The following is a 288,358-nucleotide window of genomic DNA, read 5'->3' on the forward strand; positions in this document are numbered from 1 at the left end:
TTCTACTCCTCCTCATCAATTTTGAATCATTATTATTGTCTACACATAGAGTAGATTAATTGCTCATCAACTGTGTTATCAACATGGTCTTGTGTACTTCCTTTAGATATTATATTTACAAAAATGTATATAAAATGTATAAAAACACTAGTTGATCAAGGTAATGTGGGGACATGTTCAAGGTCTGCAGTTAGCACAAGGCCCTAAAATGGAAGAAATGTCAACTGTGTTACTTGTCAACTGTGTTACCCATCAAGTGTAACACAGTTGACAGGGATTAACACGGTTGACAATGTTGGCTGGGTTTCTTGTCATAATTTATGCCTATATTGAGTATTGTTGATAAAAACATACATTAACTATTGTTATAACACAGGAATGACGTGGTAAAATATGAACAAGTGTAATTACATAGTAATAGTTATTTTATAAAAACATGTGATTCACTTTAAGGGATTAATTTAACTAATCTTAACACTATTATATTATCTATATATTACACTGAATAAATCATTACACTCGATTAAAGGAGCATTCCATAGCTTTTCAGCAAAATCTATATTATCTCCAGAAATATACATATATCAACAAACAAGGATTTCATGAAGTATGGTTCATTTTTATATGATTTCATGGTTTGGAATGGTGGGTTTCTGCTGACATCTATTTTATGTGATCCTATCATGCAAGGTTGATAAAATATAAAGTGCTCTTAATCTTGTTTTAGGGAAATGATGTTATCTGCTGCTGAGAAGCAGCGCCAGTACAGGGCTCGGCGTGATGCTGATCCTGAGAGAAGGGCTGCGTATTTACAAAAACATAGAGAGACGTGGCTTGAGGACAAAAAGCTACGAAAGGTGAAGCCAGTGAAAGATTTCAGTGAGAGGGAGAAGAGAAGGAAACGAGCATATTGGAGAAAAGCCCAACACCAGTTCAGAGAGAGAAAGCAAGTGATTGAGAACCAGGTTACTCCACCCCTGAGTTCTGAAGTTGATCCACAGCCTCAGATGTCAAGGTAGAGGTTTTGTGAACAACATGCAGAAAATAGTTTTAACAATAGATTTGATTATGAAATTATGGTGAAAAGACTAGAGTAATTACTGGTCATCCTTATTCTGTCCAGTGAGCATAAATGAAAACACATGATCAATGAAGTAATGCTTTGTGTATGATTTCAGACAAAAAATTGCTGGAAGGAAGAAAGTGCAGAGAAGGGAGTCAAAATTGGACAGGGAGATTCAGGCTTTGAGGGAATCACTCAAACAACAGAAAAGACAAACAGACAAATACAGAAAAAGATTTCCAAGACTACAGAAAGATTCAGACTCACCCAGATCAAAAACCAAGCGCCTTTTAGGAAGGTTTCCTGTGCCTAGAGAAGTGCACAGAACGTTAGTTTTCCACCATGCCCTAGTGGACAACATCCGCAAGAAGTAGGCCTCTACCAAACACAAGAAATCTAGACAGGTAATTGCAGCTGTAGTGTCAGGAAGAATTTTGAAAAAATATAATTTGAAAAAAAAATTCTGGAGACTCTAGCAATTTCAAGAAAACAGCAGAACCACTGTGAGATATCCATAATCTCCAACAAGATGAAGTACAGATCCCTATGTTTTAAACAGCACAACAAAGTTATGTCCTTCTGGACAAGGGATGACAACAGTCGCCTAACAGCTGGAAAAGCGCAAACAATAACAAGAGGAAAGATAAAGAAACAGAAAAGGTTCCTAAATGACACAATGAAAAACCTGCATAGGAAATTCCTCCTTGAGAGCCCCAACAACAGCATTTGCTACAGTTTGTTCTGCCGTATGCGGCCCTTCTGGGTGGTCCAGCCATCCATTGCAGACAGAGAGACCTGCCTCTGCAAGGTACATGAGAATCTCTGTTTTCTTGTAGAAAAGCTACATTCTCTCCGACTCATTGGAAGCACTGATTTGGAGAACATGGCAGAGTCAATATGCTGTGACTCAAACTTGAAGGACTGCATGTACAATGAATGTCCCATCTGCAAAGTTAGAGACTTTCCAGTTGCAACTGAGGGGGATTTGCAAGCAAGTGTTTTTTTTTCACACAGTGGACAACAGAGAATGTTCTCAGAGAGAAAAAGAACAAGGAAGGTGAAAAGGAGAAAGTGTCTGTCAAAGCAACAGTGGAAAAAGACGATGGAGACGACTGTGGAGAACCTGCTTGAGCTCTTCCAGTGCCAACTTAAAAACTTCAGAAGACATCTATTTAACATAAAACGACAATTCACCTACCACCAGGAACTAAGGAGAAGTATGAAAGATCATGAATGCTTAATTCATGTAGATTTCTCTGAAAACTATGCTTGTAAGTACTCCTCTGAAATACAAGCTGTACACTTCGCTGTGAACCAGCAGCAGGCAACGCTTCACACTTGAGTTCTACATGTTGGTGGAGTGGAAGAATATGTGTGCTTTGGCACAATCAGCTCATCAAAAGAGAAAGGCCCAGCAGCCATATGGACCCATCATTCCCCAATCCTCGATCTGGTCAAGGCTTCCTATCCCAATGTGACTGTGGTGCATTTCTTCAGCGATGGGCCATGCACACAATACAGACAAAAAGGCAATTTCTTTATGTTTTGCACTAAGCTGCAGAAATATGGGTTCAAAGCAGGCACCTGGAACTTTTTTGAGGCGAGCCACGGCAAGGGTGCTCCAGATGGAGTTAGAGGCCTCCTCAAAAGGACTGCTGACAGACTTGTCAGCCATGGGAAAGACATCCCAAATGCTGAGATATTCTTCAAAGCACTGGTGGATGCACAGACCTCAGTAAAACTGTTCTACATAAATGAGGATAATGTAGATGAAGCCACAAAGAATATGCCACATAGTCTCCCGGTGGTACCAGCAACCATGCGCATTCACCAAGTGGTAACAATTACCCCAAGAAAAATCAGTTACCGAGATGTGAGTTGCCTTTGCTCAACGAGACAGACCCTGGAGTGTCAATGTGATGACACCAAAACGTTTACCTTTGAGGTTCAGGCAACAGCACCCACACAGAAGAATAACAGTGAAGAACTGTCTGAAATTTCTTGGCAAAACTAGGACATCATTGGCAAGTGGTGTTCTCTAAAAATATGATGACGATATTTATCCTGGCATTATTCAAGAGGTGACTGAAACGCATGTCGAAGTCAAATGTATGCACCGGATTGGAGTCAACCGCTTTTTCTGGCCAACAAGGGATGATGTCCTATGGTATTTGCATGATGACGTCATCAGGATGATTCCTCCTCCAACTTTTGTGACCTCACGTAGAGATCATGTGGAGATCGACAGAGAAATATGGTCCAAAATCTCAGAAATGTGAATTGTCGGAAATCAAAAGAACCATGAAAGGACAAAAGAAACTGGAAGATGACATAGACTACAATTAGGATGAGTTGGAAAGGACTGTTTTGTGAACGAGACTAATGTAGTAAAGTTTTTGTTTGTTTTCTCCATTGTTTCAAGAGAGTTAATTAATTACTTGTTGCTGACACTTGTCAAAATAAAAAGGTTTTATTTTAAAGAATGGTTTCTCTTTTTCTCCTAATGCATCCTGTCAACCATGTTACTTCTGTCAACTGTGTTACTTTATCTGTCAATTGTGTTACTTGTGATTTTTGTGTCATAAATCTTTAATTGAAGGCTAAAATTTTATAAAAATGATAAAAAGGACATCTCTAGAGTGAACAGTATTACATAAAGACGTTGAATAACTCTAAATTCAGTGTAATGAAAAAATATCCATTGATGATAGTAAACCAAAGAATATCCGTTATTCAGTTTAAAATTCATATTTTTTAAATCAGTTAGACATACAACCTCAAACCTTCAAACAAATGTTTTATCATATGTGTAGTACTTCATTTATTTCTTCTATGACACCACTTGTCTGTAACACAGTTGACAAAACAATTAATCAAATATTTATTTTCATTTAAATATTTAAAAAGTAATTTGAGCTTAAGCTTGGCAACTAATGAATTTAGAACAATATGGGGGTATATTATGGAAACAACTAGATTATTTTGTAGAAAAGCACACTGATTTCTTCACTTTTTTGTTGACCTGAAATGTACCCCTAATTATAGAATGACCCTAATGTTCGATGACGGAACGTAGTTTTAAGAGTCATTTAGACGAGAATGTAGTTGTTAAGAACTCAAATACGTGATTTATATATAAACATAACGCCTCTTTGAGAATTTGTTAAGACGCTGTCGGAGGTGTGAGCTTCAGGCTTTCAGCGGTCGTGGCTCCGCTGAGAGCAGCTCTACCTCCACCATTGCTTTGGGAATAGCCGCTGGCTCTTATAACGTTAGTGGTTAACCGTGCGATATATTTAATTTTAGGTATATGAAACGAACAATTGTTGGTATTTTTATTCTTCTACGTATTCCTGAGTGTGTCAAATTAGTTAAGAATTCTGTTAAAGTTTATAATATATTTCTTTAAGACTGTATTTCACTTTCTGTACTATATCCCACTCTTCTTCTTTTCCCCCAATGACAGGTTGCGGAATAACAGCTAATATTAATGGATCGTTCTTTTCAAAAAAGGGGCGTGTCTAACTATGTGTCTACATCTTAATAGCAAAACAGCTAGCGGATCTAAAATTTAACCACTCAGATCTTTGTGAAACTAGATCTTTATCCGATTTACCACCACCATCAGATGACAACCTGGGCAAGAGAATCTATCTGCTTAAGTACAAAAAACCCGTACCTGGATTGAACTAGAGGCCTAACTGATTCACGCTCGACTGACACATCTGACTGATTGGAGTGCTGTGTGGAGAAGTTCGCGTTGTATCGCTGCCGGCGGCTAGTTTGTATCCTCTGACACTTGCTTCACCTCACATTTGTTCCTGGTCTTAATATTAGTGTATTTTACTATAATTACCTATCATTGTCGTTGCCGAATTATTTAGAACTTTATTTTCTAAATTTATATTAATTGAAGCGTAACGCCGCTAGCATATTAGCGTGTTAGCTTGCCTTCTGTTTACATTGTGGAATATCATCTCCCCCTATTTGTCTTGTGTGCTAACTGTTTCTCTTTTTAAGTGTATATACCAAGACTCATCAAGCAACCTTGGTAAGTTAGGATTGCACTTCATACCCGGTGAGTTATGGCTTCTATTCCTAATTGTTGTTACTTGCACATCATGTCGTATGTTTAGCTTAGCCTTCTCTTTCAGCGGCGAGGGTTTTACATGTGATAAATGCAGGGAAGTAGTTAGGCTGACGGAGAAGATCTTAGAATTAGAGTCTCGCATCCAATCTATATTTGAGGATAGTAAGAGTGTTAGGACTGTAGAAAACACTTCGGATGCGAGCAATGTTAGCGCACACAGCTCGGTTCCGGTTGAAAATCCCCTGCAGCTGGGAAACTTTGTGACGGTGAGACGGCATAGTCGCAAAACAAAACATCACTCAACCGTTCCGATTAAAGTCTCGAACAGGTTTGCCCCGCTCAGTGACGCACCGACTGAGAAACCTGCTGAAAGTGCCCTAGTGATCGGTGATTCCATTGTCCGGAACGTTAACATAGAGGTACCAGCCACCATAGTCAAATGTTTACCGGGAGCCAGAGCTCCTGATATCAAGTCAAATTAAAATGTGCTGGCTAAAACTAATCGTAAATACAGTAAGATTGTTATTCATGTCGGCACAAATGATGTTAGACTCCGTCAATCGGAGATCACTAAAGATAATATTAAAGAGGTGTGTGAGCTCGCAAAAACGATGTCAGACACTGTAATATTCTCTGGCCCCCTTACTGCTTACCGTGGTGATGAGATTTATAGCAGATTATCATCACTAAATGGCTGGTTGTCTGAGTGGTGCCTGCAGAATAATATAGATTTTATAAATAACTGGAAGAGTTTTGAGGGCAGACCTGACCTCTTGAAACGAGATGGTCTCCATCCCTCCTGGGATGGGGTTTCCCTCCTCTCTAGAAATTTGGCATACAGTCTTAATAATGCTAAAGTGTGACTACCTAGGGCCCAGGTCAGGAAGGAGACAGAATGGCTTAACCAACTGTCTGCTTGCCGTCTCGCGTTACAGAATACACAAAATATACAACATGTAATAATCCCTTCTTACAAACAACATAAAATAGAGACGGTGTCTGTCCCCCGGATTAGCAAACATAAATTATTGCGTAAACCTCTTGAAAGTAATTTAATAAACGTTAAACAAATCAAACATGAACAAAATACAGATAATCAACTGTTACGATTTGGAATGCTTAATATTAGATCTCTCTCAAATAAAGCACTTTTTGTTAACGATTTGATAACCGATCATAAAATAGACATGCTTTGTTTGACAGAAACATGGCTAAAGCCAGATGATTATATTACTCTAAATGAATCCGTTCCCCAAGATTATTACTATAAACACGAGCCTCGTCTAAAAGGTAGAGGGGGAGGTGTCGCTGCACTTTACAATAATTCTTTTATCACCTCTCAGAAGTCTAATTTTTAATACAATTCTTTTGAAGTCATTGTACTTCACGTATCAACACCCAATACTAAGGACAAAACATTTTTAAAATTTATTCTAGCTATTGTATATAGGCCTCCAGGGCACCACACAGATTTTATTAAAGATTTTGGTGGGTTCTTATCAGGACTAGTACTGGCCGCAGATAGAGTCCTTGTCGTCGGTGACTTTAATATCCATGTAGACAATGATACAGATGCCTCGGGACTGGCTTTCAAAGACACTCTTAACTCCATGGGCGTTAGTCAACATGTGTCAGGACCCACTCACCTTCGTAATCATACTTTAGATTTAATACTTTCTTATGGTATAAATGTGGACGATGTTAAAATCGTTCAGCAGAGTGAAGACATTTCGGATCATTATCTGATATTATGTTTGCTTCAATGGCCTACGGCTGCAAATCAAACTCCTTGTTACAAATATGGTAGAACGATTACTTCAACTTCCAAAGATGCGTTTCTCGACAATCTGCCTGAATTGTATAAAATATCTAGCATGAGTAAAAACGTTGACGATTTTGACACTACTATTGAAAATTTTAACACTACTTTCTCTGAAATATTAGACACAGTTCCTCTGCGTTTAAAGAAAATTAAAAATAGCAGCCCAACACCGTGGTATAATGAACACACTCGGACTCTAAAAAAAGCGTCCCGGAAAATGGAGCGCAACTTTAAGAAAACTAATTTAGAGGTATTTTGTATAGCATGGAAGGATAGTACTCGAAATTACAGGAATGCAATAAAACGTCTAGATCCCCCTACTTTTCAACACTAATAGAGGAAAACCATCACAACCCTAGGTTTTTATTTAACACCGTGGCTAAATTAACAAAAAATAAGTCGTCATCGACGTCAGATTCTGATTATCAGCATAACAGTGATGAATTTATGAACTACATCACGAGTAAAATCCAAGATATAAGAGAAAAAATTATAACAATGCAACCTGTAGTGAAATCCGCTGAACAAACTAACTACAGCACCCCTAAGGAGAAATTGCAATTATTTTCTACAGTAGATCACGATGAACTGTCTAAAATCATAAGATCATTTAAATCAACAACATGCATGCTAGACCCTTTACCTACAAAACTACTGAAAGAAATGCTCCCAGAAATTATAGATCCTCTTCTCAGTATTATTAACTCATCTCTGACATTAGGACATGTGCCTAAAGCATTTAAGGTGGCTGTTATAAGGCCTCTTTAAAAAAAAAAAAACTCAACCCTAAAGAACTAGGGAATTACAGGCCTATATCGAATTTACCTTTTATATCTAAAGTTCTGGAAAAAGTAGTTTCAACTCAATTATGCTCCTTCCTCCAAAGGAATGACATTAATGATGAATTCCAGTCTGGATTTCGAGCATGTCACAGTACAGAGACTGCTTTGATCAGAGTTACAAATGATCTGCTTTTAGCTTCTGACCGTGGCTGTATTTCGTTATTGGTGCTGCTAGACCTCAGTGCTGCATTTGACACCATTGACCATAGCATACTTCCACATAGACTCGAAAATTACGTCGGCATTAACGGAATAGCATTGAAATGGTTTAAGTCTTATTTATCCGACCGTTTTCAATTTTTAGCAATAAACAATGAGGTGTCCCGCAAATCACAAGTCCAGTACGGTGTACCACAGGGCTCAGTCTTGGGGCCTCTGCTCTTCGCTTTATACATGCTACCTCTAGGAGATATAATAATGAGACACGGAATTAGCTTTCACTGTTATGCTGATGATACTCAACTTTATATTTCCGCGAAGCTTAAGAATATATCTAAATTACGTCATATGCTGTCACTGTCAGATGCAGAGAAATTAATTCATGCATTCATGACATCAAGACTAGATTACTCTAATGCACTTCTAGGTGGTTGCCCTGCGGGCCTATTACAAAAACTGCAGCTTGTTCAAAACGCGGCAGCTCGAGTTCTTACACGTACAAAAAAGTATGAGCATATAACCCCGGTTCTGTCAACCTTGCACTGGTTACCTATAAAGCATCGCATTAACGTCTAGATCTTGCTTATTACCTATAAAGCCCTACATGGTCTAGCGCTGCAGTATTTGAATGAACTTCTATTGTATTACAGACCTCCACGTACATTACGCTCTCAGGCGTCCTGTCAGTTGTTAATACCTGGAATTTCAAAATCAAGTGCAGGTGGTAGATCCTTTTCTTATCTAGCGCCTAAACTTTGGAATATTCTTCCCTGCACGGTCCGGGAGGCAGACACACTCTGTCAGTTTAAATCTAGATTAAAGACTCATCTTTTTAATCTTGCATACACTATACCTCCATAATATTAATCCTCAGAGGATTTAGGCTGCATTATTTAGATCAACCGGAACCAGGAACACATCCAACAACAAATGATGTACTTGTTGCATCAAAGAGTGCAGAACAGTACTTTACTCTCAGCCAGTCTTGTCTCTTTGTTCCAAGGTTACCGCAGGATGCAGTTCATGCCCAGACCTGATGGCAGAGCTGAGAATGGGAAGCGGTGACCTGAAAAGAGCTAAGAGGATAGAGCTGGATAAAGGACGCGACAACTTTGTTTTTCCTACAACATTTAAAATGCTATTAGATTGTTAATGATAATCTTAAATCCTTAATTTTTATATTTTATTAAGCCTTATTGTGCAAGCACTGTTGAGCTGGTTGGGCCTGGGTTCCCCTGAGGGTTTTTTTCTCGATGGGAGTTTTGGGTTCCTCACCACCGTTTGCATATTGTTTTGCACTATCTGCCTGGCCGGGGGGGCTGCTTTCGAATTCATACTCGTATTCAATGTGTCTCATGTACAGCTGCTTTGTAACAATGAAAATTGTAAAAAGCGCTATATAAATAAAGTTGAGTTGAGTTGAGTTGAGGAGAAAGAAGACTGGAACTTGGATTTCCTGATACCAAGCTTAAAGGTAAACTTTATTTAGGTAAAATGTTAATGTACTTCTTTATATGTTTATTATAATCCATTGTGCTCTGGGTAGGCCAGTTTGCTTACATTCTTTTCTTGTCTCTTTTATTGTCTCTTTATAGATGAACAAATTGATAAAGAAACCCTCCTGCTGGACATCCACTTCCAAAAGTGCACGCCACTCTGTTGTCTAAACTCCCAGGAAAAGAATCCTCTTCACTAAGACTGCTCCGTGGTTATGTCAGGTTAAGCAGTACTGGAACCGAAAGAACTAAAGCTTTTTAAATTTTCAAGGGCTTTTAAAATTGTGATTTTATATGAAGAGGAAAGTTCTCAGACCTAGTGTCAGGATTCCATCACCATCTCGCTCCACTCATTCCCTCACTCCGCCCACTCAGTCATTCACACGCTCATTGTCACCTGATTACTAATCACTGTCACCTGGACCTCATCAGCAGTGCACCCATTTATACCACAGACCAACATTCACTCATTGTCTGATCTCGTCTACACATGACACAGACTCTATACCATACGTACCTGTATTCCTACCTACTATCCCGATCTTCTCAGCGAATCTTCTTCCCGCCTGCAAAGGAATTCATCATCAGCTTTATCAGCAAGATAAAGAGAGAGACTTGGTTACACTACGGATAAGTTTCCATCTGTTTTGTCATCTTACCGGATATTCACCTATTTCGTTGTACCGATCCATTCTCAGTGGTGGACGAAGTACACAAACCATGTACTTGAGTAAAAGTAGAGATACCCAAGGAAAAATATTACTCAAGTAAAAGTAGAAGTGCTGCCTTTAAACTTTTACTTGAGTAAAAGTACAAAAGTATTTGCCTTCAAATGTACTTAAGTATCCAAGTACTATTATTTTGATTAAATAAAATAATAAAATATATTTTATGTGCTTTTCTTTTTACATGCATGTCATGTCATAGGTATATAATAATATACAGAGTATATTATTTTCAGCATAGGCTTAGTTAGATCAGTCTTTGGAAGCTTTTGAAAATAACAATACCTGTTAATAAGGAGAACTCCACTCCACCAGTCAACTGTTTTAGCATCATACATGCACCAATGCAACATTTTCTTATAATATAATCATTGTGTTCCTAACTTGTAATAATTACTTTAATTAGCTCATTGTTTCCTTCTTTAAATTATTACACGATGTAAGCTATAACAGCATGGTTTGTATTATCTTAAAGACAGTCACCTCTCATAACAGATCACTCAAAATATTTATGTAGACAAATTCAAGCTTGTATTGTGAAAAACGCTAATACAAATAAATGTGAATTGAATCGGTGCAGCCTAGTCAAAATATAACTAATTTAAATTCAATCATAAAATGTTAAATTCGATTGATTCCCATTTCACAATATCAGAGCACTCAGCTTGAAAAGTTTCAAATTTAAATATGAAATAAGCTTAAACAGCTAAGTTTACGAGGCTGACGACGTATACAATGTTCATGGTAGCGTAACAGTCTATATTTGTTCTGCAAGCTACTGTTAGATTTATATCTCTTTATTTTAAATGAGTGAAATTAAAATGGCTTACCTCTATGTGTTCCCTTATTGGAAGGAGAATTCTTGTATGAAGAAATTGTACAGGACCGAGGCAGGCAGAGAAGGCACTTATAAATGAAAGACTCGTTCTTCTTTTCAACGATTTTTCAAAAAAATCGCGTAAATAAGGCCATGGGTTTTGTGGCAAGTTCGATTCTTCAGTTTCTTTCATGATTTTACTAAAGCTATTGCCAGTCGAAATGTTATGTTGTTGCAGACAGTTGCACTGAATCTGATGTGTTTAATCGTATTTTCGCGCTAAGTAGATAACGTGACCAAGGCGACAACAGGGCAAAACAAAACAAATTCAAAATAAAGCGCGCGATGAACTGTGATTGGTGGCTCGTTTTACCAGTTAAGTTTTTACTGACTTATAAATAAAAAGGAACGACTGATTTTGAAAATGTAGTAGAGTAAAAAGTAAGATATTTGACTTTGAAATGTAGTGGAGTTAAAGTAAAAGTCTCCCAAAATTGAAGTAGCCTACTTGAGTAAAGTACAGATACACAAAAAAACTACTTAAGTACAGTAACGAATTACATTTACTTCGTTACTGTCCACCACTGTCCATTCTGCAAATTAAACTTATAAACTTTCCATTCTGTCTGTTTCGTCTCTGCCAAAACCTGACACCTAGACTCCTTGCAAATGTCAACCAATACCAAGATTTTTTTTTTACTGTACTAACTTCACCTAATCAACATTTGGTGGTTCAATTACCTGTGTGAGGTCTCTCTTCAAGTTAAGGTATTATTGCTTCAGGTTTGTAAATTTTAGTTCACAGAAATCCTCCAAAGTTTGATGCCTCCCGAATACAGAGTCCCTTTTTCATATCCATAACGCTTGTTTATTTCCTTTCTTTAAAATAGAAAACTTGTGCATAAACTGATATTTTATCATATTAGCGCAGTTCTATCAACAAGGGTTTAGTAAAATAAAAATAAATTGTTCAGTATATTGGTAACAAATACATTCTCTGAGTGTTTTTGTCACCTCCATAATGCTGGAATTGCCCTAAAGCATTTTACTCGTGCCACTTTAATTGTATTTTGTAAAGTTATGAGTTTCGAAGTGGAAAGTTGTCGAAAGTTGTCGAACTATTTATATTTTCCTGTGCGACTTTATATGTTAAAATCTAGACTTATGTAATTTATTCATGTTTATTTTTTTAATATGTATAAACATAAATTGCATCAAAGTGTTTTAAATGGCGTTTTATTGTTCATTGAACATTAAAATATTGCAAGTTTGTATGGATTCCTTTTGTCTTGCATTTCGATCCTTAATAAAACTTCTAGTGCCTCAAGTAATTCTGTGATTTTGTCATGATTTAATAGTCGATTTTACTTGTTTTTTTACAGAGTTAGTTCTGCACTCTCTCTGGACACGTGATCAAGTCAGAAGAGAAAATATATAAGGTACAAAGGACAGCTCTATTCAAACTGTTCTTATCAGTAATGAGATAAGGCGGATGATAACAGAGATCATTAAATGTATAGACTGTGTAGCAAAATCTTTTATCTAAAGAAAAATCAACAGATTTTTTGGCTAGTATGTATTGTGGCAACTCCAGTCCAGTGTCTTTTAAATTTAAACGGAAACAAACCTCAGGAATTACATGAAGTCACCCAACAGCATTCTGAGAGAGTGAGAGAATGTGAATATGTATGAAGATTGTAATAAATTATCCCATCATATTTTCATTTTTAAACTGATTTAAAAACTTTACATGTAAAAACATTACTGTTGTGTTGTTGAAACAAGAACATGAACTTATTTTCTTTGAAGCATTGAAGATATGCAAACATAATTTATGTTTTGTTATTTTGTTCAGTTTGTTTCGTTTCAATTTTCTGCAAAGGAAAAAAAGGCAAATAAAAACAATCTAATGACATTTTAGAAAAAAAATTCTAAACTAAAAAACTAAAAAAATTTGGAGTGCTCTATTTGATTTTCTGTGTTTTAACAATAGTTCCATATTTATTATTCCAAAGCCATTTTATAAGAAACATTAAGACCTGATGTTGATGATTCACAACCAATAACTCCATCAGTTCTCCTAAGCTATGAAAGAGAAAGCTATGAGCTATAAAAAAACTCCAATAAATTCAATCCAATGTCATTCATTTATGACATTTCATATTTCTGAGGACGGATTGTATGTGGTTGTTTCATCTGATCAATTTTGGTCTGAAGCTGTTTTGTCTTATAACATTTTTTCTGAGGCCCTTCCGTCTGTTGACCTTTGATCTAAACCTGTGTTTCTCCAAGGGCCTTAAAGGGACTTTGGAACTGATTGCGGATGTGCAGCTAAGATGGTTGTTATTCATAGCTAACATTATATTTATACTAACTACCTGTACTATATACCTTTTGTTAGAAGTAGAATCCAGTAGAGAGACGTAAAAAATACATATTTTCTAGTAATTCTGTGAAGTATACAGTCATGTTTAGAAATTTCTGAAAATAGATTTTTTTTGTGAGAAAAACATTTTTATTCCACTTTTTTCCTCACAAAACCTTGGACATCCAAATTGAATGGTTTCTGGAAATGGAACAAATATCTATTATATTTAAATGCACAAGTTGATAAGCAGTTTTTAATAATTTGCAAACTCAGTTTTTGCAAACTTCTCAATTTTCAGAAGCGATATGACTCATTCTTATGTGGAAGACAAAAGGAGATATTTTGAGAAACATTTAAAGGGATTTGTGTTTATGCAATGAAAATCAATGGGGGACAATGTTGTTTGGATACCAACATTATTCAAAATATCTTCTTTTTTGTTCTGCAGAAGAAAGACATTCAGGTTTAGGTTTGGAAAGACAAGGGGGTGAGTAAATGATTTACTTTTATGAAGTAATTCAGATATTTGTGTTTCACACAACTTTTCTTGGGGTAGAAGAGTTCATAGATTATGGAAGAAATTCAATTGACCCCCTTTCCAAATTTAAAAACTTTCCTTATAAAATGCAGACTCTAATGTCACATTTTCCAGTCTCATCTCTCACAAATTCCTGTCCATCAGGTCTCTTTAGAAATGAGGAGCTTAAGATGCAGTGAGGAAAATCAGATGCAGTTTTGATAACAATACTTCTAATCTGGTCTAATCTATCCATAGGTAGATAACTAATGTATACATTAGCTGTTTCTTTGAAGAGCATTACATGAACTTTGGCTCTGACTGCAAGTTATGTCAATGTGCAAGGACAATAGAGGAGGGGTTTTTTGCTATCCGGTGTACTGTGTGAAGAGATGCAAGCTATTCAGCCCAATATTTATGACTGAGAATTTCATGAATTAGTGTTAGACATTTCACAAAATAGCTTTTTTGTGGTTTAGAAAAATGACAGAAGCCGAATTGTACACTATATATAAAGGAGTGTTCCTTCCATCACACTTGCACCCTGCTGAGAGTCTGAAATACTATGAGGACTTCACTTTCCGCCCCGATGACATTCTGATTGTCACTTACCCTAAATCAGGTACGTTTTGCAGACTTAAAATGATGTTAAGAAACTTTTTTAATTCTATTGTATTCTATTGCATTATATTACATAATTCTGTTTCATTTTATTGTATTGTTCTTTTTTGTTGTTCTTATACAATCATTTTTCATGCTGAACACATTTTGCTTGAAAATACAATATGATGTTGGATTGAAAGACAATATATATAATAATAAAATCATGAAGATGCATGTTTCAAACAACTCACCACCAGTTAAGATTGTTGTGATCTTGTAGAAAAAAAGAGAAAGTCAATCCACTTGTGATTTATTGTTTTATTTCTCACAGGTACGACATGGATGCAGGAGATAGTGCCTCTGATAGTGAGTGAGGGAGATTTCACTCCTGTTATGACTGTTCCAAACTGGGACAGAGCACCCTGGCTGGAGGAACACAGGGCGATATCGCTCAATCTGGAGCAAAGACTCTCTCCACGCATCTTTGCAACTCACTATCATCGCCAGATGATGAATGAGTCTTACTTCAAAGTCAAGCCAAGGGTAAAATGTCATAAATTTCATATATAGGCCAACATACAGTATACTGTTTATATTTTTAAGGCAAAACATAAGTAATTAAAAGTTTAATAAAGAGCCTTAAGAAGCATAAATGCATATTGTCCTCAGGTTCTCTATGTTATGAGGAATCCAAAAGACGTGTTCACATCTTCATTTCCGTACTATGAAATGGCCTCATTCCTGGTGAACCCAGGAACCCAAGATGAGTTCATGGAGAAATTCCTTGATGGAAAAGGTATCCACTGTATTAATTAAGTGATCATTTAAGAGTTTATGTGGAATAAATTCTATGTTAAATCACAATGACTTGAATGTCATGTAGTCCTGTTAAGATATGAATGTAATTAATTAGATCAAATATTTAATGTTTGTCTTATATGTGGCATCTACATTTGATCAACATATTATGTTGTCATATACATCCAAATGTTGTGATTATTCTTACAACTGATCTGATTTGATTTTGCCTGCCACATATCTTTCCAACAGTAACATGCTAGAATTCCTCACATACAGGAGACAAAAACGGTGCCATCTGTCCTTTAAAGCAGTTGCCTTGAAGAATGTTATCAGACCAAACACTTAATAGGTTATTTTGGGACATGATTTCCATTTTCCAGAGGTCATGTTTGGTTCCTGGTTCGATCATGTGAAAGGATGGCTGAACGCTGAAGAACACATACTTTATGTGTTTTATGAAGAGATGATTGCAGTAAGTAGGTTTTCACACAGCAAAAGTCAAAATACATGACTACTTTGTTATTTTATTCATAATAGATGTCACTGTAATATACATTGTCTGTTTGCATATTTTGTATATTTAACAGGATTTGAAGGGATCTGTGGAGAAGATCGCCCAGTATCTCGGAAAATCTCTCAGCCCAGACCTGATTGAGAAAATAGCTGAACACTGTGTTTTCAAGAACATGAAGCAAAACAAGATGTCCAACTATTCTCTGGTTCCAGAAGAATTCATGAACCAAACAAAATCTGAATTTATGAGGAAAGGTAAAATATGGAATGTCTTAACACATCCTCTAATATTATTAAAGTGAAATGGGCAGGATTGTATTAGTGGAAAATCTTTAGCTTTGTGTCCAGTATGAAAAGGTTGAAGTGACACGGCCAAAACTAATATTATCGTATGCTTTAGATGTAATTAAGGTTAAAAAATGCTGTATTTTTCAAATACTGTGCATGTTTGGATCTCCTCTTTGCCCGTCTCTCTGAAACACGCAGATTTTTTACAAAGCTCTTCGCTCTGAAAAGCGAGGTGTGCTATGATTGGCCGGTTAATCGGTGCGTAATTATTGGTTGAATACTGCAAGCGTGTGACGGCAATGTAACGGCAGTTTCCAAAGCAATTGTACTGAGAAGTACGCCCACCTTACTTGCATATGCTTTTTGGTGGTCTTAGTCAACTCATACACTGACGTAGATTTGTGGTGGTGTGGTTGCACAAGGCGTTTCAGGCAGGTCTGGGTGAACATTCGCTTTTAGATAGAATGCATCTTTTGTCCAGATACTTTAAATTTTGCAATTTTATGTGTCTAATACATGCATGGGCAATTTATAACACACCATATTCGCGCCATATCACCCCTTTAAAGTTATTGTTTTCTTGTGTCTTTGTTTCTTTTAGGAATTGCTGGTGACTGGAAGAATCATTTCACTGAAGCCCAAGAGCAGCGATTTAACTCTGTGTACAAAGACAAAACGAAAGATGTGAAATTTAAATTTGTGTGGGACTAAAATAGCTAAATCTAATAAATATAACATTTACACCACCAGTTGTGTCTTTGACCTTTATATTTCTGATGTGTTTTCATTTATGACAGCACCAAGCACCATGTCTCAATTTTTAATCCTAAACTCAATTATGAATACATATTAATGTGAACTATTAAATGTTTAAACTAGAATAATGTAAAACAATTACAGAAAACCATTTCAATACCCATCCATCCATCCATCCATTTTCTACCGCTTATCCGAACTACCTCGGGTCACGGGGAGCCTGCGCCTATCTCAGGAGTCCATTTCAATACCCATAAAATGATAATACAATAAATTATTTAGGTAGTAGGTTAGCATACATAAACATTTTAATATTCAAATTACATTTTATTTAAATATGTATATCTTTTATAACGGAAAACCAGAAAATGGTCCAAAATTAACCTTTTGCAAGTTTGAACGGCTACACAACGCTAGAGGGCGGCGATTCTTCTCCGATATAAAATACATTCAGAATACGTTCATGAAAGAACATGCTTGGAATCATCTCGCGCTCTGAGAGGGAAAATGGTTGATATGTGTTCAACGCAATGCTCATTGAGGTATTTGTTTTACCTACAAAACAATCCAAGCAACGTACTTGCAATATTTTCGATTGTATTTACATTTTGTAGGCCAGCATTTAAAAGAACACAGTTTGCTATAAAGAGACATATCGTGATTTTACATAACGCACAACACAAAGTGAGTCGACATTCACATCAGTCTGATTTACTTCAAGCAGAACTATATATACTTTTTAGGATAGTTTAGTCATCTAGTGATTTAGATGTTAAACATATCATGGGAAAATGGTAACTGAAAGAATGTAAACCTCTTATGTCCCCTTGTCCAAAAAATATTATACGGTTGAAGAGTCTAGTCGACGGAACACACAGAGTTTGCAGATCTGGAGACAAAGTTTGACACAGACACAAGTGCTTGTTCAATCAGAGCCAAAGTTTATTGTATTAAGGACTAATACTTATAAGTTTGCATCAGGAGGCGTCATATAAAACCACCAAAACAGTGGAAAATCACCAGACTTTCTGTTTAGGCTTTCCTCCTGAACAATCAGATATGATTACATATTCAATATTACAATAATACAACAATTGTCCATAGGCATCATTAGGAACCTTGATATGGTGAACAACAGATGCTTATATCAACATAAGACAGCATAAGACATAATACAACTTTCAACGAGGTTAAACAACAAGAAAGTAAGGAGCAAATATTATGAATAGAAGTGAATACTAAAATAAAGGAATGAATACATATGATGAATATTGGAATAAACACAGATGCAGTATTTGTGGAGGACAGGACGGAATCCAGATTCTCACAGTAACACATAATCTAAACAGTGTTGTTTTAAATTGCAGTTGTAAGCAGGTACGAACCAGGAGAATGTATTGCCCTAGATGAGAGAAAAACGTTCAGAAGACAATTGCAGACAAACCTGGAACGAGAAGAAGTGGACATGAAAGGGGTCAAGGGATCTCGTTGAAGTCTTTTTCCAACCTGTTTGATGGAAGAAATGCCCTCCACATCAGGAACAAATCAAAGTATTTTACATTTCCTTTCTTCTTGTTAGAATTTTATCCAGTTGACTGTATAGGCCAATGTATATTATATCACTTCTTTAAAAAATTGACTAAAAATAATTTACAATATTTTTAGCAGGATAGACTGGCTTGTGGTGTTTGACAATAAAACATATTTTATTTTTGCATTCTGTTATGAACATTTTCCCAAATTATATATTTGGAGGATAACTATAGGATAACTAAAGTAAGACAGCATAAAATGTTTGGCTCTAGTTTTTCTTGTGCGTAGATGTTTATCCTCCTTGACCGGCACCTCCGAAGGTGTGCGTTTTTTTTTCTAGCTGGTTACCATAGTTAGGACCTCCTTAAAACAAACTGGTATTTGTTTTGAACTTTGAGCTTAAAGAAATATCTAATTTATAAATTTAATGATCCTAAAAAATACTTTTAGTATCAGGCAAAATGTACAGTATGTGTTTTTAATAAAATAAGTTGCTTTTTTAGGCAACTTGCTGGAAGAACTGAAAAGGGAAGTTGTCAACTTGATCCAGAGCTTTCCAGATGGTGTTGGGTTTCTAGATTGACATATTATGTACAGGAGGTTCTATGGCAAGAGATTTTGACCTTTTGCAAGTTATGGTTTGGCAGGCCTCCAGGACCTCTTTGAACAGCTCGGTGACCGAATCCGTGTGGAAAGGATTTTCAATAAAAATATGATCAGATCCTTAGTGTCAGTTCACAGAAACCTGCAAGGTATGAATTAAAAATATATACGCATGCATTAATTGATTTATTATAAAATGATTTATTATTTTTGGGAAAAGTGTGCTGTGTTTCTGTTTTTGCATTTACCCCAAAATGAAAATTCTGTCATCCTTTACTCACCTTCATGTAAATTAATCTAAATAAATGTATTCAGATGAACACCGAGAACGATATTTGGAAGAATATTAATAATTTTCAGTTCCAGGACATCGTTACCTAACATTTGATGAATTTTCATTTTTTGGTGAACTGTCCCTTTAAGCATAAATCAAGACTATGCCTTATTTGAATTAAGATATTTATGTCGCTTTTATAAAAATGCCTTAGAATAATACATTACTGTTGTGCATCTTGAGACAAAACAATGACACTGATATATTGTAAGATATTTCAGGGCAAGTTATATTCAGATAAGATAGGTCACGCATTCATTTTAGTCTGGGACTATTCTTAAAGTTTCACCCAAAATGAAAATACTAGCTCCATCTGAATTCCCTCACTCATTCACTATTCCCTATAATGAATGCGAAATAGTCCACTATATGGGGAAGAAGTGAATAAAAATTTGTGAACTATTTCGAACAGTGACGTAATATACCCTCCCTTTGACAGTACTGTCGTGAAGATTCGTCATAACGCTTATTTTACACCTGTGTGGCTTTATGTATTGTTTTGTAAAATTGAAAAGTCCATTTTTACATTATTTGTCACGTTATTTGTAGGCTATTAGTGTTTAAAAAAAAAAGAACAAAACAAATGTTTGCCACGTTTATTTACATTCATTACGTCTAATAAAATTAATTTATATATTTAAAGTAAAACCATGCTATAAATTGCATTCATTTAATCTGTTTATTCTCAAAAAGTAGAAAATAACTATCAACAAGAACAAACACAAATGCATAAACGTACATTCGTGGCATTAACAGGCACTCTCCTCCAGCTGATTGTAATCAGGCTCGTGATCGTCTCGTGTTGTATCATTGGAAATATTGAGTGAGCGTACATCGGATGTACACTCAAAATCAGAATGCATTGTGGGTAAATAGTAGTTTACAAATGTAGGGAATGAGTTGTTTACTCAGAATTCGGACAACACTACAAAATGGCGGACCCCCGATATAGTGCACTATATAGGAGATATGGGGAGAATTCAGAAACAGCTTCTGTCATCATTTACTCACTATCTGTGTTTTTGGTGTGGTATAAGTTGACCATGTTTGTATTAGACTCGTGAAATTGCTAAAATTAAAGTGTCGGAACAAAAGATCCATTCCATCTAAAAGCGAATCCTCACCCAGACCTGCCTGAAAGGCCTTTTTTAACCACACCCCCACAAAACCACGTCAGTTCGGGCATGAATTAACTAAGACCGCCCAAATGTATATGACAGTCAGTACTGTCCGTACAATTGCTTTGGAACCTGATGGTCCAAATATGGTAAGAGGCGTTAAATTTCTGTCACACGGAATCATAGCACACCTCACTTTTCAGAGCGATGAGCTTTTTTCAAAATTCTGCATATTTCGGAGAGGCGGGGCAAAGAGGAGATACAAACTGATAATATTAGTTTTAACCGTGTCATATGACTCCTTTAAGGCAGAGATAAGTGGAAATATGAGAAAATTGCAAAATTTAGTAGATTCTGTACGTACATTGCGGCACACAGCAGGGGTATATAGAAAATCGTTCTACCGTATTTGAAATGATACTTTCATAAGTTAACATTTCATTATAACATTCATATACGGTAGAAGGCCACTTCTATACCACTGGTGTGTGCCGCAATGTACAGCATCTGCTTGATTGAACTATTTTCAAATTTTTCCATTTCTCTCTGCTTTAAGTCTCCCCAACCGTAAACTGCATAAGGTTCTTTCACCATAAAATGTAGAAGTCAAACATGCAAAGAGTCTTTCATTGCCTTCTCTTTTTTACCTGCCAAGTATTGGAAGTGTAAGTAGCGCCCCCTTGTGGTTTATTTGGAAGCTACCTGGTCATCTGATCCCATAATACTATTTTAGGTATAATTTTGTGGAAATGTATATCATCCCCATATTTTTACATAAACCCATATGGATTGACCACTGATTATAATGAATGTTGCTTTAGATAAATGGATTCGGCCAATTGACAATTTGGTAAGTATACATTTTTATGTAAAGTATATAAATGTGATTTAGTAGATTAAAAACTGTCCATAGCCTTTTATCAACAATTGCGTAGTGTGTCAGAGCAACCAGCTGTTATTAAGGATCATGTTTCAGGAAATGCAAGTGTGTCATAGGCTCCAGCTTGAGGCTGAACAGACTCAATCACATGACTTCCCTTAACAGAAAGCATTAGATCAGCTGAGAGAATGAGCAGGAAAATGAAACCTAAGTGTAGCTCATGCCCTCTTCAGTCATTCACCAAAACACAACACACGACATGCCTCATGCGATGCTCTTATGGCTGCAATGGACTCTGGTATTTGTAAACCTTTTCTAATTTTTTCGGTACAAACAGGTAGGGTATGATTTCAGCCCTTTTGTTAGAGTTTTCTGTTTCCTAGAAAGAGTTGACTGCATAGCTGGAGTGTTTTGTTTCAGTTTCCATTTTTCATGCAATGGATGTTTAGTGGTTCACGGGGAAGTGAGGAGGGAGTAGGCTGCTATAAAAGAGCAAAGTTTCATTTGTCATTCAGTTTGGACAGTTTTCATTGAGTGGATTTATTGACACAGGGTGAGATGTTTTACATATGACTATTTATAAAAATTGTTTGTAAGAGTACAATTGAATTAGTCACCATGTACATTATTATCTTCACGTTACAGTAAATTGCTTAGTTTATAAGGAAACAGCTTCATAAATGTATAGATTTGTATGTTTATGTATACATATTAAACAAAATGGGTTGTAAACGGAGTAAAAATGCACTACAGTGTTGTGTAAGAATTTGTTTTAACAATGAAACTGATTGACATAGGACGGTTTACATTTAGTTGATGTTATTGATAATTTACCGATTGAGAACACAAGACAGCAAATTAAATGAGATCTTTATTATTAAGGTAACACTTTACAACATAGTTGTATTTGTTAACATTAGCTATCAATGAACTATCAGTGAAGTTTTTCATGTCAATATCAATGTTAGTTTATGGTGAATTAACTAAAGTTGACTAAAGTTTGATTTTATTAAAAATGAAATTAGTGTAAATGTAGAAGTAAATGCAGTAATTAACATGAACTAAGATTAATAAATGCTGAAAAAGTGTATTTCGTTGTTAGTTCATGTAAGGTAAGGCAATAACTAATGTTGAAACTAGTAACTTTTTATTAGCACCTATTGTATTATTGCTCCTATATGACATTGTAAGTCGCTTTGGATAAATGTAAATGTTAATACAACCTTACTGAAAAGTGTCTTCATTCAATTCTGATTTTGTCGTTGATGGCTGTAAAAGTGCTGTAAAGGCCAATGCCAATTCTTAAGGGTGGTTGTTACATGTTTCAGATTTTAATCAATGTTCGTACTGTGTATATTTTCAGATATCAACGTGGATGATAGTCCTAAAAGGGCAATCTGTAATAAAGTTGTCAAGACTCTGAAAAGGCACCCTAGAGGAATTGCCCTTGATAAGTTAGCGAAGGTCTTTGATGAGAGGTTCAAACAGGAGCTTTTACCAGCTGAACTTGGGTTCCCATCATTGGAGGCTTTTGTAGCATCTCTTGAGGAACTGGTGGTGGAAGATGGGACGATCTTCCACAAGAAGAACATAGTGCTGACAGGTAATTCACGCTTGTTAAACGACGCAGTTGCGCATATTAACCAGTCCGAAAACACAAACACGTGTCATACTTTCGCGCAGAAATCCATGCTTTGAAGTCTCTACCGACTTTTTAATCATTTGACATTTAAAAGGCTCTATGATGTATCAAAAATGTTTCTGATATTTTTTAACAGTACTGTCATATTTTTCAGGTGTGGACTATGAAAAAACATGCGATGATGTTGTGGAGTTGGTAAAAAGACACTCTGAAGGCATTCCTGTTTCTAAAATAGCAGTTGTTTTCAGACAGGTGTATGACAGACCTTTAAAAAAGAAAGAATTAGGGTTCTCATCAGTAGCAGCTTTCATTGACTCTCTTAGGAAACGGCTGTATGTATGCAGTGGTCAGATATACTACGGGTGCGTCAAGCCTGAACCTTCAACACCCACAGGTAATGGCAGGTAATTTTATCCACACGTATATTTCGTTATGACTTTTATATTCTTATGCTTTTCCTTTTCACAGCAGCCATGAGTATCAGTGGGGTTTTTAAGGATGTGGTGGAACTTGTTCAGGAGAATCCAAGGGGCATCCCTCTTAGAAAGCTGTCTAATTTCTTTAGCCTAAAGTATCGACGGAACCTGTCAGTATCAGAATTTGGTTTCAGTTCAATTCCAGCATTTATTGATTCTTTGAGAGATGAGCTCTTGGTAGACAAGGAGCGAGTTTACCACAAGGATCACAGAGCAGCTTCTGTCTATACACCTGTGAACAAAGACCCGAAACCTGCGAGAACTGTCACATTGACAAAACTGGACTCTGGCCATGAGGGTACTCTGGTTCCACAGAATATCAATGAAGGTGAAAATAAGGTGCAACCAACAGCCATCTGCGCTGGTGTAAATGAACAAGTGGTCCGATCCAAAACAGGATCTCCATTACGGAACACCTGGACCGCACCCCTCATAACAACCTCTAATAATCTTTCCACCCTGGAATTCCCAGCTCTTAGGTCCAAAGCAGAGGAGAAGTTGAAAGAGTGTAAGGGACCAGTTTTCTATGAGTCCTTTTACAGCCAGCTGAGGGAGGTACATAGTGCTAATGTAAGGGCGGCAGACGCCCTGCAGGAATATAGTTCTGGAAGACGTAGACAGGATATGAGCGCAGATGATGTGAACAGTTTGGCCGAGAATGTCATTAGAGCCCTCGCAGCCGATGGAGAGCATGTCTCTATCGACAGGGTGTGTGTATCTGTCTTAAATGTTAAATAGTCCACATTGGGTTGTTGTCAGTATTTACAATTATTAATTTTTTCAGGTGACTAGCAGGTTGTGTTCACTTTTGCAAGTGTCCTCCTTGTTCGCTTTAAAGATCGACCCTCGTCGTCAGCTCCCCGTTTTGCAGGAACTTCAGCGCACCCTCAAGGAGATCAATGTGTTCTTTGCGGTAAGACAGGTTATACAAATGTCCTGGAGCTGTGTACTGAATACACTGTTATATCACAGATGTTGGCAGGTTTTGTTATGCGGTTGTTTCTTATAAACAGTGAAGGGTGTAGTGTTTTTTCTGGTGACGTCAAAGACTACGGAATTTATCGGGAATGTTAAATAATTAATTGCGATTAATCGAATCACAAATAAAGGTTTGTTTAACATGATAAATGTTTTTTATTTACAAAACACATTCTCATACATGTATATTTTATATTTTTCTTAAATATGTGCATGTATTTATTTATATTTATGTATAATTTATGTATGTATGTGTTTATGAATACACAATTAATATGCACAGTACACAAACATATATGATGTAAACACCAACTTTTATTCTGGATGCAATTAATCGTTTGACTGCCCTAAGAATTTAAACAACAAAATATAAAACTGCATTAAATCAAATGGACAAATTAATATAGAAATATAAAACAGTTTATTTAATTCGTGTTTTTATATGTAGTTAAATGGAACAGTAAAACAAATGATATATTTAGTTGAATTAAAATCTGTTTAGTTGATTTAAAAAAAACAATAAAGAGTTCAATAATAAATCCTTTCTACTGAAAGGTGTAAATCACATTTTAAAAAGCATTTGCCAATTTCTTTGATGTTTGCCAAATGCTTTTCTTTAACCATTTATCAGTCAAAACGTATTCATTTGTTGTTCTTTTTAACTAAATTAAGTTTAAAATATGTATTTTATTTTGCCCATTTAAACTGTGATTAAAATGATGTTTGAATGGGTAATTAATGACTTTCTTTAATTTATTTTTAGTTGGTATTCATAGTCCTCCTTAAATGTAAACATTTTAAAAGACTGTAATCTGTAAAAGAATGTCTATTTGTAATGATGCTTTTCTTTGTTAGTCAGTGGAGGTGGTGTCCTCAATGTGCACACTGTATGAACTGGGTCAGGCCGTGGCCAACCTGAAGAACAAAAAGCGATTTGAAGAACTTCACCTAGGCCCTCTCTGCAAGATCCCTATCATTCACCGCATGTTCAAAATAGATGGAAATACTAAAGATGACGATATTCATCAGATTGAAACTGTGGACATTCTTAGGGTGAGTCAACTTGGAACTATACATCTCTACAGACATAGTTTTTGCTCTGATTAATGTAACAACCTCGTTTCTCTTCCTGTAGAGTCTGCGCATTTTCCGGAGAAAATGCAGGGCACAAAGAGTTGACCTTGCTGAATTTCTCAAGCACCTTGCTGACCAATACAGCTGTGAATCGCCATATGAACTCGGCATCAGGATTCAGAGTCTTGGACTGCCCATTTCGGTAAGGTTCTTCATACCTTTCAAATATTTGTGAGCACTTACAGTAAATACATTTGGAGGCTTAATTTTTTTTTCTGACTGTTTCACCACATATTATAAAATTCCATTAATTTTAAGAGGTATAATCTTTAAATTTTTGTATTTAGCTAAGTAGAAACAAAGGAGACCAAAAGAATTAAGGGGACATATGCAAAATACATAAAATGATACCCACATTATACGTTTAATACCAGTTATCCTAAGTAAAGAACCTAATATAAACAAATACGCTCATAAACAATTTGAAGAAATACTATAAAAGAATATTCCCAGACAGAAAGTGCCTGAGAGACTGAGAGACTATATTCACAAAAAATGTTTTTTTGATGTCTGTCTTGTCAGGTGTCTTATTTTTGGATATGCTGTTTGTTTGACTGGGATCTAATGTAAGTTTGGAAAATAACTTTCTCTCGGAACATTTCCATGCTGTGTTTGTAGACCTTAAACAGAGCATCTGCTACTGAGCACAGCTGCATGGATAGAGCCAAAGAAGCTATTCAGAAGGAGATTCAAGAAGAGGTGGAAACCAGACTGTTTAAGATCAAGAAGAGTCTGCTTGAACTAGCTCAAGGACCAGTGCTGTTCTCACAGACAGGCTGCCTTGAGCTCAGGAAAAAATATGTTAATATGACCGCCTCTGATGCTGTCTTTGAAGTTTTCATCAACTCCGAAGGTGTCTTTAGTAAGAGTATGACTAAGGTGAGCAACATGGTTTTGAAATAGGACTAATGGTTGCCAAGCCTATTCACAACAAGCCAAGTTTAAAGACACATGTGGTTTTATATGGTTTTATGGATTAATGTTGTAGTATTTCTGTCTTGTATGACTTTCTTTCTTGTACAGAACACAAAAGAAGATATTTTGAAGAATGTTGTTAACCAGCAACCATTGACTTGCAATGGTTTTGTATCCATACAATATAAGTGAATGGTTACCGGCGCTGATTGGTTGCCAACTTTTTTCAAAATGTCTTATTCTGTGTTCTGCCGAAGAGAGAGTCATATAGGTTTGAAATGACAAGAGGATGAGTAAACGATTGTAGATTTTTCATTTTATCACTTACATGTAATCACATTTTCAGGTATGCATTTGGCAGATGCTTTTATCCAATGCGACTTACTTTGCAATATAATATACATATGTAAGTGCTATTGTTGTCAACGCAATGCTCTTACCACTGAGCTACAGGAAAGCCCATACGAATCCAACCCTAATCTAACACCTCACATGTGTAGATAGTAACTGGTTGTCTTTTTTTGTCCTCAGAGTGTTCAGACATTCCTGACGTGTATACAAAGAGACCGGCTAGCAAGAGCCTTATTTCAGCTTGCCATATGCTGTGGCTCCTTGGAAGCCCCACAGGACCTGGTAGCTAAAGAGAAACCTCAGAAAAAAGACAAAGAGAATAAAGCTACGGAAGAAAGAGCCACGTCCCTCCCCACTGAAGGTGTCAACTTTGTCGGTTATCTAATTCTCAGTTTTAGGCAAAAATTATCTTTTTCATCAATAATATTATTTTCATATGTCTTTGTTGAAATTTGATTTATTGTTCTTGTTTACACAGCTGAAGTGAAGAGTTACTTTCAGGAGTGTGTGGCCAACTTCAAGAATACACCTACTCTGGCCTTCCTTCGTTCACTGGAGAAGAAGATCGTCGATCACTTCAAGTTCAAAGATTTCAGTCAGCTACAGCAAGGAACCTTTTTGAATTTCATTGTCCAAAACAAAAAGGTGTGTGCTTCCTGTTCTCCACTCATAGTCATTGGTGATTTTTCAATGATCATTCAATTTGCCTGTTACAACTTTTTTTTTTTTAGGCTTTGCAGGAGACAGCAGGAGGCGCTCTTTCCATTGACAACCAGGACCCTGGAACGTATGGCTTCAGACCATCCAGACAGGATGTGTTTGAATTCATAAAGCAGTGCTGCGAGGGAGATGTGAGTTTTCAATGCGTTTTGAGTGTTGAAAGGCATCCCTCTTATAGAAATATAATGCATGCAAAGAAAAACAAACAAGTGTGCTTGTCTTTAAACAGAATTTGCAACAAATTTATGCTTGGAATGGATGTGGGTATTGACATCTTTTAATCTTTCTTGTTTGGGATTAGTTGGCATTTGTGGAGGCTGCTCTGAGGAACCATTATACGATAAAGGACAGTCGGGAGCTTGGTCACGGACCCCTAGGTTTTCTTGTGGATTGCACCAAGCGGCAAAAAGAACTCATCGGAGATGCCATAACCAGTGTTGTGCGCTACGAGGGTCCTCTGCTCCCCATCAATTCTGGGTGAGGGGAAGACGAGTATTTACACTTGTACAGTATTCATCACTTCAAATCTGTGACCAGAAATTGGGTTTACATATCATATTCTGGTTGGAAAAAGCAAATTCAAAGCACCAAGAAAACATAGCAGAACACGTATTACAGAACATGTATTAAAAGTGACAAGTCATCATTTTTACTCTTTTTTTTCTAGGTTTTAGAATGATAAAATACCACAAACAACACTATGTGGTATACCACAAAATACCACAAAAACAAAAACACTTGGTATATATGCCCAGAATGGGGCAATTCAATGCAAAAGTCATCCTTTAATGGATTGTTCATCCAAAAATGAAATTTTTTCCTGACCTGTATAAATGTCTTTGTTTGGTTGAACACAAAGGAAGATATTTGAAGGTTGTTAGCAACTGAGATTTCTGGGGCACCAGTCTATGCACTTTTGCATAGACTGATATGTTCCTGATGTCTGAACTCCACCATCAGGGGTAAAGTAAAATATAAACAGAATTTACATTTATTTTTGACTGAAAATGTCACATCCATAACACACAAATTACCCAGTAGTGGATACCTAGTACTTGATTGTTGCTTTGGTTATTATCAATTTATAAAGATACATTTTTAACATTAAATGAATAGTTTTCCCAATGAAAATTTTCTCAGAGTTGACTTGACCGAGAAAGATATTTGGAAGAATGCTTATAACCAGACAGATTTTGCCCCCCACTATCTACCATAGTAGAAAAAAACAGTAAGGTTATACATTCTTCAAACTGTCTTCATTGATTTTCAGCGGAACAAAATAATTTAGGTAATGTTTCCTACTATGGGAGTCAATGGGTGACAAGATCTGTTTGGTTATAAGGATTCTTACAAATATCTTTCTCTGTGTTCGTCAGAACAAAGACATTTATACAGATTTGGAACAACTGAGTAAACAAGCGAGTAAATGATGACAGAATTATATCCCTTTAAAATCACATTCACCAACACATTATCTTCTATGATGCAAAATATCCAAAAGGCACATACAGTACATCATCACAAAAGATATAGAAATCCAAAAACAGGTCACTAAATATGGGGTCAGATTTGTTTCATTATTCTGAATAAATAAGCTACGATTTGCAAATAAATATAGAGAATTTCACAAACATTTTTTAAATCCATATATGCACAAAAAGCAAACCATAAATACATGTTAGACGTTCCACAAAAATAAATGGAATTATATAGCGTTGTCATGGCAAAGAGTTAGACAGTAAACAGAACAGTTTAGCCATAGCAGCAGAGATCATTCAGGAATGGGATAAACCGAGATGACTGTAGTTACGTTTTATTTTGAATTATGAATGACATAGACATTCACAATGCTGATGATTTCCCCCACTTTAATTCTGCCATCGTTATACTGGTAGTACACCGACAGCTGCAAAAAATCGTAATTTAGCCCTTTGGTACATAAACACATAAAACGGCTGGCTGGCTGGCAGACCAAATCAGTCCCGACTCCCTAGTCACTGGGATTTTCCACTCCAGCCCGTGCATGCTGTTATCAAGTCATAAACGTTTAAATACAGCATATATGTAACAATACGGACAATGTACAGTATATAAACACAAGCAATCATTACACAGTATAAAGAAGAGGCCATTATCATTTCTCAGTATAACATTTTAGACTGCCACTAGTCGCCATGTTAGCTCCCTGAATCTTAGTGCAGAGTAAAACTTGATAGGCTGAAGTTAGAACGTGGCCTATTGGACAACAAAAGCGGAAGTTAACCGATTGGCTTGAGTAGATAGTGGGCGGAGTCCACCTATTTCTGGAATGTGCGCATGATTTGACGTTAGAAATCTTTCAAAATTCACAAATGCACAGAGAGCCATCCACAAATGTGTGCACTGATCTACAAATCTGTGAGCTGATCCACAAATGCGTGCAGCGATTCACAAATGCACAGAAAGTGATCCACAAATGTGCAGAAAGCGATCCACAAATGTGAAGAAAACGATCTACAAATAAATATTATTAAAATACATTTATAAATATTTGTAATTTGCAAATCTCATTGTATTTATTTGTGTATTCCATTTATTTTTGCGGAACGTCTTGTATGTATTTGTGGTTCGCTTTTTGTGCATATGTGGATTTAAAAAATGTTTGTGAAATTCTCTATTTATTTGCGATTAGTTTATTTATTCAGAATAATGAAACAAATCTGACCCCATACTAAATGTTTTTGTGTGTTTTTAGCGAGTGTGGGCCAGATATTGTTGGTCTGCTAGGAGAGGTGAGCCGTGATAAAGCGCTGGCGAGTCTCCTATCAGCCCCTCTACTGCAGGACCTGGAGGAATGGAGCCAGTGGGAGCTGGTGTTTCAACCCAACCATGGCTCTCTCAAAGAGTTCATCGACAAGTACTGTGGTAGGTCACCATTAGAAACTTTAATTAAAAATGCATTTAAAACCACCATATGACTCTTTCTTCTGCTGAACACAAAAGAAGATATTTTGAAAAATGCTTCAGTGGTTTTGTGTCCATACAATTGAAGTCAGTTGGGTTCAAAGTGTTTTTGCTCCCAACGCCTTTTTTATCCAGGTAAGACAGAACTGCTTGCTCTTGAGGTGTCTCCTGGTGTGTTACTGAGGGTCACTGCTGATACGTGTGCTGCGCACTTCTCAAAGGCTGCTCTGGCTCTAAATCCAGTTGGCACAGCTGGCCACTTGGTCTCCATTGTGGTGGCGGATGGGATACTTAACACCCCCACAGCGCTCCTAGCCAATCACATGGAGAGTGCATTGAATGTAGCAGTTGCAAAGGAAGGTAGGAGGTGCTCTTCTCACAACACTTCGTCATGTTTTAGTCACCGTTCTTCTCATTTTGAACTAAACTGGTGTGTTATCTGACTCAAAAGACTTGTTTTATGACTTCTTTTTTTTCTCTCCCATAAACATATTTTGGAGTTAGTATAATATATTGTTTGTGTTTTTGATTGGAAACAGAAATTACACCATGGGAAAATGGCTACTCGTACCGCGCTGTGGCCAAATTTGTGCTGGAATGCATCGCTTGTATGCCTTCAAGAATTTGCAAGGAACTTCTTCAGCAGGTACTGAGCAATGCTGCCCTTTTCAGTTGCAAAATAAATTAATCTGTTATCGCATTCCTCTCATAAAATTCTTAAAGCCACCAGCTTGTATCAGTTTAACAGCTCTAGTCGGGAGACATAAGTAGTAGTAGTCAAACATTAATAGGGAGTTATAATTTGCAGTCATGACTCTTAGGTTGTACAGTAGAAGACTTTTGTTGTTGGTGACAGGACACTGATATGAGATGATGTCTTGGCAGCTGGTGGGTGGGTTGCAAGGCTCTCATAAGGGAGAAGAAGTGCCATATCTAGGTTGTTGTCATGACAACCATTGCCAAGTGTCATGTAGCAGTGCACATTCTTCGAGGGGTTAGAAGATCACTCTTTTGTCAGATCATTAGTCTCTGACGCCTGTACTGCTGTTACTTCATTCCCATTTTAACAAAACCATTTTCACCAAGTTCAAAGAGAGCATGTTTGATTATGATTAGGGAATAGGCTGGTACATCATCCAAGCCGATTAATCAGATGATATTTGGGTAGATTAAATGGTCAGATAAATAGAAGTGTTTTCCACACGTGTCAGTTGTTGCAAAATCTACTGACGCAACCTTGTCAATAAATCGTTTATTTATCGTTTCTGTAGTTTTAGTTTGGACGTAGTGAGTTTAAAGTTGTAACATGTCAGGGTGTTTATGCATTGGATTATAGATAGTTTCAGCAGCAACAACATAAACAAATGTTATGTGGCCCAAACTTAATTTCTGGTAGACCTCCAGCAAAGATTATATAACTGTCAAGTAGTTTAAATTAATTAAATACGATCAATATACAATAAAATATGCATATAAATGAAATATAAAGTAAATTGTTATACTACAACCTAGGGATGAGTCACGAATTTCAAATATTCGATTAGTTTTTTAATTATGGAATTTTGAATAGTGTGTGCGATCTTAAAAAAATCGCTGTGTTTTCACACGTAATGTGTTCATGTAACCAAAGGGTGGCGCTTCCAATAACAACGCACCTTAAATCTAAATGCTGTCAATCAAGAGACAGTAGAGCAAAACATTTTCTCACGACAATTGTAAACGAAGTTACGCACACTGTAGACCCGCGTGGCATAACGGATACGATAAATTGAGACGGTGTCAAAAATGAATTCTGTGTGGGGTCCTTTAGTAAAATGAATGAGAATAAAGTGCAGTGCAAACTCTGCAATGCTAAACTGGCTTATCATGGATCAACAACTACGATGCACAGTCATTCGAGGGCGAAGCACCCAGCAGGTCCATCCACGGGTCAGCAATCAGTTGCTAGTTTTATGGTCAGACCAACCAATTTGGCTGCCAGATGGGCGGAGCAAATAACGGCTTTAATTACTAAGATGATCGCTAAGGATATGCTTCCGATCAGTTTTGTCGGAGGAGAGGGGTTTAAAAATCGTATGGAGTTTTTACAGCCCGAGTCTAGAAAAACGATCACTGCCAGACTGGAGAAACTTTTTCATGAAAATAGAAATGAAAGCCTTTTGAGCTGTTAATTTATGAAATCGTTCCGGACTGTTAATAAATGCCGTCATTCGGTAAATATGTTTTAAAGTATTTTGCAGTCTGGTCTAAAATCATTATGGCTTTAACCTTGATCAATCACACTACTGTTTTTTAGTTGGTATAAATGTGCATGCTCATATTTTACAAGGAAATGTCCAAGCATTATGAGCGGTTGATGCTGATCGACGTACTTTTAATAAGTGCCGTCATTCGGCTGTTAATACAAACAAACACAGACCGGAGGTTAATTTTGGGCCAGGCTGTCTGATAAAAACATCTATATTTATAACTTCAAGTTATTTTGTATTTAAATATATTTATTAATTTGATTATTTGTTATTCATTTAATCAAACTGTTTCATGTCATGTTGAGGAACAGCCTTTGCCATTGATAAACATAATGCATGGCAACTTGTTGCTTATTGATTTTGTGATAACTAATTGTTGTAATAAATAATGTGTAAAATGGGTTCTTAATGTGTGTTTAGTTTATGTTATGTACATATTAGCCATCAGCCACTCTATTCTTCTTATGTCACTTTATGTAAAAAAGTAGGAAAGTAAATTTGAACACTCAATATTAAAGGAACAGTTCAAATCTGTATGAATATCTTGGTTCTGTTGAACACAAAAGAAGATCTTTTGAAGAATGTTGGAAAGCAAATAGTTCTGGGGCACTTTTGACTAGCATTGTAGTTTTCCCTACTAGTCAATGGTGGCCAAGAACTGTTTGGTTACAAGCTTTCGGCCAAATATCTTTCTCTGTGATCTCAGAACATAGAAATGATGACAGAATTTTAATTTTTGGGTGACCTGTCCCTTTAAAGATATCAAGGTTTTAGTAATGTTTTACATTATGTAGAATGATTTTATGTAGAAAACAGTAAAGCACAAAAAAGTCACGTATTAAAAAAAGTCAAAAGTAAGTGTCCAAAGTTATGTACTGTATATTCATCAATATCTAATCTTTTTCTTCTGTCTGAAATGCACAGCGAGACACAGCTTGTAGTTAATTTATTATGATGTCATATCGCAGGTGTTCTTGGAGCCGCTCTCTAAAGTGCTTGGTCAAGCCAAATCTAAAACGCTACTCCTGGACGCTGCTCATTCAGAAACACGTTACCTGAACAAACTTCATCAAATGGGGCTGCTTCTGGGCATAACCGAGTGGAGAACTGACTTCAACAACAAACTTGTTCTGCCAGCTTCACCTGAAGTGCCCTTACTCATGAAGGTTTGATTTTTACTTCTGGTTTAGTAAAACACTTTAATGTTTCTTACAAGATTGCAAGGGCCAAAAATCCACTTGGTAGCCAGTAACAAGTACATTTTTCAACAAATTTCTATATAAATAATTATATCAATAAAACTAGCCAGATTATTGTACCGCACAGGTTTAGGTTTCACTTACATAAAATTGTAAAAACAATTGCTGCCTCGTATTATAGTCAAATATAATAATCTGAGGTTCATTGAGCAAGTTACCAAGCTAAATTGGTGACAAAACCGAATAGAATAAAATATAATTCAGTTCATGATTTGGACAAATGACTCTTGTGATTGATTCACATTGATTCACCTATGGTTATGGCTGATTGAATCATTAAATTGCACACATGAGAAAACTTATTTACTTGAGATTTGTGTGCACTCAGAAAGAACAAGCGGTAATAAACAAAAACAATTAGGAATGAGATATAATACTATAAAATGTGCAGAATGCATATTTCTGTTGTGGAGATGCAGATTCGTCACAATTAGAGCAGTGCTGATAAATACAGGAAATCCCTGGTTCTGATTGGGAATGTTTTCCTTGCAGTCTGTAGTGGAAGACTCCATGAGTGACATGTCTTCTGGATTGAGTCTGAATGAGATGGACAATGAAGAAGAAACTGTGCTCAGCACTTCTTCTAGCAGCCCTGGAGGAGCACATCAGCAAGGTAAGCTTTGCTGACAGAACCTACATCTAATTTTTTTTTTTTTAAGTTCATTATATGAGTTGTGCTTTTCACAATTCATATTGTTCTAAACCGCCTTACAAATCCCCCAGTGAGCCAAAGCGACTTCCTAACATATTAAACAGATTAGAAAGAAACCTTGGGAAGAACCAAAACTCATGTGAGGAAAGTCTCCTCCTCAGGCTGGCGAGTATTTAAACAAATGCATTTAAAGTTTAAATAGATTCACAACCTACTTTTTAAACTTAATGTTTAATCTTCAACCTTTATAAATGAGCCCTTTAAAGCATTTTCATATGTTTCTTCATTCAGGCGATGATGATGAGCAGATGTTTGAGCTGGTTTCTGAGCATGGTGAAGTCACAGACCGCAGTGTGCAGGGGGAAGAGGAGAACCAAGACCTTCAGGATGAAGATCCGATGACGTCTGCTCAACCAGAGGACAATGAGCACAAAGCCATCATAGAAGACATCAGGTTCACTCCGCTTTTGGTTTTACTTAAAGGGATAGTTCACCCCAAAATTTCATTCAGTTGTCACTGTTACTGTTATTTACCTGTATAACTTTCTTTATTCTGCAAAAGACCATAGAAGATATATAGAAAAATGTTGATAAAAGAAAAGTCTTGGGCCCTTTTGACTTCTGTTGTATGGAGAAAAAATTCAATGCAAGTCAATGCGAACATTTTACAAAAGATCTTTCTTTGTGTTCTGCAAAAGAAAGAAATCCAAACCAGTTTGAAATGTCAAGAGGTTGAGTAAATCATGACAGAATTTAAATTTTGGGTTGAACTATTCAATGCAATGTATGAGAGATGCATTTTCGAAGCTTGAATCTAATTGGACGAGACAATCTAGGTGTACTGATATAGCGTAAAATCAGAAATTGAACTTTTCAACGGTTTTATAAAATGATACTTTGACAAACTTACAGTAGAGACTCAATTATGTTTTATAATGCAATGTCGCTCGAGTAGGAATGCGATAGTTCTCTTATATCAGCAGGCAGGCAATAACTGCCGCTGTTATAAGAGCATTATAACACCACTAGGAGAGCGATATTGCATTTATACCACAGTTCGACAGCACAAGTTTTAGGTACCGGGGTGACTGGTTGAATATCTCGTGGCTCTCAGCCAATCAGATTCGAGAATCAGAAATTGCTACAACTTATACAGTTATAGTCAGTATTAATGCTGTCACCACATGATGTTATAGGAAAACAGAGTTTGGCATCGGTGTCGAGCTCAACGAGGAGGGTCAGAACTTAATGAGAAAGCAACAGGCAAGACTGGGCCGAAGCCTTGAACGTCTCTCCACTGAGCTCTACAGCAAGGACACACACTTTGTCCTGGAGCTCATACAGGTCACTGCTCAAATATTGTAAAAGAACACACCCCATGCAAAGACTCTATAATGAAATAAATTGGTTTTGTGTGCAGAACGCGGATGATAACAGTTATCCTAATGGTGGAGAGCAGCCAGCTCTCACCTTTGTGGTGGAGAGAGACTGTATCACCATCTTAAACAACGAGTGTGGGTTCGAGGAGAAGAACATTCGTGCCATCTGTGATGTCGGCAGGAGCACAAAGGGAAAACATAAATATGGCTACATTGGTACGTGAAAAATTCTTGGTATTAGAGTATAGCTGCGTTATAAAATGCGTTGTAAAATGCGTGTTTTTGTCTCAGTGCTCCCACGGCTTGTTTTAACTAACACCTCCCAACTTTATGTGATACAGGGCAAAAGGGCATTGGCTTTAAATCGGTTTTTAAAGTAACCAACTGTCCTGAGATCCACTCCAATGGCTTCCACATTCAATTCGACAAGACCGTCAGCCCCATGGGATACATTCTGCCACACTGGGTTGACCGTGAAAGACCCGTGGGATCTGTTGCCAAGGAGATTTCTGAGAAAAGGTTAAAAAAAATCACAAGATATTCCACTCTGGCATGCTTGAAAACTGTCAAAAGGAGTTATTGAATTAAATATTAAAAGCCTTTCAGAAATGGATAACACAAAATTGCTTTAATTTTTACTGTTTCTTTATATGAAGTTTAACATCCTGAATACGAAAATCACATAAATTTTTTTACCATACTCACAAAAAACTACTTCAGCTAAATTTACGCTAAAACATTGATGCTACATGAAAATAAAAACTGTATTAGCACAATAATTTAGTATCACATAATTGTACAAGAACTGTAAAAAGTCGGGCGAGAAAAAAGTTAAAGTGTGTTATACATAAAATTCTGTAGCGTGTCAAAAGTTGTGCTTTCATTTCACAAGCAAACAGATTTATGATTTTTATCTCCTGGATAATTTTTCTGATTAGAATTTTCGATAGATTTATTGAATATGGCATTGCAATATGACACATTAGTAATTAGGATTATCCTAGAAGCCACACAGAACTCCTTATCAACCTCATAGCAACACATTTCAAAGCACTCAGAACATCATAGCAACTGCCCTCATAACACCCCGGAAACATGGCAAGTCTTGCATGGACATACGAAAATTTCTAGTTAAAGTGACACTTTTTTGATTTGTAAAACATTTACATGATTTTACGTGATTTTATTTCAGATGGACCACAAAGATCCACCTCCCTCTGCGATCAGAAAGCTACCAGACGAAAAACCTTTTCCATGATGTGCATCCCTCTCTTCTTCTTTTCCTCCATCGTCTTCGTTCCATCACTATTTTGAATGCGGTAATAAATGCGCCTTCCAGTGACCGCCTAATGCTCATCCATCCAGATGATAAAACGCAACTTTTGTTTTGTCTTTACAAGACGGAGAAGCGTTTGATGATGATGAGCCGCCGAGATTTGAGCCATAATGTTCTGGAGGTGGCACACACAAGTGGCGTCGAGCGCTGGCTTGTGGTCAAGAATATGCTTTACCCTAAAAAGGCAAGTTGTGGATCCTTGACACACACTTGATAGCATATGCTCAAATTAATTAAAGGTAAAATGATGCTGTTGTAACTTTCTTGTTGTTTATCTGCAACCATGTCCCAGATTCACTTCTCTAAATTGGAATGTGGTTATTTTGTCTGGGGTTTGTGCTTCACAATTTGTACTTTGTGTGCTCTCCATCCACAAAGACAATTGCAGGTCTTTCGGTCTGTCATAACTTCTCTACTGACTGGAGACACACAATATGGCATAGTGGTAAGACACTGTGTTTCCAGGATTTTATGATTGTAGCGAGGGGCGTGAAAACCCACCACCCCTTCAACAGCAAAAATATAATTAACTAAGAACATAGATTTGAGTTTGAAATGGTAGTTGAAATGTGTATGGAATCTATACATATCCATCACTATCCGTTCCCGCAGCAAAGCCTTTAAATTTTTCCCATTGACTTTTGGAAGATCACAAAAAATAAGCTCTGTGATTAACAAAGGTTTATGATTTGTCTTCAAGATAGTCTTCACAAATTAACACAACACTTGTTACTTTTGAAGCCAAAATACAATCGGCAGAAGTAAAAAGCTAACACAACAGCTCACAGACTCGATATCAACATCACCACCACCAAGTCCCCTACAACTCTTTCAAACTTTATAAAAAATGTGGTCCCTGGTAAGTAATTACTCTGTGAATGAATCCTTATCTACCTTTTTTTGCCCATATTGCAATTGCAATTGTGAGCTTTATATTCGCGATGATGTCTAACGCCCCGCCCAAAAGAAGTAGTAGATTTTTGCAACCTGTTAGCAACAACCGTTTTTAAGACAGAATAAGGCTTTAAAAATCACAACTGGGTTATAATTGGTGTGTTTTATGTCATAGAATAAATCGTGAAAATATTTAGCGGTTTTGTTAACCTCAGACCTTATTTCGGCCGATTTACCTAAAACCCATTAAAAAATAACATAGACTTTGGAGCGATGGAACCGGAAGTCCTAAAATGCTAACTCGCTTCTGGGGATTGCATGCAAAAATACGTAATCTCTGAGCCTCTCCATTGTTAATACTACACTTGCAAAAGTGATGATATTCAGGTAAACTACACTCTTGCTTATGTGATATTGCATCTTATAGAATGCAGAATGTTCGTGATGTCACAGAGTTTTAACCTGAGCTGAGTGTTTTTTTGGATCTGTGTTTGTAACAGATTAAAGAAGATGTGGAGTCAACAGAACTAGCCTTGGCGTTCCAGCTCAGCGACTCATCTTCGGGTGACGCAATACCTCAAAAACAGCCCGTATATGCCTTTCTTCCACTTCGCAGCTTTGGTTTCCGTTTCATCATTCAAGGTTCAGGATCTTATATGTGACTCCTAGTTTTTTCTTTAGTTGAATGTCACATTTTTCAATTTCATGTTTTTCTTGAAGGTGATTTTGACATCCCATCCTCCAGAGAGGATGTGGACAGGGACAGCTCCTGGAATCAGTGGCTCCGCTCGGAGATCCCACAGCTGTTTGTGCATGCCATGGACGTCTTCAATGTAAGAGAGAAGTGGAAGACAGCATTCTTCAATTCATACAAATAAACAATGTACATTAGATTTTTTTAACAACTCCAGCCTGAGATGGAGGTCATGACAAAGACCGTTTTATTTTCTATATTATTTCTATTAGTGGTGGGCCGTTAACGGTGTTAACGTGCTGCGTTAACGTGAGACTGTTATCGCGGGATAAATAAAAATGTCGCCGTTAATCTATTCTCAAAGTCGGGTTGGGAGCTGGGTCTATACTACACAAGCTATGATGACTTTCGCCTTGATATTTTAGCGCGGATGTATACCTAGCTGAATTGCACTGTACCGGGCGAGAACAAGATTTTTCAACTCGCGTGATTCGCGCAATTCGCGTCATTCGCGCCGCCTCATCATCTCATGACCAGGGCTTCATTCACGCGATTCGCGCCGCAAGTAGGTCTTTCGCGTCTTTGCATTGACTTAACATGTAAATCACTCGCGCTTGACGAGCCATTCGCATTTGGTCTGAACACAACAGAACGTTACTGTGAAATTACCACATCAAACGTGACGTGCTAACATGGATGCAGCTATGAAGCCGCCGGGTTTGCTTCAGGGAAAATGTATTTTTAAGAAGCTTCCCAATAGAAACCTCTACAAGACTGAGGTTGTTTGCACCTTGTGCAATGCGGAATAGGTTTAATTATTTTTTTTTTTACAGGTAGTGGTCTATTTTTAGTTGAAACCAGTAAATTTGTATTGGCACCTAATGTATATGGCTCCTGTATGACAGATCGCTTGTTGCTCCCTAACCCTTTGTAAATTGCTTTGGATAAAAGCGTCTGCTAAATGACTAAATGTAAATGTACTGTAGGAGCTCTTCCAGTCTCAAGTACCACCTAAACGCAAAGCATCCCTTAGCTATTGCGGAAGTAAACACAAGTACATCTTATTGAACATAATTTATTTTCATCACCAATTATCATAGTAGAACAGCTTTCTCAAGCAGTTTGTGATGCATTTTAGAAACAGGAGATGAGCCCCTGGTCTAATGCGCCACCTGGCTTGAGACACCCGTTCTCAAAGACTTACTTTTAGTCATTATTTGGGTAGCACACATATACTGAATGCCTTCGGCAGAATTCAAATGAGCAATTTTAATCTAGATTAATCTAGATTAATTCCAGGATTAATCAAGATTAAAAAAAAAAATCTATGCCCACCACTAATTTCTATCTATTTCGTATTAAAACAGGAAAAAAGGATTGGACCTATCAAAAGTTTACGTCACAGCCATGAATTATTTGCCATTAGAGATTAGTAGTCAGTAGATGGTATGAGAGGCTAATATTTTTTGCTCTTTTTCTGGAAAAGTGTGTAAAAATAAATTTGTATTGTAATAAGGTTCAATAAAAGGAAGGAAGGAGGCGGAACCCGGCGAACATTCAAATAATGTTTTAATCAAAACAAACAAACAATAACACGGACGTAAAATGCCGGCAGCCACCTCATGGTCGACTGCCGGCCAAAAGAACATGCATACAAACTTAAAACACATGTCCGGGCCCGGTCCTCTCGTCAGCAGTCCCTTCGCTCGTCCTCTTATGTTCCCTATTTCCTCCGTGAAATAAATAGGCTCCATTGATGTACTGTTTGTTAGGATAGGACAATATTTGGCCGAAGTCTGGAAAATCTAAATATTGAGACAATTGCCTTTGAAGTTGTTAATCAGAGACACTGTAGCAGGCTGTTGCTAAGAAGAAGCAGGTTTGTTTTAAGCTCTCTATTGGCTTACAGCTGAAATGATGTTGTGGAGAGTAGATGAACCCGAAGGCTTTACATAGATAAAAATTGAGTGTGTAATTCTCAAAGAGCTGGCAGCAGCGAGTGGTGTTTGTAGGTATGTTTCCGGGCCTTTTTGTTCGTGATTTTGCTGTATCCACTAGATTTACGGTAGGAAATTTACTAAATATCTTCATGGAATATGTTCTGTACTTAACAGCCTAATGATTTTTGGCCTCAATGAAAAATCAATCATTTTGACCCATACAATATAGTTTTGGCTATTACTGCAAATGTTCCCGTGCTACTTAAGACTGGTTTTGTGGTCCAGGGTCACAATTTTGAAAATATGTGCAACAGTGTGAAACAAACAGACACGGACCAATATCTACAACAAATTTCATAACTTTGATTTTATGGGGTCCTTAAGGATATGTATACTACATTACATGGTGTGAACACTTTGTGTTTTATTGGAGTAAGATTCACGAACGTCTGTGTGTGTGTGCATGCTTTTGTTAATCCCACAGCAACATCCAGAGTTCAGTGGGTTTGGAGGACTGTGTTACTTCTTGCAGTTTATCCCACAGCCAAGTGAGATCCTGGACTTCTTTAATCCAGTAGCCAATCAGATCATTCAGCTACTAAAGGGCAAAGCGTGTCTCCCAGCAAAAGAGGACAATGGTAAGAGTTAATCCTTATGTTAAAGGGTGTGTTCACAAAAGTGTTTTTTACTAAGGACAGCAGCTGGTGTCTTTTTATTCACATTTAGCAACGATTTTGTCCTCTGAAAAAAACTGAGCTTTGTCAATGTCATTTTTTACTCAGCCGTGTAATTACAGTTCAGGAGGTATGGTAAAACCACACCAACCAATCAGCACATCTTACTTGTATATATAGTATGTCTTTTTCTGTACCAGATGACATCCACGGACCTCAACAATAATAATATTTGTTGATTTAACAAAGTTAAAAGCTAAGTTAGAAACTACTAGCAACAAATTACTTAATACCAAAGCATCTCAGCTGAAAAAACAGTAAAGCTCTCGCAGCCGGCATTTTCAAATAAGCACCTTGTGTTTTCAGACTTGATAAATTGCTTTAGTGAACACGCGGCCTCACCCTTAATCAAAATGGTTCTATTCTTTTTGTAAGAATCAAACATTTGTCATTTGTAAAAACTGTTTTTCATAATCTTGTGTTCAAATGAAACGAAAGTGAGTTAAGATAAGATAATGTCACCGCATAATGTGTGTTACACTCCAGTCTAGTTCTACAAAATACGTATTTAGCATTTCAGTTCCTGAAGGACCCTTGAATTGAAGTATTTGCCTTTGTATGTTTTTTCACTGTAATGAATAAGTGCAGATGTGCACTGATATGATTCTCTTAACAGAGGGCAGAGTTGAATTCAAACAGCCGTCCCAACTAGCCGTGTGTCACGACCGCTTGATTCAGGATGTCATTGGAGGAGAGGATCTTTTAAGGTCCCTGAGTCTCTCTTACCTGCATCCTGCACTACAGTCAAGCCTTTCCGGCTCTCTCCTCTCTGCACTGGGCGTCCATCGCCTCAGAACCTCAGAAATCCTAGCAGTCACCTGCGCAATGGCCAAAGATCTAGTTCAACATGGTCATCTTAAATCAGGTACACACAACACGTGTATTCTGCACTGTGTTGAACACAAAAGAAGATATTTTGAAGAATGTTGGAAACTGAACAATGGCTATATTTATTCACTTTTATTGTGTGGTTAAAAGACCAATGACAACGTCAATGGGTACCTCCATTTTTCAGTTACCAATATGCTTCAAAATATCTTCTTTTGTGTTCTGCAAAAGAAAGAAGGTCATACAGGTCTGAAATGACATTAAATAAATGTAGTAAACAATGACAGAAACGATCACTTTAAGAAGTCTTTAAGGAAAACGCTTATTGCTTTGTTTACTGCTTGCAGTATGTTACCCGAATGTTGTTCTGTCATTGGCAAATGTATGCAAATGTATTTCTAAATTATCAATTGATCTAAAAAAATCACCTGTTATTTCTCATTCCCTCATTATATTCTCTATTGTCTTTTCAGAACAAGACCTAAAGAAGCTGGCCAAACTGTTAGTGTGTAACCTCCGTGCATTGGATATGGAGTATGGCGATATGGAGGCCCTTTTCCAGTCTCTCAAAGATGTTCCCATGATCCCTCTGGCCAATGGCAGTGTGGTTTCTTTAAGTTCAGAGAGCATTTTTTTTCCTCTCAGTGACGTGACGCAAGCTCAAACAGGTAATTCATTAATGCAACCCGCCGTCATGAATAGTCAAAAGTTTCTCACATGGGTTACACGTCATTGCGTGGAGACTTCTGTAGACCGGCTGCAAAATAAATGATCTTCAACTCCTTATTTCCTGAATCAACAATGTAGTGACTCACACGAGAGTCAGTACTTGCGTCACTGCAGTCAGAAGAAAGAGGAAAAGGTTTTATGAATCAAGGAAGTAGGTTACACATTGGCTGGTGCGCTAATAGGCCGTTTACACAAGACCGTTTTCAACTAAAAAACGTTTAATCCATTTTGGCTGTTCATTTACACGACAACAGTGTTTTGTTTCGAAATGCAAACTTTTTGAACAAGTTTTTGATCACATTTTCGTTTCCGTGTGAACTCTTAAGGCAGCAATTTCCAAAAACTATTGCGTCATTCGTTTGCATATAAAGCCTTGTCCACACCGACGTTTACCGCCTTGTGCCTAAATGAAGGGTGCCAATGTGAGGCATAAAAACGTTCTTTTAAAAAAAAATGCCTCGGCCTTGACACATTGACGAAGAGGAAGCAAGATGAATTCTTCTTTGGTGTGACAAGCGAGTGTCAGAAGCATAAAGTTGCGCAGCGCCACCTTGTGTACCGGGGTATTTCGTTTTTCATTAAGTGGCATTTCTGTTTTTCATTTAGTGGCATCTATGTCAGGGAGTGAATTTGCACGTTCAGTCGGCTCATCGCCAGTGAAAATTGTTTGAAAAACGTCTTGAAAACTTGTGGGATTATCGTCCTGGTGTGTAAAAATGCACAGATTTTTACATAGCTCATCACTCTAAAAAGCGAGGTATGCTATGATATGCTCTTACCATATTTGGAACATCAGGTTCCAAAGCAATTGTACTGACAGGTACGCCCACCTTACTTGCGTATACATTTGGGCAGTCTTAGTCAAATCACACCACGAACTGACGTAGATTTGTGGGGGTGTGGTTAAACGAGGCGTTTCAGGGAGGTCTGGGTGAGCATTCGCATGTAGATAGAATGCATCTTTAGTTCTGACACTTAAATTTTTGCAATTTTACGTGTCTAATACATTAATGGGCAACTTATAACACACCAAAGACACAGAAGAACACGTTTTCGCAAAAATACGACCCCTTTAAAAAAGGTTGACTTATGTGAGCGAACCACGTAGGGTTTCTCTATAGAAATATCCACTGGCATGGCATGTATAATACAGCGCTTTTACTTGTTTTCACAGATCCATGTAAATGCTTGTTTTGATAACGCTATTGTGTGTTAGTGAAACTTTTCAAGAACGCAAAGGCAAAATGTACACTAAGGCTTTCTGGGTTTATTTGGCCCTGTAGATCTGAAGGCTCTGTACCAGGATTTAAATATCGTGGAGCCCCAGCTGCTGGTGTGTCTGGATGAACTGGGGAACTCACAGGTGCGGGAGCTGCTACGAAGACTCAACATCCATGAACTTGAGCCCCAAGAGGTTCTACACAAGCATATCTACCCTATGCTGAGGAGCAAGTCCTGGGAGGTTAGATTCTCTGCACTTTATTACATCTTCTTTTGTCCAAAGCATAATCGAGGAAGACCCTCTTTGGAATAACCTGGGTTTAAAGGGATAGTTCACCCAAGAATAAAATATCCTTCATTATTTACTCACCCTCATGTCATTGCAGGCCTGTACGGCTTTCTTTCTTCTGCAGAACGCAAAAGAAGATATTTTGAAGGATGATTGTAACCAAACAACAAAGCCCTCCATTGACTTCCTTGAATAGACACAAAACCAGACATTTTTCAAAATATCTTCTTTTGTGTTCCACATAAGAAAGAGTCGTATACAGGTTTTGAAAGGCATGAGGATAAATGAACGATGACAGATTTTTGTTTCATTCCTGTAGCTTTGTCCTCATTATGATGTTACTTTTAATGAAATGCAGACTTAAAACCTAATAGTTTTTTAGATGAAAGCGTGACGTTCAGGATGTTAAGCATGTGTGCGTTCATTTGTCTGGCATACTTATTTAATCCTCTCTTGCTCTAGAAAAAGCCCAAGGACATAATCGTCAGCTACCTGGTGTTTATCAAACTACACTCTCAGGATCAGAATTACAGGACCCTCGGCACAGCCATCCCTGTGTTGACCAGCAGGGGCTTCCTCTGCCCCTCCAAGAACAAGATTCAGTTTTCAAAAGAATATGGAAACATTGACCTTCCCAACAAGCTCCCTGGTAAACACATTTACAATGTTAACCTATGAAAGCAAATGATATTTTACACCTTACAGAATAGTTCAACCAACATGGTAAATTCACCCTCAATCATTATAAAAGTATGGCATCACTATCTACAAGTTTAAATGCTTAATTAGTTGTCATTCAACTGGAAGAAGTCCAAGTATTCTAGCAAAAATGTTTCTCTTTAAACAAGAAAATATCAACATATAAGGAATGATTGTTACTCAAGCTTTTATGATGCGTTTAAGTTTGCAATAGATAAAGGAAAAACGTTTTGCTTCATACTTGTCCCAAGTAATTGAATGTACCCATTATGCAACCGAGAACTAGAGAGCATTTTTATAGACTTAGGAATGCATGAAATGGGGAACACTGGAACTTATGCAACATGATTGAGTGAACATGGATTGGAAACCCTGACGCAGCATCACATAGAGATTCAAAGAGCTGAAGTTTGCTGCCCTTTTAGTCTCAAACAATTATTTTCCATACCCAGGTGTGGACTGGATCCTGCTGGACCCCTGCTATCTGCGGGCAAACGGAGATCTGGACGGTTGGAGAGAACTCCTCAGGAATCTGGGAGTTAGAGACCTTCTTATCTTTAGGAAGGAGAAGCGGACCTTCACTGGTTCTGAACTGGTAAACTGGGATGAGTTACATATTACACAAGAATCCTCATGACTTGCCGTGCATGCATGAGGATTTCTATGTGTGTTTGCGTACATCACATAGACTAGTGTCGGGGATGCCAACTTGTCACCTTTCGGGGAATTTCGCCGTTTTGGATCCAAAATGGGTCAGTATTGTGATTCGTTTAGATCCGATGAGTTTTTTTAAATGGGGGGTGACGGAGTCTTGGTGAATGAAATTATGAGAATCATGTACAGGTGTTGTGGTTACGATATCAAATCACTAGCCAGTTTGCGGGTTATGTTTTGAATGCTGCGCACATTATCATCTCATGAATAAATATTAGATGTAGTCGAATTACGCAGCAACTCTACTGCGCATTTCTGACTTACTTCAACTCAACCGTCACTAAGCAACCGGTAAAGGAGTGCTGCTTGTTGATTGAAAGGAATGGAGCAAACCCAAGAAACATAATATGCGGTAAGTGCGTTAACACCCTACGACAACCGCTATCACCATAGATGATATGTGCCAGACAGTTGCCCTGCCCTAAACTATTCAGCATAACACCATAACTAGGAACCAGGAATTCGGTGCCGGTACCTTTTTTCGGTACTTTACTCTCTGTGTAATAAAAAAACATTTATTTCAGTGAAAAAAAGTCAAAATCTCTCGATTCAAACATTTAGTTGAAATTTTACACAAAAGAAATAAAGACTGTAGAAATAACAACATCATTATTATTACTATCAGCTTATTCAATTTCCTCATCACACACATAATCATTTATTTATGCAGAGTGATAATTTACCTAAACCATGAGGCCTTCACCATTAACATACCACAAGAAAATATAGATAAACAAAACTTGAAAAGTCTACAAAAATATTTTTAACAGGATCATAACTGAAAAGCTCTTACCACTGAGCTTTCCTGTAGCTCAGTGGTAAGAGCATTGTGTTAACAACGCAAGGTTGTGGGTTTGATCCCAGGGGATTGCAAATACCTATGTAAAATGTATAGGGTAAAAGCAATGTTAGTCGCTTTGGATAAAAGCGTCTGCCAAATGCCTAAATGTAAATTAAAATAACACATTGATTTGTAATAAACATTTTTAACAGAGATACTGAAAGTATAACATATATATATATAATGTTGATCATATAAAAATACATAATATAAATGTGCATCAGTCTCCTGCGGCGCTGTTTACAGCTTCAAACTGCACCTTGATGGCCTCACTCACCTCTTTCCATCGACTGGTCTTATCTGTCACTAATAACTTTGTTTAGGGACTTCATTAGATGATATTATTGGTTATGTGTGTTATGTATGTGTTTAGCTGCTGCGTCTGAGCGCGCATTTCCTTAACGCGGTTGTATGCTTAATTTTCCAAACAAGAACAAGTTAAATAAATAATATAAGTATGATAACCATATGTAGAGTTGAATGTTTATTTTTATTTTGTACATTGATTAGGACAGCCTGCTTTATTAACGGTTTTAGTTTCGCTTTGGGTGAAGTATAATTCTCTCTCTCTCGTACCTGCTCACGCGCAGCACAATGCATTCTCAGGTACCGAAGTTTGCCACCGATTTAATGTGAATCGATACTCTGTAGTACCAAGTCCAGTACTCAACTCTTAGCATGATGCATCCAAATGAAGAAGGTCACTGGAAAATCTAAAGCCCACTTTTTTCCATCCTGACCAATTTGTTATTGTACAAATAGGTCTGTTTAATTTGTTTTCTATTTTTAGGGATTGGACTGATCTATATTAATGGGGTTTTATTCAAATTTTGTAAGGGAAAAGGCTAAACAAAGGATTTCTTTTTAAATCTAATCTGTTTTTTAAATATATGCTATTTTCATCTTAATTGATGTTTGCTATGATGTAGTTTAGTTTTTATACAGAAAAGTTTCAAATAGCTGTTGAATTGTAGATTTTGCGTCAAAAAATATGTAGTAGATCTAAGAAAAATACACTAAAATGAAGTTAACACTAATTTCATCTTTTTAATAAGACATCTTGATGTAATTTTAAATAGTAAAACTGGTTTATTGTTTGGGGTATAGTCACAATTTAGCAATATCGACATAACCATGATATTAAAACATGGTTCCCTATCGATACTTCACTCGTACTGCGTAGCTATACGCTATGGGGAAAACTCCTTTTTCTCCGATGACTGAAGCTTTACAATAACGCAGTGAATACTGCACTGCCATTGGTGCGTGCGTGTAAAGTAAATCTTTAAACCAACGGCATCGAAGCTGCACGGACTTATGGCGATGGCGCCCGCCAAAAGGGGCGGGGCTAATGGCTATATAAGCAGACACATCGCAGTAGGGTCCTCAGATCTCTTCTCCTTCAACGATGACTTCTACCTGGCTACCCGGACTGATAGCTTCGCCGTCGAAAGAGCCTTGCAGCGGACTGGACCTCTCTGCTCAGCGATTCTGCTCGTTTCAGCAGCGCTGTATCCTTTTCCCTGCCGCTATCCGGCAAAGAGCTCTAAAAGGCAAATTTTCTGAGCAAATTTCCTGCGCCGTTGTTGCAAATGCCGCACCGTCCCTGTCACTCGTGTGGGATCCACCTCCACGCCGCTGACGGTCACGGCGAGTGCGTCTAATGCTTGGGAGTTTCACATGATCGAGACGCACTCAGAGAGACGGAATGCCCTCACTGTGAGAGCATGAGTCTCTCCTCTCTGCGCTCGCGGATAGCTTTCTTTTCAGAGAGCGATTCCGCTCCTCGATCCCTCCGGCTTCACCCTGCGGGGACGAAGCAGCGGGGTAGAGGAACTAAGCGCTCGGGGTGCCTCGCCTTTCACCGGTTCGTTTCTCTCAGACGGAGCTGCGTCCACCGGCTTCCGCCGATGACGTGGTCTCGTTTAGTGGAAGCGAATTCGAGGAAGACGACCGCATGTCATTAGCGGCTTCAGACGGGGAGGAGCTATCGGACTCAGTTTTTGACCCCACCCCCTCTCCGTCTGTAGAGCACAGTGAACCCGTGCCTAGCGTGGATTCCGAGCTTTTTCAGGTCCTCGCTAGGGCTGTGGAAGAGCTGGGTTTAGAGTGGTCCTCTCCGGAGGAACCTACTCGCAGCCGCTTAGACGAATGGTTTCTGCCGGGGCGCTGCCTAGCCCCTCAGCAGCGGACTTCGCGGTTCTTCCCGGAAGTTCATGATGAACTCACCAGGTCATGGTGCGCCCCCTATTCGGCCCGTTTACGACCCTCTTCTTCCTCCGCTCTCACCTCTGTTGACGGCGCAGAGGAAAAAGGATATGAGAAGCTGCCTTCCCTTGATGAGTCGGTGGCCGCACATCTGTGTCCGCCCTCGGCCATTGGTTGGAAGGCGAAAGCGTCTCATCCCTCCAAGCCGTGTAAGACCACCTCGGCCCCTCGCTGGACGTGCATTCTTGTCCGCCGGCCAAGCGGCTTCCGCTCTGCATTCCATGGCAGTACTCCAGGTATACCAGGCCAAACTCCTCCAGGGATTGGACGAGTCCGGTACTGACTGTGCGCCTTTCAAAGAGCTGAGGAGCGCGACGGATCTGGCTCTACGTGCCCAGGCGATAGGCAGATCGATGGCCAGTCTTGTGGTTCTCGAGCGCCATCTATGGCTGACGCTCACGGAGATTAAAGAGGCGGACAAGGTCCCCTTCCTCGACGCTCCGATTTCAGCCAGCGGCCTCTTCGGACCGGCAGTCGAGGGCTTTGCAGAACGTTTCACGGCAGAATAGAAATCTTTGCAGGCCATGAAGCACTTCCTGCCCAGGAGACCCGGATCCAGACTCAGCAGCCGGTGAGGTCCACGCCCCCCGCTGTGCAGAGGGCAACAGGTGCTGAGACGCGTCAACGCTCTCGCTCTGGGAGATGTTTCCCACAACCTCAGCGCCAGGGACCCCGGCCAAAGATCACGCTGGACCCGGCGCCTCAGGCACCATCCTGAGACCGAAGGCAAGGAAGAGGAAGGGATCGTGTCTCTGTCAAAGAAAGCTCTTGTGTGTGCCCAAGCACCCCATTCTGTTCCGGGTGCTGGCAAAAATGTGTTTTTGTTCCATAATGTGAATACCAGGTCTGAATGCCCGCACAACCCACCACTGTTATAGCGGGCACTTTAATAAAGTGCCCAATAGGCTTACCTCCCCAATGCATTCAACCCTTTGCCATTCGGGCCGAAGCCTGGCAGGCCATCCCTGGGTTATCTGCGTGGGTGATGGGGATAATATCTCGAGGATATTCACTCCAATTCGCTTCACGGTTTCGCGGGGTGATCTCCACCCGAGTTCAGAACCCGAATTCACATGTTCTGCGCACGGAGCTGAGGAACTTACTGGACAAAGGAGCCATAGAGCTGGTTCCTCCAGATCAAACAGAGTCAGGTTTCTACAGCTCCACTTCCTCGTACCCAAAAAGGATGGTGGTCTCCGCCCCATCCTCGATCTCAGACATCTGAACCGCGCCCTTATGAAATGGCGTTTCAGAACGATTACACTGAAACAGATCCTCACGCAAATTTGCCCAGGGGACTGGTTATTCTCCCTGGATCTGAAAGACGCGTACTTCCACATCCAGATAGCTCCCCATCACAGACGATTCTTGAGATTCGCTTGCGAAGGGGTTACATATCAGTACATGGTCCTTCCATTCGGTCTGTCTCTAGCTCCTTGCACTTTCACGAAGTTCATGGACGCGGCTCTATCCCTTCTCAGGCAGACGGGAATCCGCATTCTGAACTACCTCGACGACTGGCTTGTCCTAACACAGTCAGAGGAAGAGCTAAGGTCCCACAGGTCCCTCCTTCTCAGCCATCTAGAATGCCTGGGGCTCAGGATCAATTTTACCAAGAGCGCTCTGTCCCCCAGCCAACATATATCATTCCTGGGGGTAGTCTTCGATTCGAGTCTTATGACGGCAAGAATCGCGCCAGACCGTGCCCTGGCTATTCAGAAGCTCGAGGCCTCTTTTACACCGGGAGCGTCACGCCCCCTCAAGGAGTTTCAAAAGGTGCTGGGTCTTATGGCCTCCACGTCTCAAGTGCTGCAGTTAGGCGTTCTTCGGATGCGTCCACTGCAGTACTGGCTGAAACAAAGAGTTCTGTCACACGCTTGGCATCTTGGACGCCTACGCATCTGGGTGGATCAAGTCTGCGTAACTGCTCTAGCCCCATGGAAGGATCTTCCTTGGTTGGAGCAGGGTATGCTCCTGGGCACCACATGCAGACGAAAGGTGATCACGACAGATGCCTCCAACATGGGACCGCCACGTCTTAGTCCGATCGGACAGCATGACAGTGGTGTCCTACATAAATCACCAGGGAGGCCTCTCCTCAAGACGCCTTTTTTCTCTGGTACTACGCCTCTTGGAATGGGCCCAGTGCAATCTGCGCTCACTGAGGGCAACTCATGTGCCGGGCAGACTGAACTAGGGAGCAGATATGCTATCTCGGAGCAACGTCCCTTCAGAGGAATGGACGCTCCACCCCAGGTCGGTTCAGAAAATCTGGGAAGTCTTCGGCAAGGCAGAAGTCGACCTTTTTGCCACAGAAGACAACACTCATTGCCCAACCTATTTTTCGAAGAACAAGGACACCTTGGCCCACAGCTGGCCCAACCGGCTCCTCTATACCTTCCCACCGATCGCTCTTATACCACAGACGATTGGGAGAATCAAAGAACAGGCACACACAGTGCTGTTCTTAGCCCCACTCAGGAAGAACCAGCCTTGGGTTGCCGAACTGTCTTAGCTGCTTGTAGCAGCCCCATGGCCTATTCCCCTGAGACGGGACCTCCTCTCTCAGGCAGGCAACACCATTTGGCACCCCCAGCCAGAGCTGTGGGATCTGCACCTTTGGCCTCTCGACGGGAGCCTACGATCCTCCCCGAGAGTGTCATGAACACGATATCACAGGCTAGAGCTCCGTCTACGAGACAACTCTATACCCTTAAGTGGTCTGTCTTCTCCGCCTGGTGTGCAACTCGCGGCACAGACCCAGAATCCTGTGACATATCACTAATTCTGTCCTTCCTGCAAGAGCTGTTGGATAAGGGGCGCTCCCCTTCCACACTCAAGGTTTATGTGGCAGCAATCGCAGCCTCTCTTGCCCCCATAGCGGGTCAAGGAGTGGGAAAGAACGACTTGATTGTTCGTTTCTTGAGGGGTTCCAGGCGGCTACGCCCTCCTCGCCCTCTCACCGTTCCCATATGGGATCTACCTACTGTGTTGAGAGCTCTGAAGGGTCCTTCCTTCGAGCCTCTGCAGTCCGTGGACCTCCGTCCCCTAACGCTTAAAACCTCACTGCTTCTAGCATTAGCATCGGTAAAACGTGTGGGTGATCTGCAGGCGCTCTCTGTGAGCCCCTCATGTCTTGAATTTGGGCCTGATGACTCTAGGGTAGTCCTCAAACCAAGACATGGTTACCTACCTAAGGTGCTCTCTACTCCGTTTAGAGCACAGGTAGTGACATTATCTGCGCTCCCCTCCTCTGAGCAGGACCCGGAGCTTAATATGCTCTGTCCAGTCAGAGCGTTTAAAATTTACATTGAGCGTTCCGCCACCTTCAGGCGGTCGCAACAGCTTTTTGTCTGCTTCGGTGATCGCACCAAAGGGTCCCCGGTCACGAAGCATAGACTATCGCGCTGGCATATTCTTCATTGGGCCTTCAATGCCCCACGGGAGTAAGGGCCCATTCTACCAGAGGTGTCGCCTCTTCATGGGCATGGTCTAGCGGAGTCTCTATAGCGGATATTTGTGCCGCAGCCTGCTGGGCTTCGCCTTCCACATTTACCGGATTCTACAATCTGGACCTTCCGTCCTTACAGGCCCAGGTCCTTTCTGTTTAAAACTAGATTTCCGGACCGTGGTTGCCCTCAACCACACCGGCACCCTAGCACATTTTTGGGACAATTAACCGGATTAAGCCACCTATTAGCTTGGCTTTCCGTCTTCTGCAGGGCTTCCCTGCCTTATACCTATCCTCGAAGCCACGGCTCCGGGATTATATGGTGTTTTTTGTTCCACTTGTAGCACGGCGGGATTATACTGGTTCCCCATAGCGTCCTGCTACGCAATACGAGTGAAGTATCGATAGGGAACATACTCGGTTACTAACGTAACCTCGGTTCCCTGAGATACGGGAACAAGTACTGCATTCCTGGCCGTGCTTACAACTGCATATGGTCGTCGCTTCAGTCAAAGTAACCTGGAGGACCCTACGGCGATGTGTCTGCTTATATAGCCATTAGCCCCGCCCCTTTTGGCGGGCGCCATCGCCATAGGTCTGTGCAGCTTCGCTGCCCTTGCCGTAAATATTTACTTTACACGCACCAACAGCAGTATTCACTGCGTTATTGTAAAGCTTCAGTCATCGGAGAAAAGGAGTTTTCCCCATAGCGTCCTGCTACGCAGTACTTGTTCCCGTATCTCAGGGAACCAAGGTTACGTTAGTAACAGAGTATTATCTATTCATTTCGATGATCATTTCGATGATCTGTCACACAAGTGTGGATGACGTATATAATCTCTCTCTCTGTTTCTCAGGCGTCTAGTTCATGGGCACTGGAGAGTAAAGTGTGGTCTAAGCCTGCAGATGGGGTGTATATCATTGAAGATCAGCACTGTGCAGAGTTTCATACCTTGCTTACTGCCAACCACCTCTCACCTCACGCGAAACTACAGCAAAGACAAGCTCTTATAAAACTGATTGACGAAAACTGGGATTCAGGGTAAATACAACATGATTCTTCTGATTTACTCCATTCATAAATATGGGGCTATGGCAATACAAGCGGAAATGTGAATTTAGTCACCCAGTTACCAAAGCATCAATCAGCAAGCTATAACGTAATCTTATTAATTACACGGCTCATTTGAATGCTTGATTCTGATTGGCCAGTCGCAACATTCCAAGGGTTGTTCTTTTCAAAGTACACCGCCTCAAAACTAATAACACCTGTAACCCTGCTGCCGCAAATCATTTTGAGAGGGGCAGTTTATATTACACAAAAATATATATATATGTCTTTTAAAAACATATATGACATTATATTTACAAATTGTTAAACCAATTTGCCTGTTCGTGACATTTGAATGTCGTTTCTTACTCTATAACCAAAACTAAAGAGACATTTTACGTCCAGTTTTTTCTCAATGTGGCAACTAGCCATGTAATAAGCGGGATAATGTACAAGCAGCCGGCTGTTGTCGCGAAATAAGTCCCTTCAGTGTGACACAAGACCATCCACTCCTCTCATTTCTACGATAACAACCGGCTGCCTGTACATTATCCCTTAAGTGAAATTCACTTTACTTATCCTCAGTCTATTGTAGTAAGCTTTACTCCAAATTGTTCAAGCCCACTGATTTTGAAGGAGCAATACTGTATGTTAATGTGACTCTTGCCTGCAAGGCATCAGGATTTGCATTTTAGCAGGCACGGTCATCGTCCGTGTGTTTTTAAATCCTTTCCGATCTCATAAGCTATAAAGTGCTTTGTTTGGCGTATTCTCAGTCTTGTATGGTGTGTAGTGCCTTATTAGACTAGTTTTTTAAATGTACTAAAAAATATTTAAATTTAAAATGTAGTATATTTCAATTTAAAATTTCAATTAATTCAGTATTTCAGGTTAAATCATAAAAATCTATTTATTTTTAAGATGTAAATGGAGGGTTAAAACCATGTCACATCCTATTTCAGACTCGCATGCATCCTTCTATTTTTGGATTAGTGCTCTCGAACAAACACAAGAGCGTTTGTCACACCAAAACTGTGCCGCAAGTTTTTATAGGTTGACTTTGGTGGCTTCAAATGCGCTTATGAAATTCCATGTATTTTAATTTAGCTTCCTGACATTACACATCACCCGCTTCCCCTGTCTCTAGCTACAGCCTGAGTCATTCAGCCTCACTCTGTGTCGCCCTTTTGTAGAACTCGCCTGAGCCGCCTCACAGCACCATGTTTTAGCCTGCAAATGTATTCTTTCACTGTTGTGTTTGTTTGTACTGTATGCTGATAATTTGCACCCGAACAATCTATCATTTATTCATCTAAAGCCTCAGCACACCCTACATCTTTTTACATGAGAGTCTGTCTTGTTCTGTTACAGAGAGAATTACTCACAGTACCTCAGAGTGCAGGTCTTGGACAGCCAGGGACGTTTTTTCAGAAATGCAAATTCCTCTTTTTACCACAATCTCACCCAGCTGCTCTGGGTACCAACATGCAGGCCACCATGGGGAGACGGACAGCACGTAACCTACCTACAGCCGAAGTCTGTCTACATTTACTCTATTGATGTACATCGACTACTTGGATCCCATGTTGACTATGTCCACATGGAACCCAGTGAATTCACCAGAGAAATAGGTACGGCTAGTTGGTTTGGGATTTTTAAATCAGTTGAGATTTTTCTTCAGTATTTTCATAATTCAAAGCAAAACTGATTGATGATCAGTTCAGTACAACGTAGTACAATATAATGTCCGTCTTTGGCTGACATCAGCATGCCCTTTTTTAACCTCTTCCTTAGGCAAGTAAAATCATCATATTGTGGTAATTGACATGAAATGATTCTGCAGGAATGAGACACACTGTGCAGGTGGACGACATTATCGGCTATCTGAAGTGTTGGTGCACTAAGGTTTCAGAGGATCTCTCAGTGGAGCCTGAGGGAGCTGACTTCACCACAACAGTCGAGCACATGCACGCAGTGTATCTTTACCTTAGTGACCAGTGTTCTAACGTCAAGTTTAGAGACCTGTTTCAACACTCACCTGCTGTTTTCATTGAGTATAACAGGTCAGATTTACACATGTGACATACTGCGAACAGCTATTTGTGTTCTTTGATGAACTTTGGTTAGCATTAGAGACACATCTTTTGTTTGTAAAATTGTCATACTTTTGACATATTCTGTTAAATTATTGAATTTTTCATTATAGCCATGGAAAAGATTTAGAGACCATTGCAAATTTATATTTAATCAGCATTTCTAGATATATTTTGGTCATTCCAGTCCAGTGTATGTTGAAAAACTGTTATCCAATAGCAATGTGAAAGACTGACAGCATTACAAGACATAAAAATCTGTGATTATCACATACAAAATATTTTGTATTACACTTTTCCTAAATACATGTACAAATATTACTGTTGGATTTCTTAAAAAGTAAATATGAACTTTTTTGCAGTACTTGAGGCCTGAAAAACAAACTGAGAATCTTTTCTGTTATTTTGATCTGTTCTCCAGTTTAATTTTCTGCAAATTAATATGAATAGAAACAATATTTATATTTAAAATGTCGGAGAAATATTGTGAGTAATTCAAAGAATGAAATATTTTTATTTATTTTACCTGAACACATACCTTACCTATAAGTGGTTAATTCAGAAAAACTGAAACCTGAAATATAAAATCTTGCATGCAACCATGATTTACTGGCTGACAAAATTGGACCAAAAGAAACGAAGCAGCTTTATTTATGTTCATTTTTTTAATTTAATTTAGCTTAAAATTATGATTAAAACATGAATCTGATTAAAGCTGAAATCGCTTATGATTGTTTATATAAACAAAAATCAGCTGTTAAAAAGATACGTAAAGATGTTTTCTTGGCAACAACATTTACAAATGTTTCTGCGCATACACGCGTTCGTGGACTGACCTTCACTTGCAGGAAACATTCATTGTTTATTTCATCAAATTAACACAACAATTATTTAATGCTATTGTTTTTGCCATAGCATTATAATATTAATTAATATTAACAATAGTTGGATAAAATATAAATAGTTATATCATAGACACAGACCGGAAGTTTACTCGTCCAGGCACGCTCGTCCGATGAAAGTCTATAGTAAATAATCTGTTTAAAAAATGCTTTCAAAACAGTCTCCTGTCTTTACCGATAAGTAACGGTAAGCGAGATGGCAAAAGAAATACAATGACTATTACTAAACAAAATCACACAAAGGTTTTAAACTAATTTAGACATCATCAGGGTTTTTTTTAAACAGGTTGCAAAAATTGCAATAAAATGTGTAAAAAAAATATTTTAAAAGGACATCCTTTCATTGACCATATTCTTTGAAATTTTTAAAAACCACTCTCTACAAAATAGACATCCAAGTTTTCGGTAGGACAGCGACGATATAATTTTTTTTTCTCATGCTTGCTTAAAGAAAGCAGGAATGGTGCTCTGGGCGGTTCTACCATCTGAAAGAGGTTTGCTGGAATGATCCGACAGGCATGTTTCAAAGGTACAAGGAGCTGATTCGAAAGCCTGACAGCGGGATACAGGAGCCTAAACTACTGGCACCATTTTATACTGGATTGCATGACATGAAGAGCATGTTTAACGTGCGTTTCAGGTTTTGCCTTTTTCCATTTCACAAGCAGCATTTTAATAGTAATTCAAGAATAACTTTCTTCTCAGTACTCTTTGATATAATTGCAGTCTCTCAATGTGGAGCTCAGTCCATCTATGAAGCAGTATGTTGCCCTTTTGGAAGCTGTTTGTGAGTCATCACCTCTTGCTACAGTGGATGTTGTCCAAGACGTTTCTGTCATCTTTGCCAAGCTAGGTAAGAGAATTAATGAATTAATTTAACTTATGCATTTTGAATTATTTACACCTCTGGTATTTGTTTCCATTTAACACACTTACCCTTATTTGTCTTAAGCTGATAAATGTAAAATGCATGTTCTTGGAGAACAAGATCAAGTTCCTCAACTGAACCCCGACTATTGCTGCTCTCTCAAAGGTGAGATCAACTTAAAAAAAGCTAGTTGTACCTTGGTTTTATTGGCAAGTTTCTCTTTCTGGACTATAAAGAGAAATTTTTAATAATCTTCACAGAAATGATTTCTCACAAAAGAGTGTTCCCCACCAAGAGTAACGGCTGGGTGACGCTAGCACACAAGCCCATGATAGCGGACAGCCCGCACTTGGAGAAGATCTTCAAATCGCATCATGAGATTTGTCTGCTCAACCTACCGTCTGCCATGAAGAAAGCAGCCATCAAATTAAAACATCAAGGTAATGCATTAATAAAACAAAGGAAAACAAACAAAAGTGTTTGAGTTATTGTAATAAATGTTCAGGATTATTCAAAACTAAATTTTAGGTTTTTCTTGTCGTCAGTTAAACTGAATGAGAAGGAGGCGTTCAGCGAAGCAGACAGAGAGTTGTTCCTGGAGATCTGCGGGGTGAAAAGACTCTCCCAGTATGTGTCCACCGAACCACAGACTGAGAGCTACAGGCCTTGCCCCTCTGTGCAGACCCTGGTGCGACAGATCGTCCCTTATATCCAGAGGTTCATTTACCAGCATGGGGATTTCGAAGACATTTACAGTGAGCTGAAGGTTGCCGGGATTGCTAAACAGATTAACTCGCTGAGTTTTGGACAGGTATGGATACTTGAGGTTAGGAGTGTGCGAGAAATATCATGTGCGATAATGTAGCAAATCTTTTTTTAGCCATGTGCGAAATCATATTATCGAGTATGTCATGCATTTTTTAAGCTTCACGAAAAACAGCACTTGGTGTTCACTGTAGCGTTTTTAGCTGCTTGTTAAATTACGGATGAGTTTACTCATCAAATAAGATTCTCCACCAGATCTATCAAGATCAAACATATATGAAATGAGTTGTTAAAACGTCAAATTCAGTCAAGGAATTAGTTTAGCTCAAAGGCAAATATGTATAATAATCGTCATTACACATACATATTTTACAATTCTTATTAGAAAGATAGTGATACAAATCCCATATGTATCCGTCCAGCAAATGCATCAATGATTTATACACTAACGTTATCTCATGACCATAAGTAACGTGACTTTACCAAACAAAATTTAAGAGCAGAGGTAGCATAGATCGAAACACAGTTTAAGTGACCAAGTTTGTGAGCGTGAACAAAGAGAACCCATCACAAATGCCTTTATGGGTTTTTATTAAACTCTACTCTACATGGTAAACAAAATGAAGACAAACAAATACATGAAACACAAATGCGCTAGGATGCGCAGAGAGAGAGAGAGAGAGAGAGAGAGTGAGAGGGCATGGCCGCGAGGCCGGTAAAACATGTCTGAAAACCATTAAAATCATCTTTAACAAAGAGGCACGATCTTAACGCAGCTAATCTATTTTTAGAAACGGATACTTGCAATATTGTTGTTGGACCAATATCTGTATGCGCGTTGATGGAAATCTTGAATGGTTTCAGAATGCAGTCCTGTTGAAACGCTGAGTTTGGGTTCTGAGTCCAAAGTTCCATGGCCTAAACGGACTCCCCAGAGGGGAGTCCCTTGGAGTGTCTTCTCGTCCTCTTTCTTTTCCTTTTGTGATTCCAAAAGTCCACTGAAACATGGTTCGGTGATGGTGTTTTAAATGCACACCTGCCCTGCCCCCAGATGGTCTGCGGGCCAATGCCATGAAAGTGAAAAGGGGGCCTAAGAAAGATCCTTTGTTTCTCATGGCACCTCATTTGCATAGCTCTGATAGTTTGGTCAGTTTGCGTCCAATACCCAAACCTAGTTATGGGCATAGCATGATGTGTGCTATGCCTTTTACAACATAGCTCATCATATAGGGAATTCAAAGATGTGTAGTTACATATGAAACATGCAAGGCATTGAACTGTGAACGTATGAATACGTCAAATGAACCCTGAATCAAAACTTGCATATCTAACAAATACAGAGTATATAAAATAGCACGAGCGACAACCTAGACATTTAGATACATTTACAGAGAAGAATAGTTTAAATCAAATAAGTTCCTATTTGTCAGAGAAGTTTCTCTGCTTGGTCTCATGTCTTAAGTAAGAGATGAGACAGAGACTTATCAACAATGCTTTGAAGCGAAGGAGTCGTAAATATCCAACAGAGGAACCAAATGGTTATAACACTCTCTGTGAGAGTTCAACCTAAAACCAGACCCCATGGAGCTAGGCTTCCTTTGGTCCTTGAAGATGTTATCTTAATACCTAGACAAAAGGGAGTGAGAGGTTGAATGGCTTGATCCAGACACTACATCACAAATACTTGTCAAGCACTGCACGTGCACATTCACAGCGCGTTAGCAATGTCTCTGTCAGCTCAGTGTCTGCTCTTAAAGGGGTCATAACTAATATAACTAATATTATCATTTGTTTTTGATGTAATGCAATGTGTATAGATGATTTAAAGAGTAAGTAACATTAGATCATGAAAATTACATTTCATGCAAGGTGTTATGTTGCCGTGTTTGAAAGTAAGCAGTCTGCCAAGTTGTAAGTCCGAAGGTGAATGAATAAAAAAGTTATTGGCTTGTAAAAAAGGGAGTCAACTCTGAATCACCAAACAAATCGTGACTTAGTCCGAAACTCTTAACCGCCGCGTATCTACGTCACTAGAAATTGGACCCACCTACGTTTTGCCGGGACTGAATTCTGCCAGGCGGCTCCAGTCCCATATATATATATTGCTTAAATTGTGTAAAGATCGTTTTTGACAACTTGCCAGATTGTCCGACCTCCTCACTCACTTTCTTCCAAGCAAGATCTTTTTTATTTCTGTTTCGATAAAAGTAAGATGTATACAGCTCCAGATATCCACATACAGCAACGATGATTTTGTCCTCCATTGTTGTTTGGGATTTCTGCCTCCCCTCGCAACATCATAGTCACCTGACTGACAGAGCAAGCTCCTGATTGGTTAACGCGGCGCGAATTTTCGCCAAAGTTCAGATTTTTCAACTCGCGCGAATCGCGCTAAACGCTCAATTCGCGCGATTCGCGTCATTCGCGCCATTCGCGCGATTCGCGTCATTCGCGCCATTCGCGCCGCCTCATTCGCGCAATTCGTGCCATTCGCGCCGCCTCATTGGCGCGATTCGCGCCGCAAGTAGGTCTATCGCGTCTTTGCATTGACTTAACATGTAAATCACTCGCGCTTGACGCGCCATTCGCGTTTGGTCTGAACACAAATGAGCTTTATTGCCAAGTATGTTTGCACATACTAGGAATTTGTTTTGGTGACAGGAGCATCCAGTACACAGAATCAGCAACAACACACAGAGACCATCAAACAATAAAACACAGTTACACAGATGATTTAAATAAGGGCCTATGGGTATAAAAAATGTTAAATGACTATCATTGAAATAGGGGGAAATACCAACTTTATTTGGCCATCTCTATCTATACACTGTATATAATATCCAACCACCTATAAACCGTAATCCATTAATGACGGTAAGGCATTCCATTTGCGACACATAATGAACGCGTTTAACCAATCACAGCATACTCCTGTAATTATGATAGACATTCTGTTTGCGGCACATGCTGAACGTGTTTTACCAATCACAACTGACTACACCATCTGACCAATCACAAGACACTAGGCTAGTGGATAGGAGGGGATTAGAGGGATGAATAGTGGAACAAATCATTTGAGAGTCAGTCAAGAAGTAATGTAAGAATAACTGCCTTTTATTACGACATAATAGTGTTTTTACACCTTCTATGTAAAAAAACTTGTTTGTGGACACTCCATAAACCAAAGTAAGACCTTAAAAATCCAATGTTACTTACTCTTTAAGTTTTAAAAACGCTGTATTTTCCACATACCGTGCAAGTTTGTATCTCCTCCTTGTCCATTCTCGCTGAAACGCACAGATTTTTTACAAAACTCACATCTCTGAAAAGCAAGATGTGCTATGATTGCTGCCAGTTAACCAGTGCGTAGTGATTGGGCAATACTGCAAGAGTGTGATGGAAATGTAACGCCTCTAACCATATTTGGAACATCAGGTTCCAAAGCAATTGTACTGACAGGTACGCCCACCGCGTATACATTTGGGCTACTGACGTAGATTTGTGGGGGTTTGGTGACACAAGGCATTTCAGGCAGGTCTGGGTGAGCAGTCGCTTATAGATAGAATGCATCTTTCGTATCGATGCTTACATTTTAGAAATTTTACGTGTCTAATACATGCATGGGAAACTTATAACACACCAAAGACACAGAAAAACACGTATTCATGCCATATGCAATTCAGAAATCAGACATCTAGAAATCTTTTTTTTGCCAATAACGCACACCCCTACTTGAGGAACATTCTTGTGAATGCAAACCCAGATCCGTGTCTGTTTCTGTGGCTCCTAGATACTTGCTGGTTATTTTATCATTTTCTTTTAGAGAGGAGTAGAATGAGAACATTTTTGTTTTGTTATGTATTCTGTACTGTATATTTAATCCTGTTTTTTCCCTTCTTTCCTGTATTGAAAAGTGCTATAAAATATGAATTGGGATTTTTACAGGTGGGCAAGCTGTATATTCATTATCGACTTGAGGTGTCCGAGGAGGACCCAGTATTTGAGAGTGAAGATATAATATGTTTTCTAGAAGATAAAAAAGAGCTATACATCCACAAAGATCATCTCTCAGCCAAACTGGACATCTGCAGGTACAGCATCTCTCCTATGTTACTGTGTAGTGTCAGGTTTTAAAAGATGTCCAATGATGTCTGCTCATGGGCGTAAATCTCATTTAACAGTAAGGGGGGACAATACACACACAATTTCTCAAGAGCAATTTTTGGAGGGGACACAAATAATACAGTCAAAATTGTACAAAACACAACACAAAGCCAAAATATGCATTAGGTTCATAGGTTTATCATGCAGATTTGCAGGCGCGAGTAGACTACAGGATGGGAGAGAAAAAAAAAACTGAAAAAATATTTTTTTTAACATTTTTTTTATCACTAAACTACTTTCATAAAAAGTTATAGTTGTGTATATACATAACTCCTGAATAAAAATTAAAATGTGTTTGGACTGATTTAAAAAAAAAGAGTTTTGAACAAATTTGATTGGTTTGTGGATAGTGAGCGCAAATGCAGGTGAAAAGCGGTTTTATTAAGCGAGTCATTGAGTCGTTCATTCAAACGATTCGTTCAAACGGCCGATTCATCAAGAATGAGACAGATGTTTGTGCATGGGTCATTGAATCCATGACTCAATCGATTCGTTCAAAACACTGAATCATTCAAAACAAGATTGATTGTTGCTGTGAGATGCGCTATGCTGTGATCTTTGTTTGGATTTATCGGATCTATTTTCGCTGCTAAAATAGACCAAAACAGTCATTATTTCGTCAAAAATGTAAGTGACTTACTATTAATAATTTGTTTGTTGAACTGTCATATGAAATCAATGTCACATTTTCAATCGTGAGGTGATGGTAAATTAAGTGACGGTCAATTGTCAGCTCTCTTGGTCGTCAGGTCGTGTGATGCATGTTGCTGAACTGCATTCAAAAGTTATAAATATAAAATCACCACATTTAACTGCACTATGTCAATTTAGTTTATTTGTGTGTGCTGCGCTCATAGACTTTAGAAAACGGCGCTCATTTGTTTGATTTCTCCTCGAGAAGCTGCGCAAGCCTCAAAAGTCCGAAACTGTCTTATTCGTTTTTTCATATTCGTCATTTGGTGGCTCTCAATTGTCAAAAACAACCCTCAAAATAATTGCTACGGATGCGAAAAATGCAGAAAATTGAACCATCAGAATTAATTTTTATGACGGGCGGAAGTTTCAGAGATTGCAAACATATAAAACCTGAGGTCCTATTTAGTTATATATATATAGCCTATATATATATATAAAACGAATAAACTAGTCAGAATATAGGCTACAGCTAAAGCTTTCCTTTAGTTTTTGTGAAATACACGCAGCCACGCACACAAAAAAACATTTTTAAATACATTTATGTTGTTAATAAATAAAAAACACTAAATTGTTGTAACAGCAATATCTCCAAGTTTTGTTTTTCACTGTAAAAATGTAATGATTTGCCAATGCAAAGAGAGTACTGCCACCTTTTCCCCCACTTCAAGCACTGCTTATAACACAAACAAATCATCCTCCTGGCGACTTGTTTTTGTCAATGTGACAAATCCAGTGAATTTTACTGTTGTTTTTGGAGACTTTTGTGGTGTTTGGAGACTCGAAAGCACGAGTCACTCTGCAGTTAGGCCTACTGTTCACAACGAGCAGCGGGTGCTGCCGTTAGCCCCTCTCCCGTCCAAAAGCACTTCAAGGCGGTCAGACTCTCAGTAGCCTCACGCAGCACTCAGAGCAGAGAGGAGACACACACCCCTCCGCGTCCAGGCTGCAAATGAATCGCGCATGCGCATGGCCGCCGCCGTTCCCGCCCTAGCTTGCAGAGCGGGTTGTAAATACAAAAATAAATAACTGCGATTTAAATTGACTCAAGACATAGCTCTCCATTCACTCTAGTCTAGTCTCTTGCCAAGTTCACTTGTGCCAGCTTTCGCTAGTCTGTTATCAATCTCGATTTACATAGGCCTTTACTACAAAACCCCAACAGTCTTTTTAAAGACTAAACCCACAAACATTTTTGTTAAAGATTAGATCAAATCTCAGCCCTTGCCAGTATTTTTTTTTAACTGCTAGGCAGTAGCTACACTTAGCTAAAACAACCCACACGACTAAGACACACACACACACACTACAATCTTTAAGTATTCAAATAAAATCTGAATTGTCTGCAAAATAATTATTTTGTTCGTTTAATTAAAGATCGTCCCTAAGTCCCGATTGATTAGCCCCTGATACGTCTCTCAACACAGCCACACACACAGTTGCATATTGCCTAAACTTTATTTAAAACACATAACAAAAATGGAGAAATTTCTTGTGCGGACCAACAAGCCAACCGACGCACCACCAGCTGCAAAAAAAGCTTAGAAGGTACGATGAAGCATACCTGCAGTTTGGGTTTACAGTTACGGCTGATCTGAGACCTCAGTGTGTCGTGTGTGCCGAGGTGCTGGCAAACGACAGTATGAAGCCCTGCAAATTAAAAAGGCACCTCGAAACAAAGCATCCTGGCATTAAAAATAAGCCAGCTGAATATTTTAAAAGAAAGCTTGATGGCCTCCATCAGCAACAGGCAACCATTTCAGTGCACAGCACTGTGTCTAAACAGTGTTTGGAGGCATCGTATGTAGTGGCCAAAAGAATCGGTAAACTGGGTAAACCGCATACAATCGCAGAGACTCTCATTTTGCCGGCAGCGCAAGACATGTGCAGAATAATGATAGGCGATAGTGCAGCAGCCAAACTCGGTGCAGTACCACTGTCCAATGACACAGTCGCTAGGAGAATTGTAGACATGTCCAATGATATCAGAGAGCAACTGATCGAGTTTGTAAAAAAGAGTCCTTACTACGCGCTGCAGCTTGACGAATCCACTGATATTGCTGGGCAGGCACAGCTCCTCACCTATGTCAGGTATCTACGGGACAAGGCGATTGAGGAGGATGTACTGTTTTGCCGGCCTCTTCAGTTGCACACTACAGGAGAAGCCATTTTCAATGTCCTTAATATTTTTATCCTTGAAAATGGTTTGGCTTGGGACCGATGCGTTGGCCTATGCACGGATGGTGCGCAAGCAATGACGGGGCGTGAGCGTGGCCTAGCTGCTCGAGTTCAGCAAGTAGCTCCACTTGTGAAATGGACACATTGCATGGTCCATCGCGAAGCACTAGCTGCTAAAAAAATGCCGGTTCTTTTTGACTCCGTGCTGAACCAATCCGTGAAAATGATAAATCTTATCAAATCACGGCCGTTAAACTCTCGCTTGTTTGGGGTCCTCTGCCAGGAGATGGGGTCAGGGCACGAACAGCTGCTTCTGCACACTGAAGTTCGCTGGCTCTCCAGGGGGCGGGTCCTACAGCGGTTGTATGAGCTTCGAGAGGAGGTGAAGTGGTTTTTGACAGAAATCAAATCAGATCTGGCGAAGCATCTGGATGACACTATGTGGCTTGCGTCTCTGTCCTATTTGGTCGATATATTTGACCGCTTGAATGGCCTCAACCTGTCTTTGCAAGGCCGCGGAACTCATATTTTGATCCTTGCAGACAAAGTGCACGCCTACACACAAAAACTAGACCTCTGGCATGGCCGCATCAGTCAAGGGAACTGCGACATGTTTCCCAGCCTTGCAGACTTTATCACTGATGCAGGCACGTCACACGATTTCTCATCCCTATTTCAATCAGCGTCTTAGCACCTGTCAGCAATGAGAAAACAATTTGCGACGTACTTTAAAGAGGATTATCGCTCTTTTGCGTGGGTTCGAGATCCGTTTGTGTGCACAGCAAACAAGCTATCAATTGATATGCAGGAACAGCTTATTGAGCTGAAGAGTGACAGTAGACTGAAGGAACTCTTTAACTCCTGCCCTCTTTCGTCATTCTGGGCAGCATTGATGCAGGAATATCCTGAACTCTGTGACGTCGCCATGAAGATTCTCCTTCCTTTCGCGTCGACATATCTGTGTGAGGCAGGATTCTCAAAAATGACTGCACTCAAAACGAAATACCGCAATCGTGCACAAATCGAGGATGATCTGAGACTATGTTTATCAAACATTGAGCCAAGAATTGGGGATCTTTGCAAGGCAAAGCAGGCTCAGGTCTCGCATTAACATCACGTACCTGCAAGCTTCTGTTACAAAATGCAGATGATACCTACTATTAGGCCTAGTAATAATAACCATAATAAAGCATACATTAATATCAGAGGTCTGGTGCAAATTCCCAATTATAGCAATAGCCTAGTAATGATAATAGGCCTATACTGATGATAATAATAATAATAACAACAACAACAACAATAAAGCATTTAACCTCATATAATTATATAGCAATAGCCTAGTAATGATGATAGGCGTACTACTACTCATAATAATAATAATAATGTCTGCAAGCTCACATTAGAAGTCTGGTTCTACTGCCAATTATAACAATAGCCTAGTAATGATAATAGGCCTACCTACAGCTACTGATGATAATAATAATAATAATGTGGGCCTAAAGATAATAGCCGGCCGGCCATCCATCCTTCCATCCATCCAAGGTTGTGTGGTGTGGGGGGGGGGGCGCTGGGGCCCCAACTGCAATGAAGCAGCTTTGGGGGGCCCAGCTTGCAAAAGGTTGAGAACCCCTGCTGTAATACAAGTGAACAAAAAAGCTTTTTTCAATTTATATATTTTTTGTCTCTTTTGTGACAATGAGTCACTTTTTAAACACTTGTTATCCTGACTTATGCTGCAACATCGTCTGACAAAGTCACCGTACATCGACATTAATGAGTGGTTGTTATTTTCCCCTGTAGTGCACTCCCTCTGAATGGCACGTTTTGTGGCTAATTGTGGCCGTTAATGTTCACATCATGCCAGGTCGCCAAAAATAAAACAATGCATGGGAAACGGCTTCGGCTTGATAGTTGCAGTGTGTGACGTCCTCTGTAACAAACTAACGTTTACTAGCCAAGTAACGTTTTAATTGCTAACATAGCAGATTCATGTAAAAATACATCAGAAATCAGCATTTTTTGGAACAACCAATTTATAAATCAACATCAACCACATTAAAGAGAATAACTTCATGTAGTGTAAATAAAATGTCCTTCTTACTGGAGTTCAACAATCACTGATGAACAGAGCCGAATACCTGACTTGAATGTGTTGTGCAATGCGCAGGTGAGATGAACGGGGAGAGCAGGCAGTGGGTAAAACCACTGCGAGAGGTAGGGGAACTCAACAGTTTCTTAACTTAAAACGCATTTTTGCGTTTGAATTTTCTTCTAGTTACACAATTAGTTTAGGTAAACATAAATATACGGATGGAGGGGGACGTATCCCCTCCGGGAATTACGCCCATGTGTCTGCTATAGAATGTTCTTGCGACAGAAATAAACAATTATTATTATTCATCACTGTTTGTGTTTTTGCAGAGAGCTGGTGAAATTGTTCACCACAGAAAAGACTCTTGGGAAAGTGCTGGAAAGCTTTCTGCTGGGCCTTGTTCCCTGGATAAATGTGAGTACAGAGTATCCTTGTAAAAACAAGTCATTCAAATGATTTGTTCTGTCAAACATGAGCCTGTAATTGCTTGTTTTTCCGGCAAATGATGGTGACGAAAGCTCCCGCAGACTAGAAACAAAATTTTTTTGCATTCTTCACCGGAACTTCCTGTATCATTTGCCGGAAGTTAGCCTCAGGTTCAGGCGCAGGTATAACGCAAGTTAGACATTAACATTATTAACGCTGTCAATATGGATATTTCTCTTAAACAAACGCATCGATTCGCTTCAGAAGACCTTTGTTAAGAACACAGAGCCGTTGTTTGATCAATGGATGCACTTTTTGGAGTTTAAAAAATTGCACCCCATTCTATCCCTTGGAAGAAAAATGATACGTGGTATTATAACTCTGACTGCATTGTTTAATTATTTACATAATTTAATCTGAAGCGCCAGACTTTTATTTTTTTACGATAGTTTTGGTCATCAGAGGGCCCTGAGGGTTTGCTACCACAGGATATATTGGCCCTGATCATCGGCTGTTTTTAAACTGTGAAAATTGCTTTACTCAGCCAATACTGATTATATGCCGATATATCGGTGCATCTCGTATGATGAATAATACATAAATGTTACAAAAAATACAATTATAAATACATTTGCATTGCTCTAAAACTAACTAAAATAAAACTATTACCTCTATTTTTATTTTAAATTAGTCGAAATTTATACAATTTGTAACCTTTTAAATCTTATTTGTTAAATGTAGTAATTTCCCAATTTTATTTCCCATGTAAAATTAAGCAAGTGTAACACTGTAAAATGTTTGCTGCCAGTTAATGCTTTGAAAAATGTAAAAACCTAAAAGTAAACTAACAATCACAAGCTAATGAAAACTAAATTAAATAGTCAAACAGACAATAATGATCCAGGTGTAATCATATTGCAACATACTGTATATGTGGCAGTTGTTGGTGTTTTATTTCCATTCAAAGCTGTTAAAGCACAATACACAAGAGGATGATTCCTCCTGCTCATGAGTCTACGTGACTTCTTATGTGTGTCTTCCTATGTATAACCCAGGACCAAGCTGCTTTGAGAAAGTACCTGGACAGGGAGATCGCTCTAGAACTCCCTCCAGATGAGGAACTGTGGGAGGTCCCGGCACCTAAGCAAGTGGAAGTAAAAAAAGAACATAATGGTGAGGCTCCAGCGCACGTCTCTGACATGAGCCAAAGGGACAATGAGTTCCCACAAATCTCATGCTCTTCCTCACAGCGGTTCATGTTAAGCACAGCTGCGAAATTAACGTCTCTCTTAATCCCTTTGATTTCTCTTTTCAAATTTAATCTGCGCCGCTTGCCCTCATTTCATAATTTCCCTCATACATGCACGTACCATATACATAGGATACATATGCTAATTGGGGTTTGTTTGCCGCACTGCTCACTGACATGAAAGCGCAGCTGTTGCCAGGGCGAGGGGGAGAGTTTTCTCGATCTCTCTCTCTACACACACACAGACACAATCTCTTCGCTCGGCTGCATGTGGGTCAGGACGAAAATTAATAATCACTGTAAAAACCTTATAACACACACAATAAAATTGACTGTTTCGGTATAAAATACTTATTTGTTACAGTTTGCATTTGCGACTGCAAAATGTTTATTTGCCGTATCTTTGTTTGCAGTGCCTGTGGTCCATCCATTTGGAGCTTTACAGGAGGTGGAAATGCAGACAGATCAGAATAAAGATGACAGGCTGGTGTCCTGGCCACCCAAAGCCTCTCTCAATAAAACAGGTGGAGGCAGTTCAGGTACAGGTGACCGCTAGAGAATCATAAATATATATGCAAAATTATGCTGTTGATAGATAATGTTATGGAAATTTTGTTGAATGTAAAAAGTTGCCCATTCTGATCCGATTAATAATATGAATATAAATATTGAGTCCTTTGACATGTGACCATATTCTAAGACAGACTTTGGTAGTGTCGACAATGATCAAGTTCCTAAAGCATGTACATTTCGTGAATTTAGACAGCCAGGCTGTTGAAGATGTGATGAAGATGTGGCCTCCTCCTGCTGCTCCTTCACCGGCTCCTGTAATGGTGACTGGTCATTCAGGTTCTGGAATGGATAGGAGCTCATCAAACATGAACGTCCATCAACGAACTGGAGAACCTCCAGTGCACGTAGATCTAGGACTTCAACACGTACAGGGTCCCAGGACAAGTGAAAGCATCTCACGCACAACTGGTCAGCACAGTTTCAAAAATTGTGTTCAGCACATATAGCCTTGTGGTTAGAGTGCTGAAATGTAGCGGCTGTGCACTCATGGCGAACCGAGTTCGATTCCTATCTCGAAGGTCCTTTACGGTGTATTTGATCTTAAGTTACTGAAAGAATGTAAACTTCTTATGTCCCCTTGTCTAAACAATATTCTACGGTTGAAGAGTCTAGTCGACTGAACACACAGAGTTTCAGGCCTGGAGACAAAGTTTGACACAGACACAAGTGCTTGTTCAATCAGAGTCCAAAGTTTATTGTATTAAGGACTAATATTTATATGCTTGAAACAGGAGGTGTCATATAAAACCACCAGAGTGGAAAATCACCAGACTTTCTGTTTAGTCTTTCCTCCTGAACAATCAGATATGATTACATATTTAATATTACAATAACAAAACAATTGTCCCTAGATATCATAAGGAACCTTGTGATGGAGAACAACAGATACTTATATCAACATAAGACAGCATAAGATACGATACAACTTTCAACGAGGTTAAACAACAAGAATGTAAGGCACATCTTATGTGAATAGAAGTTAATATTAATAGGAATGAATACGAATGAATACATATGATATATGAACTTCTTATTAAACACAGATGCAATATTTGTGGAGGACAGGACGAAATCCAGATTCTCACAGTTACTTATTTAGTCATCTTGACCAAGCAGCCACTGTATTTATTTAATAAAATGTGTTATGTAAAACACAGTAAAACAAGTTAGGCTCACATAAAATTTCAGAAAATGTGATATTTCTAAATAATGCTATACGATAATGCTTTAATGCAACACTATGTAGTTTTTCGACCTTGAAATAATGTCTCTAAAATTATTTCAGTATTTTAACAACTCTTAACCAGACAAATTCTACTGACGCTGCTGCCTGAGCAGCCTCATAGCAGCTACAACCACACTCTTTAAGTTTCGTTTTTCTGGTCTGTACACAAAGCCCCGCCCATCTCCTGCATGTGGAAGAGTGTGAAATGGTTTTCAAACAACGTTTCTGTATTCGCCAGTTCCATCAGCTTAATAAATAAATTCACATGTATGCCCACAGGGAAGCTTATACAGAGACATAATTAACAACACTGGTAACAGAATTGTGCCTATCAACCACAGGAAGGAACCTTATAGCAAAAGTGTGTAAAATCTATTTAAATGCCATGTCAAAGATAGAAATCACAGGGAAATTGATGCTTAAAATCAAACTTTGATGCTCATTATCTATACAATTAGATTTTGAGACTTCTGCCTGGACTCGAGTCAATTCAACTAAACTTTATTTATATAGCGCTTTTTACAATTTTCATTGTTACAAAGCAGCTGTACATGAGACACATTGAATACAAGAAAAACAACTAAAGGCATATACCTGTAAATACAAGAAAAAGGTGAAAACAACAAAGACAGACATACAAATGCTCCACACACACAATATGCATACATACTTACACACATTGACATAGACGCACACATGCAAACACACTCACACACTCGCACACACGCACAGTGAAAGCACACATAGGAGAGATAACCACATGTCAAATATTAAATGGAGTATATATTCTTATATACAATGTTAATTATGTCTAACTTCTAAATTCTAAAGCAGCCCCCCGGCCAGGCAAATAGTGCTAAACAATATGCAAACGGTGGCGAGGAACCCAAAACTCCAATCGAGAATAAAAACCTCAGGAGAACCCAGGCCCAACCAGGGGATTCCAGTTCCCCTCTGGCAAAAGCTGCTGCCTCTGCACAAGCTCAACAGTGCTTGCATAACAAGGCTAAATAAAAAATAAATAAACTTACGAATAAGGTAAATTATAGATTTAAGATTATCAGATGGTGGTCTAGTGGGGTAAACCACTGAACTGGTAAATCAAAAGGTTGCTGGTTCGATCCCAGCAGCCACCACCAGTGTGTCCTTGAGCAAGACACTTTACTCCATGGTGCTCCAGGGGGATTGTCCCTGTTATAAGTGCACTGTAAGTCGCTTTGGAAGTCGTCTGCCAAATGACTAAATGTAAATTAACAATCTAATAGCATTTGAAGTGTTGTAGAAAAATCGTGTCAAGTTGCCGCGTCCTTTATCCAGCTCTATCATCTCAGCTCTTGTTAGCTCATCGCTTCCCATTCTCAGCTCTGCCATCAGGTCTGGGCATGAACTGCATCCTGCGGTAACCTTGGAACAAAAAGACAAGACTGTCTGAGAGTAGAGTTCTGTTCTGCACTCTTTGATGCAATAAGTACATCGTTTTGTTGTTGGATGTGTTCCTGGTTCCGGTTGATCTAAATAATGCAGCCTAAATCCTCTGAGGATTAATATTATGGAAGTGTAGTGTATGCAAGATTAAAAAGATGCGTCTTTAGTCTAGATTTAAACTGACAAGAGTGTGTCTGCCTCCCGGACAGTGCAGGGAAGAATATTCCAAAGTTTAGGAGCTAGATAAGAAAAGGATCTACCACCTGCACTTGATTTTGAAATTCCAGGTATTACTAACTGACAGGAAGCCTGAGAGCGTAATGTACGTGATGGTCTGTAATACAATAGAAATTCATTCAAATACTGCCGCGCTAGACCATGTAGGGCTTTATAGGTAATAAGCAAGATCTTAAAGTTAATGCGATGCTTTATAGGTAACCAGTGCAAGGTTGACAGAACCGGGGTTATATGCTCATACTTTTTTGTACGTGTAAGAACTCGAGCTGCCGCGTTTTGAACCAGTTGCAGTTTTTGTAATAGGCCTGCAGGGCAACCACCTGAAAGTGCATTACAGTAATCTAGTCTTGATGTCATGAATGCATGAATTAATTTCTCTGCATCTGACAGCGACAGCATATGACGTAGTTTAGATATATTCTTAACATGAAAAAATGCAATTTTGCAGGTGTTGGCGACATAACTCTCAAATGACAGATTACTATTGAATACAACGCCAAGATTCTTAGCTAACGACGAGGTCTTTATGGAGCATCCGCCAATAGTTAAGCAGTATTCTTGGTTGTTACATATGGCGTTTTTTGGTCCAGTGAGTAACACTTCTGTTTTGTCCCAGTTCAGCTTGAGTTCTTACACGTACAAAAAAGTATGAGCATATAACCCCGGATTTGTCAACCTTGTACTGGTTACCTATAAAGCATCGCATTTACTTTAAGATCTTGCTTATTACCTATAAAGCCCTACATGGTCTAGCGCCGCAGTATTTGAATGAACTTCTATTGTATTACAGACCTCCACGTACATTACGCTCTCAGGCTTCCTGTCAGTTAGTAATACCTGGAATTTCAAAATCAAGTGCAGGTGATAGATCCTTTTCTTATCTAGCGCCTAAACTATGGAATATTCTTCCCTGCACTGTCCGGGAGGCAGACACACTCTTGTCAGTTTAAATCTAGACTAAAGACTCATCTTTTTAATCTTGCATACACTACACCTCCATAATATTAATCCTCAGAGGTTTTAGGCTGCATTATTTAGATCAACCGGAACCAGGAACACATCCAACATCAAATTATGTACTTGTTGCATCAAAGAGTGCAGAACAGTACTCTACTCTCAGCCAGTCTTGTCTCTTTGTTCCAAGGTTACCGCAGGATGCAGTTCATGCCCAGACCTGATGGCAGAGCTGAGAATGAGAAGCGGTGACCTGACAAGAGCTAAGAGGATAGAGCTGGATAAAGGACGCGACAACTTTGTTTTTTCCTACAACATTTCAAATGCTATTAGATTGTTAATGATAATCTTAAATACTTAATTTTTATATTTTTATTAAGCCTTGTTGTGCAAGCACTGTTGAGCTTGTGCAGAGGCAGCAGCTTTTGCCAGAGGGGAATCCTCTGGTTGGGCCTGGGTTCCTCTGAGGTTTTTTTTCTCGATGGGAGTTTTGGGTTCCTCACCACCGTTTGCATATTGTTTTGCACTATCTGCCTGGCCGGGGGGGCTGCTTTAGAATTCATACTTGTATTCAATGTGTCTCATGTACAGCTGCTTTGTAACAATGAAAATTGTAAAAAGCATTATATAAATAGAGTTGAGTTGAGTTGAGTTGAGTAGTAAAAAATTGTTACTCATCCCGTTTTTTTAATCAACTATGCATTCCTTTATTCGATGGAACTGCTGGGTTTCATGAGGCTTTAAGGAAATATAAAGTTGAGTATCATCAGCATGACAGTGAAAGCTAATTCCGTGTTGCTTTATTATATCTCCTAGAGGTAGCATATATAATGCGAAGAGCAGAGGCACTAAGACTGAGCCCTGTGGTACACCGTACTGGACTTGCGATTTGCGGGACACCTCGTTGTTTTTTGCTACAAATTGAAAACAGTCAGATAAATAAGACTTAAACCATTTCAATGCTATTCCATTAATGCCCACGTACTTTTCGAGTCTGTGTAGGAGTATGCTGTGGTCAATGGTCTCAAACGCAGCACTAAGGTCTAGCAGCACCAAAAACGAAATACAGCCACGGTCAGACACTAAAAGCAGATCATTTGTAACTCTGATCAAAGCAGTCTCTGTACTGTGACATGCTCGAAATCCAGACTGGAATTCTTCATTAATGTCATTCCTTTGAAGGAAGGAGCATAACTGAGTTGAAACTACTTTTTCAAGACCTTTAGATATAAAAGGTAAATTCGATATAGGCCTGTAATTCCCTAGTTCTCTTGGGTTTTTTGACAAGGGGCCTTATAACAGCCACCTTAAATGCTATAGGCACATATGAGTTAATAATAATAGAAGAGGATCTATAATTTCCGAGAGCATTTCTTTCATTATGTTTGTTGGTATAGGGTCTAGCACGCATGTTGTTGATTTGGATGATCTAATGATTTTAGAGAGTTCATCGTGATCTACTGTAGAAAATAATTGCAATTTCTCCTTAGGGGTGCTGTAGTTAGTATGTTCAGCGGGTTTCACTTCTGGTTGCATTGTTATAATTTTTTCTCTAATGTCTTGGATTTTACTAGTGAAGCAGTTCATAAATTTATCACTGTTATGCTGATAATCAGAATCTGAAGTCGAGACAACTTATTTTTTGTTAATTTAGCCACGGTGTTAAATAAAAACCTAGGGTTGTGATGGTTCTCTTCTATTAGTGATGAAAAGTAGGCGGATCTAGACGTTTTTTGGCATTCCTGTATTTTCGAGTACTATCCTTCCATGCTATATGAAATACCTTCTAAATTAGTTTTCAACGGTGTTGGGCTGCCATTTTTAATCTTTTTTTAAACACAGAGCAGCAACTGTGTCTAATGTTTCCGAGAAGGTAGAGTTAAAATTTTCAATAGTAATGTCAAGATCGTCATCGTTCTTACTCATGCTAGATATTTGAGACAATTCAGGCAGATTGTTGAGAAATGCATCTTTGGAGTAATCGTTCTACCATATTTGTAACAAGGAGTCACACATTATACATTTTGTATTATCCAAAAAAAGATGGTCTGATCATGTATTTTATTTTAACCCCATTTACAGATAGGCCTGGTCGCACAGAGATGAAGGAAGAGCTCACTATGCAAAACATGAAGGTTCATCCTCAACCTGTTAAGTCAAACGCAGATGAACCGGAAAAAACTCCCCACCACCACAAAACCAACCCAACACCTACAGCAGTCGAACAAGACACACCAGAGACTCCCACAACACTGTAAGTATTTGCTTCTATAATGATCACTGCTGTTGATTACTACTCATTTACACTTCATTTTTAAATTCTTGTAATTCCAGAGGCCATAATACAGCTCAAGTACCAGAGATGGTCTCAAGCCAGTTCCAGGGAGTCGAAACCCTACAGCGACCACTTGGGACTCTAGATAATGCAGTGTGGACCAAACCGATGGCTCCAGAGGCCGTCCTGGAGGATTTGGACCTGGACTGCACCATGCCCCAAACTCTGGTGATCTCTAAAGACTTTGACGATACAGCCTGTATTGGACAGTGGGGAGAGCAACTGGTTTTCTCCTTCCTCACTCACTGGAAAGAGAACGGAGGTGATTATGGACCCATTGATATCACCTGGTTCAATGAAAAAGGAGAGAGCGGCCAGCCTTGTGACTTCAAGCTTACGTTTGCAAATAAGGGCCCAAGAGCCGGCACAACAAGGGAGATCTTTGTGGAGGTCAAGACAACGATAAAGAGAGAGAGACATTTTATTCACCTGTCTGCCAATGAGCTGGATTTTGCACTGAAGGAGAAAGAGAGGTATCACATATATAGAGTGTATGGTGCTGGAGATGCACAGAATGTACGTCTGTGTCGTATTAAAAACCTCGCCCAGCATCTGCATTCTAAGGCATTAGAACTGTTCTTATTTGTGTAGCCTCTATTTTATAGATTATTTTACACTGATTATTATTCCCGCAGAATGTTAAATGTTTAGTGTTTCATAGGTGTTTTTAACTCCTAATATCTATATAATATAAAATAATATTACACAATTTTACTGGCCAGTTTCTATTCACTTGTTTGGTCATGTAATTGACCAAGTCTGTGCTGTTTTTACTACTAATTGGAATGTTACTTTTCCTTTTTGAATTGTCATTTACTAGTTCATTAAATAAATAAAGACTTTTAGAAGCGTCCGAAGAGCCTGTCTGGATTCATTCTGTAAAAATCTTGACAATATGCGTGGTCTTCAGTGAGGATCATGCATCTGTCTGAGAATATTTTGTTATGTGAATCTTTTTTCTCTGTAGAGCTGCACGCACATATTGTGAATGAGATGATGAAGCGTACAATTGTGTTCAAAATTATTCAACCCCCACTGAAATTGATTGTTTTGGTCGGTTTGACATTGATTATGATCATTCAGTCATCCTGCTTACAATTAAATCAAAGAGGCACGTGTAGGTCAGACACATATAACATAACATTTATAATGAAATAACCACAAATGTCTTTTCTGAGCTCACATCATTATCAGTTTTATTCAACCCCCAAGTGACATTCAATCTTAGTACTTAGTACAACATCCTTTTACAGTTATAACAGCTTTTAAACGTGAAGCATAGCTTGACACAAGTGTCTTGCAGCGATCTACGGGTATCTTCGCCCATTCATCATGGGCAAAAGCCTCCAGTTCAGTCACATTCTTAGGCTTGCGCACTGCAACTGCTTTCTTTAAGTCCCACCAGAGGTTCTCAATCGGATTTAAGTCTGGTGACTGCGATGGCCACTTCAAAATGTTCCAGCCTTTAATCTGCAACCATGCTCTAGCGTACTTGGAGGTATGCTTGGGATCATTGTCCTGTTGAAAGGTCCAACGTCTTCCAAGCCTCAGGTTTGTGACGGACTGTATCACATTGTCATCCAATATCTCCTGGTACTGAAGAGAATTCATGGTACCTTGCACACGCTGAAGCTTCCCAGTACCTGCAGAAGCAAAACAGCCCCAAAGCATGATTGACCCCCGCCATGCTTCACAGTAGGCAAGGTGTTCTTTTCTTCATAGGCCTTGTTCTTCCTCCTCCAAACATAGCGTTGATCCATGGGCCCAAACAGTTCTAATTTTGTTTCATCAGTCCACAGAACACTATCCCAAAACTTCTGTGGTTTGTCCACATGACTTTTGGCATACTGCAGTCGACTCTTCTTATTCTTTGGGGACAGTAAGGGGGTGCGCCTGGGAGTTCTGGCATGGAGGCCTTCATTACGCGGGGTGCACCGTATTGTCTGAGCAGAAACTTCAGTACCCACATCTGACAAATCTTTTCTCAGTTCCTCAGCAGTCACACAGGGACTTTTCTCCACTCTACGCTTCAGGTAGCGCACAGCAGTCGAAGTCAGCATCTTCTTTCTGCCACGACCAGGTAGCGTTTCAACAGTGCCCTTTGCCTTGAATTTGCGAATGATGCTTCCTATGGTGTCTCTTGGTATGTTTAACATATTTGCAATCTTCTTATAGCCATTACCCTTCCTGTGAAGAGTAATCACCTGTTCTCTTGTCTTCCTGGACCATTCTCTTGACCTCACCATGTTTGTAACCACACCAGTAAATGTCTAGAAGGAGCTGAGTATCACAGTCATTTTAAAGCTGCCTAATTGGTGCTTATAAGGCTTTATTGCTGCTCCCTGATATCCACAGGTGTTTTCAATACCTGATTGAAAACACTTCATTGAACCTCTGTTCTTCAGAGTGGTAGTCTTTAAGGGGTTGAATAATTATGTCAATGAAGAATTCACAAAAGAAACATTTACTACTGTATTACAAAACTAATTGATGTCATTTTAGTTGCATATGGTTCTTTAAGAAGTCCTTGTAGGATTTCATTCTGAATACAATTACAGATGTACACTAAATTCCCTTAAACCATTTACAGCATTGGGGGTTGAATAATTTTGAACACAACTGTACATATATTTTTATTTCACAATGAAATAATTTCGGTTCTGATTTGTGATTATTTTCTTAGCCACCTCTAAAGTGCCCACTCCTTTAATAATATATTATTGGAATATTTTCAGTTTCTCGTTTTTATAAACGGTTTCATCAGACACACGTCCCTGGCCCAAAGTTAACCACCGGTCTGTGCTTGTTGATAGTAATTTCATATTTAATTTATATGAATTTATACAAATATTTAAGTGTATATTAATTGTTTAAAAATTGACTTTATTAATTATTAATTATTATTATTTATTAATTATTATTTGCAAAGAATTATGTTTTAGCCACATTCAGTAATGCTTTTTTATGTTGTTGCCTCTGAAACTGTCTATACGCTTTTTTCAGTTTTACATTGGTAGCCTACAATTCCATCTTTAAGATCACTAGTATTATAATTAGAATTGTTTTAGCGTTTTATTGTTTTTTCAACTGTAGTGCTAGAAAAGGATTGCAATTCGTAACCTCACCACTTGATGCCGCGGGCAATCTCCACTTTGCTCCTTTAAAATATTACTATTTGAATTGCTGTGAAAACAAAGATAAAGTATTTATATGAATCATCCTTCATAATGTTAATTTTGTGTAGACCTAACAATGTCAAAGATGGAAATCCCAGGGAAAGAGATGCTTAAAATCAAACTAGGATGCTCATTATCTATATAATTAGATTTTGAGACTATTGCCTGGACTGGAGTCACACATGATAAATTTTGTAATATCCAAATTAAGGTCTACTGATCATGTTTATTTTTAACCTCATTAACAGCAGTGGCACCCTTAGGATTTTTTTATGATGTAGCACAAAGGGGCCAGTACAAATCTTAGGGTGACACATAATGGTTAAGAGTTTTGACATTTCCATTAATACTACTGGGAATTGACCGGTAAATCGAGAGCTACGCCTTACAATCTACGATCCTACTCTCACCTATGGTTATGAGCTGTGGGTCATGACCGAAAGGACAAGATCCCGGATACACGCGGCCAAAATGAGCTTTCTCCGCAGGGTGGCTGGGCGATCCCTTAGAGATAGGGTGAGAAGCTCGGTCACTCGGGAGGAGCTCAGAGTAGATCCGCTGCTCCTCCACATCGAGAGGGGCCAGCTGAGGTGGCTCGGGCATCTTTTCCGGATGCCCCCTGGACGCCTTCCCGGGAAGGTGTTCCGGGCATGTCCCACCGGGAGGAGACCCCGGGGAAGACCTAGGACACGTTGGAGGGACAAAGTCTCCCGGCTGGCCTGGGAACGCCTCGGTGTCCCCCCGGAAGAGCTGGAGGAAGTGTCTAGGGAGAGGGAAGTCTGGGCATTCCTACTTAGACTGCTGCCCCCGCGACCCGGCCCCGGATAAGCGGAAGAAAATGGATGGATGGATGGACTACTGGGAATATGTAAAGTGTTAAGTATTCTAATTTACTGGAGACGGATAGAAAAAAAGTGACTACAATTCCATTCCATTCCATTTTCTACCGCTTATCCGAACTGGATCCGAAGTGCCCCCCCTGACTACAATTCAACTCCGCAAAATTAAAATCCAATGCTTTAGCGACTAGCCTAATTAGCCAACCCCTATTTGAGTTTGATACAATACGTTTTATGATACAAAAACCACGTTTTACTCACTAGTTTGTGAGTTCATCCCTATATTCCTCTCTCTCTCTAGAAATGCTGAACACAAGACCAAAGATCTGTTGCCAAAGACTGCAAATGCAATGATTTAAAGATCAGATGATGGATTAATATAAATCTACCAAACATGTGTAGTGATCGATCTACGTGCACAGCATGAAAAGCTACATTTAAACGCGAAATGCCTTTGCCAGTTTGCCACTACAGTTAGTCTAATCTCAGTTAACGTTAGCCAAATATTAACAGAATATCTGAGCTTCATTTAGTTACAGACAAGCATTAAAGGTTATTATCCAGTAAAATATGTTTATATTACCTATGATACACTGAGTTTTACTTACTAGTCTGTAGCGGCGGCACACAAGAATGTTGAAAGCAGGTGCTGGGGGCACGCTAGGTTATTTACAGCGGGAGCCATTAAAATTAGGCTACTATTTGCAAAACTGGTCCTGGGATTATGTTTTTTTATGAAGCAATCAGATAACAGAATGAAATTATTTTGCATAGACATTATTTTAACACTTCAGAATTACAGTCTCATAACTTAATAGTTACCAGTTACTATTTTGAGTCTTAAACTAGCAGAACAGTGCAACATTTTCATTTAAGAAATTGAAGCACTCAAATAACTTGAGGTGCTTGATTGATCGGTCGCCGATCACAATCAGCCGATAATCCCTTTGGCTAGTATGATCGGCGGTCTCTATAAAGGAAAAAACCCGACCATGAAACCCGATCAGATGATGCAAAATGCGCTAGACCTTTTTTTACGAGCTACGAAAATGGCTTCACCGGTCTGGCAATTCTACAAGATCTGAGAAAAATACAATACTGTAGCAATGTGCAACGTGGGTACTAAGCAAATTCCACGAGGCGGGAAGCACCTGTTAAACTTCAGGTTCCTTTCGAACACTAAGTTTCTTTCTTTGTTTTGGATTACCCTTAAAATCAAATCAGAAATAAGTTGGATGTTGTGAGAGAATTCTTCTGCAAATCTGGGAGCACAAGAACTAGACACAAAGGCATCCAGCTTTTGAACTCATTTATTTTAGAATCTACAAGCCTTTATATAGGTACCAAAAGACCTCTGGATGGTTTCAAATGTCCAGGGGTTCACAGAATGAACAAATAAGGTATAGCAGGCAGGACAAAGAATGTTTAGTTTACAAGGAATCCCCCCATATAGCCAGAGGGAAACCCTTCCTCCAACTATCTAGCCAGGAATGTGTTCAGTGAGCTTAACAACTTCACAATTCATTAGTTTGCATGCTTGTATTCATTTATGCGGAAATTACATCTAACAGTTGCCCTCTTTAAGTCATTTATGACTTACCAATACATTTTCCGAATCCATGGTAAACAGTAAAAGTAAAATGCTAAATAATAAAGAAAATATCTAAGGACCACGTCCAGTCGGAGCAGATTTGTTTATCTCTGTTTTTACATTACATCCGGATTTGTGGTCATCTTATCCCCTGGTCTTGCCTGAGCAACATGGTAACCTTTCATAATCAAACTTATAGATGATTTTAATGCACGGCGAATCATAGCCATAATACAGGGCCATAAGCAAAGCAAAACCAGAAAGCATGAAATAATTATAACAATTAACATCAGCCATTGTTCGATTTTACTGAAAAGGCTGGATCATCTCAGCAACTGCTCTTCTGATTTTCTTTATTCCTTGGTCGATCAAATGTCCATCCGCATCATTATCTGGAACATAAGTACAACAACTATCATGTCACTTTTCTTTATGGTGTTAGTCAATTTCCATCACATGTTTGTAGCATATGAATGTGGTGGGCGTCATAAATCATCTTTATCTAATAATTTAACTGCTTGTGCACTGGCCAGTATCAATACCAGACATATGATTGACATATTGGACAATTTAGACCCAAATGTGTAACAGGGGAACCTTCAGAGGTGATCAGGAAGCTATAAATGGGACAGAATTTGCCCAGGCCCTATGTTCAGCTGACAGATGGCCCCCTCGCCCACTACTAGAGCAAGGATCTTCTGTCTGGTGCAAGCCCTCTCACCAGTGCCCCTGTCACACCTGGGCAGGCTTCTTAGGCCCTACAGTCTCAATTGGTGATGCGGACGATGGCAGATGCTTCCGCCTGGATGCGTGAATCCACTGCGGTTGATGATCCGTTAGCACTCCAGATCTTGTTACAGCGATAACTACAGCTGGCCCAAGACATCTCGGTTCCCCCACTGCGAGTGGTTTCAGTCTCCGAATCAGCACCTGTTGGCCTGGAACGAAATTATGGGTGGGCTTATCTATATGGGGTCAGATTTGTTTCATTATTCTGAATAAATAAACTACGATTCGCAAATAAATATAGAGAATTTCACAAACATTTTTTAAATCCACATTTGCACAAAAAGCGAACCATAAATACATGTTAGACGTTCCACAAAAATAAATGAAATTCACAAATAAATACAATGAGATTTGCAAATAAAAATTATTTACAAATGTATTTTAATGATATTTATTTCTAGATCCCTTTCTTCACATTTGTGGATCGGTTTCTGCACATTTGTCGATCAGTGCACACATTTGTGGATCGCTCTCTGTGCATTTGTGAATCGCTGCACGCATTTGTGGATCAGTGCACACATTTGTGGATGGCTCTCTGTGCATTTGTGGATTTTGAAACATTTCTAACGTCAAATCGTGCGCACAATCCACAAATAGGTGGACTCCGCCCACTATCTACTTAAGCCAATCGGTTAACTTCCGCTTTTGTTGTCCAATAGGCCATGTTGTAATTCAGCCAATCACGTTTTGCTCTGCAATAAGATTCAGGGAGCTAACATGGCGACTAGTGGCGGTCCAAAATGTGTGTTATACTAAGAAATTATAATGGCCTCTTTATACTATGTAATGATTGCTTGTGTTTACATTGTCCGTATTGATACATATGTGCTGTATTTAAACGTGTATGACTTGATAACAGCGTGCACGGACTGGAGTGGAAAAGCCCGGTGACTAGGCAGTCGGGACTGATTTGGTCTGCCAGCCACCCGTTTTATTATGCTTATGTTCCAAAGGGCTAAATTTCCGAGTTTTTGCTGCAGTCGGTGTCAGGGGCGTTTCCAGCATTGAAGGACATCCGGGGCTTAGCCCAGAACATTTAATGCAAATACAGGGATCACTCGAAGAGGTTTTTTTTTTTTATTACAGTCAGTAACACTTTACTTTCAGTCAAAATACATCTTTAACATTATCTTCAAGGCAGGCTAACATCCTCTCAGTGCTCAACTGAGCACAACCTTTTTTTTGGATATGAAGAGCATAACCATTGCTCAACTGAGCATGATAACATTATACATCTTTAACATCATGCTCAATACATATACACAGAGTCAACATACAACATACACTATTCACCTCTTGCTGTCTATCTGGTATGTCCTTCTATATTAGTTATATTTCTCTCTCATCACCTGCTGTAGTCTTTCTCATACAGCGCGTTCTCTTGTGTCTTGTCACGCTTGGAAGTATTTACATGAATAAGCGTGATGATCATGTAACGCTAAGCAAAATGGATATAAAAACGGACGCTGCGTTATTTGCGTTAAATATTTTTAATGCGTTAAGCTGAAAAAATGAATCGCCCGCGTTAACGCGTTAATTTGCCCAGCCCTAATTAATTTATTAAATCGATTATTGGACATTTCAGATCGATTCTGAATCGTTGCAAATGAGAATCTAGATTCTTCTGTGAATCGATTTTTTGGCACACACCCCTACTAACTTCTATCAGATGCTAGTAACATACAAGTGATGCTAGTACCCTAATAGCTAGTTAAACAAATAGACATACAGTGAAAGAAGACATCCAGATGATGATCTTTAGATTTAAAGGATTAAAAAAAATGAATTCTTACCCACTGACTTCTTTCCAAAAAATCCCCAAAGTCTCGTTTGCTTCATTTTTCCTGCCCGCTGTCTGTCGTTATTAACAACACTCTCTCAGACACTTGACTTTGCTGCTAGCTCCTCCCCTACCTGCTGCATATTCAACAGGAAGAAACGACAGCAAAGAAATGTAGCCTATACTCTAGGCTAGATTATTTTTAAGGTCTATTTTTACAGGCTGTATGCACTATGCAGTACGTGCAAAGCCAAAGCGCAAATAGGACAACTTATGATTTCGCGGGTTTACATAGGCTCAAAAAAAAAAAAAAAATGGATTTTTTTTTTTTTTTTTTTCTCGTTCGGGAATCGGGGCTACACTCAAAACATCCGGGGCTGAAGCCCCGGCAAAATCGGCTGGCTCCGCCCCTGGTCGGTGTACTACCAGTATAACGATGGCAGAATTAACGTGGGGGGAATCATCAGCATTGTGAATTTCTATGTCATTCATAATTCAAAATAAAACGTAATTTCTACAGTCCTCTCGGTTTATCCCATTCCTGAATGGTCTCTGCTGCTTTGGCTAAACTGTTCTGTTTACTGTCTAACTCTCTGCCATAGTATAACACACATTTTGGACTAGTCGCCATGTTAGCTCCCTGAATCTTAGTGCAGAGCAAAACGTGATTGGCTGAATTATAACGTGGCCTATTGGACAACAAAAGCAGAAGTTAACCGATTGGCTTGCGTAGATAGTGGGCGGAGTCCATCTATTTGTGGATTGTGCGCACGATTTGACGTTAGAAATGTTTCAAAATCCACAAATGCACAGAGAGCCATCCATAAATGTGTGCACTGATCCACAAATGCGTGCAGCGATTCACAAATGCACAGAGAGCGATCGACAAATGTGTGCACTGATCGACAAATGTGCAGAAAGCGATGCACAAATGTGAAAAAAGCGATCTACAAATAAATATCATTAAAATACATTTCTAAATATTTTTTTTTTCAAATCTCATTGTATTTATTTGTGAATTTCATTTATTTTTGTGGAACGTCTAACATGTATTTATGGTTCGCTTTTTGTTCATATGTGGATTTAAAAAATGTTTGTGAAATTCTCTATATTTATTTGCGAATCATAGTTTATTTATTCAGAATAATGAAACAAATCTGACCCCATATATCTGACGGTATAGGGAGAGAAAGAGAAACCCAAGGGGTCGGGAAAGGTCTACCCATCAAAATTTCAAATGGTGAGTATTTTGTCATTGAGGATGTGGTCATTTGGCCATTTCCTGCTTGTTTCCATACAGGCTTTCGTGATCTTATCTTTGATTGTTCGGTGCATTCGTTTCACCACCCCCGACAACTGCGGGTGGTATGGTATATTATAGTGCCAATCTATGGCTGATGCTTTAGCCAATAGTTTGGTCACTTTCGATGTGAATGGCGTGCCGTTGTCACTTTCTATAGTCATTGGAATTCCATAACGAGGTAGAACTTCTTTCGATAGTATTTTTACAACAGTTTTAGCATCCTCCTTCGCACACGCAAATACTTCTGGCCATTTTGAAAACCTATCGACAAAAGTTAATATGTATTTTAGATTTCCGACCGGCTGGCATATGAGAAAAATCTGAAAAGAAGCTTCTGGAAACGGTAACGCGTCATGTGGCGTTTTTCTGTGAAGGTTTGTTTTGGCGCATATCAAACACGAGAATACTATTAGTTTGACCATTTTTGCTGTATCCTGTATACAATACAGGCAATTATTCATCTGTGTAACTTTAGATGTGCTGTTGTGGAAAATACCATGGTAATGTCTTATCAATATTACCAAGGACAGCTTTGGTAATGCGACTCTACCATTTTAATCTCTTATCAAACCGTTTGATCATCCATTTTCTGCCCAATGTTTCACGTCTCCCTGTGTGGGTTGACTTTGCAAAAATTTCAAATCTATGTCAGGAATGCATGATACATGTGCAAACATCATTGTTTCTACGTCCCTACTCTGCACTCTCTGATTTGGAGAAAACTCTGCATGTTCCGCGGCCCATTTGGCCATTTCATCAGCATTTCTGTTGACAACAGCGTCTGTTTCATCTCCTGAAACATGTCCCTTGACCTTCACTACAGCTAGTTCAGATGGCAACATTACAGCTTGAAAAAAATCTCCCACCAACTCTGCATGTGATATTGGTTTGCCCTCAGACGTCTTAAAATTTCATCTAGCCCAAGTCTGGGAGAAGTCTTGAACGACTCCATAAACATATTTGCTATCCGTATAAATGGAAGCTCTTTTGCCTTTTGTTAACTCGCAGGCTTTTGATAATGCAATTATTTCTGCAGCCTTTGCTGAGTCAGGCGGTATGCCTCCAACCTCTCACCCTCCTGTGTCACAATGGCATATCCACACAGATACACTCCATCAGATGGTCTTGAACACGAGCCATCTATATATAAATGCTCCCCCCCATCCAGGGGCGTATCTTTCAGATCAACCCTGGCCGCAGTGGATCGCTCAATCTCATTCATGCAATCATGAGGTACAGTATCAGTTATCAATGTGGATAAGCCAAACAGTGACTGAATTGCTGGGCTAGAAACCGAAGTGGGCTTAATGGTTAAATTTTCTGTGGCTAACAGCGTTGCTTCATAGCCAGACCTCCTCCATGTGCTGTGTCTTCAAATTGTTTAAAATAACACCCACCTGATGAGTGGTGTATAAAAATCAAAGAATGTGATAAAACTATTTTCTCAGCCATTCTTACAATCTCCGCCGCCGCAGTCACTGCACGAAGACATGCAAGCATTCCATGGACTATTGGGTCTAATTGTCTGGACAAATAAGAGACATGACGTGGTTTGCCACCATGCTCTTGGGTCAAAACAGCCATTGGGACACCCATAGCCTCCCCCGCATACAAGTGAAACGGCTTTGAATAATCTGGTAGCCCCAAGGCAGGAGCCCACGTGATAGCGATCTTCAATGCATTAAAATCTTCTTCCGCTTCAGAAGTCCACTTCAATGAGTCCCTTGGACCCATGCCATGTTGAATGAGACATCGTAGATTTTTGTCATGATACGCACAGTCAGGTATCCATGCACGGCAATAGTTCACCAATCCCAAAAAACTTTGTAACTGTGTCACAGTTTCAGGAGTTCGCATAGTCTTTATCAGCTGCACCCTCTAAGCTGAAATGGCCTTCAGGCCAGGTGAAATGATGTGGCCCAGGTAATGGACTTTGGATCGCACCCACTTATTATTTGAGGCCTTAAATCCAGCACTCGCAAGCACATTGCTAACAACATTTGAGGCCTGCAAACAGTCAGCCTCAATTTCAGCGGAGATTAAAATGTCATCAGTATACTGTAGGACACATACCGTAGATGGCAGTTCAGTTATTGTATCCAAAACACATTTCACTGCAGCGAAGAAGACAGCAGGGCTATCAACAAAACCCTGAGCAAGGTTGGTCCAGGTCAGCTGCGCACCTTTAAATGTAAATGCAAACAACGCTGTGTATCTGGGGATATAGAAGAAGGCTGAACACAGATCCACCACCGTGAAGTGAGTGTGATTGTGTGGTATCGAATTCAGAATAGTTGGCACATCAGGCACAATCGGGGCCAGAGGAATTATTAATGAATGAATAGCCCTCAAGTCTTGTGTCAAACGCCAACTCGTTCCATCAGCTTTCCTGATGGGATTGATTGGTGTATTGTAAGGTGAGTGAGTGGGGACAATAACACCTTGTTTGAAAAAATTATCAAGTATCGGTTGAATACCCTCAACCTTTTCAGGTGACAATGGGTATTGCTTCATGTACACAGGCTTCTGTGTGATTTATTTCACCTTGTAAGGAGGTATACCAACAAAACCTGATTCATCTTTATACTGTGACCACAAAGACAGGTTTACCTCAGCAATGTTGTATTTAACTTGTTGTGGTTCATCTTTACTCATGAAGTGTGGCATTAATTCTACAGTTGCATCTTGGACATCTGAAAGCAAAGAAAAATTAACAGAGCTGTCTGAAAATACAATCTCAATGCTCAATTCAAGTTTATGCATGAGATCTCTGCCCAAAAGATTCAATGGTGAATTTGGAGTAACAACAAATTTGTGAAAGAAAGGCAGATGATTAAGTGCCTTTACCTCAATGGCAGGTGTCATGTGACAAATAACTTCGGTCCCTGAAACCCCAACAGAGCGCATAGTACGATTTGTGATCGACCCTTCATAAAATTTAGCAGACATAGATGAGGATGAAGCACCAGTGTTGGTTAAAAATGAGTAATCTACTCCATTTACTTTTAAACTCACAATGGGTAGTTCATCCGTGCGATTGCTAAAAGAAAAACAAATCATTGACTGTGCATCTGGACTGAAATCGCTCTGTGGGCACCCCTAAGGATGTTTTGGATTATTTTGTTCACCCTTCTTATTCACCCAAGACACCTGATATTGATCAGCAGAACCACTGCCATATAGTGGTGCTTGAGTTTGGTTTGTCTGTGGTGCCCGAGGGAGACGTTCGTTGTCATGTTCCTGTTTCATTCAACACTCTCTCTCCCAGTGGCCTAGTTTGCCACAATAGCGACACAGCCCAGACCTTTTAAGACCTCCCTGAGGCGGGCGCCGATTATATTGAGGTCCGCCCCTTTGGTTCCCTCTGGTACGCACCGACACTGCAGCCATTTGCTATTGAGAAGCTGCCAGCATAACTTCATGTTTGGCTAAAACAGAGAAGAAGTTAAACCATCAGATGCATCTAACTCACAAATGCGTTTGCAAAAATCTTCAACAGGTTGTTGCATTAAATTTGCTGTCTTTACACGAACCAAACGTGGCAAATCAGGATTAATATTATTTAAGCACGTATTTAATAACACTCTCAGGACCTTTGTTCCATATTGTTTTATATATATAATTTTATTCATACGATTCGCAAATATATTTATAATCCCATTGGGGATCACCCCGTCCACCCTTAACCATGGATTTCATTAGCTCCATATCATCTTTCTTAAAAGAACCGAATCTGGGATATTTATCAATTTGCGGTCCGGCGCTTTTAGACCATCCAGCCAAATTATCAACAAATGGTTGAGTCCAATAACCCTTGTTATTTCTGAACATAAAATCTACTGTTTCAGCTGTTAGTGGTTTCGATATTTCTTTTCCCATACTCAACGAATGAACAAAGCAAATGTTAGTAAGAAGAAAGTAATAAAAAAACAAAAACTTCCCCCACAAAATCCAACTCCTTTTTTTGTTATAAAGTATATAATACAATTAATATCTCAAAATATGAGCGTCGTGCGCCTCTCGACTACTAAGGACGTAACCTGGCCCCCAGTTAACGTCATGGAGCGTCACATGCAAATGCAGAAACCCATCACAAACGTGCGGAAACTGCCATCAACAGTATATCACAGGAAGGTTCTTTAAAAAAACTCTTACCTGTGTTCAATTCAATTCAACTTTATTTATATAGCGCTTTTTACAATTTTCATTGTTACAAAGCAGCTGTACATGAGACACATTGAATACAAGAAAACAACTAAAGGCTTATACCTGTAAAAACAAGAAAAAGGTGAAAACAACAAAAGACAGACATACAAATGCTCCACACACACAATATGCATACAATCTTACACACATTGACATAGACACACACACGCAAACACACTCGCACACACGCACAGTGAAAGCACACATTTGAGATGAAGGACAGAGAACCACAGTTCAAATATTAAACTGACTATAAATTCTTATATGCAATATTAATTATGTTAACTTCAAAAATTCTAAAGCAGCCCCTCCTGCCAGGCAAATAGTGCAAAACAATATGCAAGCGGTGGCGAGGAACCCAAAACTCCAATCGAAAAAAAATAACTCAGGAGGACCCAGGCCCAACTAAGGGATTCCAGGCAAAAGCTGCTGCCTCTGCACAAGCTCAACAGTGCTTGCACATAAAGGCTAAATAAAAAATAAATAAATGTACTAATAAGGTAAATTATAGATTTAAGATTATCATTAACAATCTAATAGTATTTGAAGTGTTGTAGAAAAATCGTGTCAAGTTGCCGCGTCCTTTATCCAGCTCTATCATCTCAGCTCTTGTCAGATCACCGCTTCCCATTCTCAGCTCTACCATCAGATCTGGTCATGAACTGCATCCTGCGGCAACCTTGGAACAAAGAGACAAGACTGGCTGATAGTAGAGTACTGTTCTGCACTCTTTGACGCAACAAGTACATCATTTGTTGTTGGATGTGTTCCTGGTTCCGGTTGATCTAAATAATGCAGCCTAAATCCTCTGAGGAGTAATATTATGGAGGTGTAGTGTATGCAAGATTAAAAAGATGCTTTTTTGGTCTAGATTTAAACTGACAGAGTGTGTCTGCCTCCCGGACAGTGCAGGGAAGAATATTCCAAAGTGTAGGCGCTAGATAAGAAAAGGATCTACCTCCTGCACTTGATTTTGAAATTCTAGGTATTACCAACTGACAGGACGGCTGAGAGCGTAATGCACGTGGAGGATTGTAATACAATAGAAGTTCTTTCAAATACTGCAGCGCTAGACCATGTAGGGCTTTATAGGTAATAAGCAAGATCTTAAAGTTAATGCGATGCTTTATAGGTAACCAGTGCAAGGTTGACAGAACCGGGGTTATATGCTCATACTTTTTTGTACGTGTAAGAACTCGAGCTGCCGCGTTTTGAACCAGTTGCAGTTTTTGTAATAGGCCTGCAGGGCAACCACCTGAAAGTGCATTATAGTGATCTAGTCTTGATGTCCTGAATGCATGAATTAATTTCTCTGCATCTGACAGTGACAGCATATAACGTAGTTTAGATATATTCTTAACATGAAAAAATGCAATTTTACAGGTGTTGGCGACATGGCTCTCAAATGACAGATTACTATCGAATACAACGCCAAGATTCTTAGCTGACGATGAGGATTTTATGGAGCATCCGTCAATAGTTAAGCAGTATTCTTGGTTGTTACGTATGGTGGTTTTTGGTCCAGTAAGTGACACTTCTGTTTCGTCCAACTTCAGTAGTAAAAAATTGTTACTCATCCAGTTTTTTAAATCAACTATGCATTCCTTTATTCGACGGAACTGCTGTGTTTCATGAGGCTTAAAGGAAATATAAAGTTGAGTATCATCAGCATAACAGTGAAAGCTAATTCCGTGTCATTTTATTATATCCCCTAGAGGTAGCATATATAATGCGAAGAGCAGAGGCCCTAAGACTGAGCCCTGTGGTACACCATACTGGACTTGCGATTTGCGGGACATATCATTGTTTATTGCATTGAAAACGGTCAGATAAATGAGACTTAAACCATTTCAATGCTATTCCATTAATGTAGACGTACTTTTCGAGTCTGTGTAGGAGTATGCTGTGGTCAATGGTGTCAAATGCAGCACTTAGGTCTAGCAGCACCAATAACGAAATACAGCCACGGTCAGACGCTAAAAGCAGATCATTTGTAACTCTGATCAAAGCAGTCTCTGTACTGTGAAATGCTCGAAATCCAGACTGGAATTCTTCATTAATGTCATTCCTTTGGAGGAAGGAGCATAACTGAGTTGAAACTACTTTTTCAAGAACTTTAGATATAAAAGGTAAATTCGATATAGGCCTGTAATTCCCTAGTTCTCTTGGGTCGAGTTTGGGTTTCCTATATTTTCGAGTACTATCCTTCAATGCTATACGAAATACCTCTAAATTAGTGTTCTTAAAGTTCCGCTCCATTTTACAGGACGCTTTCTTTATAGCCTGAGTGTGTTCATTATACCACGGTATTGGGCTGCCATTTTTAATCTTTTTTAAACGCAGAGGAGCAACTGTTTCTAATGTTTCCGAGAAGGTAGAGTTAAAATTTTCAATAGTAATGTAAAGATTGTCATCGTTTTTACTCATGCTAAATATTTGAGACAATTCAGGCAGATTGTCGAGAAACGCATATTTGGTAGTTGAAGTAATCGTTCTACAATATTTGTAACAAGGAGTTTGATTTGCAGCCATAGGCCACTGCAGCAAACATAGTATCAGATAATGATCCGAAATGTCTTCACTCTGCTGAACGATTTTAACATCGTCCACATTTATACCGCAAGATAGTATTAAAACTACAGTATGATTACGAAGGTGAGTGGGTCCTGACACATGTTGACTATCGCCCATGGAGTTAATAGTGTCTTTGAAAGCCATTCCCAAGGCATCTGTATCATAATCTACATGGATGTTAAAGTCACCAACGACAAGGATCCTATCTGCGGCCACTACTAGTTCTGATAAGAACCCACCAAATTCTTTAATAAAATCTGTGTGGTGCCCTGGAGGCCTATATACAATAGCTAGGATACATTTTAAAAATGTTTTGTCCTGAGTATTGGCTGTTGATACGTGAAGTACCATGACTTAATGAAATAATTGTATATAAAATTAGAATTCTGAGAGGTGATAAAATAATTATTGTGAAGTGCAGCGACACCTCCCCCTCTACCTTTTAGACGAGGCTCGTGTTTATAGTAATAATCTTGGGTAACGGATTCATTTAGAGTAAAATAATCATCTGGCTTTAGCCATGTTTCTGTCAAACAGAGCATGTTCATTTTATGATCAATTATCTTATCGTTAACAAAAAGTCCTTTATTTGAGAGCGATATAATATTAAGCAATCCGAGTGGTAACAGTTGATTATCTGTATTTTGTTCATGTTTGATTTGTTTAACGTTTATTAAATTACTTTCAAGAGGTTTACGCATTATCTTATGTTTGCTAATCCGGGGGACAGACACAGTCTCTATTTTATGTTGTTTGTGAGAAGGGATTATTACATGTTGTAAATTTTATGTATTCTGTAACGTGAGACGGCAAGCAGACAGTTGGTTAAGCCATTCTGTCTCCTTCCTGACCTGGGCCCCAGGTAGTCAGCCTTTAACATTATTAAGACTGTGTGCCAAATTTCTAGAGAGGAGGGAAACCCCATCCCAGGAGGGATGGAGACCATCTCTTTTCAACAGGTCAGGTCTGCCCTCAAAACTCTTCCAGTTATTTATAAAATCTACATTATTCTGCAGGCACCACTCAGACAACCAGCCATTTAGTGATGATAATCTGCTATAAATCTCATCACCACGGTAAGCAGTGAGGGGGCCAGAGAATATTACAGTGTCTGACTTCTGAGTTGCGAGCTCACACACCTCTTTAATATTAACTTTAGTGATCTCCGATTGACGGAGTCTTACATCATTTGTGCTGACGTGAATAACAATCTTACTGAATTTACGATTAGCCTTGGCCAGCACATTTTAATTTGACTTGATATCAGGCGCTCTGGCTCCCGGTAAACATTTGACTATGGTGGCTGGTGCCTCTATGTTAATGTTCCGGACAATAGAATCACCGATCACTAGGGCACTTTCAGCAGGTTTCTCAGTCGGTGCGTCACTGAGCGGGGCAAACCTGTTCGAGACTTTAATCGGAACGGTTGAGTGATGTTTTGTCTTACGACTATGCCGTCTCATGGTCACAAAGTTTCCCAGCTGCAGGGGATTTTCAACCGGAACCGAGCTGTGTGCGCCAACATTGCTCGCTTCCAAAGTGTTTTCTACGGTCCTAACACTCTTACTATCCTCAAATAAAGATTGGATGCGAGACTCTAATTCTAAGATCTTCTCCGTCAGCCTAACTACTTCCCTGCATTTATAGCATGTAAAACCCTCGCCGCTGACAGAGAAGGCTAAGCTAAACATATGACATGAGGTGCAAGTAACAACAATAGGAATAGAAGCCATGACTCGCCGGGTATGAAGTGCAATCCTAACTTACCAAGGTTGCTTGATGAGTCTTAGTATATACGCTTAAAAAGAGAAACAGTTAGCACACAAGACAAATAGGGGGAGATGATATTCCACAGTGTAGACAGAAGGCAAGCTAACATGCTAACACTATGCTAGCGGCGTTACGTTTCAATTAATATGGAGTTACAAGTAATTTGGCAATGCCAGTGATAGTAACGATAGTAAAATACACTAATATTAAGACCAAGAACAAATGTGAGGTGAAGCAAGTGTCCGAGGATACAAACTAGTGTCACAAACTCAAGGAGGAACAAGAGCAGATAGTGTCACCAAATAAGTTTTATTCTGAAACATCAAGACCGAATGCTTGTGAACGGGTGGTGAGAGACTTATGTGTGTGTGATCTAATGGAACAAGTGTTGGTGATGAGTAATCTGATGAGTTGGAACGAGTGTGAAGCTGGTAATCCTGTGTCTGAGGGTGGTGTGGTTGGCGGATCCGTGACATTACCCCCTCCTCCACGAGCATCTCCCACACACTCCAGTGGCGACGAGGACGGCCATGACCTCGGGGAGCAGAAAGATCAGGGTGTAGATGATGGAAGTCCGATAGCAAGGCTGGATGTAGTACGTTGTGCTGATCAACCCATGACCTCCCCTCGGGGCCGTATCCTTCCAAGTTGATCAGGTATTGTAGTCGACCGCCTCGTCTTCGGGAGTCTTGGATTTGGTTGACTACATAGATGGATTCTCCAGGGTTGATCTCTGGAGGGAGTGGTTCAGGCTCTGTGGAGGGAGGAAGAACAGGGTCAATGTACGGTTTAAGCAGTGAGACATGAAAGGTAGGAGATATTCAACTTCGGTCGGGTAGTTGTAATTCATAGGTCACATTGTTAATTTGTTTCTTTATGGGAATGGCCCAATGTAGCGAGGACTCAATTTCTTGCAGCACAGAGGATGGCGCATATTATGTGTGGAAAGCCAGACACGATCCCTGGATGGTAAATGGGATTGCACCATAGACGAGTATCTGCGTTCTTCTTATGTTTCCGTCTGGCCCGATGTAGATGGACGTGTGCTGAATCCCAAACTCTCCTACTCTTTTGAAACCAGGCATCTACGGCTGGGACTTCTGATGAGGCTCCAGACCAGGGGAACAACGGCGGTTGAAACCCAAGCACGCACTGGAAGGGTGAAAAGCCTGTGGTTTCCAGGCAGAGTGAGTTTTGGGTGTACTCGGCCCAAGGCAAATATTGCTTCCCACGGTCCTGACGGTCATGACAGTAGGCACGTAGATGTCGCCTGATCTCCTGAATTTTACGATCCATTTGGCCGTTTGTTTGCGGGTGGTGGCCCGAGGAAAGGCTGATAGACACTCACAGTAGCTAGAAGAAGGCTTTCCATACACATGAAGTGAATTCGGGACCTCGGTCAGAGACTATATCCTTGGGTAAACTAAAGTTGCGGAATACCTGATGGAACAAAGCTTTAGCAGTCTCAAAGGCTGTAGATAAACCTTTCAGTGGGATTAGTTTACAGGCTTTTGAGAATTGATCAACTACAACCAGGATTGTGGTGAAGCCCTATGTGTTGGGTAGGTCGGTGGCAAAATCTATACCAATGTGTGACCACGATCTTGTGGTATTGGGAGTATCAGCAGTTTACCCTCTGGGAGGCGATGGGGTGTTGTGGTGATAGCGCAAACCGAACATCCTTTGATGTATTGGTGAACATCTTTGTGCATGCATGGCCACCAGTATCGTTCTTGAAGTAGAGTGAGAGTTTGTTGATGGCCTGGGTGGCCAGATCCTGGAGACATGTGAACTGAGTCAAGGAGGGTGAGTCGGAGAGAGGTGGGGACGTAGATTTTTCCCCTCCGGACGTCCTGGTGGAGATGGTTCCTCTAGGGTAGTCTGTCTGATCTCGTCATCTAGTGTCCAGAGAATAGGACAAACAAACATAGTAGAGGGGAGAACGGGTCCAGGTAATTCCGTGAGTGGGTCAGGTGAGTGAATTCTGGATAGGGCATCGGCTTTGGTGTTCTTATGTCCGGGCCTGTATGTGAGTGTACATTCACACATTGGGATGATTCACAGCTCATAGACTTACATGATTCATATGTAACTACACATCTCTGAATTCCCTACATGATGAGCTATGTTATAAAAACATAGCATGCATCATAATATGTCCATAACTAAGTTTAGGTATTAAATGTAAACTGACCATACTGTCAGAGCTATGCAAATGATGCGCAATGAGAAACAAAGGAAATTTCTCTGGCCCACTTATCACTTTCATGCCATTGGCCCGCAGACCACCTGGGGGCAGGGCTGGTATGCATTTAAAAACACCATCAACAATCCACTTCAGTGGGATTTAAGAATTGAAAGGGAAAAGAAAGAGAACGCGGAGGACAATCCAACGGACACCCTGGCTTGGGGCTCCCCTCTGGGGAGTCCGATTAGGCCATGGAACTTTGGACTCATAACCTAAACTCAGAGATTTAACAGGACTACATTCTGAAACCATTAAAGATTTCCATCCACGCGCATACGGATATTGGTCCAACACAGAGATAGGAAGTATCCGTTTCTTAATATAGAGGAGCTGCGTTAAGAGCGTGCCTCTTTGTTAAAGATTATTTTATTGGTTTTCAGACATGTTTTACCTGCCTCGCGGCCATGCCCTCCCTCTCCCTCTCCCTCTGTCTCTCTCTCTCACTTTCACTCTCACTCTCTCTCTCTTCTCTCTTCTCTGTTCTCTATCTCTCTCTCTCTCTCTCTGCGCTTCCTAGCGCGTTGGTGTTTCATGTATTTGTTAGTGTTTACACGATCGTCATTATGTTTATCATGTAGAGTAGAGCTTAATAAATAACCATAAAGGCATTTGTGATGGGTTTTCTGTGCTCACGCTCACAAACGGGTCAGTAAAACTGTGTTTCGATCTATGCTACCTCTGCTCTTAATTCTGTTTGGTAAAGTCATGTTACTTATGGTCAGGAGATAACGTTAGTGTATAAAATCATTGATGCATATGCTGGACGAATACATATAGGAATTGTATCACTATACTGCTTATCAGAAATTGTAAAATATGTATGTGTAATAATGATTATTATACATATTTTCCTTTGAGCTAAACTAAATCCTTGAAAAAAATTGACTTTTTAATAACTCATTTCATGGATGTGATCTTGATAGATCTGGTGGAGGATCATATTTGGTGAGTTAAACTCATCCTTATTTTAACATGCAGCTAAAATCGCTACACCTAGTTCTGTTCAGCTGGGGATAATTTGTAAAGTGTAGGTGGTTCTCCCTTATATTGTGATAGGACGCCCCCACACGTCCGCCTCCACCATGAACGGAAGGTCAGGATTAGGATGGGTGAGCGTGGGGGCGACACATAGTCTTCTTTCAGGAGCTGGAAAGCCATTGTTGCTGTGGTGTCCCAGGTAAGTTTGCCGGCTTTTTTCTTGAGCAGGTAGGTCAGAAGTGCTGCAATTTGACTGTACTGAGTGATAAACCGGCGGTAGAAGTTTGCAAATCCGAGGAACTGTTGGAGTTGTTTGAGAGTCTGAGGTTGTGGCCAGTTGTGTACTGCTTCTACCGTTCCCTGGTCTATGTAGACTCCTTGTGGGGTGATGATATAATCCATTAAATGTACTGTGGTTAGGTGAAACTCACATTTCTCCTTCAAGTAGAGTTGATATTCATGGAGGTGTTGCAGTACCTGACAAACGTGGTGTTGTAGGGTCTCTGGATCTGGGGAGTATACAAGGAAGTCATCTATGTATATGATTAGAAACTTGAGCAACATGTCTCGAAAGATATCGTTCATGAAGTTCTAGAATACCGAGGTGCTGTTAGATAGGCCATTTGGCATAATGTAGTACTAATAGTGACCGGTAGGAGTAATAAAGGCTGTTTTTCCCCTCGTCATCTTTTCGGATACGGATGAAGTTGTAGGCACTTCTGAGGTCTAGCTTGGAGAATATTTTGTCTCCTCGAAGTTCTTCTAGGGCGGAGGGTACTAGGGGAAGAGGATTTCAAATTTTACTGTTTGGGAGTTCAGATGGACGAAGTCCACTGTGGCCGCATCTAGCACCACAAAAGAGATTTCCTCTTTGTGATTATGTGGAAGTTCTAGCTTCAGTTTGGGAGTACAGGAAGTCACCATGCCCCATCCTAGCAGTTCTTCTTGAATGTTAATAATTAGGTAGATAATGAGATGTTTGAGACGGGGAATACAGCGTAGTTTGGGACAGGAGGATTTTTGGACTAGAATCAACATACTATCGTTATACGGAATATTCATGGCTAAATTGCTTAGATGAATAGGACTCACCGCATGTGTTGGAGGACGAATGGGGCAGGTGTGGACCACATGTCCTTGGCTTCCACAATACAGGCATAGATTGAGGCGTCTGCATCTCTCGCTCTCTGTACGTGACAGGTAGTACCTGTCCGTCTGCATTGGTTTTGGTGAGGGGGACCTCGGATATGGTGTTGTGCGAGATGCGGGCCGGTATTCCAGTTGTGCGGCATTGAGGTTTTGGGAAATGTGTAGGGCCTTTTGCATAAAACTTTCTAATCCTACGGAGGCACAGCAAATGGACAATTGTTGTTGAATCCTCGGGTTGAGTCCTCTGCAATAAGCGGAGAGAAGCGCCATCTCATTCCATCCACTGGCGGCTGGAAAACTGTATGGTGTACTCATGAACAGATTTTTGAGCTGGTCGTATGTTAAAAGTTCATTGTGCACAGATAGGGAAGTAGTACAGGTGCCAAAAACTTTGAAATATGCAACAAACCTGTCAAGGGAGCGGGTGATGGGACTGTTGGCGTTTCATACCGACTGGGCCTATTGGCGAGCTCTTCGGAAAGTAGCAAGATGATGAACCCCATTTTAGCGCGGTCATTAGCGAACTGTTGAGGAAGCATCTCAAAGTATAAGGAGCATTGGAGCAGGAAGCAAATACATTCGGATACCTCACCGGAAAAGGTAGTGGGCTTAGCCATTGGACAAACAGGAGCAGATAGCAGCGATGGATTCGCTGGTGGCGGTAGTGATGAGCGAAGTAATTCGAACAGTTCTTGGAACGGTTCAGGAGTTCCAGGAGCTTGGGCTTCCATTTCTTTTCTTTAAGTTTTCTGTGTGATCCGGTCTTCTGTCACGAACTTAAGGAGGAACAAGAGCAGGTGGTGTCACCAAACAAGTTTTATTCTGAATTCCATAGACAAATTTTAGAAGGCATAAACTTAGGGTGAAGATCGCCGGTGAACAAGGCAAAAACAAGGAGTCTTATCTGTGTATAGTCCGTGTGCCAGCAACAAGGGGTAATAGAGGAATCCCAGTGATTAATCCAGTTAGAAATTCTTTGGGTTCATAATGTAAGAGTTAAGGTAATGTGAGGCTTGAAACATCAAGACAGGATGCTTGTGAACGGGTGGTGAGTGATTTATGTGTGTGTGTGTGATGTAATCTGGAACAGGTGTTGGTGATTAGTATTCTGGTGAGTTGGAACGAGCGTGTGAAGCTCGTAATCCTGTGTCTGAGGGTGGTATGGTTGGCGGATTCTAGCCTGTATTTCATATATAATTTTACAGTATTATTCCCGCAGAATGTTAAATGGTTAGTGTTTCATAGGTGTTTTTAACTTCTAATATCTTTACAATATAATATAATATTGCACAATTTACTGGCCAGTTTCTTTTCACTTGTTTGGTCATGTAATTGACTAAGTCTGTGCTGTTTTACTACTAATTGTCATGGGAATGTTACATTTCCTTTTTGAATTGTCATTTACTAGTTAATTAAATATATAAAGACTTTAGAGAAGCGTCCGCAGAGCCTGTCTGGATTCATTCTGTAAAAATCATGACAATATGAGTGGTCCTGAGTGAGGATCATGTATCTGTCCGAGAATATATTGTTATGTCAAACTTTTTTCTCTGTAGAGCTGCACGCACATTATGTGAATGAGAACATGAATCATAAATTTATTTACATTTACATTTAGACATTTAGCAGACGCTTTTATCCAAAGCGACTTACAAAGAGTTAAGGAGCAATAAGCGATATGTCATACAGGACCCATAATACATTAAGTGCCAATACAAAGTTACTGGTTTCAACAAAAGCTAGACCACTACCTGTTGAGATAAAGGGTTAGTGTTTTTTTTTTTCATTTGTCTGTCAAGTATTCACAGAAGAGATGGGTTTTAAGTAGTTTTTTAAATGTTGTGAGAGATGTGGTTGAACGGACAGAGTTAGGAAGAATGTTCCACCAGGAAGGAGTTGTGAATGAGAACGAACGGGAAAGCGATTTACTGCCCTTTTGGGAAGGCAATACAAGACGCCGCTGGTTTGCTGAACACAGGGATCTTGATGGGATGTAGGAGTGCAGGAGAGTGTGGAAGTATGCCGGTGCAGATCCAGTGATAGTCCTGTAGGCAAGCATTAGTGACTTGAATCTGATACGGGCTGCAACCGGTATTATTTATATATCAGAGTAAAATAATTTTGGCTCTGATTTGTGTTTATTTTCGTAGCCACTTCCAAAGTGCCCACTCTTTCAATATTAATGGAATATTTTCAGCTCCTTGTTTTTATAGACGGTTTCATCAGCCACAAGTGCCTGGCCCAAAGTATTATCTGTGCTAGTTGATAATAATTTGATGTTTAATTTATATTAATTTAAACAAATATCTTAGTGTATATTAATTAGTGGTGGGCATAGATTTTTTTTTAAAACCTAGATTAATCTAGATTAATCTTGTAATTAATCTAGATTAATCTTGTAATTAATCTAGATTAATCTAGATTAAAATGGCTCCTTTGAATTCTGCCGAAGGCATTCAGAATATGTGTGCTACCCATATAATGACTAAAAGTAAGTCTTTGAGAACGGGTTTCTCAAGCCAGGTGGCGCATTAGACCAGGGGCTCATCTCCTGTTTCTAAAATGCATCACAAACTGCTTGAGAAAGCTGTTCTACTATGATAATTGGTGATGAAAATAAGTTATGTTCAATAAGATGTACTTGTGTTTACTTTCGCATTAGCTAAGGGATGCTTTGCGTTTAGGTGGTACTTGAGACTGGAAGAGCTCCTACAGTACATTTACATTTAGTCATTTAGCAGACGTTTTTATCCAAAGCGACTTACAAAGAGTGAGGGAGCAACAAGCGACCTGTCATACAGGAGCCATAATACATTAGATCTCAATACAAAGTTACTGGTTTCAACTAAAGCTAGACCAGTACCTGTTGAGAGAAAGTTTTTTTTTTTTTAAACCAATTCCGCATTGCACAAGGTGCAAACAACCTTAGTCTTGTCGATGCTTCCATTGGGAAGCTTCTTAAAAAATAATATTCCCTGAAGCAAACCCGGCGGCTTCATAGCTGCATCCATGTTAGCACGTCACGTTTGATGCGGTAATTTCACAGTAACGTTATGTTGTGTTCAGACCAAACGCGAATGGCGTGTCAAGCGCGAGTGATTTATGTGTAAATGCAAAGAGGCAATAGACCTACTTGCGGAGCGAATCGCGCGAATGAAGCCCTGGTTATGAGATGATGAGGCGGCGCGAATGACGTGAATCACGCGAGTTAAAAAATCTTGTTCTCGCCCCGTACAGTGGAGTTAAACTGGTATACATCTGCGCTAAAATATCAAGGTGAAAGTCATCATAGCTTGCGTAGTATAGACCCAGCTCCCAACCCAACTTTGAGAATAGATTAACGGCGACATTTTTGTTATCGCGCGATAAGAGTCTCACTGCGTTAACGGCCCACCACTAATATTAATTGTTAAAAAAAATAATTAAAACATAATTATTCTTTGCAAAGGTCTGCCAGAAATAAGTTTTGGCCACATACGGTAATGCTTGTTTATGTGGTTCCCGCTGAACTGTCTATACGTTTTTTTCAGTTTTACATGTACATTTACATTTAGTCATTTAGCAGACGCTTTTATCCAAAGCGACTTACAAAGAGTTAGGGAGCAACAGGCGATATGTCATACGATATGTCATAAGTTTTACATTTGTACAATTCCATCTTTTAGATCACTAGTATTAAAAATAGAATTAATTTAGCGTTTTATTGTTTTTTTCAACTGTAGGCTATATAAAAATTGCACAATTTCTATTTTACTGATGTTATATAACACAGAAAACTTTTAAATCTATGAAAATAAAACCTGGTAATCGATTGTACATAAAAGTTCATTTTAAAAAGTCTGGTTACCTTACCCCGAATCCCAACAGTAAAGTTATAACAATGATCTAGAAGTTGAGATGTTGTGGCTGATTTTACAGAAATGTCAGTTTGGCATTATAAAGGCACTATATGTCATTTTCACCACTAGAGTTCGCATATTAACATCAATAGCAAAGGGAAATGGGTTTGCAACATTACCGTTGTTAAAATGTGTATAGGGTATATTCACATCAGGAAAGTCCGCTAGTTCAGTGGCTTTGGTTCGGACCAAATATAGTGTTGATTGTTTTTGTTTGTTGTGGTTTGCTTTCACACTGCCCTTTTTGCATTGAACCAAAATTGTAAAAAAACACATGTGAGCTAAGGTCATCCAGGCAGGGAAAAGCAGGAAATGCAAAAATAGGCTAATCATGGAGATCTTTCGTAGTGCAGTTTTTATTTTATCAGCTATAATGCAATATGCATAAACTTTAATAGCATCCTATGATACAATGTATTCTATATGATGTCTTCTATATTAATTTATTTTGTCTTTGTCTTTGTTTTGGTTTCCTTATTTGCATAAAAATATGAAAAAAAAACTGTTAAAATGGGTATCATAGATTTTAAATACTCCTTATCGGTGTATTTAAAATCTATTATACCCATCCCTAGTTTTACCGCACATCTTCGTCTTTTCAAAATCCTAATAAAAATTACTTTAAAAAAAATAAAACAGCCAAATATGCAATATTTTATTAAATAAAGTATTTGGGATTTAAAAAACGAGCACATAATGACTTAAATGTGCACCGTTATTTAATACAAATAAAATGAGCTAACCAGAGGTATTCCAGCTCATAAAAACGAGTATTAGAATATTTATATAAATTAAGATCTAATTGTTTATGTTTTTATTTTGTCAAAATTTCACAGCAAGCTTAATTATCATTAAATATTCACAACGCACTAATATTATATCCTGTAAATATATCCGGTTGTAGAAAATGTCAAAGTGTGGAAGGAAAGAAACGGAACCAGCGAACATTCAATAAAGTTTAATCCAAAATAAACAAACAATAATACCGAATATAAGACCGGCAGCCACTTTACGGTCGACTGGTTTCCTCTGTGAGATTTGCGGGACCGGTGTGCGCACGGCTGATTCCCACTATCACTCCCGCCTCACGGCTCCGATACCGCCTTCCTCGTTACACCGGTATTATTTTTTTATTTTAAGATTTGCAGAAAAACAGAACGTATAAAAGCTTTAAAACAGAATAGGCCTATTTTACTCTAGTAAGAGTATGTTCCTCAGCCGGTAAAAAAGAAGACATGCTGCTCTTCGTGTGCCCGGTAACAATAGCCAGAACTGACAAGAATATCGGTTTTTATCATTTATAATGTTGATAATGAATAAAGTCAACAGACTTGATACCGCCATGCCGACTATTTGAGTTCAGATCCTAAAAAAATACCCCGCAACCCAGACGGAGCCATTGTGGCACTTGTTTCCCTATTTATTATCTGACCGTCATTTGAGGAAGATATTAACTCATTCTACTGATCCCCACCATATATAAAGGTTGTACTCTTTCGCATTTCATTGTCAGTGTCTGTCTTATATGAAAGGTAACAGTGTAGGGTATTTTAAAAAACGAAAAACATCCACGCAATCTTCAGTTAGAAATGAATTTGCAGGCTTTAACTTGAAGTCGATGACCCCATTAAAGTTCTTAGTAGGAAAATACAGGCCTCTAGGTATGGAAAAAGGTACAAATGACTCACTGAAGTTCATGGTGGGCGGGGTATGTATGACAGTCGAGACGAATCTGTACTTCTATTGGCTGACGCGTTCTAGTGAGCCGAGCCCTCATCGAGTCCTTTACGAAGCTGTGATTTTACCCTAGCAGCACACTATGAGCACACAATAGAAAGGCGAAGGGGATTATCTGCCGGGGTGAGTTATGGTGCGGCTGACCGTCTCATTCTCCAACAGCACCGGAAGAGCCGCAAATGCGCATGAGAAAAACGCGAAAATAACATGAGAATAGACTGTCATCTCTGCAGTCCGCTGTATTTCAGGCTGGTGACAGAAGACGTGGCGAATCGGAAAGATTCAATGGTGAGTAGATTACTGTGCGAATCATTCGACACCATCGGTGTATCGCAAGATGACAGAAGCTGATGATTTTTGTCGTGGTGCTTTATGTAAGATTGACAGCTGTTCATTTATATGATGGGATGATATGGATTAACCAGTCGACCTTAAACAACTCTTCAGAAAAATCCCAGTGTTGGCATTGTTTGAAGGAAATGACAATATAATCAACAATTAAAGTATTATTCCTGCTTTTACACGCACGTTCGTAATTATTTTTATTTATACATTATTTTATTTATTTATTAGACATATGGATGAAACCCCTTTTGTCCTGTTCAAAATGTAAATGCATTCCCCCTTTACAAAGAGAGTGAGGCTGCAGACTTGCATGTATCTCAGGGATGTGTTTGCTGCCGCTGCTGTTGATCTCATTGCGGATAGGATGAGTCTGCAGGTATCCGCAGGTCACCAGGAACTCAACACCGTTAAATGGATGCTGATAGAGAGCCGATGAAAAATGAGCGTGCTGCTGAACGTGCACACTGGCTCGAGAAATAAAAGTGCACTGTTTAGATGCTGATAGCCTCTAACTGATGCTGCCCACCAGTGCAATTTACATGAACTGTCCATGTGCAATGCTGAACAAATGAGATTTGTTGCTGGTTTATGGGATGATATGAACAGATTATCTTAAACTCAATTTGCATTTACTGCACATTTATGAATTTAGCAGATGGTTTAACCAAAGCAGCTTTAATCAAAATGCGTGTTCTCTGGAAATCAAACCTACAACTTTTGCACATATAATGCAATACTCAAGCATCTGAGCTACAGGATCATGGCATTTTCATGCAAATGTCAACCTTCAAATATTTTTCCCCCAATACTGATCAGATGTCATTATTTAGTGGAGTTATTTAAATACCCAAGTGGAGTCTCTGTTTTTTGTAAGTATAGTTTTCCATTTCAGTTAAATGTCCTATCCATTACAGTCCATATTCCTCATGGGAATAGGCACATGAAGTTTAAAATATAGAAACTATTCTATGTTCTATGAAGAGCTATCACATTTGTTGGGTATTATTGTTCTTGGTTTGTACATTTACATGAATCCTACAAAGTATGTTGTCTCTGCATCCTTTATTGTCACATCCATAACCCATACATTTTTCCCTCATTTAAAATAGAAAACTGATGTCTGGACTCTATCAACACTGGTTTTGTAAAATAAAAATAGATTGTTTGTTATATTGGTAATAAATAGATTCTCTGAGAATTTATATTTAAAGTTTGAATGAAAATGTCACATCCACATAGAATTGCCAGAATATTAGCAGAATTATTTAACTGAGAATATAATTTTTATTCCCATCATAGGATTTCTAGATGGTTAATTGTTTTGAAGAAAGAAGTGGTTTGTAGGTCATGCAAGTGTTTACACATACTGTAAATGATCACTCTACACCATCGATCCTGCGCATTTACTAGAAATGAACGTCGGTGTGGAGTTACGGTTTTAGAATGTATTCAAAGTACAATACATGTATATGAGGGACATGTGGTATCTTGTGAATTTAGTAGTTTTATGTAATCCATTGAAATATTTAAATAAAATCGAATTTGAAGAGATTGTCTGAATAAATTTGAAGGCACGAGAAATATTAAGAAAGATAAATTTGATTGTTGGTTTGCCTGCATCATTATTCTTTTTTTGGCCAGGCATGGAAAAAGAAAGTCTTTTTTTTATTAAGACTGGACAAAATATATGTAGGGTGCCAGATGAGTCATCAGTGCTTTTGGAGACGAAGTACATTTTATGTGTATATCTGCTCAAGGTCAATGTTTACACATGCACTTGCATATTACCTTAAAGCAGACAAACATGGACTGAATGCTATGAACATTTAAGAAAAAAATTATATTACATGATGTCAGCGGGTCTAACTGATGGAATCACATGCGGTTTAGAGTGCAAACCGTCCACATTTGCATAGATCAAATATCAGATGATTGGTCGCTTTTGTACCACCGTGTGCAACATTTAAAATCTTTTCATAGAAATTGTCCCGTTTATTCTCAGTCAAAATTATTCGACTCTTGTACCTTCTTTGAGAAGAGAATATGACCAGACGATACCTGTTTAAAGAGGATAAGAAGAAACTAATAGTGTTCTACAGGGAGGATGTGTTGCTATTTTCCCAAGAGAAAAAAGAAGAAAATTGAAGAAAATGGGTATGCAATGATGAGAAACAGGGAAGTTGGTGTCAGAATCCAGTTTCTGTTAAAGTGGTACAGAATTATGCAACCCTTGAACGAACCAAAAAGTAACCATAACAAATGATGGGAATCAAATGTGTGCTGATGTATAGCAAATATAAACTGACCCTCATGTTATTTTAAGAAACCGGAAAAAATATATTTTGACTAATGTTGGTAGACGAGCAACATTGACTTCCATTGTTATGGACAAATCCAATGCAACATTTCTCAAAATATCTTCTTCTGTGTTCCACTGAAGGAAAAATAGCTTGCATATTTTAAACGACACAAGGGTGAATAAATGATTAACTCTTATTTTAGGGAGACATTCATTTTCCCATTTCATTTTGACAGAACCATCTCATTTAAAGCCCTGGAATGGAACGTTGGATGGTTATGAAACTCGGGCCTGAATGGTGAGAAGAGCTCTCTATTAAAAAGGACAATTATTAAAGAACAAAATGGATTATACAGGCCATATTTAATATGGTGGGAGTCATTTTACAATATTACATAAGCTTCAGCACCCAAACACTGTGAGGTAGTGATACCGCCGCCACATGAAACGATTGAGGGATTACAGGTTAGATAAGCGTAAGTGAAATCTCTCTACTCAGAGAAAATTTTCTTATCTGCAGGATAATTACATTCCCTGCGGCAAGAACATGACAAGACAATCCACAGTTCCAGTGCTGAATGTTCAATCCTCAATTTTGATATTGAAATGCATTTGCTTGACTCAGTTTGTTGTTTTTGATTACAGTAATACCAAACGGTTGTCAGCAGCTGTGTTCGCTCCTGTCCCCCGCAAGAATGAGCTCCTCTCCCATCATGCCGCGTGTGTCCGTCGACATCTTGGAGGAACTGCAGCTCTTTGCAGCTCAAAACCTGGAGAAAGTGGAGGTCAGCAAGTACTATGAGGTCATACGAGAGCTTGGGAAGGGCACTTATGGGAAGGTGGACCTTGTCATCCACAAGATCAGAGGTACAGCTCCATTTTCATGCACCATAATCTAACACAACAATCTTATTGATGTTAAATAACATTAATAAAGATATAAATGCTATATTTCCCATCGTTAGTTCATGTTAGCTAATACAGTTACTAACAAATACAACCTTCTTGTAAAGTGTTACCAGGTGATGTCAGAAATGTATAATTTATAATATTTAAACTCATGTCTGTATGACATTTCTGGTTATTTTTTAAACTCATAGGCACCCGGATGGCTCTGAAATTTCTAAAGAAGAAAACCACCAAGCTGAAGAGTTTCCTCAGAGAGTACAGCATCTCTCTTTACCTGTCTCCATGTCCCTTTATAATCAACATGTTTGGTATTGCATTTGAAACAGAGGAGTACTATGTGTTTGTACAGGAGTATGCGCCCTCTGGTGACCTATTTGACATCATTCCTCCGCAGGTACTAATATTACGTCATATAGCACATAGTTTATTGTTGCTGTCCTTCCAAAACCTCATATGTCAAAATTTTCATCACTGTACTTTTTAAAAGAATAAATATTGTTTTGTTAAAGTTGACAAGAACTTTTTAGTGCTTTTTATTAGTTCAAAATTTGCAAAACTCGTGATAAACATAAGAGGTGACTAATAATAATGATTTATGGCAAAAGAAATCACGAAATATGGAGATAGAAGGACGGCACCAATATGTAATGGGGCGCTCAAGTTATTATAGTTTTTATTTTAGTTTTATTGATATTTTAAATTAGATTTTTTTTTAGATTTTTAGTTTTCATGTTAATTTAGCAATTTTGGTATGTGCTTTGGTCATTTTATAATCTATTTATTTTTTATGTTGCTATATAAGATTAATACATTTTAATTATTATTATAATTGTAGTGCTTTAAAAAAAATCAGTTTATTTTTGAGGCCACATTAAAATGATTACCTCAGTTAAGTATTTGCAATTATTTTTAGGTCCACATTTGATTTTATTTCAGTGAACAGGAATGTTTTTTAAATCAAACTTTCACTACATGGTTGGGTAAAATAATTCACAATTACAATTTTATCACAATATCTATTACAATTGTATTTCAGTAAATAATGAACTCAGTCAAATTCGTCTTTAATTTAGTTTATTTTGAGCTTTCTCTTTTTTTGGCCAATGAATCACACTCAAAAAATTAGTGAAGGGAGGCAATGATAGAGTTTGTAACCATTGGGTGCTAAATAATTCACAGTATTATCATACGAGTATAATGAACACGTAATCAGTAATAATGTTTTTTTAATATCGTTTAATATCGAAGTTATTGTCAACACTGGCATATACAGTAGTGACATTCCTGCCAGTATAACATGTTTACCTTTTTATTGTTAGGCGGGGCTTCCCGAACCTGTGGCTAAGCGATGTGTCCATCAAGTGGCCATCGCATTGGACTATCTCCATTCAAAAAAGCTAGTGCACAGAGACATCAAGCCCGAGAACATCTTGATCTTCGATAAGGAATGCCGCAAGGTCAAGCTGTCAGACTTTGGCATGACCAGGCGAGCCGGCTCTCCGGTGAAACGCGTGAGCGGAACGATCCCCTACACGGCCCCCGAGCTCTGCGACACGTCCAAGCACGAGGGCTTCTGGGTGGACTATAGCACGGACGTGTGGGCCTTCGGTGTTCTGCTCTTCTGCATGCTCACCGGAAACTTCCCCTGGGAAAAAGCCATGCCCTCCGACAACTTCTATGAAGAGTTTGTGCGCTGGCAGAGGAGGAGGACAGGCATGGTACCGTCGCAATGGCGCCGCTTCACAGACGAAGCCTTGCGGATGTTCCGAAAGCTTTTGTCACTGGAGCAGGAAAGGCGCTGCTCCGTCAAAGAGGTGTTTGCTCATTTTGGCCACCGCTGGATGCTGGATGGGCAGGGTGGTGGAAGTCACCATCAGGCTGTGATGAACTCTTCGTCTGAGGAAGAGGAGCTACTCGTGGACCGGATGAAACAGCAGACGCTGTCTCCGGCGGTCAAGAGCAACGGCGTGGAACCCGCCACAACCATCGCTCACCACTTCACCTCCGTGTCTACCAACAGCTCAGTGTCTTCCACCAACAGCTACGAGCGTTCGGCCAGAGACAGCCCTCCTAGCAGCCGCCTATTGGTCACCACTCCTATAGAGATCTGCGTTTAGCTTAAACCGCACAAGTTAATTCACAGTTTCACATATTTACAAAACCAGACACACTCACATGTGAATAAAACTTTTGCACATCTTCTAGAAGGATTTCGCAGATTCATGTAGTGGCATTCATTCACAGTGAATGAAGAGAAGCTTTGTATAATCAGTATTTGATTCTTCAGAGTTCGTTGAGTTGAGAGCGGCCTTTAGCTGTGCATCTTTGTTTAACATTCCTGACAGATATATATGCACTTCTGCGTACAAAATACTGGGCAGGTTGTACTTTGTTACTCATGGATAAGCAATTCACCAATAAAAGAGTGGATTGAGATGAAGATTTATAAGCTTGAAACCAGTTCGGACAGTTTGAGGGAAAATGTATTAGGGCTTCCTGAAACTTTTCTAAAGCAATACATGAAGCAAAAAATGAGGAGCGCTAACGGTGATCTACGTTCTAACGAGGAAGATGTTGAAAATTATTTTTGTGACCAAGAAACACAATTCAGGAGGACTTAAAATGTTTGATGTTATGATCTCCGAGGTACCATGTGAGTGTGTGTTTGTGCGATAGTTTGAGTGTATAATGTAATATTTCGTTTTATATACTGGAATGTTCAGTACATGCAAAAAACCTGAGGAGGTTGTGACATGTTTCGGTCATGTCATGGGTTTTGCATGTAGGCCTACTTCAAGTGTATCTAATTCTGACCTGTAGACTGTTGTTTGAATTTCTTCATTTATCAGGATTCTTAGTATTGAGAAATATATTTTTTTCAGTTTTAAAGTAGTTGAGGATGTTTGCATTTATTTATTTTAGTACTTGGTGACACGGTCGCGCTAAATTCAATTTGTATTTATCTGCACTATAATTTGAATACTAGTTTGTCCTTGAAATAGTGTTAAGATAGCAACATTGAAAAAAACTGATGTTTGGTTTCTTTATCTTTTCTAAAAGAGCTGTGGTTTGACGTTTTTCTTCGTTGTGAACTTTCTGTTGCAAAAACAGTGATCTGGTTCAGATCCCTTCCCCCTTTAAAGTCTTTGTTTTTTTTCTACATTGGTTTAAAAACAAACTCTAAAGACAGTAGATGTGCACAATCACATTCCAATAATTGCATGATTGCAAAAACAATTTATTGAAGAAAAAACATTTAAGATATGTGAAAACTGTTGTAATGTGAAATTCTTTCTGTCAGAATTTTTTGCATAATGTGTCAGAGTGAAATTGTAGTAGATGACTTAGGGCTAAACATCGAGCCAGATGAATAATTGTTAGTTGTGTTGTGTCGTTTTTGTGTGCTGTTGTTGTGGTTATTTCTCACTGAACTACCTGGAAAAGGCAGTACTGTACCGACTATTCGGGAGAGGTTTAAAGAACTGTAGAGGGCAGACTTGAGCCTTTCTGAGAAATTAAGTTAAGTTAATGCCTTGAAGAAAAACAAACTGGTTTTCATTAGAATTATGTATTTGTGTTTTATTTTTGTGTACATTTTTGCATGATCTTTCTACGTGTGTTTGAATTTGTTCTATAGATATTGCAATGTCACTTTGCTTCAAATCTGGTCCACTGGTCTACAAGAGATCAGCATAAAATCCTGTTTTTACATGTAGGAGACATTTAGGAACTCTGCTGGCATTAGTGCATTTATGCTTTCTTGACCATCAGATTAGATATGAAATGTTTACAGCAGTATTTACATTCTAATCTTCAGTAACATGAAAGGTGGACAAAGAGGATTTGTTCAATTACTTGAATGTTGTTCTGCTGGTTGTGCTCAAGCTTTTGGTTTGTGGTGGTATTTGATTGGCTATCAGTCATCTTGAAACAAACTCTTAAACTCATCCAACTCCTGTCTTTGCAATACAACTGTCTTCCTCTAAATTTGGATTTATTCAGAAATAAATCTTGACCAAAAGTGTGCATGTTTCTAAGGGCTGAATGACTGGTTTTGGTAATATTTCTTTCCTGTGATTTGCAGTTTACAAGTGTAAAATCTTATGTTGTGTAAACATAATTTAAAAGCCATTGTTTCATGTAACATTATAAAGGAATACTCCATTGACAAATCTAAATGAACTGCTGAACTATCCCAATCTTATGATAAATAAACATGGTGAGATGATTTAAAATGCCATCAAAAACACTTTCTACAACATTTGAGCGACTAGGCTATTTGTCACACTATATAATCCAGTAAATATTAAAAAATTGTATCCTTAATTTAAGTCAATGGTGTCTAACCTTTTTGAAAATGTGGGCTATACCTGAAGGGATCAAATCTAGATGGCTACTTGTTAAATGCACTAAAAATATAGTGTGATATCTTTAGCTTCTAATTCTTATCTTATGTAATTGGAATAATTCATTTCTCAAAACCATTTTAAATGATTTAAAGTAAACAATCAATTAAGAAAAATGAAAATTTTAATTTGGTAAATCACATTACACTTATTTTTTTATTTACATTACATGCATTACTGTTATATGAAAAGTAAACCTAACTCATTTTCATGAGAAAAATTGGCTAGGTGGGCTTCACATAGGCTGTCCACAGACACCATGTTGTAGGCCACACTTGGGTGATATTTTGCATAGTCATGTAAGTTACCCTTTACAAAAACACATACTGAACATTTCCAGTTAGGAAAATCAAACATGGAGTACTAGGCGTGGGGTGTGGCCCTTTCTTATATCATGTTCCTGAGTTCATTGTCTTATTTACTAAACAACTTATGAAAAAGTACACTATTAAAAATATGAAAGAGGGTAAATTAAAGTTTAATTTTAATTTTGTTTAATCAAAAATGGTTTTAAGGAAACGCTCCACTTTTTTTGGAAATAGGCTCATTCTCCAACTCCCCCAGAGTTAATAATATGAGTTTTACCATTTTGGAGTCTATTTAGCCAATCTCCGGGTCTGGCAATAGCACTTTTAGCATAGATAATTGAATCCAATTAGACCAGTAGCATGCTTAAAGTGCTATCGCCAGACCCGGAGATCGGCTGATTCTGAATAGACTCCAAAACAGTAAAACTCGACTTATTAACTCTGGGGGAGTTGGAGAATGAGCATATTTTCAGAAAAGTGGAGTGTTCCTTTAAAGCAAACATAACCACTGCATGAGAAAACACATTTGTGTAATTAGTCGAATCACCACCTTACTTGATAAAGCCCTTATGACATATTGCCTTGTGACAACTAACCCCAGTATGCCTCATTTAGCAAGAGAACAACACTGAATTAGCAAACAATGAGTGCGAGACCAACAGTTTGCTAGGCAAAAAAAACAAGGCAATTTATTACACTGACCAACTGGGCGAAGTCAGTTATGGATAAATCATTTTTGGGGTAAGAATGTCAAAAACAATGGAAAAACAACCCGTCTCAGCCCTGAGATTACATAACATTTGAAAGGAAAAACAAAAAAAATATTTTTGGTACATTTGTTTTGATAGTAAGATGCGTTCACAGAAAAGAATTGACATGTACTCAAAATTTTAACAGATACAATCGGGAACTAAGTATGGCACACATAGATACACAAAACAAGAGATGTCAGACATTGTGTGATTTGCCCATCCCCACACATCATCAGCTGCCAATGTGCATCAGGTCGTAAATGACACAGATTTCACGTCAGTCCTAAATTTAGCACAATTGACATTTAAATAGCCGTGGACACAACCAATGACTGTTTGATGCATCACAACATTCCCACAATGAATCTTCGAATGTCATTAAATTCAATTTGCAAGGCAGCTAAGTCAAAACACACAGAAAGACAATCTTTGGAAAACAGAATTATGCTTTAAAAAAATCCACATTAATACATCTTGAACACAGAAATGTTGAATGATATGCTTTTGTTCAAGGACGCTTCAAAATCAAAAGATTTTCTTAACTCAACAACCCAGCTCTCTTTGCTTTATAGTATATACTACCATAGGATGAGCAGGATATTACTGCTCATACAAAAGTGCTAAATGTTAATATTTTCAATCAAATGAAAACTTCCTTGTTTAAAATTGATGACGACTTGCCTACAGAGGGAACGTACAGAAAAAAGCCCATTTATTGCAAATGGCTTTTAGTACCTAATCCGAGTGTGCCTATAACATGTATAAGAATTAAGAAACTGCATTAAGTGCATAGAACCAACAACAAAATCCACACCACTGTGTGGTTTAAAAGAAGTTAGTAACCCAAATCAAAATTCAGTTTAACTATAACACTAATATTTAGTATGCAACTAGATGCAACATTTTTATTATTATACATTTGATGTAAATGAACATAACTACTTTAGGTTAACACTTGTACAAAATGAATCTTGGGCTTCAATCTTGGTGTGTTTATACTGTAGGGATGTCTAACAGAAATTTTACCGGCATGTGAATTCTATAAAGTCAAAACTCATTTTCGGAAAGGAAAAATTTATACTTCTGGTGCCCTTACAAAGTGCTTTAATGTACCTAAATATACACGGGTTCTATAACTTTCTTGGAAGAAAAACATACACATATTTGTCATTTCCTGTCCTTCACTTCAGCTCCTTCAATCAATCTGCTGTGTCCCATTATGACATCAAGGACTTAAGATATATTAAAATCCAGTTCATTCTTTTCATAAATTAACAGTGAACAATATGATCTCATAATTATAATTTGCAACAAAATAATAAAAAAAAACTACCAAATACAACTAGGACACTGACTTTGTGCTGTAGGTTTAGAGGATTTGTCTTTTGCTTTAAGCCCTAAATGTGCAATTCACCCCAAATATCACAATTTCGCAATACAATATTAATAGTACGAGACTTACAAAGTGCCATTTGTGTGACAGCGACAGATGTGAGGAACAGTGCAATAGAAAAACCATTAAGGTAAATGGGTGTTGGCATTCTGTAGAGACTTTTCTGTCAACAGAGAGATTCTGAAGGTCTTGTGAAGACTGGCATACTCACAGGAAGACGCCAATGGAGCTGAAGAGATCAACATCACTCTATAATGACACATATGTTTTATTTCATAAAAGTCTAAATTCAATTTTAGTATGCATGCATTCAGTCAGTTTCATATGTTTTGTGAAAATGTGCACAGACCTGGCATAACATCCTCATTCTCATTTGATGAATTTATTCTAATGAAAACGAACAGAAAATTAGACATTTATAAAAGACACAAAACTGAGTCACTTAATATGAATATTAATTTAGTCATATTTGAGAATATCCATAGTTTAGATGACTGTTAGCACAAATGTAAATTTATTCTTACGAAGCAACCAGTGAAGTCAGTCGATTTAAGCACTGCGACGGAATAAAAACCAAATTTTGGAGTATCAGCACCCCTGTCACTGAGGAGGATAATATAAGCTCAGAAATGCCGGTGGAGGAACGCACCCAACCACAGAGACCTCCTAAGGAGGAAAGGATCAAAGGGCACAGACCGTGTGTGAAGTGGACCAAAGCTGTTGAAAAGATGGAGTGGGACATAGTCAACAACGACCTAGAAAATCCTGGAACAACAAGTGGGCACAGCAGAGGAAAAGCTGGAAAGGGAATAGGGAATAATACCTAAGGCGTGGCGAAGGGCTGCTAATTCCCAAGGAGAAGGACGCGACAGACATAAGTCAATGATTGCACGGAGGTTGTCCACCTACCTGGAGAAGAACGGGTACATTGATACATCCGTACAGTAGGCTGGCATTCCTAGGTTCTCTGGTTGCTTGGAGCATTCCGGTATGATCTGGCACCAGATCCAAGCGTCGAAGGACTCCAGAGACCAGACCATCTGTATGCTGTTCCAACCCTTTTAACTGGACGGAAATAGACACCATCCGACGCAATGCAGCAACCTACGTAAGCCCTGAGGCACAGTGACATTGTAGGGCACGTCCAGTTGGGAAGAGGAGGCTTTGGCCTTACAGCAACTTGGCGTAAGGCCTCAACATCAGAGAGGAGGAAAATCGTGGTCGAGGTGGTGCGCCGTCAGGATGAGGCAGAGAGAAGCGCAAAGGGTGTCTCTCTTGCAAAGCAGGGACAATGGATGAGGTGGGAAGACCTGGAGAGAAGAAAGCTCAGCTGGAGGGAGCTCTGGGAAATCGAGGCAAGCAACATCAGCTTCATCTTCAGAGCCACCTGTGATGTGCTCCAATTTCCAAAAAAGAAGAAACTGACAGCAGAACTGGCAGCAGACGCTCAACAACGAGGTTCGAAAGCTAAAGTCTATCCGGTTGAAGTGGGATGCAGAGATTTTGTGGCTTCATTCACCATCAGACTGCTGAAAGACCTTGGCATACATGGACAGGCTCTGCGACAGACATTAGATCAGTCTCTGAAATAGCCGAATGAAGCAGCAAGTGGATATGGATTAAGCGCGAGGACCCTTGCTGGGCTCAAAGAGCGTCAACATGACCCACTCACTAACACCTACCACTTGAGAACCCAGGTTACAGCCCTCCAGGAGGAGGGTGAACAATGTATGCAGTCAGCTTTAGGCTTGACTCGGGGAAGAGGATGCCCCATGCATGGCATAGTCCCGTGGGCTGCACCATTTCAACAACCAGGCAATTCTCATGATTGGGCATGGGACACAAGCTCTGTTGCTGGCCATCTTTGATGTGGGTGTCTTGTGTTGAAAGGCCGAAACAACCCCTGATTCAAAAGTACACTACTGATGATATGTACCAAATGTACAGCTTTCCCAAGTCTGAGATACAGCTCTCAGGCCACTCTCAACATCAAGTCAAACCTCATGTACATACCACCCATTGGCACAATGGACAGTTTACCATCACGTCCCGTGTTTCTTGATTGATGAAGAAAATTTCAAACTGTTATCTCGCAGCAACTTTTGAAAATTGTACTCTTGGCATTTTATCAAGCCAGGGATGCTTTCGAGGCTCTATTTAACTGCCTTTTGTCGTTATTCAGTTCAAGTCATGCATTACATGATTTGCTTTCGCACGAGTAATGTTAGGATTTATGGGAGGGACTTCAGTATTATATGTTTTTCTAATAATTGTATGTTTTTCTACAATACACATTGTACAAATTCATATGAATTATCTGCCTTGTAAAAAAAGTTAAAGATTCCTGCGATATCAGGATTTAGAAACCAAATAATTTAGATTTTTTTTGTCATCTATTACATCTATTCCATTTAATCAAATGTAAGCAAATTTGTGACAATGACCTTATTAACTAGTTTTTTCGAAAGGGCAGACTTTTTCTCTCTATTCACACATATCTTTATTTGTATTCTGAAGACGCTGAGAGGTCGGGGGAGTAGAGTAAGAGTAGGGGAGTAAAAAATGACAAAATTGTCCATCCCATTAAGGTGTTTATACAGTATATATAAATTTATTAGTGCAATCAATCGACACAAAAAAAATATTTCACTTAATGTTTTTAAATATACTTTTACATTCTAATAATTTCACACTTAACTCTTTTCCCGCCAGCTCACAGTACATTTTATGTAATTAATTTAATAACTTTTAAACCAAAGAAACCATATTCTTCTATCTTTATTTGTTCTTTTTTTAGCACCCTTTAGATGTGGGTAGGTTTTTCTTTTTTTTCTTTGATTAATATTAGTGACTGGAGTCACAGTGCCAGGATTAAGAATGCTGCCCCTTTAAGAGCTGTCTCTCTACGCAGATCTGATATATAATTTAACACGTTAAAAACTCTGTGCTTACGAAAATGCTAGACAAAAACAGGCTTTCAGGCATAATCTTGTGTGTTTATTGTGTCACCAAAGCACGGAAGACAGAGATTTATTGAAGCAGCCTTTACTGACGCAGACTGTGCCTTTTTCCACGTTGCCTTTTTCCACGTCCCCCAGGTAGAAACTGTCTGTCTATACTGAACGCGTCAAAGCAACTGTTTTAAATTGCGCTTGAGTGGTTTTAAGGGCTTTACATGAATAAGAGAGAGTTTATATAATGTAACGCTAGACAAAGGATAATGCGTTAATTGTGTTAAATATTTTTTCCGCATGGTTGACAGCCCTAATATATATATATATATATACATATATAAAATATTATAAAAAAATTAAATTATATTTGAAATTATTATGTAAAATAAGACAATTTTATATCCATATAATTATATAACATTTATGTCATTGCATTTCTGTAATTTCACTGTCTAAAAAGGAAATATTCCACATACCTTGTGCTTTCTGCATTTCATTGAGAAATTTTCTTCATTTAATACACAACCTTCAAATAAAGAAGAAAAAGATGTTAGTTACACCTGATACCATCATATAGTGATAAAAGAGGGCGATATTAGCAGCCATAAATAGAAATCATGATCTGCACTAAATGCAGGGGTGTATCTAGGATATAAAACTATCAGGGGCTGACCTAAAACCTTAGGAGCTAATGTAGGGAATTTGGATAAGGTTGTTAGGGGTATTTTTAAGGAAAATACAAATATTGCAAAGAAATGCAAAAATTATGGAATATAGTTTATTATCAAACACAAAATAATCATATGCACATCTGACCCATTGTTATTAATGTCTAGCTACTTATGTCTACTGTATTTTATTCTCTCGTGGACTTTTCACAGACAATTTCACTCATGCATTTTCCCCGTTTTTCTGATGGTTGAATCACCACAGAGTATCTTCGAGACTTGACTTGACCAAAAAAGCATATGGTAATGTTTGTAATGCGTTAGTGCTTTCACGTTTATGACCTGGTCGATAATAATGCATGAAATTAACAGTCAGTTCCATAAGGATTTTTCTTGTTTGTAAATTGTGTAAATATCTGTACTTGTATTTGCTTAAATACTAAAAGTATTTATATGAATAGAAATACTTCACAACTCTAATTGATAATGCTTAACCTATTATAAATAAAAAATAGTATGTATAAAGTAGTAAAAAAATAGAAAGGTAAACACAAACAGCCAGTGGCCTAATAACTGCTGGTGTGACTGAGCTGTATCCAATGATACACGTTTCTCCCAAAAACGTCTTGTTTACGTATGTAACCTCAGTTCCCTGATGGAGGGAACGAGACGTTGTGTCGAGAACGACAGATGGGGTTCGCCCTTGAGAACAAATCAACTCTGACTACTATAGAAAAGGCCAATGAAATTTGGCGAATTAAATTTGCATGCCGGTCTCCGCCCCCGGATGTCCGGTATAAAACGAAGCCGGCGTGCAGCATTCATTTACCTCTTGTTCTGAAGAGCCTGAGAGCCTCTCATGACCGCAGCAGAATACGATACGTGTTTGTGGCATAAGGGACACAACGTCTCGTTCCCTCCATCAGGGAACTGAGGTTAAATACGTAACCAAGACATTCCCTTTCTGTCGGTCTCTCAACGTTGTGTCGAGAACGACAGATGGGGTTGCCTATGGAAAACGCCACAACGCTGTATTGTATCACAATCTCTAGCGAAGCGACGGTAACAGGCTTGGGCGTGTCAGATCGATGCTTTCGCGAAACTGTAACCTTCCAATGTGGTGGTCGGGGGGTTCCAGAGCTTTCTTGGAGAAAGATGGGTACAGTCCTGACCGGTAACCTTTCACAAACGGAGGCCTTAGCTCTCTACTGGCAAGAGGCCATCCGGATCGGGTTTACACCTGGTAAGCGCAACTTCCTTAATTAGGGATGCGCTGCAGAGGCCACCTCCTACCCGTGGGGAGAATATGGTGGATATAGGTATGGTCTAGTCCTTGGAGAACGCATGGAACGTGCGGACTGAGTAGTTAACCGCGAGGTGGAGGTCCACCTGGGGAAGCTCATGGGTTACCAGGAGTGGGAAGCATTCTCACGAGGATACATCAGACGGAACAGCCCACGGAGGGGGTGTTACAGACGTCCGGTAGCACTAGGTCCGGTTAGAGCTATTTGTGATAGTTCATATGCTATTCCGGCCTAAGGGGGTGCTTGCTTAGTGATGGATCGAGTGCCTGTTCTTTACCAGTATTTGGGTAAAAAGGGAGGTTGGTGAGATACCTATTCTTAGCCATATGTTTGGGTAAGAAGAGAGGTAGAGAGCACACTGACCCAACCTACTGGAGGATGGAAAGGTGCTTTCGCAGGGATACGCCCCACCAGATGCCAGTCCTAAATGTCGCCATGTAGGACGTGGGCTGACACCGGATTTACGCGAAGGTTGTTAACCCTTGCGAAGGTGTTCTTCTGTGCGGTCCGAGTAGAGGCGCAATGCATGAGCTGGACACATAAAAAATCGGATTGGGTCTTCCTCACCGATGGGGAGCGCCAGGAAGTTCACAACTTTTCCCCGGAAGGGAGTAGTGGGAACTTTTTGGGCACGCATCCGGGCCTGGGTCTCAAGATAACGTGAGAGTTTCCAGGGCCGAATTCGAGGCAATCCGGGGACACAGAGGATGCTCGGAGGTCCCCTACCCTCTTGAAGGAAGCGAGCGCCATCAGGAGGGCCGTCTTACTCCGGTGAGGAAGATCGGAACCTCCGAGGGGCTCTTGGGGGGCCCAGAGGCCCCCCAGGACCACTTTAGGGTCCCAAGAGGGTATGGAGCGGAGATTAGGAGGATTCCGCCCTTTCGCGCACTTTAGGAACCTGGTGACCAGGTCGTGTCATCCTAGAACCTTTCCATCAACTGAGTCATGATGAGTGACTACATACACATTCAGTGTGGAGGGGAGATTTTAGTCTCCAATCTCGCAAGAAGGACAACACAATCCTGATCGAGCACCTCAGTGGATCTTTTTTGTTGAGAGAGACACCAGGACGAGAAGAGGCGCTGTCTAGAGGCGTGTTACCGGCTAGTAGATGGGTCCGTCGTCACCACGACTTGCCTTGTAACCTGCCCAGAGGGACCTTAGTCCGTCGAAAAGTCATGGAAGACCAGGGGTTATGGTGCATCGGAAGCAGGGCGTCATCACCATGCGCCTGCTGCCGGTGTGCCACGCTCTCCTCGGAACTCGACTATGAAGCCAGTGTTGGAGCGGTCTCATGTGCATCAACCCGAGGGGAATTACCCCGCGAGGACGCCATGTGTCCCAGGAGTCTCTGAATTGTTTCAGGGGGACCGCTGTCTGCCTGAAATGTTCCTGGCAGTTCAACACCGGCTGGGCGCGTACTGCGGCACAGTTGCGCCGATATGGTGACGGAGTTGAGTTCCATACCGAGAAAGAGGATACTCTGCACTGGGGAGAGCTTGCCCTTCTCTCGGTTGACCTGGAGTCCCAATCGATCTAGGTGCCGGAGCACCAGGTCCCTTTGTGTACATAACAGATCTCGCGAGTGTGCCAAGATAGGCCAGTCGTTGAGATAGTTTAGTACCCGCACACCTTCCTCGCCTCAGGGAGAAAGGGCGGCTTCCACGATCTTCGTGAAGACAGGGAGACCGAAAGGGAGGACTCCTTCAGGTTGATTGCCACGAACCAATCCTTACACCTGATAGATGTCAGGACGCGCCACTGCGTAGGCATCCTGAACGGCAGCTTGTGAAGGTGCTTTGTTCAGGGTACGCAGACCTATGGGGCGCAACCCGCCGTCTTGGGAACAATGAAGTACGGGCTGTAACCCGCTGAACATCTTGGTTTTGAGAGACAAACTCAATGCCTGTTTTGCCAGAAGGGTGGTGACCTCTACCCGAAGTATGTAGGCGTCCCTGCCTCTGACAGAGGGAGAGATGATGCCCCGAAACTTGGGAGAGTCTCTGGCGAACTGGATCGAGTAACCAAGACGGACCGTCCTCATTAGCCACCAAGACAGTGTGGGCAGCTCTCGAGCTCCCAGGGACTGTGACAGGGCGTCCAAGGGGACAGTCTGCTTCATCATTCCCACGGAGGGTGGTTCGATGACTGGCAGAGCTAACCATGTCGCGGTGGGGACCCCGGAGAGAAGGTTGGTTCTGCCTAATTACCTGTCTGGCGGGACAGCTGCACGCACTGTCGGTTTGAGAGTGGAGGCAGCTGTCGTGTGTGTACGACCCTACGCCTCGCCAGGGCGTGAGGTCGGGTTTGCCGGGCAGTCCAGTGGAGTGTGTGATCGGCTAGAAGGAACACCCAGGGGGAACAGAAAAACTCTTTGTGAGTAAGTGGGCGCCAGGCCCTGAAAAGGGCCCGGCTTTGGTGATGAGGCAGGAGCCGTTCCGTACAGACCGATTAGAGCCATAGCTGTGAAGGTCGGGCCCAATGTTGTTCTCCCTGGGGTGGCACCTGTGGGGGCACAGTAACCGGAGCCGATGTCGAAGGGGTCCTGGGCTGCCGGGAAGCAGACATCACGCAAGATCTCGGAGGCCTCTGGGCGGCCGAGTCGCAGCGCGGTAAAATGTGGCTAATCACCACTGTCTGCTTCTTCACCGTCAAAAACTGCTGGGCGCAGTCCTCGACGGTGTTACCAACAACCCACCCTTCGAGACGGATGCACCAAGAAAGCGGACTTTCTCGGTGTCATTCATCTGCGCAAAGTTCAGCTGGGGGTGTCTCTCCTGGACCACTATCGTGGACATCGTCTGACCTAGGGCCCGTGCTGCCACCATGGTTGCCCGTAGAGCGCCGTCAGTTGTAGCACGGAGATCCTGCCTTATACCCAGGTCGGCCTTACCCTCGTGGAGGTCTCTCAACGCCCTGGCCCGGCGGACCTGCAGGATGGCGCAGAGAGAGGAGGCAGCCTGCCCCGCGGCATCACAAGGCTTCGGCACCAGTGATGCCGAAGTCCTATACGCCTTGGACGGTATTGGAGGGTGTTCAGACTGATTGGAGTGCTGTGTGGAGAAGTTCTTGTTGCATTGCTGCCGGCGGCTAGTTTGTATCCTCTGACACTTGCTTCACCTCACATTTGTTCCTGGTCTTAATATTAGTGTATTTTACTATAATTACCTATCATTGTCATTGCCGAATTATTTAGAACTTTATTTTCTAAATTTATATTAATTGAAGCGTAACGCCGCTAGCATATTAGCGTGTTAGCTTGCCTTCTGTTTACAGTGTGGAATATCATCTCCCCCTATTTGTCTTGTGTGCTAACTGTTTCTCTTTTTAAGTGTATATACTAAGACTCATCAAGCAACCTTGGTAAGTTAGGATTGCACTTCATACCCGGTGAGTTATGTCTTCTATTCCTATTGTTGTTGCTTGCACATCATGTCATATGTTTAGCTTAGCCTTCTCTGTCAGCGGCGAGGGTTTTACATGTGATAAATGCAGGGAAGTAGTTAGGCTGACGGAGAAGATCTTAGAATTAGAGTCTCGCATCCAATCTATATTTGAGGATAGTAAGAGTGTTAGGACTGTAGAAAACACTTCGGATGCGAGCAATGTTAGCGCACACAGCTCGGTTCCGGTTGAAGATCCCCTGCAGCTGGGAAACTTTGTGACGGTGAGACGGCATAGCCGGAGGACAAAACATCACTCAACCGTTCCGATTAAAGTCTCGAACAGGTTTGCCCCGCTCAGTGACGCACCGACTGAGAAACCTGCTGAAAGTGCCCTAGTGATCGGTGATTCTATTGTCCGGAACGTTAATATAGAGACACCAGCCACCATAGTCAAATGTTTACCGGGAGCCAGAGCGCCTGACATCAAGTCAAATTTAAATGTGCTGGCTAAGACTAATCGTAAATACAGTAAGATTGTTATTCATGTCGGCACAAATGATGTTAGACTCCGTCAATCGGAGATCACTAAAGATAATATTAAAGAGGTGTGTGAGCTCGCAAAAACGATGTCAGACACTGTAATATTCTCTGGCCCCCTTACCCCTTACTGCTTACCGTGGTGATGAGATTTATAGCAGATTATCATCACTAAATGGCTGGTTGTCTGAGTGGTGCCTGCAGAATAATATAGATTTTATAAATAACTGGAAGAGTTTTGAGGGCAGACCTGACCTGTTGAAATGAGATGGTCTCCATCCCTCCTGGGATGGGGTTTCCCTCCTCTCTAGAAATTTGGCACACAGTCTTAATAATGCTAAAGTCTGACTACCTGGGGCCCAGGTCAGGAAGGAGACAGAATGGCTTAACCAACTGTCTGCTTGCCGTCTCGCGTTACAGAATACACAAAATATACTACATGTAATAATCCCTTCTTACAAACAACATAAAATAGAGACTGTGTCTGTCCCCCGGATTAGCAAGCATAAGATATTGCGTAAACCTCTTGAAAGTAATTTAATAAACGTTAAACATATCAAACATGAACAAAATACAGATAATCAACTGTTACGACTCGGATTGCTTAATATTAGATCTCTCTCAAATAAAGCACTTTTTGTTTACAATTTTCATTGTTAAATGAAAGCAGCCCCCCCCTGCTTTCAGGGTGCTGCTTTTTTTCAACGATTTGATAACCGATCATAAAATAGACATGCTTTGTTTGACAGAAACATGGCTAAAGCCAGATGATTTTATTACTCTAAATGAATCCGTTCCCCAAGATTATTACTATAAACACGAGCCTCGTCTAAAAGGTAGAGGGGGAGGTGTCGCTGCACTTTACAATAATTCTTTTATCACCTCTCAGAAGTCTAATTTTAAATACAATTCTTTTGAAGTCATGGTACTTCACGTATCGACACCTAATACTAAGGACAAAATATTTTTAAAATTTATTCTAGCTATTGTATATAGGCCTCTAGGGCACCACACAGATTTTATTAAAGATTTTGTTGGGTTCATATCAGGACTAGTACTGGCCGCAGATTAGGGGTGGGCGATCTAGAAAAAAAAATCAAATCACGATTTTTTCCAGATAGATCACGATTCACGATTTTATCGCGGTTCTTCTTCAAGTTGGTTTTAAGACTATTTTGCAAATTAAAAGGGGCTTCAATACAGCCAAACTAAGTCCCCATATAAAAATATACTCTTTACCATTTATATTATGAAGAATATTTTAATCAAGTTAATATTTAATGCAGGTGCAAGACCATAAATCAGCTGTTAGCAAAAAACTTTACATTTTGAATTTTGTTTTTCATCTTGTTGCGGCACTCGGAGTGAAGCTGTGGAATGGACGTGGAGGATAAATATTTTTGGCTGGGTATTTCGTAACGTGGATCTACGACTTTGAGCAGTTTTTTAAAGCCCTCATTTTCCACAGTCTTTATGGGAATCATGTCTTTGTCCAGGTAAAATGCGACCGCGTCAGTGACATCTTTCCAGCGCTTGCTCGTTCTGTCATACGGATACGTGTTTTTTTTTTCTCAAATGGTTCTTTCGGTAAAGTCGTTGTTTAAGCCTTTTAGTTTCTGTATGCTTGGTTGTAGCCTACCTGATTTACTCGCGTGGGATCCCTTTATAATTTGACTGTCGGCATACTCTTTCAGTCCCTTTATTTTGAGGTGGTTAAAAAGGTTCGTTGTTTTGCCTTACGACGCTCGAATCTTATCATTGCCACATTTGCAAATAACTGTTGTTTTGGCCGTGTCATTTGGGGAAAACCCAAACCATTTCATTATTACTGATGGAGAACTTTTTTTAGGGACCAAGTCCTCCGTTTTTCCCTCCATCTTCACTGACCGCGTCACTTAATCTTACTGAATTCACAAGCAACGTATACGAGCTTGTTTACATGGCGCAAGTATGTTGACGAATTCTATAGAACAGCACTATATAGGACGATTTAACGATTTTCCCGAAAAAGTGGAGTCATTTTAATCGTTCGCGATCTAATATCGTCATATCGCACACCCCTAGCAGATAGAGTCCTTGTTGTCGGTGACTTTAATATCCATGTAGACAATGATACAGATGCCTTGGGACTGGCCTTCAAAGACTCTTAACTCCATGGGCGTTAGTCAACATGTGTCAGGACCCACTCACCTTCGTAATCATACTTTAGATTTAATACTTTCTTATGGTATAAATGTGGACGATGTTAAAATCTTTCAGCAGAGTGAAGACATTTCGGATCATTATCTGATATTATGTTTGCTTCAATGGCCTACGGCTGCAAATCAAACTCCTTGTTACAAATATGGTAGAACGATTACTTCAACTACCAAAGATGCGTTTCTCGATAATCTGCCTGAATTGTATAAAATATCTAGCATGAGTAAAAACGTTGACGATTTTGACACTACTATTGAAAATTTTAACACTACTTTCTCGGAAATATTAGACACAGTTGCTCCTCTGCGTTTAAAAAAATCTAAAAATAGCAGCCCAACACCGTGGTATAATGAACACACTCGGACTCTAAAAAAAGCGTCCCGGAAAATGGAGCGCAACTTTAAGAAAACTAATTTAGAGGTATTTCGTATAGCATGGAAGGATAGTACTCGAAATTACAGGAATGCAATAAAAACGCCTAGATCCGCCTACTTTTCAACACTAATAGAGGAAAACCATCACAACCCTAGGTTTTTATTTAACACCGTGGCTAAATTAACAAAAAATAAGTCGTCATCGACGTCAGATTCTGATTATCAGCATAACAGTGATGAATTTATGAACTACTTCACGAGTAAAATCCGAGATATAAGAGAAAAAATTATAACAATGCAACCTGTAGTGAAATCCGCTGAACAAACTAACTACAGCACCCCTAAGGAGAAATTGCAATTATTTTCTACAGTAGATCACAATGAACTGTCTAAAATCATAAGATCATCTAAATCAACAACATGCATGCTAGACCCTATACCTACAAAACTACTGAAAGAAATGCTCCCAGAAATTATAGATCCTCTTCTCAGTATTATTAACTCATCTCTGACATTAGGACATGTGCCTAAAGCATTTAAGGTGGCTGTTATAAGGCCTCTTTTAAAAAAAAAAAACTCGACCCTAAAGAACTAGGGAATTACAGGCCTATATCGAATTTACCTTTTATATCTAAAGTTCCGGAAAAAGTAGTTTCAACTCAATTATGCTCCTTCCTCCAAAGGAATGACATTAATGATGAATTCCAGTCTGGATTTCGAGCAAGTCACAGTACAGAGAATGCTTTGATCAGAGTTACAAATGATCTGCTTTTAGCGTCTGACCGTGGCTGTATTTCATTATTGGTGCTGCTAGACCTCAGTGCTGCATGTGACACCATTGACCATAGCATACTTCTACATAGACTCGAAAATTACGTCGGCATTAACGGAATAGCATTGAAATGGTTTAAGTCTTATTTATCCGACCGTTTTCAATTTGTAGCAATAAACAATGAGGTGTCCCGCAAATCACAAGTCCAGTACGGTGTACCACAGGGCTCAGTCTTGGGGCCTCTGCTCTTCGCTTTATACATGCTACCTCTAGGAGATATAATAAAGTGACACGGAATTAGCTTTCCCTGTTATGCTGATGATACTCAACTTTATATTTCCGCGAAGCCTAATGAAACTCAGCAGTTTCATCGAATAAAGGATTGCATAGCTGACTTAAAAATGTGGATGAGTAACAGTTTTTTACTACTAAACTCGGACAAAACAGAAGTGCTACTTACTGGACCGAAAACTGCAATGCGTAACAGCCAAGAATACTGCTTAACGATTGACGGATGCTCCATAAAATCCTCGTCATCAGCTAAGAATCTTGGTGTTGTATTCGATAGTACTCTGTCATTTGAAAGCCATGTCGCCAACACCTGTAAAATTGCATTTTTCCATCTTAAGAATATATCTAAATTACGTCATATGCTGTCACTGTCAGATGCAGAGAAATTAATTCATGCATTCATGACATCAAGACTAGATTACTGTAATGCACTTCTAGGTGGTTCCCCTGCAGGCCTATTACAAAAACTGCAACTGGTTCAAAACGCGGCAGCTCAAGTTCTTACACGTACAAAAAAAGTATAAACATATAACCCCGGTTCTGTCAACCTTGCACTGGTTACCTATAAAGCATCGCATTAACTTTAAGATCATGCTTATTACCTATAAAGCCCAACATGGTCTAGCGCCGCAGTATTTGAATGAACTTCTATTGTATTACAGACCTCAACGTACATTACGCTCTCAGGCGTCCTGTCAGTTGGTAATACCTAGAATTTCAAAATCGAGTGCAGGTGGAAGATCCTTTTCTTATCTAGCGCCTAAACTTTGGATGCAGTTCATGCCCAGACCTGATGGCAGAGCTGAGAATGGGAAGCGGTGACCTGTAAAGAGCTAAGAGGATAGAGCTGGATAAAGGACGCGACAACTTTGTTTTTCCTACAACATTTAAAATGCTTTTAGATTGTTAATGATAATCTTAAATCCTTAATTTTTATATTTTATTAAGCCTTGTTGTGCAATCACTGTTGAGCTTGTGCAGAGGCAGCAGCTTTTGCCAGAGGGGAACTGGAATCCCCTGGTTGGGCCCGGGTTCCCCTGAGGTTTTTTTTCTCGATGGGAGTTTTGGGTTCCTCACCACCGTTTGCATACTGTTTTGCACTATCTGCCTGGCCGGGGGGGGCTGCTTTCATTTAACAATGAAAATTGTAAAAAGCGCTATATAAATAAAGTTGAGTTGAGTTGAGTAAGCATGGCCGATTCCCCCCAGGTGGCAGCCGCCTGAGGCACAGATGCACCACAGCCGCACGTTCCACCTGGGGGATCTCGACATAGCCTTTGGCTGCCCCACCATCGAGGCAAGTATCCCCGGGTTAGCATGGTTGACATCACATCTGCTTCCTCCTGAGGTCGATCCCCCTGGGGGGAGCTCGGATTCGTCAGAGTCGGATGCCAGTCTCCCTCCGATGCTGCGAGCGACATCTCATCTACGTCACACATCGTTTCCGAGTGCGTGCCTGAGGATCCGGACTGTATGCCACCGCCGGTTGGGGAACGTTCAAAAGAGCGAATCGGGGTGCGATCGGCCCGTGAGCACTTGACTGGCGGGTTTACGTTCGCAGAGGTCCCCACATCACTAACGCTGCTAATACAGTTGGACTTCGGGGCTGAGCCACCGATGTCACGGCCCGGGGAGCAGACGAAATGGTGGCTGGTTCTCGTAGGAAGACAGCCACCCGTGACCGCAACTTCTGAATGACAATCTGCCCGCAGTGCGGGCAAGATGTGTCAAGGAACGCTGCTTCAGCGTGCTGGACGCCCAGACACCTAACGCAGCGACCGTGTCCTTCCCCCTCCTCGATGAGCGTGCCGCACCTAAGAGAACAGTGGGACATGCAGTGCTGGAGAATGCTCAGTCCTGAAAAGGACCTTTTTAGAAAACTCTCTAACACCTCCGGAAGCGCCGAGACGCCCAGGTAGGGACGATCCGCTGCTCTACGTCGTAGATCCGGCAATGTAGAAGAAGAATTTGTTGAATTATTTTTTTCGTAGTCTTGAGCGAAGGCTCTGAAGAACAAAAGGTAAATGAATGCTGCATGCCGGCTTCCTTTTATACCGGACATCCGGGGGCGGAGACCGGCATGCAAATTTCATTCGCCAAATTTCATTGGCCTTTTCTATAGTATTCAGAGTTGATTGGTTCGCAAGGGCGAACCCCATCTGTCGTTCTCGACACAACGTCGAGAGACCGACAGAAAGGGAACTGTTTGTCTACTTCATACCCAATTGCGTTTAAAATAACTTGACAGACATGTTAACATAATTATATGTGTATTTTACCATTCAAGCAAAAAGCCTGTAAGACAAGATTTGCGCGCTAAGGGGAAGCATTTGCTCAAAGTTGATGTTTTTTTACACGGAAAAGAAAACAGTATTGCTCCACTGCGCTGTTATATATTAGAATATTATTGCTTCGCCCGGTCCTTGGCACTTACGTGAGGCAGCAGCCAGGTAAGTTAAGAAAGGTTCACACAGACCACTCACTGACCTCACATGAGCAACAGGGAACATCTGTGCATTATCCTCGTAAAAATAATTCATCACAAATTGAAACTATTAATTTCTGCTATCTTTGCATAGATTTTTATTAAGATTATGCCGCAATAGCAGAATCACGAACAACTGTGCGGGCTATTTTTGTGATAATCTGGACTTTTAAATTATGAGTTTTAGGTGTACATTTTCATCTAGGTGTACTCGCACACTGAAGTTAATACCTTTCTTTGTCTTCTGCAAAATGAAAGAAGATTTGTTTGATTCTTGGCACACGCCATGGCTGTTCTGTAGTTTTCTCTGCCCTCACACTGTTATATTTTAATGTCGAGCAGCTCAACTGCATTGTGATCTTCTACGATAGGTTGAAATCAGTCACGTGGTATGTGTGTGCCTGTGTGTGTCAGACTCGGCGCGTGTGAGAGAGGCTGCAGTCAGCATTGTGTAGACAGCGTCAGCAGAGATTTTTAGCTGAATTCCTATTGTTATATTTCCAGGCCAAAACACTCGGGGCTAGATTACAAACAATTGGGCTTTCTGATTTTGATAACCGCTTTAATAACACCAACCCAAATTTCACTGTTCCAGAATGTTTCCTCTGTGACGTTTCAGCTGGAGAGTTTCAAAAAGTTTATTTATTACTCTCACGCTCGGGCAAGTTTATTTCCGCAATCCTACTTGCACTTTGTTGTTTATATGCGTGTCTGACCACAAGTTTAAACGTGTTTATTAAAAAACAAAAGCAGCTGTCAACAAGCTGTCTGCCAAACTGGCGTTGAAATTTCAAAACCGCAAAACTATGCGAGGATCGCCGTTTTCTGTCTTCTTTTGAACAACACACAAGAAGCGACATCTGTTTAAGTTTCTTACCTGACTGCATTGCACATGTGAAGTGATGTTTGTTGGGGCAGCCTTTGAAAACACAGCCCAATGTTGCCCCCTTATTCTGACAAATTGAACAAATCTAAAAAAAAGGATACTGCGTTAAGAATAGTTCACCTATAGAAATGAAAAGTTTAACATTACCCTCACACCATCGAACATTTATATGAATTCCTTTCTTCAGTTAAACACAAACAAATAATTTAATATCCAACTCCATATACAAATTATATTAAAATTAGTGGTGGGCATAGATTATTTATTTTTAATCTAGATTAATCTAGATTAATTTTGGAATTAATCTTGATTAATCTAGATTAAAATGGCTCATTTGAATTCTGCCAAAGGCATTCAGAATATGTGTGCTACCCAAATAATGACTAAAAGTAAGTCTTTGAGAATGGGTGTCTCAAGCCAGGACGCGCATTAGACCAGGGGCTTATCTCCTGTTTCCAAAATGCATCACAAACTGCTTGAGAAAGCTGTTCTACTTTGATAATTGGTTATGAAAATAAATTATGTTCAATAAGATGTACTTGTGTTTACTTCCGCATTAGCTAAGGGATGCTTTGCGTTTAGGTGGTACTTGAGACTGGAAGAGCTCCTACAGTACATTTACATTTAGTCATTTAGCAGACGCTTTTATCCAAAGCAACTTACAAAGAGTTAGGGAGCAACAAGCGATATGTCATATAGGAGCCATAATACATTAGGTGCCAAAACGAATTTACTGTTTTCAACTAAAGCTAGACCACTTCCTGTTGAGTGAAAATTTTTTTTAAACCAATTCCGCATTGCACAAGGTGCAAACAACCTTAGTCTTGCCGATGTTTCCATTGGGAAGCTTCTTAAAAATAAAATTTTCCCTGAAGCAACCCAGCGGCTTCGAAGCTGCATCCATGTTAACACGTCACGTTTGATGTGGTAATTTCACAGTAACGTTATGTTTTGTTCAGACCAAACGCGAATGGCGCGTCAAAAGTGAGTGATTTACATGTTAAGTCAATGCAAAGACGCGATACACCTACTTGCGGCGCGAATCGCGCGAATGAAGCCCTGGTCATGAGATGATGAGGCGGCGCGAATGACGCGAATTACGCGAATCACGCGAGTTGAAAAATCTTGTTCTCGCCCGGTACACTGCAATTAAGCTAGGTGTACATCCATGCTAAAATATCAAGGTGAAAGTCATCATAGCTTGCGTAGTATAGACCCAGCTCCCAACCCAACTTTGAGAATAGATTAACGGCGACATTTTTTTTTATCGCGCGATAAGAGTCTCACGTTAACGCAGCACGTTAACGCCGTTGACGGCCCACCACTAATTAAAATGTTTAAATTAAAAATGCATTTTGATTGTATGTCAACAGAATGTGGTATGCTTAATATGCTTTAAGACAAATTATGTGTAGGATTCATCATTCAACACCACTGCTGAGTATTTTTAAAAAAAAACGTAATTATCTTCTTATACAGAATCCAAAATGAAGCCCCGAAAAGCACATCCAGTAATCATTAAATTAACCCAAATGACAGGAATAATAAATGGCAAACGTTAGAAAGAGAAAAAATATCATATTTTGAGTTTATACAGTGAAACTCAAACCAAGAGAAACACCGATAAGCTCTAAATTCACACATTATGAAACTTAAGAACTTCAAATGTCAGTTTCTTCTATGTCTCCTGACTAATTATGTGATATTTCATTATGTCTGAATTTAGCACTTTATGGGTTTGTTCTGGTTTCATTGTCACTAAAGCTCAAAATGTAAATAGTTTTTACTCACAACTGTATCATTTCACTTTGAAAGAGATTTATTGACCCACTGGAGTCATTTGGATAACTTTAATGATAGATGTGACACAATTTAAACTTCAACACTTAGGATCCAATAGAAGACAACATTTTAATATAAGATTATTTGTGAATGTTAAACTGAAGAAAGGTAGTCATATACATTTCGGATGGCATGAGAATTTAGGCTGATAAGTGCTCGATTTTCTAATGCAGTGAAGCAAAGCCACATGTCTAAAATTTTAAATCTCACCGACACTTTTGCCAACTTCACAGCGTTTTCAAGTCCATACAGCTTTCCTTTAACCAAAAAGACACCTGCTGACCATATGCCACAGTCTTCATGGAGCCAGTACTCGCTACCGTACAGAGGAACCACGGGCGGGCTGTACCAATCGATGCCAGCGTCCCCCCCTTGTCGCTTAACATTTGGACATCTAGAAAGCTTGCTGTCACTGCTCCACCTCTGACAGGCTATCAAATCAGCAGACTCTGACAGCTTGTTCAAAGATTTAGTCCAACTGCTTCCATCCCATTTCCCTCTTTTAGGACAAAAAAACAAATCGGAATCACTGTGATCCTCCTCATTCTCCTGCGGACTGGAAAGAGTCCTTGAGGCAGCCTTGAACCCCTCTGGGTAATACGGCCCATGCAGGTCTCCAAGCTCCATGGCATTGGCGGAGCCTCCACAGAGACAGCACACTAGAGGACCCCGCTGCGTGCCATCCATCGACACTCGTCCATACTGCAAACAAGGAGATGCAGGAACCGTACCGGACACGGAGCCATCCGTCATGTGACGCTTTCCATGCTTGAGTCTGAAACTTTCTTCAGGATAGTTAACCACCGTACAAGATGGGATATCTTGGAGCTCCACATGCACGTATGGTGCGAAGGTCTCATTCGGCATGTCCTTTCTTTCACCTTTGTAACTCAAACATTTCAGTTTAATTTCTGGTTCCTGGGGCGCAAAAGGGAAAGTGTGGCCAAGCTTTGGTTTGTTTCTTTTCCTTTTGGATGCATGAGGTTTGTTCCCAGCAGCAGGACTCCAAATTGGTTTCGGACTCCTTTTTTGAGAGGTTTGGAGTGTTGGTAATGATTTAAGATTCCCCAAACCCGCTAAGGGCTTTTTGAAAATGTTCTTTTGCAGTCTCTTTTTGGAACCGAACAGTACGTCTTTGTAAAAAGTCTTTGTAGGTTTGTGATCCAATGAAGGTTTAGGAACATGTTTGTTTTTGAAACAAGAGGTAGATACTGTGGTTTTACATCTGGGTGAAACTATGACATCCGTTTCTTCTTTTTGTAAAAGCACTGTGGTCTTGTCATCAGTTTCTTCTTTTTGTAAACGCACTGTGGTCTTGTCATTAGATTCAACTGCCGCAGTGCAAGCTCTTTCCAGAATGTGCTGGTTTTTCTTGATGGATGACACATCCAGATGGGAAATCTTGCTTGCCTGAGCTTTTTGTATGTTGGTGACGTGACTTGATTTGTACCTGGTTGGGCGAATGTTTTGAACAATGGCTCCTAATCGCATCCCTCTCCTAGCTCTCGGGGGCAGCTTTTTTCTTTCCAACGTCTTTTTGGTGAGCGAACCTCCGGTCGTCTCAAACGTGTCTGTTTTTCCTTCAGATATCCCATTGACCTGCACAGTTTCAATGTGGCATGCTTTGTCAGTACTCCCTGAATGTATCTCATTAGTGCTGGTAATAAATTCTGATTTAGGATGTGAATCCATCTTCTCCACGTCAGATGTTTCGGGATTAAACTCCTCTCTGCTCAAATGTTCTTGCTCGGCATCAATCGTTTCTCTGCCAACAGAATTTTCTCCACTTGGAGAACGTGACTCCTGTGCCCAAGAGAAAACATCATCTATCTCTGAGGCGGCGGGTTGTGATGCTGGATCTAACGGTCGAATTAAGTTGTGGTTTAATGATACCGGAAAACTTGCAGTGCCCTGGTCGTTCGGAAGCGTGACTGGCTCTTCAGATCTAGAGAACAGAAAGGCCACCTGAGGGTTGCCGTTTCTGTGTAATCCCTCTGCGTTTGCATCGTCCCTTTCCGTAAAGCCTTCCGCAAAAGGTCCAATGTTCCATAAACAATTAGCAGCTCCGTTTTGAAATTCACCCACATTGATAGGAAACCTACAATCGTTGGGGTTGGTCTGTTGCAAAGATTTGAGTGTTTCTAAAGCAATATTTTCAACATCTTGCAATCCACTTAAATCGGGGTGCTGTTGAAGGTAGCACAATGCGGCTACGTTTTCAACAACCTGAGCTGGGGACATGAACCTGAATTGGTCACAGGCTGTTAGTCCTACAGGTAAGGAGACCTGTTGGAGGCAGTGTTGGTCCATATCCAATGACAGAGCTGCATCTCCTGTGTCTGCTGCTAGCTTGGTAGCATCAAAAGTAGGAGGATGTAGAACAATAGCCTTGCTTAAGGGTGGAACATCATAAATTGGGGAATGATCTGAAAGGGCATTGGGGTTGGAGAAAACCTGTGACCTGCTGACGTAAGAGAGCGTGACAGTGGTGTTGGAAAATGAGTTGTCCGGTTGGATCTGGTCTGGGGGGAGCGGCACCGCATCAGAGTCGTTCTCTGGAAGTAACAACCCATCACTGGTTCCAGGACTAACAAACCAACCTGGTGTCTGGAGGACATGCAATGCATCCAAAGGATTCGCTTTCAACAGAGCGTCTTCACCATTCTTCGACAGATCAAATATATTGGGTAGGCTGCATGTGGAGGAAAGATCCTGAGGCTGGAAACCATCCGAATTGCTGGGAGGCTGTTCCATATCAACTGAAAGAAGAAGGAAATGTGTTAAAAGGTTACTATATATCAGTCATCCTCAATAGGCGTACCGCGGTCCGGACCTTTGTTTCTTTCCATCCGGACCGCGAGACATAACCAAAATAGTCAAACGTTTTAAATTGTTTACTAGGCTGTTTAAATTGAGCCGCGCGTCTTCACAACGGAGAATCACATCACACACTCTCTCAGGCAAATTTATATTTTACCGCTACATCGTCTTGAATCTTTATTTAGCGCCAAACACACTTCATTTTAACCCTCTCCAGGGTTTTTTAACCCTTTTTCTCCTCCCGCCAAAAGACGTGCCACATGAAGAGCAGCAAGCAAACACGTGCTTATTTTAATAACACTAGTGCAGACACACTAAGCAGGTAAATAGACACACAACAGTAAACAAAATGCAGCAAATATAAAAGCATTTGTACCCGTCAGTCTGTTTACTGTTTGATATACTTCTCCAACCTTTCAACCAGATTTGTGATACTTTAAACCATAACGTTTTTATCGAAGCTCTCGTCCCGCCTTCCTTGTTACATTGTGAAAGCACTGTCGAGATTGTGCAGAGGCAGCAGCTTTTGCAAGAGGGTATCTGGAATCGCCTGGTTGGGTCTGGGTTCTCCTGAGGGTTTTTTTTCTCGATTGGAGTCTTGGGTTCTTCGCCACCGTTTACATACTGTTCTGCACTATTTGCCTGGCTGCTTTAGAAATAAAAATTTAAAGTTTTAGATAATTAATATTCCATATAGGAATTTATAGTCGGTTTAATATTTGACCAGTGTTTCTCCTTTATCTTAAATATGTGCTTTCACTGTGCGTGTGTGCGTGTCTGTGTGTCCATCCCTGTGTGTCGATGTGTGCATATTGTGTGTGTGTGGAGCATTTGTATGTGGGTATGTCTGTCTTTTGTGTTTTCTCCTTTTTCATGTTTTTACAGATATATAACTTTAGTTGATTTGCTTATAGTCAATATTTCTCATGTACAGCAGCTTCGTAACAATGACATTTTTTTTAAATCGCTATATAAATAAAGTTGAGTTGATTTGAGTTAAATGTGAGATTTGATATTAGCAGGATTAACAAGTGCAGAAACAGACTCAGATAGCAATATCATGGTATTTGGTATATTCGTTGTATAAACCTGTAAGAACTTCTAGACAAGGGGTATAAAACACGCCAAATGGACCACATAGAATGGATTTCTGGAATTATTTTTTAAAAACAATACAACCCAATGTGACAACATGTCACCACAATATTTTACTTTTGTTTCATAGACAGTTTCAACAGACATGCACGCTTGGCCTGAGGTTACCTTTCAGTCGGTGTTTGGTTATCGTTTTTGCTAGTGATTAGTAATATTTTTTAATTTTATTTTTATTAATATTTTATTGTACTTTAATTGTATTAAATTAAATTACAACTACTCATTCTTTGCGGAAGTCTGTTGTGGAACCACGTTTATCCCTTAGGAAAATTAACCATGGTTTTATTATAGTAAAACAAAGTGTAGAAACCATGTTTTTGGCAGATTTATGACCATTTTTATTAGTAATAGCATGGTCAAACTACAAATGCCTTGGTTACACATAAGTTACTTTAGTGAGGTCATGGTGAAATGTAGGGATGTAGGACCATGATGGCACATATGATACCTAAAACAATACCATGGAAATACCACAGTATTTGTATTAGTGCCTGTTTTTACATAGTTTTCCTCCATAATGGTTTTCTCTGTACTGTTCTGAATTAAATTCATAATATGGCCTAAAAATAATGCATACAGCAGCATTCTTATTTACGGCATTCCGATTTATGAAAAAATAATTATACAACAACTGCCTAAATAGACAGTGTGACACGTTTTAATACAATTTCTCATGTATACAACATCAAAATTGTAACACTTATAACAAACCTTTTATTTAATTTTTCGAGGCAGCAATAGATTTATCAAAATGTTTATCTTCTGGCGGATCACACTCGGACACATCCGGTTAGCTGGGCATGACCACCGTTGCTATAGCTAACTGCTAAACATCCCTAAAACTACTTTTAATTCAGGTTCAAATACTTCTGTACGGTTTCGGTGTTTGGTTCATTGTCAGGACAGTAACACAATAGTTGACGTTTACGGTGTACACAATGTTAGTTACAGAATTGCGATAGAATGGAGGTCAAACATTTTTTTGACAATCACTAATTATTCAAACTCACATTTCAATTTCATTTTACGAGTCCCACGCAGCTGTTTACTAATTAATGCCACAATGAATATTTTTTGCACAAATTAAAGACGCGGCGCAATGGAGTTTAGTGAACAACATTGGCAGCTAGCCGTTAGCATCGCGAAACTAGCTGCGCTAAACAAAGAGAACGCGTGCGAACTTACCTAAACATAGCAGATGGATTTAATCATGAAAACATACAGTCCAACGTAAACTCCATCCCAATGACAGTAAGCACACTATTTTGGGTGCAACCACGGCTCTTGTAATGGTGTGTTGAGTTTCAACTGAATAATGCATGAAACGGGATGTTTTCATACTTTTGAAGTCCAACGTCTGTGGATAAATGCAGTGGTGTCGCTGGAAGTCAGCAGCTGCCAGGAGTAATGATGGAGCCACTGCGCAGGATTATGGGATTCAGTGTAGTGAGTATAGTTAATAACATTGAGGTAAATTTACCTTAAACGTGATTAAAACAATTGATATTCTTTTACATTCACGATAGTTCTGTTGGCATTCTTACTTTTACTCCGGTATTAAACAACAGGTTGCTTAGAAAATAAATTATAATTCCAGTAATAAATAATCATTTAATGTTGTTATAGCATATAATTATATTTAGAATACAGCCTAAACTATTTACGTGTGTGAACAAAAACGGTGCAAAAGAGGGTGCAAAAATATTTATTGCTATTAAACATGTCGGTTTGTGTACATTTGCAGTATATTTACAATAATGTATAGAGGAAAGGAAATGTTAGACAAAAATCCAAAACATTTAAATAAATACAAAGGACTGCCACTGAACACTAGGCTTTTTGAGCTTGAGGAAACAATATCCAAAAAATGTAACTACCATTCAACTAAAGTGGACCATTAATTTTTATAATGGAAACATATAAATTTGTTTATATACACCAGAATGAACCCCTCCAGGTGTATTCATATCAATTCTAACCGTCTTTATTGTACTATAGTATGAGATGGTCCTATATTTAAAACATTTTGAGATGGAAAAGTAACACTTTCAAGCCAACACTTGAGGCATTAAAGTGGTGTCACGCTATTAAAAGTCAGAAGTTTATTAATGCAAGCATTGTGTTGTGTAATTTAAACTATTTGTCACATTTCACTGAAACTGAAGGGAATGTACGTACTGACCACATATAGAGTGACTCGAGCCTGATGACATGGTTTTATCTACTCTTTGTTAAATGCGTATAATCCACCAATAATCTGTCGTCTCAAATCATTACGTGATTACTTATTCCACTGGTGATTCACACAAACTAAAGAATTAAAACAGTAGCTTACACAGTCATGTATGCATGATAAAAACAATGTATTTACATTAAGACATGGCAATGGATAACAAAACAATGTCACAGTAACTGAAGTGCATGAAATGCTTTCTATAGACATACAATATAAACTTCATACCATGTTTAATATATGCTGTGACCAGTGTGTCTCTTATGTGATTATTTACTGGGATAAAACATAGTGGGTCTCATTAACATGCAGCAAGGCAGGTTGACGCGTAATTTCAGAACTCCTTAGTGTCCTTTGTGTCCTTGTTGTCAAACAAGTGAAGTCTCTGCTCAGCCGTCAAACCTTCCTTGAGACTCTAAATACAGAATGAAAGAGAAATAACATACTCAGATACACATCAAAGGTATTTTTATACAGTCATAAAGTCAATCAATGTGATGCAACACTTTTTCATTCTTGAACTTCTCATTATAATCAATTTCAAACCTATATATAACAGCAAATAACATTTTCATTTTGGGTGTACTAACTCAAGAACAAAACGTGTTTATTTAACCCATTGTGCCACCAACAAATCCCTTTAGCTTTTTTTATCAACCATAAAACACAACAAAACCACACCCGTACCAAATGCCAAACCACAAGAGAAGCATGCCTTAAGTTCGTCTTTATATACAAAGAGATTCAATTCCATGTTGACAAACTGCCACCAGAGAGTGCACTCCAGTGATGTAGCGTAACACTTCTAAAGTCAGTCAGCATGTCGTTTTGCTCTTGTGCTCAACTCAACTCAACTTTATTTATATAGCACTTTTTACAATTTGCATTGTTACAAAGCAGCTTTACATGAGACACATCGACTACAAGTACAACAACTAAAGTCATACACCTGTAAAAACAAGAAAAAGGTGAAAACACAAAAGACAGACATACAAATGCTCCATACACACAATATGCATACATACTTACACACATCGATGCACACACACTCGCACACACGCACAGTGAAAGCACATGTGACAGAAAGCGCTTCTTATGAGAGGACGGGTCAATAAACCAGATGATATGAACAGTACTTCATTCAGTACTCGTCAAAGTATGATATTTTGTAGCATGCAATGGTAAAATCTGTTAACTGCTGCGAATTATGCATATCTGTCATACTGTGATGTATTTTAAGCATAACAAAAACATCAAGCAGAATATGACAGTTTATTTTGCAAACTGTCCATGACAGAAGCACTACACCAACACCTACAGTTTATAATTTATATATTTTTTTATTTTAATGGACTTGATTTAGTTAAGACGTGTTTGCATTACCTGTGTCAGGTGTGTGAAGGTGGTTTACTGATGTCAAGCAACTCGGTGCGTTAAAAAATTATATATAATATACTCAAACGTTTTTTAATTTTTTTAATAATTTTAGTATATTTCACTTAGCTTGGCACCCACAAAAGTACCTTTCTTTTGTGGAGTTACTGACTCGGTATTTAAAAAAAATTGGACTTGAATTTCCAGCATATAAACTTGTTTATATAAAATATATAAAGATTACACATACACACATCATTAGCATAACATATAATTACTTGAAAATACCACAAGATTTTGGGATCACATGCATAACAATAAACAAAATAACAACTGGGAATGAAGTGATCTGTCAATCACATTAGAGGTGGTATATAAATCCCTCTTAATACAACACATGTTCTAATTCTTCATGCAAGGGATGTAGCAAGGAGTTGGCATGTACCATCCTTTTCAAGGACATTTACCTAAAATTAGAAGTCATAAGGTCTTCATGGTTTAGCTGTCCCAGGGCATGTCACGATTCACAGACTGAGAACAGAGGGAAAGGGAGGAAACAGAAACACACACCATTGTGTGTTAGAAAAGGGGAATGGTCAAAAGACATGTTTCTAACCACCATTTATCAGGCTTTCTCCTGTTGGACAGAACATACAGCATACAAAGAGCTGAAACTGTGCAACTGCCAACCAAGAATCTAAATGTTGTAGTATTTAGAGGAATAATTCGCAACAAAAGAGGGATTTCATAGAATAAAAAAAAGAAGCCGGTGACCTGAGGGTGGCACTGATGACTAAATAAAAAAGCACCCTTACTGCCAAATGACTGTATGAACACAAACTGCAAAGATCTAAGAAAACTGTAAATTTGTGCCGAAAACTCACCTTTGACCTCATGGTACGCTCAGAGCGTTTCGCAGCGGCAGCCGCCATCTTTAAAATGTCAGGATTGCTCTTCGACTTCATGATATCTGAAAGACATCACATGACAGTCAACCATTTATTAATGTCCTTTGGAACTAAATCAACTAGTTTGATGTAAGATTTAGAAACGGTACCGTAACCACTGCGTTCCATATCCTCCAGTGCGGGTTCCCCCAGTGCTTCCTGGGCCTGCTGTAGCTGGTCTCGAAGTCGGCCCATATCCCGCTCAGCTTTGGCCCTTACAATGCTTAGTTCTGTGTAGATGTCCTTGTATTTATCCGTTGCATATCTTTTATCCTATGACCACAAAGTTGGACATGACATGTGTTCATGTTAGCGTTCTTATCTTTAATAGGCATTAATAACAACATAAATTGGGATGCAACACTTACTCTTTGGGCAGTTTGGAGTTCATCTTTTAAAGAGTTTATCTCCTGCTTCAGATACTGCACTTCTGACTCTTTCACCCTCAACATCACCTGTAAACCAAAGCAGAACAATGAGTCTGTCTTTCCCAGGATGCTTGAAACGGGCTTAGAAGTGATGATGATAATACAAACCTCTAGTTCATACAATTCCCTGCTATGCATGACAACGTCTCCACCATCTTCACTCGTCATCGAGCGCATTTTGGTGATTTCGGCTGCAAGACTGTTGTTTAGCTCCTTCATAACAAATTAAACAAAATGATGTTGCAACAAGATTTAGATTTAATCTTACATTAGCAGCTTGATCACTGATTAAATTATTATTTTAGCATTTATTAATTTAGCAGAAGCTTACAACTGAGCAACTTATAAATGAGTAAATATTCAGCATTTACGAATGAGTACGAAACCTTGCAAATGTTAATATCCTCAAATGCTTATCAAAATAGTTTGCAATAGAGGCTTTGGTTTCCCAGAAAGAATGCAAAATATATATGTTGATAGTGTAATATTCACTTTTTAAATGTATTTTATCACTTATAACCCAAAGAATACAAAGCTATGCTTACAAGCAGAAGTATTACTGAAGTAGGGGATTATATTCCATTTTATTATGCGGATACATTTTTTTCTATTTACCAATGACAGATAAGGCGGCATGATTATTTTTGCAATTCTGTTTTGTGCCACTAGGGGTGCAGAAAGTCACACTTTCTCCTTTCAGGTCAATGGCCATGGTTACCTGGTTGTGTGCATTGAGTTCCTGGTTCTCCCGTTGGCACTGCCTGAGAGCTTGTCTTTCAGCCTCAAGCGCATGGGCCAGGTGAGCGTTTTCTAAGCACTTTTGAGAGTACTGTTCCGATAACACCTCAATCTCCCTCTGGTACGACATTAGCTCCTCCCTGCAATGTAAATACATACAAGCTTTTAGTTTTTCTTTCATAACTTTCAGGTGTCAACCTTTGATAAAGGAGCAAGGCCTCTAATGTCTAGACAGAAGTACAGCCAAGAGCTTGAGGGCAGATTATAGGCATGTAAACAAACCATGGATCTGAAAGAAACTCTAGAATCGCACTTAATTTGGCAAGGCATATCCATTTTTTAGACTTGGTAACTCATGCGGTTTAACTTCAGGCGCTTGTCTTAAACTTTTCATCCACTTTAATTAATGTGGTACAGTATGCAGAAGTGTTTGGTTAACACATTTGAACAGAATGCAAGAAATGTGTCACTAATGAAACCACAATAGCAGTGTAAAGATCATGTTTGGCTGTCCAGATGTTGCTTTTAAAGTGTACACTTTTCACTTTCCGTTTTGCCAATCAAGTACATTTGTGTAATTGATCTACAATAAAAAATCAGCAATGAAGTGAAAAGGTGTGGCTGTGGTAGATTTAACTGCAAGCCTGTTACAGTTCAATGAACAACAAAGGAGTAACAACTGACTCGTGTTGCCTGCGGATTTCCTCAATGTCTGCGTTTTCATTGTTGCTGCTGGCTTTGCGTGCTTTATCCAATTCCCTCTCGAGCTCTGTCCGATGTGCGTTCTTCATTGCTTCGATGGCTAATAAAATAATCAAAAAGGCCTGTAGTAATTATTTAGTCTGTATGCGCAATGTTAGAAACTAGTACAACAGTTACAAACTAAATAAAAAAACAAACACAAGAAACTCAAGCCGCAAAAATGTTTTTTATCCTGACTAACCAGAAATGGTTGCTGCCGTCTCTTCAGCCAGCAGTCTCTCCTTATCCTCCTGCAGCTTCTCCAGTTCCCGCTGGTATTTTTTCTGCAGCTCATCTATCACTTTCTGGTGGGACACCTCCATGGCAGCAAAGCCCCGTTCACATGTAGCCTGCAGGGGTGGAATCAGACAACAAGGATGAGTTTGGTCCTCATTTGTCTGGGTTGATTCTAGTCCACGAACACTTTTTGGACAAGGATGACACTTACACAGACAACATAGATTAGCGGCATTTAGACAACGGTGTCCACACAAAGCTAGAAATTGTGATGAACATAAAGGGGGAACATAGGCCAGTGAGAGATGGCTAACATAATCCCATCCACAACAGTGGAACTATGGAATGCAACTGTGACTGATAATTTAGTGGCTTTTCTGAATTTATTTCGCCACTTACAACTTGTATTAAACACAAATTATCAAACCAAATTAGTTTTTAAATAAATGAAGCCTAAGCTAACTTTTTAGGCAAACAACTGCACTAAATATTAACTTTTGTAATTTCTTTTATAATAAAACAACAGATATACTACTCAAAATCAAGACATCTGGACTTTTTAATGGTGTGTCAAACCTGATGAATTTATAAACTATCACTTTATTTGATATGTTTGATCTAGTGTAATGAAATTCATATATTTAAGCTAACATGGCTAGATATGTTTTGGGCCACTGCACTGTAGTGGTGCTATGTTTTGCAAGAAGACTGTTCAGCAGTCTGTATATCAGTTGGGCGAATGAAACCGTTGATTTCATGAACCGGTGCCTTTCAGCTTCTCCTGCTGAGTGCAGATCAGCTTCCTGTCCCCATATCACAACCACATCTGCACTTGTTTATTCAACAGCTCTCTGGATGGAAAATCTAATTTCCTCTTTAGTAAAAAAACATTTAGACAATTTTGCTATTGTGAAAACACGATATCGATAATATTGTTACATCCCTAATGCTTACTATTGTTTGTAAAGGTCTGTTTATATTAAAGAGAAAGTAACATTAGATCATCAAAAATACATTTTATGCAGTGTGTTATGTTGCTGTGTTTGAAAGTAAGCAGTCTGCCAAGTTGTAAGTCAAAGTTGCATAACAAAGTTGTTGGCTTGTAAAAAAGGGAGTCGACTCTGAATCACGCAAATGAGACATGACCTAGTCAGAGTCTCTATCCGCCGCGTATCTATGTCAGTAGAAATAGTCCCCGCCAACGTTCTGCTCGGACTGCCGCGGTAACTTTACTCTCCTCCCCAAAACACTGTCGCTCGTTCGTGATGCATGTACAACATGTCTAGAACCTGTCTTCTAAGTTGTGAAACTAAGTCGGTCTTATTTAAAGGACCAAAGGAAGAACTTCTGAGTTACAAATATGGTTACAAATCATTTTTAAACGACACCAAAGGAGTAGAACCCCAGGGTTTTTTGCGTGCGCGTCATTTCACTGAAGATTGCTTCAATAATCTTGGCGTGTTCACTGCAGGATATGTTAAACAGAGGCAATACCAACGTTATTTGGACCTTTTAGCCAACTACAGCAGACTCCCGTAATGATGATAGGCGTTCCGTTTGCGGCATATGCTGAACGCATTTGACTAATTACAAGAGACTACACCATCTGACCAATCATGTGACACAACGCTAGCGCACAGGAGGGGACTCAGAATGAATGAATTTGAGATTCAGACAAGAAGTATGGTAAGAATAACTGCCTATTATTACGACATAATAGTGTTTTTGACCTTGTATATACATAAAATGTTGTTGGACACTCCATAAACCAAAGTAGTACCTTAAAAATCCAATGTTACTTTTAAAGAACAATGACTATAAAGATAACTATAACGATAACGGTTATAATGTAATGTTTAGGCTAAGCTTGCGAAATCCTTTCACGTATAGAGGTCAAAACAGTGGACAGCTATTCAAAAAGTAAATTCTTGCATTTGTATGGGTTTAGTGCAACTATGCCATCAACCACTACAGTGGACATTAGTGCACCATTCTATACACTGCCATCTCAAGTGGAAATCTGAAATTCTCTTTGAATAAAACAATAAAAATCCTATGACCATAAAAACATAAGAAAATGCTCTGAATGTTATCCCAATAATGTCCCTCTTTATCATTATAGGTGTGGATGTAGCTAATCCTTTCAATTTAAAACGATTTGAAAATGTGACCTTTATAGTTATCATTATTAGTGTAAATAAATATTTGCATGAAAAAACTCAATTTGAGAATTACTGTAATAAGAAAAACTATAAAAAAAAACAGGCTACAAGAACAGACACTTTTACACTAATGCTGGTGTCTTTTAGCTGACCCACTCCGTTTTTTTACTAAAAACGGACTCTTTGGCCACATTAACACATCCCTTAAAAAAACAATCATACCATTTATTTAAATCCTCCCTAGTTAACATATTTTATTCACATCAGCAACACTAACTGCAACAGAGAAGACAGTATATTTATATTTTATTCTAACATCATTTTTAAGATGTTGGGTAAAGATTTGGAAATGTTCTATTAACACAATGTTCAATTTTATTCAATTGACAAATGCTGCGTCCCAATCCGACTACTTACACTATGCACTAAAACAGTACTGTACAGTGCAACATATATTTTTAATGTGCTAACAAAAAAAAACGGTATGTGCTAAGAATAAGTTTAACAGAGTAGCACGCGTGCGATAAAGATTTGAATGAGCATTAGACAGAGACTTTTTTTTGTGAAGTGCATTTGTGACCATGGATCACAAAACCAGTCTTAAGTAAGCATGGGAACATTTTAGTAAAAGACAAAGATACATTGTATGGGTCAAAATTATATATTTTTATTTTATTACAAAAATCATTAGGATACTAACTAAAGATCATGTTCCATTAAGAAATTTTGTTAAATATATGAAAACTTTCTTTTTGTGCTTGGATGGCCTGCCACAGTGCCCCTGATTAACAACATCAAAGGCACTTTTCTCAATATTTAGATTTTTTGCACTCTCAGATTCATGAGCTTTAAATGGTTGTATCTCAGTATCCCATTTATCATCCTATTCTAACAACTCATGCATCAATGGAAAGCTTATTTATTTAGCTTTCAGATTATGTAAACATCTCAATTTCGAAAAATTGACCCCTAAGACTGGTTTTGTTGTCCAGGGTCACATTTATCGTTGTGCTTGTTCGTGTGTTAGGTTAACTAATGGCGCACCACTATTTGTTTCCGATTATTTTTTGTGATTAAAACTTGTTTTCCCGGCTGCATTAAGTCCTTTAATCTATAGCCCTATGATCTATGTGATGTGGAAAAATATGGAAGGAATCATGTAAGCAGAATTCTACTATTTAAATGGGCCATTCTTTTCTGTTTTGAAGCTTTGATTATGTGTATTGGGTGTTTAACAGTGGATGTTCGTGTTTCTAGTTTAAAAAAACGCTTTATATTTCACGTATTTCAAGTGTATTGTTCACCGCTGTTCCTCTTCTCACAAAACAACGAGTATAAAGTACAAGATTTGTAAAGCTGACCAGGTCTGTCGGGATTGGTTCCCCGCTTAGAGCATGTGTGTGAAGATGTCCCACAGATACCATATCAGCTACCTTCTGCTTCACAGGCTGTTGTGATTTGTCGGTCCCCCTCTCAGTACACGTGTATTTATAAGCTTTGGCTTTTAGGAATATACAGTAAAAATGGCTTCAACTTCCCTTCATTAGTTAAAAACATGCGGATCGATTGAGGAGTAACAGATGTCTGCTAATGCATGTGCAAACTTAAATCCTTGATAGAGATCTAAATTTTTTTCCTACAATGGGCGAGGGAAATGACACCAGATAATAAAACAAGATTATAAAACAATATAATCTTTTTATTGGATAATAAAACAAGCAGATAGACCAGGATACATTTGCAAGCAGGATTTCAAAGGACGTTTCATAGAAGTGTTTTAGAGGATTCCGGTTCCTAATTGCATCGCTGCCGGTGGCTAGTTTGTATCCTCTGACACTTGATTCACCTCACATTTGTTCTTGTTTCGAATTATTTATAACTTTATATTCTAAACCTATATTAATTGAAATGTAACGTCGCTAGCATAGTATTAGCGTGTTAGCTTGCCTTCTGTCTACACTGTGGAATATCATCTCCCCCTATTTGTCTTGTGTGCTAACTGTTTCTCTTTTTACGCGTATATACAAAGACTTATCAAGCAACCTTGGTAAGTTAGGATTGCACTTCATACCCGGTGAGTCATGGACCTCATGTCATATGTTTATCTTAGCCTTCTCTGTCAGCGGCGAGGGTTTTACATGCGATAAATGCACGGAAGTAGTTAGGCTGACAGAGTCTCGCATCCAATCTTTATTTGAGGATAGTAAGAGTGTTAGGACCGTAGAAAACACTTTGGATGCGAGCGACGTTAGCGCACACAGCTCGGTTCCAGTTGAAAATCCCCTGCAGCTGGGAAACTTTGTGACCGTGAGACGACATAGTTGCAAGACAAAACATCACTCAACCATTCCGATTAAAGTCTCGAACAGGTTTGCCCCGCTCAGTGACGCACCGACTGAGAAACCTGCTGAAAGTGCCCTAGTGATCGGTGATTCTATTGTCCGGAATGTTAACATAGAGGCACCAGCCACCATAGTCAAATGTTTACCGGGAGCCAGAGCGCCTGACATCAAGTCAAATTTAAATGTGCTGGCTAAGGCTAATCGTAAATTCAGTAAGATTTTTATTCACGTCGGCACAAAATGATGTTAGACTCCGTCAATCGGAGATCACTAAAGATAATATTAAAGAGGTGTGTGAGCTCACAAGCACGATGTCAGACACTGTAATATTCTCTGGCCCCCTCACTGTTTACCGTGGTGATGAGATTTATAGCAGATTATCATCACTAAATGGCTGGTTGTCTGAGTGGTGCCTGCAGAATAATATAGATTTTATAAATAACTGGAAGAGTTTTGAGGGCAGACCTGACCTGTTGAAAATAGATGATCTCCATCCCTCCTGGGATGGGGTTTCCCTCCTCTCTAGAAATTTGGCAAACAGTCTTAATAACGCTAAAGGCTGAATACCTGGGGCCCAGGTCAGGAAGGAGACAGAATGGCTTAACCAACTGTCTGCTTGTTGTCTCACGTTACACAAAATATACAACATGTAATAATCCCTTCTCACAAACAACACCTCATCACTTCCTGTTCGCTGAGAGCGTGGTTTGAGACAGAGCTCCGTCAAACTTTTTCTAAATATATCGTTTATTCCTGTTATTTCTTAATATTTATATTGTAAATTGATAACTCACAGAGGGTTAAACCTATCCTTAAGTGTATCCCATACCAAATATCGTCATATAACGCACAGATAGATTTGTTTTATACGATCATTCGCTATTAGCACTCAGGCTGTTAGCATTCCCAGCCTTTAGTTTCTGAATATTGCCTTTACTGCTTAACTCACTGTTCTCATTATGACACCACTAATGGCTAATGATTCAGATATGTGTTTAACGTTACCTCTGAGTGCAGATGATGAATCTTTCTTCGCACTTCAGTCAGAACTGGAAGTATTGGAGAAGCAGATCCACGATCTACTCGAGAGGCAAACACGTCTGCGAGAACGTAAAACGGCGATGGAAACATCCCGGGCTGACGCTCGCAAAGCTGCGGTAAGTGTTCGACGTGATTGTAATACTCCTATCACTTCTACTCCGTGTGTTTCTATGCACAGAGCCCAGGCTTCAAGATCACGACGAGCCGAAATGAACTTCACTCCTGCACCTGCACACACACGGCGGAAGGCGAAATCCAGACCGGAGCGATGACCTCTCCCCCACCGCCGCGACCGGTCTTCGAGATTTCTACGAGAAATCGCTATGCCGCCCTCTGCGAGACGAAATCCAACGCTGTGGTCATCGGAGACTCAATCGTCCGGAACGTACGCGCCTCCTTCAATGAAGGTAAGGTGCGCACTCACTGTTTTCCTGGCGCCCGTGTTCTCGATGTGTCTGCGCAGGTAACTGCGATTCTGAAGGAGGATGCAAGAGTAGGAGCCGTAGTTCTGCACGCGGGGGTGAATGATGTGAGAATGCGGCAGTCGGAGATCCTGAAGAGGGACTTCAGGAGTCTGGTCGATACTGTTCGCAACGCATCGCCCACGGCGAGGATCATCGTATCAGGGCCGCTTCCAACTTACCGACGAGGGAACGAAAAGTTCAGTAGACTATTTATGCTTAATAATTGGTTAATGTCATGGTGTATTGAACAGAAGCTGCTCTTTGTAAATAATTTTGATCTGTTCTGGGAGCGACCTAGGCTTTTCCGCCCCGACGGGCTGCACCCCAGCAGCATTGGAGCGGAAATTCTGTCTGACAACATCTCAAAGACGCTACGCACCATTTGACTAGTAAGTACAAATTTTAACTACAGTCTGTGTTCTTCTCACCCAACTGTTAAGAATGTTACTGCTTTCAAATGCATAGAGACTGTGTCTGTCCCCCGAATAATACAACCAAATAATAATTTATTTAAAAGTCAGAGAAAAAATCTTATCATGATTAAACCAAAAGACAATATATTTAATGAGCAAAACCAACGCCTAAAGTTTGGGCTACTTAATATTAGATCACTAAATCCAAAAGCAGTTATTGTAAATGAAATGATCACAGACAACAGTTTTGATATACTTTGCCTCACTGAAACCTGGCTTAAGCCAAATGATTATTTTGGTCTAAATGAGTCTACTCCTCCAAGCTACGGTTATATTCATGAGCCACGTCCGGTTGGTCGAGGTGGTGGTGTCGCAACAATCTTTAGAGACTTTCTTACCGTTACTCGGAGAACAATGCATACATTTAAATCATTTGAAATGCTTGCGTTGAACATAACAGTTCCAAACAAAAGTAAAAAATCATTGGTCTCTCTTACATTGGTTACTGTGTATAGACCCCCTGGGCCTTACACTAATTTTCTGATAGAGTTCGCAGACTTCTTATCGGATCTATTGGTTAACGTCGATAAAGTACTGATTGTTGGAGATTTTAATATCCACGTAGACAGTGCTAACGATCCATTAGCTGTGGCGTTTAAAGAACTACTAGACTCTTGTGGTGTAACACAATACATCAATAGACCTACTCATCGCCTTAATCATACCCTAGACTTGATTATATCTCACGGAGCCGATCTAACCAATATCGATATTATACCTCAAAGCGACGATGTTTCCGATCACCATCTTATAATATGTACACTGCGCACTGCAGAAATCAGTTGTATATCTCGTTATCGACAAGGTAGAACAATCACCTCAACTACTAAAGATAGTTTTGTAAAGAACTTGCCAGATCTGACTTCTCTAATAACCTTTCCAACGAATATAAAATTGCTCGATGACATGACCAGCAACATGGGCACTATTTTCTCTAATACATTAGAAGCGGTCGCACCTATGAAGTCAAAAAGGATAAATGAAAAGAACATAGCACCATGGTATGATAACACCACTCGCGCCCTAAAAAGAGAAACGCGTAAACTGGAGCGAAAATGGAAACAAACCCAATTAGAGGTCTTTAAAATTGCATGGAAAGAGAGTGCAAGCTGTTACAAAAAGGCACTAAAAGCAGCAAAAGCCGAGCACTTCCGTAACCTCATAGAAAATAACAAAAACAATCCAAGGTTTTTATTTAGTACAATTGCTAAATTAACAAACAAACAGACTCCACCTGACCTGGGTATTCCGCCGCACCTTGGTAGCAATGAATTCATGAAATTTTTTACAGAGAAAATCGAAATAATACGAGACAACATAGCTAAAACCAAACCTCCAAGTTTGTCGGAAGAATTAGTTTCAACCGTCACCCAAAAAGAAAAGCTAGAGTGTTTTTCTCCTATAAATCAGGAAGATTTAATTAAAATTATTGCAACATCCAAACCGACGACATGCTTATTAGACCCCATTCCGACTACTTTATTAAAAGAGTTACTACCTGCTGTAATTGAGCCCATTTGTAACATAATCAACTCGTCTATTAATCTAGGACATGTCCCAGGACCCTTTAAACTGGCTGTAATTAAGCCTCTTATCAAAAAAACAAATTTAGACCCAAATGAACTTGGAAGCTATAGACCGATTTCAAATCTCCCGTACTTGTCTAAAATACTAGAAAAAGTAGTGTCAACTCAACTGTGTACCTTCCTACAAAATAATGACATGCACGAAAAGTTTCAGTCTGGCTTTAGACCGCATCACAGCACTGAAACTGCGCTCGTTAGAATTACAAATGACCTTCTTATTGCTTCAGATAAAGGAAACATCTCACTCTTAGTCCTGCTTGACCTTAGTGCTGCTTTCGATACTGTAGACCATAAAATACTACTAGATCGTTTACACCATTATATCGGTATTCAGGGACAGGCACTGCAATGGTTCAGATCTTACTTAACAGACCGATATCAATACGTCCATTTAAATGGGAAATCGTCAAATCTTACGCAAGTCAATTATGGATTACCACAGGGATCGGTTTTAGGACCCTTGCTTTTCTCCATATACATGCTGCCCCTCGGCAACATTATTAGAAAACATGGAATTAGCTTCCACTGTTATGCAGATGATACTCAGCTATATATCTCATCAAGACCAGATGATTCCTTTAAGCTATCCAAACTGGCAGAGTGCATCGAGGACATAAAACATTGGATGACTAGTAATTTCCTCCTTTTAAACTCTAGCAAAACAGAAATATTACTTATAGCACCAAAATTAAGTAAACCGAATATCTCCGATTACAGCCTGCAAATTGAAAGCTGCACTGTTACTCCAACAAATACAGTTAAAGACCTAGGCGTTATATTAGACGGCAACCTGTCATTTAAAAATCACATCTCAAATATCACAAAAACAGCCTTCTTCCACCTTAGAAATGTTGCCAAATTACGAAATAGTTTATGTGTTGCAGACGCAGAAAAGCTTATTCATGCATTTGTGACCTCACGGCTTGACTATTGTAATGCTCTACTTAGTGGTTGTCCTGTATCATCGATAAACAAACTACAGTTAGTTCAGAATGCAGCTGCCAGAGTTCTTACTAGGTCAAGAAAATACGATCACATAACCCCAGTTTTATCATCGCTTCACTGGCTACCCATTAAGTATCGCATTGATTTTAAAATTATTTTAATTACTTACAAAGCCCTGAACGGTTTAGCACCTACTTACTTAACCGAGCTTTTGTCACGTTACAACCCATCACGCTCGCTGAGATCTCAAAACTTAGGACTTTTGACAATAGAATAACAAAATCCACCAAAGGTGGACGAGCTTTCTCATACGTAGCACCTAAACTCTGGAATAGCCTTCCTGATACTTTTCGAGGGTCAGACACACTCTCCCAATTTAAATCTAGATTAAAGACACATCTTTTCAGCCAAGCTTTCACTTAATGCATAGTTAATGAACAGCAGCTACGCTAATTATTCTCTTTATTCTCTTTCCGCCTCTGCCTCGGGATGCCCATCCCGAGGTAGGAAGAAGTTCCACCATGTCCAGACGACCGACAGATGCCCATCCCGAGGTAGGAAGAAGTTCCACCATGTACAGACGACCGACAGATGCCCATCCCCAATTTGAGATTACACCAGATACAGCTGCAGACTGACTGACCATCCCAGCTCCATCTAAGGCAATTCCACCAGCTGCCAAGAGAAATATGACCATCGGACCATCCCAGCTCAGACCACTACATCCCCAACCAAGAGCAAAGACGGACTATTTGTCTTATTAATGCTGAAGTTACAATATTTGGTATTAAATGCTAAACTAAAATCACATGTCACCAGTCTGAGTGCAGCTATGACACGTCAGAGGGGATCTGGCCCTCCCGGTTGAGCCTGGTTTCTCCCGAGGTTTTTCTCTCCATTAATCAATCATTGGAGTTTGGGTTCCTCGCCACAGCAGGGCAGTGTTGGCCTGCTCACCGGGAGACTGCATTCATTCATTTATTTATTTAGAAATTAGATGTTATTTATTAGAATGAACTTACTCGTTGTATAAATACCATGCACTGTGCTGTGTTTTAACTTTTCTGTTTTTCCTGTTTGCCCCTGTAAAGCTGCTTTGAAACAATACACATTGTGAAAAGCGCTATATAAATAAACTTGAATTGAATTGAATAAAATAGAGACTGTGTCGCCTAACATAAGATACTGCGTAAACCTCTTGTAAGCAATTTAATAAACGTTAAACAAATCAAACATGAACAAAATACAGATAATCAACTGTTACGACTCGGATTGCTTAATATTAGATCTCTCTGAAATAAAGCACTTTTTGTTAACGATATGATAACCGATCATAAAATAGACATGCTCTGTTTGACAGAAACATGGCTAAAGCCAGATGATTATATTACTCTAAATTAATCCGTTCCCCAAGATTATTACTATAAACACGAGCCTCGTCTAAAAGGTAGAGGGGGAGGTGTCGCTGCACTTCACAATAATTCTTTCATCACCTCTGAGAAGTCTAATTTTAAATACAATTCTTTTGAAGTCATGGTACTTCACGTATCAAGACCCAATACTAAGGACAAAACATTTTTTTAATTTATTCTAGTTATTGTATATAGGCCTCCAGGGCACCACACATATTTTATTAAAGAATTTGGTGGGTTCTTATCAAAACCAGTACTGGCCGCAGATAGAGTCCTTGTCGACTTTAACATCCATGTAGATAATGATACAGATGCCTTGGGAATGGCTTTCAAAGAAACTCTTAACTCCATGGGCGTTAGTCAACATGTGTCAGGACCCACTCACCTTCGTAAACATACTTTAGATTTAATACTATCTTACGGTATAAATGTGGACGATGTTAAAATCGTTCAGCAGAGTGAAGACATTTCGGATCATTATCTGATATTATATTTGCTTCACTGGCCTACGGCTGCAAATCAAACTCCTTGTTACAAATATGGTAGAACGATTACTTCAATCTACCAAAGATACGTTTCTCGACAAACTGCCTGAATTGTCTCAAATATCTAGCATGAGTAAAAACGATGACGATCTTGACATTACTATTGAAAAATTTAACTCTACCTTCTCGGAAACACCGTTGCTCCTCTGCGTTTAAAAAAAGAAAAAAAATGGCAGCCCAATACCGTGGTATAATGAACACACTCAGGCTATAAAGAAAGCGTCCCGTAAAATGGAGCAGAACTGTAAGAAAACTAATTTAGAGGTATTTCGTATAGCATGGAAGGATAGTACTCGAAAATACAGGAATGCCATAAAAACGTCTAGATCCGCCTACTTTTCATCACTAATAGAAGAAAACCATCACAACCCTAGATTTTTATTTAACACCGTGGCTAAATTAACAAAACATATGTTGTCAGTGACTTCAGATTCTGGATATCAGCATAACAGTGATGAATTTATTAACTACTTCACAAGAAAAATCCAAGACATTAGAGTAAAAATTATAACAATGCAACAAGAAGTGAAACCCGCTGAACAAACTAACTACAGCACCCCTAAGGAGAAATTGCAATTATTTTCTACAGTAGATCACGATGAACTCTCTAAAATTATTAGATCATCCAAATCAACAACATGCGTGCTAGACCCTATAACTACAAAACTACTGAAAGAAATGCTCCCGAAATTATAGATCCTCTGCTTAGTATTATTAACTCATCTCTGACAATAGGACATGTGCCTAAAGCATTTAAGGTGGCTGTTATAAGGCCCCTTGTCAAAAAACCCAAACTCGACCCTAGAGAACTAGGGAATTACAGGCCTATATCGAATTTACCTTTTATATCTAAAGTTCTTGAAAAAGTAGTTTCAACTCAGTTATGCTCCTTCCTCCAAAGGAATGACATTAATGAAGAATTCCAGTCTGGATTTCGAGCATGACACAGTACAGACTGCTTTGATCAGAGTTACAAATTATCTGCTTTTAGCATCTGACCGTGGCTGAATTTCGTTATTGGTGCTGCTAGACCTTAGTGCTGCATTTGACACCATTGACCACAGCATACTACTACACAGACTCGAAAAGTACGTCGGCAATAATGGATTAGCATTGAAATGGTTTAAATCTTATTTATCTGACAATTTTCAGTTTGTAGCAATAAACAATGATGTGTCCCACAAAACGCAAGTCCAGTACGGTGTACAGCAGGGCTTAGTCTTAGGGCCTCTGCTCTTCGCATTATATATGCTACCTCTAGGAGATATAATAAAGCGAAACGGAATTATCGTTCACTGTTATGCTGATAATACTCAACTTTATAATTCCTCAAAGCCTCATGAAACCCAGCAGTTCCATCGAATAAAGGAATGCATAGTTAATTAAAAAAACTGGATGAGTAACAATTTTTTAAGACTGAACTCGGACAAAACAGAAGTGTTACTTTCTGGACCAAAAACCGCCATACGTAACAACCAAGAAAACTGCTTAACTATTGACAGATGCTCCATAAAATCCTTGTCGTCAGCTAAGAATCTTGGCATTGTATTCGATAGTAATCTGTCATTTGAGAGCCATGTAGCCAACACCAGCAAAATTGCATTTTTCCATTTTAAGAATATATCTAAACTACGTCATATGCGGTCACTGTCAGATGCAGAGAAATTAATTCATGCATTCATGACATCAAGACTAGATTACTGTAATGCACTTTTAGGTGGTTGCCCTGCAGGCCTATTACAAAAACTGCAACTGGTTCAAAACGCGGCAGCTCGAGAACTGTACTCTACTCTCAGCCAGTCTTGTCTCTTTGTTCCAAGATTACCGCAGGATGCAGTTCATGCCCAGACCTGATGGTGACCTGACAAGAGCTGAGATGATAGAGCTGGATAAAGGACGCGGCAACTTGACACGATTTTTCTACAACACTTCAAATGCTATTAGATTGTTTATGAGAATCTTAAATCTAAAATTTACCTTATTAGTTTGTGTGCTTTCAATGTGCGTGTGTGCAAGTGTGTTTGCGAGTGTAATTGCGTGTGTGCATCTATGTCAATGTGTGTAAGTATGCATATTGTGTGTTGAGCATTTGTATGTCTGTCTTTTGTTGTTTTCACCTTTTTCTTGTTTTTACAGTTTAGTTGTTTTTCTTGTATTCAATGTGTACCGCTGCTTTGTAACAATGAAAATGGTAAAAAGCGCTATATAAATAAAGTTGAGTTGAGAGTAAATTATCATATTATAATTACTTTAGTATACTAAATGTTTTTTGGTACAAATTCAGGGCTTGACATTAAGCATTGTGATGTGGTTATCCTTTGGACAAGTATATTTGTCATTCACTTGTCCGAGTAGACAAATTACTTGTCCAAAGATTTTTTTTTTTTAATTATAATATGATATAATTTAATTAATATAATTGTTCGGATTTAGATTGGTCAAGTTTGCTTTAAGCATTTTAACTAGTGTCTGCTTTGGCTACCTGAAAACTTATACAGAGCAGACGCAGATAAATCGTTGTTTGGTCGAGTGATGTAAACTGTGCACATAATTCACTCAGACACTCAGAACAGACAGATGACATTTAAATAACAGGATTCCGCGTCCACATGGTCTGGAATGCATGGTGATTATTACACACAAACAAGCACAACCCCGACAAACGCATTTCACACAAACAAGCAGATCTGTGTAATGCACATATTCTTATTATTCTACATATGTCGCAAAAAATTTTTTCAAGTTACTTATCCGGTTGGGCAAGAAAAAATTCTCTCTCACCTGCCCATACAAAACATTCACTTGTCCTGGACAAGCCTTAAGGTCAAGCTGTGAAATGTATTTACCTTTGTATAGTAAAACATTGAAAATACAGAACTCTGAACAATTAAAAAGGAAAAACTAAAAAGTATATGGTATATTATCATATGCACATATCACCGTTGCTATGTGTAAGTGGCCACTAGAAGTAGCTAGAGGTAATTCATCCGCAGTCAGGCTATTCAGGTGACGGGGTGTGTGGCTGTGAACCCAGGAACCTGTATAGCGGATCAATAATTTTACTTTTCAAATTTTCTCTCCTATTGAAAGCGCAGTGATGCATGTAAGTTTAAAATGTTGTGTAATCTTGGTGCTGTTCACTGTAAGGATGGTTGTTAAGTTGTCCAGTTTTATGTCCGCATTTTGTGTGCAGTTTTTTCCAATGACTTTCACGCTAGTGGCTAACTCAGTAAGCAGCCAGTTTAAAGTTTGCACCCCTTGGTAAGTGGAGCGAGGTGTGTATTTTATTTTGCTTGTTTGTTTTTGTTTCATGTTTAAAAGACGGAAAACCTAATTGATGTATATGTAGACTGTTTCTGTAAATTATTATTATACCGTGTATTTGTATCAGGAACGTGTTAGCGGAGCAATGATCGTTTGTGTCATTTTACATATCCTTAAGGTCATTTCAATGGGCATTGCATATTATATTATGCATGATGATGCACTGTAAACGTTTGAGGATTTACCTGTAAATTTGTGTTATGTCAAAGACTTGATTGTTAATCAGCATATGTGTGTTATTTTCTAGTTTTCATAGTGCTTATGCTGGTTACAGAGTAATAAAACCAACAACACCCGTTAGAGACTCTCTGCTTCATACACAAGAAAGCCAAGGGCTGCTACACTATGTGCAAAAGAAGTTAACCCACAACCCTTCACTTAAATAAAAAGTGTATGTACCATTTTTTATGTAAAAGCATATACATTTTAGAGCATAAGCAAAAAGGTGTGCTAACATACTTGGACATTCGAACGCAAAACATGTGGCCATTGATGCCTAAGAAACAATGTGATCGTTAACAGTCACAAACATCAAAATATAAAAAATACAGAATTGATTTAATCATCATTTCGCATATAATGTTTACGGTTTACTTTTATTTATTAATTCTGTGACACATCACTTAATTCTATTAATAGTGGAGCATCACTCAACTCCGGCCACTTATATTTATATAATATATATAATATTTATAATTTAGTCCACTTCACATTTTCCCAGGAAACAGACTATCCAGGTACCTTGCAGTACTGTGTTATTTATTAATAATTAGATTTAAGCAGCTTGCATTTTGCAGAGATCAAAGATAAGCAGCAATTTATGCACAGAACTTGAAGTCTTGCATTGACCCTCAGGCAAAGAGGTCAAGTATTTTAGTCTTCGCAACAAAATTGCTATTATTAAGTATGTAATATATGGGAGTCTGTTTTACGTATGCAAAAATGTTTTGCTACCTCATTAGCATATCCACACTTCTTATATGATAACGTATCATGCATACCTGAATTTAACAACCATGCGTCACTGGTGACAGTTATTAGGCTAGACCAAAGCAAAACAAAGCAGGGTTAGTATGGGAAAAGAAAGGGTCGAGTTTAAGGTTGCAACAAGAAGTCATCACGAACGGAGAACTGCAAGGACAAGGAACTTCTTGACCTTAATATTTTCCAGATTTTTCTCGTATTTCAGACGTTGCAACGTCGAATCCCCTTCGCGATCTCGTTGACACGTTTCATCTGACAATTCCGTCAACTGCGACACAAGCTTTTTGATCCGCAGTGCGAGGAAAGCTAAATCGGGCTTGCCGTCTTCTCCAGGTTTGGCGTCATTCGGGCCCACGGCATCTGTAAGCTCTTCCATCACTTGGTTGAATTGTGCTATCAAGTTGCAACACTCCATCTCATGCTGCTTCTGAAGGTTCTCCATGGACATGGTCTGGGAGTCGATGTCTTTCACGTTCTCCTCTGACCTCAGCCTAAGAGTCTCACCAGCTTTGGCCACTTCTTCTCGCAACTTGTCTGCTTCTCGCTCATACACCCCTTTTAATTCTCGCAGCTCCTTTTTTTGTCTAGCCACCATGTCCTGAAGCTGAATGGCCTTGTCGAGAGAGTCAATTGGTTCTATATGAATGTGTGTAACTGCCATTGTGTCCCCTGTGATTGGGCTCTGGAAATTTGACATGGCCACCTGCTTGAGTTCACATTTGAGCTTTAAGTTTTGTGCTCTTAAATCAAAACAATTCACACAGGCACATACTTCTAGATGTTTCTCTATTTCGGAATATTTCTTCTCCAGCATGTTCAGTTGAATAACCAAGTATGTGCACGTCACATCCAAGACAGCCTCACGGATATACTCAGACCAACATCGAGATCCATAGCTTGAAAGAGTCAAAGCCAAAGATTGGAGCTGCTCATTTGTGGGATCCCTAATACCTGAAGCTATCTGATTTAATGATACCACTTTCTTTCCTATAACGCCCACAATACTTTTTAGGATGCAGGAATAAGCGTCATCGCCAAAAAAGTAATTTACATTTTTTGATTTAGTGGTCGTCTCATCTCGTCTCCGTATACATCCAGTACTTTCTTCTGTGCAAGTTGTAGGCATTCCGATACTTTGAATGTCTTTAGGGTAGTATTTTGTATTCATAAAAAGCAGCAATTTAATGTCCATTAGCATGTGCTCTACAACATTCCTTATGGGGCCAAGGGGTTGCTCACCCCCGGAGCCTTTCTGACTTTCCTCTAAACCGCCTAAAACTGTATGTAGAATCTTTTTCTCAAACATTTCCTTCAATCCTACCTGATTTTCACCCAAAATGGCCTCCATGTCAAAATTTGACGAATTGCATTTCTTAACCTCACTGCCCTTCACCAACATATCAAGCACATGATTAAGTGACTCAGACTTTCTCTTGAACTCTTCAACTACTTCCTCAATCCTATCATCATGTCTCTGAAACAAAACTTGAGTGCCAGGAGTTGATACGGAGAGAAGTGCAGTTTTACTTCCAAATGTTACTTCTGCATTAGCCTGCTCCTTCAACCTCCTAATTTCTATCTGAGCATCTTCAAGCATTTGACTAAACATCCTTGTGCTTTCTTCATTTTTGGTGATGAGCTCTGTATTCCGAGTCTGAAGTTCTCTACAGATCTGCTCAACGTTATGAAGCATCTGCTCCTTTACCGAAAGCTTGGAGTGAATGACATCAATTTGTCGTTCGAGTTCTTCGGTCTCGGGAGGTGACTTGTCGCCATCATCATTGTCTGCCAACTGAAATCCAAGACCTCTAAGTGTGGCCTCTTTAAGTTGCAGTCTTTTATCCGTCTCTTTCAAATTATTACCAAGTACCTCCAATTTATTGAGAGCTTCTTGGAGCTGCTGTGATTTTTCACAGAGTGCTTGTTCATAAACATGTTTGTCTGTCTCTTTATCATCCTGCGCAGTCGTATCCTGGATAACGTTTCCTTGACTGCAACGGAGTCTATCGAGCTCTGCTTTCAGCCTGTCTATTTCTCTATCCGCTTCTCTTAGCTGGTTAACAATTTCCTGATAACGCTGGTTCAAAGCTATGTTTTCGTTCCCAAGCAATTCAACTTGCTGCATCAGATCTCTGGTTAAGATTTCAGGATGCTCTTCTCTAGAACAAGCTGATGTATAAGGATTCATCAGACCTTCTAGTTTCTGCCTCTGAACTTGTCCCAGCGTGTCCTCCATGGTGACCAAACTGGCTTCATAATCTCGAATGCAAGCTCTAGCATTTTCCAAACTTTTCCTCAACGTCTCGTTCTCGATTTCCTCTTGGCTCTTAATGTTTTCCAGCAGCTTCTGGCATTGTGTCATTTCCCTTAACCTACTGTGCTCTTTTCTTTTCTGTCCTTGAGTGCACTGTAGCCAAGGACATTCGCTATGCAAGTGTACCAGATTTATCAGCTCCCTCAGTGTCAGAGGCTTACTGACATCTATCAGGTTCTCAAGCTCTCTAATCTTACCCTGACTATCAAAGAGTGTAAAACTAACAGTTTTTTTAATGGAATTTGAGGGACAGATCTCTGAGGTGCAAGTGTTTTGGGTGTCAGAAAGGTAAGGTTCCTTTGTGGACCAGTGTGAGAGAGAAAGGCCAAGCTGTGCTTGCATGTTGCGCTTTTTCAGTTCTTGCTGCTGCAGGAGTTCTTTGGTTTCCTGGTACTTCTTTGTTAAGCTCTGAGCTTGAGAACTAACCAGTTCTGTCCTCTTCATCTGTGGCTCTGTCTCAAGACTCAAAGGTGACTCCAGCTTGGAAAAGGGGACCAGACAGTTTGTTAACAAACACCATAATGCTAATCATTTGTAGATTACAATTAATAAATTTCCATACGTTTTGAGGATTTAAGGGCAAATTTATACTTCAGTACATCATCTGTGTCATACGACTAAGGTTAAAGAGAGAGTAAATACATTTAGATTCTTTTAAGGAATGATGCAAATTAGAACGCTGGAAAAATTAATGGCAAAGGTTAGTAAATCATTATTATCCATGCATATTAAGTGGTTAGAGAGCCATTTCTTGGGGTAAGTATCGCAAAATTAGTGCTAGCTAGAAATGCCAGAACAGTTACATGCCATACAGCTACTCATACAAGACTATTGTTCTGAAAAACATTGGCTCTTGTGAGAAACTTAAAGCAACCACTACTGTTTCACAAAGTATGCTCAAGCTCTTTATTTTGACAGTATACTTCTTTTGAAAGTGAATAAATACGATCATAAAATAACAAGCCTTAATGCTGTTCACGGTGCAGATGAAATTGTAACCTGGACAGATAGTCTCCTCGAGTGAGAACTTTATATACAGAACTCTGCCAAGTTAGATAGATAAAGATAGTGACTCCAAATGTTTGCTTTTACTAAGAAATAAGTATATACGGTAAAAGTACGAAAATAATTTAAAAAACTAAGTGTCCTACACAAGGCAAGTTTAATATACAGACAACGTCCTTGAGAAGTTCAGCTAAAACTTAAAAAGCATTACAAACAATATTCTTTACAAAAACTAAGACAACAAATACAATAACACAGACAGACATACAAACAAGCACGTGTACTTGAATCCATGTCCTGATCGATTTTCTTAAATAGGACCTAGTTATGCCCACCAGCTTTGCTTAACGCAGCAAATTGGAAATCACTTCCGCTTCTCTTCTAGGAATGCAAACAAAGGAAGTTGTGCTGTGTCGTCACAAGCACCACTGTTTACAGCCACGAAGAAGAAATAAAAACGTGCTAGCAGTGTTTCCGCTGGTAGTATAAAAGCTGTGTACAGATACACACCAAGGTATCAGTACTCTGTATCAGACGATACCCTGAGCCCAGGTATTGGAATCGGGAAGAAAAAAAAGTGTAGCGAAACATCTCTAATACATACGTCCTCACAGATTTTAATACTCTTTAGCATTTGAGGAAGAACAAGACAGGTTAAAGATGAAACGAATGAATGGTTAAATATGAATAAAAAATATCATGCAAATGTTTCCTCGATGTGGTACTATTCATTTTAATTCTCTGCAGAAGATCCAATTTTAGTACCCTTAAGATACACTGATACTCAACGTGATATAATTCAATTAGATAAAAAAAAAAAAAATCTGCAAATATCCTTTTATTTAATCCTTTTTATTACCATATTCAACAACTGCTGAAATATTGCAATTACAGACAATTTCGTAAAAATGTTGATTAATCTCTTAAAAATTGGTTTAACAGGCTCTACTCATTGAGTATAAATGTATCTGGAAGCTCAAGTTTAAAACAAGAATATTTTCATGCCATTTTTGCATTGTGTTTAATTCATGTTCAATGAATATTATTCATGTCTATGCTGAAACATGCAATACAGCTTGCAATGGTCTGAAACTTGTACTGTGTCATTTCTCTCTAACATGGCAAGAGGAATCTTGTAGTAGAGGCAAAAGGAGCACAGGAAACAAATCTGTTCATGTACATGCAACCGACTCGAGACATGCAAAGCACACATCTGCAGCTTTGATGGTAAAGATGTAAGCCATGTGTTTTTGTGCTTTCCATAATGACACAAAATAAGTTCAATATCAAAAGCATCATGTCTGAATGAATATGGTAAACCATAAAAAAATTTCAATGAAGTAAACGTGGCCTACCGGTGAAATGTAACCAGCACGGATCTGCTGTTCCCGCTCTAGAGCATCTTTAAGCTGACCCTCTAGTTCAAGCTTGTGGCGATTGGAGTCCATCAGTTGCTGGTGGCAGCTCTCCAACTGGGCCTTGAGCTCTTCCACCTAGTGTCCATAAAAAGAGTAGTTATGAGTCGTGAACTTAACAGGATTTAACTTCAACTTATATCTTGCATAGGGTGTTATAAGCATGTACCCCTTTTTTGTAGCTCTCTACCAGCTTCTCTAGCTCTGACGTGTCTCTAGTCTGAAAAGATGAGAGCAAGGTAACTCTCTTTTCCTCTCTGATGGGCGTCTTCTCCACCTGCTGCCAGCGCTGCTCTATCTCATCCTCAACTTTCTGTTGCCGCTCCACAGAAGGGGGTGGTTCATCTACCTGGACCACGCCCCCACTCTCAAAGTCCATCTTTGCACCATCAGCAACAGGATCGAAAGATGAGCCGGTGACACTCTCATATCTCCTCCGCCTTTCTTCTCTCCTCTTGTTGCGCTCATTAGTTATCTCGGCCTGCAAGGTGTTTGCTTCATTCGCCCTCTGCTGGGCCAGGGCCTGGGCGATAGGTCGAAACTCAGCCCAGTCAAAAGTTTTGGACCTGCCTTCACGTCTGCGTTCCCTCACCCGACTCTTCTTGACTCCGCTGTTCCACTCTACGGAGGATGTCTCGGAAGCCTTGGAATCCTGAGTGATGTCAGGGCTACTCTCAAATGGTCCGCAAGAACTGTGGTCATCCGTCAGGCTGCTTATAAGGAATTTAATTAGGGATTCAAATTGATGTAAAAAATAGTTTCTGTTGTACTTTGTGCTGTCAAATCGATTAATCGTGATTAATTTATTCCTAGATAAATATTTACGTTTATATAATATTTTTATCTGTCAGACTGTTTAACTCAACTCAACATTATTTATATAGCGCTTTTTACAATTTTCATTGTTACAAAGAAGCTGTACATGAGACATTTTGACTAAAAGAAAGTTTACTAGGGCTGCCCCAAAATAGTCGACTAAATGTCGATGTGAAGGAGGCTTGGTCGAATACGTTTTCATTGGTCGTTTAGTCTTAAAAAAAAGAATAAAAAACTCAGTTGGTGTCAGTGTGAGCGTTAAAACTTTAATGGCGCTGCGCAGCTGGGCCAGTGTATGACATCAAGAAACAACGGAAGATCAACGCGAAAATTGCCTTTGTAATAAATATGAAGAGACGGCATTTGGTGCAGTGCGATGATGACAGCCTTCCCTGACCACAAAAGCATTGAAGATACGACTCGCAGAAGAAATTGACAAGAGATGGGAATTGACGGAAAATCCAGCATCGGAAAAGATCAGCATTTATACACAAGCTGCAGTCTTACACCCAAACGAGATGACAAACGACAAACGATGACAAACGAGAAGATGCATACTCCACAGTGTTGGATCTGGCAGAAAGTTTGTCTAGAGAAGCTGCGCAATATAGGGATCATAACATCTCATGTCATGAGGAGGAGGATGCAGAAGAGAAGAATGAAATAAAAATGTTCTTGGCGGACAAAACAAAGGATTATTCGGGACCGTTGACATGGTGGCAAAAAAATGAAGAACGATATCCAAAGCTTGCTAAAGCAGCTAAGCGCCTCCACACCATCAGACAACGACAATTGTGAAAAGCGCAATATAACATAAGTATGTTTGCATGTACATTTATATATAAATGCAAAAACATACATGTATATAGTTGAACTATTAGTAATATATATATCTATATTTTAACAATGTTAATTAAATTAAAGCGTAAATTTTATTTATATATATATATATAAATTTATGTAATTATTCATTTTATATACATGTATGGGTATGCATTTATGTATACACGTTCTATAAACTTTATATAAACAATTGACAGCACTGGTTGTACTATATTGGGGACAGTGACAGACCTGGCAACATCTGGGGCGGTGGACGGCCGGACATTTTTCATAACTGCTTGGATCCAGTTGCGTCGAATTCCTGCCGTCATGGCAGAGAGTGTATGAACCCCCTCCTGAGTCTGGAGTAAACAAAATTTGATCACAAAAGATCATAAGGTAAATGACAGATTTCCAAACCCCTGAAAATAAGTACAAAGACTTTTTTATTTGCACATTAAAGGACAAAATCACTGCAGTGCTTTGATAACAACCAGACATGTTTCATTAGATAACATCAGAATCACTTATCAAATACGTAACCTGTCAAACATAAAAGCGAGAAAAAAAAATCAGGATTCAGCTTCTGCACAATATCTTTGGACACACTTACGTGAATCTGAAAGCCATAGTTGCGTTGTGCTTGATACTCAGTAACATTATAGCATGAACTGAGGTCAATTTCTCCATCAAGATCACATGCCTGTTGATACATACAAACAAAGATTACACCATTGAAAGAAATCAAATCAGACACGCATATAACTACTAATATTTGTACTAAATACTAATACTAATACAAAAGATAACAAACGGCTTTAAAATGCCCTGTTCATTACCTCTTCAGCAATAGAATCCTTATAGTATCGCAGACTGTGATCAGTCAGCACAAACCAATACTTCTTCCACTGAATCAAAGAGATGAAAATAAAAGATCACAATAAAGATCTCTTGTTCTTACAAACTCCTGTATCTATCTGATGTACAGACATGTTTTCAAAGACATTTATCCTTCTTTAAAGGAAACCATGGGGTAAAAGTTGAGAGGCTACATGCTTTCAACTTTCCCCTTTTGAAGCAGTACAATCAAAGTGTAATATGCCCTTTAAAAAGCAACAATGCATGCTTTGAGTGAAGGCCAAGCATTTAAGCCAAGTAACTTAAATCTGTGCCATGACAGGAAAAGCCAAGTAAAAAGCATTTTATATTCTCAACATTGCATAATTTTACAATTTTAGCACATGCTTTAAATATCCAACATAGCCCCAGCCTGTCTAACAATGATTTATTGATTCACATGACACTTCACGTTTACTTCTATCTCACTTAAACCCTTCGATGTTGAATTCTATCTTTCATATCTGAACAGTAGGGACACGATACATTTCTGAGATATAACCAGCGAGAGATTGTTTACAAAGAAATATTAGCAAGAGCTTACCTGGCCTTGTTCGTCGAGTTTTACCATCCAACCTTTCTTGAAGTTCAGCAAGTCTGGCTGTAAACCAAACAGGAAGCGGATATTAAAATAAACAGAAATAACCAAGCTAGTCTTGAAGGCGTCACCAAGGATCAGGAATCTAAAATCATTTATAAATTTTACGTATTGCAAGAGCACAACGGCACAACCAACAGAAAGTGTGTCCGTCTCTGTAGTTCTTTCACACGAGTGATAGAAAAAGATTATTAAATAATAAATCTCTGGACTACTCGACTGATTTGCATTGTTGCATCAGGCCAAACAAACACAGTCCATTGTCAATGTTTTTACTTCTCAGCTATCTTTTTGTGGAAACAAGGACTCCACACAGTGGAAACAACACAACATGCATTTGTGTATAATTTCAAATAGTGCATAAATTACAAATGTGCATGTGCGAGTAATTGACTAGTCAAGTACTCATTCTGAACCATCCAGTAAACTACTAAAAAGGTCTGACATAGTCAGAAACAAACGTATAGTACAATATATTTGCCCTGAATCCCTCATATATATCTTTTCAAATGAATACATTGTGTCGTGCTATGTAACGTCGAGTTGATAACCTGTGATCACATGTGCATTTATACAATGACCATAGATTTTTATTGTCATATTTTGTTGTAATTAGAGTTAAGCAACTTATTTAGCATCTGGCATAGGCACAGATGGTAACATAATTTTCTTATTTCATCCTAATGTTTTTATTAATGCATGTTTATTTCATTTCTTACTAGAGTACTTGACTACAAAATTACCTGACATGCCCATTCCTAGTTAAAGGGATAGTTCACCCAAAAATGAAAACTCATCATTTGCTCACCGTCTTTTCATTTCAAACCTGTATGACTTTCTTTTTTCCAAAGAACACAAAAGAAGATAATTTGAAGAATGTTGGTAACCAAACAATTCCGGTACCCATTGACACTTTCGTTTCAATAAAATAGATGTCAATGGGACCACCATTGTTCAGTTACCAACATTCTGCAGAAGAAAGAAAGTTATAAATGATCACATCATTTTTGGGTGAACTTCTTTGACAATGTTGCTGGACAGTGCAACAAACACACAATATATTTACAATGCGAGAACCAAACCTAAAACATTTTACATATGCAGATAAGCCCAGACATAAAGACAGGCTCCCATACACACGGATCTCAAAACAAAACGTACATAAGCTACAGTGACAAAGTACACAGAAACACCTAAATGCACACAGTCTCTAATCAAACAAGCTCACACAAGAACAAATGGAAAATGGGAGGACAGGAATGCACGGCTGGATGCAGCAAGGAGGTGAAGATGACCTGGGTAGGAGAGAGCAGTACGCGACACCCAACAGAAACTGTTGGTAGGAAAAGGACGTCCGTGGTCTTTTAACCACAGACATGATATCCTGTAGCTTAGTGGTATGAGCATATGGTTAACAATGCCAAAGTCGTGTGTTCGATCCCAGGGGATTTCACATACTTGGAAACAAAAAATGTATAGGATAATGCAATGTAGGTCGAGTTGGATAAAAGCATCTGCCAATTGCATAAATGTAAAAAAATCCAAAAATAGTTCACAAATACCACCGGAAATAAGATGGCCGTCAGTATTAGTTTAGGTAGTCACACCAGTGAAAATCCATTAGAAATAGGCCCACTTGTACTACTGACTGCCTGAACAATTGCAGACATCAATTGGGGTTCAAGTCTTAAATTCAAACTGAAAATCTAATTTGAATCCTGAAAATTGACATTTACTTTTTTATAGATCTCACTGTTTGTAACCTGTAAAACTAAAAATGGGGAGCAGCGAGCAAGTTCTCACAGCGTGGTTTCCACCTAATGCAAAAGCCTACATGAATCGAAATGTTAATTATATCATGCTGACTGAAATATTCCAAAACAGAAGTCCATCTTTTCCTTCAAGACATGCCAAATCCTGTGCTCTCTTTAACCTCTAAACTTCAGAGAACAACAGAGGCATTGTGGAGGATTTGGAAGCAGTTCACCTCACACCCTTAGTACACAATGTTCGCTGATTACAAAGCTCCTTTCTGAAAACTTCTTAGAAATAGCAGGACACAAATTCAAATTTATAGCAGGCTGTCCAGTGTCTTTGTGAGAAAACAGAGAGAAAGAATTTGGCTTACTGTCATGACTGATTCGGTAGTCCTGCGGTCCAGTGACTTGGCTCTTCTCAGTGGTGGCAGGGTTGAGTGATGGAAGTCTGAACCTTGTGCCGATTCCGGCTTCTGCTCCTTAAATGGGATTAATGAAGAGACCTTTAGAATGATACAGAAAATGTCTGTTTTTCAGTTACGCTTGCTGTATCACATCAAAACCCTAGCCTGACCTTGAAAGCAACAAAAACAATACCAAACTTCATCTTGAGCAACTCTTAGGTTTTGTGTCCCCGGCAGAAACACTGGTGTATCTGCCAGCGTACGGCGTGCTTTTTCAATGCTTTTTTGAAAACGCAAGAAGCTGGCGTTTTAGCCTCATTTTAGATTCAGCTTAAACCTTATGTCATACTGACAAATGCACCTGTTTGAAACAATAATCCCTGTTGTTTTTCTGAGAAGTTTTGTCTGGAAAACAAATCGCATCTATGCTCCTTCAATGACCACATACTGTAGATGTGAAACTCTACGATAAAATCACAAAAGAATGCCATAAAAACAAGATTCTTGATCAAAATCTGTATCATTCACATTGTTGAGTAACCACCAAGCCTGGCAATGAACCAGCATAAGTGGAAACAGAAACAAAAGGAAAGGTGAACTTTTACCAGCTTTCATCCTGTGTGCTTGTGTGTGCGCATGTGGAGGATATGAGTCTGGGCGGGTAGTAAAGAAAAGTTTTTGTCATGGACAATGTATTTAGCCTCAAGCACACACTGAGAAAGGAAAGAAACTGTCAGGGGAATGCAAACTCATAATGGAAAATGGACAATTATTGAAACCAAAAAGATTACGCATATAAAAGCTAAAGGGGTAAAGAGCTGAATATTCATCCAAATAAAGTTAAAAAATCAACTAAAGTGTTTGGCACATTCAAATACTAAATGGCTCAATGGAGAATTCAAATTATGTCCATTTAAACCCCTTTGCAATTTTCAAGAATGTTGTTTATTTCAAATGAATAGAGTCTGTGAGTCACTGACATTCAGCCAAACAGCTCTTTTAGTATTTCACTGAGAAAAGCAAGTCATATGGAACCGGAACAAAACAAGGGCGACAATGTAAATTAAGCTCCTTAAGAAAATTGCATGAGCTGGCTGTTTCTCCAGGAAGTGAGTGATGACAGTGCTGGCTGTAAAACGATCAGAGTCTCAGTGTGTATGAACACTGGAAGGATCACCAAGTATTCATTACCTCCCTCTGGAACCGTCTCATTTCACTTCGGCCCTGTCTGACTCCACTGCGGCTCGTCTCTTCCACCTCCATTCTCTCAGCATGCTCCAGCTCCAACGCCTCCAGCTTCTCGATCACATTTGAGCGCCCGCTACGAATGCAAAATGAGAAAGACTGTATTAGAGACTAAGACAAAATATGAGTGAAACTTACACTCCCTTCCAATTCTTCCAAACGATTGTAATTATGTAAATACATTAATTTATATATTATCATATTTGTAGAGATGTGTTTTGTCAGTCCAGAAATACTATAGATCCATTTACTACACACTACAGTCCAATTCATGCTATTCTCAGAAGTCTGCTTGAAGATATAAAAAAATAAAGGTTATGACCCATGTTGTATGGGTTCGATTTCCAGTACAAAAAACAAGGGGAGAAAGATTTTTTTTAACGTTGTTTTAAAACTAACATACTTTAAAAGAATTTTTGATAAGTGTGGTTTGGTGATGATGTCATATCATAAAAATCACATTTACACATTAAGTGTGCTTGAAGATATAAAAAATAAAGGGTTATAACCCATGTTGTATGGGTTTCGATTTGTAGTATAAAACAAGGGAAGAATGAGAATTTTACGTCCTTTAAAACCTAACATGCTTAAAATAAAAATTGTTGATAAGTGTGGTTTGGTGATGATGTCATATAATAAAAATCCCATTTACACATTAAGTGTGCCCAAGTACCTTCATAGAGTCACTGTTATCTAAAAAAAGGGAATTAATATAAGAAAATGGTCATTACCATTTCTTGTTCTTACAGAGAGGAATTCAGTTCACAATAACAAAGTCTGAAAATATGAAATGACTATTAAAAATGTTGCCCTTTTTTGGGATATGCGCAGCATTGTCTCCCTCCTTAAAAGGAAGCAAAAAGCCAGTTAGTGAGGTATTGATGTCACATGATTGCTCAAAGCCTCATTGGCTTCTGGGTACAACATAGCACAATTCCCAAAACCCCAAACTGAACCAAAGTGGAAATCTTTTGAACAGGTTTATGGATTCTTCAGTCCTGCTCATCTGTGAATGGTCTCCTTGTGGGTAAAGAGTAAGCCCCTGAATGGCAAATATACCAATTTGTATTTGAAATGTTCGGTTCAGAATTCAATCAAAGGGTCTCCAAAATTGAAAAATGCATAGTAAATGATATTTCGTGAAAACCAACTAACAAGTGCAACCAACATTAGCAGAGCAAGAAATAAGTGTCTCTGCTATGCCATGTTGAAAGAAGCCTGGTATCCAGTTTCCTATATTTGGCCTAGTAAGGTGCATGTTGGTTTACTTTCACAAAAACAGCTCTCTGTGTGGTCTCATGTGCACATGCCTTTAAAAGGGGATGGAGAGAAATTCTAAAGCGAGAGAGAAAGGGCGTATGAGGGGAAGAGCCCGTGCTCACCTTCTCTCAGGGCTGAAGAAAGAATCTTTATCCTGTCTATCAGGACTGCGGAAACGACTGCGTTTTTCCGCCTTGCGGGCCTCGCCGTCACTGCGGCGGGACAGAGCGCGATAGACACGGCCAGTGGCCTCGGTCGGGTGGCTGTCGGTGCTGGTGACGGTGTTGCCGCTGGCATCCGAATCCAAAGAACTCATAGAGCCGCTGATATGGGAGCCGTTGGACAGCAGACTGCTGCCTGATGGGAATGGGTCGCTGGGAGCAGGTGAGAGGCTGCGGGGGATGCCCCCAAGCTCCCCGCTGTGCCTGCTGGAAGAGCTGCCTGTGGGGGACAGGGGGCTGTGAGAGGTCTGGGAAACAGCCGAGTGGAAAGAGAGCCCGCTCCGGTCCAACTCGTCACCGTTTACAGAACTTTGATCTGAACACCGACTCAGAATTGATCCCTCACCTTTAAGAATATAATGAAACGGTGTCAAACTGCATGATTATAAATACAAATATCTGCTGAAGGCTAATTTTGTTTGAGAGAACATTAGAATACAGATGACCTGAAGTATAATACAACTAGACTAAAAGCCACAAAATTTGGCAGACAAGTTTTTTTTAACAACTTCCATACCTGCAGAGGGCAGCTGTGAGCCAAGCGGTGCCATTTCAGTAGCGGACCACGACTGGGACACATCCACCTCTCTGCTCTGCAGCTCCTCTTTCCATATGATAGAACTGGTGTCTGGAGTCTTCTCGGCATCAGGGATGCCTGAGCCAGTCACTGCTACCTTTGCAGGTCCTGGCTCCTACAAACAAATCCATAATTTGCATTCATTTGTGGTTTATTGCAACTGATGTGCTGACAGCATAAAAAAGGTCCAACCAAAATTGGCCTAAAAAATAAAAATAAAACACACATACCTGTGAGGTTGCTGGTTCTACTTTGCGTTTCTTCTTTTGATTTTGCTTGTTGGTTCTTGGATAAACCACTAGCTGTTCACTCCATCTGATGAAAGACCAAAGATTATGGCACAGTTGCATATGACATGCTTACTTTGCAAATAGATTTCTATAAACTGGAACATCTGTCCCTCCCCAAGTAATTATTATGTGTTTATAAAAAGTGTTGTCATATCAGATTGGCTCTTCAGTTATAAATGGACCTGGGATTACAGAGCAGTTTTTTGGAGTTTTTTGTAAATTCCCATTTGCAATCAATGCAAAAATGTGAGTTACATTTGTGCCTAACAATAAATTGGTGAAATGAACCATCAGATACCCATTGATAATCTCTTTACTGTCTCCTCGGATGTAATACTCCTGGTCAGGGGTGATGATGCACAGTGAGTTCTTCTGTCCAGTCCTGGGTTCAGCGTCTATTACGTCTGTGCAGAGGTTCATGTTGACAGTTCCTTGTGGCAATGTGCTTGGCTACAAGAAACATCAGATGAGAAAAAATTAGTGGTGGGCCGGTAACAGCGTTAACGCCGTTAACGCAGTGAGACTCTTATCGCGCGTTAAAAAAAATGTCGCCGTTAATCTATTCTCAAAGTTGGGTTGGGAGCTGGGTCTATACTACGCAAGCTATGATGACTTTCACCTTGATATTTTAGCGCGGATGTATACCAGCTTAACTGCACTGTACGGGGCGAGAACGAGATTTTTCAATTCGCGTCATTCGCGGAAGCAGAAGCCGCCTCATCATCTCATAACCAGGGCTTCATTCGCGCGATTCGCGCAGCAAGTAGGTCTATTGGCTCTTTGCATTAACATATAAATCACTCGCGCTTGACACGCCATTCGCGTTTGGTCTGAACACAACATAACGTTACTGTGAAATTACCGCATCAAACGTGACGTGCTAACATGGATGTAGCTATGAAGCCGCCGGGTTTTCTTCAGGGAATATTAATTTTTAAGAAGCTTCCCAATGGAAACATCGACAAGACTAAGGTTGTTTGCACCTTGTGCAATGCGGAATTGGTTTAAAAAAAAAAAAAACTTTCAACAGGTACTGTTCTAGCTTTAGTTGAAACCAGTAACTTTGTATTGAGATCTAATGTATTATGGCTCCTGTATGACATATCGCTTGTTGCTCCCTCACTCTTTGTAAGTTGCTTTGGATAAAAGCGTCTGCTAAATGACTAAATGTAAATGTACTGTAGGAGCTCTTCCAGTCTCAAGTACCACCTAAACGCAAAGCATCCCTTAGCTAATGCGGAAGTAAACACAAGTACATCTTATTGAACATAATTTATTTTCATCACCAATTATCAAAGTAGAACAGCTTTCTCAAGCAGTTTGTGATGCATTTTGGAAACAGGAGATGAGCCCCTGGTCTAATGCGCCACCTGGCTTGAGAAACCCGTTCTCAAAGACTTACTTTTAGTCATTATTTGGGTAGCACACATATTCTGAATGCCTTCGGCAGAATTCAAATGAGCCATTTTAATCTAGATTAATCTAGATTAATTTTGGAATTAATCTAGATTAATCTAGATTAAAAAAATTAATCTATGCCCACCAATAGAAAAAATATTAACATAGTTGTTTTATTAATCTGCTCATAAATTCATTAAGTTAAAAAGAGATGATTAAGTCATTTTTATTTTAACAGACATCCAAAGCAGTCCATTTAGGGTGGATTAATTGAAGTGTTTGAGATTGAACCCTTATAGAGGCCCTGCAACGGTGTTTCATGCATTCTGACATCTTTACAATGATCGACTTGTCAAAAAACGAGTTGGGCGTATTATATAGTATTTCTGTGCTCGATACACTCCCGTACAGATTTCGGAAAAGTTTTTTTCAAACATATAAAACTGTTTTGTAAAAAAAAAATCGTAGTTTTTTTATTGGACAGTTCTCCCGGAAAAGCACACGGCACCCCCACACAGCAGCATGGAGAGCAGGAGAAGGAGCATGCGCAGAAGTCACTTTCACTTGTGTTTAGGAGAGAGAGAGAGCGGGCATATGGTTGTGAAGTTCAGGTGTGTGTTTGTTCACTGCATATGGGTGATGAATGTTATATAAACGGTGGATATAACGCTGGATTTGGAGATCTTTTGAAACTGATATAGAGCCGTCCCAGCGCTAAAAGATGAACATGAACCGCATGCGGTAAGTGAAACTGATGTCTGTGTTTTGTTGGCAATGAGTGCGCATGTGCTTTAGTTCAGCCATAGCTGCATTGAAGACACTTCGAAGTAAACACCCACCGCTTTGATTGGATAGCAGTTTGCGTAGTCAGAGGCTTCTGTGAATTTGGTTCGAGACGTAACGTTAGGTTACACATAAGCATCATTCACAATTTTTGTAAAAGCATTAGTATTATCTTAAGACCTCCTGTGATTTATAAATGATATCCCAACATCAGTATTTCATGTGACTTTCCCGGATGAGATGGCAAGGCTTTGCTTATTGTTTGTATAGCCTATACTTGTATTGCGTTCAATTATATATGACCGTACCTGTCAGCATTTGAGACCAGTGATCCTGAACAGGAAAAAAGATCACTGCGATCCGGGGTCTCAAATGTTAAGAGAGTTTCCATGATAAATAAACAAATGGGAGACTCCTGGTAACGTATGGATATCACCCAGCACGCAAAATAATACCAAAACACTTCAAAGCAGCCTCCATTACTCGCAAACGGTGTATAAAACCTTGAAAAATTATATATGAACCCCCCAAAAAAAATATCACAGAGATGGCGATTCGCACTGACTTAAGATCACAGACAACCTCTACAATTAATACACATGACTAGAGGTCCGAATAGTGCTCATGGCACATCAAGCGATCTCTAACAAAGCATAGTACAAAAATGTTTTACTCACATAAGATTGCTGCCCCATTCCTATTAGATCCAATTGAAGGCACAGCACTGCTTTTTCATTTTAAACTCTCCACAAATTTATTGTCGACCTGTGCCTTGTTCACGAAGAAATCCTTGGAGAAATGAAACAAGCAAACGCTCCATGATTTTCCCACATGAGCTTGAACGTCTTTAAAAATAAACTTTAACCCTGCATTCCTAATATCGGAATCCGAAGCAAGGCTATGCAGCAACTGTATTCTTCAACAACCAGGGGTCTCACAATATTTATCTATCTTTAACAGCATGTTTGTTTATTGCTTGCTCGCTCTATCTGGTTCCGCACCACTGGTTCTGTAATGCGGGAACCAGTGGGCGGGGCTAGAGAAGTAGTCGTTGATATTTTTCTATAGAGGCGGGGTCAGAACCTGCCGTTCGCTGGGCATGGTGTCAATAACAGATGTTATTCAGTAACAAGGGCGTTTTCAGTTCTGACACTTTGCGTGAATACGATTCCGTCTTAAATAACAAAAGATCGGGCTAAAATTGTGATTTTAATTCATCACACTGGTGTCATAGCCAGTGTAGAATGTAAAACTGCCAGAACATTTTACCCATTTTATAACAGGCTAAATGACTACACAAGGTTTAAAAAATGACTGTATTCACCATACCAAAAAAATCAGTCATTCACTACACGATTAGTGTAGATGAAGTTATTCACAATAAAGATATTATTGTGATATCTATAGAAAATGATATCAGTCAAATTTATGGTTAATTTTGTTTATTCTGTACCTTCTCTTTTTGACCAATAAATCACAAATGGAATTATAAAAAAGATCAACAAGCTATAATGATGTGCCCATAACAAACAATAGGAGTCAGCGAAGGGCACCTGCAGCATAAAATAAAACCGAATACAATAACAGCAATGTTAAAATGTTGTTCATTTACCTCCATTCATTTATTCCATCAAAGTATATCACTGGATCCAAGACGTAAACTGACAGAACACTTGCAAAACCTATGACATCTTCAAGGTCTAGTACCCTGAACAACAGTGCCCCGCAGGGCTGTGGCCTCACTCCTCAGACTGTACATTTACGGTTGAAATAATATATCCAAAAAAATGGATAAAAATTATTTAATCAGAATGTGCGCGATTAAATAGAGAATTTATTTTTGTACTATGCCACATACATTTTTTTCAAAATGTTTTTGAAATGGATTGACTTGGACTAATGGAAAAAAGCAACCAATAAGAGGCCAGAATAAATGAAAAACACTTGAACAAAAGATTTCAGAGAATGACACCTCAGGAAACCGGTTCACATATTGCTAAATGTACAGTTTTACATATTATAGGTTTCTTCTTTGAAAATGCAAAACTTGCAATAGTTTGAATATCTTTTTCGAACGTTCTTTACATTTATTCATTTTGCAGACAAATTAATAATTTGACAAATGAATAAAGACAAATGTCTTGAGTCACAACAAGTTACACACCAAGTTACAATTGTGCTATTCCACAGTGGTATTGATATTACTTCAAAATGTTGAGAAAAATTGAATCCTGTAACTGTAACCATAAACTTGGTAATGGTAAAGGAAAAAGTACCTATTTCAGGGTTAGAATGAACGACTTTGAAAATTAACAACATTAAAATTAAAGGTCACATTCCCCGCAATCATTTTTTCCACCTTTAGTGTGTAACGTTTCAAGGACTACAGAGAACATCTGGAATCGGACTACAGCCCTCTACTTCCCGGGTACATGATGTCACTATTCCGAGTGCTTTTAATAACCTCCACCCAAAGGGATATGCCAAAAAAGGGGCGAGGTCTTCCATAGAGAAGAGAAAGAGCCGTGGTGTTTGGTTATCAGAGATTGTAAACATTAGACTGAGCTAAGCGCTAAACTGCTTTCACTTTCATCACAGTCCTACAGCTGGTAATAAGAATTCAGCTGACATACATTTTACAGTTTTTCTCAATTGCTTTGGGTCAATTCTCAAATGAAAATTGTATTTTCCAAAACAATAAGATCAGATCTCTGAACAATTAGCTTATTGTTCACATCAGATTGGAATTTCTTATTGATTTGAGCAAATTGCAAATGCTTTGGCACATGTGTGCAAACATTAAGTACAATCGTCTGCAGTTTGCACAACAAATAATTGCATATGGCTTGTTGATCAAAACTGATGAGTCAATTCTCACTTAAACTGTCAAAGTCTTTACAACTTCTCAATCATTTTTCATCGTGTACGCCATCACATTCAAAACAATCCATGCACTTATCAAAAACTGGTATACACGCATGTACATAACATAAATATCTGAAATTGATATTGTTTGTAATGTCTGCTACATTACAAATTATTTTGTTGTCTGGGATAATGTCAGCTTCCACCGAACCAACATTGTTAGGGAGTGGTTTGCTACACATGAAAGGATAACAGTGGAGTTCCTTCCACCATACTCTCCATTCCTAAACCCAATAGAAGAGTTTTTTTCTGCTTGGAGGTGGAAAGTATATGATCATAGACCACAAGATCAGATGTCTCTGTTGAATGCCATGAATGCTGCATGTGAGGACATCACAGCTGATCATTGCAGGGGATGGGTGCGGCATTGAAGGAGATTCTTTTCCCCGGTGCATGACAATGGAAAACATAAGATGTGATGTTGATGAAAATCTTTGGCCTGACCAACAAGAGCGACAGGATGTCCAACAAGAATAATTAGTTTTACATGGAGGCTATTTTGTAGTTATTTACTATTGTATTTTTGTTGTAACATACCGTAAGAAATATGAAATGTACAGCAATTGGACAAGCAAGATTTCAGTTTACATGTAATACACATACAAACATAAATGTACTGAATAAATCAAAATGTTCAATTAATTTTTTTATGTAGTATTGACTCTTCTCAATTTTTTTTTTTATGAAACCTTAATTTCCATGGTTGACTGTCATGGTGAAAAAACAACTAAACATTTTGACCAGTGTGGCTCACACGATGACAAAAGTACTTTATATTTTGGTGGCCTTGGCCAAATTACCGACAAGATAACTAGGTTTTGATGCATGAATGAATGTTTTGGGTGAGTAACTTCATTTTGCAGACATGTAATAAAGTTCTAAAGTTCCAGCAAACAGTTGTGACATTTGCATTCACAGTTTAGAAAATGTTAAGACTGTTGCGAAAAATGTGCCAAAGCAATTGAGAAAAACTGTAAGATTACCAATGATCAAATAACAGCAACTATGACTATAACATCGGCTGTGAAAGCTGTTCTGTGTAATACACCGATATTGTGTGCGTGTGTGCGCTAGGGCTGTGTATCGGTAAGTACCTCCCGATACAATACATATAACGATAGATGGGTCACGATACAATATAATGCGGATACGTATATTTCAATACGATACACATTTGCGCTATATTGCAGTACTTTAAATAGAAAGTTTGTGTCTGACCAGCTAGTTGTTCCTTAGGCCTGTGACATCTGGCCCGGCCCTCTAGCTGCTACCGTAGGTGCACACCAGGCTCAACATCCCTCCCTGGTGAGTCGGTACAGTCAGCAGCTGCCAACGCCGAACCACGGGCGGCGGTTAGGTAACCCGGAAAACTCAGCTTGTCTGAGCCTGGGCGCGTGGAACCCCCGAGGAGGAAATTCCACCAAAACGGGTCTTTTGACCTTCCACTGCAACCAGGACCATCTCCAGTCGTCTTGACTACGTCTTGCCACTGGGTACAGATGTGTCTGGTCGAGAGAGTGAGGTTGAATGCTGCGCAAATCACCCTCACTTAAATCCAAGTTCTTTGCGCAAGTCATGGCACTTTTTTACCATCGTCATTATCCAAGTCCTGTGGCGATGGGTGAGCGACGAACCAGCAGGCACTGATATGCTGGAAGCTGTAGCCGCAAACCTGCACGCAGGCGGCTCAGGATATTGGTCGTTCCCTCACTGGACCGGAGCAGCAGTGAAGTGAGTGACTGAGCAGCCCTATTTAGGATCACACTGCTCACCTCCGTAGTGAGGAAGGGGTTAGAAAAGGTACCCTAAACATTGTCTGCTTCAAAACATCCTGGCCAGCCTACCGCAGCTGGCGGGATCCCATACTTGCGGTCGAAAAATAAAAACAAATAAAATGAAAAAGACCAAAGTGATACCACTCACTGTTGGCGCCTGGAATGTGCGCACCTTGATGGACACATTTGGATCAAAAAGACCTGAGAGGCGCACCGCCCTCGTGGGCAGAGAGCTAGCCAGATATAATGTGGATGTTGCTGCCCTTAGTGAGACCCGACTGGCCGATACTGGACAAGGGACTGAAGTGGGTGCAGGTTACACATTCTTCTGGAGCGGACGAGGCCAGGAGGAGAGGCGTGATGCTGGTGTTGGTTTTGCAGTAAAAAAAAAATCACCTGGTCAACCAACTGGCAAGCCAACCCAAGGGGATAAACGACCGTTTAATGACCTTACAGTTCCACCTATTTGGTAAAAAGGCGGCCACCATCATCAGTGCCTATGCCCCTACCATGACCAACTCTGACGAGATCAAAACAAAGTTTTATAATGACCTAGAAGTCATTATTGCTGCCACATCCAGCTCGGACAAACTCCTGATACTGGGTGATTTCAACGCCAGAGTTGGAGGTGACCATCAATCATGGAATGGGGTCATAGGTACACATGGCATTGGAAAATGTAACAGCAACGGTCTTCTACTGTTGCAAACATGCTCTGAATTTGACCTGCTCATCACCAACACGATATTCCAACTACCAAAGCGTAAGAGAACTTCATGGATGCATCCTCGTTCACACCACTGGCACTTGATTGACTACGTCATCGTGAGGAGGAGTGACCGGCACGATGTCAGGGTGACCAAGGCAATGTGTGGTGCTGAATGTTGGACTGACCATCGTCTCATCATCTCGAAACTTAACATCCGGATTAAGCCTAGCAGACGCCCACAAGGACAAAGATGTGTCAAGCGTCTTAACATCACTCGCCTACAACAGGAACACACCAGAATGGCCTTTGTTGAGGCTTTAGACCATCACCTGGAGTCTCTAAACTTCGAGCACACAGATGCTGAGGCAGACTGGACTGCTCTCAAGACCGTGCTGCACTCTACAGCTCTTGAATCACTTGGTGTCCCATTACGTACACATCAAGATTGGTTTGATGAGAACGATGCAGAAATCCGAGCACTCCTTGACGAAAAACATCGTCTGCATAAATTATATCTGAATGACAGCAGCTCAAGTTTAAAGAAAACTGCCTTTCTCAACATTCGCAGGATTGTTCAGCAGAGACTCAGAGTCATGCAAGATGCCTGGCTGTGCGCAAAAGCTGAGGAGATTCAATCCTACGCTGACAGTAACAACACCAAGTGCTTCTATTATGCACTCAAGCAGGTCTATGGTCCGCAACAATCAGGAACATCACCTCTCCTGGACTTAGATGGAACAAGACTCCTCACGGAGAAGGACAAAATACTTGAAAGGTGGGTCGAACACTACAGCGCGGTCCTCAATCGGCCATCATGCATAAATGAGAAGGCAATTGCTTGACTGCCTCAAGTTGAAATAAACCAGACTCTGGCTGTTCTACCATCCACTGAGGAAACCAGCAAAGCCATAACACTTCTCTCATCAGGCAAAGCTCCAGGGTCCGATGCCATTCCAGCAGAAATCTACAAGGCGGGAGGGCCTCGCTTAGTCGAGAAACTGACCGACCTCTTCCTATTTGGAAATTAGAAGCAGTTCCCAAGGAGTTCAAGGATACTACTATAATCAATCTATATAAAAGGAAAGGCAAGCGGCAGGACTGCGACAACCATAGAGGAATCTCCATACTATCAGTCGCTGGCAAAATCTTGGCAAGAATCCTTCTGAACTGCCTAAATGTCCACCTAGACCAGGGTCTGCTACCTGAGAGTCAGTGTGGTTTCAGAAAAGACCGCGGAACCACTGACATGGTATTTACTGCCCGGCAGTTACAGGAGAAATGCCAAGAACAAAATGTAGATCTATATATGGCTTTCGTTGATCTAACAAAAGCATTCGACACAGTCAGCCGGGAGGGCCTATGGAAAATCATGGCCAAGTATGGGTGTCCAGACAAGTTCATTGGCATTGTGCGTAATCTTCATGATGGCATGATGGCCAGCGTCAGAGACCAGCAAGAACTCTCTGATCCGTTCCAAATCACAAACGGGGTAAAGCAAGGCTGCGTTTTAGCACCAACGCTCTTCAGCATGGTGTTTTCTGCCATGCTGCAAGACTCATTCCAGAATTACAACTCTGGGATTAATTTCATCTACCGTTTTGACGGTGGGCTATTCAATCTGCGGAGGATGCAAGCCAAAACTAGAGTGGAGGAAGTCACTGTTCGAGAACTTTTGTTTGCTGATGACTGTGCTCTGGCTGCTGGCTCGAATAAAGATCTACAGGACAGTATGGACCACCTCTCCTCAGCTTGCAACAACTTCGGCCTAGCAATCAGCACAAAGAAGACCGAAGTCCTTTACCAACCTGCTCCTGGGAAACCATACACTGAGCCAACCATCTTAATAAATGGGCAAAAGCTGTCAGCCGTGGACAGGTGTATTTACCTTGGTAGCACACTGTCTCGTTCTGTGCACATAGATGATGAAGTTAACATCTGGATTGTCAAGGCCAGTGCAGCCTTTGGACGTCTACGTGACCTGGTATGGGAAAGGACTGGCATCAATCAGGAGACAAAACTGAAGGTCTACCGGGCTGTTGTCTTGCCAACTCTTTTGCATGGGTGTGAAGCCTGGACAGTTTACCAGCGCCATGCCAAAAAATTGAATCATATCCACTTGAGCTGTCTGAGGAAACTACTGAGAATCAAGTGGCAGGACAGAATTCCTGACACGGAAGTCCTCAGCAAGGCAAATATCCCCAGCATCTACACCTTGCTTGCGAAGGAACAGCTTAGATGGACTGGCCACGTGACCAGAATGCCTGACGTGAGACTTCCAAAACAAGTCTTCTTTGGCGAGCTGAAAAATGGCAAACGAGCACAAGGTGGCCCCAAAAAGCGCTACAAGGACACCCTTAAAACTTCCTTGAAGAGCTTTGGATTCGACCTGAGAAGCTGGGAATCCCTAGCACAGGACCGACCTGCCTGGAGGAAAAAAGTCCAGGACGGTGCAGTCCTCTGTGAGAGCAGGAGAAGCTCCTGTGCTATCTTGAAAAGGCAGCAGCGCAAATCTACCAAGGAAGGATATGTGGCTGCACCTCAGAGCTCTACATCCTCCCTGATCTGTCCAGTGTGCCACAGGGAATTCCGGGCTTGGATTGGTCTCTTCAGCCATCTGCGTACTCATCAAAACCCAAAAAAATGACAAATCTGCCATGGTCATCATCAACTTTGATGGACGAACAAGAAGGGAAGAAGAAGAAACAGAAAATGTAAAAAGTAGAGCTAGAGATACAACATGCTGTGCACCACCTGGGTTTTTTTGTAAGGATAAGTGTAAAAACATCCCTTCCCTATGCAGAGTGGCCATGATGTGCGATGGAGAGACCTATAAATCAGAGGTTTGGGTTTCCATACTTAAGATTGCGCCACTAAAGTGGATTGCCACCCGCCTCTCTGAAAAGCTCAGATTTTTTACTAAGCTTATCGCTCTGAAAAGAGAGGTGTGCTTTGATCGGCCAGTCAACCAGTGCGTTGTGATTGGTCGAATTCTGCAAGCGTGTGACGGAAATGTAACACCTCTTACTATATTTGTAACATCCGGTTCCAAAGCAATTGTACTGACAGGTACGACCACCTTACTTCTGTGTACATTTGGGCGGTCTTAGTCAAATCATATTCATACCATGAACTGACATGGATTTGTGGGGGTGTGGTTACACAAATCGTTTCAGGCAGTTTTCCTTGAGCATTCGCTTTTAGATATAATGCATCTTTTGATCTGACGCTTACATTTTTGCCATACATGTATCATTGCATTATTATTGTCTAATACATGGATTGGCAACCTATAACACACCAAAGACACAGAAAAACAAATGTTTGCGCCATATGACCCCTTTAAAAAATGTATCGAAAGTAGAGGTATCAATATCGATATACCATCGGAAAAACAAATATTGCGATAGTTACATGTATCAATATTTTTGCACAGCCCTAGTGTGCGGACAGCCCTAGTGTTCGCACAGCCTTTCTCTAAAAGACTTCTTTGAAAAGACTTTTGAAGTCCTGGTTGCAAATGTCTCCTGGTCAATCTGCTTGTTTTATTATCCAACTCAGGTCTAATATAAAAAGGCAAAACTAACACTTCTGTTATAGTGTAAATTAATATAACCGGTCTGACACCATTAAGTCTGGTGTCATTTCCCTCGCCATAGTAGGAAGAAAAGGTGACCTCAAACAAAATGTCTCACGTTTGCACATGAACTAGCAGACTTCCGTTACACTTTGATCGATTCGCATGTTTTTAACTGATGAAGTGAAGTTGACGCAATTGTTACTGTTTATTGCTAAAAGCTTATGTATACACATGCAAGGGAAGGGGACTGACCAATCACAACAGCCTGAGAAGCGGAAGCTCGCTGATATGGAATGGGTGGGACATCTTCACACACATGCTCTAAGCAGGGAACAAATCATGACAGACCTGGTCAGCTTTACCAATCAGAGCGTTTCGAAAGGAAGGACTTTATATATACCTAAATCATCAAACTTGGAAACCTAGGCATTAACAATACAACCTGCAACTGGATTATGGATTTCCTGACGAACAGGCCTCAGCTTAGGCCACATCTGCTCCACCACAACCACCCTCAACACTGGTGTACCACAGGGCTGCGTACTGAGCCCCTTTCTCTACTCCCTTTTCACACTCGACTGCAGGCCTGTGAATGGATCTAACTCCCTCATCAAGTTTGCAGACGATACAACAGTGATTGGTCTCATCAGCAACAACGATGAGACTGCTTACAAGGAGGAGGTACGGCACCTGGCCACATGGTGCTCAAACAACAACCTGCTCCTTAACACTTCAAAGACAAAGGAGATCATCGTGGACTTCAGGAAGGCGAAAGGAGGCACACACGACCCCATCCACATTAACGGGACGGCTGTTGAACGTGTTTCCAGTTTTAAGTTCCTGGGGACCCACATTTCGGAGGACCTGTCCTGGACCACCAACACCTCATGCCTGGTCAAGAAGGCTCACCAGCGTCTCTTCTTTCTGAGGACACTGAAGAAGAACCAACTGTCTTCAACTATCCTGGTGAACTTCTATCGCTGCACGATAGAGAGCATCCTGACCAACTGTGTCACAGTCTGGTACGGGAACTGTTCTGTTGCTGAGCGCAAGGCACTGCAGCGGGTGGTGAAAACAGCCCAGCGCATCACAGGAACTACACTCCCTTCCATTGAGGACATCCAGAAGAAACGCTGTCTGCGTCGAGCTCGCAGCATTCTCAAGGACTCCTCTCACCCCGCTCATAGACTGTTTACTCTCCTGCCTTCCGGTAGGCGCTTCAGGTGCCTCCGGGCAAGAACCAGCAGACTAGGAAACAGCTTTTTTCCCAGAGCTGTTTCATTATTGAACTCTGCTTCCCACTGATTTCACTACCCTCATAACTTTAACTTAATGCTGCTATTACAATGTTTACATTGCACTACAGGGCTGCCATGCATGACGGAACTGTACACACCAGTACTTCATGTATCTGCTCTACCGGACTGTTTACACGCATCATTTGCACTCTATACTGCTCACTTGCACACCAGGAACATTACACTGAATGCTCATTTGCACTAATGGACTACTTTCATAACTGCATTAACTCATCTACTGCACTGTAACTTTCATAACTGCATTAACTCATCTACTTCACTGTAACCTTAGTAACTGCATTAACTCATCTACTGCACTGTAACTTTAATAACTGCACTAACTCACCTACTGCACTGTAACTCATCTATTGCATTATTGCATCTATCGCATAACTAACTGCATCTACTCATCTATTGCACTATAACTTCAATAACTGCATTAACTCATCTACTGCACTGTGACTGTATATCTGCATCTACTCATGTATTGCACCGTACCTTTAATAACCACATTAACTCATCTACTGCACTGTAACTTTAATAACTGCATTAACTCATCTACTGCACTGTAACTGTATATCTGCATCTACTCATGTATTGCACCGTACCTTTAATAACCACATTAACTCATCTACTGCACTGTAACTTTAATAGCTAATGTCTGTAACTAATGCACACTCAAGTCACTTGCACTATTGTATAGTCTATATTGTTATCTGTTCATAACCTCCTGTACATTAATGTTCACAGTATATAGCCTTCTGTATATATTGTTCATAGTACATACCGATTGTCATATTTTCATAGTACATGCCCAACGTAAATTATTTCCCTAATATTGTATTCTGTATTTATTCACACTGTATATCTGCACTTGCTAATTGCACTTCTGGTTAGACCTAAACTACATTTCGTTACACTGTACCTGTATATGTGTAATGACAATAAAGTTGAATCTAATCTAAAGAAATCCACTCCTTTTTTGAGAAGAGGGAATAGAAGAATATACTTGAAACATAAAGCATTTTTTGACATTAGAATCATGAACATCCATTGTTAAACGCCCCAAAAACATAAGCAAAGCCTCTAAAACAGCAAAAGACTGGGTCCTTTAATATGAGCTTTAATGGACAAAGGATTGTAACAATCAGGATGCTGAAACTGAACTGAAACCGCTTGATATTTCATGTCAACTAACCATATGCTAATAACCTATGACTGTTACCATGCGCACGGTAACCATTAGTGATCGACCGATTATCGAACTGGCCGATAATCAATATCGATAATTTTCAAAGCAGATTTGCCGATAAAGTCATTTAATTTTGAAATGCGCTATTTGGCTCTGACGCAGCCAAGGATTTAGTGAGAGCAGTCGGAACACGCCACTCTAGTTTGTTGCCTAGAGTAATGCCCGCCCACTGCCCCTCTGATTTGTTGGGACTAAGACATGAGTCCGGCCAATCAACGCGAGAGGCTGCGGAACAGAAAGTGTTTTTCACTCTCACACCGAAAGCGCTGCTTTGGGTTCATACTCTCTGAGGTAAGGCAGCATCAGACGTTGAAATAAATCTCAATCCACTACACTGAAGAAGCAAAATACTTCAATTTAAATAGTGCCTGAATTTCGGTGCAGCTTTGCGGGTTTCCTGCAGGTTCCGCAGGATTTATGCGATATTATCATGTAGATATAATTCACATCCATAGTATAACAATGATTTTGCTCTGCAAGCGAGCAGCACACTGCACGCGTTTCTTGTAATTGATCGCGCTTGCGTTTTGCACGTCATTTTAAATTACGCCATTTCAAAAATACAAGCCATTTTAAAGCATAAAGAACTTGAATCATCGGTCTTCAGTCAGAGCGCTCTCATGCGCGCACGCGCACACGCACACACACGCACGCACACACACGCACGCGCACGCACGCACACACACACACACACACACACACACACTCCGCAATCTCAAGCCGCTCGCGACAAATGTTAGATAGAGTTCCATCCATCCATCCATAATTGTTCAAAGACACACATGGGTGTGATAAAATGCCTGTCTTGCCGACAATACACTCAAGGAATAGGCTAATGTACTAACTAAGTGTGTCCAAAATATGCTTTTAATGTTATAGCTTCATGAAAACATTAGCGGTCATTTCAACATCATACACAATAAAGCTATGAAGGCAATTAAATTATTTACACGTATTATATAAATTCAAATTGTGCTAGTTAATTCAATGATGAGCAAAATGATTAATTGAATAGTTCTAGTATTGTATGGAATTTTTAAGTCCATATATTGGACTTAATATATATCCAATATTTTTTTCCATAAATAAATATAATTTATTCCATTCAATTCATTTTTTCATTTGTTCCTTGTTGTTTTTTACTGTGTTGCTTGTGGTTTACAAAATGTTCACAGAATTCTGCTGGGTGCTCCCTTCTCTCTTTTGTTATTATTAATATAAGTCTTATGATTAAGATTTCTCAGTCAGAATTAAAAGTCTTTCAAATGTTTCAGAGCCTGTGTTCTTAATTTCTATATAAATTTACGTTTTTACACCATATATATATATATATATATATATATCGGTTCAATATATCGGCTATCGTTCTAATTCACATGGAAATAATAGGTATCGGCCTGAAAAACGCATATAGGTTGACCTCTAGTAAACATAGCATCAAATTTACCACTTCAGTGGTGGTATACATCACAAACAACCCATAAAAGCACTTAAAGAGAAGTGAAATACCTGAAGCCACCAGACTCAACGACCTTCACATAGTTGAACATTTAACTTCTCCATTAAGATTTCACCACGTTTTTCACTGTATAACAACCTAAATATGAATCTAAAAAGTGATGGAAAAGGATTAGTTTGAAACACAACTACTACCAGGAATGTAATATAAAAAATACATTTATGCCTTTGGCAGACACTTATCTAAAGTAATTTGCAGAGAAACAAAGTTTGCAGTAGGACAAAAGCATTTTATGTAAAAAACTAAAGGCCATTACATTCCTCAGCATTTCTTTTTTATGTAAAAGACAGGAAGAAAAGGCTTTAAAACAACATCAGAGATGGTCAAAGATAACAGTTTTTGGTTGAACTTTTCCTTTAAAGCACCGGAGTGAGATTTTTTAGAATTTAGGTCCTTAATAGTCACACTTAACCATCCCGTAATTTCTGCCCTGGCTGTTATCAGACATTCTGCCGACTGTAGATGTAAAGTAGGTGCTGTCTATTCCTGATCCCTTTTATGGCCATTTTAAGTGATCTAGCTTTATTAAAAGCTGCCAGTAAACTCCAGGGAATGCCAAATATGGCAATCATAGTGTCATAGTTATAAACTGCAGGAGTATTTCTGTTTCACTAAAGTGCTGCTGAGAAAAAAAATCGTAGTAATGAGACACCAGCACTAGAAGACAAGTCAACAAAAAATTTCACGTCACTCCTTGCATAGCCCTGAAAACTAGGGATCTGCAAGACTAATCGACTAGTCGTTTAAACGGTAAGTTCCCACTAGTCATCATTGAAAACAACAGTCGATTAAACGAAAACATTACACAAAATATTATACTTTAAAATTACTTTATTTATTTCTTTTAAAAACTTTTAAATCACATACTAAAACAATATGTTTGAAAAAGGAATTATTAACAGTCTTTAACTCCTTCAGCGTCATTGACGAGTTATCTCGTCATTTAAAAAAAACGCTTCCCCGCCAAAGACAAGTTTTTACGGCAATCAGTGTTTGTACTGTTGTACAGCAGGTGCCGCTATTACACACCACTGGGAAAAAGAACAGAATCCCAGAACCTAGAACGTACATTTTTTAGCAGTTTTTAATGATTGTCATCTGGGCGGAATCTTTGACAAAAAACGTTTATTATCTCTGCTGTTTAATAAAAATGATAGCCTTACAGAGACCCATACATCTCTCTATAATAAAACAATCTTTGGTACTACCTCATTCTCCAACTCTTAGCATAGCTTAGCATCAATTATCTATGCTAAGCTATGCTAAAAGTGCTATCACCAGACCCAGAGATCGGTTGAATAGATTACAGAACGGTAAAACTCAACATATTAACTCTGGGGGAGTTGGAGAATGAGCCTTTTTCCAAAAAAAGAGGAGTGTTCCTTTGAGGACATTTGTGGGGGGGTTTTTCACACAAAACTTCGCCAGTGTTGAGTTTCTGATAGATGACCAGAGGAATACAGGCATCCTAAAGCTTAACCAGTTGAGAACCACTGGTCTATACCACATCAAATACCGGAGTAACAGAAATAAGTAATATCACAATGACGACCCTAAGCTGTCATGATGTGATCATTTTCTTTGGCCTTTCCAAACCCACTGTCTCGTTGTAGGCATTGTGGCAAGGCCTTTGCGGAATGTAAATCTCAAAAGCATATTTTACATTTCGGTGTGGTTTTGGGGATTTTACGTTCTCAGAGTATAGCAGCATCACCACTAGTCCTCTTTGGTTTCTCCAAATAAGGGCATATTAAAGCAATCCTGAGCCTAGACTTCATTTCAAAAGATCTGACAATTAAAATACTGTGTTTCAAGAACTCAGACTGTGTATGGACGTAAACCATGTTCATAAGATTCACCATTAGCACCTAAATGACTACAAACAGGCAAGCTGTTATAATGTTATTGATAAACATTCAAAGTAAGCTAATCTAGTTCTAGAACCATACTCAGCCATGGTTAATTCTGTTTCTGCAATTTATGTCAAGTGAAAAGAGCATCCTTGAAGAATATTTCAGATCAAACTACTTTCATGGAACCTAAAACAAAGAACCTAAATCGATAGTTCACCCAAAACATTTCTTCACCTTCATGTTTTTCAAAACCTGTGTATAGTAATTAGAATACGAAAAAAATAATCAAGGCAATTTTTGTCTCTAAGCCTAATTTAATCCATTTAACTACAATACACACAGACTACTGCATATCCTATCATATCCATATTGCAGCCATTTGCTAAAATCATTTAAGTTCATTTTTTTTCCTCATTAATGTACTCACAGCACCCCATATTGACAGAAAACACAGAATTGTTGACATTATTGCAGATTTATTAAAAATAAAAACTGAAATATCACATGGTCCTTAGTATTCAGACCCTTTGCTGTGACACTCATATATTTAACTCAGGTGCTTTCCATTTCTTCCTATCATCCTTAAGATGGTTCTACACCTTCATTTTTAGTCCAGCTGTGTTTGATTATACTGATTGGACTTGATTAGGAAAGCCACAGAACTTTCTATATAAGACCTTACAGCTCACAGTACATGTCAGAGCAAATGAGAATTATGAGGTCAAATGAACTGCAAGACACATGAAATCCCGCATGGAGTTTGCTAAAAAACACCTGAAGGACTCGAAGATGGTGACAAAAAAGATTCTCTGGTCTGATGAGACCAAGAGATGGAATGTACTAAAGGGGTTTTTCACAGATATGAATGTAGGCAATTTCAGCAATAAAATGTACATTAAAAAAAAAAGGAAACAAATCAGATGTTTCATTTTAAGAGACCAGTCTTTTTTCTATTGTTTAGTAAGTATTGCTCTTTAATAAAGAAAAAGTATGTATTATCCGAATAATCAATGAATCGATGGAAAAATCACTAGAACACTTGACTACGAACAATCGATAGTTACAGCCCTACTATGTAGGACTTCCTTTTGTGGAAAACTGAAAATTCTCTGTGATTTTGTGTACACACACTGAAAGTCAATGGGGACAGCTGGGGTTAGGATTGACATAACAAAAAATAAATTAAATTAATCCATTATATCCAAAAACTGCTAAACGTTTGTTGCACACACAAAATTTAAAATGTCATACAGCCAGAAAAATGCTGTTTAAATACCCTAAAGTGTTAATTTTCATTACGTAAAAATATGTACTAAATTCTGCCCGCACAGAGGAAAAGGCTATAAAGACAACAGAGCTGATAAGATTTTGAAAGGAAAACATTGGCAAGAAATGCTGTAGTACAGCAGACTCCAGACAGGCAAATCTCCTTTTGCCGACTTCTACATTTATGCATTTTGTAGACATTGCATTGTCCTATACATTTGTTTCTTAGTATGTGCAATCCCCTGGGATCGAACCCACGACCTGCAATGCTCTTACCACTGAGCTACAGGAAAGCTTTTACACACAGGAATGATAGATTGAACTGCTATAGGTGACCAATTCTGTAGTATGTGATTAGGGCAGTGTATTGGCAAGGGCCTTGCGATATGATACGTAATATGATAGATACATCACGATACAATATATTGTAATTTATTTGGATACGGTACATAATGCAGTGTATTGCTAGGGGTGTGACGAGATTCCATGGCAAAAAATCAGATTTGTCTCGCAAGGAAACAATATCCTCACACAATTGGCATGATGGAGTGTTGGGCTCGAAATTGCTACTATTGTAGTAGCATAAGCTCCATAAATTTAACCTGTGCGACCTCAAAATATATTTGGGAGCATTTGTGTGAGTGGACATTTAGTTGTGGTGCGACCCGTTTTCATTACTGTACAGAAAACGCTAATAACCGCACAAAGTATGTGCGTGCTGTGAGCTATAGAGACCGGCCGGTCATTTATAGACAACGTGATTTTCCATCCCACGGCACTACTTTCCCACCGTTGTTCCATGTAAACAAGCGCAAGACAGACAGGTTTCAACGTTTGTGAACGTCTCTGACGTCTGCAGCGTCTCATAACGAGTATGGCGAGACAAGAGCCGTTAGGGAATGGAGGAGATTGGAAGCATAAATAAACTGTGGTTTCCACAACAACATGCAAGGAACGTGATTGGTCTAAAAGACTGAAGCTCGAAAAAATTAAATGGGGCCGAAACGCCCATCGAAGCATAGTTTTGTTTAAATGGAAGTCTAACTTCAACTTTCAATAACTTTTGAAAAAATTATTTTGTAGTTTCCAAATATGTGATTGGTTATAGCAAAGACACTCTCTATTTATAATTCAAATAGAATTAGGTTATTCTGCCTATGAAGCTTGTCTCTTTATGCTTCCCCTGTGCAACAAATGCTATCTTATTGCCAGCTGCTATTTGTAATCACAAAACGCTCTGGGTTCGGGCTAATACCAGCCCCAAAGCCTTCTCCCCGGACAGGGGGAGAGTAGTCCGAGTTCGGAAGAAACTTTCAGGCTCAGAGGCCTTATGATTATCGCGCGCATTGACTCACGCGTGTATGAATATAAATCCTCCCATAAAACGTATTCAAATAATTCACATATAGCCTTCTGGGCTGGAGACTCGATACGAGCGATACTAGTGGCTGTGGCTTCAGCATTTGAGAACAGAGAGTCCTTCATAAGATTTTGATAACTTATCTTATTTACTTGGATGTTATTTTCTCCATTCAAATTTGGCTGGGTGGTTAATAACACAGTTTTCTGTTGTCTGACAAACGCAGAACACATATTTCAATGTCTATTTACTCTGATTTAAAAACTTTTCTTATGTGGTGGTTGATGATACAGACTGCGTCCGATGATGAATGCTGAACTTGCCAAGCTGGTGGGAGGGAGAGAGCACGCATTAAAACTGTCTTTCACTATGAATCCATGGGTCAAGCGTGATCCCATCAGTGGGGCACGCTATCCGTGCGGATCACGGATGTTTCGCATTCCTTTAAACCATGTGTTGGATTTGTATCGGAGAAGAGGTTACCTTTCCTAAGGTTTAAGCGTTTAAGATTACCTTTCCTACAGAAAATGTCTATACCTTTTCATTTTATTAAACATATTAAATAGCCTTATGGTCTTTATATTATTGTATTAGAGTAGGCGGGGCGAGACCGTGGTTCGAGTCCGGGTTTCGGCACCAATGTAATACATCTCCATAAAAAGGAAGGAAGGAGTCGGGAACCGGAAGACATTCAAAACATTTAATAAAGTAATATAACACGGACGGACGACCGCCGGCGAACAAAACATAAATATAAATACAAATACAAACATAACACAAGTTCGGGCCCGGTCCTCTCTCTTCGACGGTCCGGTCGCTCGTTCCTTTTATATGCTCCCTATCTCCTACATGATTCGAGCCCGGTGTGCTGGCTTCGTTCTATCCACACAGCGAGACAGAATGAACCATTTGGACCATCCCATTTCTGACCACTACATCCCCAACCAAGAGCAGAGACGGACTACTTGTCACATTAATGCTGAAGTTACAATACTTGGTATTTAATGCTAAACTTACATAACATGTTAGCAGTTTGAAGTTATAGCTGCATTCAGTGGCCCTGATTGGAGGTTCCTGGGTGGGTGTTTGTGGGGAGTGAGGGGGCTCGTTGGTTGTGGGGATTCATCTGCTGGGGCTGTGTGGGGCCGGTTTGGCCTTGTTTTGTGGTTGAGTTTGGACAACAGAGGAATAAAGTTACAACATGCCATTACTATTTTCCCTGGTTGTTCCTCTGTTTTCTTGTGTTGATCTTGGAGTGGGACCGGGTTTGAACCTGCATGGTTTTCGGCGAGTGGAACTTTCTGGGTTGCGGATGGTAGGCTCTCCCTCTTCCTCGTGGATATTTGCTCAGTGGCTTTTGGTCGGGGTCACTGAGTGCAGCTATGACACGTCAGAGAGGATCTGGCCCTCACGGCTGAGCCTTTTTTCTCCAGAGTTTTTTTTTTCTCCATTAATCAATCATTGGAGAATTGGTTCCTCGCCACAGCAGGGGAGTGTTGGCTTGCTCACCGGGAGACTGCATTTATTCATTTATTTATTAATTCGATATTATTTATTAGAATGATCTTGCTCGTTCTATAAACACCATGTACTGTGCTGTGTTGTGTTTTACCTTTTCTGTTTGCCCCTGTAAAGCTGCTTTGGAACAATGCACATTGTGAAAAGTGCTATATCAATAAACTTGAATTCAATTCAATTCACATCATCAGACTATTTCTGTAGTTTAAATTGAGCAGAGCGTCTACATAACTGAGCTGTACACATCACGCTCACTCAGGGAAATTTATATTGACCATATTTGGCTGATATCCTCAAATATCTTCATACAGCGCCAAACACACTTCATTTTAACACTTTAAACTTTAAACACTTTCACTACTCTCTGGATGGGTTAAAAGCAGAGGTATATCTCGGATATGGGTCACCATAACTGACAAATTGGTCACTTTCACTTAGTAACTTTGCAAATTCTTCTGCTCATGATGGATTCATTTCAGTTGTTACATTTTGAGTAGTTTTATTAAATATTAAAATAGGCCACTAGGGCGCTTTAGCACCTGAGCCTACAAACTGTGGGTATAAGAATATAAAATAAATGGTCTGAAAAAACATCAGATGGTCACTTTTGCTATACATATTGGACTTGGCTCAATTGATTAAAAATATTTTATTTGAAAAAGTATTGTACGGACCTCCGGAATGCAAAATGTACATTTTGAGATGGTTTTCAGCTATTAAAATAGTTTAGATTAGTTTTTAATGGCAAATTACATTTATTTCGCTTCGTTTCTTTATAAAGTTAATTTAAATGTTATGTTTGGTGTATGATTGTTTGTGACTGTGTGTGTATGATCGTTTGCGACTGTGTGTGTGTGTGGAATGCAGATTTAGAGCTGATAAGATTTTGAAAGGAAAACATTGGCAAGAAATGCTGTAGTACAGCAGACTCCAGACAGGCAAATCTCCTTTTGCCGACTTCTACATTTATGCATTTTGTAGACATTGCATTGTCCTATACATTTGTTTCTTAGTATGTGCAATCCCCTGGGATCGAACCCACGACCTGCAATGCTCTTACCACTGAGCTACAGGAAAGCTTTTACACACAGGAATGATAGATTGAACTGCTATAGGTGACCAATTCTGTAGTATGTGATTAGGGCAGTGTATTGGCAAGGGCCTTGCGATATGATACGTAATATGATAGATACATCACGATACAATATATTGTAATTTATTTGGATACGGTACATAATGCAGTGTATTGCTAGGGGTGTGACGAGATTCCATGGCAAAAAATCAGATTTGTCTCGCAAGGAAACAATATCCTCACACAATTGGCATGATGGAGTGTTGGGCTCGAAATTGCTACTATTGTAGTAGCATAAGCTCCATAAATTTAACCTGTGCGACCTCAAAATATATTTGGGAGCATTTGTGTGAGTGGACATTTAGTTGTGGTGCGACCCGTTTTCATTACTGTACAGAAAACGCTAATAACCGCACAAAGTATGTGCGTGCTGTGAGCTATAGAGACCGGCCGGTCATTTATAGACAACGTGATTTTCCATCCCACGGCACTACTTTCCCACCGTTGTTCCATGTAAACAAGCGCAAGACAGACAGGTTTCAACGTTTGTGAACGTCTCTGACGTCTGCAGCGTCTCATAACGAGTATGGCGAGACAAGAGCCGTTAGGGAATGGAGGAGATTGGAAGCATAAATAAACTGTGGTTTCCACAACAACATGCAAGGAACGTGATTGGTCTAAAAGACTGAAGCTCGAAAAAATTAAATGGGGCCGAAACGCCCATCGAAGCATAGTTTTGTTTAAATGGAAGTCTAACTTCAACTTTCAATAACTTTTGAAAAAATTATTTTGTAGTTTCCAAATATGTGATTGGTTATAGCAAAGACACTCTCTATTTATAATTCAAATAGAATTAGGTTATTCTGCCTATGAAGCTTGTCTCTTTATGCTTCCCCTGTGCAACAAATGCTATCTTATTGCCAGCTGCTATTTGTAATCACAAAACGCTCTGGGTTCGGGCTAATACCAGCCCCAAAGCCTTCTCCCCGGACAGGGGGAGAGTAGTCCGAGTTCGGAAGAAACTTTCAGGCTCAGAGGCCTTATGATTATCGCGCGCATTGACTCACGCGTGTATGAATATAAATCCTCCCATAAAACGTATTCAAATAATTCACATATAGCCTTCTGGGCTGGAGACTCGATACGAGCGATACTAGTGGCTGTGGCTTCAGCATTTGAGAACAGAGAGTCCTTCATAAGATTTTGATAACTTATCTTATTTACTTGGATGTTATTTTCTCCATTCAAATTTGGCTGGGTGGTTAATAACACAGTTTTCTGTTGTCTGACAAACGCAGAACACATATTTCAATGTCTATTTACTCTGATTTAAAAAATTTTCTTATGTGGTGGTTGAAGATACAGACTGCGTCCGATGATGAATGCTGAACTTGCCAAGCTGGTGGGAGGGAGAGAGCACGCATTAAAACTGTCTTTCACTATGAATCCATGGGTCAAGCGTGATCCCATCAGTGGGGCACGCTATCCGTGCGGATCACGGATGTTTCGCATTCCTTTAAACCATGTGTTGGATTTGTATCGGAGAAGAGGTTACCTTTCCTAAGGTTTAAGCGTTTAAGATTACCTTTCCTACAGAAAATGTCTATACCTTTTCATTTTATTAAACATATTAAATAGCCTTATGGTCTTTATATTATTGTATTAGAGTAGGCGGGGCGAGACCGTGGTTCGAGTCCGGGTTTCGGCACCAATGTAATACATCTCCATAAAAAGGAAGGAAGGAGTCGGGAACCGGAAGACATTCAAAACATTTAATAAAGTAATATAACACGGACGGACGACCGCCGGCGAACAAAACATAAATATAAATACAAATACAAACATAACACAAGTTCGGGCCCGGTCCTCTCTCTTCGACGGTCCGGTCGCTCGTTCCTTTTATATGCTCCCTATCTCCTACATGATTCGAGCCCGGTGTGCTGGCTTCGTTCTATCCACACAGCGAGACAGAATGAACCATTTGGACCATCCCATTTCAGACCACTACATCCCCAACCAAGAGCAGAGACGGACTACTTGTCACATTAATGCTGAAGTTACAATACTTGGTATTTAATGCTAAACTTACATAACATGTTAGCAGTTTGAAGTTATAGCTGCATTCAGTGGCCCTGATTGGAGGTTCCTGGGTGGGTGTTTGTGGGGAGTGAGGGGGCTCGTTGGTTGTGGGGATTCATCTGCTGGGGCTGTGTGGGGCCGGTTTGGCCTTGTTTTGTGGTTGAGTTTGGACAACAGAGGAATAAAGTTACAACATGCCATTACTATTTTCCCTGGTTGTTCCTCTGTTTTCTTGTGTTGATCTTGGAGTGGGACCGGGTTTGAACCTGCATGGTTTTCGGCGAGTGGAACTTTCTGGGTTGCGGATGGTAGGCTCTCCCTCTTCCTCGTGGATATTTGCTCAGTGGCTTTTGGTCGGGGTCACTGAGTGCAGCTATGACACGTCAGAGAGGATCTGGCCCTCACGGCTGAGCCTTTTTTCTCCAGAGTTTTTTTTTTCTCCATTAATCAATCATTGGAGAATTGGTTCCTCGCCACAGCAGGGGAGTGTTGGCTTGCTCACCGGGAGACTGCATTTATTCATTTATTTATTAATTCGATATTATTTATTAGAATGATCTTGCTCGTTCTATAAACACCATGTACTGTGCTGTGTTGTGTTTTACCTTTTCTGTTTGCCCCTGTAAAGCTGCTTTGGAACAATGCACATTGTGAAAAGTGCTATATCAATAAACTTGAATTCAATTCAATTCACATCATCAGACTATTTCTGTAGTTTAAATTGAGCAGAGCGTCTACATAACTGAGCTGTACACATCACGCTCACTCAGGGAAATTTATATTGACCATATTTGGCTGATATCCTCAAATATCTTCATACAGCGCCAAACACACTTCATTTTAACACTTTAAACTTTAAACACTTTCACTACTCTCTGGATGGGTTAAAAGCAGAGGTATATCTCGGATATGGGTCACCATAACTGACAAATTGGTCACTTTCACTTAGTAACTTTGCAAATTCTTCTGCTCATGATGGATTCATTTCAGTTGTTACATTTTGAGTAGTTTTATTAAATATTAAAATAGGCCACTAGGGCGCTTTAGCACCTGAGCCTACAAACTGTGGGTATAAGAATATAAAATAAATGGTCTGAAAAAACATCAGATGGTCACTTTTGCTATACATATTGGACTTGGCTCAATTGATTAAAAATATTTTATTTGAAAAAGTATTGTACGGACCTCCGGAATGCAAAATGTACATTTTGAGATGGTTTTCAGCTATTAAAATAGTTTAGATTAGTTTTTAATGGCAAATTACATTTATTTCGCTTCGTTTCTTTATAAAGTTAATTTAAATGTTATGTTTGGTGTATGATTGTTTGTGACTGTGTGTGTATGATCGTTTGCGACTGTGTGTGTGTGTGGAATGCAGATTTTTTTATTTGAACTCATGACATGAATTGTTTAAATTCCTCCTTTAGCTCCTCTCCTCAAGGAAAATAACCTTCCATTACGTGGGACACGATCACAAGCAAGACCTGTGTTACCGCGTGTCAAACGGCTTCAAATATTAGGTTTGTCGGACATTATGCAGTTCGGCGCATACCGCATGAGTTATTTCTCGTGTTACTTAATTTAATGGGTCTGTGAAACACGTGCATGAAGTCGAACACATAATAAATAACAAACTTAACATAACTCGATATTATGACGAGAGTGTGTGCTTTTCTTACCATTTACCTCAAAACAGTTACATCATAATAATGTAGGCCTAAGTGTGCTTCGGTCCAGATCGTAAGGTAGTAGATCTTGGACAATTGATACATTATCATGAAAAAAACTATTGTGATAGTTTGCTGTATGTATATATTTGCACAGCCCTATAAGTGATACAGCCAATGCAGAGTAAGTAATAGGAGTCAAGGGTCGGTAGGGACAAAGCAATAGGGGCTCAGAATTTCTTAATCTTCCTAGTGAAGAGCCTGTGTGTGGGCCTCACTGTTTACATACAAACGCTGTAATCTCCAGCCAGATCAGGCAGCTAATTTGGTCACCCATGTCACATTCCAATGAAACAAACAGTCCGAGTCAGGCTCTCATTAATTACAGGACCGTGTTCTGCTAAATCACATCTGCATATTTCACAGATTATTTCACAGTTTTATATCATTTTCTGATATGGTTATATTGTCTTTTGATAAGAAAAGATCCCATTGAGGTTGGTGTTTTTTGGAACGGGCCAGCATATTGATATCTATTGACAAGAAAGTATAGGCTAGAAAGAGATGAATGGGATCGGCATAGATCTAGAGTTGGGAATTGACCTTGGGAGGAACAGTTGTGGAGCACTAGCAATGAATCAAAGCTGCCTAGGAGACTATCAGCTCCTACGGTCGAGCCAACTTTGTGACCAAAGATAGCAGTGAGCCTTCCATACATAGGTTTGATGTAAAACTGTGTGATCAAAACTGTAATGTAATGACATCTTACTGATTCATCCAATGCAAAGCGCAAGCAGCCATGTTCATATAGGACAAAGAATCGCCGTTGCCATTTCTGTGTGAAAATAAGAAATCATTCATATCAATATGAGTTAATACAGAGCGAATTAGAACGTGTTCAAACCTTACACTTACAAGTTATTACCATCGATGCTAAATTATCATATTAAACAGGCTGAGTTGGCATGAACTCTTTAACTCGACTCAAAATACGATCTGATGTGTCGGACAGATTCTACATCTGTCTCTCACGCCATGCAAGCCAAAGTACTAAGCCAAAAAGAAGGCAACCCCGGAATCACTTTTTAACATTCTCTTACCCTTGATCTCTGCATTGGATTGTCAAAGTCGGTCCCCTCTGGAGCCAAACAGAGCCATCCCCCATAGATTGGTTTGGCCTGCAACGAAACCAAAATATTACATCAACTCCTACATAAACAATAGAATATGTTTAAGGAAACCCTTTTGGGTTTGATTGTGTTTATTCTTTCCATCTTTCAAAACAAATCCTAGAAGAACATGCAAAACACAAAGATGACTTGATGGAAAATATGATACTACTGATGACTACTATAAAATAGGCAGCTGCTTCGTGAAAAGACATGGCTGAACAGGACTAGGCATGTAAATATAGCTTCTCTATAGGGTTTTGCCTCCAAGCGTGAGAATGTAATATAAAGATGCGTCTCACCTGCAATCAAAATGTGACCAATTTTTTTTTAAAGGTTTTTTGGTTCACCCAAAAATGAAATTTCTCGGACACAACTACTGTCCGGAAGTTTGTGTTCAGCAAAAGAAAGGGAGTCATACGTGGCATGAGGGTGGGAAAATTGAGAGAATTTCATTTTTGGATGAACTAATACTTTTAAGCTGACATGTCTGACAAATGAATGATCTTGTCACATTATCAAATAGAAAAACACAAGTTTTTTTTGTCAACTAAGATCAGGGCACAACCTTTACTTTGCATGACACTGATTCGGTACTCGAATATCCATAATATTCTAAAACAAGAGACTGGGGTCCATATTTAGCTTTTTCCGCTTCCAAGCAGGGGGGATGGGGGGTTAAACAAAACACAGCTGGGAGTATAGCATGTAACACTGGTGGGCCATAGAGCCAAGAAAGTGGCGGCACACCCCTGCGTTTTCCTCCACACATTGGAAGCGCTTCCTCTCTCTAGATGCGTGTCTAACCCTTCGGCTCTACTGTCCGCAGGAGGTTTAACTTCTAATTTCCTCCCAGGCTGAAGCCTGGGGGTGGGCAGGTCCCAGCGATTCACTGTATCCCTACATCCCCCTAAACCCTGGATGCACTCGCCCTGAACTTCTACCCCGACCTCAACAACAATCCCCCTCCCTTCCCCAACAACCGCCCACAAACCCTACCCAGGCTGAACCACAGCTTCTGAAGTGGGAGCGACCTTTGGGAAACTTTATTCCACTTTCCCAACATGCACTTCCTTTCACAAGCCCCCATCCCGAACGTGCCCTGTCAAAGCAAGACCTCCCACTGCATGAGAATCATACTGGGATGCCTAAAGCAGCTTGACGCATACTTTTTTTAGTATGGGGACTGAACCTCAAATTAAATGACATTTTTGCTATATGTAAAAAATTCCTGTTGTTTTACGTATGGGGTTTTTCACAAATGTATAATCATTCTAACTTCTATATTGTGTACAGGTTCAGAGGAAGTTATATATTTTGCTTTCTTTTTATCTTGTTGTTTCATTAATAGGGATATGTAAATTTTGGCTGATAACGATAACCGATCATTATTTAGCATCTGAAGCCGATAACTGATATATTGGCTGATACATTGTCTCTAAATATTAATATGAAATTCCTGACTGAAGGAAATGGCAAAAAATGGACAACTGCTTTTATTTGAAAACATTGACGGCAGAAAACAAGGTAACCAAGCCTACTTTACACTAGTCAACGATTCTTGAACCTTCTCACTTTTCTGGTATATTTTTTATTTAATAAACAAATTATAGATGTTCTTCCAGAGCAACCCAAAAAGATTCTCTATAGCCACATGTCTAACAGGTCTCAAAACAGAAAGCATTCAGACAACAGTTTGATTCAAACAAAATGCTTTTGTTACTATAATTTACACATTTACAAATACTTTATCTACATACTGCACCTGTATTAAAAAGGTTTTGCTAATAGCAGTAAGTGAATGATCAAGAGAGAAAGATACTGCACTGTATTTGAACTGTGAGCAGCGTGCAATTTAAGAAGTTTAACCAGAGTAAATTATTTATGATTAATAGGCTATAATATATCGGCCTTAATTTTACATTGCATTTATTTATTTCATAAAAAATGACCATACCGATACAGACGATAATTTATCGTGCATCCCTAATTATTGAGCTACATCCCATTTTAATTGTCGTTTTTAAATTGCACAATTTAAGCTCCTCTGGAAGGCCTAAAGATAAATCAAGAACCTTCCTGAGGGAATCCATCTGTGAAAATTGCAGTAGTTTGAAAGCTTTTTCACCCAAGATGTAAATGAATGTCTGTATGTTGCCAACATCACCTCAAAGAGAGAGTTTGGATTGAGCTGTTGTGGATTTGCTTCTAATCTTTGAACATTTTAGCCTTTTTATAAACCTTATAATTGCCCAGTAAAGCTGTTCTCATGTCCATATTTAATAGGGATGGAACAGTTCATGAAAAAAATCGTTACCGTTTAATTCACTTTCGTGTGACATGCTTTTTTCCATTTGGCACGTTAGCAGCATAGTTGCCATGTCCGCTTATAATACTTGATTTGGACTTTTTCTATCAAGTCTCATAAAAAAATAAATCATGAGTCGCGGGTTGTGGGGCTCAGAGTCCTGCACAGATCCAGTGAAATGTGTTTAGATTTTTGCAAAATTTGATAAAAATAGCCTATATTGTTCATGTAATATTAGCAATAGAGGCCTCGAGTAATGCCCGCCCACTCCCCCTCTGATTTGTTGGGACTAAGTCACGAGTCCAGCCAATCAACGCGGGTGGCTGCGGAACAGAAAGTTTTTTTCACTCTCACACCGAAAGCACTTACTAACTTGAGCTGCTTCGGGCTCATGCTCTCTGAGGTAAGGCAGCATCAGGCGATGAAATAGATCACAATCCACTACACTGAAGATGCAAAACACTTCAATATAATTAGTGCCTGAATTTCGGAGCAGCTTTGCAGGTTTCCTGCAGGTTCCGCAGGATTTACGCATTATTATCATGTAGATATAATTCACATCCATAGTATAACAATGATTTTGCTCTGCAAGCGAGCAGCACACTGCACACGAGTTTCTTGTAATTGATCGAGCTGTCGTTTTGCACGTCATTTTAAGTTACGCCATTTCAAAAATACAAGCCATTTTAAAGCATAATGAACTTGAATTGTCTGTCTTCAGTCAAGAGCGTACTCATGCAGGCTCGCACACAGACTCCGCATCTCAAGCTGCTTGCGACAAATGTTAGATCAAGTTATTTTGCGCAACATATTTATACATATAAATGTTCAGAGACACACATGGGTTTGATTAAATGCCCGTCTTGTTGACAATACACTCAAGGAATAGGCTAATGTACTAACTAAGTGTGCCTAAAATATGCTTTAAATGTTATAGCTTCATGAAAACATTTGCAGTCTTTTCAAAGACATACACAATAAAGCTATGAAGGCAAATCAATTATTTACACTTATTATATAAATTCAAATTGTGCTAGTTAATCCAATGATGAGCAAAATGATTAATTGAATAGGTCTAGTATTGTATACAATGTTTAAGTCATCAGAACATATTTTATTCCATAAATAAATATAATTTATTCCATTCAAATCATTTTTGGTGCAATAAATAAAGCAATGGTCTAATAAACCAATGTTGATGAAATTTAGCAAACCATAATCTAATCTAAAAAAGAGAAATATGAAAGATGTAATTACACATACTAAACATGGGATTAATCATAAAGCATAAAGTCTGTGGGTTATTTTAACTCTCTTCCGACAATTATTTGTTGCTTGTTGTTGTTCACTGTGTTGCTTGTGGTTTACAAAATGTTCACAGAATTCTGCTGGGTGCTCCCTTCTTTTGTTATTATTAATATAAGTGTTATGATTAAGATTTCTCAGTCAGAATTAAAAATGTTTCAAATGTTTCAGAGCCTCTGTTCTTAATTTTTATATAAATTTACGGTTCAAAATGTCGGTTATCGGTCTAATTCACATGGAAATAATTGGTATCGGTATCGGCCCGAAAAACGCATGTCGGTCGACCTCTAATATACAATAGTTTCTCTTACCTTCTTTCTGTAAAATTATACAAAAGCCACTTTAAGCTGCAGTCCGCAAGTTCTTTTGAGTAAAAATTTGCTGAAACCAATTATTGATTATTGAGCAAGTATGCGAAAGAAAGGTTCTTAAAACGGTGTCATTACCCTTGCTGGATTTACCGTGGAAAGCTTGTAATAATGGTTTGTAATTTGCCCTGTCGGGTCGACTATCCCGGAAATCCTTATATGGTGCCTTTCATCTATGCGTAATTTTTTCACATTCGTACACAGAACGACGGGGATCAGGCTGCTAGCCAGCAGATCTGGACTCCATGATCTGAAAGGATTGGAAACGGATGCAGACATCGCTTTATTTCTTCTGAACAGGTAAGACATTTCAATATAGAACACAAAACCGTTGCTCAACTGTTTGTTAATACAGACGGGTACGGTTTCCTCGGTTGTTCTTTCTCTCTTGGTTATATTCATTATGGTAAAATCTAATTTAAGACCTATCCGGACGGGATAAGTATTATCTGGGGACCTCGTGTGATTTAGAAAATTACATTGCCTCCGCACATCTGAATTTCATGTGGCACGAATTAGCACGGACAAGTGAAGCCTGTGATTTTACTCAAATTGACAGACTTCTATCCCGGATATTATGGCAAGGCTTTGCATATACACTAGTCAACGTTTGAAGTGGATCAAAACCTTTCATCAAAGTTTTTCTAAATTCATAACGCGTTTCTTTAGCAATTAGTGCATATAATGAATATTGTCATTAAAGAAAAGTCATCCTTAATGGCTATTGAGGGTCTCCAGACATGATTGTTTGTCACTAGGTACTAATTGACCTGTCACAGGAGTACATAATTGGGAACTGGTTACCATTTAAGGCTCTAAAAGCTGCACTTGAGGTCAGAAAGCATTGAAAATGCCACGTTTAATAAGGTTGCAGGATCCAACCTCAACAGGGCCATTCGGATGATGCAAGGAGGCATGACTCAGCGTGAAATTGCAGATGCAGAGGGGACGTCTCAAAGTGTCATTTCCAGAGCCTGGAACAGGTTCAGAAGGTCTGGTAGTGTGAGTCGAAGGCATGGTGGAGGCAGGCAACGGGTCACAACAACAAATCAAGACCGGTACTTGACCCTGCATGCCCGCAGAAATTGTTTCATGCCTGCAGTCAGAACGCGAAATGACCTTCAGGATGCGACAGGGGTGCGAGTATCCACTCAGACTGTGAGGAGACGACTTCGTGAAGTTGGCTTGAGAGCCAGAAGACCAGCTTTGAGGGTGCCACTTTCCAGAGCACACAAAATGGCACGTCTGCAGTTGGCAAGAGAACACCGCAGGTGGACACTGAATGAGTGGTGTACAGTACTCTTCACAGATGAGTCCCGGTTCTGTGTGGACTTCCTAGACAGGTGTAGGAGGGTTTGCCGTCGCCCTGGGGAGAGAAATTTGCCACAAAATGTTGTACAGCATGACAGTTTTGGCGGTCATGGTTTGGGGAGGCATCTACATGGGTGGAAGGAGAGAGCTTGTCATTATCGAAAATGGGAGTCTGACAGGCCAAAGGTATGGAGATGAAATTCTGAGACCAGTTGTGCGACCATATGCTGGTGCAATGTGGCCCGATATTTAAAAATATTTTCTTCTGTTTCTTGCTCTTTATCATTAACTCTTTCACCGACATGAGTGATGATTTATCTCGTCATTAAAAAAAACGGTTCCCCGCCAAACGAGTTATAACGGCAATCAGTGGTTATACTGTTGTACAGCAGGTGGCGCTGTTACACACCTTTCGGGAAAATACAGAATCCTAGAACCTAAGTTTATTCCGTATCGGTTTTTAATGATTGTTCTGAGTGTAATCTGTGCAGAATATTTGACAAAAAAATACTAATTGACTCAAAATTATCTTTTAATCAAAGTGATTCTTCATTTTTGAAGAAACCTACCCACATCTAAGGAGTGATAAAAAAGATCAAATCAAGATTGAAGAATACGGTTTCCTTTGTTTAAAAGCAGAGACTGTTCTTTCATTGGACATATTGTTTGTCCATATATTCTTTACATAAAATGTAGTGTGAGCCATCAAAGTTTGGTAAAAATGTAAAAAACGCTGGCGTAGGCTGGCAACTTTTTTTTAAAAAGCCTGACGGGGATAGAGTTAAACTGAACTGTTTTCATATAAATGCTGCTTAATGCTTCTGTCAAGAGATTAGTTTACATTTAAAAAAAATGGCCTTTAATGTACCTGATTTATTTATTTTTATTTGTATTTAAAAGTTTCTAGAGAGAGAGTATTTGTGTGATTCGAGTTGGACAGAATCAGCAAACTTAAAGAGAGTAACCAGTTGGTTCAAGTTCATTAAAGCAAATTTCAAAAGCTGAATTGATTTTATTCATTACGTAAATTATCTATAACTCAATATTTTAACTAGTTGCAAAAGCTGAATAATCATTAAAAACGTACTGATTAGTCATTGAAATTTAGTCGATTAATCAATCCAATAATCATAAGATTAGTCGACTATTAAAATAATCGTTTGTTGCAACCCTAGCGTGTACCAGAAGGGGTTTACCCAAAGAAAATTATACGTTATTTTTCGGTTTTAATATATCGACATAAATTTCTAATCGGACCGATAACGATAACACAAAACAAATCTTTTGTCGGCCGATTCCGATATGGCATATTGTGCATCCCTAAATAAGATAAAGAGAATATATTTTACATTTCAGAAAATAAAGCAATGTTAATTTCATAAACAGGAACAGACAAAAAATTTTTCAGACAAAAATAAAGTCAAAGTACTATTTTATTCATAGCCTTGTAATCTTAGACTTCTGTGAGATGTGTACAAAAGAGAAAAGGGTCAATTAAATGGCATTTGTTTAGTTATATTTTTTATTTCTACTTCTTTTCAGTCACATAGTTCTTCAATTTCAGAGTTGTTTAGGTGAGAGATGACCCTATAATTTAATGAAACTTTGAGAACTGCGTCTAGGTTCAATAATTTGTCTTATGAAAATAAACATTGTTATTATGAAAAATGTGCATTGAAGAGAAGTACATACAGTTTAATATATAGTGTAAAATATGGGTTGTGGTAAGAAAATCGGAATCGGCAAAAATCGGAATCGGCAGGTTTCACTTATAATAAAACCAGAAACTGGAATCTATCAAGAATTTTTTGTGAAATGAAGATTTTGTGAACACTTGCACCCCTAATATTTCCGATTATTATCCCCTAATACTGGCCGATTATCGGCGTCGATATCAAAGATTTAGCCGATAATCGATATCGATCATTTTCAAAGCCGATTTGCCGAAAAAGTCAATTAATTTTGAAATGCGCTATTTGGCTCTGACGCAGTCAAGGATTTAGTGAGAGCAGTCGGAAGACGTCACTCTAGTTTGTTGCCTAGAGTAATGCCCGCCAACTGCCCCTCTGATTTGTTGGGACTAAGTCACGAGTCCGGCCAATCAACGCAGGAGGCTGCGGAACAGAAAGTTTTTTTCACTCTCAGACCGAAAGCACTGCTTCGGGTTCATGCTCTCTGAGGTAAGGCAGCATCAGACGTTGAAATAAATCTCAATCCACTACACTGAAGATGCAAAACACTTCAATTTAATTAGTGCCTGAATTTCGGAGCAGCTTTGCGGGTTTCCTGCAGGTTCCGCAGGATTTAGGCATTATTATCATGTAGATATAATTCGCATCCATAGTATAACAATGATTTTGCTCTGCAAGCGAGCAGCACACGTTTCTTGAAATTGATCGAGCTGGCGTTTTGCACGTCATTTTAAGTTACGCCATTTAAAAAATACAAGCCATTTTAAAGCATAAAGAACTTGAATCGTCGGTCTTCAGTCACAGCGCTCTCATGCACGTGTGCGCGCGCGCGCACACACACACACACACACACTGACTCCACAATCTCAAGCTGCTCGCGACAAATGTTACATCGAGTTATTTTTCGCAACTTATTTATACACATAATTGTTCAGAGACACACATGGGTGTGATTAAATGCCCGTCTTGCCGACAATACACTCAAGAAATAGGCTAATGTACTAACTAAGTGTACCTAAAATATGCTTTTAATGTTATATAGCTTCATGAAAACATTTGCGGTCTTTTCAACACCAAACACAATAAAGCTATGAAGGCAATTAAATTATTTACACTTATTATATAAATTAAAATTGTGCTAGTTAATCCAATGATGAGCAAAATGATTAATTGAATAGTTCTAGTATTGTATGCAATTTTTATGTCATCAGAACATATTTTTTTCCATAAATAAACATAATTTAATCAATTCAATTAATTTTTTCATTTGTTCCTTGTTGTTTTTTACTGTGTTGCTTATGGTTTACAAAATGTTCACAGAATTCTGCTGGGTGCTTGCTTATTTCTTTTGTTATTATTAATATAAGTGTTATGATTAAGATTTCTCAGTCAGAATTAAAAATCTTTCAAATGTTTTAGAGCCTGTGTTCTTAATTTCTATATACATTTACGTTTTCACACCATATATGTATCGGTTCAAAATATCGGTCATCGGTCTAATTCATATGGAAATAATCGGTATCGGCCTGAAAAACCCATATCGGTCGACCTCTATTACACACCTTACATAATATGGACAAATCCAACTTTTTAAAGGAGGACTGTCATACATTACCAGCAAAAGCACAAGGGCTTGATGTAATAATGAGCACTGGACCATCTTCACCAGATTAGTGAGTGATGTAACTCATAAAAATTTAATGACTCTTGCAGATAAAGGGTTAACTCTTTGTAATCTCACTCAAACCACAACACACACATGTAGGAGGACGCCGACATAGCTTGATGGGTAAAAAGGGCTGTTAACCATTGGGTTGGGGGTATGGTATCAATTAAAAAAGGCCCTTATGGGCCTTCTTTCATTTATTCATTTTAAACATATGGAATTATGAATTATTGATACAACCAACCAAAATTGTTTCTCATTGTAGAAGTTTATTAAAGGAAAAATTATAATTGGATTTCAACATGACATGACATGACACAACTGCATGGTTTATAGCTTGGCAAATTCATAGAATGTAAACTCTTGTACACAAGTATTAGAACAAAGTATTTACCATGTTTTAAAGGGGTCATTTGAGGCGGCTAAAACGAATATTATTGTTTCCTTTAGATCTAATACAATGTGTATACACGATTTATGGTTAAAAATAAAAACGCCGTATTTTCCACATACCGTTTAGATTTGGGCCGGTCTTAGTAAAATCGTTTTACGAGCTGACGTAGATTCACCGGGGTGTGGTTACACGAGGCGTTTCAGGCAGGTCGGAGTAAGCATTCGCTTCTAGACAAAATACATATTTTGTTCCGACACTTACATTGTTGCAATTTTACGTGTCTAAAACATGCATGGGCAACTTATAGCACACCAAAGACAGAGAAAAACACGTATTTCCGGCGAATCACCCCTTTAACAATACAATATATGTGTGTTCAGAATACGTTGTCCGTTTTGTAAAGGTATGTAAAGAAATCACTGAAAACTAATCAATAAAGTGTTGTTTGTTAATAAAAATCATTTATCAGCGTGACTTTCTACATTCTTGAATACTACAGAAGATACTGGCCGAAACATCAGCAGTATAGTTTTATGAATGACCCGTGAATATCAGCTGACACAGAGAGTAATGAAATACACCTCGTACCTGATTGAGATCCTGATCCGTCAACAGATGCAGCTCCCGAGGCTTGAAGCAGTTCTGACATTTGCTTTTATTGAAAATGTTTGCTTGAAATTTCCTACAAGGGTTTTCTTTTGCACTAGACATCTTACTCCTCTGTGTCTGCTTGTCTCAAATCCCACTAATAAAAAGGCGAAAATACCACTACTGATCCTCTTTTATCTTATTCTTGACACTGTCGTCACAACAAAAAACATGGCATATAAGAGCAGATCCAAATCTTCCTTTCCAGACCTTGCGACCTCAATGAAGTCCAACAGCAGAATGGGTAAGTGCAGAATTTGAGTTGTTTATATCAACATATTTCTAGTCAACAGGCCTGCTCTGTGTTTTGCCTGATGAGGTTGAGTTCATGGCCTGCCCTCGCAAAGCGACTTCTCTCTAATCCCATTTCTGCGAGAATCAATGCTGGAATTGTGCAAGCGGTAAATAAAGCAATTATTTCACGTGCTCCTCCGATCAAATGAAGCCGAACCTACGGTGAGGTGATGCCAAAAACGTATTGATGTGGAAAAAGAAGAAGAGAAAGCGAGTTTTTTTTGTTTTTTCGATCCCAATTGCAAATCATCTCAGGCTCAAAGTTTTCATCCACTTCAATGTGCTAGCGTCAGTTAGCTCGTTAATAAAGCCTTTCCTCCTGTTCGTTTAACGGAGCTTTAAAAATTCCAAGCGTTCGGTAAAGCTGACATTTTATCCTCCTCCGGTAGCGTACATTTCGTAACTCGAACGTTATGGCTCCATGTGCCTTTGTAAACGCGTAGTTTGAAAGGTTTTCCAGGGCTAAAGCGTGTCTGTTTTCTCTCCCCTCAATCGGATAAGATCTCTTTCTCAATGGAGGCAAGGGAGATCGCGAGCTCGCAGATTTGCTGCTGGAATTTCATTTTAACTCGCGAGAGTTTAGCAGTTCTCGTGAAGAAAAGTCTTGTAGGAGAGATTTCCACCGTGTGGCCAGTGTCGGATTTTTTTTATATAAAATACATAAACTCAGTGATTTATTATGCTTTACGTTATACAATAAAATAGGTAATTTGTCCTAGGTGAAAAAAAAACTTTCGTATGTAGAACTATACCAGAATTTTTGTTTGATGTAAAATGTTATTATTATTATTATTTGTTTCTTTTAATAACATTTCAAATTGTGAATGACAATTTTAAATAGGCATGAATTTTTCTGAATATGTTATACTACAAGCCTGTAACACTTTTTTTAAAAGAAAATAATTAACAATATTAAAAACAAATATTAAATTCAATGTGGTATTATTGTTGTTGTAAATGCTCATCGCAATATGGTTTATTTGTAGCAAAATCTCGATATTGTTCTTTATCTTTCTCATATCGCAGAATTTAAACATATATTCTTACATCTGCATTATTACTGGCTCGCACCCAGTATTAGTTTACCACAAATTAATACAAATATAGAAAGAAACCCACCCCCTATCTACAGTGTGTGAATTGAGACTGAAGACATAGTTACTCCACATGCCCTAGAATCTATGGCAGGCACAACATATATAACAGGTCACTAACTCGGCCACATGCTATAAAAAGATCCATGATCCAAAGAAGTTGTGTCGGCTGCGGGTGAGAGTGGTTCTGAATGAACAAGAAAAGTAAAAGGCTTCGATCTGGTTATCTAACTGGAAACTAACACACATTTCCACTGAAATCTGGATTAACTCTCTATACAGACTGTAAGTACATTGAAAATTAATTAAAGATTAAAAGCCGCATGCAGTGTGTGTATCTTTATTTGGCTTTATTTCAGTGTGATCTATCTGAGACACTGTTGCTTGTGTTGGACTTTGAAATGTTTTGTTAAAAAGTGTAACAAAAATGGTTATTGGCTGGAAGAATGCCTGGTTTATTTATTCTCTTTATGAATGTCATGTCCGTACTGTATATCTAATGTCAGTGTCATGGAGGTGACTTGGCTGGAGGTGTCAGGAACAGTAGCTTAGAGCGGTTTATATTTAGAACTTGGTCTCCACTTCACTTTTATGGAATTAATGACAGCAAATGTTACTGTTCATAGATTGCACGGACAAATGATCAAATGGACAATATTTTAGCATTTGTTAATTTTCTTGTTGATGCATTCCAGTCAACACTTAGATCATTTTATTCTCTACTTAGGCAACTTAGGCAAAATTCACTTTCAAATTTGTTCAAGCCAAAAATAATGATTTGATGATAACATCTCTGACAGTTTTAACTGCAAGGATATGTTCTTCACAGCTTGACACACCTTTCACATACCTCCAGTCTCACAAGTCCAGCACGGGATAAGTTTAGAAAGTTATGCATAATTACAAACACATTTATTTTTGACCACACACAAGTGTTTTATATCTCACAAGACGACCAGTCAATTAACTCCTGTTTTTCTTGGTTTCCAGAAGATGGCTGTCCCGTCTGTTATGATTCTGCCCTTGCTGATAGTGGTTTTTGCTGGAGTTTACTATGTTTACAATGAGGTCATGCGATTCATGTCCAAGTCCATGGTTCAGAACAAAGTGGTGGTGATCACAGATGCTGTCTCCGGAATGGGAAGTGGTAATGCTTAATGAGTATAAATGACTTCTTCACCACAATACATTATATTTACTAAAATAGTAAAGACGTTCAACTGCCTTTTGTCCAGAGCAGACCATAATGTAAGCTATATAGTTATACTGTATATATAATCAAAGTGTGCATAAGTCGGCAAGTACTTTTACAGAGCCTCTCCCACAGAGAATTGTCTTTAACAATAGATGATTGTCTCTTTTTGTATGAAGGCAGGACTTCCACAGTTAGAGTCTAATTAGACTTCCCCATTCAAAGTTATAGAACTGCGGCATTTTATTAACATCTCGGTTTCAAAGCAACAACATAATCAAACATTATTGCATGCATGCTTTTGTGGGCTGAACTTAACTCGCAGCACACATACGCAAAGTATAAAGTCCCTAGTGATTGTTTCTGATAGCAAGCAAAATAAATAACAAGTAAATTACATTAGCTACACTCTTAAAAAGGTGTCATATAATAACTTTTTGGTCCCATAAAGAACCTTAAACATCTGAAGAACTTTTAACGTTTTTTGTGGCAAAAAAGATTATAAAAAAAGTAGGAAAGAGATGAATCTTTGAAGAACCTTTGAGCGCTTTTCCACTATCGTGCCGAATCGTTCTCGTCACTCCCTGCGGATCCATACCAGATCCAATTTTTAAAATGTAAACAATAACATGCCATGCACTGCCTTGGTAACACAAGAGACATTCATTAGCACGATTCAGCACGGTTAGACAACCGAGCCAAAAATTCTGAGCCGAGAACGTCTTGGTTACGTCTGTAACCTCAGTTCCCTGTAGGAGGGAACGAGACGTTGTGTCGAGAACGATAGATGGGGTTAACTATGGAAAACGCCACAAACGCTGTATCGTGTCACAATCTCAGCGAAGCGACGGTAACAAGCCTGGGCATGTTACTCGAAGCTTACGTGAAACTTGTAACCTTCCAGTGTGGTGGTCGGGGGGTTCCAGAGCTTTCCGGAGAAAGATGGGAACAGCCCTGACCGGTAACCATCACGGACGGGGCCTTAGCTCTCTACAGGCGAGAGGCCGTCCGGACGGTTTACACCGGGAAAGCGCAACTCTTAATCAGAGAAGCGCTGCAGAGGCCACATCCTGCCCGTGGGGAGGAAAACGGTGGGAGAAGTATGGTCTCGTCCTAGGAGGAGAACGCATGGAACGTGCGGACTGGTAGTTAACCGCGAGGTGGAGGTCCACCTGGGGAAGCTCATGGGTTGCCAAGTGTGGGAACCAGTGTCATGAGGGTATGGCAGACGGAACAACCCTCGGTGGGGGTGTTACTGCGTCTGATAGCACAGGTCCGGTTAGAACTATGTGAGATAGGTCAAGATATGTCCCGGCCTAAGGGGGAAGGCTGCTCTGCTCAGCCAACCCCCAGAGGGTGCTAGCTTAGTGATGGAAGGAATGCCTGTTCTTAACCAGGTCTGGGTAAGAAGGAAGGCTGGTGAGGTACCAATTTTCTTAGCCATGGGAATGGGTAAGAAGAAAAGGAGTAGATAGCACACTGACCCAACCTCAGGGAGGGTGGGAAGGTGCTTTCGCAGGCATACGCCCTCCCGGATGCCAATCCTACATGTTGCCACGTAGGACGTGGGCTAATACCGGGTTTCCGCGAAGGTTGTAAAACCTTGCGAAGGTGGTGGGCGTAGCCCAACCCGCAGCTCTACAAATGTCTGCCAGAGACGCGCCTCTGGCCAGTGCCCATGAGGTGGCTATACCCCGAGTGGAGTGAGCCGTAACCGCCAATGGACATGGCAATCTCTGTGATCGGTATGCCATGGTGACGGCATCCACGACCCAGTGCGCTAATCTCTGTTTGGAGACAGCCTTCCCCTTCTGCTGTCCTCCGAAACAGAAAAAGAGCTGATCAGAACTGCGGAAGCTCTGCGTGCGGTCTAAGTAGAGGCGCAGTGCGCGTACTGGACACAACACGGACCGGGTTGGGTCTTCCTCCCCGATGGGGAGCGCCTGCAAGTTCACCACTTGGTCCCGAAAGGGAGTAGTGGGAACCTTGGGCACGTATCCGGGCCTGGGTCTCAGGCGAACGTGAGAGTAGCCAGGGCCGAAATGAAGGCAGTCCGGGGACACAGAGAATGCATAGAGACCTTCCGTCCACTGAGTCGTGATGCGAGGCAATAGCGGCGACATACACTTTCAGTGTGGAAGGGGAGATGTTGGTCTCCAGCCTCTGTTGTAGAAAGGACAGCACGATCCCGACCGAGCATCTCTGTGGGTCTTCTCCTTGGGAGAGACACCAGGATGAGAAGAGGCGCCATTTATAGGGGTATAACCGCCTAGTGGATGGCGCCCTGGCCTGTATGATGGTTTCAGCCACAGTGGGGTGTAACCTACTCAGGATCTCCTCGTCCCGTCCAGAGACCAGACATGGAGGTTCCAGAGGTCTGGTCTGGGATGCCAGAACGTCCCCATCCCCTGAGAAAGCAGGTCCTCTGTCAGGGGAATGGGCCAGGGGGGAGTTGTTGTCAAGAGCATCAGCTCCGAGAACCAAGTGCGGTTGGGCCAGTAGGGTGCAACCAGTAACACCTGTTGCTCCTCTTCCCCGACCTTGCACAGAGTCTGTGCAAGGAGGCTCACTGGGGGGAAGGCGTACTTCCGCTTGTCTCGTGGCCAGCTGTGCGCCAGGGCATCCATGCCGAGGGGGGCCTCGGTCAGGGCGTACCAAAGCGGACAATGGGTGGTGTCGCGGGACGCAAAGAGGTCTATCTGTGCCTGACCGAACCGCACCCAAATAAGCTGGACAGCACGAGGGTGGAGTCGCCACTCTCCGCAGGGTGTGTACTGGCGAGAGAGCGCCTCGGCTGTCTCGTTCAATACGCCTGGGATGTAGGTGGCCCGCAGGGAACGGATCACCTGCTGACTCCACAGGAGGAGGCGTCGGGCAAGTTGTGATAGATGTCGAGAGCGCACGCCACCCTGGCGATTGATGTACGCTACGGCCGTGGTACTGTCCAGGCGATCCAGTACGTGCTGACCTTGCACTAGAGGCCAGAGCCTTCTCAGTGCAAGCAGTACAGTCCACAACTCTAGGCAATTGATGTGCCAGCGCAGCCGGGGGCCCGTCCAGCGCCCCGCTACTGCGTGCCCGTTGCACGCTGCACCCCACCCTTGCAGCAAAGCGTCCGTTGTCACCATGACGTGCCCCGTAGCTAGTCCGAGGGGAACTCCCGCTCGGAGAAAGGTCATGGAAGACCAAGGGGTTAGGGTGCGTCGGCAAACAGGAGTTACCACCGTACGCCTGCTGCCGGTGTGCCACGCCGTCCTCGGAACTCGACTCTGTAGCCAGTGTTGAAGCGGTCTCATGTGCATCAATCCGAGGGGTGTTATAGCCGCGGAAGATGCCATGTGTCCCAGGAGCCTCTGAAAGTGTTTCAGGGGGACCGCTGACTGCTTGAAATGATCCAGGCAGTCCAACACTGACTGGGCGCGAGCTGCGGACAGCTGAGCCATCATGGTGACAGAGTTGAGTTCCATACCGAGAAAGAGGATACTCTGCGCTGGGGAGAGCTTGCTCTTTTCTCGGTTGACCTGAAGACCCAATCGATCTAGGTGCCGGAGCACCATGTCCCTCTGAGTACACAACAGATCTCGCGAGTGTGCCAAGATAAGCCAGTCATCGAGATAGTTGAGTATTCGCACACCTCTCTCCCAGAGAGGAGAGAGGGCGGCCTCCACGATCTTCGTGAAGACTCGTGGAGACAGGGACAGACCGAAGGGGAGGACTCTGTACTGATATGCCCGACCCTCGAAAGCGAACCGTAGGAACGGCCGGTGTCGAGGAAGAATCGAGACATGAAAGTAAGCGTCCTTCAGGTCTATTGCCACGAACCAATCCTGACACCTGATAGATGTCAGGATGCGCCTCTGGGTTAGCATCTTGAAAGGCAGCTTGTGGAGGTGCCTGTTCAGGGTACTGCATGACACCCGGGTCGGCCCTACCCTCATGGAGCTCTCTCAACGCCTTCGCCTGGTGGACCTGTAGGATGGCCATGGCGTGGAGAGAGGAGGCAGCCTGGCCCGCAGCACTGTAAGCCTTCGCTATAAGGGAAGCAGAAGTCTTACAGGCTTTGGACGGGAGACGAGGTCGGGTCCTCCAGGTGGCAACCGTCTGCGGGCATAGGTGCACCGCGATGGCACGCTCCACCTGGGGGACTTCGACATAGCCTCTGGCTGCCCCACCATCGAGGGAGGTGAGGGAGGCGGAGCTGGTCTGCGAGGAGTGAGCCGTGAGAGGGGCGCTCCAGGTCCGACACAGCTCCTCATGCACCTCCGGGAAAAATGGAACCGGGGGTGGGCGCGGTTTGGCATCGCGATCCGACCCCAGGAACCACGTGTCCAACCGCGAGCGTTGGGGGAGCGGCAATAGCGTACACTGCAGCCCAATGCTTGCGGCAGCCCGGGTTAGCATGGCCGACATCTCGACTTCTGCTTCCTCCTGAGCTCTGCCCCCCGGGGGGGGGAGCCCGGAGTCTTCACAGTCGGATGTCGGCATCTCTCCCTCCGATGCTGCGATAGACATCTCATCAGCTTTGCGCTCCGTTTCCGAATGCGCAGAGGAGGACCCGGACGGTGTGCCACCGCCGGACGGGGAATGGTCAAAAGAGCGTGCTGGGGTGCGGGCGGCCCGTGAGCGCTTGGCTGGCGGGTTTACGTCCGCAGGAATCCCCAGATCACTAACGTTGCTAACCGGGTCGGAAATCCGGGCCTTAGCCACAGATGTCACAGCCCGGGTAGCAGACGAAATGTTGGCTGGTTCCCGAAAGAAGAACCATCTGCCCGCAGTGCGGGCAAGATGTGTCCACTAACGCTGCTTCGGCGTGCTGGACGCCCAGACACCTAACACAGCGCTTGTGCCCATCCCCCTCCTCGATGAGGGTACCGCACCCAAGAGAACAGCGAGACATGCCGCGCTGTAGAGGATTAAGTCCTGAAAAGGACTGTGGAAATAGCTCTGACACAACTGGAACCGCCGAGACACCCAAGGGAAGATCGCTGCAGGAGGGATGATCCGCTGGAAGGTCGTAGATCCGGCAGTGTGTTGTAGTTGTAGTAAGAAGAGAGATATATATATATCTGGAGTTGAACTCATGAGTCGATGGCTCTGAAGAACAAAAGGTGATGAATGATGCACGCCGGCTTCCTTTTATACCGGATATCCGGGGGCGGAGCCCGGCATGCAAATTTCATTCGCCAAATTTCTTGGCCTTTTCTATAGTAGTCAGAGTTGATAGGTTCTCAAGGGCGAACCCCATCTGTCGTTCTCGACACAACGTCGAGAGACCGACAGAAAGGGAACAGTTTGTTATCGAACCAGGCTCACGTAGAAACATAACTGTAACCGTTTCAGACAGTGCTTATAACGGTTCGGCGCGATGTTGGAAAAGTGCTCTTTGACTGAACGGTTCTTTGTGGAACCAAAATAGGCTTTGCTGTGAAGAACCTTTTAAGCACCCTATTTTTCATTTATTTTATTGTTATTTTACCAGGATAGTCCCATTGAGATGTAAATCTCTTCTTCCAGGGAGTCCAGGCCAAAATGGCACCACAAAAAGTTACACATAAAACATGACGCATCAAACAATTAGAGCGTACAAAAGATGAAAGAAGTTCATTAAAAACATTAACATGCTTCCCTAAACTTGGTCCATAAAATATTTGTTAAAACATTTAGTGAAGGGAGTTGTTCCAACATTAAGATCCTCTGCAGTTCATTCCTCAAAAAAGATGCATTCAAAGAAAATGCAGTTTTACCAAACTCTGTCGATTTTTAAAAGCAATTTAGTAGAAGATCTAGTAGTGGGGTAAAATAGAAGACTACAGATATAATTAGGTAATTTTCCTAACAGTGCCTTGGCAATGAACAGCAACATGTGAAGGACCAGCCCAATAATTCATAAAAGGGACATTGGTGAGTGCATAAAGAAGCACCGGTCTCAAATTTTATTGCAGCATGGTACACACAGTCCAGCTTTTTAGAGTTAAACTTGCATGCATATATAGCACATCCCCATCAGTGGCGGCTGCTGATCTTTTAAAGAGGGGAAGCTCATTTTCGGCCTAAATCATAAAAATTGTCCATTTATTTATATGTAAATTCTGCCCTATGTTCCTTTTCAAGAAAATGCTCTGTAACCCTGTCGTACCAACTAGGCGTCTTTTCCAGTGACTTGACCAGTGTCCTCTCAATGGCCAGCAGAGCTAGGCTACTTAAACGGCCTTGGCCCATTGTGTTACTGGTGTAGGACTTGAGCCGCATTAAACAGGAGAAGCTCCTTTCTACACCTGCAGAGTAGCTCCAATTGTTGCCACTAATGAGAACAGTTTGTAAAGCTGAGGCATTGCACTGTCCAACTCCATGTCTTTAAGGAACACCAAGTAATCACACAGCTTTCCACTGTTACTCTGCAAGTCCTGATCTGAATACAGGACTTGAAGTTCAGACCTCAGTCTCCCTGAATCAAAGTGATGGCCATAACTTTGGAAGGCCTCCTCTGGAAATGCTTGTCTCATGTCATCAAATTTCCCTGGATTGACTAATTCTAAGAAAAGCATACTTTCCAAATTTGAAAAACGTCGAGGAATCTGCTCCAAGATGTTATCAAGGATGGCCATGTACAGATTTCTGTAGCGCTCTTGGGGATCCTGCAATTGGGTCAGACGGCGCTTTCTCATGGGCTCATCTCTTGGGTCTGATGTGAGATCTGCTGCTTTGGCATAAACAGCTTGGAAAGCCCCCTCTGACCTCTTCTCTTTGACATATGAAAGAAGAGTAAGTTTTCTTGCAGTAAAGAACATCCATAGCTCTCTGCTGGACAATATCAAAGACCACATCAGTCTCAGAGAAGATTTGTTCATATGTGTACAACATGAACACAAACTCAAAATCCTCCAGTTTCCTCACGAAGCCTTTGGCACAATCCAGTGTATCATCATCCATTGTCGTAACTGCAATGATGTTATCAAATGTCTGCAGGAGGCCATCATAATTGTTTGCCACAGTGCTCATTATCCGTGATGTGAAATTCCATCGAGTAGAAGCGTTTCTGGGCAACCTTGAGCAGCCTGCAGACTCCAGAAAAGATATCCTCTTTGTGGATTTTGAGAAAAATGTGGCAAACCCAGAGAGTGATGCAAAAAAAAGAAAGCGTCAAAAAGAAACTGTTCCCTCAGACTGTCCTGTGTCCTTATTCGATGATTATTACTATGATTATTATTACTTTCTTCATAATATGTGATTTTCTTTTGTTGTAAGCGTATGCTTTAGGTTGTGTTGAAATAAAACGGTTAAGTAAAAAGCTTTTACCTCAGAAAAACGGCTATAGTGTGGTCCACTCAGAAGTGAGTCGGGTGCTATGCGCGTGACGGTTACAGACCACAGTTTATATTTCAGGTCTCGCGGGGTTGGCACGAGCAAGTAGCCAAGAAGTACTATTTTAATATATTTTTTATACATGACATTTTTAATGTGTATTTATGGAAACATACATTGCGTTATACTACCTTATGACAAAAAAACGTAGATAGATTAGAAAAAATTTGCAGTGCGGCTCCGTAAACCTGACTATAGTGGTGTGTGTGGCTCTTTGCTAAAAAGTTCCTTTAAAATATACTTAAATTGCTCTTTTCGGCACACTAAATGTATAGTTGTATTCTAAAAATACAATTTATATAATTATATGACAATATTAGCACTGTCTGCCATCGTGTGCAGTTTGCTAGCTGGCTAGTTCAGACTATATGAATTAATGAACAAACGATCTAATATATATATATTTAACTCAACGGGATGAAATGTGGGAATTATGTTAAACTGAAACAATGAATGTGGTGTGAAATTGTGTGAAATATACGATGAAGGTTGCAGCAGTTTGTCTTTCGACTACACATGCAAAATCCGCGATGGGACTGAGTTGGAAATGGAGACACAGTGATACGCGTCATAATCTGAAGCCCACGCCCACACCAACCGTCTCTTTGCATTGTGAGAAGCTGCCGCCTCCTTGTCATTTATGATTTATAAAAAAAAAAAATGTAAAAGCTGATATGTGACAATGTGTATAGCAAACAAGCTAAAACAAAAACAAGAAATACGTTTTTATAAGCTGTCGACCCCAAAAAACGAGCGTTTTAGGACTTAAAAGTGGATTAAAAAGAGATGACAGACCCTCCAATCATCACGCAGACGCTCGGAGTCCGGGCCAGCCCACTCCTCCATTCATCCCAGAGACGCTGAGCGTCCGTGGGCGGGACATAATCGAAGGAAATTATCCAATGACCGTCTTGTTTCTAAACACTGAAAAAAACTGTTTAAAGCAGCCCCATTGAAGTCAATGGACGCTGGGCTTCAACAGAGTAATGCACTGTACGCTACGGGAATGAATGAGAAGGAAATCGAGTCAGCCGACCTAAGTAGCTGATTCTGAACGAAATTGTTTTCGTTCGAGATGAACGTGTTTAACGCATTTTTAGTCAATAAAATGTTAACATAATAGTACATATATTTGACCATTCAATTTTTGACAATTATAGGGGAAGCTGAGCTTCCCATGCAGTCTTAAAGACATCGCATCTGATCCCCATAATGTAGAGTTGAAAGGAAGCAACTTTGTATACTTTGATTTCTTGCTTCATAGGGAAGTCTACTGTAAATGTAAATGTAAGACATTTCTTGATTTGATATAAAAAACCCAATTTGGGTCTAAGCTTTTTCAAAATATTTTCAATATGTACATGAAAGTCCCGCTTTTCATCCAGCCACATACCTAGGCTAAGTATTTATATTGTTTTTCCCTTTCTATATATACTCTCCTTGTGATGTTAAAATAGGGTAGTCTGATTTGATACTATTACGAGAAAAAAATCATATACATTTTTTAGAGTCTAAAAACAATTTAAGTTTATCAATGACAATTGTAATGACCGAAAAGGCTTTTGCAAAAGCTCCAAGGCTCGGTTTAATGAGTGCGCTACGGTATAAATAACTTATAAATAAAATAAAATAAGCATTTTATTGTAGTAAAAGTATGTCTTATTTTGGGAAGATGAACAGTTACTTGACTAAACTTAAATGCGACAAAGTTATACAACTCTTTCATCAAATTGTTTATTTAACACAATAATTATACTATAAAATACTAATATAAATTAATATTTGCATATATTCAATTAAATATGAATAGTTATATTATTCCTCCCCTGGTCCAAAGACATGCATGGTAGGTTGATTGGCATCTCTGGAAAAATTGTCCGTAGGGTGTGAGTGCGTGAGTGAATGAGTGAGTGAGTGTGTGTGCCCTGCGATGGGTTGGCACTCCATCCAGGGTGTATCCTGCCTTGATGCCCGATGACTCCTGAGATAGGCACAGGGTCCCCGTGACCCGAGGTAGTTCGGATAAGCGGTAGAAAATGGAATGGAATAGTTATATTATTAGCAAGACTGATCAAGATACCTAGACCGGAAGTTAACTTTGTGCCAAGAAATAGGCTAACGTGTGAAGTTATAATTAAATATACACAATACACTATTTTTAAAAATCGAACGCTTTAGTGTTATTCACATCATACAATTTCATACAATTTAGCCACCTTGTAAAATAGTTACAAATTCCTGTGACATCAGATTGACAAGATTTAAAGAGAGTAGTTTAAGATTGGCAGAGAGCATTCCCACCAAATAAATCATGGGACTGATGGAGAGTGTGCTGTATGCTTTCACACAACAGATAAAGGATTGCTGGGATTGCAGGAGCTTCCGGACTAATACGTTTGGGTCGTCATAGAGCTTTGTTTTATAGCATTCCATTCTAAAAGCAATTAAGAGATAACTTTATCATGTTTATCCACAGATAGACTTTATGTAATCACATTTTGCTCATCCTCCATTCTTTCAGAATGTGCCAGATTGTTTCATGAAGGTGGGGCGAGGCTGGTTTTGTGCGGGCCCAGCTGGGACAAACTTGAATCTCTGCATGACTCACTGTGCAATGGATCAGACCCCAGTGCAGTGAGTATACATTAACAACCAAAAACCCCTTTAGACTATACATGAAAGTTAAAAATCTGAAAGTGTGGAATCCATCAACAGGCTTGTCACAGACATGTCTGTGTGTCTCAATGTTTTTCTCTGTCAGGAACAATGGCAGGATATCCTCTCTGGCAGCTGTATCCACGAATCTCATTCAAATGTTATTCCACAATCCCACAGGACTAAACATCACAAAAGAGATCTCTTTGATAGTTATTTTCCCTAAACAGATGAAATAGAGAGCAAATTTCATTTCTAATTTTCTAATGAAAACAGATGTAATCTTAAACTTGTAAGATCTTTAGAAGATTTTAGTCTAGACTAATTCTAGTCAATATTTTATATATAATGTTATAATAAGCATAAAGAATGGACGGATAATGTTGTTTACATTTATGCATTTGAGAGACAGTTTTACCCTAAACAGTGCATTCAATGTATACAATCTATACATTTTACAGTGTATTGAATAAATTCATTAGGAGGAAGTAAATAAATGCTATTAAACATAACATATAGTTAACATGCATTAATGCATTATCTTTATTACGTTTGAATAATTTTGATTAAGTGATATTTCAGCAAATGCTGATTTTCACATACTGGAAATACAAAAGCAGTACTTAGTGTTAAGTGAAAATGTCTATGATTTATCAATAAATACAGTATATGAATAGTTTGGTTCCAAAATGAGATAACTATGTTTAAAAAAAAGTTTAAATCAAAACAAACCAACTGCAGTTTGATTGTCTTGCTAAAAAAAACTGAGTTATCTCATTATGGAACCAAACTCTTCATATGATATGGTTACATGTACGTATGTGGTTTATAATGAAAATATTAAAAAATTAAGTAAAATAATTTTGGGTTAAAGGGATACTTAACCCAAAAATAAAAAAATCTGTGATCATTTACTCATATTCCTGCTGTTCAAAATCTGTATAAATTTCTATAAATTAAATAAAAGCACAAAGAAAGATATTTGGAAGAATACTATAACCAAACAGATCTTGCCCCCCAGTGACTCCCATAGTAGGAAAAATTACTTAAAGAGTGCATAACTAGGGATTTTTAAGGTCCTACTTCAGTTTATGGAGTGTCCAACAACAAGTTTATATACATAGAAGGTGTAAAACACTATTATTTTGTAATAATAGGTAGCTATTCTTACCTTATTCTTGAATGACTCTCAATTGATTCGTTCCGCGATTCATCTGTCTAATCCCCTTCTTTCCGCTATATCCTACTCTGATGTGATTGGTCAGATGGTCTAGTTTGCTGTGATTGGTCTACCGCGAATAAGCCTCACGAGCTACAGTGTTTGGGGGAGAAGAGTGAAGTTTTCGTGGGGAGTCCTAGCAAAACGTAGGCGGGACAGGGGACGACTCGTTTGGGTGATTCAGAGTTGACTCCCTTTATTCCAAGCCAATAACTTTAACTTGTTATTCATCACCTTCCGATTTACAACTTTGCAGACTGCTTACTTTCAAACACGGCAACATTACACACTGCATGAAATGTAATTTCATGATCTCATCTTATGTACACTTTAATATTTTTTTTGTTCTGATGAACACAGAGAAAGATATGTCAATAACATCTTGATAAATGTAGGACAGCAAACAGTTCTTGGGCACTTTTGACTACGATTGTATTTTTTCCTACTATGGTAGTCAGTGGGGGGCAAAATCTGTTGGGTTATAAGCATTCTTCCAAATATCTTTCTCTGTGTTCATCAGAACAAAGACATTTATACAGATTTGGAACAACTCGAAGGTGATTAAATGATGACGAAATTTTCATTTTTGGGTGAAGTATCCCTTTAAGAATCAAACATAATGGTATGGTTAAGGTCAGGTATGAGTATTAGTCAGAAGGTGCCAGGTTTGAGTATGACTCAGAATGTTGTTTTAGTGTCATCTTGACTGTGACCTCCATCCCACTGAAGTGCACTCTTTCTGTTTGCTGTTTAAGACTTTTACACCCAAGATTGTTCTGCTGGACTTCAGCGATATGGAGAATATTTCTGAAATGATCACAGAGATTGAGGAGTCCTACGGCTGTGTGGATGTCCTGATTTGCAACAGCAGCATGAAGGTCAAAGCACCAGTGCAGAATCTCTCTCTAGACATGGACAAAACAATCATGGATGTCAACTACTTTGGGCCGATCACATTGGCCAAAGGTAGAAGGTCGTAAAATCTGGAAACAGTGTGAGAAAAATGTAATAGTTTATTGGCAGAAAAGATATTTCAAGATTTAAGTTCTTATTTCTCTACAGGGGTCCTCCCGTTAATGATCACTAGGAGGGCAGGCCAATTTGTCTTGGTCAACAGCATCCAGGGAAAACTGTCTCTTCCATTTCGTACCTCTTGTAAGATTGAAGCATCACAGCAGAACAGATCACATCAAATGTACTGTGGTCCCAAAGGAATATCTTGGAGAAACCGCAATATATATCTGCAGAATCTTAAATTCTGCATAATATAGCTATATATTCAGAAAATATTCAATGTATAATCAATATTTCAATAAAAAACACACAAAAACAGCCAAAGCACCCAAGTAGATTACATTTTTTACTAGTTTTTGTTTAATTTTTGTAGCAATACAACAATAAACCACATTGACCTTTTTTAACAATATTTTGACATGAAATATCATACAAGATTAGTAATTTAATTTATAAAAATACTAAATTCATTGAAATTATTGCAATGTTTAGTTGCATTTAATCTGATAGAGATTTCACATCTAAAATTGCTATTTTTCTCAAATTTGTGTTCCCTTCAAATCAAACCCACATCTTAGCTATTCTAAAATATATTTGTATAATATTTTATATAGATGAATTATGCTGTCAGTGTATTACTCTCAACTCTTAACACATTTTAACAGGTTTTAAACATATTTTGCAGAATTCTAAACATGTCTTACTAAAACCAAAGCAGTGTTTAAAAAGATACTGTATGGGAATTCTGTATGAGAATTGATACATGTACAAAACAGATATGATCTATGATGAAACAATATGCACAATATTGTCTCATTAAATCACTCGTTAGCTTATATTTACTATATTATGGTTTTAATATAAACCATATAAACCATTGTTTATTTCTATTCTTTTAAGCCTATGTATACATTTCTGTTCCTGGAGGGCCACTGTCCTCCATTGTTTAGCTTCAACAATATTTAAAGCTGCATCTTATTATTAACATGCTTGTTTTAAAGATGCTGCCTCCAAGCATGCAGTCCAGGCATTTTTTGACTGTCTGAGAGCAGAGGTGGAGGAGTTTGGGATCTCTGTCAGTACAATCAGTCACACCTTCATTAATGCTCTACCACAAAACACCACTCCCTCTAAAACCCCGCCAACCAATCCCCTCTGGGCTTGTGAGTAATCACTCAGTCACCGAATAACTGTCAATAACTGCAACATATAATTATCAAGAACTTTAACCTTGTTAGTTGATCCTATTTTAACTACTTTTAATAAGAATCTAGACATACTGTACATACACCCTTGGACACATATGATTTCTGAAGTACATAGTATGGAACTTGAGAAATTAGGCAGTATAGTTAAATCACCCACTTTCCCATTGTTGACTGAATGTTTTAAATTATGGTTTGTTATTGGTTCGATTTCACTCAAACTGACTATTGTTCCTTTACCACCAGACATCTACTGCAAGCTGACAACTCACGGAGTAAGCTCCAACGCCCTGGCCCAAGAGATTCTGAGAACGGTGAACTGGCACAGACGAGAGGTGCTCCTCTCTCACCCCATCCCTTGGATGGCCCTCTACATCCGCTCTCTGGTTCCCAGTTTCTTCTTTGCTGTGGTGGCTGCTGGGGTGAAGGACGGAGTCATGGCTGAGCAGCTGCAATAGATGAACTGCAGAGAGAGAAGCCAATGAAAAGAATGACCCAAGGAATTCCTGTTGATTGATTCTTGAGCTTTGAACTCCTTTCTAGTCTAACAGAACACAGCAGGATTTTTGATTTGAAAGAATAAATTCATTTTAGATCTGTTAGAATATATTAAAATAAGAAGATCTTTATCAAAAGTCTTTATATCCTGGCATTCATGGTTACAGAGTTGTTCATCCATGTTTAGATAATAAAGCCTTTGCCATGACATGATTTAAATGTGCTTCATGGTATGCAGTATTTAATGGCTAAAATTCTCACATTTGAATGCTTTAAAATGGTAATAAATCTTAAAGTAGCATAATATAAATTTGTTTGTGTTTCAGTTTGTTCATTTATCCAATGCAAGATCCTTTGTTTGTCATTAATTTAATCATGTCAGACGCAGCTCACTATCAAAATTTATAGGCCACATTTGTCTAATACACATTTATGTACAGCATTGTTAAACCTGTAGATGGCACTATTCACAAGCCAAAAGCATTTCGAGTTACATTACATCCGCCAAGACAAATTCTGAAAAAAAACCCTATTTCAAACACGTTTTTTGGACACATTACCATTGTGTACTATTGCTGTAATATACATTTTTATAGCACTTTGGGTTATTTCAACCCAGCATTGTGTAAAAAATTTACAGAGTGTATTTGATGCTTGCCATAGGCCTAACGTTAATGTAGTAATTAAAACATACAGATAATATAATGCCTCAAACTCAAAAACAGGGCTTAAATTGGGAAATTATATTATATTATATATCATTTTCTTTACATAAAAAATTATAATTAAAATCGTTTTTTGTTAGTTCTTCATTTAAATGAACGAATCATCATATTTTGATAAAGGCTGTTGGCTAAAGAGGTTTAATTAAGAGTTTTTTTTGCACTTAACCCATGGCTTTCTCGATTGCTTCCACATACCAAAAAGGAACCAGGTGAACTTAAATGTTTTTGTCAGTGTTCAAAATTGAAACGGTTTTCTATTTTTGAACATTGTTCCAGAACTGTATTGAATACTTCGCATGATGTAAACAATGGTCGAGAAACTCAGATATCGCTGTTGTCCTTCTGAAATTTGAAATTTCAAGCTTTTAAATTTTTGCCATAAATCATCATTATTAGTCACCTATATGTTTGTCACTAGGTTTAGCAAATTTCCAACCAATAAGATGTATTGAAATGTCCTTCTCAACTTTGACAGTGCAGTATTTAATCATTTAAAAAGTACAATGTTTTTTCCACTAACTGAAAAACAAAAACAATGTTTATGATGTTCATTTAACAATTTAATTTGGTTATGAATACTCTGTTGGATGTATTTTGTTTAAACGTTTGTGTTAAAAAACTGAAAGAGGAAAATTGTCTGGATTTGCATTGTCTACATCTTCTTAAGTGTTCTATTGTCCGTGTTCCTATTGCAGTTTGTTTGCAGCATTTCCACTAAGTAAAACACCATGCCAAAACATTGATATTTTGTTAAATGTGAAATCAGTCACAGTATCACTACTTTAGAGGGGTCAATTACAGCCTCAGGTTCAAATGCCTGCCAGCGTGCACATCACTCAAATGACTGCTTGATTATAATGAACACAGTCTGATACGTTGTTATGTAAATCAACAATGGGAAGGGTCCTTGACACCAAGTTTAAGTCCAGCTGGCCTCCGTGAGTCTTTATCCGACAGGTCACTCACCCCACAGGGATTTGACCCTTCTTTCACATCAGCTTTTTAGAGACTGCAAACTGACAGCCAAATGAATAATGGTAATTTACCAAAACCTTACCTTACAAAATTTTCATTATACACATAAAGTTGAAAAAAAAATTGTGACTGAAATGAAACGAAGCAGAAAAAAATGATTTTGTGTTTAAAGTTGAAACTTGTTAATTCAAGATTAGTCAACTCAACGAGAAATTCATTGAATTAACTAATAATTTTAAATTAACCTCAAACATATTAAAACAACCAGGAAATTTAACCAAGAAAAATATTTTGTTTAAGCAATATACTGATAAAACAGTAGATTTTGTTGCAATAGTGAATACACATATTTTTTGCACTACAGGATATAAAGCTCTTGACATGTACTTGTCAATAAAAAAAGACAACGGTCTTCCATATTATGTGTCATTCTTCACTGGTGATTTTGTAAATGGCCTACTAAAAAAACGCTGAGTAGATGATTGTGTGGCATAAATCAGGGCTGTGAGAATATGACAAATACAGAAACTAGAATTGGGGGATGTGTTCTAGAGAGGTTTTTTATGAAAAAAGGAGCCCATCTTATTAATATTTAAAGGCTACATTTATTGACAACTCGTTGATTTACGAGGATAATGTGGGAAGCGACTTAATGAATCCTTTGCATGTGACGGCCAATTGCAGCTCTTTAAATCAAGCATACCTTCTGATAGCACGCTTGCATATTGAATTAAAATACAGTATGCTTTCTGATTTGCTCACATATCACTGCTGTTGGTTGTTCTTGCAGTTACATTATTAACAGAATTCAAGTGAATGCTGGGAAACAGACATCTTCCTTAAGACTCTTGTTTCTTTCGAGCTTGACTCATATGACTTGTCCAAATAAACACATTCTTCCGTACCACTGGATAGTTTATCCCAGATTAGAATTTAATCTTTAGGATCGGATTTGATTTAATCTTTTATTAAATTCTTGTACTTCATAGGAGGTACATAATTTTGTATCATGATTTCATGTCTTTATCATGGGTCTGGATGTAATCCATATTTGCCCGTAGAATGCATTTGAGAGCAGATGCTGATAATTAAGTCTTTATTGCTCATACCGTTGTCATTAGACTTGTATTAATGATGGTCCTTTAATTAGTGGCATTTATTACACTAATGAGAAAATATCTCACACACAGTGCAGAAAGCTAAATCACTCCGGATAAAGAGAATCCAATCAGCTGTCAGGTCCAAGTATCTTCTTTCAGGAACACATTAAATGGAACCATTATTATTCATCTTAAGGCAATTGCATTGAAAAATATTTTTTAAGACATAGAACAAAATATGTACTATGTTTATTAGTTTTGAAAATAGCAGGATTTACATGACATGTGTAATAAGCCAAAAAATGTTTGACATTGGTACAGTATATGTTTATAGCTGTACCAAAAACAAACATTTCGTGTCAAAATTAAAATAAACAAAAAGAAAAGAACATATTAGACATGCTTGAACATATTAGACAAAATTATTATGACATTTCACAACAAAAGCCAGTTTTTCTGTGAACTAACTACTAGTGATTTGTTATTGTTTCTGTTTTTCAGCCTGGGATAGATTTCTGATGTGTTTATTATAACATAAGATCCAGATGAACAGGTGTGCCTTTACTATGCTGAGAGTTTAAATATTTGGTCCCTAATAGGGGATCTACTTCAGGGAATTCTTTGTTAATCCAGTGATAGTATGTTAAAAGATTTGCTTTTGTGTTTCACTCCATTAATCAAATACCATGTTGAATCTGACTGTGATTATGACATGGATAATGTACAAGTGCAGGGATACAGTTGAAAGAAAAAGTATGTGAACCCTTTGGGCTTACTTGGATTTCTTCTTAAATTGGTCATAAAATGTGTTCTGATCTTCATCTTAGTCACAACAATAGAGAAACACAGTCTGCTTAAACTAATACTGCACAAACATTATACGTTTTCATGTTTTTATTGAACACAACATGTAAACATTCATAGTGCAGGGTGGAAAAAGTATGTGAAACCCTAGGCTAATGACTTCTCCAAGAGCTAATTGGAGCCAGGAGTCAGCCAACCTGGGGTCCAATCAATGTGATGAGATTGGATGTGTTGATTAAAGATGGCCTGTCCAATAAAAAACACACACCAGTTTTGAGTTTGCTGTTCTGAAGAAGCGTTGTCTGATATGAACCATGCCTCGCACAAAAGAGCTCTCAGAAGACCTACGATCAAGAATTGTTGACTTACATAAAGCTGGAAAGGGCTACAAAAGCATATCTAAAAGCCTTGATGTCCATGTGTCCACGGTAAGACAGATTGTCTACAAATGGAGAAAGTTCAGCACTGTTGCTACACTCCCTAGGCGTGGTCGTCCTGTAAAGATGACTGCAAGAGCACAGCGCAGAATGCTCAATGAGGTGAAGAAGAATCCTAGAGTGTCAGCTAAACACTTACAGAAATCTCTGGCACATGCTAACATTTTTGTTGACAAATCTACAATAAGGAAAACATTAAACAAGAATGGACTTCATGGTAGGACACCACGGAGGAAGCCACTGCTGTCCAAAAAAAACATTGCAGCACGTTTGAAGTTTGCACCAGAGCACCTGGATGTTCCACAGCACTACTGGCAAAACATTCTGTGGACAGATGAAACCAAAATTGAGTTGTTTGGAAAGAACACACAACGCTATGTGTGGAGAACAAAAGGCACAGCACACCAACATCAAAACCTCATCCCAACTGTGAAATATGGTGACGTGGTATCATGGTTTGGGGCTGCTTTGCTGCCTCAGGCCCTGGACGGATTACTGTCATCGATGGAAAAATTAATTCCAAAGTTTATCAAGACATTTTGCAGGAAAACTTAAGACCATCTGTCCGCCAACTGAGGCTTAACAGAGGATGGACGATGCAACAGGACAACGACCCAAAGCATAGAAGTAAATCAACAACAGAATGGCTTCAACAGAAGAAAATACGCCTTCTGGAGTGGCCCAGTCAGAGTCCTGACCTCAACCCGATTGAGATGCTGTGGCATGACCTCAAGAGAGCGATTCACACCAGACATCCCAAGAATATTGCTGAACTGAAACACTTTTGTAAAGAGGAATGGTCCAAAATTTCTCCTGACCGTTGTGCAGGTCTGATCTGCAACTATAGGACACGTTTGGTTGAGGTTATTGCTGCCAAAGGAGGGTCAACCATTTATTAAACCCAAAGGTTCACATACTTTTTCCACCCTGCACTATGAATGTTTACATGTTGTGTTCAATAAAAACATGAAAACGTGTAATGTTTGTGCGGTATTAGTTTAAGCAGACTGTGTTTCTCTATTGTTGTGACTTAGATGAAGATCAGAACACATTTTATGACCAATTTATGAAGAAATCCATGTAAGCCCAAAGGGTTCACATACTTTTTCTTTCAACTGTATTTGTCTTATGTTAATTCCCATCCGTTGCTTACAGAATTATATCAGATCCAAACATTCACTGTACACTAGCCCAATATTGTATTGAATAAATAATGTTGAAAAATACTTTTAAAATAAATAAATTGCCAGTTTTTACTGTATATCCTCTTAAACACAATTCACACAAAGTAATGAGTTCCTATAAACATGAAGCGTTCTGAGAAAGACATCCCAACATAAACTGTCTGTTTCATTTACCTTCGTCTTCAGTTTTTAGGGTTTGATATTCTTTTTGTCAAATTTGGGTGACCGTTGGGTGTCACTGTGTCAGATGATCCCTTGCATTGGCAGGATGTCAGAGTGGATATTGACCTGTATGTTTAATTTAAGACGTTAATAGAGTCTCCTGCTATCGACTGGTTCACTCATCATCAATCACTGAACTCTACAAGGTGTTCTGCATGGTAAATCAACATTAAAAGCAATAAAAATAATAAAAAAATAAAAAACTGTGTAGGGCAAAAAAGTAGCAGATTTATTAACTATTACAAAGGTGTAGAAAAATGACCACATTTTATGTATGAACAAGCACTTGTGTGAAAGAATTTTAGAAGCAGTGCAAAAATGGTAACATTATGGTCATGATGAGATTAAAAGGAGATTTGTACATAGTCTAGACTAGAGGCATGAATAAGATTAGAATGCAACAATATTGACTCTGTGTAATTAGATGGGCCATGGGGTCTGTTGCCGTATAGGGCCATAAAATTTGGCTCCTGGAATGTTGCGGAGCTGGCAAATTCTTCCACCCCAGCTGAAATGAAATTGCTCTGGTAATGTGTGAAGGGAGGAGCTGGTTATAATACAAGGAAGGATTGGGCATGTTCTGGGGAAGAGCTATGGAGGGTTTATTTGAAATATATCCATAGGAAAAAAAAATATTCGCTTTACACGGGTCAAATTGTTTTTATTGTTGTTTTCTAGGCTCGCTTTTTTATTTTTGGTTATTGCCAGAAAGAACAATGAAATCTGGTGTCTTTCATTACATCGGACCAGAAGGTTTTGCATGGTAGAAATCGAATTTCAATGATTTTCAATGAAAAAATTTTATGTGATGTAGGGAATGATAAGAAACTAATTTGGACACTTTATTTCAGAGCCCACAGTGTTAGATACTGTGATTGACTTCTAGCAGAATGATTGTCTCTATGAACTCTGGATGGCCTGAACAGTCTAGTTCCTTTTTAAACTGTGGATTTATTGACCCTTCATACACAGTCAAAGGGCACTGGCCTGCTCATCCTTTGGTAAGTTTAGTAAAAAAAATTGCTGTCTGTGAACATTTCTTGAAGAATTGTCAGGCCCATATTTTAAAATGAATTACTAATTAGATTTGATTTCAGGCACAATTGAAAACCTTAGGACATTGTTGACGTCAGATATTTTATTTTTATCATAGATTTTTTGTAACATTAAAAAAGAAAAATTAATTTGGAATTATTGCAATGGCTTTAAAAGACTTTAAACATAAAGGCTTTTTCTGGCATTAGACATCATAGATCCCACGCCCCATATCGTGGGCTATTAGACAGTCAGTGAATACACTGGCAAAACTACAGTCAGAAATGTATGATCCCAACAAAGATAAAAAAGTGTCATTAACCAACAGACCAAAGCAGCCACAGACCTGGTGATGAAGTTGTTGCATGCTTTTGTGCTTGAGACAGAAGACATTAAATTCTAGAACATCCAAAGATCTCTAATAAATCATCATTATGTAATGATGATTTATTGTTTACCTTGGACAAGGTGGACTATAACACCTTGTCCAACAGGACAAGGTGTTATAGGTTACTATATAGATCAGTCTATGACAGTGTATAGATGGATTCGGTAACAACAACATAAATGGTATGGCCAGGTTTCACAGACAAGGCTTAGCTTAAACCAGGACTATGCATTAGTTAAATTGAAATCCATCCATCCATCCATTTTCTACCGCTTATCCGGTGCCGGGTCGAGGGGGCAGCAGTCTAAGCAGGGATGCCCAGACTTCCCTCTCCCTAGCCACTTCCTCCAGCTCTTCCGGGGGGACACCGAGGCGTTCCCAGGCCAGCCGGGAGACATAGTCCCTCCAGCGTGTCCTAGGTCTTCCCCGGGGTCTTCTCCCGGTGGGACATGCCCGGAACACCTTACCGGGAAGGCGTCCAGGGGGCATCCGGAAAAGATGCCCGAGCCACCTCAGCTGGCCCCTCTCGATGTGGAGGAGCAGCGGATCTACTCTGAGCTCCTCCCGAGTGACCGAGCTTCTCACCCTATCTCTAAGGGATCGCCCGGTCACCCTGCGGAGAAAGCTCATTTCGGCCGCCTGTATCCGGGATCTTGTCCTTTCGGTCATGACCCACAGCTCATGACCATAGGTGAGAGTAGCTTCGCTTTGCGGCTCAGCTCCTTCTTCACCATGACAGACCGGTACAGCGACTGCATTACTGCAGAAGCTGCACCGATCCGTCTGTCAATCTCCCGCTCCATCCTTCCCTCACTCGTGAACAAGACCCCCAGATACTTGAACTCCTCCACTTGAGGCAGGAACTCTCCACCTACCTGAAGTGAGCAAGCCACCCTTTTCCGGCTGAGAACCATGGCCTCAGATTTGGAGGTGCTGATTCTCATCCCAGCCGCTTCACACTCGGCTGCAAACCGTCCCAGTGCATGCTGAAGGTCCTGGTCTGATGGGGCCAGCACGATGACATCATCCGCAAAGAGCAGAGATGCAATCGTGTGGTCACCAAACCCGACGCCCTCCGGCCCCTGGCTGCGCCTAGAAATTCTGTCCATAAAAATTATGAACAGAACCGGCGACAAAGGGCAGCCCTGCCGGAGTCCAACATGCACCGGAAACAAGTCTGACTTACTGCCGGCAATTCGAACCAAGCTCCTGCTCCGGTCGTACAGGGACCGGATGGCCCTTAGCAAAGGGTCCCGAATCCCATACTCCCGGAGCACCCTCCACAAGATGCTGCGAGGGACACAGTCGAATGCCTTCTCCAAATCCACAAAACACATGTGGATTGGTTGGGCAAACTCCCATGAACCCTCCAGCACCCTGAAGAGGGTATAGAGCTGGTCCAGTGTTCCACGACCGGGACGGAAACCACAATGTTCCTCCTGAATCCGAGGTTCTACTATCGGCCGGATTCTCCTCTCCAGTACCCTGGCATAGACTTTCCCGGGGAGGCTGAGTAGTGTGATCCCCGGTAGTTGGAGCACACCCTCCGGTCCCCCTTCTTAAAAAGAGGGACCACCACCCCGGTCTGCCAGTCCAAGGGCACTGTCCCCAACCGCCACGCGAGGCTGCAGAGGCGTGTCAGCCAAGACAGCCCCACAACATCCAGAGACTTGAGGTACTCAGGACGGATCTCATCCACCCCCGGTGCCCTGCCACCGAGGAGTTTCTTAACTCGGTGACTTCATCCCGGGTGATGGGTGAGTCCGCCTCTGAGCCCTCGGCCTCTGCTTCCTCAATGGAAGACGTGACGGCGGGTTTGAGGAGATCCTCTAAGTATTCCTTCCACCGCCCGATGATATCCCCGGTCGAGGTCAACAGCTGCCCCCCTCCACTGTAAACAGCGTTGGTGGGGCATTGCTTCCCCCTCCTGAGGCGTCGGACGGTTTGCCAGAATCTCTTCGAGGCCGACCGATAGTCTTTCTCCATGGCCTCGCCGAACTCCTCCCAGGCCCGAGTTTTTGCCTCCCCAACCACCCGGGCTGCAGTCCGCTTGGCCTGTCGGTACCTGTCAGCTGCCTCGGGAGTCCCACAAGCCAGCCAGGCCCGATAGGACTCCGGTGTCCACCACCGGGTTCGGGGATTGCCGCCTCGACAGGCACCGGAGACCTTACGGCCACAGCTCCGAGTGGCTGCGTTGACAATGGAGGTGGAGAACATGGTCCACTCGGACTCAATATCTCCAGACTCCCTCGGGATCTGGTCGAAGCTCTGCCGGAGGTGGAAGTTGAAGATCTCTCTGACAGGCGATTCGGCCAAACGTTCCCAACAGACCCTCACAGTACGTTTGGGTCTGCCGAGTCTGTCCAGCTTCCTCCCCCGCCATCGGATCCAACTCACCACCAGGTGGTGATCGGTTGACAGCTCCGCCCCTCTCTTCACCCGAGTGTCCAAGACATACGGCCGTAGGTCAGATGAAACAACAACAAAGTCGATCATTGACCTCCGGCCAAGGGTGTCCTGGTGCCATGTGCACTGATGGACACCCTTATGCTTGAACATGGTGTTCGTTATGGCCAAACTGTAACTAGCACAGAAGTCCAATAACAGAGCACCACTCGGGTTCAGATCAGGGGGGCCGTTCCTCCCAATCACGCCCCTCCAGGTGTCACTGTCGCTGCCCACGTGGGCGTTGAAGTCACCCAGCAGAACGACGGAGTCCCCAGTCGGGGCGCTTTCCAGCACCCCTCCCAGACACTCCAAGAAGGCCGGGTACTCTACACTGCCATTTGGCCCATAGGCGCAAACGACAGTGAGAGACCTATCCCCGACCCGGAGGCGCAGGGAAGCAACCCTCTCGTTCACCGGGGTAAACTCCAACACATGCCGGCTGAGCTGGGGGGCTATAAGCAAACCCACACCAGCCCGCCGCCTCTCACCCTTGGCAACTCCAGAGTGGTAAAGAGTCCATCCTCCCTCGAGGAGTGTGGTTCCAGAGCCCAAGCTGTGCGAGGTGATCCCGACTATCTCTAGTCAGAATCTCTGAACCTCACGCACAAGCTCCGGCTCCTTCCCCGTCAGAGAGGTGACGTTCCATGTCCCTAGAGCTAGATTCCGCGTCCAGGGATCGGGTTGTCGAGGCCCCCGCCTTCGACTATTAAATTGAAATAGAATATTTAAATTACTTTTATAAAGAAATCATTAGTGGTGTGCATATTAAGAAAAAACCAAAGAAGCAACATATTTTAAGACATGTCAGGACAAGTTATTTTCACTTAAAAACAGCTAAAACTTTCATTTTAATCTGGGACTAGCCTTAAAGGACAGTTCACCCAAGAATTTACATTTTGTCAATATAACAAAGTTTAGAGATAAGGAAGAAAGGAGGCGGGGTCGGCGTGGCTGAGAAACGTAATAATCTTAAATTACAATTCACTTCCGGGTTTCCAACTTCCCGTATCAAACATTCAAACTATATATATAGCTTTGTCGAGTAAGATTCCTTCTGTAAGTCCTGGACGCAACGTCTCAAGGCTTCTCCTTCACTCCGTTTCTCAGCCGGTTTCTCTCTCTCGCTTGCTTCCTCCGTCGCGCCTTAAATGCGTCTCCTCACCAATTACTAGAATGAGAAGCAGGTGTTTTCACTAAACCGTTGATCTGCTTACTTACCGTCTTTCTCCCGACACTCCCTCTCCGTGCAGACCGCGTTAGACCACGCCCCCCTTGCCACATACCCCCACCGCCCCACTCAGGCCAGGGCTCCATCCGGCCTGCAGCCTCCCCCCCCTCCGGGAGAGAAAGTCGGCCACCGCCATCTGAGTCCCCGGCCTGTGGATCACCTGAAACTTGAATGGTTGTAAAGCGAGATACCAACGAGTGATCCGCGCGTTGGTATCCTTCATGCGGTGGAGCCATTGGAGGGGCACGTGGTCCGAACAGAGCGTGAACTCCCACCCTAGGAGATAATATCGGAGGTTGAGGATCGCCCACCGGATCGCCAAGCACTCCTTCTCGATGGTGCTGTACCTCATCTCATTCAGTGAGAGCTTGCGACTGATGTACAGCACCGGACGATCCTCCCCTTCCATCTCCTGGGACAGGACTGCGCCCACGCCCCTGTCCGACGCATCAGTCTGTAACAGAAACGGGAGTGAAAAATGGGGACAGTGCAATAACGGCCCGCAACATAGAGCAGCCTTCACCTGGATAATCCCCTACTGGCACTGCTCCGTCCATTGGACAGTATCTAGTGCCACCTTTTTAGTGAGGTCAGTCAGCGGGCTGGTGAGGTCCGAATAATTGGGTACAAACCGTCCATAATATCCTGCCAGCCCCAGGAACTGCCGCGCCTCCTTTTTGGTCTTGGGTCTCGGGGAGGTTGCAATCGCTGCCGTCTTATCAATTTGGGGACGCACCTCCCCGTGACCCAAGTGGAAGCCCAGATACCTTACCTCCACACGCCCAACCGCACACTGCTTCGGGTAAGCTGTCAACGCTGCACCCCTCAGCGAACTCAAAACCGCTCTCAAGTGCTGCATATGTTGCTTGCAATTATTAATGTATATAATGATATCATCGAGGTAGGCTGCAGCATATGTCGCATGAGGTCGGAGTATACGGTCCATGAGACGCTGAAAGGTAGCCGGGGCCCCGAATAACCCGAACGGAACCGTGACGGATTGGCTCGCCCAGTCACTATTGGACTCTTCTATTACTCCCATGTCCAGCATAGCTTCTAATTCCTCCTGAACCACAATTTTTTTTGTGTTCAGGTAACCTTTATGGACAACTGCGCACTACCGCACCCGGTTCAGTCTCAATGTGATGCTCTATGAGATTCGTGCGGCCGGCCAGGGGCGACAAAACATCCGCAAATTCTGCCTGCAATCTCGCAACATCCGTGACCTGGGAGGACGAGAGATGATCTCCCCCTGGAGCCAGAGCAAGGGATTGCACTTTGGTGTTTGCTTCTGGACCGAGATCATCTACACTACTCAACATCGACGCCAGCATCACGGTGTTCGCCTCACTCCACTTTTTGAGGAGGTTGAGGTGATAAATCTGATGTGCCCCGCTCCTGTCCGATCGTACTACCTCATAATTGAGATCTCCCATTCGTCCTGTGACCTTGAATGGTCCTTGCCATTTGGCGAGTAGTTCAGAACTGGACGTTGGGAGTAATACAAGCACTTTCTCTCCCGGTGAAAATGTACGTAGCCTGGTGCCCCTGTTATAATATCGGCCTGTGCCTGTAACAAATAGAGAGCCGCCCCAGTGTATGGAGTTTTGTTTGCAGGTCCGGGACATATTGAATTTGACATATTGAAGGCCCGTCCTCCCAAGCTTCTCTTAGGACATCTAACACCCCGCGGGGCTGACGACAGTAGAGAAGCTCAAAGGGGGAAAACCCCGTAGAGCCTTGGGGGACCTCGCGGACCGCAAACAACAGGGGTTCCAGCCCCTTATCCCAATTTTTGGCATCTTCGTGAACGAATTTCCAGATCATGTTTTTTAACGTTCGATGAAAAAGTTCGACCAGCCCATCTGTCTGTGAGTGGTAGACGCTGGTCCGAATCGTCTTAATCCCCAATAATCCGTACAGCTCGCGGAGTGTCCGTGACAAAAACGCCGTGCCTTGGTCTGTGAGAATCTCTTTAGAGATTCGGGAGATTAATCGAAACAGGGCATCCGCAACACTGGTTGCTGAGATATTGCGCAACGCCACTGCTTCAGGGTATCGGGTTGCATAGTCCACAATGGCCAATGCAAAACGATGCCCTCGTGCGGACCAATTCGTTCAAAGGGGACCTGAATAAGGGGAAGCGGGCATAAGGTGGTGGTCGGTGGGTTTACCAGCTGGCATACAGGACAAGACGCACATCACCTGCGCACGTTCTCATGAATACCCGGCCAAAAAAAACAGTCATTAGGCGACAGTTGCGGCTTGTCCCAGGTGCCCCGCCATTGGATTACAATGAGCCGCCTGGAAAAGCATTTTCCGACAACTATTCGGTATGACTAAATGGGTTGTATCTTGTTTTGACTGAGTGTCCTGGGTCACTCGATGCAACCTGTCTTTCAAAATAGCGAAATATGAGTAGGATAGCGATTGTGTAGTGTGGAGAAGTTGTCCGTCGATGGTACGAACCTGGTCAAATGCATGTTAGAGCGATTCATCCTGAGACTGCTCCAGAGGAAAATCATCGCCCTGGGAGAGATTTCTTCTCTAGACGGTACTCCGTTCCTCTGGGACCGGCTCAACCTCTCCCACCTGCACGACCGCCCCTCCCCATTGCACTTGGTTGCGCCCAGAAACATCCGCACATAACTGTCCCTGTAATATCGAAAATAACGGCCAATTCGTCCCCAAAATTAGCGGATGTCGGAGGTGCTCCTTAACAGCCACCTCTATCCTATGTTTTGTCCCCGAAATTGTATGGTCAGCGGCACCAGCGGTAGTTCACGACATCCCCATGTACACACCTTACCTTGACCCTGCGGCTCGTATCCATTGCCCCGAATTGAATCAGGCTTCGGTGAATTGAGGTTTGATTACACCCTGAATCCACCAACGCCTGATACGTACCCCCCCTAATACTCACAAGTATTTGGTACAGCCCGTCCTGACCGAGTGCAGCCTGAGGGTTGTCCGGAACCCGGATCATCATACCCACCTCCATCATAGGACATCGGTCGATAAAATCTCTGGGGTCCCCACAACGCCAACAGGCCAGCCCAGGAGTCCCCGCGCCTCAGCGACAGGAAGCATACCCCCGAATTGGCGAGGAGAGGCTGAAGGAAGGGAAGAGACATGTGAACCATTGCCCGGCCAGTTGGGGGCTCCCTCCGTCGACCTTACGGCTCCGTATGGTCCCACCTCCAGTGAGAGTCGGGTTCGCGGCGCCGGACGCGGGTAGAATTCCCCCGAGACCTGGGAAAGGGCACAGGTTTGGTAGAGGGGGAGGGAACAGTAGGAAGAGAGAGAGAAAGAGATGGTAGGGTTACGGCGACCCCGGGGGCACGCCACCAACTGGTCCTCGGCCAGCGCCGTCGGGCAGTGACACTGGACCCATTGGGCAGTTTTCTTGGGTAACCGCGCCACAAACTGCTCCAGGGTTGAAGTCCATCTTGTGCAGCGGTTCCGTCGGGGATGCAGCCGATGCTGTGGTGCCTTTCTCCTGGCTCAACCAGCTCCGGAAGGACTCACGGTCTTCCTGTTGGGTCTGGCAGTCATTTACTCACCCTCAGACCTTTATACATTTATTTGTTCTGATGCACACAGCGAAAGCTATTTGGAAGAATGTTGGCAATTTTCAGTTCTGGTACATGATCCACTACAATAGTAAGGAAAAAAATATTGAATCTTTGTTAGGGAAAACAAACACCTTTGACTACCATTGAATTTTTCCTACTATGGTAGTCAATGATATCCCAGAACTGTGAACATTCTTCTAAATATCTTTCTCTGTGTATTTATACAGGTATGAAATTACATGAGTGTGAGGAAATGATGACAGAATTTTCATTTTTGGGTGAACCATTGCTTAAAGCCTTGTCTGTGAAACCGGCCTATGTGTGTCAAGTTTCCCATGCAGCACGCTGTCTCCGTTTTATACCCGGATATCTGGGGGCGGAGTCCGGCATGCAAATTTCATTCGCCAATTTCATTGGCCTGTTTCAAAAACAGTCGAAGCGATAGGTTCTCGAGGGCGAACCCCATCTGTCGGTTCAACACAACGTTGGGAGCCGACAGAAAGGGAACCCAGGTTAACTGTCTCAAGGGTTTAGCCATTTTTTAAATGTAAAAGATTTCAAAGAAGCTTTTCAGAAAATGCATGTTTCAATGTTACATCAATCAGAGGTTAATCAGACAGAGGGGTCTATGACTCACTGAGAAACATCTTCTGGCAACAAATAAAGTTCATATCACAATAGCTCTTAGTATAAATACAAGTCATGTGTTTAAATTATGTTCTATTAAAAATAACATATTATTATAGGGTAAGTTAATAATATTATCTGATAATAATCAATATCCGATTTCTCCTAACATTTGATGATCGAATTTGCCACGACATAATGGTGACCCCGACGTGATCCAGGTTAGAGGGCAGGAGGCTGACGATTGTGACGGGTGAACCAGACAAGCTGATTACAAAAAAAGGGCCCTAAAACAGGTGAGCATATTTGCATTATAGTATACGTTTTGTGCGGTCAGCTAAAGGTAAACTCTGAATGTCGTTTGTCCTCTCAAAGCCTCTCTCTTAAATTGAACAAAATTTATGTTAAAATTGCACCAGTTTGCTAAAAATTGGAAAATTGCGTGCATGAAAGAGTGTAAGTGTGTATGGTTGAATGAAACGTGTCTCACTGGTGAAAGGAAGGTGTCAAGAGAACATAAATCTCGCCTAGGTGGCGAGTCACACTGCTGGGCGAGTGTGGGCAATATTTGTTGCAAGACATCGAGAGGATGTGAAATTCCTGTTTGAGAGAAACAGGTCACGTCTAGGGACGTGCCGCGTAGGTCGCGAAGACGCAATAGGTAGCGTGAGAAATCCTGCTAGGTGCAGGTCACGTGGAGGGAATGAATGCGTTGTGAAATATTTTTTATGTTGTTTTATATTGTATTGTGACGATAGAAAAACTCAGGAGTGAGGGAGAGAGAGAGAGAAAAAAAATTCAGCCTGTGAGACTGTGTGTGTGTGTGCGTGTGTGCGTGCAAGAGTGGGAGGCTAGGAGGCCCCGCAAGTGTGTGTGTATGAAAAAGTGAATGAGAGAGAGAGAGAGAGAGAAAGAGAGAGTGCATGTGTGTGAATGGGAAAAAAGGACATGGAACAAATAAAAATTGCTGTATAATGTTTGTTCAGTAAAATGTATGAGAAGAAGGAGTGTTAAGTTTTTGATGATTAAAGAGGCATGCGTTTCAAGACCAGGTGCAAGTTTTTGCTGTGTGTCTGTGTCAAAGTTTCATGTGGTATTAAAATTATTTAAAAAAAAGATGAATGCAAAATAAGGTGTGCATTTTGGTTAAATAGAAAAACTATTTGAGCACATGAGAGAAGCAAGAGTGTGTGTAGAAGATAAAGAGGTAATTTTTTTTCATTTAATATTTATGTTCTAAATTGATAACTCACAGAGGGTTAAACTTATCCTTAAGTGTATCCCATACCAAATATCGTCATATAACGCACAGATACATTTGTTTTGTACGACCATTCGCTATGAGCACTCAGGCTGTTAACATTCCCATCCTTTATTTTTCTGAATATTGCCTCTATATTGCCACTGTTCTCATAATGACACCACTAATGGCTAATGATTCAGATATGTGTATAACGTTACCTTTGAGTGCAGATGATGAATCTTTCTCCGCACTTCATCCAGAACTGGAAGCATTGGAGAAGCAGATCCACGATCTACTCGAGAGGCAAACACGTCTGCCAGAACGTAAAACAGCGCTGGAAACATCCTGGGCTGCCGCTCGCAATGCTGCGGTAAGTGTTCGACGTGATTGTAATACTCCTATCACTTCTACTCCGTGTGTGTCTATGCACAGATCCCAGGCTTCAAGATCACGACGAGCCGAAATGAATTTCACTCCTGCACCTGCACGACGAGAGGCGAAATCCAGGACCGGAGCGATGAACTCTCCCCCACCGCCGCCACCGGTCTTCGAGATTTCTAAGAGAAATCGCTATGCCGCCCTCTGCGAGACGAAATCCAACGCTGTGGTCATCGGAGACTCAATCGTCTGGAACGTACGCGCCTCCTTCAATGAAGGTAAGGTGCGTACTCACTGTTTTCCTGGCGCCCGTGTTCTCGATGTCTCTGCGCAGGTATCTGCGATTCTGAAGGAGGATGCAAGTTTGGGAGTCGTAGTTCTGCACGCGGGGGTCAATGATGTGAAAATGCGGCAGTCGGAGATCATGAAGAGGGATTTCAGGAGTCTGGTCGATACTGTTCGCAACGCATCGCCCACAGCCAGGATCATCGTATCAGGGCCGCTTCCTACTTACCGACGAGGGAACGAAAAGTTCAGTAGACTATTTACGCTTAATAATTGGTTAATGTCATGGTGTATTGAACAGAAGCTGCTCTTTGTAAATAATTTTGATCTGTTCTGGGAGCGACCAAGGCTCTTCCGCCCCGACGGGCTGCACCCAAGCAGCATTGGAGCGGAAATTCTGTCTGACAACATCTCAAAGACGCTACGCACCATTTGACTAGTAAGTACAAATTTTAACCATAGTCTGTGTTGCTCTCACCCACCTGTTAAGAATGTTACTGCTTCCAAATGCATAGAGACTGTGTCTGTCCCCCGAATAATACAACCAAATAATAATTTATTTAAAAGTCAGAGAAAAAATCTTATCATGATTAAACCAAAAGACAATATATTTAATGACAAAAAAAAACCAACGCCTAAAGTTTGGGCTACTTAATATTAGATCACTACATCCAAAGGCAGTAATTGTAAATGAAATGATCACAGACAACAGTTTTGATATACAGTTGTGTTCAAAATTATTCAACCCCCACTGAAATTGATTGTTTTGGTCGGTTTGACATTGATTATGATCATTCAGTCATCCTGCTTGCAATTAAATCAAAGACGCACGGTAGGTCAGACAAATATAACATAACATTTATAATGAAATAACCACAAATGTCTTTTCTGAGCTCACATCATTATCAGTTTTATTCAACCCCCAAGTGACATTCAATCTTAGTACTTAGTACAACATCCTTTTACAGTTATAACAGCTTTTAAACGTGAAGCATAGCTTGACACAAGTGTCTTGCAGCGATCTACGGGTATCTTCGCCCATTCATCATGGGCAAAAGCCTCCAGTTCAGTCACATTCTTAGGCTTGCGCACTGCAACTGCTTTCTTTAAGTCCCACCAGAGGTTCTCAATCGGATTTAAGTCTGGTGACTGCGATGGCCACTTCAAAATGTTCCAGCCTTTAATCTGCAACCATGCTCTAGTGGACTTGGAGGTATGCTTGGGATCATTGTCCTGTTGAAAGGTCCAACGTCTTCCAAGCCTCAGGTTTGTGACGGACTGCATCACATTGTCATCCAATATCTCCTGGTACTGAAGAGAATTCATGGTACCTTGCACACGCTGAAGCTTCCCAGTACCTGCAGAAGCAAAACAGCCCCAAAGCATGATTGACCCCGCGCCATGCTTAACAGTAGGCAAGGTTTTCTTTTCTTCATAGGCCTTGTTTTTCCTCCTCCAAACATAGCGTTGATCCATGGGCCCAAACAGTTCCAATTTTGTTTCATCAGTCCACAGAACACTATCCCAAAACTTCTGTGGTTTGTCCACATGACTTTTGGCATACTGCAGTCGACTCTTCTTATTCTTTGGGGACAGCAAGGGGGTGCGCCTGTGAGTTCTGGCATGGAGGCCTTCATTACGCAGGGTGCGCCGTATTGTCTGAGCAGTAACTTCAGTACCCACATCTGACAAATCTTTTCTCAGTTCCTCAGCAGTCACACGGGGACTTTTCTCCACTCTACACTTCAGGTAGCGCACAGCAGTCGAAGTCAGCATCTTCTTTCTGCCACGACCAGGTAGCGTTTCAACAGTGCCCTTTGCCTTAAATTTGCGAATGATGCTTCCTATGGTGTCACTTGGTATGTTTAACATCTTTGCAATCTTCTTATAGCCAATGCCCTTCCTGTGAAGAGTAATCACCTGTTCTCTTGTCTTCCTGGACCATTCTCTTGACCTCACCATGTTTGTAACCACACCAGTAAATGTCTAGAAGGGGCTGAGTATCACAGTCATTTTAAAGCTGCCTAATTGGTGCTTATTAGGCTTTATTGCTGCTCCCTGATATCCACAGGTGTTTTCAATACCTGATTGAAAACACTTCATTGAACCTCTGTTCTTCAGAGTGGTAGTCTTTAAGGGGTTGAATAATTATGTCAATGAAGAATTCACAAAAGAAACATTTACTACTGTATTACAAAACTAATTAATGTCATTTTAGTTGCATATGGTTCTTTAAGAAGTCCTTGTTGGATTTCATTCTGAATACAATTACAAATGTACACTTAATTCCCTAAAACCATTTACAGCATTGGGGGTTGAATAATTTTGAACACAACTGTACTTTGCCTTACTGAAACCTGGCTTAAGCCGAATGATTACTTCGGACTAAATGAGTCTACTCCACCAAGCTACGGTTATATTTATTAGCCACGTCCGGTTGGTCGAGGTGGTGGTGTCGCAACAATCTTTAGAGACTTTCTTACAGTTGCTCGGAGAACAATGCATACTTTTAAATAATTTGAAGTGCTTGCGTTTAACATAACTGTTCCAAATAAAAGTAAAAAAACATTGGTCTCTCTTACATTGGTTACTGTGTATAGACCCCTTGGGCCTTACACTAATTTTCTGATAGAGTTCGCAGACTTCTTATCGGATCTATTGGTTAACGTCGATAAAGTACTGATTGTTGGAGATTTTAATATCCACGTAGATATTGCTAACGATCCATTAGCTGTGGCGTTTAAAGAACTGCTAGACTCTTGTGGTGTAACACAATACATCAATAGACCTACTCATCGCCTTAATCATACCCTAGACTTGATTATATCTCAAGGAGCCGATCTAACCAATATCGATGTTATACCTCAAAGCGACAATGTTTCCGATCACCATCTTATAACATGTACACTGTGCACTGCAGAAATCAGTTGTATATCTCGTTATCGACAGGGTAGAACAATCACCTCAACTACTAAAGATAGTTTCGTAAAGAACTTGCCAGATCTGACTCCTCTAATAACATTTCCAACTAATATAGAATCGCTCGATGACATGACCAGCAACATGGGCACTATTTTCTCTAATACATTAGAAGCGGTCGCACCTATGAAGTCAAAAAAGATTAATGAAAAGATCATAGCACCATGGTATAATAACACCACTCGCGCCCTAAAAAGAGAAACGTGTAAACTGGAGCAAAAATGGAAACAAACCCAATTAGAGGTCTTTAAAATTGCATGGAAAGAGAGTGCAAGCTGTTACAAAAGGCACTAAAAGCAGCAAAAGCCGAGCACTTTCGTAACCTCATAGAAAATAACAAAAACAGTCCAAGGTTTTAATTTAGTACAATTGCTAAACTAACAAACAAACAGACTCCACCTGACCTGGGTATTCCGCCGCACCTTGGTAGCAATGAATTCATGAAGTTTTTTACTGAGAAAATCGAAGTAATACGAGACAACATAGCTAAAACCAAACCTCCAAGTGTGTCGGAAGAATTAGTTTCAACCGTCACCCAAAAAGAAAAGCTAGAGTGTTTTGCTCCTATAAATCAAGAAGATTTAATTCAAATTATTGCAACATCCAAACCGACGACATGCTTATTAGACCCCATTCCGACTAGTTTATTAAAAGAGTTACTACCTGCTGTAATTGAGCCCATTTGTAACATAATCAACTCGTCAATTAAAAGTTTCAGTCTGGCTTTAGACCGCATCACAGCACTGAAACTGCGCTCGTTAGAATTACAAATGACCTCCTTATCGCATCAGATAAAGGTAACATCTCACTCTTAGTCCTGCTTGACCTTAGTGCTGCTTTCGATACTGTAGACCATAAAATACTACTAGATCGTTTACACAATTATATCTGTATTCAGGGACAGGCACTGCAATGGTTCAGATCTTACTTAACATACAGATATCAATACGTCCATTTAAATGGGAAATCGTCAAATCTTACGCAAGTCAATTATGGATTACCTCAGGGATCGGTTTTAGGACCCTTGCTTTTCTCCATATACATGCTGCCCCTCGGCAACATTATTAGAAAACATGGAATTAGCTTCCACTGTTATGCAGATGATACTCAGCTATATATCTCATCAAGACCAGATGATTCCTTTAAGCTATCCAAACTGGCAGAGTGCATCGAGGACATAAAACATTGGATGACTAGAAATTTCCTCCTTTTAAACTCTAGCAAAACAGAAATATTACTTATAGCACCAAATTCACGTAAACAGAATATCTCCGACTACAAATTGAAAGCTGCACTGTTACTCCAACAAATACAGTTAAAGACCTAGGCGTTATACTAGACGGCAACCTGTCATTTAAAAATCACATCTCAAATATCACAAAAACAGCCTTCTTCCACCTTAGAAATGTTGCCAAATTACGAAATAGTTTGTGTGTTGCAGACGCAGAAAAGCTTATTCATGCATTTGTGACCTCACGGCTTGACTATTGTTTTGCTCTACTTAGTGGTTGTCATGTATCATCAATAAACAAACTACAGTTAGTTCAGAATGCAGCTGCCAGAGTCCTTACTAGGTCAAGAAAATACGATCACATAACCCCAGTTTTGTCATCGCTTCACTAGCTACTCATTAAGTATCGTATTGATTTTAAAATTCTTTTAATTACTTACAAAGCCCTGAACAGTTTAGCACCTACTTACTTAACCGAGCTTTTATCACGTTACAACCCATCACGCTCTCTAAGATCTCAAAATTTAGGACTTTTGACAACACCTAGAATAACAAAATCCACCAAAGGGGGACGAGCTTTCTCATACGTAGCACCTAATCTCTGGAATAACCTTCCTGATGCTATTCGAGGGTCAGACACACTCTCCCAATTTAAATCTAGATTACAGACACATCTTTTCAGCCAAACTTTCACTTAAAGCATAGTTAATGAACAGCAGCTACGCTAATTATTCTCTTTATTCTCTTTCCGTCTCTGCCTCGGGATGCCCATCCTGAGGTAGGAAGAAGTTCCACCATGTCCAGACGACCGACAGATGCCCATCCCCAATTTGAGATTACGCCAGCTACACCTGCAGACTGACTGACCATCCCAGCTCCATCTAAGGCAATTCCACCACCAGCCAAGAGAAATATGACCATCGGACCATCCCAGCTCAGACCATTACATCCCCTTCCAAGAGCAAAAGACGGACTATTTGTCTTACTAATGCTGAAGTTACAATATTTGGTATTAAATGCTAAACTAAAATCACATGTCACCAGTTTGAGTGCAGCTATGACACGTCAGAGGGGATCTGGCCCTCCCGGTTGAGCCTGGTTTCTCCCGAGGTTTTTTTCTCCATTAATCAATCATTGGAGTTTGGGTTCCTCGCCACAGCAGGGCAGTGTTGGCCTGCTCACCGGGAGATTGCATTCATTCATTTATTTATTTAATTAGAAATTAGATATTATTTATTAGAATGATCTTACTCGTTGTATAAATACCATGCAGTGTGCTGTGTTTTAACTTTTCTGTTTTTCCTGTTTTCCCCTGTAAAGCTGCTTTGAAACAGTACACATTGTGAAAAGCGCTATATAAATAAACTTGAATTGAATTGAATTGAACCACTTTCTGGCCATGAAGTCCTAAATATTTTTTTTTTGCCCATTTTTTTGAAATTTCTCCAATCAGTTCTCTGCTCACAGGATATCTTGTTCCTAGTATCTCTACGGGTGTGGAGGCCATTCTCAATTTATTATCTTCACTTATTCTGTTATAGTGGGGCGCCTCTTTGTTTTATTGAGACCTATGGCCCTAGCCGGAAAGAGAATAAAGAGAATAATTAGCGTACCTGCTGTTCATTAACTATGCATTAAGTGAAAGCTTGGCTGAAAAGATGTGTCTTTGTGACAGTGTGTGAAGAAATGGAAGGGTTGATAAGAAATCATAAACCCAGGGACAAAAGCTCGAAGAGAGAAGTAAAGAGAAGAAGGGAACAAGATGTATTAAATTTGTTTAAAAACTAAGGAGTTAATTTCCTAAAAAACATGAAGAAGACAAGGGAGCTCCTGAAAGAGGATAAGGAAAAAGTCAGCGAAAAATTGAGGAAGGCTATGAGTCCACCATCATATGAATTATCCAGGAGCCAGTTGCCATTGATTGTGGAAGATAATGGGCTGAATAATCAAATGCCTTTGGTCAAAGGAGAATTTAAGTATACAGGAGAGCTGGATCTCCAAGGGGGAGAAAGAGAGGAGTCGAGGGATGATGAATTTCTAAGAGACACATTCGCTGAGAGTAGGCAGGAGTACTCTTTCATCGCGCCAGAGTACCACCAGAGAGGGAAAGCAGAGTGGAATGCTACACCCGTCTATAAATCAATTTATGCTGGGGTATCTACAGAATTAGAGGCGGCTAGAAGACAGAGATATGAACAAACAGCTTGAGAGCCTGACAAAACATCCACAGCACTGAGAAGAAAAAATCTAAGATACAGCAAGGTGCCAGATGTCATGTCGGAGGCGGGCTCCATGGAAGATGACGCAACCATGCCCAGTCTGGAGAATAGACATATCTCAAGTTACATTGACGAAACGTCATGGCAACATAGAAGAAAGAAGTACCAGAAGATGCCAGCAGAGGGAGACATTTGCTATTTGATGAAACAACAGACCAACCCAGCAACAGAGAAATACCAGATGCCACCAGCAGAGGGAGACATCTGGTGACCAAACAACAGGAAGAAGCAAGAATATTTTTAGGATGCCTAAAGAGAGAATACAAATGGATGTCCGGAAACATTTGTTTAGAAGACATAGATGAGGAACAGCCACAGCCAGCCTGGCTAAGAGAAGGGGGGAGACTTACATTTACATTTAGTCATTTGGCAGACGCTTTTATCCAAAGCGACTTACAGGGCACTTATTACAGGGACAATCCCCCTGGAGCAACATGGAGTAAAGTGTCTTGCTCAGGGACACACTGGTGGTGGCTGCTGGGATCGAACCAGCAACCTTTGATTTACCAGTTCAGTGGTTTAGCCCACTAGACCACCATCTCCATTTAGACTTAGAAGATCAGCATCAGCAACCTTTGGTACAAGCAACCCATTCAAAGCGGTCTTGGATAGTGACCTGCAAGTCTCACAATGCCCAATCCTAATAAAGAATGAACAACCACATTACGTGCCTTGGGCCACGGGAGAAACCAGGCTCAACCGGGAGGGCCAGATCCCCTCTGACGTGTCATAGCTGCACTCAGACTGCTGACATGTGGTTTTGGTTTAGCATTTAATACCAAATATTGTAACTTCAGCATTAATAAGACAAATAGCCGTCTTTCCTCTTAGTTGGGGATGTAGTGGTCTGAAATGGGATGGTCCGATGCTCTTATTTCTCTTGGGTGGTGGTGGAATTGCCTTAGATGGAGCTGGGATGGTCAGTCAGTCTGCAGTTGTAGCTGGTGTAATCTCAAATTGGGGATGGGCATCTGTCGGTCGTCTGGACATGGTGGAACTTCTTCCTACCTTGGGATGTGCATCCCGAAGCAGAGGCGGAAAGAGAATAAAGAGAATAATAAGCGTAGCTGCTGTTCATTAACTATGCATTAAGTGAAAGCTTGGCTGAAAAGATGTGTCTTTAATCTAGATTTAAATTGGGAGAGTGTGTCTGACCCTCGAATAGTATCAGGAAGGCTATTCCAGAGTTTAGGTGCTACTTATGAGAAAGCTCGTCCCCCTTTGGTGGATTTTGTTATTCTAGGTGTTGTTAAAAGTCCTACATTTTGAGATCTTAGAGAGCGTGATGGGTTGTAACGTGATAAAAGCTCGGTTAAGTAAATAGGTGCTAAACCGTTCAGGGCTTTGTAAGATTGGTGCATGATCTAAGAGCTATAAACAAGATAGTAGAGGACTACCCAGCAGAGGTTCCGAATCCACACACCCTACTCACTAACATCCCAACAGACGCAAAATACTTCACGGTAATTGATCTTTGTTCAGCATTTTTCAGTATCCCATTAGCGGAAGAAAGTCGACATCTGTTTGCACTTACCTATGAAGGAAAACAGTACACAAATAAAAGATTAGCTCAGGGATATAGGCATTCGCTACATATCTTTAATCAACTATTGAAAGCTGATCTGGAGGACCTAGTAATGGACAGCACACTAATTCAGTACGTGGATGATATCCTAATTTGTTCATCTTCACTCGAACAATGCCACAGAGACTCAATGAAAGTATTGAGTAAGCTTGCAAAAGGAGGACACAAAGCCTCAAAGACAAAATTGCAGTATTGTCTGCCCCAAGTGGAATACTTGGGGAGAACAATTGCTTACAAAACTAGAGCAATCTCACAAAGCCAACTGGAAGGCATAAGTAAAGCACCCATGCCACAGTGGACCATATACAGTGGTAAGAGCCACACCAACAGAATTACAAGTAGAAGTGGGACAGATGATGAAGTTTTTGGGAATGACTGGATTAAGCTCAGAATGGGTGGAAGATTATGCAGTCAAAGCAGCACCATTAAGGTCAGCGATGAAAGTAGCAGGACAGCGAAACCTGAGAGCTAGGATAACATGGACTAATGATGCAATGATAGCATTTGAGCTGGTAAAAAAGGAGTTGCAGAGGGCTCCAGCACTAGCCAATCCAGATTATTCAAAACCTTTTTATCTATTTGTGGCCAACAGGAAAGAAGGGTATGCAACAGGAGTATTGATGCAGGAAACATGCAAAGGCAGAGGAAAGCAACCTATTGCATACTACAGCACAAGGCTTGATAATGTTGTCCAAGGATATCCGCCCTGTCACCAAGGACTGGCAGCAGTCCATTTTACATACGAGAAGGCTTCTATATTGACATTGGGATATCCAGTCTATGTTTAAACCAACCATAAAGTAAAGTAGTGGAGTTGGTGGAACAGGGTAGATTTGTTTTAATACAGCGGACATTGGCCTATTCAGTTCTATTGACATACCCTGATATATAATCATGAAACACTGTGCTACCTCACCCAGCCAATTTTATGCCGGTAGAGGATGAAGGCATACCTCATTAATGTATAGCGGAATCATTAGCCTTTACCCGGCTCAGACCTGATCTAGAATCAACACCACTTCTAGATGCTACTGCAGATTACTTTGTTGATGGATCCTGCTTCAGAGATCACTTAGGCAATCATGCAGGATTCTCTGTAGTAAGAAAAGAAGGAAAAGACTTTGTTCCTGTTGTCTCACAACATTGTGAGCAACCGTGCTCTGCACAGTTAGCAGAGCTAAAAGCCCTGACTACAGCATGCCAGGCCGGAAAAGGTCAGACTGTGAATATATACACGGATAGTGCGTATGCTCACGGAGTATGCCACATGTATGGAGCTGTGTGGAAGCAGAGAGGGTTCAGAAAAAGTGATGGAGCTCCAATACAGCATGCTGAGCATATTGTGGAGCTAATATCTGCAATGATGAAGCCAAAACAACTGGCAATCATTAAGTGTCAAACTCATAAAACGGAAATTACTTTGTGATAAAAGGGAATAACGCTGCAGATCTGGAAGCCAAGAAAGCCTCAGGATGCCTAATTGCAGTCATGGCACCCATGGTACTGATTCAGCCAGAGCCACGTCCAGCAGATCTTGCCCGGATACAGGAACAAGAAAGTGGGACGGAATAGGCAACATGGCTCCAAAGGGGGGCAACCAAAGATGAAAATGGAATATGGAGGACACATGAAGGACTAATAGTTGCACTACATGTGCTCTTGACTGTACTGATATCTGATTCCCTTGGATTTGATCATTGCAGCCTAAGCGAAATACTCAGAAAGATCAGAAAACAAGGATACTGGTCACCATACATGAACACAGTCGGGAACCCCAGGTTGACAAGGAAATCCTGTGTGCGGTTGTTCCTGGCGACAAGGTATATTTAAGAGTATTTCGCAGAAAATGGAATTAGCCAAGAAGGGAGGGACCATATACAGTGGTAAGAGCCACACCAACAGCATTACAAGTAGAAGGAAGCACTACGTTGTATCACTTAAATCACTGCACCAGAGTTCCTAGATTAAGACAAAGGGCCTCAGAGCAAGAAGAGGCCGAAAATCAGTCAGAAAATATAGATGAAGAGCCTATGAACCAGGATGAGAGACCCCAACCTGTTTCCGACCGAAATGGAAGCAGAGATACCATGGAGTCAGCCACAGACTGTTTGAAAGACTGTTGGACATAGCTGAGCATAATGAGTGGTACAAGTGGGCTCATTTTACAGTAGACCAATCTGACACAAACTATCCTGGCACTGGAGTTCTTAACATGCCATGAATGGTATAGGAACAAGTGTTTAGCGGCTTGCTCAACACTACATATACCAGATGGACAAGGCGCTTGAGTCCTACAAGAACATTACTGGTTGTGTGGATACAGAGTGTATGTCTCATTACCAAGGGATTGGACAGGACTGTGTTCTTTGGTACAGTTACATGGTGAAGCAATCATCATACCATATAAAGTGATGACCAGACAACAGCGAAAACGAAAAGGGCTGTTTGACTTCCTTTCTGATAGTTCTGTGCCGAAGAATCAACACATCAGGACAGTGGCAGACAAAGTCTCCGTTGTTTTTAGTCCTCTATTGGGAGTGACTTCTGTGATGAATGAGGTTGAGATCGCCAGATTTGAGATTACATCGTTTTTGAATACCATGAGCATTGCCATGAAAGGCCTAAAGGAGGAGCTACGTGATCTACAATTGACTGTGTTGCAAAATCGCCTGGTCTTGGACCAATTGACAGCGGCAAAGGGAGGACTCTGTGTTGTCATTGGCGACACCTGTTGCACTTATATTTCAGACAATGACGTGTATGGACATCTCATCGATGAAAGGTTGAAAAATATTTCTTCAAGGATTGAGACTGTGACCTAATCTGAGGTTGACTCAGACGAATTTGATTGGGACTGGATAACAAGTGTGTTTACTAACATGAAAAACTTGATGTTGATTGCGGCTTGCTTTATTGCATGCATTATAGTGACGTTATGCATTTGGCCATGTACCATGAAATCATTTCAACGAACAGCTGCATCCACTGTTCCCAGGCAGACGATTGTTTATGATATATCACAACATGGCATGAATAATGATCACACATATGCTAATATTGACTAAAAGAGGTCAAAATTGATATGACAGGGTTAAAAACAGAAATACTCATGTTATGAAGTATTTACAGAAGGTAAAGTTTTCTTATATAAAATAATACATTTAGTTAGTTATACGTTTCATGTATTCTTATGAAACAATATTGGGCCTCGTGTAAAGTTTGAGCTCTTGAACACTTGCATGAACAACAAACAGCTTATCTTAACTGCACACACACCACAAATAAGTTTTAATAAGGAAGTTAGGTTTGTCGAATAGAGTCAAGGACGCTGGTATCTCTAAACAGTGAGCTCATTTTTACAAAGCTTATGTTATAAGTCTGAACATCTGCACACTCACCAAATATCTTTTAACACTAAGACGTACTCCCCAAACACTTTTGCAGAGAAAGTTTAATTAAAATCACATACGACCAAGGACACTGGTAGCTCATTATCGCTAAACCATGAGCTCATCTTTAATAAAAAACATGGTTAAATCATGTATCGTCCGAAACTCCCGGAAAAGTGTCAGGATAAAGGGGCACCTGTTTTTGAGAGGTGCACACGACCATTAAATCCTAATATGGTAGGCCGGAACTGTGAGCACAGAGGGATGGGCTAACGAAAAGGTGATATCATATGAAAAATGATTAGAAGAAGAAGATGTGAAGTAAACATGATTGGTTTAAACTGTGATAACAACTTGCAAACAATGTATAAAAAATGGAGTCCGATGTGTATTCGTTGGGCATCTTCAGATGAACTCTGTATGTCCCTCTTTGACCTGTTCGAACAAATTAAAGATTGAAAACTTTGAAACTTGGCTTCTTGGTCTTCGTGATTTGTCTCAACATTTGATGATTGAATTTGCCACGACACTGTTAACGTTTCTTTAGTCATTTTGGCATCCCTATAGTCTGAACCACTATAGCGGAACCACCCTTACAAGAGGTCGTTTCAGCTTGCACCCCAAAGCAACTTCTGCTGTAGTGAGTCCAGTGTGTCAGGGCCCAGTTTCGAACTCGGGTCGTTGACGTGGAAAGCAGTAACTTTCCTGACTGAGCCACTGGAAAGTGTTTAAACCCAAAAGGTGTGGCACACACAACAATGCTTGCAAAAAGGATTTAATGGTCAAACAAAAAGAAAATCCATCAAGCAAAAATCAATATCAAAAATAATCCACAAAAGGGTAAATCCACAAAAAGTAATCTCGAGAATAACAAGAGGAAAACTGAGCTCACTGTAATCAAGAACGGGCAGTAACATACAAATTTAGAGCGAGGGACCAAGGGCAAAACAAGGTGTATAAATACGCTCAAACAAACAAGGCACAGGTGCAAACAATAGACAAATGGTGAACATGACCCCCAGGATACCCCTGGTGGCCAAATGGTGACACAGTGCTTTCCTGCCATGCCGAGTTAAAGGGATAGTTCAGCCAAAATCTCCAATTTGCCGTTTATTTACTCACCCTCAGGCCATCCGAGATGTAGGTGACTTTTTTTTAGTAGAACCATAAAGAAGATTGTTTGGTAAATCAGCAGCCCTCCCTGCTTCATATAATGGGAGTATATGTTGTCCGCTGTTCTAAGAGTTCCTATAGCACATAATTACAAAAAGCGGCTCCTGGTGACATATTGACGTTTTCGTGAAGTTACTCACTCGAAATCCTTATTAATTTGAACATTTTTTATAGAACTTTCCATTCACTGCTCCAGCACATTATTCATCAATCTCTGAAAGTTGCTGCTGCATTCTTAAGACCAATTGGGAGACGAATCAATTTAGTTTGTCCCAAGGACTGTTGACCAATCCAGCATGAGACATTCTAGCTGTCGCTGCTGTGTCCTCGTAGCACCTGATCTTCTACTGCATGATAGTGATGTCCTCTAGTGACAACAGGTAACATCAACATTGCTAATGAATCTTTAACCTTCTTTGCAAAGACAGTTGTGTTGTGTCTGGTTCTGACATCCTCTTGTAGACTTGCTTGATTCAATAGCTTTTGCTCTTGACTCTTGATATCCCTGCCTAGTAAATAATTTTCTTCACTGAAATCCTTTTCTATCTGTGTTCCTACCCTTAGCAATTTGTCTACAGTAATAACAGTTCCTCTAAGAATACTTGCTATTCTCAGATTACAATTCCTGAGTTACTTGAAGAATTGCCTTTTCTGTCACAGAAGGCTTTAATCTCAGACATAAAGCACGGTTTTGGTAGGCAAAAGTCCTAATACTTTCACTTACTTTTTGTCTTCTACTTTCTACTTCCACATCATGTTCTTCTGACAGGAAAGATTGAAGAAAAACTGCTTTAAACTGTGACCAACTCTTAACTCTAATTCTCTCCGCTTCCCACCAGTCCTTGGCTGTATGTGTTATCACTGTTGGAAGCATGGATAAGACTTCTGAATCAGAGTTTTACTGCAAGATGTTCAACACAGCGGCACGGGCCCTGGGTCGGACGATGTCCACGGTAGTGGTCCAGGAGTGATACCCCCGGCTATACCTTGTGCAGAAGAGTGACACCAAGGAAGTCCGCTTTCTTGATGCACGCATCTCGCAGGGTGGGTTGTTGGTAAACACCGTCGAGGCCTGCGCTCAGCAGTTTTTGACGGTGAAGCAGGCAGTGGCAATTAACCAAATTTTTCTCACCGCGACTCGGCCCCCTAAGGCCTCCGAGATCCCGTGTGACGTCTGCTTCCCTGCAACCCAGGACAACTTCGACATCGATTCCGGTTCCTGTGCCCCCACAGGCGGCACCCCGGAAGCAGAGGTCGATGGGGAAAACCTCCACCCCGTCAGCAAACTTCTCACGAGAAGGGACTCTGACGGGAAGACTCCAGGGAGAACAACATCAGGCCCGAACCTTCACAGCCACGGCTCTGATCGGTCGGTACGAGACGACTCCTGCCTCGTCGCCAAGGCCGGGCCCTTTTCAGGGCCTGGCGCCCACTTACTCAAAGAGTTTTTCCGTTCTCCCCGGGTGTTCTTGCAGCCGATCGCACACTCCACTGGACTGTGCTCGGCGAACCGACCTCACACCCTGACAGCTGTCACCACTCTCAAACCGACAGTGCGTACCGTTGTCCCGTCAGGCAGGTAAAAAGGCGGAGCCAACCTTCCCTCCGGGGACCCCCCGCGACAGATGGTTAGCTTCGCCAGCCGACGAACCACCCCCCATGGGAATGATGAAGCAGACTGCCCCCTTGGTCACCCTGTACAGTCCCTGGGAGCTCGAGAGCTGCCCACACTGTCTCGCTGGCTAATGCGGGCGGTCCGTCTTGGTTACTCGATCCAGTTCGCCAGAGACTCACCCAAGTTTCGGGGCATCATCTCTTCCTCTGTCAGAGGCAGGGACGCCTCCATACTTCGGGTAGAGGTCACCACCCTTCTGGCGAAACAGGCATTGAGTTCGTCCCTAAAACCAAGATGTTCAGTGGGTCACGACCCGCACTTCATCATTCCCAAGAAAGACGGCGGGTTGCGCCACCGGTCTGCATACCCTGAACAAGCACCTTCACAAGCTGCCATTCAGATGTTCACGCAGAAGCGCATAATGACATCTATTAGGTGTCAGGATTGGTAAGTGGCAATCGACCTGAAGGATGCTTACTCTAATGTCTCGATCCACTCGACACCGCCCGTTCCACAGTTCGCGTTCGAGGGTTGGGCATATCAGTACAGAGTACTCCCTTTCGGTCTGTCCCTGAACTATCTCGACGACTGGCTTATCCTGGCACACTCGTGGGATCTGTTGTGTACACAAAGGGACCTGGTGCTCCGGCATCTAGATCGATTGGGATTTCAGGTCAACCGAGAAAAGAGCAAACTCTCCCCAGTGCAGAGCATCGTCTTTCTCGGTATGGAACTAAACTCTGTCGGCGCAGCTGTCCGCAGCACCCGCCCAGTTAGTTTTGGAACATGAGGCTCCTGGGACACATGGCATCCTCCGCGGGGGTAATACCCCTCTGGTTAATGCACATGAGACCGCTTCAACACTGGCTACAGAGTTGAGTTCCGAGGACAGCGTGGCACACCGACAGCAGGCGCAGGGTGATGTCGCCCTGATGCCGAGGCACCCTAACCCCTTGGTCTTCCATGACCTTCCTCTGGGCGGGGTTCCCCTCAGTCAGATTACGAGGCACGTTGTGGTGACGACGGACGCCTCGCTGCAGGGGTGGGGTGCAGTGTGCAACGGGCACGCAGTAGCGGTGCGCTGGACGGGCCCCCGTCTGGCATGCAATTGCCTAGAGTTTTGGGCTGTGCGGCTTTCGCTGAGAAGGCTCCAGCCTCTAGTGCAGGGCCAGCACGTGTTGGACCTCCGGGACAGCATGACAGCCGTACCGTACATCACCAGGGTGGCGTACGCTCACGGCAGCTAACACAACTTGCCCGACGCCTCCTACTGTGGAGTTAGCAGGTGATCCGCTCCCTGCGGGCCACACACATCCCAGGCAAACTGAACCAGACAGCCGTCTCGCTCTCTCGACAGTATACGCCTTGCGGAGAGTGGCGACTCCATCCCCGGTCCAGCTCATTTGGGTGCTGTTCGGACAGGCACAGATAGACCTCTTTGCCTCCCGCGACACCACCCATTGTCTGCTTTGGTACTCCCTGACCGAGGCCCCCCTCGGCACGGATGCCCTGGCGCTCAGCTGATGGGCGGAAGCACACTTTCACCCCCAGGAGCCTCCTTGCACAGACACTGTGCAAGGTCAGGGAAGAGGAGCACCAAGTGTTATCGGTTACACCGCACTGGTTTAACCACACTTGGCTTCAGAGTTGATGCTCTGGACAAAGCTGATGCTTCTGCCCGAACATCTGAATGGCAGCTTGTGAAGGTGCTTGTTCAGGGTACGCAGACCGGTGGGGCGCAACCCGCCGTCTTTCTTGCGACAGATGGTTAGCTTCGCCAGCCGACGAACCACCCCGTGTGGGAATGATGAAGTGCGGGTCGTGACCCACTGAACATCTTGGTTTGAGGGACGAACTCAATGCCTGTTTGGCCAGAAGGGTGGTGACCTCTACCTGAAGTACGGAGGCGTCCCTGCCTCTGACAGAGGGAGAGATGATGCCCTGAAACTTGGGAGAGTCTCTGGCGAACTGAATCGAGTAACCAAGACGGAACGCCCGCATTAGCCAGCGAGACAGTGTGGGCAGCTCTCGAGCTCCCAGGGACTGTACAGGGTGACCAAGGGGGCAGTCTGCTTCATCATTCCCACACGGGGTGGTTCGTCGGCTGGCGAAGCTAACCATCTGTCGCGGGGGGTCCCCGGAGGGAAGGTTGGCTCCGCCTTTTTACCTGCCTGGCGGGACAACGGAACGCACTGCCGGTTTAAGAGTGGTGACAGCTGTCGTATGTGTACGACCTCACACCACGCCAGGGTGTGAGGTCGGTTCGCCGAGCACAGTCCAGTGGAGTGTGCGATCGGCTGCAAGTACACACGGGGAGAACGGAAAAACTCTTTGAGTAAGTGGGCGCCAGGCCCTGAAAAGGGCCCGGCCTTGGCGACGAGGCAGGAGTGGTCTGAGTGGCTGTGAAGGTTTGGGCCTGATGTTGTTCTCCCTGGAGTCTTCCCGTCAGAGTCCCTTCTCGTGAGAAGTTTGCTGACGGGGTGGAGGTTTTCCCCATCGACCTCTGCTTCCGGGGTGCCGCCTGTGGGGGCACAGGAACCGGAATCGATGTTGAAGTGGTCCTGGGTTGCAGGGAAGCAGATGTCACGTGAGATCTCGGAGGCCTTTAGGCGGCCGAGTCAAGGTGAGGAAAATGTGGTTAATTGCCACTGCCTGCTTCACCGTCAAAAACTGCTGAGCGCAGTCCTCGACCGTGTTTACCAACAACCCACCCTGCGCGATGAGTGCATCAAGAAAGCGGACTTCCTGGTGTCACTCCTGGACCACTACCGTGGACATCGTCCGACCCAGGGCCCGTGCCGCCGCCTTAGTCGCCCGTAGAGCGCTGTCAGCGGCGGCACGGAGATCCTGCATTATACCCAGGTCAGCCTTACCCTCGTGGGGCTCTCTCAACGCCTGGCCTGGCGGACCTGCAGGCCATGGCGAAGAGAGAGGAGGCAGCCCTTGGCTTCCCCACCATCGAGGGAAGTAAGGGAGGTGGAGCTGGTCTGTGAGTGGAGCACTCCAAGTTTTACACAGCTCCTCATGAATTACATAATTTCTGCTTCCTCCTAACTCGACAACTGGGGGTGGAGCTCGGATTCGTCAGAGTCGGATGTCAGTCTCCCTCCGATGCTGCAAGCGACATCTCATCTACGTCACACATCGTTCCCGATGTGTGTGCGTGAGAATCCGGACGGTATGCCACCGCCGGTTGGGGAACGTTCAGAAGAGCGAAACGGGGTGCGATCGGCCCGTGAGCACTTAGCTGGCGGGTTTACGTTCGCAGAGTTCCCCATATCACTAACACTGCTAACGTGGGTGGTCATCGGGGCCGTAGCCACAGATGTCACAGCCCGAGTAGCAGACGAACTGGTGGCTGGTTCCCGTAGGAAGACAGCCACCCGTGACCGCAACTTCTAAATGACAATCTGCACGCAGTGCGCGCAGATGTGTCAACAAACGCTGCTTCAGTGTGCTGGACGCCCACACACCTAATGCAGCGATCATTTCAATCCCCTGCCGCACCAAAGAGAACAGCTGCGCTGGAGAATGCTCAGTCAGTCCTGAAAAGGACTTTTAGATAAAATCTCACACACCTCGGAACTGCCGAGACGCCCAGGGGAAGGTCGCTGCAGGTAGGGACGATCCGCTGCTACACGTCGTAGATCCGGCAATGTAGAAGAAGAAGAATTCGTTGAATTCGTTCTGTTCGTAGTCATGAGCGAAGGCTCTGAAGAACAAAAGGTAAATGAATGCTGCACGCCGGCTTCCTTTTATACCGGATATCCGGGGGCGGAGCCCGGCATGCAAATTTCATTCGCCAAATTTCATTGGCCTTTTCTAAAGTAGTCAGAGTTGATTGGTTCTCAAGGGCGAACCCCATCTGTCGTTCTCGACACAACGTTGAGAGACCGTCAGAAAGGGAACTTCATTAATTTCATTCCTTTGGAGGAAGGAGCATAATTGAGTTAAAACTACTCTTTCCAGAACTTTAGATATGAAAGGTAAATTTGATATAGGCCTGTAATTCCCTAGTTCTCTAGAGTCGAGTTGTGATTTTTGAAAAGGGGCCTTGTAACAGCCACCTTGTATGCTTTAGGCACATAATTTCTGGGAGCATCTGTTTCAGTAGTTTTGTCGGTATAGGGTCTAGCATGCATGTTGTTGATTTAGATGTTCTAATGATTTTAGACAGTTCATCATTATCTAAGTTAGAAAATAATTCAAATTTCTCCTTGGGGCGCTGTAGTTAGTTTGATCAGCGGGTGTCAAGTGTTTCCGAGAAGGTGGAGTTAAGATTTTCAATAGTAATGTCAAGATCTTCGCCATTATTTTTCATGCTAGAGATTTGAGACAATTCAGGCAGATTATCGAGAAACGCATCTTTGGTAGTTGAACAAATAGTTCTACCATATTTGTAACATGGAGTTTGATATAAAGCTGTAGGCCAGTGAAGCAAACATAATATCAGATAATGATCCGAAATGTATTCACCCTGCTAAAGGATTTTAACGTTGTACACATCTATACCAAAAACAGTATTAAATCTAAAGTATGATTACGAAGGTTAGTGGGTCCTGACACATGTTGACTAACGCCCATGGAGTTAAGAGTGTCTTTGAAGGCCATTCCTAAGGCATCTGTATTGTTATTTACATGGATATTAAAGTCACCAACGACAAGGACTCTATCTGCGGCCAGTACTAGTTCTGACAAGAACCCAGCAAATTCTTTAATAAAATCTGTGTGGTGCCGTGGAGGCCTATATACAATAGGTAGAATAAAAAAATTGTCCTTAGTATTAGGTGTTGATACATGAAGCACCATGACTTCAAATTAATTGTATTTAAAATTAGACTTCTGGGAGATGATAAAATAATTATTGTAAAGTGCAGCGACACTGCCCCCTCTGCCTTTTAAACGAGGCTCGTGTTTATAATAATAATCTTGGGGGACATACTCCTTTAAAGTAATATAATCATCTGGTTTTAGCCATGTTTCTGTCAAACAGAGCATGTCTATTTTATGATCTGTTTTCAAATCATTAACAAAAAGTGCTTTATTAAAGAGAATTCTAATATTTAGCAATCCGAGTCGTAACAGGTGATTATCTGTATTTTGTTCATGTTTTATTTGTTTAACGTGTATTAAATTACTTTCATGAGGTTTGCGCATTATCTTAGGTTTTCTAATCCGGGGGACAGCCACAGTCTCTATTTTATGATGTTTGGGAGAAGAGATTATTAAATGTTGTTCATTTTGTGCATTCTGCGATGTAAGACGGCAAGCACACAGTTGGTTAAACCATTCTGTCAGCTCCCTGACCTGGGCCCTAGAGAGTCAGGTTTTAGCATTATTAAGACTTTGTGCCATATTTCTAGACAGGAGGGAAGCCCCATCCCAGGAGGGATGGAGACCATCTCGTTTCAACAGGTCAGGTCTGCCCTCAAAACTCTTCCAGTTAGTTATAAAAACTATATTATTCTGCAGGTACCACTCAGTCAACCAGCCACTAAGTGATGATAATCTGCTATAAAACTCATCACTATGATTAGCATTGAGGGGGCCATAGAATCTTACAGTGTCTGACATCGTTTTTGCGAGCTCACACACCTCTTTAAGATTATCTTTGGTGATCTCCGATTGATGGAGTCTAACATCATTTGTGCCGACGTGAATAACAATCTTACCGAATTTACGATTAGCCTTAACCAGCACATTTAAATTGGACTTGATGTCAGGCGCTCTGGCTCCCGGTAAACATTTGACTATGGTGGCTGGTGCCTCTATGTTAACATTCTGAACAATACAATCACCGAAAACTAGGGCAGTTTCAGCAGGTTTCTCAGTTGGTGCATTAATGAGCGGGGCAAACCTGTTCGAGACTGTTATCGGAATGGTTGAGTGATGTTTTGTCCTGCGACTATGTCTTCCAGTCACAAACTTTCCCAACTGCAGGTGATTTTAAACCAGAATCGAGCTGTGTGCGCTAGCGTTGCTCACATCCCGAGTGTTTTCTACGGTTCTTACAGTCTTACTATCCTCAAATAAAGATTGGATGCGAGACTCTAATTCTAAGATCTTCTCCGTCAGCCTAACTATTTCCCTGAATTTATCATTTACCCTGCATGTAAAACCCTCGCAGCTGACATAGAAGGCTAAGCTAAACATATGACATGAGGTGCAAGTAACAATAATAGGAATAGAAGCCATAACTCACAGGGTTTGAAGATTAATTATGACTCACTAAGGTTGCTCAATGAATCGTAGTATATACGCTTAAAAAGAGAAACAGTTAGCACACAAGACAAACTAAGCAAGATGATATTCCACAGTGTAAGCTAACACCATTTCACTAGTAAGTACAAACTTTAACCATAGTCTGTGTTCCTCTCACCCAACTGTTAAGAATGTTACTGCTTCCAAATGCATAGAGACTGTGTCTGTCCCCCGAAATTACAACCAAATAATAATTTATGTAAAATTCAGATAAAAAACCTTATTGTGATTGTAGTAGAGTAGGCGGGGCGAGACCGTGGTTCGAGTCCGGTGAGTAATTGTGAATTAGCGCCAGCTGTGCGCACACCGGCCTCGAATCACGTAGGAGATGGGAGAATATAAAAGGAACGAGCGACCGGACCGTCGAGGAGAGAGGACCGAGCCCGAACTTATGTTATGTTTGTATTTATATTATGTTTTTTTCGCCGGCGGTCGTCCGTGAGGGGCCGCCGGCTGTTATATTACTTTATTAAATGTTTAAATGTTTGCCGGTTCCCGCCTCCTTCCTTCCATTTTATTGAGATTTGTTACAGTGATTAAACCAAAAGACAATATATTTAATGAGCAAAACCAACGCCTAAAGTTTGGGCTACTTAAATTTAGATCACTAAATCCAAAGGCAGTTATTGTAAATTAAATGATCACAGACAACAGTTTTGATATACTATGCCTTACTGAAACCTGGCTTAAGCCAAATGATTATTTTGGTATAAATGAGTCTACTCCACCAAGCAATGGTTATATGCACGAGACACGTCCGGTTGGTCGAGGTGGTGGTGTCGCAACAATCTTTAGAGACTTTCTCACCGTAACTCAGAGAACTAAGCGTACATTTAAATCATTTGAAGTGCTTGCGTTGAACATAATTGTTCCAAACATAAGTAAAAAAACATTGCTTTCTCTTACATTGGCTACTGTGTATAGACCCTGGGCCTTAGACTAATTTTCTGATAGAGTTCGCAGACTTCTTATCGGACCTATTGGTTAACGTCGATAAAGTACTGATTGTCGGAGATTTTAATTTCCACTTAGATAGTGCTAACGATTCATTAGCAATGGCGTTTAAAGAGCTACTACACTTTTTTTCTGTAACGCAATACATCACTAGACCTACTCATCGACGTAATCATACACTAGATTTGATTATATCTCATGGAGCCGATCTAACTAATATCGATATTATACCTCAAAGCGACGATGTTTCCGATCACCATCGTATAACATGTACACTGCACACTGCAGAAATCAGTTGTATATCTCGTTAGCGACAGGGTAGAACAATCACCTCAACTACTAAAGATAGTTTCATAAGGAACCTGCCAGATGTGACTCCTTTAATAACCTTGCCAACAAATATAGAGTCGCTCAACGACATGACCAGCAACATGGGCACTATTTTCTATAATACATTAGAAGTCCCACCTATGAAGTCAAGAAAGATTAATGAAAAGATCATAGCACCATGGTACAATAGCAACACTCGCGCCCTAAAAAGAGAAACCCTTAAACTGGAGCGCAAATGGAAACAAACCCAATTAGAGGTCTTTAAAATTGCATGTAAAGACAGTGCAAACTGCTACAAAAAGACACTAAAAGCAGCAAAAGCCGAGCACCTCCGTAACCTCATAGAAAATAACAAAAACAATCCAAGGTTATCATTTAGTACAATTGCTAAATTAACAAACAAACAGACTCCACCTGACCTGGGTATTCCCCGCACCTTGGTAGCAAGGAATTCATGAATTTTTTTGCAGAGAAAATCGAAAAAATACAAGACAACATAGCTAAAACCAAACCTCCAAGTGTGTTTGAAGAATTAGTATCAACCATCACCCAAAAAGAAAAGCTACAGTGTTTTCCTCCTGTAAGTCAGGAAGATTTAATTAAAATTATTGCAACATCCAAACCGACAACATGCTTATTAGACCCCATTCCGACTACTTTATTAAAAGAGTCACTACCTGTTGCAATTGAGCCCATTTATAACATTATCAACTCGTCAATTAATCTAGGCCATGTCCCAGGGCCCTTTATGCTGGCTGTAATAAAGCCTCTTATCAAAAAACCAAATTTAGACCCCTATGAATTTGGAAGCTATAGACCGATTTCAAATCTCCTGTACTTGTCTCAACTACTAGAAAAAGTAGTGTCAACTCAACTGTTTACCTTCCTACAAAATAATGACATACACAAAAAGTTTCAGTCTGGCTTTAGACCGCATCATAGCACTGAAAATGCGCTCGTTAGAATTACAAATGACCTTCTTATTGCATCAGATAAAGGTAACATCTCACTCTTTGTCCTGCTTGACCTTAGTGCTGCTTTCGATACTGTAGACCATAAAATACTATTAGATCATCTACACAATTATACCGGTATTCAGGGACAAGCACTACAATGGTTCAGATCTTACTTAACAGACAGATATCAATATCCATCCATCCATCCATCCATCCATTTTCTACCGCTTATCCGGGGCCGGGTCGCGGGGGCAGCAGTCTAAGCAGGGATGCCCAGACTTCCCTCTCCCTAGACACTTCCTCCAGCTCTTCCGGGGGGACACCGAGGCATTCCCAGGCCAGCCGGGAGACATAGTCCCTCCAGCGTGTCCTAGGTCTTCCCCGGGGTCTCCTCCACCTTCCCGGGAAGGCGTCCAGGGGGCATCCGGAAAAGATGCCCGAGCCACCTCAGCTGGCCCCTCTCGATGTGGAGGAGCAGTGGATCTACTCTGAGCTCCTCCCGAGTGACCGAGCTTCTCACCCTATCTCTAAGGGATCGCCCAGCCACCCTGCGGAGAAAGCTAATTTCGGCCGCCTGTATCCAGGATCTTGTCCTTTCGGTCATGACCCACAGCTTATGACCATAGGTGAGAGTGGGAATGTAAATTGACCGGTAAATCGAGAGCTTCGCCTTGCGGCTCAGCTCCTTCTTCACCACGACAGACCGGTACAGCGACCGCATTATTGCAGAAGCTGCACCGATCCGTCTGTCAATCTCCCATTCCATTCTTCCCTCACTCGTGAACAAGACCCCCAGATACTTGAACTCCTCCACTTGAGGCAGGAACTCTCCACCTACCTGAAGTGAGCAAGCCACCCTTTTCCGACTGAGAACCATGGCCTCAGATTTGGAGATGCTGATTTTCATCCCAGCCGCTTCGCACTCGGCTGCAAACCGTCCCAGTGCATGCTGAAGGTCCTGGTCTGATGGGGCCAGCACGACGACATCATCCGCAAAGAGCAGAGATGAAATCGTGTGGTCCCCAAACCCAATGCCCTCCGGCCCCTGGCTGCGCCTAGAAATTCTGTCCATAAAAATTATGAACAGAACCGGCGACAAAGGGCAGCCCTGCCTGAGTCCAACATGAACGGGAAACAAGTCTGACTTTCTGCCGGCAATGCGAACCAAGCTTCTGCTCCGGTCGTACAGGGACCGGATAGCCCTTAAGAAAGGGTCCCGAATCCCATACTCCCGGAGCACCCTCCACAAGATGCCGTGAGGAACACAGTCGAATGCCTTCTCCAAATCCACAAAACACATGTGGATTGGTTGGGCAAACTCCCATGAACCCTCCCAGCACCCTGGAGAGGGTATAGAGCTGGTCCAGTGTTCCACGACCGGGACGGAAACCACACTCCTCCTCCTGAATCCGAGGTTCTACCATCGGTCGGATTCTCCTCTCCAGTACCCTGTGATCCAGAAAAAGTATTAACGACATATTCATGTTTTTAGTTCATTTTGCTGCTTTCAGATTAACACACGTGTTTGAGAACATTTCAAATATTGTAGGTCTTTTAACATTCAAACATGCACAGTTTTGCAATCCTCTTGAAATTATTGGATTATCAAGATCACCTTTTACGGCATTACTTCTCACATATTTGTTTATGAAATATACTTGCCTGTAACAATGTTTATAAGTTCTATTTTTCTGCTTTGTTTAAAAATTGAATTAACATACGTGGTCAACATCGACACAAGAACCTGTTTCTGTTTAAGGCAAAATGTTATAATTCTACAAATTAACATGATATTGTATCTCAAAAGGGATACCAAAATTAATGGCAAACATTAATTAGACTTTACCGGGGAGGCTGAGAAGTGTGATCCCCGATAGTTCGAGCACACCCTGCGGTCCCCCTTCTTAAAAAGAGGGACCACCACCCCGGTCTGCCAGTCCAAGGGCACTGTCCCCGACCCCCACGCGACACTGCAGAGGCGTGTCAGCCAAGACAGCCCCACAACATCCAGAGATTTGAGGTACTCAGGGGCGGATCTCGTCCACCCCCGGTGCCCTGCCACCGAGGAGTTTCTTGACTACCTTGGTGACTTCGGCCCGGGTGATGGGCGAGTCCGCCTCTGAGCCCTCAGCCTCAGCTTCCTCAATGGAAGACGTGACGGCGGGATTGAGGAGATCCTCGAAGTATTCCTTCCACCGCCCGACGATATCCCCGGTCGAGGTCAACAGCTGCCCCCCCTTCACTGTAAACAGCGTTGGTAGGGCACTGCTTACCCCTCCTGAGGCGCCGGACGGTTTGCCAGAATCTCTTCGAGGCAGACCGATAGTCCTTCTCCATGGCCTCACCATGGCCCGAGTTTTTGCCTCCCCAACCATCCGGGCTGCCGTCCGCTTGGCCTGTCTGTACCTGTCAGCTGCCTCTGGAGTCCCACAAGCCAGCCAGGCCCGACAGGACTCCTTCTTCAGCTTGACGGCATCCCTTACTTCTGGTGTCCACCACCGGGTTCGGGGATTGCCGCCTCGACAGGCACCGGAGACCTTACGGCCACAGCTCCGAGTGGCTGAGTTGACAATGGAGGTGGAGAACATGGTCCACTCGGACTCAATATCTCCAGACTCCCTCGGGATCTGGTCGAAGCTCTGCTGGAGGTGGAAGTTGAAGATCTTTCTGACAGGCGATTCGGCCAAACGTTCCCAACAGACCCACACAGTACGTTTGGGTCTGCCGAGTCTGTCCAGCTTCATCCCCCGCCATCGGATCCAACACACCACCAGGTGGTGATCAGTTGACAGCTCCGCCCCTCTCTTCACCCGAGTATCCAAGACATACGGCCGTAGGTCAGATGAAACAACCACAAAGTCGATCATTGACCTCCGGCCAAGGGTGTCTTGGTGCCATGTGCACTGATGGACACCCTTATGCTTGAACATGGTGTTCGTTATGGCCAAACTGTGACTAGCACAGAAGTCCAATAACAGAACACCACTCGGGTTCAGATCAGGGGGGCCGTTCCTCCCAATCATGCCCCTCCAGGTATCACTGTCGTTGCCCACATGGGCGTTGAAGTCCCCCAGCAGAACGTCGGAGTCCCCAGTCAGGGCGCTTTCCAGCAACCCTCCCAGAGTCTCCAAGAAGGCCGGGTACTCTACACTGCCATTTGGCCCATAGGCGCACACGACCGTGAGAGACCTATCCCTGACCCGAAGGTGCAGGGAAGCAACCCTCTCGTTCACCGGGGTAAACTCCAACACATGGCGGCTGAGCTGGGGGGCTATAACCAAACCCAGCCGCCTCTCACCATGGGCAACCAGCCCGCCGCCTCTCACCATGGGCAACTCCAGAGTGGTGAAGAGTCCATCCTCCCTCGAGAAGAGTGGTTCCGGAGCCCAAGCTGTGCGTAGAGGTGATCCCAACTATTTCTAGTCGGAATCTCTGAACCTCACGCACAATCTCAGGCTCCTTCCCCGTCAGAGAGGTGACGTTCCATGTCCCTAGATCTAGATTCCGCGTCCAGGGATCGGGTTGTCGAGGCCCCCGCCTTCGACTGCCGCCCGATCCACTTTGCACCGGCCCCTTACGGTCCCTCCTGCAGGTGGAAACATCCGCGCATAATTGTCCCAGTAATACTGAAAATAAAGGCCAATTCGTTCCCAAAATTAGGGGATGTCGGAGGTGCTCGTTAACAGCCACCTCTACACTATGTTTTTGCCCCTTAAATTTGATGGTCAACGGCACCAAAGGGTTGTTCACCACATCCCTGTGTACACACCCTACCTTAACCATGTGGCGCGTATCCCTTGCCACAAATTGAATCAGGCTTTGATGTATTGAGGTTTGGTTACACCCTGAATCTACCAAAGCCTGATATGTACCCCCCCTAATACTCACAGGTATTTGGTACAGCCCGTCTTGACCGAGGGCAGCCTGTGGGTTGTCGGGCACCCGGATCATCATACTGACCTCCATCATGGGACATCGGTCGACAAAATGTCCGGGGTCCCCACAACGCCAACAGGCCGGCCCAGGAGTTCCCGCCACCCTAGCGGCAGGAGGCAGACCCCCGAATTGGCGAGGAGAGGCTGACGGTGGGAAAGAGATGTTGAGGCCATGGCCCTGTAGGTTCCCGGCTCCCTCAAAGGTCCTGGCGGCTCCTTGTGGCCCCATCTCCGGTGACATCCAGGTACGTGGGGCTGGCCGGGGAAAGAAATTCCCCCTGGACCTAGGAAAGGGCACAGGTCTGGGAGAAGGGGAGGGGGTTATAGGGAGAGAGTGAGAAGATGATGTTAGGGGTTATAGGGAGAGAGAGAGAAGATGGTGATCCAGGCGGAGACTGCATGCTGGCGGCGGCGGCTTCCTTTCCTCCCGGGTTTCGGCACCAATGTAACGGGTTCAAGAGTTTGAGGAAGAAAGGAGTCAGGGTCGGCCTGGCTGGGAAGTATGTAACAATCTTTATTAATAATACTTCCGGGTTTCAAATTTCCGGCTTCAAAATAAAAGTCCCACACGATCCTTCTTGATCAAAGATTCTCTCTGGTAATTTCCTTGCATGCAACGTCTCTCTGCTCTGGCACACACTCGTCTTCCCAGCCGGTCTATCTCTCCTCTTCCAGATCCGCCGTTGGGTTTTAAAGCATCTCCTCGCCAATTACTAGAACGAGAAGCAGGTGTTTTCACTAAGCCGTTGATCTGCCTGCAGACCGTGCTGAACCACGCCCACCTCGCCACAGACACTCAGCCCTCAACGCAAAGCTTCATGGGCCACCTGTTGGCCTCATGGCCAAATTAAGTTCTGGCCGTGGACTTTACCGTGTTGGAGCCATCAAGGGCGGGTATTGAGAGTGTCTTGGTAATGACAGATGTATTTAGTAAATATACTTTAGCAGTAGCTACCCGGGACCAACGGCAGAGACTGTAGGCCAGGTCCTGTTTAACGAGTGGTTCTACAAGTTCGGCATTCCAAGTCGTCTGCACTCTGACCAGGGCGTAACTTCGAGACCTCATTGATTCGGCAGCTTTGTGACCTGTATGGGCTGAAGAAGTCTCGCACTACACCATACCACCCTGCTTGGGAATGGGCAGTGCAAGCCCTTCAATCGGACCCTGCACAATTTGCTACCTATCTTGCCTGTGTCAAGAACAGACGCGATTTCTTTAAGACTGCAAGGGAAGCTCAGCTTCCCCAATATTTGTCAAAAAATGAATCGTCAAATATATGTACTATTATGTTAACATTTTATTGACTAAAAATGTGTTAAACATGTTCATCTCGAACAAAAACAATTTTGTTCAGAATCAGCTACTTAGATCGGCTGACTCGATTTCCTTCTCATTCATTCCCGTAGCGTACAGTGCATTACTCTGTTGAAGCCCAGCGTCCATTGACTTCAATGGGGCTGCTTTAAACAGTTTTTTTCAGTGCTTAGAAACAAGACGGTCGTTGGATAATTTCCTTCGATTATGTCCCGCCCACGGACGCTCAGCGTCTCTGGGATGAATGGAGGAGTGGGCTGGCCCAGACTCCGAGCGTCTGCGTGATGATTGGAGGGTCTGTCATCTCTTTTTAATCCACTTTTATGTCCTAAAACACTCGTTTTTTGGGGTCAACCGCTTATAAAAACGTATTTCTTGTTTTTTTTTTAACTTGTTTGCTATACACATTGTCACATATTAGCTTTAAGACATTTTTTATTTTTTTTTATAAATCATAAATGACAAGGAGGCGGCAGCTTCTCGCAATGCAAAGAGATGGTTGGCGTGGGCGTGGTCTTCAGATTATGACGAGCCAGTGGCAGGCAGTGTGCACACCTGGGTTCAGGAGCATCAGAACAGATTACAGGTAGCCTTTGATGGGGCACGAGAGTGGTTACAGGTTGCTGCGGAGAAACGTAAAGCTAGTCATGATCAGCATGTTCATGATGCTCCACTGGTGGAAGGCCAGTTGGTATTTCTCCACCAGTGTAGCCAAAAGGGCCGGCACAAGATCCAAGATATTTGGAGTCCAGTCGTGTATCAAGTGATACAAGCATCTAAGGACGGTGGGTCCGTGTATTCCATCGCACCGGTCGAGGACTTGTGTAAGGTTACCACAGTGCATCGATCACTGCTTAAGAGTCGAGTTCAGAGATAATCCCCTATGAGTTCATCAGTTGAATAGCCCCTTAAACCGTTGGAGTTGTCTGTCCATGAGGAGGATGAGGTAGATCTGGTGGGTGTGTTACCTGTACAGGGTGTAGCTGTCCTTAATGGGGCACGGGAGATGGTGACACCCTTGGGACAACTTGTTCCCCAACCGGTACAACATATGATGGATCCTACTCAGGAAACTGATGATACTGTGGTTTGTGCAGATGCTGCAGCTGTTTTGTCATCTGCAGGGCAGTCAGATGTAGTGGGCGTCTACCCCGGCGAACAGGGCGAGTAACTGCAGGTCGTCATTCAAATCTGCACCATCTCCTCGTATGGTAAGGGTTGCGTCCCCTACTCACCCAGTTTCTAATGGTATTACTGCTATGTTTAGACCTTGGGACTCAACCTAGGTTGTACTAGTTGATTAATCGCCGGGACGGCGATTTAAGAGTGGGGGGTAGATTGTGGTGAAATGGGATTGCTGCATTGATGCCACGCCCATTATTAGTATGTTTCTGAACGGGCTCTATATAAAGGGGTTGCTCAGGTCGGGGATGTGGCGTCACTGTTTCAGCTAACTTCCTGTGTGGACTGGTGTTCCGCTGCCCGGTGTTAAGGGTACGTCGTTCACCATAGCTTGTTCACCGTTGTTGAGGTTTGGGCCATCTCATTTGATTTGTTTTACCTTTCTTTGGAAAGGCTGGTGTCTGTTTGGTGGGTGCCTATTATATTGGCCGCGTTGAAAACCATTGTTTCGTGGCGGTAAAGCTCCTTACCTCTACCTCTTGTCGCATTACCGCATGTGTGGCCTCTGTCTTCCTGGCTGGTAAGCAGACGTTTATATTTGTCGTTTAACTAGTGTACGTCAAAAGTGAGTACGAGTCGTTGTGTATGTGGTGTAGCGTTCAGGTGCTGTTCTGACGACTGGACGATGCGTCCTCCGCATATGGGTATGTAGAGCTCACTTTTCATGTGTTGATCGCCTAAGAAAGGTACGTGACCATTTTATTTTTGTTCTTGTAGCTTTCAGATGCACTGCAAGGTGTTAGCACATTTTGTGGTGTGTTACTGCTGCATGTCTAGACGCTCCAACGTTGCTGTTTTGTCTTGCTTGGTTTTGCTCTGTTTATTTTGATTTCTTTGTTACATTTTGGTTACGTTGCCATGCGTCCTATTATTATTTTGTCTTAATTGGTTTCCGTTCATGTTTAGACCGCTGTGTTGCTTACGTTGCAAGCTTGCTCTAATTGTTACCTGCTCACTTCTAAGCGCATGTAAACCTGTGGGTGTTGAGGTTCCCATTCTTATTTCACCTTGTTTTGCTGGAAATATTAATTATATTTCTGTGTGCATACCTTTTTTTTTGGACTTCTGTTATTTTCCTTTCTTTGTTTAGGTTTAGTATATTTGTTTATTTTGGATTACCTGTGTATATTTGTGTTGCCCACGCTTTGGGTAATCACAACTGGTTTCGTACTAGGATTTCGTTTTATGATTTTGTTGCTTTGGAAATATTATTGTATTTTCATCCTGTCTATTTCGTTATAAGTAATTGTTTTTTTGGTGTGTTTGCTTCTAGGAGTTGGGGAGGACCAGGGGGGGGGGTTGCAGGCTGGTGCGGCCATATACTGGAGTTCCTTAATTGTGTTGTGTGGTTTTCCTTTTTTTGTGCTTTAGGTTTTGTCCTTGCTGTGAATTTCACATTTGTATTTGATTTAGTTGTAGCATGTGTGGCTCCGTTGGAAGCCGGACATCTAGCCTGCCTTCCTGCTGGCGATCCCCAGACTCGGGTTGGCAGATCTATACTAAACTCTGCTATTTTACTGTTTTCTGACCCATGTTGCTATTTGGATTATTAAAATTATTACAGTTTTAAATGAGGATTGGGTTTTCCCAAATTATTGATTCAAATAAATTACACTTTGATATTCACGTCTCATTTTCTTTAAAGTTATTAGAAATCTGAACCTGTGTGTCTGAATCTATATTTCCCAGATAGTTATACTGGGTGGCGTAGTCGGTTACATAAATTGCCTTTTTCTTGTTTTCTCGTCCCTTCCTTCCCCTCCCCTGAGCTTCGGTCACAATAGCATGTTTGCCAAAAGCTGGAACTTCCCCAGGCTCTTTTTTACAATTTAAAAAATCCAGATCCCAACACTATCAAAGAACAATTTAAAAAAGTGGGTGGGAACAATATCAAGAGAGGACGTGGTAGGTTTCAATTTGATAACTTAGGCTATTAAACCCTGCATGCGTATCGGCTCAAATGAGCTCAGAAATTTAGTAGGAGTCATAGGAGTCTGAAGGATCATCCACTAGAGGATTTATAGATTTTCTAATATCTTCAAGTTTTTTCAACAAAAATCTCCGAAATTCTTAGAAGACTATGCAAGATAGAAATTTCCTGCCGATTTAAAAATGGAAATTTAAAATCGTGAATGAAAGTCGTGTTACAGGATTTCTCAATTGGCCGCTCGATTTGGGTGGGTCTACTGTGAAAAAGTATCATGTGAGTATATAGTCATCTAGGATTTTAATGGGAGTCAATGGGCCGCATTATAAGTATAAGGACATTTTTGGGGGGCTCTTACAGCCCAGGGGTGCAACTTACGCCCCAATGTCATGTATGGTCTTACAGAGCCTGATAACCTTTTCCATTGTATATTATCCGCATGTTCCTACGATGTCCTCGCTCTGAGCTACGACCCGTCAATCTTTGGCCAATGTTAAGTCAACGGGATTTATCGGGTGTTTTCTTCCCCCTATCGCTTATAAAAGTCATAGCACACCATTCCCGATACGGCCCGTTGATTTGATATGTTCATTCATGGGTCTACAACAAAAGCTGTGGGACAAGAAGCGAGCTGAAAAACGTCCAGAACAAGAATTATAAAAAATTATAATTATGACACAACAGCATGACTTCAAAGCATCAGTAACTAGATAGGTACATTTTCTGAAGAAACTGTGAGTGATGCTTTCGTGGCAAACCGCGGAACTGGGCACTTGGGTGATAACACATTAAGCCACGAATTAATCTAACCAACCCCCATTTATCTATGATGTTCTGATGCAGAGAACGGTTAAACGGTTGCTAGGCGCTTGGCTTGATATCTGCCCTTGATAATACGCTGTTCTGATGCATAGTTATAGGTCTTGTTAAATGGTACCTAAGTTTTTTGTTGCTATGGGCGTCGTAGCTTAATGAAGTTCCTGGGACACTGATTTGTTGCCTGAGTAAAACAAGCCCACACCTAGTCTCTACGACACTGTGCTTCAAAGATATCCATCTGGACCTTTTATAATGGAATTCTATGGGATTGGTTGCTGGGTGGCTGTAAATGGTTGCTAAGGGGCTGGCTTAATGTCTTCATGATGATCATGGGACACAAATTGGTTGCCTGAGTAAAATGAGCCCACCCGCTTGTATCTAAGTACTGCGACGATATTCAACAAGGGACTGTTTTAGCAATATATGGGCATGTTTCCTGTCAATGGGAAATTTTGGGTAGCTCTTACATACCTGGGATTCAACTTTCACCCCGTTGTGAGTGATGTTCTTACAGAGCCTGATAGCCTCTTCAAATATGGTAGCCCGCATGTTTCTATGAAATCCTTGCTCGGTCACCCGTCAAAGTTGAAGTGCAATGTTAAGTCAACAGGATTTATGGTCTTTTGATGATGATATCAAGAAACCAGGACAAAAGCGAGTGGAGGGGTTTTATAGTGCTTCTTTCAATGATTCCGACCATTTGGCTTATCCCAAATACTTAAAATTTTACCTACCAAATATTGTTTCCCTTGATGCATACACAAGTCCATGCCAACTCGCTGCCAGGGTCCATCCGGCAGGGGCGTTGACTGTAACGGTTCCTTGTGTTGTGTGCATCTGTTCTCTAAGCAAAACTTGCATGTTTCTACCTTTCGCCTGAGGTCCTCAGAAATGCCCAGCCACCACACAGTTTATTTTGTTCTAGCCCTGCATTTTGACAGTCCTTGGTGTCCGTCATGGATTCTACACAGAATTTCCTGTCGCAGCACTTTAGGAATTACCATGCGATTTCCTAGCACCAACAATCCATCACTTACTGACAAGAAATCGTTTGTATCATTTGTAGAAGATCTTTATGCTGTCTGGAACTCTTTTAGAATAATCTGGCCATCCGTCTTTTACAAATTTCTCCACTATTTGTAGTTGTGCATCCTTTAGGGTTTCTTCTTTTAATTTCCTGAAGCTTTTGCTGTGACACTGGAAGACTCCTTATGACTGCATTCACGTGACATCTTACATCCGCTTGACATGAAGTCTTCTGTCGTGTTTAATGGACTACGTGACAAAGCATCCACTACCACCAAACTCTTTCCTGGCATGTACTCTGCTTTAGCATTAAAGCGCATGAGTCTCATCAAAAGTCTTTGACATCTCACTGGTACGGTGTCTAGATCTTTGCTGTTAATCAAAGGTATCAGTGGCTTATGATCTGTGATCAATTTGAACATGTCCAAGCCCACCAAGTACTTTTGGAACTTCTCGCAAGCCCATACACCTGCTAAGCATTCCTTCTCTATTTGAGCATACCTGGTCTCTCAGTCTGACAGTCTCCTTGAAGGGTATGCAACTGGTTTCCAGCTGCCGTCATGCTTTTGCTGTAAAACACCTCCGATCCCGTAGCTGCTTGCGTCTGCTGATACCACTGTTTCTTTACTTGTGTCGTAATGCGCTAGTACTGGAGCCATGACAAGTGCTTTCTTTAGTTTGCTGAATGCATTTTTCTGTGAGTGATCCCATGTTCACGCACTTCCTTTCCGCAGCAGTTCATACAAAGGGGCGCCATTCCTCGCGAGGTCTGGAATGTATTTTCCCATGTAGTTGATAAGGCCCAAAGCCCTCCGCAATTCTGTGACGTTGTTAGGGTCTTGCAATTCCATTATGGCACGCACCTTTTCAGGATCCGCACGTATTCCTTTTGCATCCACTATGTGTCCCAGAAAACTCAACTCTGCTTTCCTGAACGCACACTTCTCTTTATTCAGTTTAAGATCCACACGTTCCATACGCTTCATCACCTCGTTTAAGTGTTTATTGTGTTCTGTTTCGTCCTTGCCAAACACAATCACATCATCCATATACACAGCCACTCCTTCCAGGTCTCCTAAAAGTTGGAAGATCTCTGGGGCTATGCTGATTCCAAATGGCAGTCGGTTAAAGCAGTATCGCCCTACTGGGGTGATATATGTTGTCAGAAGGCTGCTCTCCTCACTTAATGGAATCTTCAAAAATCCTGATGCTGCGTCTAATGACGTAAAGACTCTTGCACCTGCTAATTTAGCTAGAATTTCTTCTGTCGTAGGTAGCATGTATCTCTCTCTTTTGATGTTGTCATTGAGTTTGTTCAGCCCCACACATATTCTTACTGCGCCATTAGGTTTCATGACTGGCACCATAGGAGCGCACCAATCAGTAGGCTTTGTGACTCTTTTCACTACTCCCTGCTCTTCCATCATCTGAAGTTCGTTTTTCACTTTAGACATTAGGGGTAATGGAACTCTTCTTTCTGTATGTACCGTGTACGGCTCAGCTCCCGCCTTCAGGTGAATTTTTACTGGCTCTGTTTTCATGGTACCGCATCCTTCAAAAACTGTGCTTACGTGCTCTATTGTTTGGACTAGCCTCATCTCGGCCGCTGTCTCTCTGCCCAGAAGGATACTTACATTTTTACCAGACACTACATACACAATTATGGAGAACTTTCTCCGTTTATGCTCTGCTTCTGATGTAAACTGTCCTATGCACTTTAGCAATTCAACTCAACTCAACTCAACTTTATTTATGTAGCAATTTTCAACAATCTTTCTGTTACAAAGCAGTTGTACATGAGACACATTGAATACAAGGGCTGTCCAGAACTATGTCTGACTGCATGAACTGAATGCGTGGCTGAAGCTCTTTGAATGTCTCTTACGTCCATTACATTAACATCAGCTCCTGAAAGTGAAGTGAAAGTGACCAATTTGTCAGTTATGGTGACCCATATCCGAGATATACCTCTGCTTTTAACCCATCCAGAGAGTAGTGAACACACGCACAGCAAGTGGTGAACACACATACACCCAGAGTGGGTGTATCTATTGCTGCAGCGCCCGGGGAGCAAGTAGGGGTTAGGTGCCTTGCTTAAGGACACCTCAATCGTTACCCGCCTGACCTGAGGATCGAACCGGCAACCTTCTGGTCACGAGTCCAACACTCTAACCATTAGGCCACGACTGCCCCCCAAAAAATGAACAGGGGTTTGACCTATTACGAGTGACACAGTCCACATATCATTTCAGCTTGATTTATCTTACTCACCGCTCCTAGGTAAAAGCTTTCTGTACTTTCTTCGTCTTTCACTGTCACTTGTCTCACAGTTTTTGATTTATACATTCTTGCCCAGTGTCCTTTATTCTTGCACTTTTTGCACTCGGTACTTGCCGCTGGACATCTTCTAATGTCTTGGTGTCCTGTCTTTTCACACCGACCACACTCAGTATCTTCTCTACTGGTTTCACCACTTCTTTGACTTTTCCCTTTTTTCCAGGGCGTATAACCGGCTCTCTGTTATTGCTTGGAGGTTACCTCTTGCACGCTGCCTGCTGCTTGTCCCTCCTGCTGACTCATCTGCTTCGCGACATCTTCGGCCTGCCGTGTCATCTGCACCGCCATTTCCAGGGTAAGTGCTGTCATTAGCTGCATTCTTTTCGACAATTCTTTATCTCTTATTCCCACTACGAGTCTGTCTCTTATATGTTCATTTCTGCTCTCGCCGAATTCACAAAACTCACTGAGTTTGTACAGTGCTCTAATGAAGCATTCCGCGTTTTCCCCGGCCTTCTGCACTCTCTGATGAAAACACGCCCGTTCATGTATAATGTTACGTTTCGGCATAAAGTAGTCATCGGATTTTCCGAGAACACTATCATAATCCTCCGCACTTTCACCTTCCGCGAACGTGAATGACTTGAAAACATTTTCCGCTTCTATGCCCATTGCATATATTAAAGTGCCAATCTGTACCTCTTAGTCGTCCTTGTTCAATTTTGTAGCGGTTCTATACCGTGAGAATCTCTATCTCCACGTGGGCCACTCTGTTGGACGGGTAAAGTTGAAACTTTCCGGTTCACTAAACTTCGCCATTGCTCGATTCTTGTCCGTTTACTTCTGACACCATGTCTTGTGATCAAATCACGAGGTGGCGTTAGTTTGATACTGTTGTTTATTAGACTCGTGGAACTCCGTTATACAGATGCAGTATGAACTCCGACTCACTTGTCCTGTCCTCCTGTATGAGTCTGCAGCTCCCCCTAGTGGGCTAGCGACATGTCCCATGTACAACACTCTGACACTAACCATAGGGACACTCATATGGAGACAAACAAAGTAGAATTAGTTTTTGGTTGTAAAGCAATATTTTTGAATGTATATGGAAAGAGATCCATGAGCAGAGATTGGATGCTGAATATCAAAGATTTATAACAGAGAGTAGGCCCCTAGCATATGTTTAAAGTAACATGTGTAAAATCATATCCAACTGTCATAACACATCTGACTTATCAGAATCAAGGACTGGAATTCACCGTTTTATAAATACTTTTAGTTAATAAATGCATAACATCATAGTGACTTGATAGTGACTAGTGTTTGCTGTGCCGGATTTTGGATGACGACATTGCCATGGACCAATCACTGAATAGATTTCCTTATTTAAGACTCTGATACAGACTTTTCAAGAGAATATGAACATTATAATATAGACATTGAAAATGAAAGATAAACACGTTTCCACCATTTCTTAATAAAGCCTACCCCTTTTAAACCGGTTCTGAATTTTCCACCACATTTCTCCTCAGCGCCATCACAAGCCCCTAGTGGCAACTCCTAAGCACTTGAGTGAAGGTAAATCAGTAGCAAAACTTGAGAGGATGTAGACTTCAATTTGTGAACTTGTAAAGTAAGTATTTGTACGTGAAAAAAAAAACTGAAATTTAATGTTAAGATTTGCACTTGTGAACCAAACTCACAAATCTGTCTTCTGAATTTGAAGTATTTAAACAGTTGTTCTAAGCCCAGTATTTGAAATAATTAGACAGTTAAGAATCAACTGAAACTCATAAGTGTAATTGATTAATCGTGTCTTATTGAGTCTAACGCAGTTTCGTTGCTTTGTTTACAACCGCTGAATCACGTTTTGTTAGTTGAGTTTGTTTCGCATGCTATTGGGAGATATTGGAAGGCATGTCCAACGCCAGCTAAAGTATTTAAACAGTTGTTCTAAGCCCAGCTTGTGGGAGAAGCAGTTTGTTACAGCTTAAAAATCAACTGAAACTATTGCGTTTGTTTTGCGTGTTATTGCGAGATGTTGGCAAAAAAGAATAAACAGGAGGAAGTCCAGAAGGGGCAGGGCTGGGAGGGGAAGTCCTAGCCCTGGGGGACGCGCCACAGCGCGGAGCCCCAGGGGGCTTGACAGGGATTGGCGCCGGTCGGAAGGGCTGGACAGGGCTGGACGCCTGCTGCTGGGCTGGCTGGACAGGGCTGGACGCCGGCTGCTGGGCCGGCTGGACAGGGCTGGACGCCGGCTGCTGTGCCGGCTGGACAGGGCTGGACGACGGATTCGGGACCGCCGGACGCTGGAGTTTCTTTCTCCCGGACCGGCTCACAGGGGGTGTGGCCGGCTGCAGCGATGTGGTGGGAGACACGGCTAGCTCCGTGGTAGAGGAGTCGCACGGGGAGTCCCATGACGGATGGGGGAGAGGGAGAAGGCTGTGGGGAGAGACCCACGACCCCGATCTGAAGGGTACGACCCTCAGGAATCGTGGCTAACCCCGTGGGAGAATCCACTCTGGACCACTCACAATCTAACAGGGTCTGGACAGTGTCCGCGAAGCCCAGGGGCTTCAGCTGGCGCATCTCAACGGATCCTAGGGGCTCATCGAGGCAACTATTAAAAATTACCTTCAACTCTGCCTCGTTGAACCCCGAGGACCGCGCCGAAGCCAGGAAGTCCAATGCAAAGTTCGTAATGAACCTCCCCCGCTGCCTGAGGCCAAACAGGACGTGGGCTTGATGGCCTCTAGTTGCAGCGATCTCGGCCTCGTCCATTCTGCCTGCTGGGTTCCTGTTTGGCGCGTTCTTTCTGTCAGGATACTCTCAAGGAAAAACCCAATTGCAGGCAGGAGATGGCAGACACAGATGGATGATGGGTTAACAAGACTTTAATGATAACATAAAACAGGAACAAAGCAAAAACCCTTGATGGGGAAAACAAGACAAAGGCAAAACTGGAATGGAGACAAACTATACCAAACTAACAGATAAACTCACAATAAACTAGACTTACTTTGACAAGGGGAAACTCTAAGACAAGATTCTGCAAACAGCATACACCCGACGACTTACAGGAAAGGTGACACTTACAATGAACGCGCACAGGACAATGAAACATGAGGACTCTTTATAGGGAAAGAAACCAAGAGGGAACAGGTGCAAGAGATTAACAATCAAGGTAAACTAATTAACACAAACTAGGAAACAGAAGGGTAGGAACGATGACGCAGACCAGATAGAGAAGAAATCGTCTCTCTCCCACATGAAACAAAGGATTCTGTATGATTCCACCTCAAAACCAAGAAATACCTGACAAGGAGAGGTGAAACCATGACATTTGTAATAAAAACATAACAAAACCAATCATCCTCAATAAAAACGAAAACATAAACATAATTATATCTACTCTTCATCATCTACCGTGCCAATCTCAATTACCGAATCGTCAAGCCCATTATCTGCTTCCATTACATTGTCACGTTCATCAACATTTCTTGGTTCTTCTATCACCGGTATTGGTTCTGGTTCTAACTCATATGTGTGAACATAATCATTATCATCCTGGTCTGTATCGCTGTTACGATCAAATATGGATCCCCAAGTTTGATTCTGATCTTTCGGACGATAACCTTTAGGTGTTCGTCTAACCAGCATAGCCTGGTTGACGTCAGTCGTTCTCCTTGCTAACATCATTCGATAGGTTCCTTTGGTTGTAAAGGAAGTAACAGATCTTTTAACACATCCGACCACACACTGCAACATGCATGGCAAAAATAGTGACAACACTAATATGGTTATCCAATATCCCCATCCCCCTGATAGGCTGTCCAACCATTGAAACCATGTTGCATCTACCGGTGTGGGTTCGCGAACTGATTCTCTCATGTGCTTCACAACGTCAGTGACATTATCTGCATAATCTGGAATTGAAAAACAACAAGATACTCCTAGCATTTTGCACACTCCTCCTTTCTCTGCAGTTAATATATCCAAAGCAAGTCTATGTTGCACGACGCCAACTCTTATTTTCTTTAATTCGATAGAGATTAAGTTTAAAGCTTGTGCTGTGTCATTTTCCAGAGAAAGAACTTGCCATGTCAGACCATTGATTTTGTTCAGAGCAACAGTAGTACCGGTTCCTGTAAACAAACCTGCTATGGACCATCCCACGTTTTCCCAAGGAGTAGTCCATGGATCACTAAACTTGTGGCCTGCATAATAATTAGGCAGTTTCATTTCCCTTTTTTGTCTCTTCAAAGATGTGGCCAGATTTTTCTTTTCCATTATGCTAGTTTCTGTAGACAAAATAGCAGCATAACAACAACCTTTCCATTCCCCTGCATCTAAATGGTAATATGCAGTTTCACCACAAACCCACACCATTCCGGGTGCAGTTTTGTTGAGATATTTTATGGTGCAATTATGACGTCCGTTATTTGTGACAAAGTAATTACATTTCTACAATCGGACATTCCTACTATATGTCTGCCTGATTTGGAACATACACATAATTCTGCTGGATGAGCATTTACATAAAATGCAGGACCTTGAAAAGGGTTCTTCTGTATACAAACAGTTTTAGTCTCGCATTATGGATGTTGGTGGTCTTCCTTCTCGAATATTCAGAGTCATTTGTACTATTAAAGACATTTGTTTTGGCGTATCACAGTCACCATCATCATGTAATAGCATGTCTGCTGTAAGCTCTTGCGTTCTCCACATTGAGTGGAGCTGTAGACATACGAAAAAAATCAATATCCTGCGATGCTTCTCCTTGCTTGTTTGAGTAGCTGTGTATCGGGTTTGCACTTAGTTCCTTAATTCTTTCTTTTATTTTACTCATTTCTGGTGGTTCTATTTTAATTTGAACTTTCTGATAACGGTCTTTACCTAATAAGACCCAAGCACAATAGTAAATTCCTTCATCCTGAAATGTAACCTCTTTTATGGTGACATTCATTACCTCTGCATAACTTTCCTTATAGTCTGGACCAAGAAGCGAAGGAAGAGACCCTACAGAAATAGTTTTTGTCTTACCACAATATACACAGCGTTTTCCATCCCACATTACTCTCTGTTGTAACTTTACAATCTTTATTTCAAACCTGGGGTCGGGGCCTGTGGCTTCAGGGCCATGATACGCTATTACCTCTGACCACCCACAAGATCCCTTGCAGATATACAGACTTTCTCCGAATTGTTCCCTAACTACTTCGGTATTTTCAGCTGCCCCCAGCTTGCACTGCTGCCTGCCCTAAGAGTGACCTTAATCGTGTCTTTATCAGGTAAACTTTCATCTACTTCCCTTTTTGGTCGCGTGGCGAGAGTTTCATTTCTCTCTAATTTTACTTCTTGTTTAAGGATTATACCAGTGAGTATTATACTTATTAGGATTAGAATAATCGTTGTTCCACGCAGTCCACACATACCTGGCTGCCTGAACGGATGCCACGGCCTGTTAGGTTCTATCATTGTAGATGTGGGCAATCTCTCTTGCTTACAACTAATTCTCCCTCTTCTAGCCTGAAAGCATACAGAATTAGGCTACCTGGCATTGGACGTTGCAACACTACTCTAGTTGGGTCAGGGGCAACTTCTATAGTCGTCTTCACTGATTTAAGAAGATCTGAGCCGAACACAATAAGGGCTTCTGCAAGTGTGCACGCAGTGTAGGAATTGATATCTAAGAATTCCATAGGAAATTTGCTTAGGATAACACTTTTTCCCTTTTTCCTTTTTAGGATAGAATTTAGCCCTCAATGCAACTCAGTGGAAGCTACGGAGTCAGCACTGTTCGCTCAATGGGGCTCCTATCTTCTTGCTTTGGGTGGCCCCCACCTCACGAAAGGTAGTTCTTTCCTCAGCTTAGTCAGTGCTTTCTCTACCCTGAGGTGTAGTAAGGTAAATCCCCTGTTGAAATTCTATTTTAAATTGGAGCTTGCCTGCTCTCCTGAAGAACACAACTTCAGTCTGGAAGCGTGTATCCACTGTGGCTGGTAGTCCGTCAGAACTCCTGTCCGTGTGACAGCAATCACAGTCGCTGGTCCGTGGTACTTTGGTTCTCCAACCTTTGTTGGCTTCAGATTCCTCAAAAATACTTTTTGTCCTGGAACAAAGTTATGAGTAGGGTTTTCTGAGGGAAGAGGAAGGCACAAAGAAACATCAGCACATATAGAATTTAACTTTTCGACTAGGGAAGTCACGTAGTCCTCCTGGATCACCTGAAGATCACCTAAACAAGAAATACCAGACCGGCCTTTGACCCACGGGGTCGGGAAAGGTCTACCCATTAGTACCTCGAACGGTGACAATTTTGTCGTGGAAGATGGAGTCATTCTTATTTCTGCCAAGACTGCGGGCAACAAATCAACCCACTTTCTTCCTGTTTCAAGTACCGCTTTTGTTAGTCGTGTTTTCAGAGTTCGATTACATCTTTCCACGACTGCTGCACTCTGCGGATGATAAGGAATATTAAAATGCCAATCGATAGACAACGCTTTTGCTAAGAGCTGTGTTACCTTTGACGAGAATGAACTTCCGTTATCTGATTCTATGGTGGTCGGTATACCATGGCGTGGTATTATCTCTTTCGTTTAGATCTTTACCACGGTTTTCGCGTCCTCCTTTGCACATGGAAATGCTTCAGGCCGCTTTGAGAATCGATCAATTCAATCAGATATTTTACATTTCCTATCGGCGGCATGTGCGTAAAATCAATTTGTAGATGTTAAAAAGGAGCTTCTGGATGTGTCAATGCATTGTGCTTAGCTGATTTGTGCGGATTTACCTGAGCACATGTTAAACATGCATCCAAAACAAGCTTTGCTGTTTTATGAACATCGGCTATACAATACAATTGATTAATTGCTTGAACTACTTTTGCACAACTGGTGTGAGATAATCCATGGTAATGTCTAATTAGGATAATTAACCCTAGTTTTGGTAGTGCTATCCTACCCTGTTCATCACTCATAATCCCTTCCTTGTCAGGAGTGCAAACACTTTTGCTCCAATGCTCCAAGTCTCCCTGTGTTGGTTGACTTTGCAGGAATTTGATATCAATGTCAGGTACATTCGTTATGTGCACTGTCATTGCTACATGTGTTTCATTTTTTGGATGAAATGGTGATTTAATCTGAGCTTGGGCTGCTGCCTTTGCGACTTCATCAGCCCTTCTGTTGCCTATAGTCTGTTCATCCTCCCCCGAAGCGTGACCCTTGACCATTACAATGGGCACTTCGAGCGGAAGCTGAACTGCTTTAGTTAACTGTCCTATCAGATTTGCATGTGCTATTGGTTTTCCCTCAGCAGTTTTAAAACTTCTTGCTTCCCACATTTTGGCGTAATGGTGAAGAACACTCCACGCATACTTAGAGTCTGTGTAAATTGTTACTCTCCTTCCTGTCATCAGCTCACAGGCCCGTATTAATGCTATCAACTCTGCTGCTTGAGCCGAATTGTAGTCTAGAGCAAAAGCTTCTTTTACCTCTCCTGAATCGGAAATCACAGCATAGCCACAAAGGTAGACACCGTCAGAGGGCTTTGAACAAGACCCATCAACATAAATGTGTTCTCCCCCCTCTAGGGGCGTATCCAACAGATCGAACCTAGAAGAGTAAGAGGTGGTCAGTTCAAAGATGCAATCATGTTCAACATTAAAATCTGCCATGTCTAACATACCCAAAATACACAGCAAAGCAGGATTAATGTTTGCTGTAGTTTGAATGCTAAGATTTTTCGTTGCCAGCAGAGTAGCTTTGTAACCTGAGCGTCGTTGCGCTGTCATGTGTTGTGTTTGCATGTTGTGTAAAATTACACCTACCTGATGGGATGCATATAATATTAAAGGGTGTGACCGCACAGTTTTCTCAGCCATCTGTACAATCAGAGCAGCTGCAGCCACAGCACGAAGACATGCTGGCATACCTGTGACTATGTGATCTAACTTCTTAGACAGATATGCAACTGGCCTATATGTTGAGCCATGAAGTTGCAATGGGACCCCTAAGGCTGCACCCACTGCCTCCCTAACATGCAAGTGAAAAGGCTTGGTGTAGTCCGGCAGGCCCATTGCTGGTGCGGTTGTGATGGCTGCTTTCAAGGCATTGGGTGGAGCTTTGTGATCGATCAGACCCCTCAGGTGCCTATCGTGAATCGCGCAGTCAGGTATCCACTGTCTACAATAGCTAATTAGTCCCAGAAAGCTTTGTAGCTGCTGCACTGTTCGTGGTGACTAACCTTTCTGATCAGCTGGACCCTATCTGTGGATATTGCTCTGAGACCCTGCATCAGCACATGTCCCAAATAGGTTACCTTAGTTTTGACCCATTGCAGTTTCTCTTTCGAGGCTCTAAAACATGTTTCAGCCAGTACATTGCAAACTATCACAGATGCTTTTTCACAGTCCAACTCCGTCTCCCCCCACACGAGGATGTCATCTGCAAACTGTAGAACACAAACTGATGAAGGCAGATCAGTCATTTTGGCCAAAGTTCTGTGCACTGCTGCAGAAAAGACAGCGGGTGAGTCTACATAGCCCTAAGCAAGGCGTTTCCACGAATATTCCTGTCCTTTAAATGTGAAAGCTAACAAAGGCTGAGTATCTGCGTGCACAGGTACAGAGAAATAGGCTGCACACAAATCTATTATTGTGAAATACTTGTGCGAATGTGGCACTGAATTCATAACAGTCAAAACATCAGGCACAATTGGTGCGAGTGGTATGATTAACTGATTAACTGCTCTTAAATCTTGAGTTAATCTCCAAGTTTCCCCATCAGCTTTCACAACAGGATTAATTGGTGTGTTATATGATGAATGTGTTTGTTCGAGGACACCCTGCTTGACAAAATGTTCAATCAAATGTTGAATGCCTTGTTCCTTATCTTTAGACAAAGGGTATTGTTTAATGTAGACAGGTTTGTTTGTTTTAAGTTAAGCCCTGTAAGGTTCCATGTCAATGAAACCAGTGTCATCCCTGAACTGAGAAATAACAAAGGGTTAATCATGGTGTCCACCCCTGAGCTTATCAGTCCACTTGTAGGCAGAGGATCGATGGATGCCTGTAAACTAGACAGAAAGGAAAAAACACCCTTGTGATCAGTAAACTTAATATCCATGCCTAACTTATGCATCATATCACGACCTAAAAGATTTAGTGGAGCACCTGGAATAATTGTGAATTTATGGAAAAATGGTTTAATACCAGAGGCTGCAACCTGTAAAGGAGGTGTTACAGTACAAGCAATGTCAGTTCCGGAAATTCCCACAGAGTGAATAATTTGATTAGTTATGGGACCCTCATAACTGTTAGAAGTCATAGACGAAGCATCTGGGCCTGTATCAAGCAGAAATGTTTGAGGCTGCCCATTTATCATAAGGAAAAAATAAGGCAGATCCTCCCCATTATTCGAGATTGTTAGGGTCATCATACATAAATCAGAACTGCAATCACTCTGCGGGCACCCCTATGCTTGGTTTGAGTGCCACTGGATGCAAGGCGTAGGATGGCGGCGCGTGAACATCGCGAGGCTCAGCGTCTCTCCAGTTTTAGCAATTATATAGTGTTTATCTTGCTCATCTCGGGCCTGTTCGTTCAGAACAGTTGTGCATTCACAACGTACACCCGGCCTGAGCTTTTGGATATCGGTTTGCGCATTCCCGGAAGTTATATCAGCAACATTCAACTCGTTCCTGAGATCGCCAAAACACCCGATGCTACGCACCCCACACGGCCGGGCGGAAGTGCTCGCCGGCGGCGTCGAGATCGTAAACAAAGGCGGGGAAAGCGCGGAGGGCTTAGAGCTAGGCTAAAGCTAACACCACACCGGCTCTCTTTACCCAGCATTTTCCTTGCTAATGTACGATCATTAGTGAACAAAATGGATGAGATACGACTCCGCATCATCAACAACAAAAGACTTTTGGACTGCAATGTCATAATCTTCACGGAAACATGGCTACACAGCGGCATACCGGACAACGCTATTGAGTTAGCGGGCTACAACACACACCGCGCGGATAGAACGGCAGAGGAATCCGGTAAGACAAGAGGAGGTGGATTGTGCATTTATGTCAATAAAGCTTGGTGCACAAACTCTGTTATTGTCGGGAGACACTGCTCGGATAAGCTTGAGTTTCTCATGGTTAAATGTAGACCGTTTTATCTGCCACGGGAATTCACTTCCACCATTATAACGGCAGCTTATATTCCACCGGATGCTGATGCCAAGCTTGCTATGAAAGAACTTCATGCAGCCATCAGTAAACAACAGACTGCTCACCCGGAGGCTGCATTTATTGTTGCGGGAGATTTGAATCACTCTAACTTAAAGACAGTGCTCCCTAAATTTCACCATCATGTTTCCTGCCACACAAGAGGAAACAAAACTTTGGATCATGTCTATACAAACATGGCTGAAGCTTACACCGCGACCCCCCTCCCCCACCTGGGTCAATCTGATCAACTTTCTTTGTTCCTCACCCCCAAGTATTCACCTCTCATTAATCGTGTGAAGCCATCAGTGAAGACCATCAAGGTGTGGCCTGCGGGGGCAGACTTAACACTCCAGGAAAGGTTTCTACACACAGACTGGAGTATGTTTGCTTCTCAGGCCACCAGTGGCTCTCACACGGACATAGACACCTACACCTCCTCTGTATTGGACTACATCAATACCACCATTGATAGTGTCACAGCTCAAAAGCAGATCACCATATACCCGAATCAGAAGCCATGGATGAACAAGGAAGTGCGCCTCCTGTTGAAAGCACGCAACACCGCCTTCAGATCAGGTGATGCACAGGCCTATAGTACTTCCAGGGCAAATCTGAAGAGGGGCATCAAAAAGGCCAAACACTGCTACAAGTTGAAGTTAGAGGAGCATTTTACCAATTCTGACCCTCGACGCATGTGGCAGGGCATTCAGGCCATTAGTGACTACAAACCCAACCACTCCATCCCCATAGCCACAGATGCTGCCTTTCTGAACGAGCTTACTGACTTTTATGCACGCCTTGAGAGAGACAAGAAGGAACCTGCCACCAGGCTCACACCTAATATTGACCACCCAATCATCACACTAAACTCCACAGATGTTTACACTGCACTAAGCCGGATAAACGCACGCAAGGCTGCTGGTCCTGATGGCATCCCTGGTCGCGTACTCAGGGCATGTGCGGAGCAGCTCGCTGGGGTCTTCACAGATATCTTCAACCTGCAAGGAGGCACACACGACCCCATCCACATTAACGGGACGGCTGTTGAACGTGTTTTAAGTTCCTGGGGACCCATATTTCGGAGGACCTGTCCTGGACCACCAACACCTCATGCCTGGTCAAGAAGGCTCACCAGCGTCTCTTCTTTCTGAGGAAACTGAAGAAGAACCAACTGTCTTCAACTATCCT

General features: G+C 40.8%; 6 protein-coding genes and 1 long non-coding RNA gene across 20 annotated transcripts; 5 read left to right on the forward strand and 2 right to left on the reverse strand.

Moving 5' to 3' along the window:
* Window positions 1-4,539: 4,539 nt before the first annotated feature.
* On the forward strand, window positions 4,540-10,251 carry LOC130439038 (uncharacterized). Its single transcript, XR_008909401.1, has 3 exons — window positions 4,540-5,114; window positions 8,980-9,450; window positions 9,572-10,251. It is a non-coding gene; the product is annotated as an uncharacterized LOC130439038 (long non-coding RNA).
* Window positions 10,252-13,303: 3,052 nt separating this feature from the next.
* sult2st2 (sulfotransferase family 2, cytosolic sulfotransferase 2) lies at window positions 13,304-16,815 on the forward strand. Its single transcript, XM_056771800.1, has 8 exons — window positions 13,304-13,353; window positions 13,831-13,869; window positions 14,379-14,521; window positions 14,834-15,045; window positions 15,172-15,298; window positions 15,684-15,775; window positions 15,891-16,071; window positions 16,706-16,815. The coding sequence occupies exons 3-8, from the start codon at window positions 14,383-14,385 to the stop codon at window positions 16,813-16,815; spliced, it is 861 nt and encodes a 286-aa protein (XP_056627778.1). The 5' UTR covers window positions 13,304-13,353; window positions 13,831-13,869; window positions 14,379-14,382.
* A 510-nt stretch (window positions 16,816-17,325) lies between these two features.
* On the forward strand, window positions 17,326-76,739 carry wu:fj29h11 (uncharacterized). Of its 4 annotated transcripts, none has more exons than XM_056770796.1 (48): window positions 17,326-17,402; window positions 18,228-18,410; window positions 18,897-19,145; window positions 22,692-22,931; window positions 23,125-23,364; window positions 23,439-24,154; window positions 24,231-24,359; window positions 25,280-25,477; window positions 25,560-25,700; window positions 26,177-26,437; window positions 27,005-27,185; window positions 27,303-27,469; window positions 27,556-27,675; window positions 27,846-28,021; window positions 30,279-30,448; window positions 30,623-30,847; window positions 31,027-31,133; window positions 33,705-33,902; window positions 34,488-34,608; window positions 34,939-35,101; window positions 35,844-35,991; window positions 36,068-36,242; window positions 36,368-36,545; window positions 37,219-37,345; window positions 37,427-37,546; window positions 38,757-38,898; window positions 38,977-39,089; window positions 41,375-41,528; window positions 42,241-42,489; window positions 42,926-43,120; window positions 44,465-44,643; window positions 45,154-45,340; window positions 45,843-45,985; window positions 53,522-53,706; window positions 55,087-55,346; window positions 55,559-55,778; window positions 57,162-57,339; window positions 57,437-57,563; window positions 57,663-57,743; window positions 57,839-58,018; window positions 58,124-58,389; window positions 62,289-62,434; window positions 67,800-67,884; window positions 68,952-69,069; window positions 69,559-69,690; window positions 69,908-70,126; window positions 75,642-75,813; window positions 75,894-76,739. In XM_056770796.1, exons 3-48 carry the CDS (start codon window positions 19,106-19,108, stop codon window positions 76,483-76,485), a joined length of 8,664 nt encoding a protein of 2,887 aa, XP_056626774.1. In that variant the 5' UTR covers window positions 17,326-17,402; window positions 18,228-18,410; window positions 18,897-19,105; the 3' UTR covers window positions 76,486-76,739. The 4 variants fall into 4 exon arrangements, with proteins under 4 accessions (XP_056626774.1, XP_056626775.1, XP_056626776.1 ...); XM_056770797.1 differs by lacking the exon at window positions 17,326-17,402 and adding an exon at window positions 18,051-18,065 and having other exon boundaries at window positions 69,559-69,684; XM_056770798.1 differs by lacking the exons at window positions 17,326-17,402; window positions 18,228-18,410; window positions 18,897-19,145 and adding an exon at window positions 20,065-21,626.
* A 12,793-nt stretch (window positions 76,740-89,532) lies between these two features.
* si:dkey-94l16.4 (transcription factor 20) lies at window positions 89,533-137,439 on the reverse strand. Of its 5 annotated transcripts, XM_056770606.1 has the most exons (6): window positions 137,204-137,439; window positions 132,254-134,802; window positions 130,193-130,286; window positions 117,776-117,825; window positions 114,695-114,732; window positions 112,529-114,594 (listed from the first exon to the last, which is right to left on the reverse strand). In XM_056770606.1, exons 2-5 carry the CDS (start codon window positions 134,795-134,797, stop codon window positions 114,715-114,717), a joined length of 2,706 nt encoding a protein of 901 aa, XP_056626584.1. In that variant the 5' UTR covers window positions 134,798-134,802; window positions 137,204-137,439; the 3' UTR covers window positions 112,529-114,594; window positions 114,695-114,714. The 5 variants fall into 5 exon arrangements, with proteins under 5 accessions (XP_056626583.1, XP_056626581.1, XP_056626584.1 ...); XM_056770605.1 differs by lacking the exons at window positions 112,529-114,594; window positions 114,695-114,732 and adding an exon at window positions 89,533-90,257; XM_056770603.1 differs by lacking the exons at window positions 112,529-114,594; window positions 114,695-114,732 and adding an exon at window positions 94,478-94,676.
* Window positions 107,273-111,510, forward strand: bsk146 (brain specific kinase 146). Its single transcript, XM_056770608.1, has 3 exons — window positions 107,273-107,444; window positions 107,678-107,880; window positions 108,806-111,510. The coding sequence occupies exons 1-3, from the start codon at window positions 107,273-107,275 to the stop codon at window positions 109,601-109,603; spliced, it is 1,173 nt and encodes a 390-aa protein (XP_056626586.1). The 3' UTR covers window positions 109,604-111,510.
* Window positions 137,440-137,707: 268 nt separating the features above from the next.
* mprip (myosin phosphatase Rho interacting protein) lies at window positions 137,708-209,343 on the reverse strand. Of its 5 annotated transcripts, none has more exons than XM_056770599.1 (24): window positions 208,467-209,343; window positions 198,767-198,844; window positions 198,436-198,501; window positions 171,914-172,065; window positions 171,556-171,640; window positions 171,266-171,440; window positions 170,650-171,094; window positions 169,214-169,343; window positions 167,990-168,097; window positions 165,808-165,864; window positions 165,206-165,274; window positions 164,980-165,069; window positions 164,619-164,728; window positions 162,898-163,441; window positions 162,669-162,806; window positions 160,735-160,788; window positions 142,682-142,829; window positions 142,423-142,540; window positions 141,719-141,878; window positions 141,109-141,213; window positions 140,941-141,027; window positions 140,683-140,845; window positions 140,510-140,595; window positions 137,708-138,666 (listed from the first exon to the last, which is right to left on the reverse strand). In XM_056770599.1, exons 1-24 carry the CDS (start codon window positions 208,587-208,589, stop codon window positions 138,586-138,588), a joined length of 3,372 nt encoding a protein of 1,123 aa, XP_056626577.1. In that variant the 5' UTR covers window positions 208,590-209,343; the 3' UTR covers window positions 137,708-138,585. The 5 variants fall into 5 exon arrangements, with proteins under 5 accessions (XP_056626577.1, XP_056626576.1, XP_056626575.1 ...); XM_056770598.1 differs by having other exon boundaries at window positions 162,898-163,438; window positions 167,990-168,121; XM_056770597.1 differs by having other exon boundaries at window positions 167,990-168,121.
* A 669-nt stretch (window positions 209,344-210,012) lies between these two features.
* dhrs7cb (dehydrogenase/reductase (SDR family) member 7Cb) lies at window positions 210,013-225,353 on the forward strand. Of its 3 annotated transcripts, none has more exons than XM_056771558.1 (7): window positions 210,014-210,199; window positions 210,908-211,061; window positions 220,990-221,102; window positions 223,098-223,308; window positions 223,405-223,497; window positions 224,358-224,519; window positions 224,808-225,353. In XM_056771558.1, exons 2-7 carry the CDS (start codon window positions 210,908-210,910, stop codon window positions 225,017-225,019), a joined length of 945 nt encoding a protein of 314 aa, XP_056627536.1. In that variant the 5' UTR covers window positions 210,014-210,199; the 3' UTR covers window positions 225,020-225,353. The 3 variants fall into 3 exon arrangements, with proteins under 3 accessions (XP_056627537.1, XP_056627536.1, XP_056627535.1); XM_056771557.1 differs by having other exon boundaries at window positions 210,017-210,199; window positions 210,905-211,061; XM_056771559.1 differs by lacking the exon at window positions 224,358-224,519 and having other exon boundaries at window positions 210,013-210,199; window positions 210,905-211,061.
* Window positions 225,354-288,358: the final 63,005 nt, after the last annotated feature.

The sequence above is a fragment of the Triplophysa dalaica genome, chromosome 17, assembly GCF_015846415.1.
Source record: "Triplophysa dalaica isolate WHDGS20190420 chromosome 17, ASM1584641v1, whole genome shotgun sequence".
Lineage (NCBI taxonomy): Eukaryota > Metazoa > Chordata > Actinopteri > Cypriniformes > Nemacheilidae > Triplophysa > Triplophysa dalaica.

What these genes read in the sequence shown, in the direction of transcription:
- sult2st2 (XM_056771800.1), top strand. Translation starts at nt 14,383, where the DNA reads ATGACAGAAGCCGAATTGTACACTATATATAAAGGAGTGTTCCTTCCA. An exon ending in GAAATTCCTTGATGGAAAAG is followed by an intron (nt 15,299 to 15,683) that starts GTATCCACTGTA and finishes TCCATTTTCCAG; the next exon opens with AGGTCATGTTTGGTTCCTGG. An exon ending in ATCTGAATTTATGAGGAAAG is followed by an intron (nt 16,072 to 16,705) that starts GTAAAATATGGA and finishes TGTTTCTTTTAG; the next exon opens with GAATTGCTGGTGACTGGAAG.
- wu:fj29h11 (XM_056770796.1), top strand. Translation starts at nt 19,106, where the DNA reads ATGATCAGATCCTTAGTGTCAGTTCACAGAAACCTGCAAG. An exon ending in GAAGAACATAGTGCTGACAG is followed by an intron (nt 22,932 to 23,124) that starts GTAATTCACGCT and finishes CATATTTTTCAG; the next exon opens with GTGTGGACTATGAAAAAACA. An exon ending in TGTCATCTTTGCCAAGCTAG is followed by an intron (nt 57,564 to 57,662) that starts GTAAGAGAATTA and finishes ATTTGTCTTAAG; the next exon opens with CTGATAAATGTAAAATGCAT.
- bsk146 (XM_056770608.1), top strand. Translation starts at nt 107,273, where the DNA reads ATGAGCTCCTCTCCCATCATGCCGCGTGTGTCCGTCGACATCTTGGAG. An exon ending in TGTCATCCACAAGATCAGAG is followed by an intron (nt 107,445 to 107,677) that starts GTACAGCTCCAT and finishes TTAAACTCATAG; the next exon opens with GCACCCGGATGGCTCTGAAA. An exon ending in TTGACATCATTCCTCCGCAG is followed by an intron (nt 107,881 to 108,805) that starts GTACTAATATTA and finishes TTTTATTGTTAG; the next exon opens with GCGGGGCTTCCCGAACCTGT.
- si:dkey-94l16.4 (XM_056770603.1), bottom strand. Translation starts at nt 134,797, where the DNA reads ATGGAACAGCCTCCCAGCAATTCGGATGGTTTCCAGCCTCAGGATCTT. An exon ending in CACATGTGCAATGCAGTCAG is followed by an intron (nt 117,826 to 130,192) that starts GTAAGAAACTTA and finishes CTTTATTTGAAG; the next exon opens with GTTGTGTATTAAATGAAGAA. An exon ending in TGAAATGCAGAAAGCACAAG is followed by an intron (nt 94,677 to 117,775) that starts GTATGTGGAATA and finishes CTCCCTCCACAG; the next exon opens with AGCCTGAACCACTCCCTCCA.
- mprip (XM_056770597.1), bottom strand. Translation starts at nt 208,589, where the DNA reads ATGTCTAGTGCAAAAGAAAACCCTTGTAGGAAATTTCAAGCAAACATT. An exon ending in GACGGCAGCAACCATTTCTG is followed by an intron (nt 142,541 to 142,681) that starts GTTAGTCAGGAT and finishes TTATTTTATTAG; the next exon opens with CCATCGAAGCAATGAAGAAC. An exon ending in AACTCAATGCACACAACCAG is followed by an intron (nt 141,214 to 141,718) that starts GTAACCATGGCC and finishes TTTGTTATGAAG; the next exon opens with GAGCTAAACAACAGTCTTGC.
- dhrs7cb (XM_056771558.1), top strand. Translation starts at nt 210,908, where the DNA reads ATGGCTGTCCCGTCTGTTATGATTCTGCCCTTGCTGATAGTGGTTTTT. An exon ending in TCTTCCATTTCGTACCTCTT is followed by an intron (nt 223,498 to 224,357) that starts GTAAGATTGAAG and finishes CTTGTTTTAAAG; the next exon opens with ATGCTGCCTCCAAGCATGCA. An exon ending in AACCAATCCCCTCTGGGCTT is followed by an intron (nt 224,520 to 224,807) that starts GTGAGTAATCAC and finishes CTTTACCACCAG; the next exon opens with ACATCTACTGCAAGCTGACA.